We start from the raw sequence: 273860 nt of genomic DNA, 5'->3' as shown, positions 1-273860 counted from the left end.
AAATCAGTCCATGAGATAATCTCTTTGTTATTTGTCACTAGTAAATTATTCATGTATTTTTTTAGTTTTTGGTCATAGTGTGCCATTTCTTATTCCCTTCTGTCCACTAAGCCATTCTTGAGAGATTTTTACCTGTGATTTAAAGATTTCAATCACCAGAAACTCCCATCAAGTTCCAGGAACGCCGTCTCTATTGAAGTTACATTCATAAATTAGCAATTCCAGTTTCTCTGTTTATTATCTAGGACCCTCACACTGGCTCAAGCAGCTAAATTATTTCCCCTCATGTCCTTGGGCATGTGAGTTGGTGTTATTCACCATGGCATGGCTTGGAGTTAAATGGGTGCCCATTTGTTTCCTGGCAGTCCCTTTCTCACAGAGGTAGGAGCTGCAGAGTTTTCCTAGCCAGCTCAGAGGCTGCCTACTCACCAGAAACGCTCCAAGAGGAGGAACCTTCCTTCTGCCCTGCAACCAAAGGCAGGAGACATTAAACAAATTTATGCCTGCAGCCTTTCTTCAGCATGGACAAGTGGTTTCTGACATTACTCTGGTTAATAGTTGACCATGTGCTGCTTTGCCTACTACTCCCCCCTTCAAAAAAAACCCAAAATCTTACTCCATGAGTAGTTTTTCCACTTAAGAGGAAGGTAGAGTGAAATGAACCTTTAAAGCAAAAACAATTTTTGTGTGTATCCATATCCTTGCTCTTAACTTTCCTTCTTTTATAGGAAATGTTACATTAAAAATATCAAAGGGCAGTTAAAGGTTGAAGTTGTTTTATTCCACATAAATTCAGGCATTAATGATGCAGTCCTATCTTTGATTTCTGGTATGATCCCAAATTTCAGCAGGATGTTATTCTGCATAAATAATCAAAACCACAGAAACCCATTCTTGAAATTTGTACTGTGTCTTACCAGAGATATATTGCACACCAAACAAGAATGGATTTAGCACTTTCCCATCAATGCCTTGTAACATGGTCCTTTTATAGGATGTGCTTTGAAACAGGACCAATTATTCTTACACATTGCAATACAAATCGTAGCGTAATTAGTCCTTAACAGCAATAATGAAAGAATGTGAGAAAAATAGAGAAATAAAAAGAGACAAAACCCAATTTATTTTAAGGAATTGTATTTCCACCTGTTTATTTAATATCTGCCACTTTCAAATCTTGTCATCTTGCCAATGCAGTAGCACAATGTTCTGCTGCTAGCCCTTTATATGTCTTTGTAGAATAAAAATCTCAGCTGCAGTATTCCCTTACTCTCAGAACAGAAATGATTCCTTCCTAATCCAGAATTTTGTGCTGAAAGATCTTCCATCTTCTTGGGAGATCAAATAAGCAACTTTTCAGTTGAGTGTCCTAAAAGAACTATTTTCTATTCTACCAGTTTGAAAGCCAAAACTTTTTTCCTCACACATCTGAAGCGTTCTCTTGCTTAGGAGATGTTTTTTGCATTCTCCATGACCACTTCTTACTCAGTGTGCTTAGCCCAATACAAACCTCACAGTTAATGACCTCCTCATAATTTCAAATGCATAGAGAAACTCAATTAAATTCAAAGTCAATACCACTGCGAGGCTATAGCAGTTCTGAAATATTTCCTTGCCAGTCTGTTGGAAGAAAATAAAAGAAATAAATTTTTTAAAAGTCTAGAAAATAGCCCCCAAGAACAAAAGTACAATCTGCCTTAACAAGCATGGCTGAATGGCATCCAGCATTTTAGTCTTTCATCATTGCTCTGTGGAGCTCAGTATTCCCCCACTCCTCCCAAATTTAAGGGCTTGTTTTTGATTTTGGAGCTATGTCTCCAGATCTATGGCTATGAAAACATGAAACATGCACAAATCGCTACAGCATTAATTCCTGAATTTGGCAGCCAGACTAAATCAATGGTGTTTGCAAAGCACAAATCGCCTTGCGCATTTCAATGGACTCCTTGGTCACCAAGCTGCAGACAATCAGTTGAATAATGAGGTTTTTTAGCTTTTTCATAAATAATTGTGTTACTAAAACATATTCCTCTCTGAATTCCAGTTACATTCTAGCCAGTGGTCAAAACCTCCCAGGCTCATCGTTTGTAATTCCTATGGCATATCGATGAACTGGTGATATGGACATTTTAGATAGCATGAAATCCAGACACTGCATAAAAACACTGAGAATATACGAGAAGCATCAGGAAAACAAATGTATGACCATATTATTCACAACTATATGAAACTCATAAATTTTCAGAGTGACTGCTTGGACTTTCCAGCCTGCCCTGACCTCATATCATTGCAGGCAGGAGCACTGATGGAACCTTCAGATACCAGTTGTCACCAAGCATCCAGGTGTACATGCCTTGTGTAACTTGATCTGTCAGCAAAAGGAATTACCAGCTTTACAGTGCAATGGAAAAGCTTATGCTCTTTTCTGCTCTGCAGAAGTGGACGTGGAAAACTTGAACTTGTTTGCAAAGTCGTGTTTTGGTAATACGTGGCAGGAGAAACTTTGCTCTGGATCCCGATTTAAAGCTGAACTGAGCTGGGAAGAGTTCAGTTGTTTTAGTTAAAGTGGTTTACTTTGGGGTTTTTTTTGCTTGTGGGGTTTCTTCAGTTGTTTGGGGTTTTTTGGGGGATTTTGTTTTTTTTTTTTAAATACAACCACCCACTGCAGGACTTGCTACCTATGTATTTCCTTTCCCACCTGGGAACGGCTGTGTTACTACAGCACATCCATAGTGTTGTAGTAACCATGTCTGTACCTGTGGTTGTGTAAGGAGCAGACAATCTGGGAAAAGGCCCAAGTACCTGAAAACTTCTCTGTTTATTTTCTAGTACACTGGTTGCCGTAACAAGGGCTACTACTTTTCTATACAAATCTTGCTTTCTTTATACTGTACCCACTTTAATGATCTTGTTCCACTTTATCTACCTGACAGGTCATAGCAGAATAAGCTGTGCTCTGTAGGCATGTCCTAAAGAGCATGAAATGTGAAACTAGAAGAGGTTCCTGTATTTTGGAGCTGCATTTTAAGCAATAGTTACTCCCTGCCTCCTCCACAGTCAGCTCACAGACAGGATAGTTTCTTTCCTAAAGCTTTCAGTGACTTCCAAAGAGATGCTCTGACCAGCCTGCCTTGCCCACATCCTTTACCACAGTTACCAGGGACTGCTCACATGAGGAAACCTGCTGGCACAAGTAGTGAGTGTGCAACCAGCTCCCAGCAGCCTCCATGAATGCTGATCCGGACCTGGAATCATGGTTATTGGGAATTAATTAAAGAGCTCATGAGTTAGCAAGCACCATGAGTACTGTGAGGAAGTATTTTCCCCAAATCTGACTCCGAATCCCCTGGGCCCACTCAGCTCCATGTCCAGAGATCAGACCTGTCTGACGGCTGCAGCCCTGCACTGCTCTTCCAGCACCACTGGTGCCCTTGGCAGCAGCACCGTGCCACAGCCTCTCCCCACCCCACTGCAGCATCGCTCATCACTGAGCCCCACGTCCTTTCTTATTTCACCAGGGGAGCAGACACACCAGCCTGGGCCTCCTCGTTGCATTCCCCCACAAGCAACCAGTTGTGCAAGGACCTTGCCCTTCCAGATCAAATAACCTAACTCAAGGTGTCTCACATGATGGGACACAGGGAAATTGAGAAGTCTGAATTGCTGTGGTTTCACCTTTCTGAAGTGAAGCATCTGAACCAACAATATTTTTATGCTTTTGAAGCCTGGGGACTGCACTTCTTGATCATCCCTCAGTAAAAAAATGCAGTAGAACTCTTCTCAGAAACAAAGGGATAGCAAAAGAGACTGATACCAAACCTGAAATATAGTATTGAGAGTATATATGTATGATTTGGCTGAAGGAGCAGAAGGAGAAGGTCTAACTGAAAATACCATGCAGATACCTCCTGATTATCTCCAGACTACAGTCCCAAAGCCACACTGACATGTAAAAGATTCCATCTCACCAGCAAATGAAAAAGCATCCCTAAATGCCCATGGCATACTGCAATCTAAGCAAAACTGAGTTGCTGACTTTGTGAACATGTGCTCAACGTGATGTAATTATCATATCATTTTGCAGTGCACCATCAAGAATTTGAGCAGGAAGAGCCTTGTCTTCTCTTCTGTGTGACTTAAAAGCCAGCAAAGTACCTTGTTCACCTTCTCCAAGCAGCGCTGCCACTGTGAGTGTTAAAGCGACAGAGACTAAAGGAATCAATACTTATTTATTTTTAAATCAATGCTTCACATTTACTCGGATTCATGGAAGAAATAAAACTTTTAATCTTCCAGCAATTCACCTAACTGAAAAATATAAATAGTCTTGAAACATTTTTAAGAGTATAGAACTGAAATATCTTCCTTGACACCTCTGATTCTTTTCTCTGCTATAAACTAGAGAATCAGAATATCATTACTGTGATCATGGTGTTCCTATCCAGGGTGGGAGGTAAAGTCCCTTGCTCTCATCGACCTGCTGTACTGCTGACATTCTTGATACCCGAGCAGTTATGATGAGGTGACAATATTAGAGCAGCAGCTGGCTGTTTATATCTCTTGAACATACATTTTCTGAGAGAAAATTGTATGTCTTATGAAAGTCCACAATGGTAAATTAAGTCAAGCCTTGTTCAGAATGGCTTTCAAAGAAGATATTCTGCAGTTCCCAGTATTACCTTCCCATTCCAGTCTCAAGGATAAAAGATGTAATGAGAAGTGGCTGCTATTTGGGAACACCAGCAGCTACTTTACTTACTGGCCCCTGACAGCCAGAGAGGGCACAAGCTCCCACAGAGAGCCCGTCTCCCCCGGGAGCTGCAGCGCTGCCAATGTCACCTTACCCCTTGTTTTTTTTTTCCAGATCATTAACTGTTAAACAGGGAGAGAAAGCAGAAGTGAGTCCTGCTGCCCCGAGAACAGCATAACGTCAAGAAGGGACAGCTACATTTCATCAATCCTCTGCTAAAGCAAGTGCAGTGTATACCTTTGCCAAAAATAAGCAAGAAGAAGGGTGGAAGTAAAAATAAACATCCCTAAAGCTCTTTGAGTTTCTTCTGCCAGAATGTGCCTGTGCAAAACAGGCTTTGGCAGCAAGTCCCCAGTGCCTGACTGGGCCCTGCTGTGACCACCTGCTGTGTGCCGGCAGCTGCCCAGAGGCAGCAGGGCAACAGGCACAGGCAGTAGGACTGGGGTGCTCAGTGGGATAGGGCTGCTGCCAGAGAAAGCCTGGAGGCAGGCGTGGGCAGCACAGCACAGTGGCTCGGTCAATAGCTGCCTCCAGCTCCAGATCTCTGGCAGACTGCACTGAAGTCTCCAGGTACCTTTGCCACTTCACCTTCACCCCAAAATCTGATTTCCCACCTTCTTGAAACCCTCTCAAGAACATGGGGGTTTCCCTGCTGCAGTGGATGACTGTCTCTTCCCACACCTCCGCTATTTTCGGTGCAAAACAGTTTGTAATTTTATGTCCCGAGTGGGAATTTCCAGCTGTAACCTGGCTGCACTTTCAGTGCGGCAAGCAAGCAGGCTGACTCGCAGCCACATGATTTGCTCTTGACATTGAACTGTTTGTTCTTTTCACACCCTGGCCACTTCTACTGTGCCTAAGCATCGCTCATAAAATGTAAGAGCTAGAAAATGTTACCTACAAAAAGCTGCAGAGCTGCCTGGCTAGGACTTCTCAACAATGAGACTCTTTTGAACAGTGCTAGTCTCTGTTTCTGAGGGTCTGCATATCCCAAACACTCCGTGCTGTTGTGTTCTGGTCACACAGCTCATTGAGATGCATAAACCTGCACTGTACTGCACCCACTTCCCTCCCTCCAGGTACCAGCAGCCTCTGATGCAGTTGTATTGATCAAAAAAAGATGAAACCAGGGCCATTCCCAGCTATCAATGCTATGTGACCTGAAAGGAAGCTGATTAGGATTTTAGAAAGTTCTAGGCAGACTTTTCACCAATTCCCTTTGATTTTAATGATGTCAAAAGATTCAGGTGGAGGTGTAGAGGAGTAGAGCAGGAGAAGCTGGACTTTACCATCGGCTTTAGGGCCTTATTCCCTCCCTTGAAGGCCAGACACACCTGGGTTAATGCTGAGGGTGACGCCTCAGCTCCACCTCTTCCCTGAACCATCAGGGTGGTGTGTTCTCCTGGAGGCACCAGGAGGAAGCAGCCTCTGTACTCTCTTTTGCAAAGGCTGCAATCACAAGGAGCTATCCAGACATTGCAAATAAATTTTTTGCAAGTTTTATTTCCTTTTGGACTGGGCAAGTGTCAGAAATTGCTTCCTGAAATGACTGAGCTACAACTCTTCTGGCACTATTCCAGGCTTAAATAAAGATGAGTTATAACACCAAGCTTTGCAAAAAGCATCAAGAAAAATGCTGATCAGGAAGTTCTGTGTAACTTCTTGGCAAAACTTGAGAAGGGAAGGATAGTTTAATCTATGGATTTATGGCTGCCTATAAGAAGGGGAAAGGCTCGACGTGGCTGTGGTTCAAATAACTAATTTTCAGTGAATTGTTTCTGCATCCTGTATTTTATCTGATTGATCCCTACACGTCCATCTTGAGTCCTTCAGACAGTTTGCCCTCTCAGACAGTGCCAGATTCCAGTATGCATGTCCAGAAGGGAGAGAAAATACAATACAAATTCAAACTGAATTGAATTTCTGCTTCAGTGTAGGTTCCCATTAAGACCCATACCATCAGCATTTGTGGAAGTCCTCAAGTTATCTCCACTAGAGGCTGTAGCTGGTCAGAAGGCAAGAACAACCTTTTCCTCCTCTTTAAGCACTCCCCAGATGTAACATTGTGCAATATGCTTATTTCGTTATTAGTTTTGAGCCACTGGTTAAAAGAACCAGACTGGTTAATCAACAAACCCCTAAACTTCTGTAATATATTTTTTAACTTTTCAATTAATACATGTATTTGTGCTCATTAGAAAGTTAGTGCCTATGTTCAGTTAGAGATTAAATAAGTAATTATACATCAAATTTTATTTTTCCATTTGTAAATCAAGGAGTAAAGTTGTGTTCATTCTCACTTATCCTGATTTTTCAAAGAGATTGCTCTTTTTCTGACTTTGCAAGCTAGCTACTATTTTAAGTAGTGTTATTGGGAATTAACTTACATTGTAAAGGAACAAAGACAATCTTGCAGGCACCACTGATTAAATGCAACATAAATTGCACCAAGCACTGAAACAAAGTCTAAAGAATATCAAGATACCATTGTTTAAAATAGTACAAAGCAATCTGAAACCTTTAGCAAACACACAGAAAGCAAGTGTGTTACCTGACTGCCAAAGAAGGCTACTAGGTACAGCCTGAGAGAATTATAGGGCACTCAGCCTAATTTCAAGATCTGAAGTGCCCAGGAAATTACAATATAACTATAATCTGACAGAACACTCCTCAGTAAGGCTAGACACCAGCTGGTGAAATGTGGGTGAAGCTACTAATGAATAATATTAAAATGCTTTGGAATGTATTTTAAAATGTATATGCTTGCCCTGGTTACCCTCTCTTTTTGTCATGCTCTTTCAAAGAGAGAAACAAATGGATTAGAACCTGATCCTGAGGCAGAAAGCCATTACTCTAAGAATGCCAAAGACAAGATACTGTCTGTCAGGCATGAGCACTTCTCTGTTTGAAATGAAAATCACAGGAGGACAAATTCCTTTAAGAAGGGTATGTCAGACAAGTTGAATTCATCTAGTCCATCCCATCTCGAATCCCGATGGCCTTTAAAGGCTGGTTTATCAATCTACTTTCCCCGTGAGTAAGCCAGTAGTGTCTGCCTGGTTTGCCTCGAGGGGATTGAGTGGCTTTGACTCTGCAAATGGGCCAGGGCAGAAAGCCCACATTTGGGGATTTACGTGCTCAGTCTGACAGTGAGAGGAAAGCATATCCACAAACAAAGCCCTAGACAAGAGCCAACTCCATAAGGTGCTTTGGCACTTGATTTAATAGTTGACTCATTGTTTGTGATACAGAAACCTTAGGGCTATAACCAAAGTGGCACAGATTTTTCAGGGATGTCTAAACTCACTCCTTTTTTGAAAAGGACTAAATATCAGCTCCTTGATGGGGGATAGGGGGAGCAGAGTGGGTGTGAGGTGATGGGAAAGAATGAAAAACAGAAAGCAAAGCTAAAAGGATCCCAAGAAATAATTTTACCACCTCTCCTCCAGAATTCAACTCAGTACATGCATTTATCGATACTTGTTGAATCTGCTGAAAGTCTAGAAACTTTGATGGAAAGCTTTTGCTGTTGCCTAAACTTACTGTGAGGTGAGGTGTCCTTTTTGTCATAATCACCTGAGACACAATAAACTATTCATTCCCCTACAAAAATCTATTTCATTGACGAAGTTCAATTTAAGAGAGTTTTTAGGAAAATGTTTCTCAACAGGTCAGGTACTTTTCTGGCAAAGGCAAGTTTTATGCACTCACATACAATTATCTATTACTCAAAGTAACATTTATCCATTTTAGATTTTTAAAAATCCATTCCTTATACATGCAATATAAATTAGTTCAAAGTTATAAATAATGATTGTACTGATTCTAAGTTTTCCTTAGATTGCCCAAGTCAGTTTACTCAAGGGAAGTAGTCTTTCGGCTATTATAGAAGTAGATATGAATGTAGTACTTGTAGACTTTGAATAATCCAGAAAATAAGGTTTTACAGGTCTGAAAATTATATCATTACCAAAATAATATTCTCACAGCATGTAAACACATTCTCCTTGGTCTCTCAGTACAGAACACTGCTCAGACAGTGTCCAACCTCTGTCAAATCTGTAAGCTCTAGTAAACAGTAGAATTTCCTTGAGTCTGCACTGTTTCCTTGGGGAAAGTGGTCAAATTAACCTAATGTGTTCATTTTCTAGAATCAGAAGGAAGTCAGGTATTTCAGAGCTAGTACAGACATGGGCAATGATGTGTTTGTGCATAGGTACACTTACAACCAAAATACTGATCATCAATTTTTTAATGGTCTAATGTATCTATAGAAGTTCTTCTAACATACCACAGTCAGGATGTGACTATTTTGATTTTAAGACTATCAGAAAACATACTATATGCTGTTAAAGAGAAACATACAATCACTGAAAGAGTCTCTTCTCCATCCTTAAATAAACAAAGTTTAATTACTGAACCCTTACCTAATGGACAGAAATAACTTACAGGAGCTGTAAAATACTTCCTGATCCTGCTCCCTGCAAGTTAAATGTATTTCTTACTAAGGTGTACCTGAACATTTCCATGTGTTGAGAGCTGACAGAATGATTTCCAAGCCTTTTCTTTTTCAGATCTGCAGAAAAACAAGCAAAAGGTTTTGCCAAATCTACTTGAGGAATATGTTTGTCCCCTGATTTAAGCTGCCTGTGATCTAGAAGAGCAGCTAAAAGCAAGTCTTTCTTCTTATTGTCTACCAATTTTCGGGAAAATTGTGTTTTCTAAACAGTAGCATCAGCTGTAGAAACTGCAAGCAGAAGTAGGTCAGGTTAAGCCCCAGTCACCTGCTTGTAGTGTATTTGTTACATTTTTGTACATTCATAATGCTGTTTAAATAAGGTCTTGAATATATTCTTGTAGAGACCATATTACTCTTTTCTACCTACCCAACAATAAATGTTGGAAACACTTCGATATTTCCTAGGTTTTGAGGCATCAGTAGCCACTATCTTTAATTGTTTTCTAAATTGAAAGAGGATCATGTTATTCACAGTAAATGGAGCTCTCATTCTAAAAACTTATGCTGCTTCAGAAATGAGTAGAAAAATATATTGAATTTGTTGTCATAGTAAAGATACTTATGTGAATGGCTGCAGAGAGTATGATTCCTGTTTGCTGCTTTTACAATGCTGATTTTTGTTGTTCTTTGCACAAACCTATTGAGTTTTTATTGTACAAGTTATATTACAATTATTTTTTCTAATCTGTTCTGCTTGCCTGCTCCTCTACATCTGACAGTACCCCATCAGTCAAAGAAATATTTTCTGCATGTGCTGATAAGCCTTATGTCCACGCACCTAAGCTGATCTGTGCAAAGTCATTCTTCCTCTCAGGAAGGTGAGAAAGAGCATCTCTTCCAACACAGGCAAGAGCAGATATATTGGGGGAAATGCTACCTTTGTGCTCATGGTCCTGATCCATGGACACCAGTCAAACCAATAACACATCACTAGTATTTCAAACTGGTCTTGTTTCACAACCAGCCACGGATCTACTCTATTTAGTTAATATTTAAGCAGTGAAAAATTGAATTAAAGTCACTGCCAAATCCCAGAAGCTTGATTAAGTATAATCACAGGTTCTGGAGTTTCATATCTATTTTAGAAATGAAAGTAAATTTAAAGTGTATTTCAATGTGGAACTAATGACGTTTCAGATCCTTTGCAATGTAAACTCTTGTTTGATCAAATTCAAAAGACCTGGTGTCTCAACAAATGGTGGGTACCCAACCTTCTGGCATTGTCTGTGACAGGAATTCAGAGAACCTTTCTGGAGGAGTAAAATCCTTCTCTGTTGTTCGCTCAGCCGGGCTCTCCAGCCTTCAGAAGACACCCATGGAGCCTCCACTCTGGTCTTCGGAAGGCACACTGCTCCTCATGTCTTTTCAGAGTTCTCGCTCAGTTCTCCTCCCCAGTTCTGAAAGCAATGTTTTTCTCTTTCCAGTTCCACAACCAGGTAAAGAAATCCTCATTTTATGACTTCCCTGCCTGCCCAGAAAGTGCCAGCAACCTAGTAACCCTTTACGGGGCTGGTGGTCTCACCTATTTATAGGCTGCGAAATGAGTATTTCCAGAGGGCCTTGTTATGACTTCTGCACAGAAATTTCCATGCCATGCTCAAGTGAAATGGCATTCCATCACTCTCTAGCACAACACACTTTGTGAAATGCTGAACTGACTTTCCCAATAAAGCATATTATACTTACATAGTCACTAATATTAACTTTTCAGAAGTTCTCCTCCTCACAGAAGATTTCTTTACCTGGGGTACAGGCGCTTAATGTACAGTGCAATTCAGTGATTTCATGGGTAAAATCTGTCATCCTCAGCTGTGGCTTAACAGGTTTTTCTTTAGAAGACAGATTTTCTTGTTCTTATCCAAAGTCTCAGGCTCCTCACACTAAAGAAAAGCGCCTACAGAGAAAACAGATCCTACTGAAGATCGATCCTTAAACCGTAACTACGACACTCGCACCACAACGCAGGTGGAGCAAGGGATGCTCCTGAAAATAAGCAGTAGCTGCTCACACCCCCTCAGTACACAGAAGTCCATCCCGAGCCCTTCCAGCCACATTCTCCTGATCTGCTCTCTCCACCCACAGCAACAGCTGCTGTCCACGTCCTGAGCTGGAGACACACAAATAGCACCACACCCATCTTTGCTCAGCAACGCTGTTTCTGCGAGCAAAGAAAGAAAAAGGCAGAAGAAGAAAAACTAACCCGTTCTTCAGAAGTTATGAGAAAGTGAGACTCCAGATTTTCAAAATTTTTTAGTTTCTAATTATTCTGAAAAACACAGCTGAACCATTATAAAAGAGTCATGCAGATTCTAAAGAATGTGTTTGATTACTTTAATCCAATGAAATGTTAATCTAAGATTTAATTATCAGGTTATTAGGGACACTTGCAAGTAGAAGAATCTGGATTTTAAGACCTGTTATTTAGAACATTAAACCAATGTACATCAGACCCTATGACTCGATGTCAGTAACATTTACCACAAGTAATTATTCATAATTCTTTTTAATAGATTTTAAGTCCCAGAGCAACCTTTATATGAATTCCAGCCTTTCCTAAACAGCAGATATTTTACTAAATTAAAGGGTTTTTATAACCTAATAACCACACACGCTTGTGTAAGCATTTTCAATGACCTTATGCATTTTATTTCTGGTATAACTCTTTTAGTTTCAGCACTAAACTTTCTTATGACCACCTCCTAAGATTAAGAACTCTAATATAACAACTCATGTCTCCACAAGGTAATGGAAGTTTCAGGACAGCACACTTGTTTAAACCAGCATGCCAGGTGCAATGCCACCAGTAGTGTAGCCAGTAATAATGAATTACTGGGTTTTGACCAACTTCAGTAACATTATATTCTAGTTTCATCCAATTTTTGTTTCACTGCCCCCATCCTCCAAGAGCACTGATCAGCTGATGCACATCCTGACCCTTGTGTTGGAATGGATACAAAGGTGTCCCCCTGCAGCATCTCCTGATGGAGGGGACCTACTGCTGAGGACTCCATGGAGATCCTTTGCTGTCACCTGGAGGACAAACTCCTCTTCCAGGAATGATGAGGGGATCTCTCTCAGCTCCCAGCACAACACCTGGAGGAGGTTCTCCAGAGCTTCCTTGTGCTGGCTTAGTGGCAAATGTCTCTTGGTCACACAATTCTGCCAGCATTCAACAGTGATAACCCTTAGAGGTCATCACAAAGGAGTCATAGAAACTCAACCTGGGCTTTTTGCTTCTGTGTCATGCCTATTTATATACCTACATGTCAGCTTCTGTTGTCATTCAAACCTATATGTTTGTTTTAATTTATATAAAGCAGCAGCTGAGGAAATAATTTTTTTTCCCTAACATCCAAAATTTAACAATTCACCCCAAAAACATACCACTTTATAAACACAATATATCTACCCAGAGATCTTCAGACTCTAATAATTAAAAACAAACAAAAACACCCCACCAACCTACCCCCCCCCCCCTCCCCAAGCACCCATGCATGCAGACATATCTTCATTCCCGGTTGCATTTGGAGGCAAAACCTTCAATCAAGAAATGCTAGATTTCAGTGACACTAACCAGTTGATTTGGTGGTTCTCCTGTTACACTGTGGAATCTGTGACTATTTCAGTCTTTTGAGAGAGAAGGTACTGAATATATAAAGAAAGCTCCATAAGTGAGTAGAATGGTCTAATGATTGCAGAGCAATCTTCAAAATGTTTGTGCATGAAACAGATAACAGGGTGAAAAGTGCATCACACCTATGTACCCTGGAGGTATGAAAAGATCCAGCTTTGTATGAAAGTCCTCAGTAACTGAGGACATATATACAAGTTAAGACAGGTTTGGTATTACTTACTCATCTCCTTTTCTAGCCTAAAATAAGATCCATAACACTAAACAAACATTTTCCTGACATCTTGGCACATAAGACAAACTATTCTGAGAAAAATATATTATGAACAAAGTGAAAAAATACAGATATAATCAATCATACTCAGTTATAATTTAATTCTCTAGCTCTCAGTCTTCTTTGCCTCTCCCCCAGTGTTGGGATGATTATAAAAATCTCCAGCCCATTCAAAATCAACAGGAGATGCTTTGGGTTGTATCTGACCAATGTAGGATTTTCCAGGAAACAAACCCAATACACAGAATATTGTTGTTGAAACTCTAACTACAAATTCTAACTACCCCTGCTTTCTCAGGCAACATTGGCTCTCTAGTTGAGAATCCAGTAGACAGATTTCTTCCCCATCAAAATCTTACTTTTCCTGTGATTCCTTACTCTCTCCTGGGCCAACTGATTTGAAATCAACAAATGTTGTTTCAAAAAATATACAAGAACCTAATTAACAGTTATATAAATCAAGAATTATGAAAAGAAATTAAGAAAATTAGATAAGACATTTTACTGAAAATATAGATTTAGGAGACTAATGCTTTTTCTTAGGTTACATCATTTAATGGATTTAAACACAGATTGAAAGCACAGTTCTTTCTGCAATTCTTTACAAGATTCCAATAAATTTTACCCCAAAGCTCACAAATTTTCCAGATTTCAAAATCTGAATATCTGATCTTTTTAATTGCTGCCACCAATAAGAGACTTGAGGACAAAATCATCTTCTGCTGGCCTTATTTGTGATATACTACTTTCTTCATATAGAAGCCATATGCTCCCATGTAACCACAGTGTGGGAGACCCACTGCCCTGCTGGCACAACACAGGAAGGCTCTGTATTTCAAACACTCTTCAGTAATAAAGAAATTCAGAGAAGTGCCATAAATGTATTATTTCCAGCCATTTCATGGCAAACTAGTTTTCTATTGCTTCCATTCAGTTCTTTGCCCCAAAGTGCTTTCTTCATTAAGGTTTTGAGAAGATTACTGCATACCAAACCTTTGTCTATGCTACTCTTCCTACTTCAGAGAGATAACAAGGGAAGAAGAGGGGTAACAGAGAGTACCAGAAAAGTCTGTAAGATTTTCCAAAGCTTGCTGAAATTATTTCTCCCTGAAGAGAGTTTCCAACCTCATTTCACCATCCTACCAGCTTCCTATAACACTGTGTCAACCAAGTAGAATTGCCTATTTTGCACAGGAACCACCTCTTATCTCAGTCTCCAGCACTTTTTAAGCCTGCCTTTTCATGTACTTTCAGTCAAAATATTGTTTTAATTTCAAAACGGTCAGAGACATCTTGAGAGATCAGACTCCTCTGTGCAGAAGACTTCAGCCTTTTAAATAGTTTTGTCTCCAGCACAACTCAAAAGTCTATCAGTATAAAAAATATTTAGTATCTCCACCAAATACCACCAAAGAACCTCTACTTGCCCAAGTGCCCCAGAGATAGGGGGCTTGGAAATCCCCAGGCTGTACCACTGGGTACCTAACAGAGGAACCAGTAAAACAAGTTGTCTGGAGTCAAAATAAAGACAAAGGCAAACCTGGTTCATAGACACCCAGGTGTCACAGGCACTCAGGCTTCTGGGTGTTCTCTCCAAGTCCAACCAAACAGGGGGAAGAGGTTACTGTTTCCCAGGATTTTCCTACCTGACCACTCCCTCATTCATTTAAGCACAATTTAAACAATCAAGCTCGTTATCCCCCATCCACCCCTTTGATTTGCCAGGATTGATTTTGCAGGACAGGCCTTAGGGAGCACTTGACCAGGAGCTCAGCTGGGGTAGCAGCCCCTGGCAGAGGAGCTGCAGCACCCCCTTTCATCAAGTACAGTGATCCCAGGAGAAAATATCTATTTGTAGCTTCCACTGAATCAGAACCATCTCTGCATAACATTTTAGTTTTGACTAAAAATCAATAAATTCTGCTGAGTAGGTGTTGTATTGATTATTTTTTCCCTAACCAGCTGTACAATTGCTAAGAAACTGATGCACTGTCAGACATTTCGGTGACTAAGTAATGAATAATTGGCATTTAATTCAAGCAACTGTCACACTAGACAGCCTCTGAAAGGCTGCTCACAGTAAATACTGGGTTTGAGTGGGAAGCTGCAGGTACAAATATTCCCAGTGTGAGTTTCTTGGTTCTTCCTGCTTCAACTACTGCCTCCAAAAAGCTCATCTCTCCTTTACCTATATTGCAGCATTTTAGTACGTGACATTTACATCCTGTGAGATTTGCAGACTAAAATTTTAAATCCCACAACACTTGCCTGCAGAGGTCTTTATAACAATACTTAAATGTTTGATTCTGCCTAGCGAAACGTCTAGTAATAAGCTTATCATGTGATAAATGACTACCTGTCAACTCTCTGCAAATCAAGTTGCATATGCTTATAGCCATTGATATATTCCAGAGCCCACAACCAAATATGTGGCATCATTTGAAACTTCCAAAGAAGAGCAAAGAGACACAGAATTAGAGTTAGGGTCTCTGAAGCCTTCAAATTCACTTTCCCAGGAATATATTGGGTTTAATATTCCTTTCCCTGGGTGCACTAGAAAAAGTGTTTCATGACAAAAAAAAAATGTAGTACTGTATTGGAATATGAGTCCAAATGATTATGTGAATTATCTCTCCAGTTATGCCTAGCATGAAAGAAGATATTAAATGGTAAAGGAAAAAAAAAACCCACCAAAACACCAGAACCGACCAACCTATATATCTCTTAGTTGGAATGATCAATAGTTCATATTCATGTAAAGTATTTAAAATGAAACAGTCCTTGTATGCAACAGAGCAAACTTGTTAAGGAAGAAGACTCTCCAAGTTTCTTAACCCAAGACAGTTCTCTGCCACATATATCCAATGTATCTTAGGGCATAAAATTTGCATCCCTCCAGTTTCTGTAAGAATGAACAAACCTCACTACTAGCAAGACACTGGTCTCACTCCCCGCACACCTCCTCATCTCCATTATTTTTACTGCCAATGTTTGAAGCAGTTCATTGTAGAAAAAGCTATTAAGGAACAACTGCTCATTTCCTTTTAGCTTGTAAGATAATTAGCCTGGCAAAGCAGTTACAGTGTTAATTTATCCCTGGCAGATAAATTAACTGGTTCTTTGCAGACACTAGAAGAATGACTCACATCATGAACACAGGTTTATTAACCAGTCTTTCCCTCTTTCCTACCTCCCACCTTCTCCTTTGGGCATAAAATTGAGACTGGAAGGTCAGTTTCACTGTGTTTCATAGTGTTTTCGTGGATTGTCTCTGTTTTCTATCCCCAGTCCCAGGGTTCAGCCGCACCAACACTTGGGAACGACGTCTGCTCCCAGTGCAATTGGATCAGCTCCACTGAGAGCCTTAATCCGTTCATCGTTTTCCACAGTCATAGCCATCAGCTAAATATCAGCAATACCTTCTATACCACAGCAGCAAGTCTGCCAGGAATGTTATTAGGATCTGATTTTTAGGTGTTTTTACACAAAACACAGCTAAGAAAGTTCCCTACAGACTGAAATTAGAGGGCTGGGTCCTTCAAGCAGTCATTCACACAAGCAGCCCTTACCTGCAAGCTTCATCAATGGCACTATTCACGTGAGATTTTATGGTTTAGAGGATTAGACACTGTATGTAATGTCTCAGGCTGAGACGCAGCCCCATACCCACATAAGGCTGAAAACAGGCCACACAGCACAGTTCTTCTACCCTCTCTCCATCAGCAGCTGAGAGATTCAGAAATAGAAATACATTTTTTAAAGTTGCCCTTTAAATCCTCAATTTCATCATCACTCAGAAAAATCCAACTGCTTGGGATATGTTTGCAGACTCCCTTTAAGCCCCCCGTGATGAATTCAGCCTTCAAACAGGCTTGTGTTGTAAATTGTGGTAAATGAATTGCTGCTAGCCCTACATAACCAGTGAATTCATTCTCTAGGCTTGCAAATATGACCTGTTTCAACAAGACTTACATTCAGTTTTTACAGGTATCGTGTTAATATGTTTGTATAATTTTTTCTCTTATACGAATCCTAGCATTTTTAAGGACCTCCATCATTGCAAATGCCTCTTTATCACGGGATCGCTGTTTATCTGCAGGCCCTTTGGCTCAGCAAAATTAACCTCTTGCCACATCAAGAAAATGTCAGGTCTGTTGTTTTTTAGGTTAAACAAGATGCTATGGCAACTCCAAGTAGAACCTGTTATGCTGGCTCAGGTCTGCTGGCAAGGTATGCAAGTTTCAGGTGCTCACTTAAATTAACAGGGATGATGAAGGAGGCACTTGTACTTCAATTCTCTCTAATCCTTGTGGGAATAAAACTCTTAGAGCCTGCATTTTGCTGGTGATACTGCCATGGCATAAATATTAATCCTTGGTAAGTTAAAATCTTGGTTACCATGTCTGTCGAATGATGTCTGCACCTCATCTGCTCTTGGACAAGCTTCTGTAATACAGACACCGCAGTGGGATTTTCTCAGTCCATACACTGCTCACTGACACCAGTGCCACGACAGGTGCAAGGAACCTCTGACCAAACTGCCCTGCCCTAAATTAGGCCAGGGGAAAGAAACACAAAATCCCCTTCATTATTCACAGAAAAGCACTGGGTGCTGGTGTGGGCAGTATCCCGGCCAGGAGAGCCCTTTCCAGACCACCTGTGTGTGCTCTGTGGGGTCCAGCAGCAAACCAGTCCCTTCAACACATAACAGCCTAACTGCAAATCCAAACTTCCTGATGCTCTCATCACTGCCCAGAAACATTGGTACAACCAGTGTTAAGGCTTTCTGCCCTACCCTGATACCCAATTCCACCCCCAAATTGTAGTTCTGTTGACTTTGAATGCTAAAACAGCCCTCTTAGTCCCTGCTGTTGGTATAACCTGACTGCTAACTCAGCCTGCATGTGCTTTTTATTTGCTTATTAGCATCAACAAGAGAATTGGCAACAAACGAGAAAAGCAATGATACTGACTATAATGACCTACAGTTCAATTAAGAAAAAAACCCAAGCCATTAAGCTACAGGCTCCAAAAAGTCACAGTCATTTGGCATACTAGATCATGCTGGGGTAACAGGATTACTGCTTGCACTGGGATTAGGGATAGGTTAAGATTTATTGTTTAGGAAAGCAGAGAGTGAAGAGCTTGATTTGCACTAAAGAGAAGGTAGTATGAATAGTGCATGGGGTGGAAGGTTTTACTTCAGCTTTGAGGTTGAGAAGGATTTAGGGTTACTGCCAGTAAAGTCCAAACTTTGCAGGTGGCTCTGAAAATTGCAAGGACTAGTGTAAGACCTGTGTGTGAGGACTAAAGGTTAACTGAGGTGTAAGCAGGTCTCATTTGCCTATGTGCTGGCCGGAGGTAACAGGGGCAGCAGGGACATAGCCAGGATGAGAAGCAAGGGAAAACTGCTGCTGTTCCCAGGAGGGATTAGAGGGCTCCCCTCTTGCTAAGGAATTCGGGAAGGTTAAAAACATAGTGTGGAAGATGGGGGAGGTGATTGTATTGCCTGACACCCTAAAGTAGCAGGAGTATCAGGGCAGAGAATGGCCATGTAGGCCATTCAGTGGTCCATGTAGGGGTTACTGAAGTCAGTCTAAGGATATTACTGTGTAAGTACAACATATTTTAAAATCAGAGCTACAACGTGCTTTTAAAGCTAATCCACTAATCATTCCCACATACCATGTACTGGGCTGTACCATAGGCCACTTTGGTGCACGAAAACAAACACTTTGCAGTCAAAACAAATCTGAAAGGCCACCTCCAGGTGTATTCTCACCCTTAAAGGGGCATCTGGTTCTGTAAATCTGTTTTGCTAATGCCCCAAAGTCTGCAGGACAATCTGTTGTTGGAGATTCCTAAACAGGTTTTAGCAGAGGGTTGCCAGCCACAATGGGAGGCATTGTTATTCACGTGGTATTGTGGGTTCCAAAACAACCTGGCTAGATAAACTGCTAGGCAAGGACCTGAGAAAAAGCTGACCTTGTACAAGAAAAGGTCTTACTTTTATTTAATCTAGCTCAGTAAGAACATAAACTGGATAGAGGCAGCTCAGAGACTGTAGCAAGTTAAAAGAAATAAAAATCAGAGTAAGATATCCACAGCAGATGGGATAAAACCTCTGACTGGGTGTAAAAAACAGTTTTGCATAGTGCAAAGGAACTTGTAAAGAGAAATTGATGAGAAAAGATGAGTGGTGAAGAAAACTAAAGAAAGATTATCAGCATCCAACTTCATGGACCATTGCCAGAGCCTGAGAAACAGCACAAGAACCTGGGATACTCCGTGATGATGCAAAAAATCTGATCAGCCCTCATTTATCTACAGCTTTTCTTGCTTCCAGCAGATACAAAGTTAATCTAACATGTCCTGTAGTCGTTGGTGATAAAGTTATCCCCTAGGTGACGGGTGGCTGTGTGACACTGTATTTGCACTTTGAAGTGTGATGGTGCTGCAACAGCTCTTCCTCCCTCTAGGGATTCTCTTGCCCCCTCTCCAAAGAGTTGGCAGCTTTTGGCTCATCTGCCTGGCCCAGCTGGTGAGCCACAGAGGCTGCAGCACACATGGACACTGATGTAGCTTTGCTTGCCCCCAGCCAGGCACCAGTTGGACTGGATACCATGAAAAGCACCATTATTTTCCAAGTACTCAAGGAAAGCAAATACCTGGATAAGTTCTTACTCATTTTCTGCTCTCACTACCCAGAAGTAGAGAGTTTGGGCAACAGCTTCAGAGATCTTTAATACAAAGACTACCAGGAACTCATTGTCCTTGTCTTCTTCCTGAAACAAAATAATGTCCAGGAGGTCTGTAAGTAGTTAATCTTGGGTGTTTCCCTGCAACAGCTGCTGTATTTAAAGGATTGGACCCACCATTCTCTCACACATCTTTGACCAAAGAAAAGCTCAGAGGTAGGCAAACAACCCTTGTGTCACTTGTAGGGCAGGAAATAGAATGAGCTGGAACAGAGATAAGGCATGAACACAGGCAGCAATGGAGGCAAGGCTCATTTCTGCATGGTCCACTGATAAGGAAAACAAATGTGGTCAAGCAAGGAACAGAATAACTTATACTTTTTTTCTTTTTTTCTTGTCCAGGTAGATATTTCTGGGTTATTGTTAGGTTTACAGCTAGAACTGGTGCTGGAGAGAGGGTTGCAACGTGCAGGTGACCAAAGATTACAGTAAACAGAAGGCACTCTGAGTTGGAATAAGGATAAATGCTGAAAATAGATTGTTGTTGCTGTAGCAGGAATCTCTCTGCCCCTAAACAAGACTAACCTCAGAATGGACTTAGATGTGGAGCTCTGAACTGGAAGGATCAAATTTCTAGGACATTTTCTGGCTCCTGCTTCATTTTTCCTTTATTTTCCAATTTCTAGAACATTTGTGAAAAAAGGTTAGGCTACTTGTTATGATTGCAATTACTGAGAGCAGGAGTATCTTTGTCATGTCACATAATGTTGGGGTTTTAGTTTAGTCTTAGGTTTTTTTCTGTTAAAGGAATTTTCTCCCATATGCATGTTGCTAGGGGACAAATAGCTGTACTTAAGAAAGACAAAAAGGGAGTGGGGCGGGCCTGGCTACTTTTTTGTCTACACCTGGGTGTGGGGGCAGTTCGCTCTGAGCGTCCGGAGAGAGAAGCTGCAGAGAAAGGAGCTGCTGCTTCTTCTTTTTTTGGCCGTTCTTCTCTTCCTGCTGGAAACAACGCCGGGACCCCAAAAGCCGCTTTCCCTGCCCTGCTGGAGGCCGAGCTGTGGCTGCCCTGCCCCACTGCTGCTGCTTCGAGCTTTTGCTACGCTGTAGCCCTGCTCGCCCTGCCTGCCTGGGCATCCGTGGGGTTCTCCCATCTGGATACATCTCGCCTGCCACCCGGGATTTGCGTTCGTCCCTGCCGCTCCTGCCTGCCGTTTCCAGCCTGCTGCTCCTGAGAGTCCGGGATCGGCTGCCCAGCGGTTTGTGAAGCCTTTGTTCCTTCCCTTCCCGGGATCCCAGGCCGCCATTGCCCGCGTGTTTCCCGAGCTCGCTCCAGAGCGCCCCCTGCAGCCGCGGGGGAACCATCGCACCTGCCCTGCTCACCGGGAGCCGCCAGCGCCCCTGCCGGCTGCGAGCGGAACTGCACCCGAGGGGAAATAGCCTGACAGCCGAGAAGGCTGGGACTGGGTTTGTGTGTGCTGTTACTGTCATAGTTGTTGTTGTTTTTGTTTGACTGGTTATATACATATACATATATATATATATATATATAGTAAAGAACTGTTATTCCTATTTCCCACATCTCTGCCTGAAGGCCCTTGATTTCAAAATATAATAACTTGGAGGGAAAAAGGGTTATATCTGCCACTTCAAGGGGGGCTTCTGCCTTCCTTAGCAGACACCTGTCTTTCAAAACCGAGACAGATCTTGGCGCCCAACGTGGGGCCTGAGGGCATTAAGAGAGAGAGGTGAAAAAAAAAAGGAATAACAGTTCTTGGAACTTTATTTTGTGTGCCAGATATAGGAACCTTGTTAGGCTGCACTATGTGGTCTAGTTTACCCTGGTTCGGGTGGCATGTGGCCGTAGCTATATTCTTCCCCTTTGCAGCTCCTTACTTGAATCTGGGTCCTCTGACTAAGGCTACCATTGCTGTTATCCAGCTTGCGTTATGGGTTGAGAAGGTGAGGAATTCATGGGTTTTTAGCTTCCTCCGGAATGTGGGCACATGGATAAACGGCTATCACACACTGAGCACATGTTTTTGGGGTTATGTTAACAATGGTACCTTCTGTGAGGAAATGACACCAGGGGAAGTTTTCCCCCAACCCCTCAACCAGTTCTTCGGGCCCACCCCATCAATTTTCGAAGGGTTTAAATTCCCTCTGAATATTAACCATCTGCTGCTGATAGGCCTACTCTATTTAGCACTCAAGGATAAGTTGAGATTGGCTTGGATATCTACCCGGACACCAGCCCCAGAGACTAGAGATCCTGCCCCAGAACCTGACCTGGCCCCAGAGAGTAGAGTTCCTACCCCAGAGCCTGATCCTGCCCCAGAACCTGACATGGCCCCAGACACAAGAGATCCTACCCCAGAGCCCTATCCTGCCCCAGAACCTGGCACGGCCCCAGACACTAGAGATCCTACCCCAGAGACTGACGTAGCCCCAGACACTAGAGACCCCGCCCCACAGACTGATACCGCCCAACAGTCCACCTCAGAAATGGACTACCCAAACTGGGTGGGGGTACTGGCAAAAGGGATGCAAGAGATGTGCCAAGAGATGGGTCAGGTGCGCCAGGGGATATGCCAGGAGATGGGCCAGGTGCGCCAGGAGATGTGCCAGGAGATGGGCCAGGTGCGCAAGGAGATGTGCCAGGAGATGGGCCAGGTGCGCAAGGAGATGTGCCAGGAGATGGGCCAGGTGCGCCAGGAGATATGCCAATTGCTAAGGGAATACACCTCCTCAGCTAGTGAAAAGCCCTCTCCCTGCCCCAAAGAGGGTGAGTCCGATGGTACAGCAGTAGAACCCACGGATGTTACAACCGTCCAGGCTTCAGCTGAACCACAAGGACAACCACAGCCAGCAGCAGTCGCCCCTGTGCAAAGGAGGAAGTGTAAGACCAAATCAGTACGACCAGTTAATGATGATGGACAACCAGGGCCCTCACAACCAGCAGGAGAGCCAGAGCCAGAAATCATCACTGAGTCCCTGTCGTACGACAGTCTCCGCACTATGCGAAACGACATTGCGCGAAGGGGGCGTGAGCCTTATACCACCTGGCTGCTTCGGGTTTGGGACCTTATGGGCACAAGTGTGCAACTGGATAGTGGTGAGGCAAGGTATCTGGGATCATTGACCCAGGACCCAGGTGTGGACCAGGTATTTGTGAGGGAGCCAGGGCCCCTTTCTCTCTGGGAGCGGCTCTTAATGAGTGTGAGAGAAAGGTTCATTCACAAAGAAAGAATGCAGGAGTACCATCATAGAATGCAGTGGAAGACACTCGAGCAAGGGATTCAACAGCTAAGAGAGGTGGCAATATTAGAGGTACTCTTTGGGAGGGATGGACAGCATGATAATGACCCCGATAAGGTCAGATGCACAGGACAGATGATGTGGAACCTGGCAAGGCTGGGGCCATCGCAATACACCACCTTCATTGCAACGATTGATGCTGACAATACCCGAGAAACCGTGGGCTCTGTTGCCAGCAAGCTCAGGCATTATGACAGCATGATCAATGGCCCGCTGAAAGCTCATGTCTCTGCTGTGGTCCAGGACCTCAAAGAGGAGATGAAGGAGATGAGGAAGGAAATGAGGGAGGAGATGAGGGAGGAGATGAGGGAGGAGATGAGGAGGGTCAGTGTGGCACCAGTGCGAGTCACAGGCCCCCAAGTCAGAGCCCGTCGTCCCCCTGCTAGAGAGAGAGGGTACACCCCACGAGCTGAGCTGTGGTTTTTCCTGTGTGAGCATGGGGAAGACATGAGAAGGTGGGATGGGAAACCCACCTCTGTCCTGGCAGCGCGGGTGCGTGAACTCAAGGAGGGAGGCACTAACCGAGGGGGTTCCGCTAAGGTGAAGGTAGCCTCAGCCTCCCGTGACCGAGCTGCCAGATATTTCAGAAGGGAGGATGATATGTCGGATCCCCTTGAAGGTACCTCGAGCATGTACACCCAGGGAAAGAATGATAACCAGGGCTAGAGGGGCCCTGCCTCTAGCCAGGAAGAGGCACGGGAGAACCGAGTTTTCTGGACGGTGTGGATCCGATGGCCTGGCACATCAGAGCCACAAAAATATGATGCATTGGTTGATACTGGGGCACAGTGTACTTTAATGCCATCGGGACATGTGGGGGCAGAACCTGTATCCATCGCTGGGGTGACCGGGGGATCACAGCAGTTGACCCTTTTGGAAGCTGAGGTGAGCCTGACTGGGAAGGAGTGGCAAAAGCATCCGATTGTGACCGGCCCAGAGGCCCCGTGTATTCTGGGCATAGACTTCCTCCGGAATGGCTATTACAAAGACCCAAAAGGACTCAGGTGGGCATTTGGTATTGCTGCTGTGGAGGCAGAGGGCATTAGGCAATTGAACACCCTGTCTGGACTATCTGAGAATCCTTCTGCAGTTGGGCTCCTGAAAGTGGAAGAGCAACGAGTGCCAATTGCCACCTCGACAGTGCACCGCCGGCAGTATCGGACAAATCGAGATGCTGTGATCCCCATCCACAAGATGATCCGCGAGCTGGAGAGCCAAGGGGTGGTCAGCAAGACCCACTCACCCTTCAACAGCCCCATCTGGCCTGTGCGCAAGTCTGATAGGGAATGGAGACTGACTGTGGACTATCGTGCCCTGAATGAAGTGACTCCACCGCTGAGCGCTGCCGTGCCGGACATGTTGGAGCTCCAGTACGAGCTGGAGTCCAAAGCAGCAAAGTGGTACGCCACTATTGACATTGCCAATGCATTCTTCTCTATTCCTCTGGCAGCAGAGTGCAGGCCTCAGTTTGCCTTCACATGGAGGGGCGTGCAGTACACCTGGAACCGACTGCCCCAGGGGTGGAAGCACAGTCCCACCATCTGTCATGGACTGATCCAGACTGCACTAGAAAAGGGTGGGGCTCCAGAACATCTGCAGTACATTGATGACATCATTGTGTGGGGGAACACCGCGACCGAAGTGTTTGAGAAAGGAGAGAGAATAATTCAAATTCTCCTGCAAGCTGGTTTTGCCATCAAGAAGAGCAAGGTCAAGGGACCTGCCCGAGAGATCCAGTTCCTGGGAGTAAAGTGGCAAGATGGACGGCGTCAGATTCCTACTGAGGTCATCAATAAGATCACAGCAATGTCTCCACCGACCAACAAGAAGGAAACACAAGCTTTCCTAGGCGCTATAGGTTTCTGGAGGATGCACATTCCCGAGTACAGCCAGATCGTGAGTCCTCTCTACCTGGTTACCCGCAAGAAGAACGATTTCCACTGGGGCCCTGAACAGCAGCAAGCCTTCGCCCAGATCAAACAGGAAATTGCTCACGCCGTAGCCCTTGGCCCAGTCAGGACAGGACCAGAGGTGAAGAACGTGCTCTACTCTGCAGCCGGGAACAATGGTCTGTCCTGGAGCCTCTGGCAGAAGGTGCCTGGTGAGACTCGGGGCCGACCACTGGGATTCTGGAGCCGAAGCTACAGAGGGTCTGAAGCCAACTACACTCCCACAGAGAAGGAAATCCTGGCAGCTTATGAAGGAGTCCAGGCTGCCTCAGAAGTAATTGGCACAGAGGCACAACTCCTCCTGGCACCCCGACTACCGGTGCTGGGGTGGATGTTCAAAGGAAAGGTTCCCTCCACGCATCACGCCACCGACGCTACTTGGAGCAAATGGATTGCCCTCATCACGCAGCGCGCTCGAATTGGAAACCCAAGTCGCCCTGGGATCTTGGAAATAATTACGAACTGGCCGGAAGGTGAGACTTTTGGGTTATCTTCTGAAGAAGAAGAGGAGCAGGTGACACGTGCTGAAGAAGCCCCACCATATAACGAGCTACCAGAGAGTGAAAGACAATACGCCCTCTTCACTGATGGTTCCTGCCGAATTGTAGGCGCTAGCCGGAAATGGAAAGCCGCTGTATGGAGCCCCACACGACAAGTTGCACAGGCTACTGAAGGAGAAGGTGGATCGAGCCAATTTGCTGAGCTCAAAGCTGTTCAATTAGCTCTGGACATAGCTGAAAGAGAGAAGTGGCCAAAGCTCTACCTCTACACTGATTCATGGATGGTAGCCAATGCTCTGTGGGGTTGGCTAGAAAGGTGGAATAAGGCAAACTGGCAGCGCAGAGGAAAACCAATCTGGGCTGCTGAAGAGTGGAAAGACATTGCCACTCGGGTAGAGAAGCTATCCGTGAAGGTCCGTCATGTAGATGCTCACATCCCCAAGAGCCGGGCTAATGAAGAACATCGTAACAACAAACAGGTAGATCAGGCTGCGAAAATAGAGGTGTCCCAGATAGACTTAGATTGGCAACATAAAGGAGAACTGTTCCTAGCTCGATGGGCCCATGATGCCTCAGGTCATCAGGGCAGAGATGCCACCTATAAGTGGGCACGAGACCGAGGGGTGGATCTAACCATGGACAGTATCTCCCAGGTTATCCATGATTGTGAGACATGCGCTGCGATCAAGCAGGCCAAGCGGGTGAAGCCTCTGTGGTACGGTGGGCGATGGTCCAAATACAAGTATGGGGAGGCCTGGCAGATTGATTACATCACACTGCCTCAAACCCGCCAAGGCAAGCGCTATGTGCTCACAATGGTAGAAGGCACCACAGGATGGCTGGAGACCTACCCTGTGCCTCACGCTACTGCCCGGAACACCATCCTGGGCCTGGAAAAGCAAGTCCTTTGGAGGCATGGCACCCCTGAGAGAATCGAGTCTGACAATGGGACTCATTTCAAGAACAGCCTTATAAACACCTGGGCTAGAGAACATGGCATAGAGTGGGTGTACCACATCCCTTACCATGCACCAGCAGCTGGGAAGGTTGAGCGGTGTAATGGATTGCTTAAAACCACCTTGAAGGCACTGGGTGGGGGGACTTTCAAAAACTGGGAGATGCATTTAGCAAGAGCCACCTGGTTAGTTAACACCCGAGGCTCCACCAGCCGAGCAGGCCCTGCCCAATCCGAACCCCTACAAACAACAGACGGAGATAAGGTTCCAGTGGTGCACATGAGAGGTATGCTTGGAAAAACTGTTTGGGTAAAGTCTGCCTTGAGCAAAGACAAACCCATCCGTGGGGTCGTTTTTGCTCAGGGACCAGGTTGCACCTGGTGGGTGATGCAAAAGGATGGAGAGACCCGATGCTTACCTCAAGGGGACCTTGTTTTAGGGTGAACTACCCATGACTCTGTACTTGTATCACTATCAGCATGTATATTTGTGTATAATTTGGGTAATGCATAGATTTATATGGTTAAGAAAAAAAGTTAAGTTTCATGTAACATGTTAGTATGGGAAAAAATTCGGGGTGGATAATGTTGGGGTTTTAGTTTAGTCTTAGGTTTTTTTCTGTTAAAGGAATTTTCTCCCATATGCATGTTGCTAGGGGACAAATAGCTGTACTTAAGAAAGACAAAAAGGGAGTGGGGCGGGCCTGGCTACTTTTTTGTCTACACCTGGGTGTGGGGGCAGTTCGCTCTGAGCGTCCGGAGAGAGAAGCTGCAGAGAAAGGAGCTGCTGCTTCTTCTTTTTTTGGCCGTTCTTCTCTTCCTGCTGGAAACAACGCCGGGACCCCAAAAGCCGCTTTCCCTGCCCTGCTGGAGGCCGAGCTGTGGCTGCCCTGCCCCACTGCTGCTGCTTCGAGCTTTTGCTACGCTGTAGCCCTGCTCGCCCTGCCTGCCTGGGCATCCGTGGGGTTCTCCCATCTGGATACATCTCGCCTGCCACCCGGGATTTGCGTTCGTCCCTGCCGCTCCTGCCTGCCGTTTCCAGCCTGCTGCTCCTGAGAGTCCGGGATCGGCTGCCCAGCGGTTTGTGAAGCCTTTGTTCCTTCCCTTCCCGGGATCCCAGGCCGCCATTGCCCGCGTGTTTCCCGAGCTCGCTCCAGAGCGCCCCCTGCAGCCGCGGGGGAACCATCGCACCTGCCCTGCTCACCGGGAGCCGCCAGCGCCCCTGCCGGCTGCGAGCGGAACTGCACCCGAGGGGAAATAGCCTGACAGCCGAGAAGGCTGGGACTGGGTTTGTGTGTGCTGTTACTGTCATAGTTGTTGTTGTTTTTGTTTGACTGGTTATATACATATACATATATATATATATATATATAGTAAAGAACTGTTATTCCTATTTCCCACATCTCTGCCTGAAGGCCCTTGATTTCAAAATATAATAACTTGGAGGGAAAAAGGGTTATATCTGCCACTTCAAGGGGGGCTTCTGCCTTCCTTAGCAGACACCTGTCTTTCAAAACCGAGACACATGCAGAGGAGTGGGATGGAATTCATGTTGTAAAGAAACTGGTTTAAAGCTAGTCATCCATTCATCTCTGTAGCTAAAATGATCTTTATATCTCCTGAAAAATTATTTACATCTAAGATTAAGACTGGAGAGGGGATGAGAGTTAAGGAAAAGGGGCTGAAAGTCTCAGTTTAGTGATGCGAGGGCCACTCCTGAGGATGAGATGTGGGGCCATGTGTGTTTTCTTTGGTACTCTAAGTTTAAGGGAGAACTGCAGAGAAGAGACAGCTCTGGGCTATATAATTAAGACAAGATTCAACTGAAGAGCTAGTTGGATTCACAGATACTGAAATGCCTGTGGACTGGACTGCTACCAATAGGAAAGTATGATCTTTCTTCTTGTTTGATAAGTTGCTTATTATTATTAAGCCTATGGCCAGGGTTTGTGGTTATGATTCATTTACAGAGAGCAGAGACTGGAGGACTAGGATCTTGTCAGGCCTAGCAGATAAGGATGAGGACTGATACCAAAAGGAAGCACACTCCTTATACTCCTTATCCATCAGCTACTGGGATGTGTCTCTTGGTACAGCTACTATCTGGAGTGCGGTTACTGCACAACAGTGGTGGGGAAACAATTCCTCTCTACTATTCACTGTTAAAGGCTCACTGACAAGACTTTGGCTTAGACTAGCCCTGCATACTAAATGTATTTAGTTCAAAATACAAAACCTCTTGACTTTATTCCCACCCATAAAGTTAGGTTTTAGTCTTAACACAGAGAGAACTATCTGGACACAAACAAACAAACAAATCCAAAGTAAGATATTTTTCCCTTCTAGCAATGGTTCTCACTGTGAGAGATTAAGCCTTGAAGACTGTAGGCATAAAACCTGAAGTCTTCAGGACCTGCTGTTAATAACTGTACCAGTCCTAGCACAAGGTAGATTATTAACCCTTTACACAAACGCAGAAAATCAATTAATAAAGTATACACACACACGGATCATTTATATATGTGTGTATAACCTTCTGAAGATGTCAAAGTAATATGAAGACCATCCAAAACCACCAAGATTTTGCACAGCCCTTTGCCCTAGACAGAGTCTTCATGTTCTCAGATTAAGCCAAACTTGTAAGGACCTGGTAGCCAAAAATCCAAATCCAGTTGGAATAGTTACAGACTGGATTAAGAGGCTATAAAGCCTATATCTGCTTGATTCCTAGACACAGCACCTCTAAGGAGTCAAAGAGTCAAACTAGTATTTCAGGCCGTAAAATTGATCATATCTTTGAAACCCTTCTGTAGACTGTAGAGAAGCATGAAATATTCTTGCCTCCTGGCACAAGCCTGTATCTTAGTCCACAGTGCCTACTGTATTGCACCTTTAAACATTGGTCTTCTGGCCCTGCTGTCTGTTTCCCTATCATTATGTCTGGCCACAGTTAGAGTCCCAAGATACTTATCATAGCTTGAAAAGAGAATGAGGTCTTACCCTCTGGCTACCGGTCCCAACCATAAACTGCCACAAAAATATTTACTTTCCATCAGGCCTTGCTAGCTGTAACCTCTGCCTTAGCTGAAGGCCACAGAAAGACACAAAATAGGTTTCTCTTTTGCAACCAGCCCATAACTCAGGCCAGAGAGACATTCCTTCTACAGATGAAAGCCTGATTGTCCAACCTAGCTGTCCATCACCTTAAGGGGAGGCTAAACTTAACTATAACCCCTGAAACTGCCGTTGCAACCCCACCCAAGACTCCCTTCAAAAGTAATTTTTGACACCCAGAAGTACCTAGCATTTGTATCTCTGATAGATCTGAACAGTAAGCAAAGCCAAAGCATAGCCTCAACTACACCCGAAGTGAACACTACCCCACAGATACTTTACATCATTAATCTGTCTGTTTCAGGCACCATTCCTTAGTTCGGAATATGGGTACTTGGCCAGCGATAAAATAACCTCTTCAGCACTCATCTTCCAAACCCAGACCCTGGTCTCAGCTCCAATGCTGGCACCACACAAAGCTCAGTGATTATCAACATCTTCACAAGGGTTTTCAGTATCTGCCTCCTCCTGGAACCACCCCTCTATACATCACTGTAAGCCCTGTAAAATCTATCGGTGGAAACAAACTACTCTGCCCCATACATCCAGAGCCATAGACTGGCAGTATTTTTGGAATATGAAGGTGATATTGGCTATATTATGAAAGCCAGCAGATTCTAACTTGCACCAAAACCAAGCATAAATCTGTGATTCTGTCTCAGCATCACCTTAAGCAATAGTCCAGTGAGTTTTTGAGGGTAAGCAATAAAGCTGTGCATTTGGTACTTTCTAGTTGAAAACCTCAAACCCAATACTTCCATTAATGTAGTCAGAGACCCCTCACAACAGATGTGCTCCAAATGAGGCCTCCTGGAAACAAACATTTCTTGTGGGGGATGATGAGGAAACAGATGTCCAAGCAAGGAAGACTCAGCACAGCTGCTTGCTAGAGGGATTGTTTGCACTTACATGTGGTTAGCATTGACTTGGCATTGGAGGAAAAAGGGGTGTTGCAGGGTTTCACGAAGTGGCTTTGCTTCTCCTGAGTTTGCAGTGCAAATATAGGCAGTATCATAGGGCATCTCAGCACTATCACAGTTTAGGTTGTTTTGGTATTTGAACCAGGAGTGATTCCCAAACGTTTTTGTTATTGTGGTTGCAGGCAAAAATTTGAAGTCACAGATGACGGAGCACAATTTACTTTAAGTCAGATCTAGATAATTACACTGCAGATGTCTAAACACTCTGGAACTCCTTTGTGTCTGATGGAGGACAACAGGTACTCAGAAGGCACAATTCCTCTTGAGCTAAATTTCAAAATCTCTTCTGTGATGCCATGAATCATATTCATCATGAACCTATTACATTTTCAACTGTATCTCTGTGAAGACAGCTGAAGGTGAGTAATTCATATGTAGACATCTACATTTAGTCAGATAAATCTTTTAAACTTTCTTACTAACCTGGAAGACCAGGATCTTGAATAATGGGCAAATTTTCATACATGCTGCCTTTATGGCATTATGATTTATTGCTTCGTGAAAAGGACTTTCAAGGGTATAGCATAACATGGGATTTCTTGTATCTGTTCTAAGGAAATTTTTTTTTATTATTATTATCATTATCTTCACTTCAGAGTTAAATCTACCTGTGAACTGAAAGAGAATTCTGTCTATTTAAGTGTTTGCAATAGTTAAAAAATTTGTTTAGGTCTGTTGGTCAGCTGGCAAAGACTGGCCTAGCGAGGCTGAAACTCAGCAGAGCAGTGAAAATTTCTAATGTATGAGCATCTGGTCTGGGTTTGTTTCCTCTCACCTCTCAAGAACCAGAGGTAGGAAACTGGGAGATTGCCACTACCAGCAGTGGTTATGTTTCCTAAAGTCACATTTGGGGAATGCTCCTCTTTTCATCTGGGAACTGTAAAATTGTTCCTCTACACTTTGCTAGTGTTTAGTCAACTGCTGTATGTAATACACACTTCTTACACGTTGTACTTAATTACTTAGCTGAAAAGAGCCATCTGCAACACTAAGATCAGGGCTTTTCAGCTGATTACAGAAAGTAATTTTTTCTATGCTTATCCTTTCCCAGACATGGTTGATTAAATGATGAGATTCAATATAATGTATGGGGGGAGCACTGACTGCTCGTCCTTGCAGAGTGTCTGATTACAGGACATGCAGCTGTAAGAGTGAGCTATTTCTGACTGTAAACTTGGTGCCTATTCATTTGCCATGGACCATTCAAGAGGCTGATTCACAGAAATAAGTACAAGTAATGCAGCGATATTTCAACTCCATTATTCTACCAATGGCATGTAATTTCACTGTCAGTGACAATTAAGCTAGCCAACTGTATTTTTATTTAGTCCTTAGTACCCTAGCACAGCTTTTTGCTGACTTTACCACCAATTTAAAGTCCACATCATCTCCAAAGATTGTACTCATATCGTCATACACAGTGCTCCAAGCCATACTATCTAACTGAATATTCAAGAGGGAGGGTGTTTGTGTGAGTGATTGCCTGTCACTGAAGCCAAGAGTCACACTCCATTTAGTATCTGGGAGGCAGAATTAGCTCCCAATGAATATTCAAAATGCTACCCATAAAACAGATGCTATGTCTATGTGAGTTGCTCAAGTGCAGTTTGAGTAGATGTGCCTAAGCTGGCTGGATCAGGCAGGTGCCACATGTAAAACACCTGAAGTAGTATTGAGGACAGCACAGGCTGCAAAACCTTCTTAGGCCAGGGGTAAATGACTTTGCTTCAGTTCTGTGCTGCCTCGATTATATTATCAGCTATGCCCAATTAACTACCCTGAAGCTGAATTTATCTTATTTCTGCCTTCCCATCCCAACCTTCTATTTTTTTTTTCCTAGTTTAAGTGGATTAAATGAAGAAAATATGAACTAAAATAATTGCACTGTTTCACTGTTAAATCAGGGCCAATGCTCATTGAGGAACTGATGTTCTCTATTCTAAACATCCATCTTTTTTCCTTCAGAAGAGAAATCAATCTATTAAGGAGAAATTTAAAGTAGCCTTGGAGAGAAGGTGTTCTTCTCCATGTTTGCTACATACAAGAGGACTTTTCTGGCTGACAATGACAAGCAGGAAACATTTCCTGAACCCTTGTTAACCAACTTCAAACTACTCTCCAAAGGTAGGCAGAGACAGAGCCACTTTGAGATCACCTGTGGAGTATGGTACGGAGCTTGTGAACCTGAAAAATAGCCATTATCTTATCTTTTAGGATTGCCAGAAGGATTTTAAGAGATAATTACTTTAAAATCACTCTAAGGAAAGCAAGGTTAAAATAAAAGCAAACTAAGAAAATAAAGACATCTGTTCACAAAATACAAACAATACAGGTGAACAGTTTTTAGGAGAAGATACAAAGGAAGAAAATAATGTAAATATCCACCCAGCGTTTGGATGATGCTTAAGGATGCCAGGCCCTCCTAGATCTGTATGACAGCTATCAATGATGGGTAAGGAGAGGAGCCAGGGCACTTCTATGGGCCAGAGAATGAAGTGTAAACAAGGAAAGGAAAAAGACTAGAACACAAGCAACTGGCAAAGGCCTGGGCTGCAGAGGGAAATCCTGCTTCCCTTCTATAAATGGATACTGAATGATGTCAGAGTACTGAGTACTCCTCAGATAGAGCTGCTGTGAAGGTTGTCTACCATGTTACAGAGACAGTGAGACCTTTAGAGTTAGTTCCAAGTACACTGAGATGTTACACTAGTTATTTAGACTGGGATTTTTCTCTGTGTTCAAGACCCATTAGGAAACCACTTCTCTGTTTTGTTCTGTGTATAATGGAAATTAAATTACCATAATCAGGTCATGGTAACAAACATTTTGGTTTAGAGCAAGTGCTGAGGTAGAAGGTTATTATCTTCTCCAAGACAGAGTTCCTGAAACATTTATTTACAATGTATTGATTATAATTTTTTGAGAAAGTGCTGATTACAGGTTCAGCAGGTCCTCTTTATTTCATGCTGTGCTCTGAAGAGACACCTTCTATTAAATTTCCATGTGACCAGCTTTCAAACAGTCTGCCAACGTCTTTAGTGAATACACCCCATTTCAATTTCCCTGCTTTGGGGAAAAACACTGAAGTGCCCGGGCACTTGTGTGGTTCAGAGATTATCATGATAACCAGGAAATAACTTGGTGTTAACTTATATCTCAAAATCAATCTTTGCACAAGCCAGGATAAATACTTTCATTATCTTTCATGGTTAATTGCAGAAGCCAAAATTAATAAGGCAGTTCAAAGGCTTTTTAAAGTCAGAAATTAAAGAAACGTATGTTTTACACAATTAATGTCTATATATCTATCAGACAAGCTATACCTATTTGTCCTTTTCTTGCATGCCTCAAGATATGAGCTCAAGAGGGACTCTCAAGTTCTTAATCCTATTATTTTTTTTTCCTTTCATTTTCCAGGTCCCTTCTTGAAGTTCCCCTGAAATTCTGTCTGCAAATCTCTCCCTTGCCATGGAATCATATTATTCTGCACTTCATTCAAGAGGTAGCTTTGGTAATGTGTCTCCCAAACCCTCACCTTGATGATAATCAGAGAAACATCTATTTACAGCCTGATTCAAGACATATTGTCGCAGTCATACAAGGGGACACCATTACTGGATGGCTGTGAAATCACTTTTCCTGCAGTGTCTCTATTACCAGTTGTTTGGATAAGCACAGCAGCCCATCTCCTCACAGCAGTGGGGACCATTTCTGCAGGGCCATGCTTCAGGTCGCTTACTCATATTTTTCTTTGGCCTAAGCAGTCATGGTAGGATCATCTTTCATGTGAAAGTATTTTCCCCACTTTACTATGAGCTTTATCATAGCTATTAATCTAGGTCTTTTTTACATATCATTTTAATAAAAAAACAACTTAGTGAGTAGTATCATTTTAAAATTCAAGAAGGGTGTTGATAGAGAAAAAGCAGCACTTAAAGGCAAAGTGACAAAATGCCATTAAAAGTTAGAATTTGCATTTACTTTCTAGAGAATATAATTTTTTAACTATACAGTTTTAGATCCTACTTTAAAATCTCTTCAAAATTTGTAGTTTTTAAAAATCTACCTATGCTTCTTTGTCTTATTTGAAGTATAAAAACTGAAACTGTTTGTGGAAACACTAACATTATTAATTTTCTTTTTTTCCCTTATGCACTACTACATTCACATTTAAATATGAGCTTAAAACAAAAATGCATTGGAAGTGAAACAGAGCTGAGCATTCACCCTTGAAAACTGAACAGAACTGCTTATAGATAATTTAAAAGTGCATGCATATTATGTTTGGCTTCCTCGGGAGTTATCAGAGAGATGCCAGCTCGTTTGCTGACTATTTCAAAGTAATTTAATACATAATGGATTCTAAATGTATGACACAATGTGTGGGAAAACTGGCACTTCAGTAGTCAGTTACTATCTGAAGGAAGAGGAAAAAGGAATTATGACAACTGCTTGTCAAGACATTTATTCCAGTGACACCTGCCAATGTGGAAATGAAAAAAGAGCAGCATCAATGGGGTGTTCTTAAGATGTGATTTGGAGTGTGGGAAGTGATGACAAGTAGTAGAAGAAATTTGCTTCCATTAATATTCCTAATATTTTTTTAATGACAAGTAGAAGAAATTTGCTTCCATTAATATTCCTAATATTTTTTTTTAAGACCCATGATGCACTGACTTTTACTTTAAGCTTGAATGCATTTTATTGAATAAAGCCTTCTGCAGGCTTCAGATGAGATTTTCAGTCATGCACACTGCACACCAAACCATCCTTCTGACCAGCTGCCCTGAGTTACTCCACAGAGATTGCTTGATAGGAATTTTCCAGCACGGGCCAAAAAATATCAAAAACGTTTCTGCACCATGAAGGAAAAAGACAGAATCCCACAGTATCTCCTGCCTTGTCCCTGCTTGGTGTCTATGCTGGTCCTGATGATGGCAATGACAAGGAAGAAGACTCTACCTGAAGAGGTGTCCAGGAAGTGACTGGAATAACTTGTCAAAACCTAGAATTTTCCACTGTGAAAGTAAATAGCAAATGGAATATATCAGCTTTTGCATGGCAAATACAAGAACTGACCTCTGGGAAATGATGGATGGGAGAGAGCTTTGGATGAAGTGACTGGCATGTATGAAGAGTACAGCAGTCCGTGATAGGTCTTGATGCACAGAGCCAAATCTGGCATTAGCTGTGCTGTTTATTGTGCAAGAGTGAATGCAAGTCAGCAGATAGAATGCCAAGGTAGGGGGAAATGAGAAACACTGGACCTGTTCCTACTTCTTGCTCTGTGCAAGTTCATCAACCTTTGTGCCACAATTTATTTTTATATAAAAATGGGCGGAAAGGAAAAAAAACCAAACCAGCAAAAGATCTTCTCTTAAGCTTCTTTGTAAACCAGTGAGATCTATGTAAGATCTTAGCAGTCATCTCAGGGTAAGAATCATCTCATATAAAACACTGGAAAAGAAGAAAGGCAGGAAAAAAGGAAAAAATACATCACAAATTGATCTGTAACAAGTTGTTTTACCAGCACAGCCTGTGACTGTCATTTGCAGATGACAGCTCTGTATCAAAATCCCCATTCTCAGTTGATTTCTGCAATCTTTCTGGGTTGCTGGAAATTATGAAAACATTTGTAGTGAAAACCTTTTTTGCTTTTATGAGGAAAACTGTGCTGAACACCTAACTAGGACTCCTCTCCTTTGTTACTCCAACAGGAAAATGAGCTAGACCTCCAGTCCTGCCTTACAGTACTAAGAATCCTCCTCTATTCTCTGCAGCAAAGGTCTGAACCATCTGCCACAGCTACTGAAAATTGTGGTCCTGCTCATGAACCAGGATTTTAATCCCAGGTTGCTATTCCTGCAGCAAAGCTTGGCTGTACGTGAAGACACTGAAGGGGAAAGCCTGCAGTTTTCCCCAGGATATGGCTTTTATTTACAGTTATGGGGTGCTTTTTTCAGGTTTGTTTTTCAGCCTGTGTTTAAGGCTTCCAAGAAACAGATGTCCAAGGAAGTAGTATGAGTGTAGAGTTCAACTTGGTGTAGCTTGTGTGTACAGGGAGTCACTAGCTGCTGCCCCCAGAGAGGGTCTGCTGAAGATGAAATGCACATTTAGGAACTTGGAAACAGCTACCTCAGCTGTAGAGGTTGCTCCATGGAATAACTCTCACATGTAGGATGGTGGCATGTCAATTTTAAGTCCAGCTTGAGTATTGGTTGCTGTAGCTCAAAACTGGTTTAATGTAAAACACAAGTCTGGGCTTAACTTTTTTAAGAACTGCTGGATTTTTCATTCTTCCACACCTGAAAGTATAAGAAGGCAGATCACCACAGATTTGGTGGATAAGGATAAGGTAAGGAGGGTGAGGGGGGAAAAAACCCTTTATGATACTTCTTTATTACTCAGCTTCACATCTTACCTTCTTGTACACTTACCTATAAGCCACTTATCAGTTGAATTTGTATGCTGTGACCTTTCAGCTTTAGCAGGGAGAAAAGCAAAAGCTCTGCGCTTTCTCTGGCTCAGCTTGTGAAAACTGGTAGACATTCAAACTTAATATACTAAAATTTCAGTTCCAGAGACATGCTGCACAGTACTTGCCAAATAGAATGCCAAGATAGTCACAGGGAAATTATCTTTTTGACAGCACACTGTATAATGTCTGCTGGGGTGACTCCACTTCCAGCAAGTCATAACTAGAGGTCACCGGTCTGGATGCACTCTTGTGTCCAATGTCTATTTTCCACCAGGTCTAATCTCCAGTGAGAAACAAAGGCGAAACACATTCATTGTTTTGGCATTTTTCATTATCTGAAGACTGGAAGAATGTTAACATAAGAACAGAAAAACAGTCACACTTGAGGACCTCACGGGTTCATATTTTCCACTGCTCTGTCTCCATCAGTGGCCCACACTGATGTCCAAGAGCAGCTGTGTTTGCACAGAGCTTCCTTGGTACATATCCCAGTCCACCATGCAAGGGTCTCTGGGGTCAAACCTGGCACCTCTGAATATTTTTTTTCAATAATTTATCCAGTTGCATTTTGAAGAGTTATAAACCTCAGACTCTCACAAATTCCTGTGTCAGAAGTTCCACAGTTTATTTGCATGTTTCGTAAAAGTTAGCTGTTTTGTCTGTTTGGAATGTGCCACGTACAAGTTTTGTTTGAGGACTCCTAGCTATTGTGCTGCAAGAGACAACAAGCATTTCTCCCTAGCCTTGTTCTTTGTACCCACTAGCAATATTGCAAATACCTTCCAGACTCTCTCTCAGTCACCTTGCTCCCAGGTTGAAAAGTGGCTATTTAGTCATTCCTTGTTTGATTTCAGCCCTTCACTCCCTCTTCTCTGCCTTTCCCAGTTCTACTATACCTTTTCTGGGAGCTGGAATGAGGTTAGTGGAATACAACAGGAGTATGCAATGAGAAAATGGCCACACCGCCCTCCCCTCCTCCCCCCCAATCAGTTTAGTTCCCACTTCCAAAGTTTCCTGGCATTGTCTGCAATAACCCCAATGTCTCTTTTCAAAAAAGGCATCTCAGATTCCAGCACTGTGAAATTAGAAGGGGTTTTGCCTCCCTTGATATTTATCTATGTTGGATTTTACCTTCCATTTCATCACACAGAATGAGGAGATCCTTCACATTTAGCCCTCACCTTTACTATCCTGAATATCTTACTGCTTGTTTGATCACTTTGCCTGTTCAGACCTTTCATTGACCTTGAACACCACTCTCCCCCAACATAAAGCTGTATTAATCTCTGCTGGCTGGATTTCAGTGTGGAAACGATCCACAACTCCTGACTTCTCTTTCCTCTTCATTTAGCTAGTTGTATATCTCAAAGATGAATGCCCACAGCAGCCTGGTTTAAAGCCTTGTTGCATGCCTTTTGTTGGCTGAGCAGCTGCGTCTCCTATACCAATATCCCCTCTGAACTCTTCAGAAAAGCAGTTCTGATATGTTTCTGAGGAAGAAGCTTTGGCAGTGTTTGCTCATCCCCTATATATCATATTTAGCCATGTGTACGCTTTTCTTTGGTGCAGGTCCTAGTGATTTGCCTGCTACAGACATAGCAGATGTATTTATCTATTTATCTGTAGTACCCCAGATCTCTTCTGAAGCACCTTCAAAAATTGGTGGTGTAGTTAAAACCTTCAGTTCTCCAAGTACATAAACGAGAGGTCATGGATCACAGTTAGCTTAGTTTTGAGCTCCTGCAGAAAACACAGTGTGTTATTAATAAACATAAGCTCCCAAATTCCTGAGACTTCTTGGAACATTCCAAAGGAATTTGAAGTTTCTGCTTTGTGCCTTACCAAACACCATTTCTGTCACTGTAGATGCCTTTCATTAGGTGTTCTTCACTCTCTGCCACTTTTGCATGGGACTACTTCAAGCTCCTATTTTATCAGAGTATTTTTCCTAGGAAATTCACCTGCATTAGCAGAATCTGAATACTGGTACTTCTGTCTTGTGCTGCCCCGTGCTTTTAGTTTCTTTTCCGCTTTCCTCTTTTTTTGGCCAAAAATCAATTAAAACATTAAAAAATATTTAGTGCTTTTGAAAACTGCCTGGCTAAGAACACCCAAAATATTTATCCACCAACAAAGATTGTATGGGCAGCACCAGTAAATCATGACTTGACCTGAAGGAACCTGGAGTGGAAAGTGAAATCCATCAAGACTTTCAGAGCCAGCATCGCAAGTTTCAAGTCAAACTCCTAGCATAGCTGATGTCAGCTGGGGTTCTGATTCACTGCAATCTTTTAATCTGAGTTTCTGCATTTAAATGCCACTTTACAGCACCAGGATGATGCCAATCAATCTGCCCTTCCTATTCTGTGTAGTCTTTGCTCTGATTCAGCAGTCACACAAGTGGGACCATGTAGTTCCCCATGTACAGGACAGCTATTGCAACTTGCTTTTTTAAGAACCCTTTCTCAGTCCCATTTCTCATTTCCTAATCCCTGGGGATTATCTGGTATTCAGGGTTGGTGTCTGAGTTGTTACAACCTTAGAATCAAAAGCAAGATGCAGCTCTAGTAAGACCAGTGGAGCTGACAGCCCTATGGAGCAGCAGTAAGTGTGCACAGACTACTTTGCCCAAGCTAGATCCACACTTCTCATCCCAAGAAATTCTCATTTACCTCTTCCATGGTTCAAACTCGCTGGTTACTAATTCTGCACACTGGATCGATGGGACTGGATTCTGAAAATCCCATTAGAGAAAAACAAATGTCAACAACAGAATTAGGGCCCTTTCATTTCTCCCCAGAAAATAGAAAACAAACATTGTAAATTGCCCATCAATTACTCAAATGCAAATGCTTGAAGTTCTTTTCCCTGTTGCAATTATAGAAGTTGTTCCATGCAATAAAAGGTTATTAAGGCAATACTTAATGGCCTTATTCATAATTCTAAGCAAGCTTCATTTAAAATTTAAACCTACCAGGCTGTTTGAATGTAAATCACAATGCTCTGGAGTATAAAAAAAAAGAATGAGAACACCATAAATTTCAAGTGTTTTCAGGCATGTCTCTTCCCATCATTTCTGTTACATCAGCTTTACCGCTCACTCTTTCCTTCTCAATTAGACCATTCAATACTCTTCTCGCAATGCTCTCAGTGTGGTTTTCCCATTCTTCGTTGAATAACTCTCCAAACACTGCTGTGGCAGTGGAGGAGGGGGTTGCCTTCCTGGAATCTGCTTACTTATCAGTATGGACATCTAAATGGTCTCAGAGCAAAAATTAGTGCTATCAGGCCATTACAAGAGAGTCTTCTGAGCTCATTAGGCAAAACCTGACCACAGCTCTGCATGTACAGAAGCACTTAGTTGTACAGATACTCTCAGTACAAGCACCCTTAATTTTTTCCTGTTGAAACTTTGGTCGGAATTACAAAAGAGGTTGAGGTGTTTTTCTTGGTTTTGGGTTGTTTTATTTTTTTAATGTTGTTGTGAAAGGCAGAACTCAGTTTATGATTAACTTAGCCAGACTGTAGACCTTATCTCAGCCCATAATTAGCATGGCTATTTTTTTGAATACCGCCTGGTAGCAAACCTGCGCACACAAGTAAATAATTTCTCCCACTCTGAAGACTTTGCCAACTTTGCTTGAGAAGCATCTAAATTATTTGAGCTAAGAGATACCAGCATGTGAAAAGGACATGAAAATAAGAAACCTCTTAATATTTTCTTTTGATCTCAGGAGCAGAAAGGTTTCCAGGAACAGAGCACGATAGGGTTCACCAGTTTCAGTCTCACATACAGCACATCTATAGTTGGAAAAGGTCTTTTGATAGGTTCCATGACAAATCAATAAGAATTGCTCCACAGGGGGTTCACCAAGTACTGGAATAAATCCAATTAGTTGCTAGGTAAACGCCTTTATTTTTGTACTCTAAATCAGTTTTTTCTTTCCTGAATGATCTTTCTGGACAAGGAGCAACATGAATGAACAAATGAATGCTATTGCAGCACGGGCAATCTTTTGATTAAGATAAGTGTGGGCTTCTTCTCACCTCTGCTGCTACATACTGATGAGGTGAACTGTGCTGTAAATATCAGTGCAAAATTACTTTATTTCTTCTGTCCATTTCAAATGAAATACAGAAATTGAAGACTGGCTGCAGAGTGTCTCCAGCGTGCATGTGAAGAGAATAATTAAGATCTTTTACTGAGGGATCCCACATTCAGGGCTCAGCCTCTAAAAGAAAGGCCTCAAGGATCAGAGCTGTGGTTCTTTTTTCCCTATTTATTAACCAGCAGAAACATACAGACAGATAGAGGACAAAACCTGCATCTCACAAAGAAAAAAAGAAGGACTGCATTATTTTTTACTACTTAGAGTAGTTATTATGCTATAACACAGAAAAATACTATTATTAGATGAGAAGTACCATGTAGGACCCAAATTAATTTAGTTTATCTCTAGACCAAGAAAAATATCTTTAAATAGTTTAAGAAAATTATTCTAATTCCCAAAGCAAGTACCATGAGGTCTTATTTGGGTACAGTGATAAATATCTGGTCCTTTGCTTCAAATCATTCTACACTGAATGACAAAAGGGATATGGATTGCAGGGGTTTTTTCTGCCTGCCATAGTATTGCTACTGCAATCACATTCCTTTTGAAAAACCAAGAGCTTAATTCAGTTTATATGAAGAAGGAAGCAAACGTTACATGAACAAGAGCATACTTTGGTCAGGATTTTATTTCTTCTGTTAATGATCCATGAGATCCATACACACGTCCAAATGATTTTGAAAGCTAATTGAAATCAGTTGTCCAGCAGGGGGCCAGAGAGATGATGAGGGGTCTGGAGCATCTTTCTTATCAGGAGATACTGTGAGAGCTGGGCCTGTTTAGTCTGGAGAAGAGAAGACTGAGCGGGAATCCCATTAATGCAGATAAATATCTCCAAGGCAGGTGTCAAGAGGATGGTGCCAGATTCTTTTTGGTGGTACCCAGTGACAGGACAAGGAACACAAGGAGTTCCACCTCAACATGAGGAAGAACTTCTTTACATTGAGAGTGGCAGAGCACTGGAATAGGCTGCCCAGGGAGGTTGTGGATTCTCCCTCTCTGGAGATATTCCAAAGCCCACCTGGATGTGTTCCTGTGTCACCTGCTCTAGGTGGCCCTGCTGTGGACTAGATGATCTCCAGATGTCCCTCCCAACCCTAACTATTCTGTGATTCTGTGTTTCTGTAAAACGAGTAAACACCTTCAAAAAAATGTCCTGTGGAAGAGGAAAAGAACTTGCAGGATGCTACAGCCACTGTGCTACAAACCTTAAGCATGTCTTACCTTTAAGATTTTAAAAAGCCATTTTTCAGATGCAAAATTAATGGATATTCAATTCCATAGAGGGATTAGGAACATTATGCAGAGAGCTTTTCTAGTAAGTAATATTACATTTCACGAAGGAAGACCTCTAAGCACTATGTTCAATTTGCTGGTTGAAATGCAGCCCCAGAGATGTGTGAGGTGTTGTCTAGCACATCTCTGATGTAGCCTCACTCCTCTCAGTTCTTTCCAAGATCTAGCCAAATTTCAGAGCTCTGCTAGTCACTATCCTCAGAGAGGTATGTTTATGTCATGTCACTCCCTGACTCCTTCGAAGGCCATTGCCACATGGACGTTGGTTTCAAAGGTCTCATTTTCAAACACCTCCACACTTGTGAGATGATGGCATTATGAGAAACAGAGCCAGAAGATGGAAAATCGAGTGACCCTCTTCCTTCCCATGACACTCCCTTTCCTTACTGCTATGTACAGTGAGCGACCCTGAGAGATCTGAGTGGTGAAAGTGTGGGGCTGACAAACATTTCTGGGAAGGCAATGTTCTCTAAAGTACCAGAAATGGTTTTTACTTTATTACACACACACATACACTGGAAGATGTTACAAACCAGACACTCTAGACACAAGTTTTAAATCACAGTTTATACTGGATGTGACAGCAAAGCTGAAGATTAAGGCATCTTTCACACCTGACATATTCGCTGACTTGTGACAGTGAGAGAGGAGGAAGAGGGCTCCAGGACACAGCCAGAGACCTATCTCATGCCAGGTTGCTTCAGTATGGATTTTCTTCTTGGCTGTAATGAAAATCCTTCTGTTAACTTGTCAGAGACGCACAATACCCATGTGGGGGTGGTCAGAGCAGTTTGCCTGCTCTGCATGCACCAGAAGCATCTTCAATATTTAGCAATAAGGGTATCCTTGCTCTTGTTTATCCCAATTACAGGACTAGCAGTCCAAAGAGTAGCATGTCTGGCGAGCTAGATAACAGTCTCACTGCCATCAGCACTGCCATCTTGATGTGTACCCCATCATTCATGACAATTGGAAGGTCTGGTTGGCTCACTGCACACACCAGGGCAGAGGAAAGAAATACAAATGGCTCCTCCACCTCCATGTCCCTGGATGTGGGTGGGTAAGTCCTGGAAGTTTCCTTGTTTGCAGGAGAAATCTTACCAGAACTTGCCTCCAACTATTACTTATGCCACAGCTTTAATTACTCAGTTTTGCCATTAAGCCATGGGCCATCAAGTTTTAATGCAATCTTACATTGTTGATTAAAACATTGTGTTATTTCCTGAATGTCAAACAACATATGACAATAAAGTAGGCATAAAAGATCAGGAAAACAAATGTTCAGCTACTTCTGTACTGAATGAAATGCATAAATGACTGATCTTTGAATGTTTTTGTATTTGCTCGAAGCTTTATAACATTAAAATTGACAATAGTAATTAGTTTGCCTTTCAGAAAAATGAAATTAGAATATTCCTGAATTCTCCTGGGCCCAACAGCCTGCAGCTAAAGCATATTAACTTGCTTTCATTGGTTCTCCTATTACTGTTGGTAATGTATTTTTTTTTAAAACAAAGATTGAAGTAGCCCCCAAACTCTTACTATTTCTTAAAGCAAGTTCAGACATGCTTAAAGAACAGTTGTTTTTTATAACATGGACATCTTGAAGTTATCCACATCATCCTAATCTCCACGCATACACAATAGAGAGCTAGAGATACCTCAAGAGAATGACCCACAAAGTGATGTAAATTAAGTGGGTCTGATGAATTACCTTCTCGAGGGGCCTATTTCTCTCCACTGATGTAAATAAAGCTTAGGATGACTAGCTTAGACTTAACAAGGTGATGATGTTCAGGTAGACACATTAAATTACATCTGTTTTCTGATTTTCTTATAATACGTAGGGTTTATACATTAGAGTACTTCAAATTAAGAATAGATCTTCAAAAGCATAGGAGAGCTCTCTGACTTCAAATTTATTATCTCAGTCTGTTTAAATATTTTAAGTATATTGTTATCTTTGCTCCTGATATTCTTGCAGTCATGTCTGCCCCAGGTGAATCCCTAGGTTTAGGAGGAATCAGAGGCCCGGGGGAACAAATATGCCACCAATTTCCCTGACTTTGATGAATTTCTGGATATCACCTATGAACAGGATTGAGAAAGTAACCCCCCAAAGAGCAGAGCAACTCAGGTCTTCCGAAGTGCAAACATCTCTGGAAGGCTTGTGTCATACTTCTCATTTTGTGCCTGCAAGCAGCAGTCAGCAAAAAGAAAGACTGCCAGAAGACTCACCTTCTCACAGCAGCAGTTCTTTGTAAGTTTTGCTATGTATCATGCTACTGTCAGCTTGTCAGAAACACTGCTGTCATTACAAAGCCTAATTCTCCCCTCCCCATTTCTCACATCCCTGAGGTTATTTCTCATCTACAGCTGGGTTATTTACTCTGACCAATCACTGACCTTCCCAGAACTGAGGAAGATGTGTCAGTTTTTGAAACTCTACGAGACTCTGAGGTAGCACCCAGCCTTCCCCAGGTGGGTGGTTATACATGAGCATGTTTCATTACAATGTACCCTGCCAACAAAACCTCAAATCACTACCAGTTATTCTCAATACTATGTAGAAGACAGGAGAGATCTACAGAAGGCAAATTTGAAACAAAGAAGGACATGGGAATGCCAGAACAGACTGACCAGTATCCCAGGAAAACAAGGGAACAGTCAGTCCACATGTACCCACAAGATGACAAAGGGATCAAGCAAACAGCCCAAATAGTTCTGTTTTGTCAAAAACTTACACCAGATGAATCTAGTGTCCTTTTCTGACAAGGTAACCAGGCTGGTGGCTGAGGGGAAAGCTATATACTTGAGTTAAAATCATCTCACATGACATCCTCATAAACAAGCTTTAGCAACATGGTCTAGCTGTAACCAGACTGAGGTATGGGCAAAAAACCTGCTTTTGACACAGGGGCTATTGATGAGTCACTGTCAGATGGGGAGAGAGACTGTCAGCTCTTCTTCACTCAGTGTTTTTATTAACAACTAAATGATGGTTCGTGGAGTGGATAACAACAAACTGTAAATTGCAAACGCCTTGAAGGGCAGGGTTAGAGCTAAAAGTGACCAATAATAACTTGGGAGGAGGTATGAAATCACTGTGAAGAGATTCAGCAAGGACAAGTGCTAATGCTACACTGCAGAAGGAGAGAAATCAAGTATAAAACAAGGATTGACAAAAGACCTGGGCTGTAAAATGTGTCCAGACTTTCTTATGTATGAGTAGCATGAAGCTGTATAAGCCTGGGGCACACTGAGAGGGTTGCCACTTGTGAGAGACAGGAGAAGGCATAATTTCATTCTTTCCAGCACTCTATTAAGTCCCTTTTGGAATGCTGCACTTAAAGGCCAAAGGGGAGGCCAATCTGGAGAGATTTAATAGGGTAATAACTGGTGCTGAGAGCATCTGATCCGTGAGGAAGGTGAATGGTGAGGCTCCATTGCCCCGGGAGAGCACTGTCTCAGGCTGCGGCAGCTGCAGGTCCCCTCAGGGACTGTCTCCTTCCAGAAGACTCAGGCTCTTTCTTTATAACTCACCTTTCAACACTGTTCCTGACTTTTAAATTGTTCCTGCTTCTCATTTGGCAAGGAAGGACACACTATATCTTCCTCCTGAGTAAGGGTTTCTAAACTCATTTGGTGTTCTCTCCTCTGGGCTTCCCACTGGCCTTTCCTTACTCTTCTCACCCTTTGCTGGAGCACCCCACTGCCCAGAGTGAGCTCAGGTCACCTTTCATCATGTTCTTGCATCTCTGCTTCTAGGGCACCCATCACTTCTCATGTTTCCATGCCCTCCTTCTTCTGTTTTGGTACATGAAGAAAAGGGTCAGCAAGCCTGTGGCAAAAGCTGGGTAAGGAAAAACATCAGCCTAAGTGACTGATGACTTGAGCTGACTTTAAAAAGTGTTTCAGTATTTGTGTGGGCACAGCTTCAACAGCATCCACAACAGCATGAGCTATTAGGAAAGGGGATAAATTTCCCACTCAAGAGACTGCACCAAGGACTTTTGCCTCTCAAGTGACCTATATGCTTTTGGATATTACATCTTTCTGGTCAACTTCACAAATACTTTCATGTTTCTAAATTGTGCAGTATGGGTTTTGATCACATGTGGTCCTGTGGATCCGTAGGTCATTGACACTGCTTCCTGCACCACCTTAGAGGCAAGGGGACCTCAGGGGGCACCACCCTGGGCACCAGCTAGCTCATAGCCTTGTCCCTCCCTCACCTGGCTCCAAAGGAGACCCAAACACAGCCCTGGCAAGCCCTGTGCCAAGGACATAGTAGGGGCATGGGAATTCAGCCTGCCTATGTAGGGCAGTGCCTAGGGACCACTGCTTGCTTCATGCCACCAGTGGTTTGGCATTTCTTGATAGGGAGAGCCTGGCATTAGAGGTCTCCAAATGTGGCTGCATTGTTGTCTGTAATCCACAGCCAAAACCACCCCAGTTCCCATGCTCGACACATGCTGTGTATGAGGTAGATTCCCACACCTTTCCTCCAGAGCTGACATCTCTATGCCATCCCAAGCAACCATGGCACTGCACTCATCACAGGAGTCCTACCTGTGATGGCTGTGCCCGGACAGAGATGTTGGGGCTGCATGAGGCATGACACAAAGCAGAGGCAGCAAGAGGATGACATGTAAGGGTCAGTTTTCCTTAACGGACACAGTTGTTTCCTTTTTGTCGGCTTGTACTTTGAGAAAGTCACAGAGCTTCCTCATTTCCAAGGCCACTTTATCCTGGGGAGAGGACAGAAATGAAAACAGACTCACGTGTTTGTCACTAAAAGGCACCTTTACACAATGTTCTTCATACTCAGGGCATGCGTCAAGTGTTGCTCCTCGGCTGGAGCCTAAATGTACTATTCACGCAGCTGAGCAGGATAATGGCATTCGAGTGGGGAAGGAAAGAATGAATCATTATTCACTACACAAGTCCTGACCCCACCATCTCCCCAGCAAATGAATGCAATGCTTTCCAGGGCTCTTGCAGTGATACTTTTGTGAGCCATCAATTATTTACGTACCTGGTCAATAATTTAAATGTCCTGGAATGTGCATATTACAAAATAACTGCCTTTGTTCTTCAAATTTGCAAGGATACCCTGCTGGCACTAGCACAATTAATGACTTAATAAAGTCTTAACAGCAACATTGAAATACTGGATTTTACTGCTTTGATGGTAACTAAACTGAATTCTAACTTTGAAAAAGTTATCCTTGAAAGAACACATTAGGCATACACAGAAGTTTTAGTGAATTGGCAGTAAGGTACCTGAGGGTTTAAGTGAAGCTGCTACATCAAAATAAAGAGAAATGTCACTTTCCCTTAAATAAGTCACACAGAGAGTAAGAAAATACTTTCAATGCTGCTCTTGCTAATGAACATAGCCATTTGCATGTGAGCCTCAGTGACAGTGGAGATGCAACGAGTGCAGTGTGACCAAAGATGATGCTATTCCAATGAGGCAGCATCTGCAGCAGGTACAGGATTGCAGTAGGCTTGGGCCCAGCCCTGAGACGGGCACAGCCCATATGGAGGGTTCCTGCAGCCCCCTCTTTCCTCCTCTCACGTCCACAGCTGGATGCAGGAGGTGTTCATGTGATATTGGTAATTCACACCAATTCACTGCCTCTGAAGAGGTGTCCAGGTGACCCTGCTGTCATTTTCACAACGCGCCTGGAGAAAGGGTGGCTTGTGTTTGTTCACAGGACTTCTATAACTGCTCCATTATGATGTATAACAAATCAGTGTTTCAATGTAATTGAAGAAATAAGTCTAGGTAAGCATTTGCCCTAGAAAATGAATCAGCTTGTCTTCATGAAGGTGTTTGGGACTGGGATTCGTGTGACCTGAACTCCCTTTTCTTTTCAGGGATGCTAATGAATACTAAAAAAGAAACTGTAACACATTTGTAACAGCATCTTTTCTAAAATCTTGCAGATGGTAGATCAGCTTTCCATCAGCAAAAACAACCCTCCCACACTTCATCCCAAAAAAAGGTTATCCATGGAGCAGATGAGTGACCAGCCCACCTCCCCAAGAGCATTTCAGGGTAGAGTGCTGTAGCATAAATATTAACAAGCACCAAAAATGTTTACAGACAAACTTAACTACACCCTTTCAGAAATATTTTTCAACAAAATTTCTCCTTCAATGAAAAAGGGTCGGTGCAGTTTTGTGTTCAGGTCCAGGTAAATGAAGGAATAAGCAGAAAATTGTTCCATCATTAATGTTTTAGATTAAGAATCATAGGATGTGGAATAAGCAAACAAAGCAAGAGGCAGCAGTTCTGTGAGGTACACGGGAACCCAGTGTACTGTGCTTCACATCCTGAAGGTAAACAACAGTGTGGACTCTCTGATGGCTAACAAGGACTGTGCATGTGTTGCACCTTCCATCAGACCTGGGATTGCTCCTCACAGCAACTCTTTTGACAAAGTCAGTAGGAGCCTAATTTCTCAAATCTTTCTGTCAGACAAGGCTGGAATTGGTCAATAGGTTTAAATTATCGGGGACAAGAGGAGGAAAGGGCTGGTTTCCAGGAGGAGTCTACTTTCCTGTTTTCTGAATTTCTTTGTAAAACCATTTTTATTACAAAACCAAATTTACCTTTGGCTGCAGAGCTTTATTCCACTAGTATGCTGTTCCTGGGTAGAAAACACAAAACTGCTCTGTTCTCTGTTTTGTTGCCCAGGTGAGGAAGATGAGGTGCCATATCAGGAAGACAGCAAGCCATAAAGGATCCTCTCTCTCTCTCTCTTCCTCACCATATATTTATCCCTCTAAACTGTACACCTGACCTGCAAGAAGTGCATCTGAGGGCTTGGGAAAGATACCTACAGAGTGACATTATTCCCCTCCAGGTGCTGCATGACTTCATTTTTTGTGTTTATCACAACGGATACGTGGCGGTAGCGCAGTTCCTACCCTGCTGATCCAAAGAACTGCAGGCTGCAATGCACCCTGAGGGCTTCTTGGTACTTGCAATACCATTATTCACCTTCCTTTGCAAACCTGGTTGTTCACATCATCTGCCCCTCAGCGGGAAGTCAGCCACGAGGTTGGAGTATTTCCTAATCTCCTCTCATTCCTGTCCATCAGTGCTGGGTAGGTTCCCCAGGAGTCCTTTCCCTTCCAGGCAGGAAACACTGAAGCTTCTAAACTCAAGTACAAACTCTTCCACGCTTCTCTCCTGCTGGCACTTTTCTCCCTCTCATTGGGAACAGTATCTCACAGCAAAGAATCTCTCTGCCTTAATCCACATTTGTTATTAAGCAAGTGGGATATTTTGTATTTCCACTAACCTGATGAGGATCTTTCTGACATATAAGGCTATGTTTAAATCTTTTTAAGGGTATACAAGCAGATTTCTACTAGACGACTTTGAAAGTACAGGACTTTTGGTCACTCATTATCCCTCTCTAGGTTTATACAAATATTCTGTTTATGTCATCTATTCAGATAACTTTATTTGACTTACATCTCCATTTTCTATATTGGTTTTAAAATAGTTTTGTATCTTTTACCTAGGAAGTTAGAGTACAAATGTTCCTTGCTCAGTTTCAATTTGAAAAAAAAAACCTCAAAAAACCAGATGGTACAGTTAAACCAGAGGCTGGTAAGAAGCTTTTTATTTCATCTGTAACTGAGAAAGATAACAAATAGTTAAATCTGAACAAAATTTTAATTTTTTTTTTTTAATTCTAAACCTGAAGTAATGTACCCAAATATCAAAAAGTGTTGGTCAAGAAATTATACAAATCAGACAATATGTCAGTTTTCAATAGCTCATTGAATATTAGAGAAGTTCAAAAGGTTGGAAAGAGTGCTAATATTGTGCCAAGACTTACCAAAGGAAGTTAAAATAAATAAATACTGCATCAGCTGGGCAACAATCCTAGTCAGTATAACTGATAACCTGACAGGAGAGATGGTTATTAGGATGTAAAAGTGGATGAGACAGGTAATGCCAGTAATACAGATCTATGGAAAATCAATTTTGCCCAATAAATTTGATGACATTTTTGTAATATTACAAGTTTGGTGGTAAAATTAATAGCACTGGTATATTAACTTCTTGTATGCGTAAGGTATTTTAATATAGTAAAAAAAATCGGAGGAAAAAAGAGTCAACACTGAACACCAAATTGCAAGCACGGGTGCTATAAACAAGGTATTGTAATTGAGGAGGTGGGTTTCTAACAGGTTTGTGAAGACATTAATTCTGCAGCATTTTTAGCAGTGAAATGGAGGTAAAAAGCTGATACTGACAAAAGTATGCAAGTGACCTGAAGAACAGAGAAAGGGAGCAACTCAGGGGGCAGGGCACAAGAGTAGAGAGAATAAGATACAAATATTAAGATAAAAAGAAACTTGAAGTCAAACATCTAGAAACAAAGCATGCATGCCACACTCATAGCCTGAAAGCCTCTCTTCCAGGAAGAGAATCTCTGATAAGAAATTGGGTATTGCTGGGGATGATCAGCTGAGCCGGATTCCTGATGAAACCAGCTGAAAGAGACAGCACAACCCCACAGTGAGCAACAGTAGTATAGGGCAGCATCAAAGATGGCATTTTGCCTCTGTGTTTTTAATGGGTATTAGAGATCTCTGACTAATTCTAATGCCCACAATTGTGGAAGAGGTTAATAGAGGTTAACACAACCAAAGAACTGGAAAATATACTTCAAACACAGATATCCGTATCCAGAGATCTGTATCTTTATTGAGTAAGTCCCATCTGACTACATATCTGTAATGTATATTTGACTGTAAATACCAACCACACAGAACAAGAGGTACAGAGATACGTTCCATGTAACAGGGTGGAACCCAAGGGCACACAAAATAAAAAGATAAAAAGTTTTAATTTTACATGCTGTCAGATACTGGAGTAGACTCTCGGGTTTTCTGGTTGCTTCTCTCTAACTCAAAGGGTTTTTTAAATTCTGAGCTATAATATACTGACTCAAAATGGGAATTAAGGAAGGTCCAGGGTTGGTGGTATCTGGAAGATCAGAGTAGGTGAATGCAAAAGCTTTTTGCAGTTTGATAAATATTTTGCCTCCCATAGAAGAATCCACTTCTTTTTAAGCCATTGGCTCTAGAAATGCCTCCACCTCTAATCCTGAAACCTCCCTTTCTTCTCTTTCCTCCCCTGTGAGCCTGTCTGCCTTTGAGGTGGGTGCCAGCAGAGGGGTCCATTACTGCTGCAATCCAGTCTGGCCGGATGCATCAGCCCAACCAAAGGAACCAACACAAGAGAGTGACATTTTTTGGCAATTAACTGTACAGCTTTTCTATTTGATGTTATGTTTTTTTCCCCCAAAGAGCTGACCACACAGATTGGAAAAAATTCTATAACTGGCTGTGGGCTCTTACTGTGAATTGCCCATCCCTGGTCCTGGATTGACAGCACTCACTGTATGTACCCCATCCCATTAAAAAGACCAGAGGGGCAGACTTTGGACTGGACATCCCAGATGCAGCCCATGTACAATGCACACAGCAAGCAGCTCTTCACAGACATTTTGACAGAAAATATTTTCTTTCTCTCCCCTCACACACACACTACAGAGAGTGAGCTCTGCAGAACTATGCTTGCAGTCTCATCAAATTGCTTAATTGGTTTTTTTAAAACTAACTACTGCCAGTCTCCTAGCTCTGTGATTAGTAATGTCTCTAAATCCTCTTAGGAACTTTGTGAATCTATTAATCTTCCTAAGAAAGTTTATTAAGCCGATTAAATGACAGTTGAAGTGTTCTGTGCAAAACATAGCAATAAGACAAAAAACCCTCTGAAAAGTTATGATATGTATATACTCACATGTTCAGCCTCCTAGAGAAGGGAGCTAATTCTGGTACATTGAATATCTTAAGAGATTATTTCTCTCTAAAGTTCCTTTTTCATCACAGTATTTTTGTTTAAAACCTATCAGTCATGGAAGAGCAGAATGGAAACAGCTTCATTAAGGCGAACCCTCTGATAGTTCCCTTATTTCTGAAAGTTAAATTCTCTTGAAAAATTAATCACAGCGAATCTGGCAGAACTAATTTTAAAATGTGAGAACATGAGAGATGCTCTACTTCTAGCCTCAAGTGAGATGAGATCAATATGTTAAATTAAGTCTACATAAAACCATACAGGAGAATTTGTATAGGCAACATTTATTCCCATACAGGAGAGTAATTGCAATTTAGAGAGCAGTGAAGAGAGATCTTGGCAAAAATATCACTGGCTAAAATTAATGACAGAAAAAAACTGCACTGAACTTATTCATTGCCAATCAGAAGTCAGGATCAGTTGTATTCACTTTAAATCTTCTGAAAAAACCCAAACAAATACCCAAAAAAACAGGGCTGTGAAACATGACCTGGCAAGTACATTAAGAAAAATTCCCCAGACTGTGATGCTGATTCTAATTCCTAAAATATTTCTTCCTACATCCAAGAGAAAAATAATAAAAGCCACAAAGATTTTGGAAAAAAATTACAAAATTAGAAAAATCCTTACAATTCTATTTCATTAACATCCACCTTGTACACAAATTATTTAATTTTATACACATGAACATGCAAAGAATATACAAATTCACTATTTGGGCTTTCAAATCTTCAAGGAGAAACTAAAGGCTTGCATTATTTTTTTGTTGGGAGTGAAGAGAGCAAACAGACTCATTATTATGTTCTTCCCTGCTGCAGTTTTGCTCACATTAATTAACTATTAATTGAGCACAAGTGGCATTAACAGCAAAAAAGCAAGCAAAACCAACTCACAATGTTGCAGAAAGCAGTGGTGTTCAGGCTTCCAGGAATTTCTCTTATATCAGCAGACCAGATATTTTGATGCTTTAACCTCTGCCCCACTTCAGTGTCTGGACAAAATTTCCAAGCTTCCTGGTTAGCTCACTTTTCCTCACTGAATCTAAGTTCTTCCAGCAAACTGGAGACTATGCCACGATCTGTGCCCCCCTGTAACACATCAGTTACACAGAATAACCCTACCTGGGCTGTGACTTTGTGAAGGTGAGAGGATTGCTGCATTGTAGCTCAGACCAGACTGGAGAGGTACTGCCAGGGTGAAAAATTCACTTCACTTGAGGCAGCAGAACACCACATCATCACACAGGACTCAGGATGTACACTGCACTGGTCACCTACAGGAGACCCCAAAAGGATGCTACTGATGATTTCTAGTTACACACCCAAAGACTTGAGAGGACTTTTTATGTGCGGCCAACAGATCTTCTTTTCATCAAATAGTTCATCATTCTGTTGGTTAGCTATATTTGCAATTTTCAGATCATTGCAACTTAAATTGGTCATTATCTGGATACAAAATTTATAAATGGAAGTCAGTACAGGAACCATGCATTTCACCAGAGTCTTCTGCTGCTGGTGATATGGTATTAAACAATAGCAACAGCAAAATAAGGTGGCCAGTCATTCTCCCTTCTTTACCTCTATGGAAGAAGACAATAATACAGGTTTCACAGACTACTTTTTCTCTAAATATCTGATATTTTTAGTAATAACATTCATTAAAAACCACTCCCTCTCTGGTTTCTAGCAAGCAAGCCAACACTGTGTCTCCATTGTGTCTCCGCTGAGGACCACTCCAAGACTGCCGTTGCTGCCCATGCCACAAGTGCAGCATTTCCACAGCCTGCAGCCCCCTGTGCCAGCAGCCTTCAGCTACAAAAAAATCTAGCTACAAAATCCCTACCAATGGCTTCATGGCACTCACTTAGAAAAGCAAATCCATGTGTGCCATGTAATAGTCCATGTGCAAGGTGATTTCTGGCTGATTTTGCACACCAGAAGGCTTTAGGGAAGCTAAGCAAACCAAAACACAGGTGGGAAAAGTGAGCTAACAGGCATCTACTGCTTACTTTGCAAGAGATTTTTCTTAGGGAAATGTTCTTTAAAAGGGAAGGCGGCTTTGTTTTGAGAGAAAGTTGGAATGTAAACACTGTCTTTAGAAGTAGCATCTGCTCTTTTATTTTCTTTTAGCATATGCTCTTTCATTTGCAAAAGGATTTGTAAAACTTTTCTAAGCTTTTAAAATTCATGTATTCAAAATTTTAAGACGACCATCAAAATCAGAACAGTTTTATTTTTGTTTCCTTTTGATTGCTTTCGCCTTTTTACACAGAAAAAGAATTTTTTTCTTTTATTCTAGTCAATTTAGTAACAAATAGAAGGTTTGGGAACCCTGGGATTTTCTCGTAAGAGGAATAATCCAGCTCCTGCCTAGATCTAGTCATTACTGAGGAGTACAGCCTTCAGCACAGACACAGGGGAGGCAAAAGACTGAAAAAGATGTTAGGTACTCATGGTCTCAGGCTTCCTTTTGGGTTGACAGATGATACCTGTACTTTCATGACACAAGCCTTCACTTGGAACCAATTGGATGTAAAGACAACACAGAGGACTCTACAGTAAATCACATATCTCCTTCTAAAAAACAATAAAATAACAGCCCCCCTAAAGTAACACGGTTTTCTGTGCTCAGTGAAGTCAGTGAGAACATTGGCTTTTATTTTGGTGATGAATAACAGCATAAAACAGTGCTGGTATCCCTGGCCTTTCCTTTGAGGAAGAGGGCTGAAATGGGAAGGAGGCAGGCAGTGCTCGGGCTCAGATCCAAGGCAGGCAGGACAGCGGGAGGCCAGGGCTTTTGCTCCCAGGTGAACAAAACCTCTCCTACCCCACATGAAGAAAATCGATACAGGAAGAGGGGCAGGGCGAGGCAGAGTGTGATGAGTAAAATTTAATCCATCCAACAGTTACAAAGACCTAAACAAGGCACTGTGTTTACCCAGGCCCTTTCAGCCTATCAACCCCTCAAACCAGTAAGTGGCTGCACTGGGAAGCAGTGCAACAGCAGGCACTCTGCCTGTGTTACATTCATTGCAGAATTTCCAGAAATCTCCATGCTGTCTGGGAAAAAGCTTGGGGCCCTTTTTCACTAGTGATGCCCATAGATGTTTATGGCTTCCTAGCACCACATCTAGCTGCATGCTCATGGATAAAACTTAGACATGATACCATAGGAAGAGCTTCCTTGTGGAGTTGCTCAGTCCTTTGGTGTTTGCAGGTTGCTTGAAATGGCCAGAAAAAAAAAAATCTTTTTGCTTTATAAAATGCAGCTGTTCCAGGGATGGGAGTAATAGTTACTGCTCACATGAGAGCATATGTCACAGTAAGACCTGGGTAGCTTATTTTCAAAAAGATATTGATAAAATACAGATAGTTCAGTGAAAAGCAACACAAATTGTGTAATGCCCTAGAGAGGGTGATTAAACAGGAAAAAAAAAAATCCAGAAAAAATCTTGAGAGTATATGAGCAAGGACTGGTAACACTACAAATATCTGGGAAAGGGAAGAAATGTAATACGGTATAGTCAGGAAAACATGAAGGCAGGGAAATAGTGGTTAATAAGTCCATACCATGATCGAGCACTAAAGCTTGGGTAGCTTGTGAAATAATTCCCTTGTTTCCTCATGATGTGTCCAACAAGCTTTTTCAAACCCTAGGAGAGACTTCTCTCTGCCTCAAGATTTTCTAATGGATATGAAGGGCTCACAAACATCCTAAGGTGCAAGGCTGTCCCTTCACATACTTTTTTTGTCTAAATCCCCACAAACATAGTTGACCTAATATCTCAAAGCCTAAGGGCACTTCTTACAATGTCATGCTTAGCAGATATCCCCTCTTCATACCAACTTCAGCTTTGTGAAGAGTATGAAAAGTCTGTCACATTTCTATCCTGCCTAATACCACTTTGATTGCCATGCTAGTATTAAGGCTAGTATATTACTGTATCTGGAGATTTTGGGGCTGCCTTTCTGTCAAAGTTATATTGTCTCTCTGCTGTATTTTAATCTTTGGATTAGAAAAAAGGGGAGCAAAATAACCTTAACACTTAGGCCCTAGTTGAGGAAGGAAGATTATTTACATGCACACAAACACGCAAGCAGGCAGCTCTGACTTACTGCTGCTGGCATTTTCCTAACATTTGATCATCTGGTTGCTAAGCACACTGCTACATTACCACTTGACATTTACGTTTTATTTTCAGTTTATTACTAAAGGTAGGAAATGAAGCACTCTCCCACTCCCTTAAATTATAGTCATCTTGCTACTAATACTGCTAAAAGCCCCATTCCATTTCATTTAATGAATTTAGAATACCTGATAAACATTCAGATACTGCCAAGCAAACCTATTGTCTTTCCTGCCTGAGGAGGCAGGGCCTGCTGAGAGCATTTTCTCATCAGAGAGGAGGGCTCCTGAAGTAATCCTGCTCTTGCAATCTGCATGGAAACTCACTGGAGCCTTCTAGAAGAGTTAAAACCATAGAGTAAACCAAACCTACAATAGCCTCGAGTTGCAACATCAAAGAACTCAGCTCCTGTAATCCTAAAGAACTAGTAGGGTGTTGTGCAACTGAGGAAACCAAAGCAGAAATCACCATGTGTTTTCTCTGCCATCAGTCAGCAGGGCAGTAAATAGCAGAGCAGTTTAATGCAATACACTCCTGAGCACCTGACTGTGAGGCCAGCCTTCCCTGCAAAGGTAGTTTATCAGTCTGATGAAAGATCAAAAGTAAATTTTGCCAAACTCATCATCTCTGGAAGATTTTGACTCACTGGTGGCTGCAATATAAATCACTTAACAGCTGAACCACCCAGGTCTTCTAGGCCAGAGGAAAACATGTGAAATGAGAGCTTTATCTTATGTATAAATTAGTGACTAGGGTGACCAGCTCAGGTTCAGATGTCTGACTTCCAGACTCCCCAGTTAGGCATCCCACGCCTCAGGGTCCATCTAGAGAAGTGATGAGTATCTCCAACTCTGGCTGATTACAATGGCAACTATAATTTTCCAGCCACTGCCAGCAGTGAGAAAAACATTATACTCTGATAAAGGCCTCAGAAATAAAGTTGAGACCTTATCCCAAACCCAAGCAGACCAAGGGAGTGGCGAGGATAAGTCTTGTACCCCGGGAAATTCCAACTGTAATGAGCAGCCAAAGCCAGAATATAAGCATGTGTCCATCCCCAGGAGAACATGAAGGCACCAGCTCTTCCCCATGTTTGAGTGGGAAACAGGCAGCAGGAGCAGCCCAAGGGCCATGGACACTTCTGTAGCTCCTCCCTTGCTTGGCAGAGGTGCCACACGCTGTAGGGATGGGTGCAGGAGACTGGGAGGCAGTCATAGTGTGGTTCATGCCTTCTTCCAAGCTCATAGGAGATGTAGGAGCTGGGCCAGTTTGGGGCAGGGCTGGAAATTATTTTGTAGAATAATGAGTTTGCCTGCCCTCTGTTCCCCTTTAGTCTCTCTACACTGGTTTACCCAAATCAACACAAAACTTTTCAACCCCCCTCTTTTTCTGTCCCACAAATCCTCATAGCCCTTCATGTCCCAAGTGCACAACCACAGCCCTCATTCGTCCTTGCCCACTCCCCTTCTCTCCCCTGACAACCTCCAGTTCTCAGAGGTCTGACTCTCCTGCTGTTTCTGCAGGCAAGCCCCAGCCTAGGAGCAGCTGGGGTAGCAGGGAAAGCTCAGGAGCAGCTCTCTTTCTTGCGGATAAACAAGTTACCACCTGCCAGCTGCTCCACTGTGACACACGCAGCAGCCCACACACAGGTTCTTCTCTTCTGCAGAGGAAAAATAGAGTTTACCCCTACACACAAAAATAAACCTGCAGGGAAAAAGCCTGCAGATGGGGCACACTTCTGGGGCACACACAGCTGGGGCTTGGCACAGCCACCGTGCTGTGGGAAACAGAGCAGGAGGAACTGCTGGGTCACAAGTGTTCCCTTGGATGGCAAGGAGTGACCAGAGATGTTTAGAAGAGAAGTGGGAGCACCAGCTGAAAACAACAGCACAGAGACAAGGATTTCTCTGAGTGGGTGGATTATTCTGGAGGAAAATATTCGCTCATTTTCCAAAATAATCAGTGTTCTCCTGAAGAATAATTTCTTTTCTGGTAGAAAATGTCACTTCTATTTAGTATTAGTGGGCCTTGCTGAGAATCCACCTGGCTTAGCTGTTCCAGCTTTACAATGTACAAACATCTTAAGCTGTGAAGAGGTCTGTACTCAGTATCGTGGCAGAGTGAGCCACTGCCATCAGCACAGAGAGCCAGGGAGGCTCCTCTGATAGCATTAGGGTGTAGATAACCAGCAATCAAGGTTTCAGCAGGTAAAGCTGCAGATCACTCTAAGTTTAAGCACTGCAGTGATCTAAAAATTCACCTGTCACTTCTCCTGCTGGTGTTGCTCAGTGTGCAAGCACAGTGTGAAGCACTCGTGTGAGTTGTGCAGAGCTGTAGGCATGGTTCAGTACCTCGTGGTCCTGAAGAGGTGCTGCAGCCATTCTGATTTTTCTGGTATTCATGTGAATTACAAGTATGGCCTAAAAACCAATTTTAAAATAGCTTATTGAAAGAATAAACATTACATCAGTTACTAAACTGCCAAAACCTTCTGTATGTCTACAAATGGGGCAACATAAAGATCTCTAATTTTCCCTTTTGGAGTTTTAACAAAAAAAAAAATTCCTTCTTTATTATATGAAGTAGTGTTATTGTTTGGGAAGGGACAATTGTCAATCATCTGCAGTTTTTGTCTGTATGGAAATGCCTGGTAATACCTGAATGTGCAACTCTGATTATTTCTGAGCTAATTGTCCAATATGTGTTGCAGTTAGTCCTCGTAAACACTAGGTTTTAAGAAAAAAGAAGTAACATAAAGTTCCAATATCAGTGTGTATCAATAACACTGCCTTTGCCTACATGAAAAGCTGGTACCTGATCATTTCCTGTCTAAAGAAAAGAAATTAAATATTCAAAGTCCAGAATTTTTTCTTAGATTTCTATCTCATGTGGCCTGAAATACAGGTTGCAAATGTGACAGCGATTTCCATCCTTCATCCTTTCCATCGAGGGCTTTCTAAATATCTCTCAATTATAAGGCACGCTTTGGACTGTAAGATTTTCAGGGGGAAAAAAAGGCTTTGTTCATGATTTTTCTGTATTTCTGCCTAATTAGATCTGCATGCCAGAGGAATCCCTGCACTTTGCAACTGCAGTAAAGCCAACAGCAAAAACCAGAACAAATCCCTTAAGAACTGTGAAGAAGATGTGCTCGTGTTGCAGATATCCAAGGGCTCCAACACTCTTGTGCGGCTCCTGGTTCTTGTCAAGGAGTGGCACTTGGCAGGCACATCCAGACTGCACTTTGCTAAGTGAAGCAGGTGTATGGATTCCTGCAACAGTAGCCCAACTTTTCTCCAGTAAATGTTTAATCTAAGAAGAATGTATGAGCCTCCCCTACACTCCCACAAGTTTCACCAGTCCAGTTACCACAGTAAAGGCAGCAGAGCAGTGGGCAGTGCCTCACAGGCAGCTCACTCACCCGTGCTGATGAGACACAATTTAGACACATGAGAAGGGAGTGTATCTAGCACCTGTTTGAAGAAAGACAATAACAAATGATTAGGGAAGAAAGTGAAACTTCACTGAAGCCAAGAAGTAAGTTTAGCTCCGCATGTACTGACTCCTGAGGCAAAAGGTTCTAATTAAAAATTTCGTTGTGGGAATGCATTGCCAGGCACCAGCTAGAGGGAGGAGAGAGTCCCTGTGTGTTAAGTGAGCTCTCAGGAGTCTCCAGCCTTCCCTCACCGCATCCCAGAATAACCAAGGCTGGTGGGTGTGGGGCCTCCTGGGAGCAGAGCTCCAGCACATACACGGGATCCACAGCCAAATGGAAAGTGGTGCTACTTTCACAGCTACTTTTGCCCAGTGGTTGCCCATGGGCAACGTGGAAACCAGTATTTTTCTGAATTAAGGTCTCATTTCAATTGCAAGGTGGCATTTTCCAAATGGAAATATTTTACATCAGAGGAGCTTGAGGGTGCACTATGGGAAGGGATAGTTTCCTTCATTTCCACACTGTCTCTCTCCATCTCAAGGACAGGAACACACTGTGTGAGTATCACGCCCCAGCAGTTGCGTCTATCGTGTACCATCTACAGCTTTAACCAGACCATGACTGACTTGTGGCCATGTGTGGTACAAATATTAATGAGACCCAGCATTCCTGGGATGCCCTAAACAGTGACTCCAGAACAGAGGCAGTTTTTAACCCTTGTTTAACCTAATGCAGAGAAGTAGAACTAGGTCCGAGGAGCAGGAACATAGTTGACAGAAGGCAAGTAAATATAAAAAGGTTTTGCATTGTCCTTGGTTTTTCTTCACCCAAGTTATCCCACTTCTTCCTCATTCTCTTGTTCTCTGGGATAGCAGAGGAACAGGTGGAGATAAATTGAGAAGAGTCAGCAGAAACTCCCATGTAATCTAACATATACAAATTTGACATCAGTGTTGTTAGGAACAGACTGAATACTTCAAGCTTGTGTGTAAGTGGCATAAGCAAGAAATTACACTAACAAACCTGTTATTTATGAGTGAGAAAATCTTCTAGATGTATTGAAGCACATTTCTGGGCAGCAATAGCACTTCTGGGCAGCACCAACAAAACTCCCTAGGCAGGCAGCAGGAGTGCGTCAAAGGAGGGGACAGTTACTTCTCTTATAAAAGGATAAGAGCCTATAGTTTTAAGAGAGGTGATCACATCTGTGGAACAGTGTTCAGAGAAGTCCCAAAATGAAAGTGATCCCACAACTGTGATAACAGATGGACTTTTCATTTACAGAACTAAAAGCCAGAGTGCTTGCTGACTTCCCATGATAGAGAGTTCCAGGAAGGAGGGACAACAGGGAACACCGCTGTGTATAGCACAGGGATGAGGCTCAGCATGTCACAAAATACAGATCTCTTGAATTCTACCACCTCTTCATTGCTACAGCATCTCCTGGTCAGTATGGATCCTCTCACCACCTGCCCAACACCCACACCTGAAACCTGCATATCACATTACAATCTTTATCAAACCATGCTACCCCTCCCAGTGTCTCCAGGATATGGCCCCATTACCTAGGCACCAAAACTCTGATGCAAGAAGAGTTTCTATTCATGAAAACTCTTACACACACAAACAAACACACACACACTCCCTCTTTCCTGTTTCAATAGGGTCTCCCTTCTTCTTTCAGGTCAGCCATGGACATCTGAGCCATTGGAGCGGCCCAGGTGAAGAAGAAGTCTGTGAAGAGTTCCATTTATTGAGATTTTTGCTTACATTTCCAGTGTGACCATATCCACCTCTAAAAGTTCAGACGTTATGTTTTCATAGAATGGTTTGAGTTGGAATGGACCATAAAGATAATTTAGTTCCAATCCTGCTGCCATGCACAGGGACACCTTCCATTAGACCAGGTTGCTAAAAGCCCTGTCCAACCTGGACTTGAACAATTCTGTCTCCAGATTTCTTTTAGGCCCCCTTTAAGTACTGGAAGGCTGCTGTACGGTCTCCCTGAAGCCTTTTCTTCTCCATCTCTCTCAGCTTGTCTTCATAGCAGAGGTGTTCTAGCTCTCGGATCATCTTTGTGGTCCTCCTCTGAACCTTCTAGTTCAAAGACTCTCTTAGATTTTGCTGCTCTTCTGGCTTTTATGTTGGGGGCTGCAGCTCCCTATAACCCCACAGAAATCTTCTTCCTTCTCAGTCAAGCTGTCCTTTGTCACTGAGACTGCGGGGCACTCACACCAATTGTCAGTGATGTTTTCTCTTCACAAACTCAGCATAACTTTATATCCTTGATGGGAATTCCATGTCTTCTTCACCTGCAGCATGTCTTCCCTCCTCCGTCACCAACTCCTTTTTTTGTTTGCTTGTTTTAGTGATTGTCTGTATTTCAAGATCAATCTACTCCATCAAATGATAAGTTTCTCTGTTTTGGGTGGTCAACCTCCTCATTAAACAGGTCATGCTCTAGGTGTTTTTGTTGGGCAAACTTTGAGCAGCCTATGCAGCTGCTCTTCCATTTCCTTCAGCATATCTACACATTTCTATCTGAACTCCAGACTTGCTTCCAGCATCATGTCCCTAATCCTCTAATCCTTGTTTTCAAGACATGCAGAAGGCTGAGTTTTATCAGTAAGTAGATCTTGGCAGAGACTCACTCTAAAGTAGCACATGGCAGAATGTGCTTACACAAGTACCTCTGACTGCTCCTGGTCACTGTCTCCCATTAGAGTCTTCTATTCCTGGCCCCTGGCCCTAAAAAAGAAGAGGACAGAAATTCCACCAGACTCCCCTAGATTTCCCTCTTCCTTGCTCAGAAGAGATGTAGGCACAAAAAAAAAAAAAGAAAAAAGAGTGGCTTGCTTATCTGAGTGTGCATCATATTACAGAAACCTAATAAGAAACTCTGTCCCAGGCTTCCCTGATCGCTGACACATGAGCCTGGTGCAAGAAAGGTGTCAGCATTACCTTTTCTCACTGCTGCCTAAAGGATACTGCCACCTTTGGAGTCTTCTTTGTAACCGTCTTCTGTGCAGAATCTTGCTCAGGCTGGGCTTTCAGTTAACTAGAACACTGCCAGAGCAAACAGACATAATTTTAAGATGTAGAATGAAAAGAAATTGTTGCCCATGCTCTCTTGTTTAATACTAGCCTAAAACCAACCAATCAACTACAACTACAACAACAAACCCCAAACAAATTATTCCTCAAAATTGTAACAATACCTTTTCATTCCCACCTTTCAGAATGTGCTTTTTTTTCAGAATGTGCTTGCATTTTCAGAGAGCAGCTTCATTTAGTTTAATTTTAAATTGACAGCCAAGGTTGCTCGTAAATTCACAGCTCAGAAATCCTGAGCTGTGCCACCAAAACAGCAGATTGGTGTGTCCATCTGTCCCAGGCACCTGGATCTCTTCTTCCTTTTCACAGCTGGCTTAGAATTATTTTCAGTCCCATATGACTACAATGAGCTAACAGACATGTTTTGGTGTCTTCAGTTCTTAATTATGAAAAACTTGATCTCTTTGAAATTTGGAGGCTGGGAAGGAAGTATATCATCATTTTACTTCCAAAGTGTTCTTATACTTCCACCTGAGACTTCCCAATTGAGCAAATTAGCCTGTATTGAATACCCTGTGTAATACTGTTCAGCAAGGCCTCAAAAATATGGTTTATAGACACTTCCCTTGATGCTTTGCTAACACCTTTCTCCTTTAACTTTCCTCAACAGCTTGGATCTAATCACTCATTATTTCTGGTGCAACTAACATATTATGCCATACTTTCATGATTTTTGTCTCCTCCCCCACTTTTTTTGCAAATGAAAATTTAATTCAAGTAGAAAATGGGCACTGACTATTCCCTTCCCTCTTATTTTTCCATCCTTTTCTAGATAGTACTTTGGAGAAAATGTGGAAACCTATTTATGTTTAGGAATGATGGCCCGTTTATTCTAGGCACGATTACTTTCACCCCCTTATGCATCACTCAAGCCTTCATATTCCCTGTCTGCCTTATCTGTTCTCCAGCCTGAACAATGGACAGCATGTAGGACTGCCAAATCTTGCTCCAAGTTGCCACCACACCTCAGAGGACCCTTCTCACCCACACAAAAAAGCCACCTCAAACCAAAACCAACAAGCCACCTCAACCGAAACCCCCAGACTTTTACATACCAAAATAAATCTCCAGTTCCACTCATCTTCTCAAATTGAATTTTCAGTCCTAAATTCAATCAGTGGAGGAAATGGACTGTGCTCCTCTGGACAGATGAAAGGGAGGGCAAATGGAAGAGCTGGATATCTGCTCTCTTTCAGTAGTACTTAAGGAGATTCCAGTAAGAGTTGTTGCACGACAGCGAACGGCATTTTGTTCTTCAGATGCTGACAGTTTTCCAGACATTTTGATTAAATTAGGCAGGCATAGCAGGCCTGTACCATAGCACTGGACTTGAAAGTTTACTTCAGTTTCACAGCAGGCTGTTAACTAAGGTCATAGATGAAGCAGCAATAATATTTCAGTTATATAGCTGGAAAGATAGTTATTACACAGACATGTCAAAATAGCAGTGGCAGAGGCCTGGTTTTCAGGCACCAGTTGGGATAATACATTCTGAAGGGATGCTGTCAATAGCTTGCTCCTTGCAGAGAGGCTGAGTAAAAGGTCTTCACCATTTCAATGGGGCTGTGAAAAGATTTTCTTTCCAATGAAGAAAGTCCCATTAGCTCTTTGCAATACCTGTGGTGCCTCAGTCTTTCTTTAAGCCTCCCTTAATCTTCTGCTGCACTCCATGGGTACACTGACAACCAGGATAACAGCAAGTTGTTTGGAAACTAATTCAGTGACAAAGAAAGTGCTGTGTGTAAGGGTGGCAAACAGAAAATCTGTGCCATGGTTACTGGTAGCTACAACAAGGTTTTCTACACACACACATGTGTTGGAATTATCCTCAGACCCCCCCAGGTGCCATTCCCTCTTTTGTCATACTGAAATGCTGGCATGAAAAACGAGTCTGCTCAGTCAGCCCCTTGCAGGCATCTCCATGGAGCACAAGCAGACACTACTGGAGAGTGAATTCTAGTACTGAATCAGGCCTTTGCTGAGAGTCCTGCAGGCAGCAGAGCTGGAGAATACTCTATTTCATCCCCAAAAACCTTCCAGTTCTTTCAGAGACTTCAGGTGGGTTCCGGGGTCTTCAATTCCCCCTGAGATGTTCAGCAATTCATGAAGCATGTTCCACTGCCTTTTGAGGAGGATGGTGGGTGAGGACAAACGTGTCACACTGCCTCACAAAAAAACCCCCAGCTCTGTGTCTGGAGTCTGGAGTCTGGAGTCTGGAGTCTGGAGTCTGGAGGAGACCCCTCAGGGCAGGCAGCCAAATGTCCCACCACGATTGTGTCAGCAGCTGCACCCTGGCAACACAGTTACATCTACACAGCAGTTTGCACAAAGCATTTTTTGCACTATTAATAAGCTTTGATAAATAACGATAATAGAAGAAATCAAACCAAAGCAAACTATCAAACCAAAACAAGACCAAGAAACCCAACGGGAACACTTAGAAAAAGATTCTTGCAGTCATCAAGCATGTTAAAAAAAGGACTGAGAAAACCCAGACAAGGCTGATCCTCAGAAAAAGGTTTAATCAAAATCTTTGGAGCTCAATTCTGCCTCTCTCTGCTCTCAGCTTGGATGGTCTGGTCTCTTTTCCCTTTACCAAAGTGCAGCTTTCTTTTTCCTTAGACTGGCTTGGAAAATGCCCTTTTCAACCAGCAGCTACCCATGTGTTTTAGTAGTCATAGAAAAGCCTGTTCTAGTCATTCAAGAGAACTAACCTGAGTGAGTTTACATTTTTTTACATTCAGATTTCATCCACTCTCTTTGTTATTTTTTAGTTTACATCACCTTTTCCAGTTTTACTTTTCTTCCCCTCTTCATCCTCAGCAGGATGGTGGTTCAAGTTTTTTCTTCTTAAAGAAAGCAGAGTGCTCAGGAACAGGCACACTGGACTTTCCTTCCTTACTTTAAATGAGTAATTATTTTTCAGGACACTTACTTTCGGACAGAAAGAGAGAAGTCAGCTATGTGCCTGAAAGCTGGTTTCCCTTCTTGCAGCAGAGCACTCCCAGGCAAGTAGATGCAACATTTGCATCTCCATCCTGCCCTGAAACACGTTAATCTGCCCGTTCCCAAGGCACCATTTGCATAAAGAGCAATCTACAGGAGAGCCACCCAAACAATCTTGCCTCTGCATCAGCAATATAGCTTATTTTTTTCTCAAACGAGTGAAGCACCTTTATGTGTTAAACCATCTCAAGTAGGAGGTATCCCAATAAAACATTAAAGGTATTCTAATGGGAGGGCAGCCCACTGGAATTTTAACTACTATGAGCAAAGTGTGTGCAGAGAAGCAAAATATACAGAAGCACAGGGTAGAATATTCAGTCAACTTTTTAAGTGGTGCCTGTATCAGAGAGACCTGAAAATCTTACATGACCTGCTCTTATGATAATAGACTAAAAAATAAGACAGGAGGAAGCATGCACAAAACATCATCAAGAGACTTAAACAAAACACTATGCATAAAAAAGAAGTATTGCTGTAGGTTTTATTCTTACTCTTTGTTTTGTTGGGGTTTTTTTTAACTATTGCTCCCCCTTAACTCTTTCTTTGACAGTCTCTGCCCATCCACCTCCCACTCCTCCTTTTGCTTGTGCAGGAGCAAACCCTGGGTGGTGCAGTAAACCCTTCTCGCATTTCCTGCATCACACCAGAGATCAGAAACTGGCCTCAGAGCGCCAGCCTTAAAAACACTGGATGGGGTTAAAGGGGGAGGAATTTGTAACACCCTGATACAGCCATGGCACTAACGGCATGTAGAAGCACAAATAAAGAGTGGGACAAAACTCATAGGGGAAATACCTCTTTGCATATTTTCTAACAATCAAACAACTGTCTCAGCGCCCTTGATACAGCCTTGGTAACATTTATAAAGGATGAACTGGGGCTTTCTTCTCTCTGTCAATCTACCCTGTGCTTAGGATACAATATTTGAACTGACTGCAGCAATCAAGAAAAACATTAGTGGGGCCAAAGTAAGTCCAGCACTAAATACTTCCTACTTGCTCTGTCCACTGTTTATTTATTCTGTTTGCAGCCAAGAAAACTTTGAAATCCATTCTCATTTGTGCATTTGGATGGCGACTCTGCATCACCAGTGGCAATTTCAAAATCCGATGTTATTTCCTGCAGTTCAGACCTTGACCTGCATGAAAAATCCATACTTGTGATCTTGTTTTCCTGTATCCAACTTAGGAAGTGTGTGAACAAGAGGTTATTTCTTTAGTGGATGCAAATGTCAGGACTGGTGTTTACTACACATGAAGTGCTTTAAGCCATTTCAGCTGAATAACTGTGCAACAGAAATTGCCTTGCCGTGCATCCCAAGATAATACTTTAGCCATCTGAACATTATTGTACTCTTTATTACAAAATTAAGGGCATGTAGGAATTACCTGTTGTGTCACACAAGTAACATCTGCCTTTATTAAGGTCAGGACCATACGCCTCTCCAAACTGCCCTTCTGTGACACCTCGTAATTTCTCTTGGCACAGTAACCTATATAAACTTGCACAGAGCCTGGTTTACCTCCCCCCCAGCCAAACCACCCTCAGCGTATGAATGAACAATAAACACTTTCTGCTTTCTCCTACTATTGAGATCAATTGAAACATTGCCTTGGTTTTCCAAACAGTGCCAGTGCCTCTTTTTGCACATTTTCTTGGAGAATTTACTTCTAAAGAGCTGATTTTTTTTCTCTCTCTCTCCTACACTCAGCGCTGGCTGCAGCCCTGCGTCGGGCAGGGCGTCACGGTGGCCCTGCCTGCCACCTGGCAACCTTCCCCACGGCATCCTCCGCACCGAGCTACTCCTTCCCACCACGGTGAACAAAGGAGCCATTGTGCCCGCACCGAGCAGCAGGGCTTGTTTTCGAGCCCTCAGCCCCCCGGGCAGTGCACCCAGTCCCTCCCGGCTCCTCACACACCGGCACCAGAGACACGCACGGCTCATTTCCCTCCCTGCTTCCCCAGGGCCTCCCACCACATCCCACCACGCAGCCACTGTGATTTGGCTCTAAACCGGCGGCTGTCCAGGGGCTATGGGCTGCTCTGGGTCCAGGTGATCTGCCTGCACACCTGAGAACATGATTCTGTGCTTGTGAGCACATCACGTGTCTTTGTCAAGCTGTAGCACCCATACTAAAGCAGGGAAAATACAGGAGGACAAGAACCGATGGCCAGGTATTCTCCTGAATAATGGTATTTTTCCCTTCCAAACATTATCACCCCTAGATGTCTAAGTATGAAGGGATTTCATTTTTTACAAAATGTTTCCTGTCTAGCTTTTGTTTCTGACTGATTATAAATTTACAAGGAGTTTGTTAGGCAGACCATCAGTGTAGCTTCAGCCTCCCATCTGCACCACAGAGAGGATACACAGCAGTGTGCTGGAGCAAGAACATTTTTTCTGATGAAATATAACTGCTAGAGCACTTCAGTCAAGGACAGCTCTTTGATACAACCCTGTGTACTCCTGTGGGCTGGCCAGAACCCCGTATCTCTGGGTACAGCAGGTGATTCTTTGCTCCTTGCTCTTGATTTCTATTGACACCGCTTAAAAGCTTTCTCTCTTGCATATATTTTCTTAAATCATATTTCCAATTTTATTGTTTTCTGTGTCTCTCTCTCATCTGCTGTTTGCTCACTGGAGAACACTGCATGCACCTGGTTAAAGAATTGATGCCTTTTCCTGGTCTTAAAATCAAGAGTCATACACGGTTAGAAGGGGAAAAGGGATTTTACCTTGGTATTTATTTTAAAGATCCTTAGGTGCACACGTCCAGGTCGAATGCACCAAAATGCACACCGCAATGCACACCCCCAAAATATCTGGTATATCATTATTAGTCTTACTAATTAGCATAGCTATAAAAAACTTCCCAATGAGAGGCTTGAATGAGTCCCCCCTTCCCAAAGAACCTTCCCCTGGATGGTTCTATCTCAGTTTACAGAATGTGTTCTGGAGAGGACCTTGTGGTCTGGGGCACACTGATCCCTAGCTATGAAGCTTCTAAAATGTTTAGTCTCCTAGCTGAAAAAACAAGTCCAAGAATGTAGGCAGAAAGCACTAAGAATACAGAAGTTGTAAAAAGGTATAACAGGGGTATAAAAGAAAAGGCAAAAAGTCATCATGGCATCACAACACCCTGGGAAATCCCACCAAAGCTCCATGCTTTCAACTCCTCTGTGAGCAGCTCAAATCCAGAGTTCACATACTGAACAAGTCCTGTTTTCATTCCTTTTTTTTTTTTTTTAATCTGCCTAGCTCTGTGTTTGTTGAATTTATTCATAACAGAAGGGCAGCCATTTCACTCACCAGTTCCAGTCAGTTTAACCCAACCCATAATACCATCACTGAAGTCAGCTTGCTGAGAGCTGGAAAAATTAGACCTACCTGTTTGTAATGAATGCTGATAATTACACAACAAACAAACAACAAAGCAGTCTGCTAGACCCAATCACTTCCTCAATTTGGAGACATTAACATTGATAATTGCATACTGTGGAAACCCAGAGGCACTGAACAAGATTGCATCCTCCCTACTCATCATAAAAGACATCACCAGAGCAGAGAAACTTACACTCTAGAAGGGAAAAGATACATAACACTGCTTCTCCAGATGAGGAACAGGGTACAGAAGTAACCATTCAGCCAAAGATGGAATATAGGGTAGAGCTGGAACCAAGTTAACTGAATACCATAAATACCTGCCACTAGCTTTGGCACCAAGCCATCTTTTAGGACAAACTCCCAGACAAAATTGAAAGATCTTGTGAGAATGTACAGGATCCACAAATTCCATCTGTATCTGTAATTCTTTTGAAGAGCAGGGGTTTTTTTTAATTTTCTAGTTTACTATATATGAACCTTAAAGAGTAATAGAGCTTTTATATTAGACTGTTCCTGTTATGAAAATTAAATACTTTTACTCTCTATGGGGAAGGATGCACCACAGACAGTGACTTTTACATCCAGATGCTCCACTTGTGCGTGTGTGGTGCAACACCTTCAACAATATTTTTCTGGGTTCCTGATTTGCTGTTATCTGAAAATATGATTCACAGAGAGATGCTTTCTGATATAGATTATTATACCTGGAACAGCTGGAAATCTGTTTGGAAATCCAAACCTTACCAGCTTTGACGCCTTTTTTTTCTTCTTCCTAACACTGAACAGGTATTGCAACTGCACTAGACCAGAACATGAACATTCTTCTGTCCAACATTTAATTCCTGTGAAGACAGACTAATAGAACTGGGGTTGCTCAGCCTGGAGAAGAGACAGCAGTCTTCTAGTACCTAAAGGGTGCTTGCAAGAAGATTGGAGAGGGACTTCTTGTAAGGACATGTATGATAGGACAAGGAGAAATGGCCTGAAACTGAAAGAGGGCAGTTTTAGAATAGGTATTAGGAAGGAATTCTTGACTGTGAGGGTGGTGAGGCGCTAGAACAGGTTGCCCAGAGAGTTTGTAGACTCCCTGTGCCAGGGTATTCAAGGCTGGATGGGGCTGTGAGTAACCTGGCCTAGTAGAAGATGATCCTTAAAGTCCCTTCCAACACAAACCACTCTATGATTCCATGATTAATTAGATTTATACCTCCATTTCCACAAGAGTCCATTTATTTGTATAATACAAAAATAACACAATCAACACAAATACCCTTTAAAGCAATCACTGTATTCCACACCCAGCACTTGCAGCGGGATGAGGTATCACTTGTGCTGCATATCACGTCAGCTACAATTATGAAGGCACATCAGTATGTTTGCAAGGCAGCAGCATACAAAAAGCCTGATCTTACCACCACTGATGCTGGAGGCTGAAGAATATAGAAACAGATTTGCAATAAAGAGGTGTAATAAAGACCTGACTTCAGTGCTCATTTTACACACTGACGTGCAAAAATCCCTTGTGCTTTAGATCCCTTGGTAGGACACTGGCCAGTCCACCTGCCCTAACTGCATAAATTTCCAGCACATTCTCTGGAGATGTGCAGGGAGGTTTTCTGTGCCTGAAGCTGCTCCTTTCTACTGTGAGTGGAAAGAACTCATGGGAAGTGCAAGATGTCTCCATCCTCTCCTGGTGATAGTATTTGATAAAACAAAAGGCATGATTTCTAAACCCTGCTTAGCCCAAGAGAGATGGAATTTAGACTTTCTACACTGAAGACATCTCTCTGAACCCTGGGCCTTGGAGAATTTGGGGGAAACCCCACTCCAGACACTCAGCGAGAGGACTTGGGCACCACAGCCAAGTCTGACTCATCCTCAGGAGCAGGGTGTCCAATCCCTCCGCCACACTGACCCGTCAGCCAGAGGAGTCACAGCCTCAGTCACACCCAGGCCTTCAGGCCACGCCAGAGCAGCCATGCCATGCAGGTGCCTGCCTGCCTGAACCATGGCAGCTTTGGGGAGGGGGAGTTGCCTGTCTCTTTTCTAACAGGCGCTTTTAGGCGTGAATAGATCACTACAGTAAGTGCCCAGGAAGTTTTCAGGCACAGTACAGAGGCACCTTGCAGTGCAAGAAGCAGACAGGGTGGGTTACTGTCTGAGCTTTAGGCTTTGGGCTCCTAAGTCTCAATTTAAGTAGGCTGGATCCTGCACAGAGCTAACACCTTATTATGTGTTCATGTTCCTTTTCCGGGTCTTTCATAATTCCTCATCTATCTGCTCTCCCCACTTAAGTTCCTCTCATCCTAGCACAATGGCACCTACTACGAACACTTTCAAAGTGGTACTTAGCCAAATATTCCACTACATCAAAGATGAAACATCTCAGAAGAACATGGACTTTTCAAGAGAGTCTTGCTTGTGACCAAAGTGAAAACCTCCAACTGGAGACCTGAGGGCTTTGATCTCAAAGTAGGCATGTGTCATAGGTTAGCAAGCATAGTCCCGGAAGGGATGTCCTTGCTAAGGGGTGCTTACAGTTTCCTCTGGGACCTGATAGAACCTACCAGCTGGCCAGTTTGAATATGGACAATTCTCTAAGCCACTTAAAGTTGTGACCACCTCTGTGATTCACATTTAAGAATAGGCAAACTCCCCCTCCAAGCTCTCTCTCGTTTCCGGCGCTGGCACAGGTGGCTGCGGGCCCCGTGTGGGGGCCAGCGGGCCCGGCCAGGCCCTGCTTGGGCCAGGCCGGGCCGGGCCACGGCCATCCTGGAGCCATGGACCTGTTCCAGCCGTGGAACCCCCCCACTGCCTTGCCATGGGCAGCCGGAGCGGCTCGGCTCTCCCCCCTCTCCACTGTGATAAGAAAAATTCAACATTCCAGCTGCAAAGCTGCAAGGCCGAGGTGAGATTAACCCTTTTATTGCTGTGAAGAGCTGAAAACCTGAGGGAAGAGAGAGAGGAGATGCTTAAAGCTGAAATTCTGTTGTGAAGCTATGATATATCAGAGTATCCTGTTGTAATTTCATGAAGATATGGGGGGTGGAGTGTTCAACTCGTAAGCAAAAGCACCTGTGCTGAGATAGGCAGATGCTGACGCAGCTGTAATTTCGTGAGAAGTTTGGACAGGGAGAGATGGACCAGATGAGGACTTTTGCTCCAAATGGGAAAGGAGAAACCTCAGTCCCTAGAGATGCTCCCAGAGATAGTTCTAAAGATGATGATGAAGACCCTTTGCTCCCAGGGAAGGAGAAGGGCCTCTGTTTTTGTTTCTGAATGGCTCAACCTTAAAATTGTACCCCAAAAACCTTCAAGAGTGGACCCTCGAAAGCAGTTGCAGGAAAAGCTGCAAGTCGGGGGGAAAGGACTCACACGCAGGCAGAGAGACTCCTCTTCCTAAATGGACTGAACAATATTTGGAAGTGGGCGGCTGTCTCGTTGTGATAATGTTTTCATAGCATGAGCAAGAAGAGACTTCTCTTTCTAAATGGACTGAACAAGGTTATTATGGAAGTGGTAAACAGACTGAACATCTTAAGGGTTGTCTTTTTCCATTGTCAGTGGGAGAAGGGAGGAAGGTGGGGGGAGGAGGAGAGTTCTGAAGGTGGTATAATTTTTTTTTTCTTTTTTTTTTCCTCTTTTAGGTTTGTTAATAAACTTCTTTATACTCTTTCAAGTTTGGTGCCTGCTTTGCATTTCTCCTAATTCTTATCTCACAGCAGATAAACAGTAATGAGTATTTTGGACCAAACCACTACACTAAATTGGTGTTTCTGCCCGGTTACAAACGGAACCCGCGACAGCATGTCAACGCAGCTCTCTTTCACAGAAGCATTTGAAAGGGGCTGCTTTGTATTTTGTTCCCACAAAAGATACAGAAAGACTTCAGAAACCTCAAGAATTTTCCATGGGATGGAATGGCTGTTCTTCATCCACTTCTGCTCTAACACCTCACAGGAGAGGGCATTCAGGTAAGGACGTTCATGTCAACCATGTTGGTCATGGTTGGTCATGGTCACTCAAAAAAGAGTGACACTGGGAACATGCTGCAGGTTCTCCTCATTTTTCTTAAAAAAAAAGAAGAAAAAAAAGCATTAAAATTATAAAAGAAATCACTGAATGTTTTGCCTAATTCTCCTAAAAAAGCCAAAAGAAGAAAGAAATCACTGTATTAAAGTCAGCTTCATGATTACAAATTATCTGGGATCCTCTTATATCAGTTTTTCTTTCTACACTGTGTCCAATTAGTCTTTAGCCTACTTCAAGCTTTTATATAAGGAATAGGGTAGCTTAGTTCATGTCTTTTTAAAAGACATTTAGTAGACATTTTGTGCAAGTAATTACTGAAGTTGCAATAGAAGAAAAAAAAAAAAGGCTATTTCCTACTCCATTACTGTACATTAATATATCTTCCCTGACATTTACTGTCAGGACTCAGTTTTCCTTACCATCAATCTACTTCACACAATTTAGTCTCTTATTGGATGGAAACTTTTCAGACTAAGAATATCCCACAGTCCTTCTGTTGCGTGATGATTCCTACCACTTTAGGTGTCTGTTTTATCAATCACAGGAACTAGAGACTATTCTCAACAATAAAGTCAAAAGTGTGAATAAGATTCAGAAAACGTTGCCTTTGCATGATGTGTACTCTCAGGAACAAAGAATTTTCATTTTCTGTCTACCAGTTGGCCTTTCACATTTCTTGAGCATAATTTGCATTTGAAATCAGGACAGAATACAGTTTGATGCCACAATTTCTTTTTGTTTTAAACAGATCATGTGTTATTCTTCTGCCAGGTGGACTCTTGAATTACTCTCCCAATTCCTCATTACACTGCAGCCAGTTCATATGGTCACATGAAATTGCGGTTAGGATAAAAAAAAAATGTTTCATTCCAAGTTTTCTGAACTTATTCATCAGTAGTTTTCTGCTTTGCTTGTATCCAAATGACTCTCTAATGGGAGTGAAGGACAAGTTGGAGTGTTTCAGCCCAGAAGGGTAAAGCCAGATTGCAAGAGAAAATCATTGCCTGCAGAAGGGAGTCAGTCATGCAGCTCAGGCACCACTGCACTGGGCCAGAGAGGCCTCTGAGCCTGCTGGGCAGACTCAGACCAAGCTGCAGTAATGGATCTCACACTTGCAAGTGTTCTAGCCCCATACCTGAAGCTGTGCCAGTGCAGAAGAATCATTTCTACATCCTCCTTCAGCTCAGATGGCATATTTATGTATCTGCACACAACCAAAAGGTATTATGGTGAATGATGCTCAGCAAATGTCTGAGAAGAGCTGTCATATAAAGGCTTCATCATTTTTAGCATCCTCAAACAGTTTTTATTCAAACAAAGAAATGGATGGATGTCACTGGTTGAAGGGCTCACTTCCAGCAGTGAAATAAAAGAAGGCAGCAACTAAGAGGGTGCTGAAAGTTTCTGATATTCTTCATGCTGTCCGAAGATGAGAAGGATACTTGGACACATCACAGTTTTCAAAGCAAAGGGATAATTCCTATTCACAATATCATGAAAAATCAAGAATACTCATTTGATAATTCTTACAAAATAATCTGTCAGATATGAGGGATTGAGATAAAATTGAAGAGCGAAAATGAACAATGAGGTACAAAAAGGCAGGTATCTGCCTTAAAGCATCAACAACAAATAGCTTCAAGTGTAAGGTCTTTGCAGCAGGGTCATCTTGCTTGTTGCTTATGCAAGAGGTAGCAGGGTTATAATCCATGTGTAGTGCTCCTAGTGCCACCTTGACTAGTCACAGAATGGGCTGCAGAACTGGCAAGTCTGGAAAGTGAAAGAAATTGCTAGGTTCAGCAAAAGGTTGTCCAATTCCTGTAGAACGCCACTTCCAAGCCCCTGAGAAATGCTGCTGCTATCTCACCTGATCAAAGGACCTTGCGTTCCATTGGAAATAGCAGGTGAATAGTCATACCCCACCTGAAGAGAAGGGACTCCGTCAGCAACCAAGAAATTTCTCCTCCTCCAAGCAATGCAAAGTGGGATCCCTGTGAGGAAAGCAGCTCAAAGGTTGTGGTACCTCCCTTGCTTAAGCCCCAAGAGGAGCTGCTCTAACGTGTTGAATTGAAAAAAAAGGAAAAAGGTTCCAGTCTAGAAGGTGCAAAAAGCAACTGTGCACCAAATGAAATATTTTATATCCTTGATTCAGGTGTCAGCACCTGACTTCTTGGTGTCATTGTGGTATCACTCACCACCACTCCCCGCCCACCCAAAAAAGGCCAGAAAAAGTCTCTGCGCTGTGAGGAAACACCATGGACAGAAGCTTAATCTGTTCATTAGTGAGGTACAATATCTAATAGGTAACTAGGCCTTCCCTCATACTCTCATGGATCAATGCAAACTTCTGGTTATTTGTAAGGTAAAATATCATGCCATTAGCAGAAGCCATTCATGACGAATAACTCAGGCATTTGACTTCCCCAGAAGAGTAGATGTTGATTTTTGCTCTAGCTCCAGCAAAACAGTGGTTAATTGGAAGCTATGCAGTGTTCCAGTGCCAGGGTGGGTAAAAAGCACCAAACAACACCTTGTGAACATCTTTGCTCTCTGTTCTTAAGAGAAAATATTGCACATTCACAATGGCTGTCACAGTTAGTCCTGGTGACTTCATTTCTGTCTCTCTTTTCTAGGCACAAGTTAGAGGTATTTGATGTAGCACCACAATGTGTGTTTCTCTATTTAAGGGTGTCACAGAGTGCTTCCAAAGCAGAGCTATGTCATGGGCTTAAACTCAGAAGGAAATTCAGGTGCATGTTCAAGTAGAGCTGTCTCCAGCTTCTGGCAGTTGTTCCTCAAGGAGCGGAGCAAAAGGAGGCACACAGCACTGCCCCACACCAAGCACAAGCCTCTGTCACCCCAGGAGCAGCTGGCCAGGGTCTGACCAGAGAAACCTCCACTTCTCTCATTCTCCCCTGGGCAATGCTTGTGACAGAGAGATGTAGATAAAGCTCTTTCAAAATTGCACCAAAAAAAAAAAAAAAAAAAATCTTGTGGTTGGAACGTACGGGGGGGAAAGAAGTCAGGTCACATGAGAATTATTCTGTCTTCTAACCTGGCCCACAGCTCCTGTCTTGTAAGCAGCCTTCACTTAGAGCTCCTCTTGCACAGATTCAGACAAGTCTGAGGACTCATTTTTCTTCCAGGGATATCTTAAGCGGTATTGGATGTTTTACTATATAGTACCATAAGTCTTGTGGATGAAAGGAGAAATGTAAACTCAAAGAATTTACTAATGAAGATCATTATTAATAAATATAATTACAGAGCTTTTGTAATGATTCAAGATCTTCAGAATATTTCAACATCTGCATTATCCATTTGTGATTTTAAAACAGAGGAAGATAACAGAATTTTTACATAAATCTTTGAAAGAGATGAATTCTGCCCAATTATTTAAAAATGAGAATTTCTCCTGGAGGTGAAAAAAATCCAGGGAATGGAGAAAAAAAGAAGGGGAACAAATCTTTAAAGTACTGTGTCAATTTCTAGGCCATAAAAGTGTATGCACAATTTAGGACTGGGAGGGAGGAGGATTATGGCTAACTTGAATAGAGTAAAGATCAGCCACAGCTTATGGCAATGAATATCACAAGGAAAAAAAACCATGAACATTTAAAACAAAACAAGAAAATGGATGAAAAAAAAAAAAAAAGGAGATTGTTTCCAAAGGAAAATAAAAAGAAAATAAGAAAGGGCACATAAACCAAATAACATATAGTCAGAGAACTTTATATCTCATTTATATTCCTCCTTACATTATCACATTCTTGCTTTAACAAATATGTTGAATGTTCAACAATATAAAAGCGGTGGTGTCACTCCTCCTTAGAAATCTTCCAGGTGCAGTTTCCTTGACTTTTCCAAATTATTTCTTCCTTGGAGATGAAGAGGTTTTCATTATTTTAACCACTGCACACATCATGAGTCAAGCCTTATTAAATAAGCATACAGCAGTACCGAGTATCAGAACCGAACAATTAACTGGTCCATTTCTCCTCTCCATCACCTTTTCTAGCACCACAATCTTTACATTTCCTGAAATCAGAGCTTTTTAGAGAATAAGGACCACCCCCTCAACAGAATTTTCTCACAATAAACCTCTGTGATATCAGGTTTTTATGATCTCTTCCCTTTCTTGTCAGGATATATTCTAGGTAGACTTTTCATCTCTGTTGATGCATTCTGAAAGTGGTAGTACAATGTAACCAAGAACAAGATGAATGGGAGGAGTCACAAAAATTTTAATCAACCCCTACATATTGCAAATAATAAAACAATTGCTTCAAACAGAATTCAGTGCTGCAATCTTTGACTTCAGCAAAAACCTGAGTTAAAATTACAAAGCCAGGCCTCAGTAATACTTAATCTTCAGCAGACAATGTTATTTCTCACTAGAAATCCAACAGGTGTTATTTTAGCTTGCAATTAAAAAAAAAAAAAAAACCACAACGATTTTGCCCTATTTAATTTTTGTAAGGTTTTAAAATTAACACTAGTATATAATGATTGCCATAAGATTTTACAAAAAGTCATGATCTGTTGCTTGTATTCAACACAAGTATCCTCTAGAGAAACTCAAGTTGATATGCTTGCTTGATGTTCACAAATCATTTTGAAGATGAAAAGTAAAAAGTGCTAAACTTTAAGCTAGTCTGACCATCTTCTCATTACAATACAGATAGACAATCTCTCAGAACAAGAAAAACGGGACACAAAGCTGGTCTGGTGAGGATCCTGTTTTGCCTTTGAAAAAATGTTAAAGTAATTGATAGTTTCAATAATACATAGTTTCAAAGTATTAAGCATTCCTTTGCTCCGTGCTTCAAAGGGGTCCCCAAATGCCTAGAAAAGCAACTATTTTCCTTTTCATGTTTGATAGGAAAAAAGTATTAAAAAGACTCTTAAAAATACAAATAAAGAGATCTATCCACTTTTTGATCCACCTTTATCTGAAATTAAAAAAGAAATTTGAGTGCTTTACATGTCCCCCTGTAATGAAAAGCCCCACAAAAAGACTCTGATGTGGAACTAATTTGCATTTTGAATGTGCTGAATGGACTACAGAGACTATAGTAACCTTTAGAGAGTCTTTGCTGCGTTAAAAAAAGCAATTCGTATTCTACCTCCTTCTACAGAAAATGAAAGGTTGAAAGATGTAAATTAGACAAAACAAACAAACCTTTCATAGTATATTATAAGCTCCAGGTTTCCTGTGCACTTACTAAAATTTCAGTAACTCTTCCAATTTCAAGCACAGTAAATTTGAGCTATTTGACAAATGCCTTATCATCATTTGATTTAAGTGTTGCTCATATGGAAGCATATTTCAAGGAATAAAGCATTAAGAAACAACTTCTTTGAACTTCCTTACCGTCTCCCTCATGCCATCAAAGCAATGATAGCTTTTTTATTATTTAAAGCTCACATAATTTCTAGCCTGGCTAACTGACTTTAGGCTTACATGACCACGTGGTGCATGCACATCTTCACAGAAATATGTGGCACACAGGAAACAGAGAACTATACACTGGGCACACAGAAAGGTGAAGTCTCACTCAGGTCCCACATGTAAACTTGTTTGTGTTATCCAGCTGACAACCTGAATTTTCAATACTGAAGCAATTGATTGAAGGAGGCAGTACTCACAAAAGTGGGAAATTAGAACAGCTGAGAATTATTAATTCTAATTATTTGGTTTAAAGGGGTATTTTGCACAGAAGAAAATTTCTGTTGAGAGGAAAGGAGGGATTCTGAATGTGTACGCTTCATGCTCTGGGATTGCATCAACACTATTATCCTGGAATCAGAGGGGAAAGAAGGGCTGTGAGAGGCCCTCCAGCCTTCCTCTTGCCCAAAGGTATGATCAGCTAGATCTGAATTATTTCAAAATGGTGTTTATCTAACCTGCTTTCAGAAACATCCTCAACCTTCCCCAGCAGCCTAGGTCAATGCTTGTGAACGTGACTTATCTTCACAACACACAGGAAGGAGAGGCTCTGCCCCTGTATCTCAGCAACTGTCTTTCACCTACAGCTTTCAGTGCTTCCTACTTCTCTTTTTGTACCTAAATATGCTCCACTCTTTCTACTTTTTTTCATCTACAGCTGTTGTGACTTTCATTGCTCTACTCCGAATTTTACCAGTCCATATCTGCTAACTGCAGTGTTCAAAACTGGACACAGGACTTCTTATTTGGAGCTAGTAAGATTTCTTTTGAAGGGTTTGCCTTAAGCATTTTTCAGAAATTTCTTTATTTTTTACCGTGTCCTTTTCCCCGGTAAATCCACTACCTGCTAACCCAACCCCTGCCCTCTCCCCAGTCTCCCTGATGCCCCACCCTGTCATGTGCAGGACAGCAATTAAACCCCATTTTTTCCTCCCTTCCCCAGATGGAACAAACCCAGTTCCCCAACCCTCTCCTCCTGACTTGTTCCAGTACCAAGACCACCACTATGGCTTTCCTCGGGCCTCTCCCATTCTACTCTGTGGTCTTCAAACTACACATTTTATGGCAAATGTGCTCACAGAGAGATGAATGAAGGGTAGCAATCATTTCCCTCAGCCTGTTCGTCACCTGCTGGCTCTGCTTGTGAAGCCGGGGAGTTCAGGAGTGGGTGCCACGGCGATGGGCTCCCGGTTCCCCACAGGTGCAGAGGCAGGATGCTCCCTGCCCTCCGCTTCAGCTCCCTCCCTAGGGTGGCAGCCGCTGCTGTTTGCCCTGCTCCTCATCCACAGCCAGCAGCTCCCTCCTGCCCCAGGGCGGTGCGCCTCGCACAGGAGCCTTGCCTATTCCAGGTGGGAGGTAAGGAGCCGAGGGACCACCCATTGCCCTCACGTCCCAAAGGCTGGGGTGTGCTGGGTTTATGAGGAATCACTTTTTTCTTGTCAACCCATCTGCTGTGTCTGTTTCTGAAGTAAGACTGCAAGCTCTTCAGGGCTGAAACCATTTTAAAAGGCACTTAGCTATAAATTATTAGCTATAATTTGCTATACTAGATATATATGTCCATATTTATATGGACATATAATACTATATTCACTATAATTAGCTATACTTAGCTGATAAGTAAGAGTAAATACAGTATTTCAGTGCCACTGGAAATAAAATTTGAAGGGTCCAGCTGGAAAAGAAAGCAATTTTCCATATTGTCAGTTCATCAGCCTTTCACTCAGCCCCTCCTTCTTTCTTGTCAGAAATCGATATAAACCCACCATTCTGGTCTTCAGCACAATGATTGGCTCAAGCCCAAAACTGGGACTTGGCTGAGGCCCTCAGCTGTCCCTGGGTTGAAACACCAAAGGAGTGTGGCTGATCTGGAATGGAGCTGATCCCCGTGTAGGAAATCCTGGGATGGGAGTGCAGGCAGACTGTGGAGACTGGGCAGCTCTGACCTCATTAAATCCTCCCCATCCAACTGCAGCAGACATGAAAGACACCACCTTGGTGGAACAGTATTTACAAACACTCCTTCTGCCATAGCAATCAGAGGTTCTAGAGTACAGGAAGCAACACAAGCAGGCAAGGGAAACAGAAGAGAAAAATAAGCAGAGATCCTGTGAGATCCATAAAACCTTTCAGTATTATACAGTGATTTTACACTGAGGGCAGTCAGACTGCAACCTGCAAGGACACTGATCTTAACAGAAATTCAAGTCAGGCACCAAATTACCTTTGAAGACCGGGGCTTTAATTGCTGCTGTTACAGAAAGTGGGGTAAAACCTGCTGACGAATGGCTAATGCCTACTAGGTGTTCTGCAAGCTCTCAGCACAGACTGCCTCTGCTCTGTGGAATGCTTCATATCAGACTGGAGGGAAAGAAAAAGGAATGAAGTAGAACTTGAACAATGTCAGCCTGCACTGCTGAGTAAGAACAGACCTGCTAAACATAAACACATTGAAACACTAATTAAAGTCACAGACCCCCATCAGCTGCCTAGCAAAATCCACCAAATCCCTCGTGGAATGAATCACACATTTTGGGATCAAAGCTGACATCTCAGTCAGGTCACAGGAGTATGTGTGGATGCTTTACCTCTCATCCTGTTCCTCCACCATGCTGGCAATGTGCTTTTGCTTACAGTGAAACTGTGTCAGAGGCCTTGGTTCGGTGCCAGTTTAACAGGCCTACATTACTGTGGAGTTTGTGTTCTGAAAAATAGCTGAATGTTCTTTTGATATGTTAATTTCAGTAAAAAAAACAAACTAGAAGGGAAGATGATTACCTGTCTGTCATCCTGCTAATGCTTCAGTTTGGCTCATTTACTGATGGCATTTTGCAAGAGGGCACATCTTACACGAGCCTGAGAATTTTGGAATGGAGACTAATTCCAATGTGAAAAAAATTGCTGTGTTGCATGTAATTTTGTATTAGTTTCCTGAAACAGGAAAACCAACAAAATCAGAGTAGTGACATCAGTTTTAAAAATGTAAGTTGAAGATACTGTTGGAAACATAAAAGGACACAAAATTCCAGCAAGTTTTAGAAAATATATTTTTAAAAATGTAGCTAGTAGATGCATGACAGCAAATGTCATTGTCATGTCTCAGAATAATGATGTCATCTCTTCTTTGCATTACTTGCACAGCCCTGCCAAAGGACTCTTCTTGCTCATTGTTCAAAAACTTCTTTCTACTGAAGCATTGAAACACTGAAACTGCCATGTTTGAGCAAAGACTCCAACAATTCTATATTCTGTATCATGTTTTATGATTCAATGAAGTCCATTTTCATTCTACTAACATCCCTCAGACTGTCTTTGTAACTGAACAGCTACCAGATAATTTGCTTTCAGAGGAAATTCTCCCCGACTCCGAAAACAAGGAAGGTTCTCACAACATGTTATCAACCCATTTTAATTTTTTTTTTTTTTTAATTCTTGCTATTATGGCTTCAATTGCTATAATGAGCTGTATGTACTCAGTTTTGAATACTACTAGTCCAAGCAATCACACAATATGCGTTTGTTATTGTACTCGGGTATGCATATCCCTCTGAACTCAAGGTTCAGTCTTACGCCTCAAAAACCATCTGCATTTTATACAACTCAGTAAAAAAATATATACAGTTTTTGTCATGTGAAGTTTACATATTTCAGCATGATGAACACAGACTTTAAGTCCAGGCTATGCACACTAAGCCATCTGAAAAAAGTCCACGCTGTGCTTTCAGTGAGAGGGGTTGAAAAGCGGGAAGCAGAACAATTGCTTTACAGAGGCGTTGCTTCCTTTAATAATTTGTGCCACATAAAGAATACTTCTCACACTAGGTCATTCAAGAGAGATTTTGGTGGAATGTGATCATTCAGTTTATGCAGCAAAACCAAGCTACCACGATTTAATTCTGCTGTGTGCTCAAATTTTATATTGTACACCCATCAGTTGTTAAAGCATAGCTCCTGCTAAGCTGAAAGCATAAAAGAAAGAGTCTCGTTTCACTTCTGAAAAGCCTGAAAATGTTTTATTCATGTATTTGTAGCACATACATTACAGGGAGTATTACTGGATTCAAGAGAGAATTGAATGACCCTTCACAGACAAGATTTTGTTAGTTTAGGATTTTGATTGGAGAGTATGGAATCTATCAGGTTTTTTCTTCAGCTCCAGGTCATTCATTCTGGAGGTTTTGATGAAGTCTAAACCAGAGCAATTATGCATTCATGAGCAGGATGCTGAGGGCTTCACTTGGAAAACTGAAGGCTGATAACCAAAGTAAGGATCAAGTATCTTTCCCGAGGCTACTGCATAATGATGAAAAGACCACATCTCAAAGCACGTACTGCAGAAAGCCTAGTGCTGCTCTTCAAACTGCTGTAGATAAACTGATGGATTTAAAATAACCAGCCCCTTCATCTGTCGGGGCTCAGTAGACCTGTACAGTGCCTCAAACATAATGTGTGTCCTAGAATGAAGAGCTTTGTGCTGCTACAAGGCAGAGCTGACAGCTCCTGTTTCAAAGTTATCTTTAATGCAAAAACAAGAAACATTCCCAATTGTATCCATTACAATCAAGATGCTAGATGATAAAGTCTGCTACCTAAATCATTTCAGTCGTGTATGGGAAATCAACTCCCTATAAGCCTGAATGCACACAAAATGCAAATCACTCTGAACTGCCTCTAATACAAGCACATTCACATACATCCTCACTTTCAGATACAAGGTGTCATTGTGAGCTCACTGCAGAGCCTGGTGTAACCCGAGTGCAGGGAAAGGTTGACTTGGAAAGATGCACGACAAAGAGCCCCAGCCCCGCAAGTGTTTGTTCCCATGAGCCCTTCCAGCGGCCAACAGGCTGCATAAGAACGACTCTTGGGAGAAATTACTCCATATTAAGCAATGTACTAATACCATTAGAGAGCATGCCGCTGTCTCCAGCCAGCTTGAGAGTATTTGCATTGTACGGGCAAACCCTAATTTGATGGATTAGGCTAAGAGTTGGGAATGGCTTGTCAAAATAACCCTGAGTTCATCTATTGAGACATTAACAATGTCCCATCCCCACGTGGACAAAGGGGGACTACCCTCAGTACAACACAGCATCTCATGTACACTGTTCTTGTGTGGAGAAAGGCTCAGGGGACAGGGCTGCGTCTTGCTGGAAACAAGGAAGCCACTAGCAGTGGTGTTGGATCTGGCCCAAAATACTTCACCTTGTAGAGATTTTTGTTGAATGGAAGTTGTTCATTCAACGTCCCCGTGGATTTCTAAACTAGCTGAAAACTGCAATTTGGAAAAATTTAAAGGCTATTCAGAGTATGATGCTGTGAAGGAAGGAATAGTAAGCTGCACACAAACTGTAAGTGCTCATTTTAGGTATTTTCATTCAAATAATAACACTATACTTTATTCAGGACATATGTCGCTAGCATATGTTTACAAAGAAAGCAGTGCCATGCGTCAGACAGAGCAGTATTTTTTCAGAGTCATTGCAATATACATATCCTTCAGCTGGACAGATCTGTGAAAGTCAGAGGCATAGGTAAGAGCTGGCTGTAGTTATTGTAGGTGCCATTTAAAAAAATTAAATAGTTGTGAAGTGCATAGGCTCCATTCTCCTCCCTCCCCGCCCACCTTCCCCGCTTTGTTAAATACATCCATCACATCCTCATTCCCTGGCTGGATTTCTTCATCACTGATTCCATTGTCCTGTGATGGAATGGAACACAACAAAGGTTACCATATCATTTTTCTAAATCACTCATCTGGTCCAGTGAAAACTCTAAAACTCAAGAGAATTTAAATAGCTTAGACGCTATTAAAGAGCAATCTGGCTCTATTTCTCAAATTTAAAAAGTTTTTTAAAAGCATGGCACCAATTAAGCCAAGCATCCCATTTTGTTTGACGATTTCACAAAAACTTCTGACAATTCTTTTGGCATATCACAGAATTAAGGCCCATTGTTGCAGCCTTTCTCCTTGTCTGCCTGTCTTGGGAGAGAGGTTATTTTTAGTTTTATGTTTTTAAGAAAAGGTACACAGCCAGGTTGGTTGCTTAACTTCCTGCTTTCTCCTGGAGCATTTGGAAAAAGCTAAACAAAGGAACAATGTGCTTTGATACTCCCTGCACGTTCCAAAATTTAGTTAAACAGCGAGCTTTGATAAACTTATCCTGCTCCTTGGGTTTGTTCAGCCTACTGGAAAAGTAAAGGAAAAGAAGCAAAAGCCTGCCACGCCGCATTCCCTCCCGAGCCTCGGGAGGCCTCTCCAGGGGCCTCATTCCCACTGACAAATGCAGACCCATGTGCAGCATGCCTAAGTGCTTAGGCACTTTTAAATGTGTTTCTCCACATCTAGGGAGTGAAGATAATCACACAGAATATCCTTGGGCATTTAAGGGGTATTAGAAAGGAACATACCTGGAAAACAACACAGACACAGATTTGGAATGCCATGAACTGCAACTATTTGTTACTGAATGCTCATCTAGTTAATTTTGGCTTTTCAGAAAAATTTTGCATAAATTCCTACCTCTTCCAGCGTTTGTCCTTCATCAAGCATGGCTCAATTTGTATTATTGGGATATGCCTATTGTGTTAGTGTACTCTGTGGGAGTCAGAAACTTTTAAGCAGTTAATTCACATTGCTTGATAACCAGAAGCTGAGAAAGAGCTTTAGCCATCATAAGGAAAGTTGCTCACTGCCAGCAAAAGAAATAAAGGAAAACTCTGTCTAAGCACTGTTGGTCTAACATGAAAATACAGTCATACTTTGAAAGGGAAGAGGCTGTAATAAGTATGGAAAACTTACTACAGCTACTAGAGATGCTAATCAAGTCTCACTCCCTGGTTTCAAAGTGAAATCCAGACTCCCAGTGGCAGAAAACCTTCCAGAGAAATAAAACTAATTACACTTCAGCATTTCTAGACCTTGAGGTTTTTAATCACATATACCATCTTGGTTAACAGTTCATTCACTTAACGCAGGCAAGGTACAAGTTTTTGTAGAAGTGTCTGGAAGTGCATCTAGAATGCATTGCCTGTCCACTGTTTTATTTACAGGTTTTTCCAATGAAAATCAGTACCTAATAAATCAAAGCATTATTACACAAACACAAAATACAATCATTAACATTTTACTGGATACAAATGATAAGCATAAGGAAATGTCCATGTACACTCACTGACATGAATTTGTGTTAGCTTGCTACTAATATATGATACTGTGAATTGGTGGGAATGTAACTGAAAGACAGATGTGTATTAAAAAAAATTAAGAGAGCCACTCATGTTTGACATGATCTTATACTGAGATAAATATCTACAGACAGTGGTATGGTCATGTACACTCACATGTGATCATATCAACATAGTTAATTTTTTTCTGACAAGGTATCATCATCAAGGTAGTTGAACTTCCTCAACAAAGCTTGTTTTGATCAAGTACCAGATACTATTTTCTAAAGTGTTGGATGATACAGAAACAATCTGTGCAAGTGTAGCAATTTTGATTCAGAAAAAAATTTTTAAAAAGTAGTATTTACAAACGTAACTTTTAAATTCAGTGATTAAATTAAGACTCCAGTCTTCATATTCCAAACACCTGTTCATTTAATTTCTTTTTCTTTGGCGGTTTGCTCTCCTCTCCCCATTCCTTCTCCCCACCGCAAATATTAGCCCAGGTTTAAAGTAGACTATCACAATTAAAACTCTTCAAAAACCAGTAAGTTATTCACCTTGTGCCAAAAAAAAAAAAAAAAAAAAGCACTATAACATTACTCATAAGATTTCATAAATCCTTCATAATTAAGGAAAGTTCCAGGAGCAAAAAAACTTACACAACTTGTAGAGCTTGGGAGGAGAAATAAAGGAAAGAGGAGACATACATCCATTGACTTTTTTGTTTGTTCGTTTTTCTTCTGAATTTCATTTACAAAAAGCTCCTGGTACTTTTTCTAATGTTTCCACACCTCCTTTCTCTGGCACATATGGTTTAATATACAAACAATTTAAATAAAATGTCAAATTCAAATTCCCACCATAAATAATTCCACTCTTATGAAAACTGGTGGGGTTTTAGCTATTTCAAAACTAGCCCTGCCTGGCTAACCAGTTGGTTAGGAATCAGGGGTTAAATAAGAGGATACTTACAAAAATTTGTTATTCTATTTTAGCCTTGTAACAATTTCATACAAATGAAATCTAGAAGAAACCCTTCTTACTGATGTTTGTTTTTCATGCACCCTAATATCCATAAGTTATAACCATATAGGCTGTGCAAGAAACAGAATCATTTGAGCTTTTCTGTGTTTTCTAGGGGTTCTATGAGCCTGTTGACTTTTTGGAACCTAAACAAAAAATAAAACTCTTCAAGTCCTTATTCTAAATGGTAGATAAACTCTCTAGCCTTTTTTCTTCATGGAGTGTTATCATCCATCCTTATTATAAGATACTGTATTTCTTGTCAGCTTTGAATTGGGTTTGTCAGTACTGTCTCTTTTTGCTTCCATCTTGTTTTCCAGATTCCAACTCATTTGGTGAAAGAGCTCATAATTTTACCTCCTTGCCGAAGCTGGTCTTTTCACACTGGTCAGCTTTGAAAGTCAGAATACTGAGTGCTTCTCTAGGTCAGACTGGTACTAATTTGAGTATGGAGTGGAACCAAGCTGGTTTGATGTGGAGTTTGGATTCATTTCTTCTCATGCTGGGTTGGAGATCTAGCCATCTCAGGTGGTTCAGGAAACGGGGTGGGAAATAGTAGCCATTTCCATGCCAGAGTCTCTTAACAGCAAAAATACAGAAGCGAAACTGAGAGAATGAAAAAAAGACTTGTGGTTGAGTGAAGAGAATTTCCATGTCCGTGAGTGGTGGTATTGTTCACTGAATTTGTGACAGCTGACAGAGAAGTGGAACTTGCTGAAGAATTGTTTGAAGGTGTTGGACTTGTTCCATTGGGACCACAGTAGATCTAAAATGTGGAGAGGAGGGGAAGTAACAAAAAGGGTTATATTGTCTTTTTTTAAAAATCAGAAACAGATTTGTAGCAATGAACACCGTGTAGCCCCACTCAGTCACAGTACTCAGATGATATATACAAATGCTCACGCCTTTCATTGTGCAGTTAAGGACAAAGACATTTTGAATTGCATGCGTGGGATTTGTTAAAGAACTAAATCTAGTATTTTTCTAAATCTTTTTACATAGCTATTACTTTACGGAAATCCTTCCCTAAATTAGAAGATAAATAGGTTTCAAAAAACCTCACCAAAAAAAAAAAAAGTGCAAATGTAGAGCTATGTAAAGACAAATCTTAGGATAAGAAAGACTTTCAAACAACTGCATGAATTGCAGTCTGCCTTTTCAGACTAAGCCACAAACAAAAAATGAGGAAATGATGGTCAAGAATCTATTGATACTGTTTCTGGGGCTGGTTTGTGGCTTCTTTTGAAGCAATGGTGGGGCTTTATGTGAGTGGGTTTAATATTTCAGCCTCTCTTATCTTGCTGTGGTAGCACTGAGCTGCAGAAGTTAGAACAATGAAACCGTACTGATTAAATCACAACCTATCAGCATTCTAGAACATACAAAAAAAAGGGCAGTGAAAAGACCATATATTAGCAAATTTTAAAAATGCTGATAGAAAGCAAAATAAAAAAATACCCTTTTCCCCTCATAACTCTGCATTATAGGGCCAGAATAAAAACTGTGCAACTTCAATATCAAATTATTTTCTACACATGCACAAAAAAACTTTCAAAGATAACCTAAAGTATTTTTATTCCCATGAAAAAAAGCACATGAAACACAAGGATAAAAAACAAAAGCAAGAATCCCATTATCTCCTCCCCAGAAATGAGCATAATACAGAAAGCTTGGCTTCAGCATGGCAGCAAACTTGTATTCTATCAGAGCATTCTGGTAAGCTCTTAAGAGTTAATTCAAGTAAAAACATTTTTTTTTTAAGAGGTTAGTTAGTTTAATAAGTAATTCTGTCTACAAAAGGTGTTCTTATTTTCTCACGTTTCTAGTGCTGCTGAGAAAATAGATCAGCAGAAAAAAAAAATCCCTCAATACTAAAGCTATGAAGTCAATGTTAAATTTATTAGAAAACTGCATAAGCACTTTCTTTCAGTATTTTTTACTAAAAAAAAGCATACAATAGAAAAACGTAAGGATGGTGTAAAGCTTCTGGTAGTTAGCATTTTTGGCAACTGGCACCATGCTGGAAGCAATTCAGGACTGCAGGATAAAAATCGCTGTGCTGAAGTTTCTGTTGAAACCGGTCTGAAAGTGATCAATAACGAATTGCTGAGTTAATAACCTACAAGGCAAGTCCCAACCTGCCCTAGAATTTTTTTCAGTCTTCACACAAAGACTCCACCATCATTGCACTCTTGGTTATGTATTTTTAAAGTTTTCTTGGTTTTAAACAAAAAACCCACTAGTTTCTCTCTCTTTTTTTTTTTTTTTTTTGGGGGGGGCGGGGGTGGGGTGGAAGAGAATAGGCTTATAGCCAAGTTCCACAACGTCACAGTAGATGGGACCGCAGAGGTTTTCTCAACGTGAATGTGACAAATACCGGTAACCCAAAGGGTCTGATTCTCCTCTCATCGCTGCCAAGGGCAAGACTCCACTGAGCACAATGGAGTAGGGATAATGCCCTTCCTTGCAAACAAAGAGGAGAGGAGGAGGGAACACAATCCAGCAATGCCGTTGCTGTTCATTTTTCTGATATTTTGGTATTCACCCTTTTGAAGAGGTGGTCTTTAGGAACGACACACCGATACGGAATCTGGGAGCCCCGCTCGCCTTGGCCACTTAAAGAGAAGCGGATCGCTCCTGCATCCATTACCTTTGTGCCAAGGGCAAGGCTCGGCCAGCGCAGCAGCCAGAGGCTGGCGCCTTTGCTTCCAGCCCCTAAACGTCCCACTCCTGCCGGGAACCGAGCCCAGGACCGGACCCAAAGCCCCGCAGCTTTGGTGGGGGGAGGGTCAGACCCGGCTCCCGCTGCAACACTGGTGCCTTCCCGGCGCTCTCTCGGGTTTGGAGGGATCGTTCTCCCTGTAATCAGCGGGCGAACGAGCGCTCAGCTGCCGCTCACACCACAGTGCCGCGACTTTCCCTCGGGGATCGCAAGAGAAAGAAAGGGCGGTGAACTCTAACTTCATCTTTTTTGTTTTGACCGGGATAATCCACCGCACCGCCGCTGCCGTCCCAGGGCTCCGGGCTCGCCCCGCCGCCCGTCCGCGCCCATCCCCGCCCCGTCTGCAGCCGGGGCTGCCCGGGCTCGTTCCTCTCGCCCGCCGCCGCCGCCCCGGGGCGGAGGACCCGCCCGCCACCCACGGCGGCCCGCGGGGCGCCGCGGCGGGCTCCGGGATGGCGCACACGAGCGGGAGCTCCTCTCGGGAGAAACCCGCCCCTCGCCGCTCCCGAGGCGGCCGCCGCGGCGGGGAGCCACGGGGAGGGTCTCGGCGCGGCCGCTCCCCCGCCTCTCTCGTGGGGCCGGCGGAGGGCAAGCGCCGAGCCGCTCCGGGGCTCACCTGCGTGGGAAGGAGGAGGGCAAGGAGCAGGAGCCCCAGGCCGAGCCGCGCCGCCAGCGCCGTCCCCATGCCCATCTGATGCTGTCCCGCCGCGATGCTGGTGCTGCTCCTGCCGCTGTGGCTGCGGACGAGAGGGATGCGCCGCTCCGCCGCACCCGGCCCTTTTATAGCAGCGAGGGCTCCCGTGACGCCCCGCCGCCGCCTTCCCCCTCCTCCGCCCCACACCTCTGCTCCCGCCCTCCGTGCCCGCCGGGGCCCCGCAAGTCGCTGCCGCACCCTCGTCCCGCGCTGCTGCGGGCTCCGCTCCCCCGGGCCGGCTCGGGTCCTGCCGGCCCCTCTCCGACAGACCCGGGAGCTCTGCTTGCCCCCTTTGGTTCTTACAGGCGCCGGCCCCTCTCTAGTGCTGGCGTCGTGCTCTGGTATGGAGGGACTGGCACAGGGCTGTGGCGCTTTGAGCTGCAGTTACTCCAGAGAAACGCTTGTTTACAAAAACACCAGCCTTTTTCCATTAAAAAAAAAAAAATTAAATCATGAGTGAGAGAAGGAAAGATAAGGACGGCTGTAAATATTTCTAAATGGCAGGAGCAGTGGATGAAAAACTGAGGAGTTAAGATCCCATCTTGTTCAGAGCTGCCTCACCATTAGTGCTCAGGCTTCAGACCACAGGCTGCAATTTCAAGCACTCTTTGGATCTAAATATTTTATTATTACCATTATTCTTTAAAGAAACCTGTGTAACAAGTGGAACACAAAGTTCTTCCAGCTGTAACCTCTGTATAGGTTCTACCTTCCGGCACAGTAAATGCTGTACTTATATTGTATCTCTCCCCCTAACTGACTAAAGATTGATTTGGTGAGGCCCTGGCACAATCTTTCAGATGTCTCAGTGTATGGCCAACTGAACAAAAATAGTCTGTGCTCACTTTATAAACTACAAAAAAGACACACCAATGTGCTAATTCTATTGTCGCAAAGCAGTTATTTCTATTTAAAAGAAGGGCAAGATTTTCTGTTGGCTCAGACAAATCGACAGGTTTCAAAGTTGGATAGGTCTGTGTTTATCTCAGAACAGTGTGAAGAGATACCCAAGTCCAGCACTACATAACTCACTGGCCATCTTCAGGGGCTGGACTGCTTTCAAAGAGTTTCCAAAGGCATTGCTAGAACTCAGTCCAAAAGCACAGGAAACGTGGAGAGATGCGCTGTTGAACCAGGTGCTGGGACTTGTGTTGGACATGAATATATTGTTCCAAACTAAGTCTTATATTAATTCCTTCAGAATGCCCAACAAAGCTATAATTACTTTATTTTTCCAGAAATAAAGGCGTTTTGTAAGCTGTACCACCCAAAACAGCAATCCTCATTCTATACCAAGATGAGAGAGCTTTTAAGAGGTATGCTAAGTCTGAAGCACTTTTGAAGCAACATTTCCCTCATTCTGATCATAGTTATAGTCCAGTTCTTAACTATAAGAGACATAGTCTATCAATAGAGTAACTATGGGAACAAATTCATCATCTTATGTCTCTGAACATTCACTGGTTGTCTGCTGAAAGCTGGATGCCAGAAGATGGGTTTTCATGATTACGGAGATACAAGGAGAGAAGAAAGAGAACTGTGGTGGACTTAAAATGACAGAGTGATAAAGCTGAAAACATTTCTACCACTACTTTCCCTTGCAAACAGTTAGTTTTGGCTGTCATAGTTAAATGAATCACAAATGGGAGGGGAGGTCACCTTTTCATTCAGTAGATAAGCCTGACACTACAGAAGAGTGAAATTCCCTGTGAGAGAGGTCACGTGAATCACAGCAGTAATGTCAGGGCTCACATGATTCTGACACCAGATTCCCTGAAGGAAATGAAAAATGAAGGGAATCCAGTTAGGGCTCTACAACAGCTAAAACAAAGAATATTCTAGTGTAAAGCTGACAGAGATAGTTTCCATTATTATCCCTCCCATCTTTTTTGGGAGAAAAGGAAGTGATACAGCTGTTGCATGATCCTGTAGGGATCATAACTGACTGTTCCAGGTTGAAGCAGCAGCTGAGACACTTAAATGTCAACACCAGGACAGATGAGAATGAGGAAAGAACAGTCAGATGGCCTTTCCCATTCTCTCTTGCTGTGCAACTTGCCTGAGGTCTTGAACTGTAACTGTAAAAAAAAAGGATGATGCACAGTTCTTGTAAGTTGACATACAGCATGATACAACTGAAAATTATTATTATTATTATACAGTGTATTGCACTTCTGGTGTTTTAACAAGTTTCAGTGAAAATGAGGGTATCTTCCGTTTTGCTAAAAATATTGTAAAGTCCGTTCCTCTACTTAAAAATAAAGAAAAATGCAGAGGTTTAAAAACACTTGGCAGAAATGATACATTACTGGAATTACAAAACTACAGAAAGTTTATGTTCTGAGGCCACAAAGATGCCTTTCTGAAATATTCCTGAAATACTATCACAAATAAGGAAATGTACTGTCAGCAAGGAATAAATGCTAAAAATATTTTAAACCCAAGATATTCATAGAAACTTTTGTCATTGGAAATTACAATGCCTACACTCCATTAGATTTATACAACCAACTTTCCCCATTCAGGAAAGCTGCAATATTCTTGATTCCTCCTGAGCACATAAATCACCTGCATTCCTAATTCAAAAATCTTTTTTTTTCAGCTGAAGTCTAGCATGAAGTCTGCAAAAGATATATCTGAGCAAGAGTCCAGAATCCAACATATGGATTCTTCGACAAGGCAAGGAATGCTGTGAGCTGAGAACCGTACAAAGTGAAGTACTGCTACCTGGTGGCCAAAAGGAACTTCAGATATTTTTCTTTCAGAAAAGATAGTACACTCCCTCAATCAACCAACCTCTGATACCAGGCGCTCTTAGAGTTCTCATCATGCTGAGACACAGTGTTAAATATTGTTAAATCCCCACTGTTCTGCTTCCTTTCGCTTTTTCCATAGGTCAGATTAGTACTCAGCACCTCTCCCAGTTAAATACATAATTTTTGATAAGAAAGGTTAGCAAAGAGAAGGGAGAAAATTACTTTGGTCTTTTGAGTTAAATGTAAGTTCATACGTATATTCCACCAGTGAGTCTTAAGTTGACTGAACTTCGCAATAAGCATAGCTTTCAGTTCAGTGAGCAGAAGCAAAACTTGTGCTGCTTTGCATAATGTACTGGAAAACAAGATCAGCTAAAACAACTGGCAGAAAAAAACCCAACAGTTGTCTATAAAAGGAGGCAGAGGAGAAGTCTACAAGATATGTAAGTAATTTATTCAAATACATTACATTTAAATAAAAGCTTTAGCAAAATAAGCGTAGTCAGAGCAATAAGTGGAATTAATGAGAAATAATTTTGACTTATCCATTAATTTACTCTTACCTTTTAGATGCTGGTCTTGATCCATCTAAAATATTCTAGGAGCATCAATTGCCAATGAGAATCACTGGATCCTGTGCTCCTCAGTCAGCTCTTCACTCTCCTTGGTTGTGCATAGACTAGAACTTACTACTCATATATTAGAACTTGTGGCTCCTCTCAGTGTCTTCACCCATTTCAAGCTGGGGTTACTGCAGCTCTCAGTACTCACCTGAGTCATATTATAAGCTATGTGAACTTGTTGTGTATTTATGTATTAGAACCTGATGTTTTTTCAAAAGACAGATTTGGAGAAATCCATTTTTGCAGTGTTCATCAACTAGCCGACAAATGCTGATCTAAGCTGACATCATCTGGTGATGTTTCCTTGGTGTCCATTTTTAGATGGTTTTGCCTTGAGAAACTCACATGTCAGTATTTCCTAATGTTTCCTAACATTTCATTAGTTAGGTTGGCCCTTCTCTTGCTGCTTGTTTAGTGGAAAGGACCTGTCTTGAAGTGGCTTCAGCCATATAATCAGAATTTGCCAGTTATTTTGAAGCACCTTTCTTATAGTTGCACATTCACTGCCATTGCAGAACAAGACTCAAATACTGATGGGACTGGTTGAGACTGATTTTAGACAACTGGACAAAGCTGTTTGGCATGTGTCTTGAGTAAGAACTTGGAAAATATATTGAGGATTGCATTTCCTCTTCCAGTTGAGGGTTTATATTAAATTTATATAAGTAAAGCTTTTAATGGAAGGCATGATTGCTGGTACTGTAAATCTCCATTTATTGGTAATAAATGTTGATTAGATTCAACCATACATGTCTTCAGACATGGGCCTTGCTGCCATGATACAGAGCCAGGATTCCAGCAGTGGCACTGTTTCCCTTCCGTGTTGCTCTGAGACAAAGGCATTGGGCTGGTTACTTAGCAGTATTGTTATGGAAGTAAGCAAAACCATGATTTCCAGACCTGGAATCATAAGCCTGGAAGTTTGAGCAGAAGGGAAATTGAGATTTCAGAAACAGTCTCAAGAAGAAAATGTGTAAGGTTTGCTGCTTTAATGCTCATGGATCTTTTGACTCCAAGGGATGGTGTCAGCTTACACAATTAGGTGTGGCTTCAGATGTGCTTGAAAGCACACCTTTCTCCCTAAGTCAAACAAACTCTTGGGTGACATCAATACAAACAAATTAAATGGTAGCAGAGCCTGTTCTTTGGCCTTCAGGCCAACTGGCATGTCTAACCCTGTCCACCCTATTAAACTCTCCCAGTCTCCAGAAAATGGAGGCTGAGTCTAAACTGTCTATAGGTAGGTAGTTGTCCCTGGCCTGGGCCAACCCCTGAATCATGCTCAGGAATTGTTTGGGATCATGCTACTTGGAATAGGACAAAACCAAGACAGAACTTTCCTTCACTCATGAGGCATCATGTCAGATAACAGGTCTACAGACAAGAAGAAGTAAGAAGGATCAAAGGTCATTTATTCCATCTTCTGATTTGAGGGAAGTTTAAACATTATACTCAGAAAAAAATCAGTGAAGGGTATTCCACAGCCCACAGGCCTCCTGTTTGTTTGCCAAACTATCTTTGCAGAATATTTCTCACAACACAAAGTCCTCTTTGCTTCAAGTCCGTGTTGCATTGCAATGATTAATCACATTGCCTAGTAAAGCGCATGGAAAATAATGATGACCAGACTTGTAACAAAGTGTTTACTGGTTGAAAACATGTCAGACACTTTGCACTGAGAGGAGGAAGGAAGGGTCGCATGACAGCAGCCATCTACATCTCAGTGAGTCTCCCTGGAAACCCTTGATAGATGATTAAAGGAAACAAGTGCTTCTATGATGTAATTAATCTCATTTCAACACAGACATCTGAAACAGATTAATCACTTCCTGGAGATGCTGACATCTCTTCACTGACTACCAAAAGAGTGTAGATGATACGCTCTGACATTTGCCACTATATTTTCCCATAGCTTGAGGAACAGATTCAGTTCCTTCAACCTTTCTTCACAGGAGTTTTATGCTTTTTTGTCACTTTCCTTTGTACTCTCTCAAATCTGTCTTAGTTAGATGGTGTATTCCAAAGTAGCACACTCTACTCAAGATGAGAATTCAGCATTCAACAACTCCATTGATGCAGCTTAGAAAGAATAATTTTTCCCAGCTTTTTTGTTTTGTTTGTGGTTTGATGCAGTTTTGAGATTATCTCACTCCAGTTCTTGAGCAACTGTGCAATGTTAGCACATTCCCCATCTCCCTGAATCTTCCTTCTATGATAAGACTTATTAGTAATTGCAATTATTGCAGCCAAGTTCTCCTTACCATCATCTTGAGTACTAGCTTTGTAAGTCTGTGATTTCTTCCACTGGATTTGATATTCCTCATTACCTCTATTACCTGGGGATAGAAAGTTAGTTATCCTCATACTATACTTCTACTTCACTGTGCTTCTTTCCAAACAAATTAAAAAATATATACTGAAAATCTCTGCATCCTTATTAGTCATTTTAATCATCATCATTAGTTTATGACTGCTGGGATTTCTTCTATCCCTGAAACTTTACACGACCTATGTTTTCAGCCCTGCATAAGAAGCATTTTTTTCTGATAGCAGTGGAAGTCTATCTTCTTTTGAGCAATGTTGAATATCTGTACCTTGCAATTTGAATATTGTATATTTCTGCTTCCATATTGTTTCCTTGGTTTTGTGGTTTGGTTTTTTGTTGTCATTGTTTATTTGCTGCCTTCTCTTTGCCACTGAACAGGGCTGATTTTTACCCACAGTTATCAAGAAGAAAGTCTATATGAAAAGAGAGATGTCTTATGGAGTACCCAGGTTCAGAATTCATTCCTAGTCATGGCCACTGCATGGCATCCTGAAGGGCTTATTCTTTTCTAAGCTTTTCTGGGTAATTTCTAGTTTGAGTAGAAGACAGGCAAAGACAGCAAAGTAATGAGAATGAACCATGGAGAAATCTGATAAACAGGAAGATCTAAAGTTGGATGCGAAGACACAGTTGTAAGCCAAAATAAGAACAAATAGGATTAAAAGGTAAGTAGATCAGCTCTTCTTTCCATTTCATTATAGAAAAATGGACTAGTCTAGGATTTGAAAAGATGAACAGCTGAAAGGAAACATGTATCGTGTATCACTAGGAGTGTTAAGACTTCATGTATCTTTTAAATGGTGAATACTTTATCACAGGATATCATTATGCAAGGTGCAGAGGAGTGGTCACACAGTGATGAGAACACCCAGAGTTTAAACAGCTAGTGTTGCAAGGACATGCTTCCCTGGGAGATAAATCATCCCAGATCTTCCTACTATGCGATTTACACATCTTTTACACCTCTGGAGCTGGACATTGTGAAAGGGTGGGGTGGCCTTGACACCAAGTAATATTATTCTGACATTCTATCCCTCCTTATTGCACCTTTATTGGTATTATTTCTTTATGTGTGTGTGTCAAGGGTGCATTGAAACAGATCCATTTTTCTGTTTATAAATGCTAATCATGAAAACTAGGATCCTTAGTCACAATGGAAGCTGAAGTACTTTGCATAGTCTTTTTTCTGCTTTTAAAAGCAAACCTGACACAAAACATTGTTGATTTGGTTTTGTTTGGGGCTTTTTGTTTGCTTATTTTAAGGAAACTTTAATTATACACAGATGGAGGAACAATTGAAATTTCCCCATTGGAAATTAATAATGCTAAACTTGTATGTGTATATCTTGAATTAGTTACTATCAATTAGAGAACAGAACATTATTTTCTAATAGCTAAAGACATTCATCTGAGGAGAACACAGAGGAAACATAGAAGTAAACAAATAATTCAAACTACTTAACATTTGCTCATATGTTGTTTTATGGCTAGTAAATAAGGTTAAAATAATGAATGTTTAATTGATTGCTTTTGCTTTTTATTGCATTTGCCATCCACTGTTAGTGGTAGCTAGATAAATCCTAGAGCAGCAACCAACACCAGCAGGACCTGAACACATTCACTAGAGAATGAATGAAAGTCTCAAAGCCTGTCTTAGGAAACAGCACAATAACTTTTCCTACAAAAAAATTACTGTATTTTAGACAATTAGCAAACAAGAAAGTGAGGGGGAAACAACCAAACAAATCTCACTGCAAACCTCTCACCAAATGGGGAAATTAAAGAATTAGCAGTGAAACTGCAGAGCTTTTAATATTGGTGTAGCTGGATTTAATACCAGAGCGTCTGAAGGAAGTTACTCACTGTTTTCCTCCCATTTGCTTAACCACTGATGTAACACCAGTTTTCACTGGCAAGGCAGCACTGTATTTCTGGTTTAGGTGGTTCACCATGCTCTGACTGATAGAGTGGCCTCCATCACTTCTTCAGTGCTGGTCAGAGCAATCTGCACTGCCCACCTCCAGTTTCTTTCTTATTATGGCTCAATGTGGCCTCCTACTTTAAAAGACAACGGGAAGACAAAAGCCAGATTAGTTGGGTAGTGAAAAGGATGGGGGAAAAAAAAGAGAGAATGCTACATTAACAAGTGGCTATATCTCCATCACTTAAAGAAATACAAAACAATACCTGAAACTCATACACCTTCCCTTACTCCTCTAATTACCCATCTTTAATGTCTAAGATGGGTTTTCAAGGAATAAGTAAACTGCAAATAAAGGTGCTTTGTGAAACCTTGCTCACTTCTGGAAAGGGATTCTCTATGCAGGATGCCAATGTGGCTGCAGGAACAAATGGACAGAAGTCCATAATGCAGTTGTTTTCACAAGAGATGAAATGGCAACAGAAAGAGTTGGTAAGTAGAGAGAAACAGCCAAGTTCCAGTGTACTGGGATAGGAAATGGATACATTAAAGGTATCCTAAAGAGAATAAACATAATGTTTTATAGTAAAAGATGGTACAGTAGATTATATGGGCAAATGCGTGAGAAAGGGAAGTTTAGAGCAGCGTGCCAACTGAAAAGGCAGCACTGGAAGGGCTGGAAAGGAAGCTTGTGCTGCATGAAAGATTATTTTTCAGAGAGGGGCTTTAGAAAAAGAGATGATAGGATTACTTGGTCACAGATGGGATGCAAGTAACCAGCTAGAGGAATTGTCTCTAGGATTTGGACTAAGAAAAAAGAACATCTAAGCAGCTACAATAGGTGTGACACTGGAAAGAGGTGAATTAGCAGCCAGGAAGCTCATTATTCAAATGAATATGGACAAACTTAAAGGTGATGCCCATGTGGGGACACTCTGTTTGGCCAGGCAGCATAAATATGCATAGAACACTGTCCAGTCACCTTCTCACCTTGAAATAAGCAGTGTAACTTAAAAAGCACATGGTCTCAACAATGCAATGCTGAAGCTAAATCTGCAGAGACAAGTAATCTGGTGAGATGTGCACTGCAGAATGTTAGTCAGAGCTACTCACAGCACTCGAATGGCAGCATGGGGCTCTTTATTTTGAGATGCAGTGGGTGTCAGCAGATCCAGCACTGCCACTTGACTGACCTTGCAGGAAAACAAACGTAACAAAAAACCCTAGGCAGTGGGAAGGGAATTCCCAGTTACAGATTCCAACATACAAGTCAAAAGTTACGGAGAATTTTCTCTCTGAGCTACCAAACCTAAAAGACTAATCTCCTTGTGAGTGAACGGCATAGGGAGTATATTGAAACACACAAAATGAAAACCAAACAAGAGAGGAATTACCCTTCCTAGAGAGGAGATGACTCCACTGAAAGAAAAAAATGAAGCATTTCTATGAGAATAGCTATGGGAAAAAGAACACATCTTGATCAGACTAATTTAAAAAAAATTAGACCACCACGAATATGCCAGAAATGAATGATCACTGTTTCTTACCAAAGCTGAAACTTTTGACTGTATGTTGCTGAGGTGTCATATTAAAAAAAAAAAAAAAAACCAAACTCAAATCACCTGAAATCCTGCTCAGAGATAGGTATGACTGATTTGTGCTTGAGCAAAGCCTCTTGTGAGGGAAGTCTGAGCCCACGGCAGCTTCGAGAAGAGCTTTTCGCTGCCATCTAATGGTAAACTGGGAGAAGAGAAAAATTACACTGAGGTCTTCTCCCCCTCGGGAACATTTTGGTTATAATTACAATTCCATATAATTAAAGCAGGATTAATCATTCTTAACTTCATTTTAGCATTGTTTTTTTCATTAAAAAATGCACATACTGACCCAGGTCGGGAGTTCCAAAGCACTCACCTATCTGCAGTACAAATCTTGTACAAGGGCTTTCATGGCCCTTCCACTCTGCAGCATGGAGGGAGTCTGACAACAAGAAGACCTGGGAGACATTGAAGTTCCTCTACAGTCCAGGGCTGAATGAATCCTGGGGGGGGAAAAAAATCCCAAAAAAACCTTGGTAAGCAGCTGCTTTCATGACTGAGACAGAATAATAACATGATGTACCTTCCAACTAGTACAACTGGAACAGTTGCCCACATAGCTGGACAAGGAAATTAAGCAAGTGTGACAGAGGTGACGTCTCTTTGGGGTTGTGAAATGATGAGATAAATCAGATTCCTGATGCCTGTTCATGACAACCAAGTCACATTTCCTCTGCATCTGATTAATTTCTGCTTCTGCGAGATGCCACTATATCATCATATTTTAAAATACAAAAGAGGGGCTGACTTCAGGCACACTCCTTACCTTGCCTTTCAAGACAAAGGTGTAATAAGGATGTATAATGCCTGAATAACATAGCAAAGAACTAATACATATATTTTTGTTTACTCAGAGTAAGTTAACTTCACTCTTAGCAATGTTAGATCATGACTTTAATCCTACATGAGACAAATCAAATTCCAAAAGATTTTAAGAGAATGGGGTGTATGGAAAGACAGGCTTGGGGTGGTTTTTGTTGGATTTTAGCTATGGGTTTTTTTCCTCCTTAGAGAAGGTAGCATTTCTGCTCAGGGAATCCCCACACTGCTCTTGACATTCTTTTCTGTTCTGACTCACTGTATGCCGCTATAAATGCAAGAAAGTTACTCTTACTGACCTTTTTTTCCCCCCTCAGTAAGTATGCATGCATGTATATTTTAAGATACATTGGGGGAAAGTGCTATAAAGTTAGAGGCTATATTCTCAACTGAAATTGGTCAGAATCTCACATAACTTTGAACTGGAACATTCAAAATACATAAAGACACAAAGGTGTTCAGAGATTTCTTCCCAGTGAACTTTCTAAAGAGAGGAAATAGCTTTGCCCATGAATTGCTCCATTACCAAATATCCCTGACATAAAAACCTCCCATTCAAACATTTTATGTTGAACATTTTATGTACATCTGTACAGACTATGACAAAGTTTGTACACATGTAAAATTAAGCAATCACTTATAATGCCCATGTTAACTGCACAGCTGCTGTGCAGCAGTAGCTCCACAGTTGTATCACTTTTCAGATTTGCCAGTAATTTTCCAAGGGACAATTGTTCTGTCAGGTGAGGTGACAGGCATTTTAAAGCAGAACTGTGAAGTTGAGGAGCTTTTCCATCTGCCAAAATTACCCTAAACCTCGTGCAGCCACATACATCAGGGCAAGATGCTACCAATCTGGTTGCATTCTGTGCCTATTCTGTATGGATACAGATAATTCCCCAGATACTGAGAAACTGGAGCATTCAGAAGCACACAGAGAGGTGTGGTTGGTGCAAAGCATAGAGAAATGTGGGAGAAGGCAGAAGAAGGGATGGACCTCTCCTAGTTTCTGAGCTCCGAAGAGAAGGAATTATGAATTACCACCAGTAATGGAGATGTGGAGCAAAAGAGGGAGATGTAATGTGAAGGAAAGTAAAAAAGATAAAGGGAAACCTTAGGCCACAAAAGGGTTTGGATTAGATTGTCATGGTGGCCAAGCCCTTCGAATCAGTCTGTGGTCGGGAAACTTGAGCATCTGCTGGAGTGATTTCCCCAGTGAGAGATTTTCACGGTTTTCTGGTTTGGGCATGTGGGCAGAGCATGAGGGGCTGAAAACACAGAAAGAACTTCCCTAGAAAGCCAGGAAAATTATAATGGGAAAGAGCTCTGGCATTTCTCAGTGGGGCAGGAGACCATCAGTGACTGGACCAGTCTTCCAGCAGAGGACAGGGCAGAGGTTGGCCCAAGCGCAGGGGACCTCGCGGTTTGCTGAGGAGGGATTGGCAGGATACCCACTTCAGCCTGCTGCCCTCCTGCCTCTCTCCTCTCTCTCGAGCCTCTGCTCCCAAACCGGCGGGCACAGTATGCAGAAGGAGAGAGTCAGCCCCAAATATCTACGGGGGGGATGCCAAGAGGATGGACCCAGGCTCTTCTTGGTGGTGCCAACCATTAGGTCACGAGGCAACAGGCAGAAAATGATGCACAGGAAGTTTCACCTGAACACGAGGAAGAACTTCTTTCCTGCTCGGGTAACCGAGCACTGGAACAGGCTGCCTAGAGAGGTTGTGCAGCCTCCTTCATTGGAGATACTCAACAACTTCCTGGACACAATCCTGTGCCATAGCTATGGAATGACCTTGCTTGAGCAGGGAGGTTGGCCCAGATGATCCACTGTGGTGCCTTTCAACCTGATCCTTCCTGTGATTCTGAGAGCCACCTCGGCTCCCAAACCGGCGGGCAGGGGGCGGAGAAACGAGCGCCCCCGCGCCGCCCTCCTGCCCGTCCCGCCCCGGGGCGCGGAGCGGGTCCGCCGGGCCCCTGCCCCGGCAGAGGGCGCCGAGCCGGGGCTGCGGCGGCTCCGGCTCCGCCTCCGGCCGGCGAGCGGCGGCGCGGGGACGGCGGCGCGGCCCGGGCCCGAGGCGCCCGCGGCACCCAGGTAACGCCGCGCCCCGCGGGCCGCCTCTCCGGCGGGGCCGGGGCGGGCGCGCCGCGGCTTCGAGGTCGCGGGGCCGGGTGGCGGCGGCGGCGGCGGGCGGGCGGCGGCCAGGCCCGTGCGGCCTCCCGGGGCAGCCGCCAGGGAAGGCGGGGCCGCCCGCTCCCGCCGGCACCGAGCGCCCCGGCGGCGGGTCAGGGGCCGGCCCGGGGCGGGGGGTGCCGGGCGCGGCTCTGCCCGCCCGAGGGCTCCAACGAGGCGGAGAGGGCGCTCTTCGTGTGCGGGGCGGGCTCATGGCCCTTCGGGCCCGCTTGTACCCGCTGGCCAGCGCGGAACAAACTAAGGTCGAGCGCTAAAAAGAAGCAATAATAGCTAACTGCACGTCCCAATAACTATTGGAATCTGCCCCCGAACTGAGGAGAGGCCTGTGTCTTCTGCGAGCACTGTACTATCCTACAATTCAAACTATATGTCATGTATTTTAAGTTCACGTATTTAGAAACAAGAAAAAGGCCAGGGGAGGTGTGGTTATTTTTATTTGCCCAGTTATTGCCCTCATTGATCAGGGCTTTTTTCTCAACCACAAATACCGCCTTGTTGCAGATTTCGGCAGAGGTCACTTGGCTGCGGGAAACCGAACTCTAATCTCATAAGGAAACACGTGTTTCCATGGATGTAAGATCACAGGAAAAGCCAGCGCAGCACCCAGCTAGCAGGCACTGTAAATCAGTTTCTGAGAGCGTTGAAAGACATCTGGGGTGTTTGGGGGTGTTTCCACCTACTTGTCCCAGGTTGGAGAGAGGAGCAGCAGCACCGGGGAGCTGGCACATGAGCCTGCTGTTGCCGGGTCACTCCCGGTGTGACTCCTGTTGCGGTACATAGAGCCGTCTTACTTCTGCCGAGCAGTACCACGGTGCCAGTTCCCGTTTGGAGAAACGGGGGGAAGTTGCGCAGCGTTTTGCCACGCAGGAGTGTTGTGGTCCAAGCAGAAACTGAAGTTAAGCAGCTTTCGGCTTTTCTGGATTTGCTTGCTTGCAGAGTTCAGCGACTTGCTTGTATTGACAATGACTCATGATAAATATAGATCTCCCCGTGCTTTTTTTGACACAGATAGCGTCGTTTCTGTGTATTTTGTGAATTGTATTTCAGATGTGGGGAGGAAAGTGCCACAAATGTGTTTGAACAGTTAATATTGAACACCAGAGAAGGAATTACGAACAGAGTGTTCCGCTGGGCTTTTCTGTGTTTGTTTCTCATCTGGTGTCTTAGCTCTTTGTCATGGTGGCCAGTGTATGAGAAAGGGATACCTGCTTTGAGGTGATGCATTGCTGTATGGGGAACTGGATAATCATCTTTTTGTAGTAACTGTTATGCCATATGTGGGGAAATCCTTTCAATCCATCAAAGCAGTTGCTTATTTTTACATATGAATGTTTGTTTTATTTTAGGGTATGCTATGACTGGCTTCAGACTCCCCATCACCACTTTCAGAAAACTAAATGTCTGGTTGGGACTGTGGGAGAAATTTCCCTCAAATGAACTGTATCCCGCTTGGAGGAGAACCATAGTCTGTAGCTGTCAAGCAAGCACAGTAAACTACAGAAGATGTTTCAGTTTTTCCCCAGTCAAGCTCAGTGCACTAAGACTCTCTCCAGAGTATATATCAGTACTTTCTCTGCGGAACAAAAGCAGCAAAAGCTCTAAAAGGAGCAGACAAAGCGTACAAGAAGAGGAGGAGGAAGAAGAGGATGAAGATGAAAGTAATTTGGAAGATGAATTTGAAAATGACCCCAATGCAGTAAAAGATTACAAGGATCTTGAAAAAGTAGTGCAGTCTCTTCGATATGATGTGATCTTGAAAGCTGGTTTAGACATGGCAAGAAAGTAAGTACAGAAGAAACAACTTGCTAGTGAGAAAGACATCATGCCTCTAAAATTTGACTTTTGATAACCTTTTATTGCTGGAATAACTCAGTATTTGGGTTTTTTTTTTTTTTTTGGTGGAGCTTTCTTGACTCTCTAAATACATGTTTTGGATGTATGGATGTTCCTGTTTATTTCACCCTACCTCCCTTGAAACAGCCTGATTTTGCTTTGCTCTGTCTGCAGTATTTCTAAGATTGCATTTTGTATCACTTACTATTTATTTAAAATTAAGAAAATGCATAATACTGTACTGAGTAATACAAAAAGATCTCATTTGAGATTGAGGGAGTAAAATAATGCACTGTTTAATGAATGGTGAAATAGGGGATGGTGAGTATAAGCTTCAAGTACCAGGTCCACCAGGTAAATGTGCAGTATATAAATGTATCACAATGTTTGATCTAATGCAGCCTGCAGAAGTCTGATATCACTATGTTGTTAAAACAGAATATTAGTATAACTTGATCCCTTACAAATTATTAAACTGGCTGATGCAGGAAAGGGGACATGATTCTTTCAATACTCAGCAGAGAGATTTCTAGAAACAGCTTTTCTGGCACAGAGCAACTATATGCTATTATTTAATTTAATATCTGTGAAAGACCTTTACTTCCAGTTCAAATCTGTTCTGACCTTAAGTGAAGGTGTCCTTTACACACAAATTAGAGTTGTGGAAATGTGCCTTGCCCATGAATGGTGGTGTTGTGTTTCTGCAAAGCAACAATTGCATTTGGTTTGCTGCACACTGTAACTGCAATAAAACCTTATTTTTCTTCAGTAAAGTAGAAGATGCATTCTACAATCATGAACTCAGGCTGAATGGAGAAAAACTATGGAAGAAAAGTAGAACTGTAAGACTTCTTTAAATTTAATTTTTTTTTAATATAGTACAAGAAAATAGCTAAGGTGTGATCTTCTCTCTCTAGATCACTCTGCAAAGGGGAATGCATGGCATTGCTAGCACCACTTCCACCTGGGGGGGATGGTGTGACTGATTCCCTGGGTAAAACGTTATTACCTAAGGTAGACAGGAAACTTGTGTTGTTGGAGAGTCAAATCTAAGGCTGAAAGTCAGGAGAAGGCAGCAAGGACAGAACATTTTAAGCTGCTGAAGGAAGTGATGTGTATGTGAGGTTGATGGAGTAGGAATGATTAAATCTGAGATACTGGTGGAGCAGGCACATGATTAAAGAAAAGGAGAGTTTGATGATAGAAAAGGGTTGAAACTGGGGTAGCTGAGAGAAAGTTGCTGAACCTGTAATAGTGCACGCAGTACCACAGTTGGGAGAGAGGCAGGAGGGTCACCAGACACGTACTTGTACCAGCCCTTTCTTTGTGTGAGGGTAATCTCGATGGTGGCTGCTGTCACCAAAGGGCAATATGATGGGAAGTTTTGATTCCTGATTTCATAGAGTTAAGGCTGGTTTATGAGAGGTGTACTGCATCTGTGACCTTTGAGAGGAGCACAGGCAGTTGCTGAGCACACTGTTCTTTGAAACACTTTAAACTGTTTTAAAGGCACAAGGAAGAAATTTGCATTTTGCTAGTCTGTGTCTGTGTTGATAGAAAAAGATTGGTGGGAAGCACACTTCAGGAAAAAAGACATACATGAAACCTTTTTCACAGAGTTAGGTGTTGGTTGTATAACACGAACCGTGAAGCTCTCGGCAGGGAGGGTCATGAGACATGTAATTGCATATTGCCACGGCTTTCCTAGAAGTTACATAGCTGGAGGATCTATAATAGGTCTGGTATTGGCTGCCTTCCTCCTCTCCTGTGAGATAAGAATATTAAGTGGAAAAAATGGAAGATTGCAGGGATTTGTTTTCCCCAGGGAATGTTTATAATCACTCATCTTCTCTTTCTGTTTCCAGGTGAAACTTGGTGACACACTGGATCTCATAATAGGTGAAGATAAAGAAACAGGAACTGCTGTAGTTATGCGGGTAGTCTTAAAAAAATTATCTGACAAAACTGAAAGTGAAAAATACAAAGTCATTTTGAGACGTTGGAAAAACTTAAAAGTGCCCAAACAGGATGTACTTAAATAACAAGGGGTTATGCATGTGGCAGCATAAGATTTTTGCAGAAAAACATATTTTTTGTTAAATATGAATTTTGGTTAAACAAAATTACAGTACCCTTTTTTAAGGGCTTGTGTCAGAATGTTATCTCCCTCTGCTGTGTACATCAATAATCATGCAATAAAGCCTGTCACTTCTTGCTGTTAGCTTTGTTTTGTGGTACTGTAGGTTAAAAGATCCAACACTTATATTTCCAGGAAGTTTCTTATAAATAATGAACCAATAAAGACTAATTTGATCACTATTTAATTGCTGTCTAATTTTGTTGATCAGAAAGGTTACATTAAAGCTGACATCACAACAAGCAGAACGGCTTTCGTTATCTCTATATTCATGAAATAGTTAGGGCTAAAGCCCTCAATTATGTAAAATTGCTTTCTTTTTCATTATTTAATCTTAATTAAAGGTTAACAGTGGCAACTCCATGCTTACATACGCTGTTGCTATACCAAGAATACAGCAGGATACTGATTGCGGTGGCATATTTCTAAGCAGGAAACTTCATGGTGACAGAGAATCATAGAATCAGAATAGTTTATGTTGGAAAAGATGAGGTCATTGAGTCCAGCCATTAACCCAGCACTGCCAAGCCCATCACTAAGTCATGTCTCTAAGTGCCACATTTACACATCATTTAAATACTCCAGGGATGGTGACTCCACCACTTCCCTGGGCAGCCTATTCCAATGCTTGACAACCCTTTCAGTGAAGAAATCTTTGCTAATGTCCAATCTAGAAATCGCCTGGTGCAACTTGGGGCTATTTCCTCTTGTCAAATCACTTGTCTGGGAGAAGAGACCATCCCCCACCTTCCTGCAACCTCCTTTCTGAGCCTCTTTTTGCCAGACTAAACAGCCCCAGCTGGCTCAGTTGCTTCTCAGGAGACCTGTGCTCCAGACCCTTCAGCAGCTCCTTTGCCCTCTAGCCCCTCAATGTCTTTTTGTGAGGGGCCCAGAACTGGACACAGCACTCAAGGTGTGGCCTCCCCAGTGCTGGGTACAGGGGGACAATCATTTCCTTACTCATCCTGGCCACACTCTTTTTGATCCAGGCCAGGATGCCGTTGTCCTTCTTGGCCACCTGGGCACAGCTGGCTCATGTTCAGCTGCTGTTGACCAGCACCCCCAGGTCCTCTTCCCCTGGGCAGCTTTCCAGCCACTCTGCCCCAGCCTGTGGCACTGCCTGGGGTTGTTGTGACCCAAGGGCAGGACCCGGCGCTTGGCCTTGTTGAACCTCACACAATTGGCCTCAGCCCATTGATCCAGCCTGTCCAGATCCCTCTGCAGAGCCTTCCTGCTCCCAAGCTGATCAACACTCCTAACCAACTTGGTGTCATTTATAAAGTAGTGAGGGAGCACTTGATCCCCTTGTCCAGATCACTGAAAAAGAAATTAAACAGGACTGGCCCCAGTACCCTGGGGAACCCCACTGGTGACTGGCCACCAGCTGGATGTAACTCCATTCCCCGTCATTCTCTGGACCTGGCCATCCAAAAGGTTTTTTACCCAGTGAACAGTGCACCTGTCCAAGCCATAAGCAGCCGGTTTCTCTAGGAGAATGCTGTGGGAAATGGTGTCAAAAGCTCTGCTAAAGTCAAAGTAGACAACATCCACAGCCTTTCCCTCATCCAGTAAGGAGGTGGCTTTATCATAGATGGAGATCAGGTTGGTCAAGCAGGACCTTCCTTTCACAAACCCATGTTGGCTGGGCCCAATTCCATCGTTGTGCTGCAGATGCCATATGATGCACTCAAGATTATCTGCTCCATGACCTTCCCCAGCACTGAGGTCAGGTTGACAGGTCTGGAGTTTCCCAGATCCTCCTTCCAACCCTTCTTGTAAATGATCATCACACTGACTGACCTCCAGTGACCTGGGGCTTCTGTGGTGAGGCAGGACTGTGGGTAAAGGATAGAAAGAGGTTCAGTGAGCTCTTCCACCAGCTCCCTGAGTACAACTGGGTGGATCCCGTTCAGCACCATAGATGTGTGTGTGTCTAAATGGTACAGCAGGTCACTGACCATTTCCCCTTGGATTATGGGGGCTACATTCTTCTCCCTGTTGTCCAGCTCTGAGTACCTGCAGAACAACTCTTCTTACTATTAAGAGACTGAGGCAAAGAAGGCATTAAGTACCTCAGATTTCTTTGTCACTACATTTCCCCCTGCACCCATCCAATAAATGATGCAGATTCTTCTTAGCCAACCTTTTGTTGCTAATGTATTTATAGAAACATTTTTTAATATATGTCATGGCAGTAGCCAGATTAAGTTCTAGTTTCTTCCACTTTTGTCTCTGCATAACCTCAGAACATCCCTGTAGTCTTCCTGAGTTGCCCACCACTTCTTCCAGAGGTCAAAAACTCTCCTTTTTTTCCGAGGTCCAGCCAAAGCTCTCTGTTCAGCCAGGCCAGTCTTCTCACCAGTTGTGTCAGGAAACTCTGAGTGAATCATGGCAGTGATACTCTGCTCTCATGCAGAAGACATCAGTTAGGAGCTGTGTCTAGTACTGCTGATTTTTACTGTTTAACTAACCACAGAGGAAGATGAAATCTCAGATTGTCATGCATTAATTGCATTGTGGCATTTAGGTGGATATTTAATACTTAGGCACTTTAAAGAGCTGAGTAAAGGTCAGACCATACTGGGGTGAGAAGCTCACATCTGTATTACTACAGGAAAATGCTGTCACTTAGGACAGGTATCTCAGGAATAACCACTTGCACTGGTGACCTTAAACATGTGCTTCCTCCAACACAACTTGTTGGATGATCTGTGAAGCAGACAGATTTTTTTTCTTGTTTATATATGTTTAGACAGCCACACACAGGTGTGTGTCTGCAGGAAAGCTGGCCAGTAGGAGCAGGTAGCTACTGTTCATCCAGTTTGGGTCTGCTCCCAACCTAGTCTGGAGATCCCAGAAGGACAAAGATAGTCCTGAAGAGACAGCAGGAGCATATTCCAGGACACTTGTTCTTTCACGCCAACAGCTACTCAACAGCTGTGTTTAAGCAGGGTGTACCTCTCCATAGCCTGAAAGTGATGGCTGCTGAGTGAAGGATTTAAAATAATTTCTTGCTTTCTTCAGGCATACCTAAAATATGTGCTGTTTTGGTTTAGTTTTGTTGCGATTTTTTTTGTTTGGTTGGTTTTGGGGTTTTCATTTTGTTTTGTTCGGTTTGGGATTTTTTTTCTGATTGTGTAGATGTTTAAAGATGCAGATACATGTCTAGCTATTGATTTACAGGCATAGTGATCTTTAAAAAAAATTATTCTTAAGAGGACATGATCCTGGAAAGCTTTCCTAGGGGATTTTGGTGTTCCTAACTCTGCAGAAGTGAAGGGACGCTGCAGAGCAAGCACCCAAAGGAAGATGGCAGGCTGTACTTTCATTGTGGGCATTGCTGTCGCCACTCTGTTGGAGCTTGCACTGGCTGCTGTGGAACTAAATGAGATGCATCCTCTGTTCCCCAATTCCACTTATTCTTGCTATTCTAAGTGGCTGCCGTAATCTCCAGGGATGCTGAGAGAAACAAGTAGAGAGGTGTGTTGTAATATGTCAGTGAGCTCCAGTTGCTGGTCAGCAACCTGTCAAATGCTTGTCAGCATGTACACACTGCCTGTCACCGCCAGCAGTAGCAGCTTACACCAGAGCATGCAGGGCCAGAGAAAGACCCCACTCAAAAAATGCCAGCAATGCTCTGGGACTTGGGGATAGCTAAGGTACGGATGTGAAGAAATTAACTTTCTGAAAGGGTCTGTTCTGTGCAGGATAGAAACAGTAACAACAACAACAAAATAATCAACACCTTCCTGGCATCTAAGATGGACAGGGAAATTGCATCCCTGAGAGCCATTAACATAAGAAAGAGCACTTAGCAGGGTAATTTCTTGAATTGGACAGAATATAAATACAGTATTATGCCAAAACCGTAACTTTTTGACTTCTGGAAAAGCTTTTTGGAAACTAAAGCTGACAAGAGCACAAGTAATCAAGACTTAGCCTGTTCCTAATGATGACAGACTTTTCACCAGAGCCTGTGGTGACAGGACAAGGGGCACTGGTTTTTAACTGAAAGAGGATAGATTTACATTGGATATAAGGAAGAATTTTTTTTTGTATGTATTGAAGGTGGTGAGACATTGAAACAAGTTGTCCAAAGAAATTGTGGATCCCCCATCCCTGGAAATCTTCAAGGCCAGACTGGATGAGTTTTTTAGCAACCTGGTCTGGTGGAAAGTGTCCCTGCCTATGGCAGGGAGTTGAACTAGATGATTTTTAAAGGTCCTGTCCAGCTCAAATCATTCTGTGATTCCAAGACTGCTACCAAAACCGGGTCCTCACGACAGTGGAAGGTAGAAACAGGCTTTCATAAGTTTTAAGTGTTGATCCACCAGTGGTATGACCTAAGGAAAAGAAAGGCAGACTTCCTAAGGAGTCTTGTGATGTGTGAGACAGCCCTCTGTGGTTCCAGGATTGAAACGGCTGGAGAGGGAACTGTGCCCATGTGTTTCAAAATAGAAAGCTTCAGTCACAAGGCAGGGTGATCTCAGAGGAAAACTATGACAGCAGGAAGGTGAGTAGCTGTTCCACTTGGCTACATTAATCTGTCCTGCTTAAATTCTCTATTGATCAGACCTTTTTACTGGGGTCAGACCCTACTAAGCAGGTTCCACTTGTTTCTGCAGCCTTTAAACATCATGTGAGCTAAAACTGTAACCTAAAGAAGGGTAAGCAGGGGCAGCACAGCCTGCAGCATTACCTGGCAGTTTGTGTGTCTCACCTGCTGCAGGAGCAGTGCTACACACCTACAGCATCTGCTGCATGTGGGCCAGCTTGCATTATGGAGCAGGGCATGGGAGAGAGGGTTCTGTGAAGGAATAGTGGGGAATTGCTCCCACAGCAGCTGGACTTGGGTCTGGCAGAAGAGAACCTGGTCAACTAAAGCAGGCACATACTGACACTCCTGAATCGGTTCTGAGTTCTGCTGCCTACAGACTGACAGAGAGAGGCACGGGGTATACCCTGACCCCTCTGGCCACACATAATAAGCAATTCTTTTTTTCTTAAAACAGAAAAGCACCAAAGTGTTTCTGGTGGGGAGCTGGGTTTGGGGTTTTTTTGTTGGTTGGTTGGTTTGGTTTTTTTATTGTTTTGTTTCTTGGGGTTGGTTGCTTTTTCCCATAATGGCATGTCAGAATGGGACAGTCTGCCTTCAGCACCTACCAAATTACAGTGCTCAACAGCCTGTGCAGGCCAATTGTAATGGTCAGTCTATGGTGGCATGGAAGGGAAAGGAATGCAAAGGGATGCACGTGAGCCATGCAAATCTGAGCACTACTGAAGCTAAAATGCATCTGTTTTCATGCTCCTGCACAGAGACAAGCACTACCCTCTTTTGTTCTAACTCTTGGAACAAGGAGAGATAGGGAGCAAGAGACAAGGGACATTACATGATGTAATACCAAACTCTTGGTTTTATACAAGGGGTCAGATTTCAAACGCAGGATGCAATCCTATCAAGTGAGTCATTCCTACTGCTGACAGGTACCTTAGGATTTTCTTTTCAGAGGGAACACTTGTAGACCTTGCTAACACACCACCCTATGAGCTAATCAAAGTGGTACATTCCCGAAACGATTAACGGAATATTTTGCCTTCCAGAGAAATGAGCACTAACACACGACTACAAAATGCCTCTGGAAACAAGGACTAACAGTTGCTTTGCTATAATGAAATTTGAGAGGGAAATTCGGAGTGATTACTTGACATTTGTGTGTGCGTGTTCTGTGTGTTTAGATACTAATTAGCTGATCTTCCTCCAATGTTCAGTAATAATTTGTTTCCATCTATTAACATCAATTTGAGTGTGGTTGGACATGTAGTGATTTTGCCCATTTTATGACTGGGAAGTCAGTTTCACTAAATTTTAAAACAGAAATTAAAGAAAACATAGCTAAAAACAAACCAGGTTTGCTCTATTCAATTTTGTCTTGGGGTGTGGGTAAGAAAGGGGAGAAGTGGAAAAAGAACATCTTTATTTCTCTTCTATTACAGTTCTTCCCTTCCTGTGGGAATCAAAGTTCTTCCTTCCAAATTGTTAATCAAAGAAAAATGCTCAGTGGGGACCAGAGTCCCATGATGGAACAGCCCAGGAAATGGACCAAGCAAGTGGTCTGCTCATGTCACAGGCTTTCATGGCCATTAGCTAGAAATGACAGCATCCAGAAAATGACAAAAATGAAAAGGAATATGGTGGATAGAAATAATACAGTGTAAGTGCTAATCTCCTGCCTGTCAGATGAAGTACAAGGAAAATGTGAATGTGATGGAGGTTTGGTTTTGTTAGGAGTCAGCTGCTTCCATCACTTGCTTGTTCTGCCTTTCTTAGCAAAGTCAATTTTAAGAGAGAATTAAGAGGAAACTAAACCATAACTTCATCTATTCATTTCTGTCAACTTCAGGCACATTAAAAAAAATACTTTCAGAATGTTTCTGAGGAAAAATCTCTAACTCCATTGGTGCTGAGTTGCAGTAATAACGGAAAGAAATCAGGAAGTCAAACCAAGGCAGTAAAGAAATGTAGGCAATGACAGTGATGGAGTTTGTTTCACTTAGTCAGAAAAACCTGCCACACTTGTTCTTCCACAAATTTTAAGCACAATCAACTAAAATGTACTTTTAAAAGTAAGAACACTTGTCAATTTATGCCCTGTCCTCAAGGCAAGCTTAAGACATTGAATTTTCTAGCTGCTCCACATGCCTCTAATCAGCAAACAAAATCTAAATGAAAATAAATTACAAATAAAACCTTCACATTATTTTCTGGGCTTCTTGGGGGTGTAGAATTCATGTTAGTCCCTTCCAGCATGAAATTAGACCTGGTGTGCCTCTGTAGAACATGAAGCACACAATTCTGTTTCTCACTGCTATAGCATAAACATCAAACAATAAACTGAAAAGAGACAAATGACAGATTTTTTAAAATGTACCAAGAAATAAATTGTATGCATTTTGAAGATAATAAAAAAAGTTACAAACATTTCTTAGAACATGAAACACTGTTGGCTGTACTGCATCAGCACAACAAAGTGATTTCAAGTAAAGATTTTTCTCATTTGCCAACACATTTGTTGTTGATTCTGTCACCTGAATATACTTAACAGGCAATAATCTGATGTGTACTTCACCTCCTTATTGAAATGTTGTTTTACGTTTCTTACAGAGCTTTTGAGGAAATGTTTAAGTTGTAGAAGATGCCTAAGATGCAAAAATAAAGAATTATGATACATACTACACTGTTTCTTTTAGGAAGCTTAGAAATTGGCTACTCAATACTTACTGAAAGCTGATATGTTTAAACTGTTAAGAAGTAAAGACACTTGATACCCACCTTAACTGGGTAGGTAGAAAGTAATGCTTATTCATAGGAAGTCAGTGTGCCCCACAGTTCACTATCTGGCAACCCTACTATCACAGTTTCACTTTCAAAATTTTAAGTTTATTCTTTTAAACAGAAGCAGTCTGAAAGACAGAAAAATCTTTTTAACTGGATGCAGCAAATTCGGGTGTTTTCCTTTATGTATTTGTCTGACTAGCTAAGGTTATCTCAGATCTTAGTAACAGACTTTATAGGAAAAAAATCCTGCTTGTACCCAAACAATCACCAGACAACATTCCTCTTGTATGAAAATAATATACCTTTAATTTATTTACAAGACTGACCAACTGGATGAAGTGGCTGTACTTCAGATGCACTGCAAGAGTTTTTGTTAATGAACGATGCCACTATTTATATGTCTGTATTTTCTTGGTATCAGTTATAAATCATACAATCAAATGAATCATGAAAGGGTTGTGAAGAGTGGGACAAAAGGAATGTACACAGCAGTAAGAAGAGAAAAAAATCACAACAAAAATATTTTTATACCCACTTTCAAAAATTATCATTTTTATGGTCAGTTATCAAACTGGTTTTTTCACTCCTTTTAGATAATATGAATTGACTGATTTTTTGACTTATTATCAACATCTACAGTAAAAGCCAGTATGTCTCAAACTTGCATGCTAACTAGTAACATCTATCCCTTGTAAAAAAGTTTAATATATATTGAATTCTTCTGGGAGCTTTGACATCACTAACTGGTGAAATGTATGACATTAAGATAAGAAAATAAAATTGTATTTCTTACCTTTTGGCCAGCCATTTGCAACCACAAACTAAACAGCTGTTAGTATCTTCTGTTATTTTATATATCCCATAAAAGTGCATGTAAAAAAAATCTCACAGTTTCTAGGTAGCATACAATGACAAGAGAGTATTGGTTTCTGATACATTCAATTTGATAAATCTATGCACTAAAATGAACAGATGCAGACATTGTGGTATCAGTTCTTTATCTTTGGTAAAATGATTTCGATTTATTACAGCCGTATTTGCTCTGATATCCATTTTGAGTATGGTCTGCTGTTACTTAAACCAACAGGAAACATTTAAATGGATATAAACAGTATCAGTGTGTGATTTAGTACATTCATGACTTTCTTCATACATTCTTTGAGAATGTTTCTAGCACATGGGCAAAATGAGCAAATGCTACTATCTATGATTTACTCCCAGTTTAACACAATACTTTTACTAGTTCTTGCCATCAGGAAAAACCATTTTGTTTTCCTTTTTAAGGGATCAACAGGAGTCTAAGAACAATAAATTCTAAAAATCTGAAGTAAAAATATCAAGTATTTTGTACTTTCTTACAAATGCTAAAATAGAAAATTACACTGGAACTGACTTAAAATTTGCTATGACCCATCTAAGTAAACAACAGAAAAGGACCACAGAGAACATCAACACTTGCTCCAAGGTGTTCCAGTGATGCTCTGTAGGCAACCACTGTCTTTACTGTCTTAAGAATCCATGTTTGACTCTCTCTCACCATTTCTATCAGTATTAAAATAAAAAAAAAAAAAAAAAGAAAGAGAAAACTAGTTTTAAAGCAGCACTCTCCAGTGACAATTCATACAGCAAATCCATATTGGGTTCTGGGTGGTCTTTGTTACACTTGAACATATTAATGATGCAAACTTGACCATACGAACCTAAGTTATACATACACAGTTATGTCTCCAAATAGCTACTAATTACACTAAAACAATTTGGCAAAGTGAGGGAGTTCAGTATCCCTACACCCAAAATATCCAGATGCTGCTGCATTCATGGAAAGAATGAGTTACATTACCACAGCTCATATGCTGTGGGACCCTGAAACACTGGACTTCATCCCAAAACCAATCTTTGCACATACTGTTTATATATGCAATTCAGTATCAACACTGGAAACCTTTGGAATCATGATTTTGATAGAAAGTAAGGTCTAAAATTTTTTTAAGTTCTTGTTTCAGGTCTTTTTGTTGCTGCTGTTGCTTTTGCTATTTTACAAACAGGGTGCCAAGCAGGTGATGGGAAGACATTCCATGGGTATGGGCTTGGGTCTGTTCTGCTGGCTCTACTCAAGACGAGTAATCCTCAGTCACTCCAGCAGTTACACTGGACAAAAAAATAACAGAACTCACAGGGGCAGGATCAAGCTTGTGGTGTCAATACAAAAAAAAACCATTCACATGGTGTATATGCTCATGTCTCAATTCTTCAACAGTTAATTCTTGATTTTAGAAATAAAACCAATGTAACAGTCAAAAATGCAAATGACACCATCCTGACCCACTCTTTGACACAGTATTATTACTTTCAGTACCTCAAGATCATGAAGAACAAAACAAGTGTGAAGATGCAGTTACTGTAGAAGCAAAGTCTAATATTCCAATGATTTCCAATGAAAATGGCACTTTCAAATTTAAATTAAGCTTAGTCTACACATTTCAAAATCTGAATGAATTAAAAATACTGTTTATAATGGTACAACGAAAAACTGCCCTTGAAGAGCACAACCATTAAAAAAAAATTTCTTTATTATTAGAAAGTGATAGAAAAGGAAGATGCAGAAATGGGGAGTGGGGTAATAGTTTCAATACATGTATTTGCACCAGCGAGTATCATGCTCTTAGCGAGTCATTGATAGCTGTCACTGATGGTCTCTACCCATGTACAAATGTAGTCAGCCACTTCCCACTGCTGCGGTGCCAACAGAAATGCAACACACACATTGAAACACAACAAATTTAGTGCCTCACTGTCCCAGGTGCTGAGAAGCCTCAGCTCCCGACAGGCCCTTCAGTCTAAACCAAAGCATACTCTTGACAATAATTTAGTGGTCTAAGTCTTAGCAGTTTAAAGAGCCCGTCACTTTTTTTGCTTTCTTTGCTTTTTTTAGTATATCACACTTTTTTCTGTTAGGACGCCGGCATCTTTCATCGATGCTCGGTATACATTCATAATGCCACACTTCTTCCATTTTCTCCACAGGATAAACTGCCTCCACGTAATGACGGATCAATCTCAGTCTGATGGGATCAAGCTGTTTTTTGTTACAAGCACCTGAATGGTTGTACTGCAGTCTCAGATTCTCCGGAGTAAAGAGTTCAGGAAAGAGTCTTACGAGGAGCCTGGCAGCAAAGTTGCCAACTGACAGGCTCTGCTGCACTATCTCTCTTATCTCCTTATCAGACAACAAATACAGAGAAGGCACAGGGAAGTCTGGATTAGGAACAACAAGTTCATCGAGTGGTATCTTGCAAAAATCCTTGCTACTTCTTTCCGGTGGCAGTGGAGGCCCTTCAAATTCTTCCCGAAATCTCTCAGGGTTTATTGCATAGGTGAGAAATTCCCTCCTGTCAGGCCCTGGCACGTGGATTTTCCGTTGCTGTTGGTACGAGCGCCTTTGCTCCGTGTCTCTTCGTCGACACCTCTCGTCAAGCTTCCCAACAAACTCCAATGTCCACACTCTGTCATTCTTTGCTCTGGGGTACAGTATCTGCACATAATGTCGAATTAATTTAATTCTAGTGGGGTCGAGCTGTTTCTTGCCTAAAGATCCGCTACAGTTGTATTGCTTCCGTAAGTTTTCATGAGTAAATAGTTCAGGAAATAAGAGAACAAGCAATCGAGAGGCAAAGTTGCCTATGGAAAGACTGCTTTCATATATGCTTTTAATCTGTTCTTTGTTCAACAGGTAGTCCGGGACAGGGACATCAAAATCAGGAGGGGGAAAGTCAAGTTTGTCAAAATCTATGGGTACAAGCCAAATTTTTTTTGACCGTCTGCCAGGTTTTTCATACTCAAAACTGTCTTCCACTTTTATGATTGATACATCATCTGGTAAACTAGAAGAATCGTAACAGTCATCTCTCATCTGGTCACATTCACTCCCATCCATATACGTACTTTCAAGCTCATCATTTATTCGCTGAACACACTGCTGCAACCAGGCTTCTTCTTCTTGCACATCTGGGAAGTAAATTTCAGTGTACCTACGGATTATTTGAAGCCGATGAGGATCCAGCAGCTGTTTTCCAGAGTCTCCAAAGCAGCTGTACCTTTCAGCTAATTTTCTGTGGTCAAAGAGTTCTGGAAACAGTCTGTGTAACAAAAAAACAGAAAACTCCCCTGGTGAAGAAGCTTCATCTAAAAATTCATTGAGATCCTGAGCATCCAGCATGTAATCTGAGGCAATGACATTACTCCTGTCCAAAGACAAAGCTTCTTCCTGCTCTTTATCCTCCATAAAATGAGAGGATTCGACCTGCTCAGTCTCATAAAAACTGGATGATTGCACATTCTGCTGACTGTTTTCCATTTCCCTTTGAGCCCAAAATCTATTGAAAAAATCATTGACTTGAGGCAAACACTCCAACTGCCACACAGCTGTATTCTTCACTGAAGGATAACAAACTTCCACATAGTTACGAATAAGCTGCAGATGAAGAGATTCAAGTTTCCTTTTGTTGAGAAAGCCACAGGCACTGCAGCTCCTGCCGAACTCATCGTCACTGAAGAGCTCTGGGAAGAGCTGCACGAGCAACCGGCAAGCCAGGTCTCCACCTGATGTGCTTTGATCCATGATTTGTTTGAGTTCCGTGGAAGTCAGCTGGTACTCCGGGGGAGGCTTGAAGTCTGCAACAGACTCTGATGGACTGACTTGCTTCTTAATTCTGCTAACCTCCAGAGACAACAGGTCAACTTTACTGTGAAGCTGAGTCATATTGGTATTGAGGGTGTTCAGCGTGTAAAACATTTTCTGTATCAAAGAATATATATTTGATTCTGAATCTGCTGTGGCTGCTGCTACTGCAATGGCTGTGGTCGAGTCTCTTTTGCGTTGGTCATTCAAAGTCCGAATTTGCGAGGGACTGCTGGGGTTGATTTTTTCAAACAACTCATAAGAAGCAAACTGCTCTGCTCCTGGTGGGTTCTTCTTCTCTGTGATTTTGTGGGAGATGCCATAGAGAGGTTTTTTATAAGATGGAGTGATTATGTCACTGAAGGATTCTTCTTCACAGAGCCATGTTACATTAGAATTCTTGTTCTTGTTTGGCTGCTCTGCATTTACCTGAGTGGGTGAGCCAGCATCTCTGTTCCTCATGTTTGAAAGGGAGCCCTTCAAATGAATAAACACTGTATTAGTAAGACTGCCTTAAAGATACTAGCTATAAATATGTGCCCCTTAAGCAGGCATTGTTACATAAATATGCAAAGTCAAATTTTCTCCAGGGAACTTGTTGTGTTAAATAATAAAAATTAATAAATTCACTAGGAAAAATAAAAATACAGTAAAGGATTATTTAGGTTTCATTTTTATTTTGGCTCATGGCTTTCTCCATGGAATAGAAACGCAATAATAGTTCTTAGTACTCTCTACCCACAGAGCTCTAATTACTCCCCCAAATTAAGTATCATTAGGCTTCACCTTGCATATGAGGTCTTGGGCTGTAGAGAATTTGGGTGGCGACAAGTCAGCAACAGAGCCAAGAATAGCATCTAGATTTTCTGACTCCTAGTCCTGTGACCTTGCCATTGCCTCCAACAACTGCATTTAACATTCCAGTACTCTCTTAAGGTTAGTTTTTGAAAATGTCACAAAGGCTATAAAACACAAAAATTATGCTTATTCTCTTTTTTTCTGATGTGAAAGGTTTATACACAGGGTTTTAAAAAATCTTTATAATGGTGCAAAACTATTACACAAATCTTAGAAATTACTTATTTTTTAAAAGGTATTGTATTTAAATAATAAAAATTTAAAGTGAAATGCACCTTGGTATTATCTTTTTAAAAAGGACGCCTAAGGGAAGATTTATTTCTGAAAGGCAAGGAAGTTTGGATTCATGGATTTCTAATTTTCTAAATTATTTATGTAAAACCAGCAATGAATTCTTAAGGACTTCATGTTCTCAATTATTTGTAATTATTTCTCATTGCTTGAAACTGGAACCAAGCATTTTCATCATCTCACAGCAGATATGTAAGGCTTGGGTGATTGGGGGTTTTTTTTGCAAACACATGGATATTGCAAATAATTCTTAGAAGTTAAGCAGATACAACAGAATCAAAACCCAACATACAGAAATCAAACATGAGAAAACACTCCCAGATTTGTGAATGTTTCTATACTGAAACAATGTTCTTGGCTTGTTCTACAGAACATTAATTAGATAAAAAACTACAGAATTTGCATTCAAGTATTAAAACAAATGAAACACAGACTTCAGGTGTGAGCTGAGAGCCATAAGAAATTTGAAATTCTAGTGAAGACCCCATTATGTCCTACAGTGAGGAACTTAAATTAAGATTTCTTTCTTATGAAACAGAACTGTAACTCCTGAAACCAATGTGGTCCCTATGTGTACTCACACTTGGCATCTGCTTACTGCAGCGACAAATTGAATCTAATTATTTTTTAATTTCTAATGCAATGTATACTCAAAAGAGACTCAGAAAGAACAAGCTGGTTTCCACTCCAAGTTTAGAAACCAGCATTCAATTAAACTGAAGCTGTTTCCAAGTTCTGCTCTCACTCACATCGTATTAACCTCCATATGGAACCTTGTGTTTGCACATCCAAAGCTGTGTGGAGAGATGATCAAAAGAAAACATAACGCAAAGGCAATGTATTTCAGCATGCAGAATCCCTGGCTGTGGTGGTGCCTAGGACTCCTGACTTCCAGCTCCCATTTAGAAGACTGTCCCACTCCAGTCTCACTCACAGAACAGTCCCACACACAGAACAGCGACCGGACTGCGAGCAGACTGAAATCCACATTGCCCTCACCTAACTGCAGGCTCCTACGCTGGGACTGAAGTTGTCATACACCACCTGTACTTGTCAGTGAAGAAACAGAGGTAGTTCCAAGTGGTAACAAGCTCTGCCACATCACCTGAAAGCAGGCCACGGAAATCTCCACTGACAGTAAGCACAGTACTGCTCCCCAGTCAGGCACCCAAAGTGAATTACAAAGCTTTTTTCTACTTTAGATCAAAAGAACAAAACAAAACATTTCTTATACAAACAGTGAGATCTACCACCTAAGTAGCTCTTTCATTAACACTCCTGCTAACCAAGAATATACCAAATATTCCTTCAGAAACAGCATATGACTCTTTCAATTCCTTTTCTACTACTAAAATACCTTGCTACTAAACAGCTTGCCACAGGCCACCAGAGATCTGTCAGTTCTCATATGACCCCGTGCTGTTTATTTTCCCTAATTAATTATATAATAAAACTTGGCAATATGAGGGTAACTCCTATTAATGAGCACCTCACGCACAAAGTCAGGCCAAATCAGAATGTGTATTAAAGAACATGAATTCATTATTTTGACAGTAAGATCATCAACGTTTGCAGTCTCAGTTTTGGACACGGTGCTCTGGAGCTCATGCTAAGAACTACAGCACATCTTTGCTACGATGGCAGCTGAACTTCTGCCTTCACTAATGCAGCTACCAGTGGTCGGATCTGGCTGTGCGATGGATTTGCATTTCAGAATATTTGCATTTCAGAAACACATAGCCAGCATTCTACTAGCAGATGACAAAACATTTGGGCCTTAAAAATATTTAAGGATATCTTAGTTCAGATGCATTCTCATTTTCTTTTCCTTTGCTTTTAATTATCTTGTCTATAGTTTCCATCTGGGAACAGCACTATCCACACCATAAATACATGGCTTTTGTAAATACTCCAATTTAACTAATTAGTTTTCTGTAACACTGATTTTTAAACATCCATGAATTTCAGATAATACTGCACCCATTTAAGATGATCAGTTCTAATGTACAATCAAAAAAGAAGCAAAGGTATGAGACTATGAGACTCAGTGTACATAAGATAGTGCTGCTTTTTATACTACAATTGCACAGCAAGTTTTTATGTTCTAAACATTTAATGAACATTTGCAAAATGCAGTATTTTAGAAAACATCAACCAATACCAGAAATTGTGAAATAGTCTCTCACATTCTCTCCTAGAATCCTAAGCCAAGTTTTAAAAGTTGCTTAGTTATTGTTCTGTTTGGTGCTCAAGTCCAGCATTTATGACCTTTGTTATGCTTAATAAACAAAGTCTAAATATCTGTAAGAATACAGTGCATAATATTCAAGCATAGGAGTAAAGAATAAAAAATACATGAGCAAGAAACATAAAAAGATTCTTTCAGACACATGAAAAAAGTGTTGCACATGAATTTTTCAAACTTAAGAGTCTTCTACACTTTGTGTTTTTAAAGAAAATCAGGGAAAACTAATTTCTGATTATGAAGTGGTATTCAGAATTAAAAAAAAAAAGTGAAGTTTTCAGATAAAAAGTAATTAATATAATTACCAGCCCAAAAGAAATACAGTTCTGTTTATATCATAGATAGATGCCTATGTGACGTGCAGTAAAAATATACTACAAGCACAACATTCTTGAAAATAATTAAGATTTTTCCACTGTTTAAATAGAAATAGTTAATAAAGTCATCAATTAAAACAAAATACTGGTACTAGAAAAGTAATTAACTTTAAAAAATGCTGTTAAGATTGAGGACTATTTCTGGTTGGTTATTTAACTAAACATGCTGATTCACTGGGGTCAGCCAAGAATGAATTTTCATCGTTATTACTGGGTCAATTTCTGATATTATAAATCCAAAGTTATAATTAATTCCAAATTAAATTTTAAAATTTATTAATGGCAAACGGGAAAATGCAAAGCAAGCACAGTTCAGAGACCATTATAAAGCTCTTTTAAGAATCTGAATGCAAGGAAAACAATTGTAAAAGAAAAAGAGAAAGGAAAAGAAAGAAACCGTGTAATAAGATTAAAACCTACCTACCACAGGCATTCAGGGGAAAAAACAGCCCTAAGAAGTCGGAGAGATGATAGTCAAGAAAAAGAAACACGGAGACATGGCTATAAAGGAGACATGAAATGTGCAAATACAGCATGGACTAACTGGCTAGGTAGCAGAACAGCAGAAAAGGATACGTGCATTAGAATAGGTCACAAACTAAATATAACCCAGGGCCTGAAGTTATTCAAAAGAGGATGAATTTGAATCTAGGTTATTTTAATAAAGTGCTGAGTGTGAAAAACAGGAGGTCATTTTACTGCTCTAGAGGGTGGCAGGAGAGATGCGACTATCCAATGCCCAACACTAGTCTTTCTGGACTCTCAAAGGGAACAACAAAAATATAAGGTGACCTCTGAAGAAGAGATGGAAAAAAGAGAATTTTAATCTCAGAAAGGAAGGACTGAGGGTGGACAACATCACATGAATTTTCCCACATGGAGATGATTTTTCTAGGAATGGATGATCACTGCTCTCCCTACTGAAAAGAACAAGGACAAAAAGAAACTTGCTGAGTTTCAGCAGAGATTAAAATCCACCATGCCTAGAAACACTACATCAGGATCATGGAAGAGACTGGGCATCTCCATCACTGGCTAGAGAAACATCTGGATTGTCCCAAGTGGGATGCCACACCAGATGTTGTAATACATTCTGCTCCTGATATGGCTCGCATCTTGTGCATCCCTGCATTTTTATCTTTCAAGTAATACACTAATTTATACTGGTGTCATTGACATTAAATCTTTGTGACAGAAGAAAGAATTACAGCCACTGAGGATCTAGGTGAAGGACTGTGTGACGTGAGAGGGACTGTAATCAGAGACATGCCCAGTTACTCCAAACCACTGCCCCTTCCTACGTTACCTGATGAACAACAAAAACATAATTCACATAAATGAATTAACCTATAACTGTATTTCATAAATATGATCACTCCCATGTTATTTAGAGAATACCCAGACGTGTGCAAACTGGCTTAAGATTAGCCACATTTGCAACAAACTCATTACCAATGTAAACTTAGTTACAAGACTTGTATTCTACTTATAGCAGCAGTGAATTTAGCCTAGGAAATCAGTCATGTATAGAGAAGTCACCTCTTGTGTAAAGCGTCTCTTCTTCACGCTGGGTAAGGCATCCTGCTGGCCTCCTGACCCATCACAGCCAAGGGAGGTCTGTTTCCGTTTGTTGGAATCCTGTAGGCAAGTCACTGCGCCATCCAGTGAGTGTTTCTCAGCAGATCTGGAAGTTACTGAGCAGTCTAGAGCTTCATCTTCATTTTCTGTTTCTACTTTCACATTTTTTTTAGGAATTTTTACTGAAAAAAGAGAAGGTTTAGAAAGATAAAGCACCCTCTCCAGAAAACCATGACATCCTTACTACAACGTTCTGTGGTTTGTTTCTTTTTATGAAAACGTGTTTTGAAGAACTTCATTATTTTTATGACTTCTATGGTAAGTGTATGTTGAGGCCACCTCAAAGTAAAATCATACAGTTTTCCAGTAAATGACAGTTTCTTCTCCAAAGAAGAATCTAAAGTATAAACAAATAATGTTACATACAGGAGGAAGATTTTTTTTTGAGGAGAGAAAGAATGTAGAGCAGAAATAATAATGACTAACAAAGATAATGCCCTATTTTAGATAACTTTTTAGAAAACATTAATGTAATTTGTCTTGATCTAACTACATTCTTTATTAGGGGACGAAGGCCTTAAATCAACAAGTGTTTTTGCCTGATCAAAAGTTGTACGAAGTATAATAGTTTACCTTCATCATCATCAGTGATTTCAGCTGAATTCATCTTCTATCTCACTAAAGAACAAAACAAAAATACAAAAATAAGTATCAGCATCGTCTGGAATAAGGAAATATCTACATCTCCTCTTGCAATTACTTTTCATCTAGAGAAAGTGTGAGTTAACAGCCCACAGAAAACTTCCAGTCTTTCCAGTCTGTATATTTGTAATAACTAGTTATTTTCAGTAACCTTCATGGCCATCTATAGACCTGTCAACATGCAAACTATACTGTCAATAACATACAGCAGGTAGGAAAGTATTTAAAACCATACGTCTTTTTCTGGTATGGAGAAAAGTAAAAGTCATTCTAGCCTTCTCTGTAAAGTGTCTTGGCAGTATATAAATGGATGTCAACTGTATTAAACTCTTTGCCCTGTACAAAATCACTACTATTACAGTCAAACATTCATATTGTCCTTGTGGGTGACACAAAATCATCACAGAAAGAAAACATCATAGATAGTAACATACATGCTGGAGCAAATTTTTATTTTAAAATCTTTGATATTTTGATATGGATTGCATCAATTCAAGCAGAATAATGCACACAGATCTACAGTAAGTCCATTTCCTCTGTCAGCCTCAAAATAATGAAGTTTTTGTAGGCAAAACCAAATATATATATAATGCTAGCATGATTTTAGTGTTACTTCTCATGTGAAAAACTCAGCTGTATTTCTGTGTACTTGAAAACTAATTTTGCAAGTTACTTGGGGGCAATCATCAATCTCTGGACATGTTCCTAAAGATATTCTAAATCTTTGGAGATCTACAAAGCAAACAACTTAATCAGATACCACTGACCCTTACAGGGCACGCAGCTGCAAACTGACACTCTCGACTGGTAAGCGGGTGACTGGCAAACTGTCACGCTGCACTCATGCTCCTCTACACACAGCATTGTGTTTACCTGGCCCCAGAATATTATTGCTTTACAAGTGCAAGTCAATAAACCCAGTCAATCAAAAGTGTACATGCAGCCCAGGAGTGGGAATTATAATGAAATTAAAAAGAGAGATAGGGAGAGAAAGACAGAGAATCTGTTGTGAAGGGGAAAATAGTCTGTACCTCTCTCCTGAATAAGGTTGAATAGCTTTTTTTTTTTAATCTCAAAATACTGTTAAAAAATTCTGTAAACACTCGAATGCTGTACAGATATGAGTTTCAATTTCTAGGCAATTTGATGGCTGTAATGGAAACTACGAGGTTCCATTCTGGATTAGATTTTGTATGATTTACAATGGGTGACACCCAAACAAAAGGTGCACAGATTTATAAAATCAGCTTATACTGGGCCACCCTTGAAGCCAAAATACTCTTTGATGTGCTGATCCTCCACATGGCCCCTATATACAGCCTTGTAAAGGGCATCCTCAAGGGGATAACATGAGATTGTCTTCATCATCACATATAAAAATAAGTCTCTCTCAGTTGAACATAGAGCTACTACAGACCCCTCAGATACTGACTCCCTTTACCCACCATAATTCCCTATTTCAGGACTTGCATTTATTAATTGATCTATATATAAATTATGCCAGCTTAACAGTACTGTAATCAGGTCACTTAAACTTTTGCAAACTCTCTAGAGACACAACAGCGTGAAACTAAGTAGCCCACACAAATTTCTAAACCACCTGATAAGCACTGGCATGGGTTAATTCCATGTCTTACTAACTCAACAGTATTTATAAATTTAGACAAAACCACTACAGCTCTTCATGAAAAATCCTACAGCAGTGTACTTCTTACAGCACCATCAAAAAGCTCTGCTGGACCTTAAGAAAATCCCACAGTACCAACTGTTCATATTTTACCCTGATATCCCACATACATTGATAGTCACTGTCTGGATCTCCCTTGCACTTTTCCAAGCTGTACTAGGCTTGGCTCTGAGGGCTGTGGTACAAGACCAACATGTGCCAGTACTCAAAGGAGTGTGACACATTGTCATTTTGTGAGGGTCTGAGGTGACAGTAAGCAAATCTACCAATACAGGTATAGAATATCTAAAATGGAAATCAGAATGATTTTTCAGGTAATCCTAGACTGCCGTATCAGAGCAAAGCAGTAAAACATGTTAAACACAAAGCCGGAAGAGAAGACTAAAAGGTGGCAGTGGATAGAACAACATAAAATATTTAGGAGGGGATATATGGAATTATCTTTTCTTTCTAATTCCAGCTATTACTACTATTGAAATAGGAAGGATGCTTTAGAAGAATTCCTATCAGAGAATAAAATCAAACTGAAAGGAGACGATAAATGAGGATCTGAAGAGCCACTATTTAACACTGGAAAAAAGTGAAAATTAAAGCAAAGCAACAGTTAACTTCCTGAAGGAAACAACATCAGGAAGACAAAAGCTACCCTGATTTCTGGGCAAATAATATTGAGTCAAAACACTGGTTCACAAATTTGAAATACAGTGTTATTAGTTGTTTTTTTTTTAATTTGAAAACTGCCAGAATACAATTAAAAGTGAATAGTCAAAACAAGTGTCAGAACCAATGAGGCCTACAAAGACTCTGCTCAAAGACCTGAGCTCTCTGGTGCCAAAAAAAGCACAAGCTCCAACTTCTTTCATTTTTGGGAGCCCTAGTAATAATCTCTTTCCTTATCTAGCTTCCTGTCTTCTTTGTGAGATTTTTAAGAACTCTGGTATTATGAGAAAATGAAGGACACCTAACATATAATGGCTTCTGTTAAGAGACAGGATTCAATTGTCCCTTTGATTTCCTGCCTCACAGCCCCACCTGCTCCCTCGGTCAAGCATGGGTGCCCACCTTAACCTTCCATCTTGATAAACTGCCAGAAAACAACTCACTTCTCTTTTTTCCAGGTTACTTTCCTTGTAATTCATAGAGGTAAAGGGCCCGGCTCAGGAGTATACACAAGGTTTGTGATGGAAAGGAAGAATTAAAATCTCTCCCCATACCAGCGAGCCACTGGCTCTGTTCAACCATCTCGCTTATTTCACCATCTCGCTTCAAATTTGAGTGACTAGCAAGCAAACAGAGAGGCACCAACAGAGCAATTGCATCATTGCTTCCATAGGAAATTAGGATTTATGGAAAGGGGGAAAGTCTGTATCTGATCCTGAGCATGTCTGTGCATGCACCCCCATATATATAAGGTTAACAGTAATTTTGTTGCTTGTTTCAAGTCCACTAAAGATAGAACATTTCATTCTCTTTAAAATACTGTTTGCTGTGCATCAGTACTTACGAATAATAATTATTTCCTCTTTAAAAGAGGTAGCAGTGTCAAAGTCTGTTTTGAGGTAGCATTCTGGCCCAGATTGTGAGAATAAGCAAAGCTGAATTAAAAAAAATCTTAAAGATCTTGGGGCAAAATACTGCAAAAAGCAATTGAGTAAGAAATCCATACAAAGCAAATGCCCAGCAGTTGTTCCTTATCATGTTGAGTATGCAAAACATATTTCAATCTTGTATGCATTTCTTTCAAAACTTAAGATAAATATACTTATCATCCTCAGCCTAACAATTAGTCAATGCTATCCAGAGGACACCTGTCAGCAAGTTCTAGGAAAGAGTGAACACTCTGTGCTGAAGTTGGGAGCCCACGCCTGCAACTGTGACTGGCAGAGCAAGCAGCCTTGGCAGCTCTATCTTGCTGGGATACAGACAGATGCTGCAGTACATCCTGTTTTCTGGTGAATCCTCTGGAAGAAGGATTCCAAAACACACCAAACACCTACAACATCAGCTACATCAACAGCCAGATCCAAGGGAGTAGGGAAAAAAGGGGGTTCCCGGCACACTTTGGCTGTCACTATTGGCCAAATTCCCTTCCCAGAGATCCTGCTCTCCCTTCTCATCAGACTAGGCAATGAACAAGGTAGTTCAATGAAGGGACTTAACACTCCCCACTTCCATTACTGTTGCTTAGACATCTGCCTCTATTCCAAAACTGTACCAGGTCTTGTCACTTAACTGCATTGTTGTATCACTTTGGTAATGACATTCCACACTGAAATGGCATTACCCGTGGTTAACAGAGAAGCTCAATGCACAGTGCAGTGCTGCGAGTTCCAAAGTATGGAAGAACACCTTAAAAACAAGGTTTTGGAATGTTTCTCTGTGCGTTCAGTGTTAACTACCACCCTGATGCTGCTTTTGCACGTAGAACAAAACATGTAATCCATTTATTAAAAATGCACCTACCCAAAAAATGCACTGAAGCCTTAAGGATTTAAAGCACTGGGGTACAACAGATTTTATGAGTAAGGGAGAAAATTGCTCATACTCAGAATGTATTTCAGTCTCATATCATCTAGTATAATGCACATTGCTACTTAAAAGTAGCATGAAACTGTACCTAGTTATTGATACACAAAATGAAACTGAATCCTAACTGATTCATAAGTTACATCTTCCCATAATGTGCATTCTCCTCCTCCTATTTACCACCTAACAATTACTCATGCGTTTGTCTCGGAGGATGCTTTCCTGACCTCTCTTATGATTTTGACCATTGTAAAAGCACAACACAAGGAGAAAAGATCCTGCTCATAATGTTAAGATGAAGGCAGTTTCCTGCCTTTGCAATCATTCTTAAAGAAAGCCTGACTGATCACTTTAATATCCTAACTCAAAAAACAAATGAAAAAATTCCACCAGAAAAAAATACTGCTGTTCTGCTGTTTGTAACTAAAGAATTAAGTCTTTACTCTTTGAACTCCCATACCTAACATACTAAGTTCTAACAAATGAAAAAACATAGTGTGAAAACCACATAGGAAAGTATAAAACTGTACACATGCTGCAGGTAGAAAGCAATTCTGATTTCATCACACTTGTTAATTGTTATCATAAACAAAAATTAATCATTATCTTAAATAAGATACTAAATAGTAATAACAACAACAACAATAACAATGGTTATCAGTTTTGTAGAAGCTTGCTGTTTAGAATGTAAATGGTTGCATAACATTGTACTGTTCAGTTCACTAACGTATGGTAAATGTGTAGAAGTTCCTTCTTGTTTGCACATCATCCCACTAAGTATTTTAGCTTCTTCATGTAGGTTGGAAGGAATGTCCCCAATTCTTCATTATCAAGCCTAAGAATGTTATTAAAAGCACAGGGGTTGAGACATTGTGTTTTACATTTATTCCCTTTAAAGCCTCACGGTGGTACATTGCTTCATATATAACTCAGGTCATAATGAAAAGTCTTCTACTCGAGTGTTGCTTCTAAGGAGGTCAACTGTTCTTTACATTTTGGTCATATGTTAAGACATACCTGTTTGCTAGTAACATTAAATATGTGTTTGATAACGTGTGGTATAAGCTGCTCAGTTTCCTTTGCTTTCAGCATGTGGTGAAAGATACAACACCCCTCTTACAGCACAGATATCCTAGTAAAATTAAATAAATGACAGGAACACCAAAAAAAAAAGCTGATCTTTTAAGGAGATTACACTGGCTAAATTTAACAAGATGTGTACATTGAACTGCTGTTTAACAGCCAAAATTAGCAACTCCTCTTATACATACCATCCTGTAACAGGACTTCACAAAATTGCAATGGTATTACACTACGTAATTAGAGTGTGATTTATCTAGAGCCAATCAAAACCACTGTACATATATTCATTCTCAGCAAGTGACAATGATTGATCAATAAATCTCAGTGAACACTCAGGTGTCTGGTCCGGCTCCCTGTCTCTGGGTCTCTGCCTGTTCTTCATACGAAACATGCCCTGGGTGAACCACAGAAAGCAACCAATGCTTCCCATGGGAAGCCCAGACCCTTGAAAGCTGGTGTGGGTAGGTGGAAGCAGCCCCGTTCCATGCAGCAGGTGAGCAGAGGGCTGCTCCAAGTGCCTGGTGACAGTGTGAAATTCCGTCCCTCGTGATGTTTTAGAAGACTGATTCCTACAGAACAGTTGGAAATAATGAGAGGAAACAACGATTCCCAACAGCCAGCTCTGCAGTCTCGGAGTCAAAAAGCACTGGAGGCGTGTGCCCTCTGCTCAGGCTGCCCAGGAGCTGCCTCCTGTTCAGGGTGCATGCTGCTTTCCAGGCTGTCTCTTGGAAAGCTCTCCTGCTGGGCTGAGAAGCAAACCTAGAGAACTGTGAGTTCTGCATTCTGCTTTGGGAGCCAAGTAATCTGCATCTTTTATTTCCTAGCTGTAGTACTGGGTTCAATAATTTCAATATTGCAATTATCCTCGGGGTACACTTGATTCCTCCAATTTTTTTGTAAAAAACAATGCAACTCAAATTCAATTCAACTGAATTAGACATAAATACCACTTCAAAACTGAGCTGGAAAATGTATTTCTTAGAGGCAATGTTTGCCTTTTGTTCACATCTATGAGCCAGTGATTTGACTTCAAATTTTACGTAATTTTGTCAAGGCCTTACAAATTTTGAAGAAGCAGAGGGTTGAAGAAGCCCAATACCTGAAACCACCTTAATAAAAAACCCCTACCAAACAAACAACAGGTAACTTATTGGAAACTGATGACCCGTCTTAAAGAAACTGAGATATGGATGTTGCCTCATTTAACTGAGCAAAGAGCAAAATGCAAGTAGACAATCCATTTTGAGGTAGTGAGGTGCTGCAGTGTTGTTTCTCAATAAAATTTGTTCTTGATATCCAGTACTGACACTTGTAATATTAAATACCATAGGAAACAGTATTCCAACATTACAAACGTTCTGACTGCAAATACATGAATAATAAGTTCTAAAACTACAAAGAAGAACATTTTAAAGAACCAGCAGATGTTCCTGGAAGCATTACTCTTATGGACAATAAAAATCTCTATACTTAACATAGTTTGAAAACCTCTTGCTACCCTGTGAAGAAGGACATGAAGCCTCAAGTCTCCATTGAAACCAGCCTGCAACAAGGGTATTTTTCCAGTAGGACTTATAGGACATGTTCTTAATTTGGGTCTTTCATATTTTGTTTTAGTTAAGTTGAATATGCAGTTTAAGCAATTTTTAAAAAAAATACAATCCCTCTCCTCAGTTTTCTCACAATTTGCCTAAAACTGAAGTTTTCTCAATCTGTCCTCTGTACTTTTACCAAACAGCAGTTTAATCTTGCAGGGACCAGCAAAACACTAACCTGGTTTATTTCCAGCATTAATGTATGAATTTGTCTTTTCTTCAATCATGTGTTTTCCACTGGTTTATTAAAAACATTTTGCTTTCCCCTCTCCCTTCTCACTCTACTTTTATTTTAAAATACTGTTTCATGTGAACTTTGTGCAGACAGTTTAAATTCTCCTCCAAACTATATTCAACTTTCGTTTATTTTTATCCACGGAACTCACCTAAACTATGAAAATACTTAGCAAAGATAAAAATTCAGTTGGTCCAATGTTGATTTTGATTTAGCAGCAGAAGAAAATGCATCAGCATATATTGATAATTATTTGTTTTCTGAGATGTAAATCATTCAAGTTGGAAGCAAAGAAAAGGCTTTTCTTTCCCTGCTTAGATGTCTCTGCCCCAAGGGTCAAGGCATACACTGTGTTTATAGGTGGCACCGACAAACCCTACTCACACTTCAATCCAAAAAAACTCTGGGACTGCGTCAACGCTATGTGGAAGCCGTCACATGGCTGTTGGCCTGCCGCCGGCTCGCATTCTGCTGGTTCAGAGTTTGTTCCCTTCTATTTACAAAGGGCTGTGTGGACACACCGCAGGGAAAAGTAGGGTAGAGGCAGCGGGCGACCAGGGCAGGGGAAGCGGGCGGTGATCGGGGCAGGGGCAGTGAGCGGCGATCTGGGCGGAGGCAGCGGCTGATCAGGGCACGGGAAGCCGCGGGTGATCTGGGGGGAGATGATCGGGGCAAGGGCGGCCCGTTCCCCCGCAGTGCCCTTCACCGGGCCCCTCAGAGCGCGACCCAGCAAGGACCGACACGAATTCCACCGGAACCACCCGCCCGCCGCTCCTCCCACCGCCTACGATAGGACAGGCGGGACCCTGACCCCGGCCCCGGCTCCCGGGAGCGCGTGGCCCCGCGCCGTCCCCGGGGGCCCGCGAAGCCCTGGGGCGGTGCCGGGGCGGGCCCGTGCCGGGGGCGGCCGGTGCCGGTGCCCGGCAGCGCGCGCGCGGCCGAGGTTCCCCCCGTGCCCACCGAGGGGCGGCGGAGCGGCCGCCACGTGGGAGCAGCGCGCGCGGCGGCGGCGGCGCGAGGCCCCGCCCGGGGGCGGGCACTGCGGCGGGGGACGCCCCGCGCGCCCCGCACGCGGCGCGGCCGCGGCCGCTTCCGCGGTCAGACCCACGAGCCCGAGGCGGCGGCGGCGGTTGGTGCTTCCGGTCCGAACCCTGCCCGGGCGGATCTATGTGGCCGGCGCGCGGGGGGAGGGGGGGAAGGGGTTAAGGTGAGGCTGGAGGTGACGGCGGCGTGACCGTTCCACTCTCCCCCCCGCTCCCCGTCGTCCCCCTCCCCCAGCCCCGCGGATGGAGGCACCCGGGCCGGGAGCGCGCGACCCGCGCCGCCGCAGCGCCGCCGGGAGCGGCGAACAAAGAGCCCTCCGCCCGCGCGGCCCCGGGCCGCGGGCAGCCAGGGGAGGGGCCGGCCCCGCGCCTCCCGCGCCCCCCCCCCCCCCGATCGGTCTCCCCCTCCCCGTTCCTCCCCCACCCGCCGGGGCGGCGCTCCCCGCTCGCCGTGGGGTGCGTGGAGCGGCGTCCGTCCCCGCCAGCGGCGGCAGCGGGACTTACCTCTGCTCCGCGCGGGGCCACGGGAGCCCCGGGGCGGCGGGGGCGGCTGGAGCGGCCGCCGCTGGTGCCCGCGCTTCCCCCCCGCTCTTTGTGTGCGAGGGTCCGCGCGCTGCGCTCTCGCGTGACGTGACGGGACCGTGTGTCATTTCCGCACAAGGACACCGAGCCCCGACCCGCCGCGGCCAGCGCCACCCGCCGCCCCGGGGCAGGGGCAGGGGAGGGAGGGAGCGGGGGTGGGGGGGAGAGAGGCCCGCTCCTCCCCCCTCCCTTTGCTCCCCACCCCCCGCCCTCCCCGGCGCTGCCACTGGGAACGCGCGCGGTTCCCACTGGAGACCCCGCGCGCCCCCGCCCCCGCGCCGCGCGCGCCCCGCCGCCCACTCGGTGCCGCGCGGGCAGAGGCCCCGCCGCTGGGGGGGCCGCGCGCCCGCCCCGCGACACGCCCTCCCCCGGACCCCGCGCCCGCACGTGGGGCCGCCACCGCTGAGGGACACGGCCCCGCGTGACGGGACCGGGGACGGGGACCGGCGGGGACGGGGCGCGCTCGCTGCCGGCGGCCGCCGCCGCATGGAAAACGCGCTCCCCCCCGCCGCCCTCCCCGGCCCTTGTGCGGCCGGGCCGCTCCGCGCTGTCTCGCGTGGACGCGGCGCCCGCGCGCCCCGCAGAGTCAGGTGGCGGGCCGTGCACGTGCGCGCGCGGGGGAGGCGGCGGGGGGGCGCGTGCCCACGGCAGGTGGCGGCGAGCACGTGGCCGCGCGCGGGCGCACGGTCCCGCATCTCCCCCGCGCGCCTTCCCTACACCCGCCCGCCCACTCGCGCCCCGCCGCCGCCAGGCTGCGACAGAACCGGGGGGATCCGGGCCATCCCCGGGCGGCGTCGGGCTCCGGCAGGGCCGGCGGAGGGACCGCCCGGCAGTTCCCAAGACCCCGGCCGCGGGCGCATCGGTTGTGGATCCCGTAAATCCGTCCCCGAGCCGGCGTGCCCGTGGGTCACCCCGGGGCAGCCCTGCGGGCGGAGCTGGGGGACGCACCGAGAGCTCCTCGCACACGCGGGCTGTGACACCCGCACGCAGCCCCGGCCCGGCCCGGGAGGCTCCGGCCCCCGGCGCTGCCCGGAGCTGGCGGCACCCGTGGGAGCGCTGCCCGCCCGCCTTTATGTGACCTTAAGGCGGGTTTCTGTGCTCAGCGCCGAGTAGCAAACGCCGATGTTTGGTGCCGCGTTAGCCTGTACTTAAAAAAAAAAGTTATTTCAGTAAGTTGGTTTAATTCAGATCCAGTCTTTTTCCCACGCTGGTTAAACACGAGACCGCTTCCATGCTCTGCGTTTGGGGGGCAGATGGCAGCAGTGATTTATAAAACAGACATTGCATTCTTTTTTAATTAAGTATCCTTGTAGATTTTATCTTCCCTGAAATTGACAGGAGCATATAAGACATTACATTAGTCTGCCAAATCATACGTGCCCTTTCGACTAACAGCTTGTAGAAAACCAAACTGTTTCCCAAAGATTAAAAAATTTTAAAAAATGTGGGCGAGCGAAATCTGGTTTTGTAACCTATGGCCAGTTATGGCAGTTATATTTTTTGGCTATATGTAACATACCTTTGGAACTTGGCAGCTTTGCGTGAAATGTTTTACTTACACAATAAACTCGGCCAGTGCTGCCGTTCCTAATAAATAGATTAATTTTGCTGTTCACAAAAGTACACAGCCAAGTGCTCTAATTATATTGTAGTTGGTTTTTTTTTTTTTCCCCAGAGTAAAAGAAGTTCAGCCTAAAGATGTTTATAAAAGGTGTTTATTATAAAATAAGTAGGTGCGGGCTGATACTGCCATGATGATGGATTCTGTGCAGCGTGAAGGATGTATCCGATAGAAGTTACACGGCAAATGCACACCAGGCAAGTGGCAAGTAAATGTGAAGGTAGAACTCGAGCAGTGCTATGAATGTAACAGATTAATAAACCTTTCGTTTGTTATCTCAAACTTTTTTTTTTTTTTTAATTAAAAAGCAATACAAAAACACATAAGTCAACTGAGAAATAACCGGGAAAAATCTCAGATAAATCTTCTGCCCCATAAATAGCTCAGCACTTTCCTAATCACATGCTGTTTCCTCAGAACTGAACAATACAAAGAGTGCCTCTTAAAATAAAAAATCCTCACCATTTCAGATTTTTGGCGCTTTCTTTAGAAGCAGTTCTCTAAAATTTTGTTCTTCCACTTATGTCGCTCTTCTAAATTTGGCATTTGGGACTTTTGGTGTGTTTACAGTGTCACAGTCCATGAATAATTTTAACAGATAATAGTTTGTTGATTTTAACTTTGACTGCTCCTTTTATCATTGCTGTTGATAGACAGCTGTTCAAAGGAGCCCTTAAAAGCGGGAACTACCAGCATTGTAACTCCTCGGATGAATCACTCCAAGGAAGGATACATTTTATTAACAAGTGTTCTGCAGTTAGCGCATCATTCTCTCTTTGGAGATAAAGAGCACTTCCCGCTACCTTTTCTGAGCCTGTTAGCACTATGAGCACGGAAGTTTACAGTATGATTTGCCCCCTCCCTTTATTGCAAGGATAATTGAGGCTTTTCTTAAAGGGTACCGTGTTTTAACACCTGGCCCAGCTGCTAAGTAGTGCTAGATCTCAGTTGGATTTTATTTGAATGCTTTACTTAGTGGGACTGAGGAAAGGCAACCATAAGGCAAGAGCAAGCCAGTGGAATCCCAAACTCAATTTCAGAGCCCTTGAGAAAATACTTGCCAGTTTGAACTCCACCTCATTTCTGCTCTATAGTGCTGGCCTGAGGCATTGTAGCTACTAGGGACTCAAGCCCAGGAGGAGACCTGAAGGGCCTCAGCTAAGCATAAAGTAGCACGAGCATATTGTTGCAATAACAGTATTCAATGGAAAGGGAGCGAGCCAAGTTGTCTCCAGGCAATGCAGGTAGCAAGCTTAGATTGGCTTCCCAGCCAGACAAGCCACATTTCTTTTCACCATTTGAACTTGTGCTATACACGTCATTTATTCAAATGTTCATCTTTCCCCCACTTTGTGCCTTTGGCTCAAAAGCCACTCTGTGACACTGCGGCAATCTCTGAAAAATTCCAGGTCACCGGGGAGGGGAGTAGTGGTGCTCTAGCAAGAAAACTCTTCAGTAAAAAGATCACCATTGCTCTCGAATACAATGGGCCATTACTGACTTGACCAAACTGCAGTGAGACTTCAGTCATGCCACCAACACCGATGTGCTCAGAACCCCAGGGAAGCTGAAAGCACTGTTTGCACTTGTATGGAGTCCTCGAAGGGTGGACTGTGGCAGCTCCTTAGACCTTCACTTGTAGATACTCCAAGGTGCCAGCCTTCCGCAGAGGATGCCTTCTCTGAGTTAGTTCAAAGGATCTAGTCGGCTGGAGATTCCCCTGGGCAAGGGAGAGGAACCACGGTGGCTGGCAGGGAGATGGAAGAGCTGCCAGGGCTCATCCCTGAGCTGGGATTCAGAACAGCTCAGTGTGTTGGTGCTTGGTACGACGACAAGAACCAGAAGAATGATCCTAAATTTAGAAACCTTTTTGCTTCCTGCACTACAAACATTTAGGACAAGCAAGAATCCAACTCGAAACATTCAGCAAGGCTTTCTTGTAGATCTTTGCAATAGCCTACAGCACTCAGTAGGCAGAGATGTGGCATGAGATGTCAAAAGCACTTTCAGCAGGAACTAATTTTGGGAGTTTCATTCTGTAAAAGGTATTGCTATGGTACCAGTACATCGTCTATCACTTCACCACATCTTGAAACTAGGCCACCTTGCAGCCAGACGCAAGAGCCATGGAGTCTGGAAGGAAAGCAGACGAGAAACAGTGGGGTGTGGAGCCAGTTCCCTGAAACTTATATACATTTTATGTTAAGACTCTAATCGGAAAACAAACCCCCTGTGCAAAAAGACAAGCCCACACCAGTAACCTTTTCTTTCTGCTGCTCTTGGGCTGACTTTCAGTGATTCCCGTGTTGCTGGCCACAGTGTGCGTGCAGCAGGCAGGGGAAGTGCCCCCTCTTGCAAGGCAGCCCAGAGCCAAGTGGCTGCTTTCTGGAATACAGTGCAATTTCTCAACCTGAGTGTGGTTCCAGCCTTTGCTGGAAGGGTGCTTGTCACTGGGGACAGCCAAGTGGATGGAGTCTCACATTTACTGCGGGTTCCTCCGGGCTGGCTCGGGCTCAGCTGGGCTGGATGGAACGGGCAGGATTGCCCTCTAGAGGGACGTCAGGGAGGCTGGCCCGGCCCCATGGGTGCCCGGCTGGTCTCGGAACTCCAGCGGTGGCAGGAGTCAGGCACTGACTTACCCAGATCGGGCAGATACTTAAATTAGGCAGCTTGGAATTCACCTTAAATTATTTAGGTCTGTATTTGATATAAATAAACTTCAAAGAGACTGAATATATTATGGGGGAAAAAAAAAAAAAAAGAAAGAATGCATGTTCCAAAATCCTCTGCCTTGAATTAAAAGGGTCTGAAAGGCACCATTAAAAAATCGGTCCAATTAACTCATCTGATTTCCAGTAAAATGTGTTCTGCAATTCAACGTTTATAAAATGGCAAATAAGGCAACTTGATAACAAACTTTGTATAACTTCGTGCTCTTCACTGCCAGTCAGACTGAAAGGACATGGACGTGTATGGACACATTGCACAGGAATATCTGGAACTTCTGCTGGCCCACAGGCGACAATACTGAACAAGTAACATGCTGCGGGCAATATCCATACATTGCTGTGACTCAGGCAGAAATGAACAGTGGCAGACACCTGAACTTTATTTATATTTTTAAACTTCTTGTGGCTGCAAGCAGTGTTGGAGGGTTCTGCCAGCAAAATACTACTCTACTTGGGAGTGCCAGTTAATATAATTGCCTTTTTTTTTTCTCAAGAAACAGAATTGTTACATGATATTCTGCATTTCTTTAAATTTTACAGCAACACTGCTTCTTGTTCTTAGATACAATGATAGATGCCACTGGAAACTTCAAAATTTGCTGTTTAGCTAGACTTCACAGAGATGGGCAAGAAGCATCATAATTGTGTTGCTTGCTGAATCAAGGATATCAAAACAGAGAATATAAATGGCATCTTTGGATTTTAAAAACAAGTCAGCTCATCTCCAAGTGCGTGTGGGTTGGAAATCTTAGAGTTTAGCTCTCAGAGAAAAAGTTTCAAAAAAATGAACACTCATTATAAGAAAACCCTTTTCTAGCCTGAAGTAGCACCAGAGTGTATTGGCAAGACAGCAGATATGTAACACTTGAGCACTAAAGGAAGAAGAATTTTATATAAAAGCTTAAAATAAAAATCATATTGAAGCTGCAGTGGAAGAGTACAGCAGAAATGTAAAGGAGCTTCAAGAACAGAGTAACTCAACCCAGTGAACAACCTAAATTCTCCTTCTGTGCTGCAGCAGTTTACTTAGACATCAGTTGCATCCATAACTGTTTAAAAACTGACAAATCTGAGCAACTTCAGTCTTGGAAGCATAAGCCTCTTTTAATCTCTTGGCAATGAAATCGCAGTTCCCTTTACTCTATGTTAATTCAGCCAAGAACTTCGCCATTGTGCGCTCTTTCCCAGCTTTGCATTTAAAAAGAAGTAATGCTCACTTAATGCACAGTCATCCTATTATCGACACCATAACTAACTCTGAACAATCAAACATTTATCCCATAAAGGTCTGTTTGCCAAGTTCTGTTTTACATCCAGAAGAGGTAAATACAGCCTGGAAAGTCCATTCTCTCAAAGACGTCCACATCTCCCAGTCACGAGCAAACAGCACACTCTCCTTTGTGTGCTTAACGCTCAGTTCCATATCTTGCCCATTGTATGGAGAAAGAATATTTTGGACCAGTTGCATAGACTCATACTGCACTAAAATATGTAAGTTCAAATGTTTGCAACAATATTAGAAAAAAATTTTGAAGCAATGTAGAAAACTAGGTTTCTTTGAGAACTCAGGTGGATGATTTAGCTGCTTTTTTTTTTTTTTTTTTTTTTTTTTTTTTTTTTGTCTGTAAACTTACTTTTTTCTTCAATCAAAGTAGCAATATTCAGATTGTAGGAATCCTCTTTGTTTCAGGTCCTGAAACTGAAACAGCTTTTTGAGGTTTTTTGAGTTCCAACTGCTTCTGTCATGGCCATGTGTTAAACAGTCCTTTTCATAAAAAAAAAGTCAGTGTCTTAGAAGCAGCTAGGGATCCTCCCTTCTCAGTCTTTGCACTCGCTACTGCCGGGAAGCTACTCCTGAACCTTGCTCTTTGGATGGATGGGAATCTTCCCTTCTGAGTTTGTCCTAACATGAATCTCTGCCTCATGGCTACTCGATGCCTTAATTCATCTAGTTATAACCCATCTAATATAACCTAGTCATACCCTACAGTAGTGACTTTGAGAACAATCGTGAATTTAAAAGGTCAATGCATTTTATCCAACAGGAATTTCCCTTTGAAATTGGTGAAAATTCAATCTGGACCGAATTTTTAATAAAAACTGTAGTTGTGGGGACCTGGGTTTACAAGAAGAAAAAAACCAGCCACTTAGTGGTTATTACTACAATAGAATGTGATTGAAAGCAATTACTTTTTATAAAAGTTTGTGTAAGAAATACTTCTAATCATTAGTAATGTGATCACTTTTAGCAGCAGCAGTCATCTGTAAGAAATACTAGATGTTTAAACCCTGTTTATTTTTCTGCAAAGATATCTTAGCATATTACATCTAAAAGCCGTGTATATTGCTTGTGGTCTTGCAGCATGTGAGCAGACGTAGGGACATTCACAGTTTTTATACTTTGGATATAAATAAAATTGTTTGATTAAAAATAAATCTTACTAATACAGACATTTTTTCTGTAATGTTCTCCTGCTAAACCCATTTTTTATGAAAATAATGATGCAAGCAACTAAGTGTAATTGTAGAAAATTATTGCTAGTGATTTGCATATGAAATACACACCTTTTACAGCCTCTAGTAGCATTGTTCAACGAGCTTATAAATAGTACAGCTGAAATGCTGCAAACAGAAAACAGTTTTCGATGGGCACATGCTATGAATGAAGAAATGTTCAGACACAATGTGCAACTTGGAGAGCTTTCATCAAAACTAGCCAAGAGGGAAAAATGCCTCATTTCCTAACCACACTGTGTTTCAGATAAGCTGGTCACATAGAAAAAACATCATGCTCCTCTGCAGAGAGTAAAGCTTTTCAAAATAAATGTTCATATTCTTTTCTGGGGGAAAAAAAATAATCTAATCTATTGGAACTTGGTTTAGATTTTTCTAATGGCTTCTGCTTAACATTTAATTTTTATAATTTGACATTTAATAACTGCTAAAATTTGAACTTTGCAGTCAAGGCCAGTCATTTGCTGTAGTCATTGAAGGCATAAAAAAAGTCTAGTTTTAAGATATTGTTTTTGTTGCAAGTAAAATACTTTTGTGTACAATTTTAAAACAAAAAAAAATGATGAGCGTTGCTCGAATAATAAAGCAGAGTATTTTCAGTCTTTGATATTTGGGGCAAGGGGTAAAGGGAAGAAGACAAAGTGGAGTAGGGTAAAGAAGGAAATTTCAAAGTAAGACTTTTTATAATGTTGCTGCAAAATTGTAATTTTCCTACACAATATATCAAAATATGCCTCAAATGGAATTTTATATAGAAATTTCTTAAAAACCAGATAAATCTGAGAACTACTTTTCTAGTTATGAGTGGGACACCTGCCTGTCACCATTAGCCAAGAGGAATGTTCTTGTATTATACGATCCCTCTTTTCTCCTGCAGACGGACTTGCAATTTCACCATGTGAAGTCGGTAGAACACTGCTTTCCAGTGTAGTAGGTAAACCACCTTGTTGCTCTTTCTGTTTTGGAGAAAAAGGTTGCTTTTCCCCAAGAGATGCACACTGACAAAAGCATTTTGCAAATAGGCATGAATTAAAGTGAACTTCACGAACTGCAGAGAAGGGATCTCCTACACAGGGGGGAGCCCGAGCATTCTCCGGCTGTTGTCAGGGGCTGGGAATACGGCAGGAACGCCGGGAGCTGCGGGCAGAGTCACGCACAAATGCAAGTGCATGAAGGGGTGGACAAAGGTGACTGCATGACGCTTTGGTGTATTGATGCCAATTTGTTTGTCACCCTCTTCTCCCCTTCACAACTCACAGCAAGCTCTGTACTTTATATTTTTGTTTATTGTAAAAGCATTTGCTGCAAGAATTTTAGCTTAATAGCCACTTTCTCTTAGCTTTAGAGAAACAGGCTTAGCCTAAAAGAGAAACACGTGAATGCTAATTATGTAAATAATTAATGCATTTTAGGGATTGGTTTCTGAAAGGTGGAAAAAAAAAGGATAGTTTAATTCAAAGACCGTCAGAACAGATGACTTCTAGAACTGGAAATATTCTTTCCTTTGAACTGCTTTGAGAGACTGAAAAGCTTTAGCTCTTTATTTTTCATAAGACACTGTGCAGGTAAAAGACTTTGAAGACTACAAAGAATAAAAAAAGTTTGATGTCTCACTCTTCTGTGAGACTGTAGTAGCTGACAAGAGTAGCAACAGCCAGTGCTCTGACCCAGAAGCCACTTCCTTGGCAAATCTGCAGCATGGCACAGTTGCCTGAGTTAGCCTTTTGTGCTGATGAAAATTCAAATACTGCTCAGAAGAAAAAGCCACGGGGAGATCCCACCAGCAGGTGTACCCCTGAGAACACTGGTCTGGCTTCTTTAGCACCGCTTGGGGCAAGAAGCACTCCCCAGCAGCTCCAGAGAACACTTCCTTAATGTTTCCATTAAACCGACAACAGCTTTTCAATCTTTTAGCAACTTCTGTCAAGCTCAACACAAAGTCAAATATGGGCCACGTGTGCACTCTTTATCGCCAATAAGGCAAGGCACATGGAGGGTTACATTAAGAGAAGCACAGCCAGCTGATCAGGTGTGCCAGGCCATCAAGTCCATGCAGTCCAATAAATCTGGTAACCTCTTTCCTCCACCTGGCCAGAGGCAGGGCCCCTCAGTTCCTGGAAGGTGTATTCATTACCTGATCCTTTTTCTGCAAAACAGAAGTTCTTCACTGGGGTCAAAGGCAGTATCTGTCCTCCTGCACTCTCTGGGGAACTGCTCAATAGCAACCAGAGTGGTAATTCTCCTGTATGGGCCTTTTTTGGCCACCAAATTCCTCACATACCCACATTCACATACCCCAGCTTCCACATTCAAGGCATCCCACTGCCCCATGCTCTCCTCATGGTAATGCAGACAGAACCACAGGGTGGCACACAAATGTGCACATGGCACCCTCCCCCTGAGCAGAGCACAGCTCCCTTGCCAGCCTAGATGGTGGCTGGTAGGGAGGAGGAGGAAGACACACTGTCTTTGAATAGCTGGAACTGTTGGGACAGTCTCTCCCCAGCTGACACAGGCCTGCAAGGGTGGGTGGGAGAGAGATTCTCTTTGAATTGATGGAGCAGACTGGCCAATCTACCCAAAGCTGGGGCCTTGATGTCTGGCCAAGTCACCAGCACCAGGTGCTGGCATACAATGACCGTGCTCCATACAAACTTTCACTGCATGGACCACAGGCACTGGATTTCATCCGGGTCTTTAGATGCCTGGTTGTTATCCGGGCTGCTGTAGATCACCTCTACCAATAATTCCCTCAGACACTGGACACTACTCTCAGTAGTTGTCCACTCTTGCCTTAATAGTTTACAAGATCTTTCTCAAGGGGATACTTCTCCTTCACACTCAGCGCAAGCTGCCTCCAGAGGCTGCTGATTTTTGATCCTTTTCCAGTCCTTTTGTTGATGCCCCAGTCCCTTGTGAAGGATCCCAGCTGCTGGGCTTCCTTGCTCTCTAATTCCTGGCTGTTGGCTCCAGTACCACAGCACTGCAGCAGCCAGCTGATAATTAGCTCACCAGGCTGAGGCTGTAATCTTTGTGTGTATCTTGCAGCTTCCTCAGGGATAAGGAGTTGATGATTTCTGGCTTGTTCATGATTTCTTTCCCCTCCTATTCTTGTGACTGTTCTGCTGCACAGCAGGCTGCCTCTCCACTTCCTCCTCCTGCTCCCTCTTGGGAGAAGCTTTCTCCCTGACTGAGGGAATTGACTTCTGCCTCCATTGTTTCCTCTTGACTATAGCGGTAAAGAGTTGAGAGGCTGGTCTCTGGCTTAGCCGTGGTGCTTTTTGTGTGTCTCCAGACCCAGAGACCATCTCTGCCCTCTAAGGGTGCTGAACAGTTCTTGGCAGGCTTAGGCCAGGCCCAGCACCATGTGAGAAGTTGTGTCCCTTTAGCACAGCCAGGGCATCATTTTCTCAAATGCACTGTCACTTTTTCAGGATCCTGCACTTGTTTGGGGGTCAGGTCCCACACCATCAGAGGTAAAAACTGCTCTATATACCTTGCTACCCATGACCACACAGCCTCAGGGCACATTCATGTGTGATATTCCTAAATACTCAATCCTAGGAAAAGCTGGATACAGATTCTTGAGACACACTGATGTGAATATTCTGATTACCCAGGAGTGTTCAAAATACTGAAGTCATTGTAACAAGGTGGAAGGCAACTACCCTGCAGGAGGTGAAGGGGGAGGTGCCATTGTTTCCTCCACAAACTGTCTCTCAGAGGAAAAGGTGTAATTGTTAATTATCTCCACGAGATGGTTCCCAAAGTACTGGGACAGCAGCAACGCAGAGCCCAAATACCAGATTAGGCTCAGAGCCAGTGCTTTCATCATAGCTCTCCAAGGCAAAACACAACCAAGTGCTACACAGCACAGCAAACTGCAGAAGACAAACTCAGCCTTCAACAAGCTCTTGAATCGTCACGTTTACTCTCGAGCATGACAGGGAGTGGGTAAGGGAACAAATAAACCTGCATCAAGGGTGAGTAAGTCAACATCATGAACAGCAATAGCTAAACAGGTATAAGAGGTTCTCTCTAGCACACTCTGGTCAAACATCTTATTATCTTGAGCCCTGTATGTCCCACTCTGGGTACCAAAATGAATTGTGTTGGATGGCAGCTAAGCACCTCAGAGCTGCTCACTCACTGCCCCCCACAGTGGGATGTACTGTAGGCTTTTAGTTCTGTGTAGTCCAAGGATGGATACAGTCTTTCACAGAGGTATTTTCAGGGCTGAGATGAAGCACATCTGGGGTTAGACATGTCCGGCCAAGTTCGATGTGGTACATCCCACCCTCTGTGCCCAGCACAGAGGAACAGGGAGCAGCATTCCTCTCTATCCAGCCAGTGTGAGTGTGAGGCCAGAGGCAGGCAAACAAGAGTTTTTTGGATTTGCATGACTCGCTCCTTAACTAAAATACTGAATGTGCAAAATCATTCAAAGAGTGTTTACAAACAGGTGAGGAGGAACTGAAGGGTATAAAGACAGTCCACTAAGTGCGTTATGATTAAGAGCCTATTTCCACTTGGAATTTCCTAGTGCTTCAGCTCAGTGAGTACGAGTGGGGGCAAGGAGACTCTCAGACCAGAAAGAGCTTTGTACTGAACTACTTCTGTTCCTGGAACAGTTTGAGGCTACAATCCTAAAGGTCAAAAATATTGGGAATTTCAGTGGGAAACTGAAATTGATGCCACCAACAAAAGACACAATTTTAATAGATTCTTCTAAAAATCCCTAACCATTAACAGATGGAGAAGTGTCTCCATACTACCGCAGAGAAGGGCAACAGTAAGAAAATTTGTGGGTTGAATTAAAGACAGTTTAATAGGTACAAGAGGAAAAAATGAAAACAAAACCATGAAAAACAAGCAATGAAAAAGCAATCAATACCAGTCCATTGATGTCCAGACAGTGCCCAAGCAAGAGGCCCCTGGAACATCTCCACTCCCCACCCCCATACTGCTGAGCATGATCTTGTACAGGACAAACTATCTCTGAGGTCAACTGTCCCAGCCCCTTGCCCACAACCAACCCCTCGCTGGGTGTTGGAGTGAGGAGCGGAGGAAGTTTTGGCACTGTGCAAGTACTGCTGAGCACAGCGGGTGAGCAACGCTGTTTTAGTTACCTATCCAAAACATGGCATTGTATAGGATACTACAAAGAAAATTAACTCCATCAGAAGTAAGATGCAGTGGATCAGGGTAACTTTTTAATTTTAATTTGGTTTAAAAAGCAGCTGGGATCTTGTCCTGTATTTTGTGCATCTGTGGAATGGTGTGGCAAATCCATACTGGTGATAAGTTCAGAGGAGCAGCCAACAGGAATGTCTGGTTGAGTAGCTGGGTGACTGAAGTAAATGGTGTGAATGCCTTCCTCAGACCGCAGGCGTCCCTCTCCCTGACCTGCTTTAGAGGTAGGCGGGGACAAGGAACCAAGCGGACAAAAATAAGATCAGAACAGCCCGAAGGTTACACACTGCTCAGAAGCTGTACGAGGTGTGAGCAGTGTATGAGAACACAGCACTGACTAATTCACCCGGAGTCTGACAGACGGGTACAATACTTTGCTTGTAGTTTACCTGGAGGAAACAAGACAACAAAAATTTCTGAAGAATTACAGGCAAATTCCTTAAATATAAGATTACTTAATAATATTGATGAGTGACAACTCATACTGTTTGTTTGGTTTTTTTTAAATTAAGGTTGAATTATTCAGGAGCAATCAGAACATACTGTGGTAAAAATACAAAAAAAAAGTAATTAATTTTTGATGATTACCTTTTATTGGTAACAAGTACAAATAAAAACTTGCACTTGCATGAAAAAATAAATGAGGTGTACATAGTTTTGCATTATGTTTGGTATTTTTTTCACACAGGTGAGGTGAAGTGACTCAGAATATCTCCAGCAACCCGAGCTTTTTGCAGCCCTAAATCATTATGAACCAATTAACACAGATGTAAGACAAAGAAAAGATGATGAATGGCTCTTACTTAATGTAGTATGTAAAAACAAGAGCCAAAGAAAGCTGAAATATGACTCTGGTTGTGTTTAGGTATTTCGTTCAAGCACATTTTTTATTAGGAGAACTTCAGGGAACTTCATGGGTAACTGCCTGGAATAAACCACACTTCTCAGTGTTTCTCTTCTGTCTCCAGCCTCCCTGTTTCAGTAACAACAGTAACTCAGGGAGAAGTGCAAGAGTCTTAGGAAGAAAGAAAATGCCAGGGCAGGCAAGAGAGAAAGTGCAAGTAATAAGGGGTCTGGTGTTGAAGCCATTCTCCAGAACAAAGTGAGTCCTGAGTTCTGGATTCTGCTCCTAAACAAAGATTGTGACTCAAGGTTGCTTATTGTACATGAAATATCATGGTATAAGGTGGGCAGAATGTACACAGAATATTATGTACATTACACAGGGTGTATTTTCAGTATATTTTTAGAGGATAGAGTTTTTATTTATATTTTGCATTTGGTGGAATGCAACACGCCGATCTATGACAAACAAGCTGTGCAACAGGGAGGGAGTGCAGGGGGAAAAGGAGGGAGGAGAGAATTTAACAGAAATAACTCCACTTAGTGTTTGAGTGAGGGATGTAATGAAATCTGTTTGCTGTGCTAGCTGTCTCCAGATTGGGCTGTAATTACACCACAGAAGGAAGAAAGGTAGCTGAGTCTCAATCTAGATCATTTATGTAAACTCAGCCTTCTTGTCAACGGCATTCTCAGATTGCACGTGTGCAAACCACAAAAATCATCTCCTATGAACAAAACAGAGACGGTCTCAAATTGCATGCTTCTGATACACCTTATAAGCTGTCTGTAATTGGACTTGAAAATCCAACCTGCTGAGGTTCAAAACTTCTCTGGTATTTTCTGCATTTTATTCAGTGCAGTGACTACTCACAGAGGAGCATTCCTGCTTCCTTTCTGCCAAGGGCTGATGTCTAGCCTTACAAATTAACATTTATTTGGCTTAAATTAACACAAGTGTCACAAACATAGAAAACTCTTTAGTGTAAGACTCTGTTGAAACAAACTGCTGGATCTGAGGGAGGGATATTCCCTCCCCCAGAGGTGTTGGAAAAACCTCATTCTTTGACCCAGAGCAACATTTTACATAGGCACAGTATAAACTCTAGGCACTCAGTTCCCTTAACAGAGCCAAATTAATATTTGATTAAATATTTTAAAACTCCTACTTACCATGCTTGACACATTTTCTCAGCAAGTTTCTCAAATACAGAACTCATTAGGCACAGGGTAATTTTACATTTGAATGCATAAAAACAGTGTGAGGAGACATGACTGCTCATAGACACAGAGGGATTTTCCCCCATTAATCCGCCAAACTGCCCTTCCCCTTGGATAAGGGTATGTTAATTCCCGGCTTCTCTCTGGGCAGGTTTGAGCGGGTTTCTTGTGACACCTGGATCTTCACGCCCTTCCATCCCTCCCTCTCTCTATCCCTCCCTCTGGCAGGAAAACCACCGGCCTCCGCCCTGGCGCCGTCCCCGCTGGTGCCCAATCAATACCGACTTATTTCCTGTCCATTTGCTGAGGTCACGGAAACGGGACTCATTAATTATTTCTACCGGTGCAGCCTCAAGTGCGCTTCTGGCACGACAAGCGAAAACCGTCTGTGACCTTTTTTCTTTCCTCTCCCGAATTTTGCTGCTGGCGGCGGCAGCGAGTGCACGTTCCTCTGCCGGGATGGGATGAGGTGATCAGAGGTGTGAGGCAGCACTGGTGTCCACCTGTGGAGGGAGAGATGCTCCTCCCGGAGCGGCAGGTCAGGGAAGCCTGGTCACGGCGTAGACAATGTTGGCCAAGGCGTCCCTGGCCTCCGAGGGAGGGAATCGCTCCAGGGCTGCCAGTGCTCTGTTTCCGTGGCAGCGGCAGAGGTCGATGGCAGATGTCACACCTTTGCCAGCCTTGATCGCTTCCTGCAGCTGTTGGAAAACACAGGCACATCGGTGTGGGGGGGTTCCAGCAGTGCACAGTTATCTCTAGGAGCACAGGGCTTCCACTGCCTCTTCCCGAGGTAAAGGCAAAGCCAAAGCCATCATACAAAGCCCTTAAATCCTCTCAGCTGCTCTGTTTAGCTCCCCACTACAGTGAAACTGTGCATAATTTAAACTACACCACCTGTTACTTCATCACCTGAAAGATGCTGGCTCTCCAAAGGGCACACTTAAACTAAAAAAAAAAAAAAATAATTAAATTTTCGAAGTATCTGAGCATTTCATACCTCAGCCACTGCCTGAGAGCTTTTGTGCAGAACTGGCAAACCAGCCATTCACTCACACTCCGGTTTCCTGCAGTAAAAACCTGCATTTTATGAACACCCATTCCATCCCCTGCTTTCAGAAATCAGCACAGATGACACAGGTGGAATGACTGTATTTTGTAATAGGGGTTTCTATTTATAGACCGTGTGATTACACTGGTCACAGTGGACAAAAGCAAATTTTGTCAGTAAAATGTGGTAAACCATCACACTGAACTCACACGAACTCCATCTTACCAGTAAGGCTACGGAATTTGACAAAGGCTTGATGATACACCATATGAGAAAGAAAATACTTTCATGGAATAACTGACATTTCACAGCAAGTTGCTGGAAAGATTTGGCACCTAAAAAACTTGGGTAAATGATGGGTTAAATTTCCTATGAAATAATACAAACAAAATTGACAAAACAAAACATGTTCGTTTCCCCATACCTGAACTTAGCAGAAGCTCTAAATAGCTCTTATTAAGGGCTTTTTTATTTTTAATTAGTAGTTTTTCTTGAACAGCATCATGAGACTGACACGAAACACATTTTCTACTCTAAAATACAGCCTGATGCCTCATGCCAGAGCCTGGGAACAACGGTCTGGTGGATATTTGGGTTTTGATTCTTCCAAAAGCATTACAGCATTTCATGATCTTTAACACACCCCACCTGGCTTTCACAACTGTCTTACTGCACTGCACCAGCTTTTTAAAAAAATGGCTTATCTTGGATACAGGTACCTACAGTAACAAACTATAGAGGGAAGTTTCCTAAGGCATGTTTTCCATCAATAAACAGCTCAGTGCCCAAAATATTTTGAAAATACATCAGTATCACCTTACCTATCTAGTTTAAATCATACACACACACACACGCATATATATATATATAAATCCTAGATATGACCAAATTGTAAGTCACCCACTTTCTATACTACTTGCATTCATACAGAATGAACGATGCTTCTTATCTGAAAGTGGATTCATTATCTGTATTTAAAGATGAAATTAGCTGAAAGCATATTACAGCACTTGAGTGTTTAAGTCCCAATTCATAAAAATTTTATTCTCCTCTTCAGCTGGAATCTGCCTGCACTGTGTGCTGGAAAGGAACTTGCCCTGAGGCATAAATGCATCACATAGCTAATTCAACATGTCTTCTAATGAGTGAGAATCAGCCATATTTCCAGGGCTCTGCAGCAAAGGTGAGGATAGGTGAGATGAGGTGCTCTAGCAGCGTGCAAAGGTGTCCCTTCCCCCTTCTTTGAGGCACAACCTTGTGGGATAGTAGAACCCACACATCTTGAGGCAAACTCTGCTGATTTGCTAAAGCTTATTAAAAAGGATTAGCATAGCTTCTAATATTCATGGCAGTATATATTGGGATGTAAACAGGAAAGAAAATCCTAGAAAGTCTTCAAATTGGTCAAAAGCCAGAGGAGCTTAGCTTAGGCATGTATGTGCTCACATATATGTACCATGACTTAGTTGAAAGAGCAGAGTCTGGGAAGGGGGAGAATCCTTACACAAGGACACAATCCATTTACACGCTTGTCTTGTGTAAGCCCTCAGACACACACACTGCTTTGAAGCCAATACAATCACAAAGCTCGTGTCAAACTATAGGCAGAGGAATCACTACACAAAAATCAGCCTAATCCACTGTTAAATGTTTCCCAGCAAAGTTCAAGGAACATCGAAATGGAAATACCTGCTTATATGGCAAGCTCCTTCCCCAGCTTTTCAGTTAGAGATCATCCTACGTAATGAACAATTTATAGCCCTCAAAAACGTACCTGTTTTATATTCCACTTGCAGAAGCAGCTGGTCAACTCAAATAAGCACACACAGAGGCAAACCAGTCTGAACTAACCAGACTGCATGCTACCTCTATCTCAGCTGGGGTTGTACAAGGGAAAAAAAAAGTAGAAATTTGGCTTTTTGTAGTGGGATAGTTATTAAAGAAATAGAGGAAATAACTCCTTAAGAAACCAGGCTTCAGTAGCCCTGCTGTATGGAAAAGCCCCCTAATTTAAGTCTTAAGTTGTATTACAGTTACATTTTCAGACTCTCTCTCAAATTTTGAGCTTCAATAATTTTATGTAATGAACTTCACAAACTAAGGATGCAGAAGAAAAAAAGAAATCAGTGTATCCAGTATAGATGTATTATTTTAAAATTTGGAAAGGAACAGCTAATTTTTGCAGCAAATGAACAGAAAAGCAAAATTAACTGCTTTTATTTTTTACTTTATAAACTTTATTTAAGCTGCCTCATTAATTTCTTCTAAATATAAGAATCTGCTCTTTTAGTCTCTACTTATATGGCATATTTAATTTTGTGCATATTTTCACTTGCAGGAACAATTTAATCCACACAATCTTCTTCAGAATGATATTCAGTAATTAAAACTGAATACAAGTCAAAACACAGATTGCTTAGCTATACTTTTCTCCAGTTGAACTGCTAGATATGCTGGAATACCGCATTTTTACTTTTAAGCTTTTGTTCAGACCATTGCCATTAAAGCTGTACTTCATTCTAGAAGTGCCAAGACTCTGAAAAAACCACCAACTGGGTTTTGGTTATTTAAATTCAGCTTAAAGAATAGTCTTGCAATAGCACAGCCAAGTTTAGGCTCAGATGAGACGTGATCTCCTCCACAACATATCTGCACTGCTTTGCAATCTGCGCCCTTGCAGATACAAAAAACTTAACTGAGCAAACCCACACTGGCTCTGCTTTGAGCGAGAGGCTGCACCAGACATCACCCAGAGGTCCCTTCCAACTTCAATTACTGTATGATTCTGTGAATAGAGTTCAAAGTACCATGTTTCCCAGTCTGTTTGTTTTAAAAAGGCAAAGAGAGGATTTCTCATCCATACCACAGAAATGAAGGATTTGCCTTTCAGACCAACTGCTCTGGATTGCTGTTGGACAGAACAGCTAGTCTGAGGGCAGCAAGAGGTCAAAGAGGCAAGCTAGGAACTGCTGGATTTGGAGACTGAAGAACTAAAGGAGTCAAAAACTAAGCAGGTGTTCAAGTACAAAGTCAACTGATTTCAAATCTTCTCTGTTGAGACATTTCTGCTTCATGAGCCAAAGGAAAGAAGATTCCTTTCACACAGTACTACCTGTAGGGAGCAACAAACCAGGGGCAGGGTGGGGCGGGGTAGGAAGACTCATTGAATACGTGGTGAATATTTTCAATGTAATAGACTTTAAATGCAATGGGAGAAAGAGAACACTGAAATTCCTGATTTTTTTTCCATAGTCCAACCTAGGGTTAATTACTTCAATGGCAAAATATCAAAAGTAACTTCAGATTTCTTTGATGTTGTTTTAGAAGGATGATCCTAAACCAGATAATTTGTTATATACTGCAATCTTTGAATATCACGCATTCTTTGTGATCCTGAAGCGAGCTAAAACATTTTGTGTTTCTGAAACGCACAGTACTTGCTGAAACAAAAAGAAACCCCAAACCCCAAAATCTAAATTGATCTGTGGCTGAGTGACTGAATAATGCTGTAAGCGCCTGCAGTGTTCTGCACTGGCTTTTCTAAATTTGTTTTCCCTTTTGTGGGAACAGCATGCTCAATAACCACTGGTGTTTTAGACTGCTGAAATGTTACCTTAAAAAAGTATCAACATATTTCATAGGTAGTAGATCAATATTGTCCATTTTTTCCTTTGTTTTATAAAGAAGTACTTTGGAATGTTTCAGCATCCATTCTTGTGGCTGGATATAGGGTTGAGCTCTTCCTTCTCAAAAAAACACCAGACAATCATTTATTTACATCACTTCACAGCATCATAGGATTTAAATTTATTTTTTTAAAAATCTTTGTTGGCTATATGCAGCATGATATGCCAGCTGAAACTAGGACAGTATTTTTCAAATATTTTCTGAGAAACTGTTTCTGTACAAAAGGTAAAGAAATGCATCTTCAAAGGGCCCAAACGCCCTGCAGAAGCCTCCATTAGTAGAGTAGAATTTATTTTCTTTATTCATCTGACAAACAGAAAAATTTTCTTTTTACTTCAAACTGAAACCCACACTATAAATAGGGTGAGACCAAATGTGGGGAGGGCTGTCCCCAACAGGAGAGGAAAGATGGCCTGCTTACAGGGAACACTGCTGTTACACAGCTCTTAGAATACTCTTTGCCAAAAAATCACAAACCATCCTGAGACACTGATTGATTGTACAGACTCTTTGTTATTTTAGAAGGGACATCAATGCCTTTCCATGTCTTTCACAATGAACTTAGCAAGACCCACTAGCTTTTAAATCTAAACAATGGCAGTTGTGCAGACTCTTTACCAAAAAGCGTAATTTTCTTAAATCCCACTACTGCAAATAGTGATTGTTAATTGTCATTTTAGCATACACAAGCAATCAACTTGGTATTTATGTTAAAACATGCGATGATTATTTGCTTTAATGAAACAAAAGTTATGCTGGATTCTCATCCCAAGGAAGTGGGAAAATACCCACTGACTACAAACAAAGATGCAAGTGATTGTTGGTACTGGATGTACACCTTGATAATTCAGATATTAATTCCAAAAAATAAGAAAATTGTTTAATCTGAATGGTCTTGGATGCTTTTGCAATACTACTAACACATCTAAAAAACCCCATCTTCATTAAATCACTGACTATGCTGTGGGTTTTATTATACATAACAAAAGGAACTAACAGCAGTGGTTGCTCCAAAACAAACAAGACAAATCTTCATGCAAAACCAACCCGGGTCATAAGCATCCACAAACAACAACCCTCTGTTTTTAACTGTTTGCTGCATTTCAGGAGCAAGAGAGTGAACAGTCTGTGGCCTACAGTCATGACACACCTCATGACGATTCCCTGGCATGTAAACAAAGCCACGGGATGAGGGTCCCTTACACCTCGGGGCGGCAGAGCCGCAGCCAGCACTGCACAGGATGGCTGCACTCGCCATGGCAGTGAGCAGTGGGGTGGGCAAGGGCACAACTGGCTGGCACAACTGGATGGCACCGTGCTACTGTTATTTATTAGCAGCATGGCAGTAGAGCACTGCTGAGAAACCTCCTTGTAACCACATATGACCTTTCCCATTCTTCTTCTCTCTTTCCTACCATATGGGAAGTCAAGCCTTTAGTGCCATGCAGTGTGAACAGCTGGATCTACCCCATCCTGACTCATGCTCTTCCAGCACTGTACAAACTCTGCTCCTGGAGTTGATGTAGTGCACAATACTTCATATACAAACCAAGAAAGTATGTCACAGCATACTGTGCCACACTGTGCCATACTTCCTATGCCAGTTTGGATGAAAGGCCTCTATAACAGACAGCAGAGCAAATGGTCAGGGGTACAGTAAAAAAAAAAATTAAGTTTTGCTACATCCTCTCTCACTTGACTTAATTTATCTTTCCTGAATATTGCATTTAGAAAAGTAACAAATAATTGCATAGCATTGTCATCAGCTACAAAATACCGGATTTGTTTCTTTATTTAGTATTAGGTTATCATTTTTCTAGAGCCTTGGCCAGAAAACAAGAATTATTTCTAGCTTACTCATTTCTGCTGCTAGTTATGCCTCTGTTACACTTCTTTAACAAGCCTGTATAATGCCAAGCACCATTAAGGCCTCGACTTTTAGCAGACAGTTTTTAATCAATATTATCAAGTGGTAACAATTAAATTAAGAATCTCAGGTTGTTGTTTGAGAATTACACAGCTTGTATCTTGCAGCTTGCATGCAAGGTAGATGTAAAATGGACAAAAGCTTTTTGATTTTAAGAAGTCTGAGATTTTTGCCACATACAAATGAGGGGGACAAGAAAGTTGCTGTTTCTTTCAATGCACACATGAAATTTGTTCCTGACATTAAATCAGTAGTTTTCCTTTTGTTATCTGAGAAACACCACTAAAACAGCTGAAACACTTTTTTCATCTCTGGAAGAGACTTTCAAACACCACAATGATGGATCAATAATTTGTCTGGATGTGGTGTGATGGTACAGGAAAAAACAGGGTGAAACACTCTGATTCTAATGTGAGAGAATATATTCAGAAACACAGACCTTAATCTTTTTGTGATATCAAAACCCTTCCGATAAGAAGATTGAGCAAAGCAGGGAGGAAAAAAAATCTAAAAAATTTTGCAGAACATAGTGACCTTATTTACAAGACAGTCTCAAACGTTATTAAATTAATAGAAAGCATTTCACTTCTATATTTGTGTCAGAGACCTCATTAAACTTGCTGGTACAATAAAAGTATTTTTTTATCAGTGAAAAAAATCAGAGGTACCATTTCAATATAAAATCCATCAAAAGAACCATTCAAAATTCTTAAGCAGCCTCAAAATTGAAATAAGACTTTTTGCCTTTTAAGGAGGCATGTTAAACGTGCGGATCTCAATTTCTCAAATTTACCTTCATTATTTTAACTGAAAATGCAGCAAGCAAGGTAAAACTTTCTTAAGTGAGCTATACAGCTAACAACTTTTGTATACATATATTTATGAGTTTAACTAAAGGAACAATATTTTTATCTCAACTAAGTGGCACACTGAAGTTGATAATAAAAACTAAGAGAAGAAAAATAATCAAAATTTTCAGAAGTTCTACAGCTAGTTTTGGTGATCTTTGCTTTTACAAAATTAAAAAGGAGAGGAAAGAGAAACAAGCTCCCAGATTTGATTAAGAACGTTAAAGTAACTGTATCAACTGAATAGAAAGATGAGAAGGGACTGTGATGCTGAGAAGAAAAGACTGAGCAATGTGCAAAGCACCGACTCTATTGATGCAGGAGAAAAGACAACATGACAAAAAGCAAAAAAATAAATACTAATTTGTACAGCAAAACATGCCCTCTAATTGGCTGTGTGCAAATGCTGGTGAAGTTATTCTGCTCGGGACAGCTACAGGTTCCTGAGTTCATTTAGCATGGATATAACTAATGACCACTTTTACTTTAAACCAACAAACAGAGAAAAGAGGGATGTGATAGCCTAAGTTTTTGAAACTGACTTCTAAAAAAACCCCAAAAACTGATTGCTGTTTGAACTCACAAAAATCATACAGTAACTATCGTTACTAAACTCATAATACCTTTGGCTTGTGCAAGAGATACCCAAAGATAGCAAAAATCATGTGCTTTCTGACAGAAGTCAATTGCTCAAAATATAAAACCAGAAGGGCTTTCTCTTCTTCTTTACTGTTTATTCAAGTGTCCAAGTTGCCTAAGCATATTCTAAGTTTTTTAATTCCATGTGAAGGATCCAAGAAACGAAAAAATTTCATTCAAAATACAGAATACTCTGAAAAATGTTTAATTTAGTTAAGCAAATTTAGATGCTTTTCTTTCCCCTTTGCCTTTTTTTTTTTGGTCAAAGTATGGAAATGACACTATGTGGACCACAATTTTAACAATTAAAAGAACAAAACCCATTCTGAAATAGCAAAAATAAGTAACCTATCTTAAATATTCACAGGAGTTTCCCCAAGACACATCTGAAAAATAAATTTGGTGCTCTCAGTGGTGATTTAGAAGAAAGAAAACTGATACAACTGTGACTGTTGTAGAGAAAAACCTAAAAGCACAATGATTTTAAATAGCAAAGTAAGGTTGAGATCCTGCTTATGTTCTAAGAGGAAGGAAGGGCAGAGAGGTTTTTTAATAATCCGAATTGCAATTTTTCTTAATACAGAATAATTACAGTAATCTGACCCGTACTTGTGTGTTAGCCTTCCATATGAGCAGCAACCAGCCAGAGCTGTAACACTCATCAGGCCTCACTTCAAGAAGCAATTCTCAATCGTGCATGCTCAGTAATTTATAAATTATTTCCCACCAATGCTGGAGACAACTGACTGGACTTCATGATCTACTTAAGACTCAGAACAAGTCAGGCTCATGCTCACTGAGCTGGGGACACAATGTCATCTTCTCTCTCCAACACGAGCATGCTGTGCCCCAGTATTTAACCAGGGGAACCTTGTCAGCCATCTCCTGCAGCCCTTTAAGAGTTTTAATGTGTCCCAGTTACTTGTAGTAGTTAAGCTACTTAGTTCAGGTCTGCCTTTATGATAGAGAAGTAGCAAATACAGCACTGTAAAGCTCAAAGTTGTAATGGGGACCGCAAGAAACCAAATTATTGTAGAACACGTGTATGTGTATATTTTTTTAAGAGATGGCATGGAACTAAGGTGAGATTAAAAAAAAAAATTAGCAGTGTACTCTACCAACAGAGAGAGACCACTGATAAGATCTAACCCGCGAATGACTCCAGGAAAAAAAAGACTGCAAAAGCCATCAGAAGCCTGGTCTGAAAATCGAGTTTGAGGAAGTAAATGAGAGAAATGAGAGTAAAAATGATTATTCAATAACTACATTATTAAATTACTATTTTTAGATACATTATTAAAATACGATTATTAAATAGCTACATTTTATAGTTACAGTACAGCTGTCTCTTTGCGGCTTCTTAAAATCAAAAAATTGCACGAGCCATTCTCCCTCCCTTCATATCCACACACTCAACTTACAACCTAGCTTTAATAAGGAAGTTTCTCTCACCTGTCAAAAATATCCTTGAAAATATTTTAAAAAATATTAAAAATGAGATATAAATGTAATTTACCAACCTTCTTATAGTCCATGATGTTTCCTTTTCCTTGTGCCTTAAAAAGAAAGAGATTTTCTATCAGACACTACATACTACAAACTAGAGCTGCAAGAATAAAGAATGCTATTAAATGAGCTACTACTTTAAACATAACTTACTTTCTTTAGGAATCTGATACAGAAAACCCTAAAATACAACCAAACGTGTTACCAGCTTACACAACATGGTTCTGTTTCAGATGAGAGCTGCAGATACTCAGTGTAATTTTTAGGCTTTTTTAGTATGACTTGTAGTTAAACATTTGGTGAATCCAAAATGTTTTGGTCTTAAGAAATCTTGCTGTTTGCATTAATTAATCTCTCCCCTGAGATTCTGAAATAAGCCATACTTCCTATCAGCAACAACAGGATTTACTTTCTTTAAAGAGAACTCTCTGAATATCTATACTGACTTCCATGAGGCAATAGTCTAGAGCTCTCAAAAGGGGCTGTTGGATCCTGCCAGAGCTGTTACACCCAGGTTAGAGGTGCTTCTGATTTGGATTTAAGTATCAGCATCACCCTTTGAGTAAGTGAGAGATAAATACAACCTGTAACTCCTAACATATTCAGGGAGAAATACAAATAAATTTTAAATTTCTTCTTGCCCAGATGCAGACAAATATGCAGTCCAACTTCTTGAATTTTTTCACAGAATGATGTAGAAGAGAAGACGTCTTTCTCACTCAGTGGCAGCGCTCTGCAAGAACCAGAGGATTTCCACTTAACCAACCTGAAAATCCTTCCCCGAGATCAGATACAGATGTGCCATTATCACTTCATCCAACTCCAGCTCTTCTCCTTCCAGGCACATTGAGGGGGGAAAAAAAAAATCACCTGTTTCTTTCCCTCTAGCTTCCTCAAGGGAAGACCCCAAACCTCACTTCATCTGCAATGTGTCTCCTGAAAAGATGTAGATTAGGACCACTACCTCTCCATGTCCTTTGTGGGAACTTCAGAGATCAGCCAAAAGAGCAGACCAGCTGGGATAAGGAGAAGAGCTGAGGCCTGCACTAAAGAGGAACACTATGTGGCAAGCACAGCTTTAAAGAGATGATGCCAAGCTGGCCCGGACTTGGAATACGAAATAATTTTTGTAAGGGAGGAAAAATAAAAGAGAGAAACAACCTGATGAGATACTAAGCAAACAGAACATGAAGGAGAACTGTAGATAACAGAACTGATTCTTCTGAAGGAGAAAGGGGACTGATCCACAAAACCCCTTTGCTTCTCTCTTTAGTCTTCTCAAGAGCCAGCTTTTCTGGAATGCATATTAAGAAAACAGCCTGATAGCATTTGGGAGTAGCAAACCCACTGCCAATAACTGCTTCCTTATTTGTATATTCCAATCTTCTTTGATTTGCCAACTTTTATTCACCTGATTGGATCTAACAGCTTCTTCAAAATATACCCAGTAGTTATACTGTATATTAGAACACACCAGAAGCATGTTCCTTAACAAGTGATTGCCTACATGCAGATTCACACCGCAGCAGAGAATCTGACAACGTGTTTGAGGAAGATGCTTTTCAGCCGCAGCAATACCAGGAAAGGTGTGCTCAGTGTGCCTCCTCCTGTGCTGCATAATGTTCTCATTACCAACAGCAAGAATATTTTCTCATGATCTGCTCCTGCCAAGCATTCAAGTCAATGGCTGTTGTGCTTCTCCATGCAGCAACCTCATCCAGTCTCCTAAGCCTTCTTTACTACAACTGCACCATTGCTTTTTTTCTTTTTTTATCCTCACAGTAGTAGTTTGGCTCTGACTTTTTTCTGACCTTCATCTCACACACACAGATGTTTTTTTACCTTTTACATCAGACTTGCTCAACTGGTTAAGCTTCTGACAGGGCCTGAGTGCACAGCATGTGCTTTATCTATTAAAACCATACAAATGGCCCAGAGGCTGTCTGGGGCATAGGGATCATGAAATTATAGAGTTTTCAATATTTGGTGAAATAAGGAGGGGCATCAATAAAACTTTCACACTAGACTTCCAGAAGGCAGACTTTGGCCTGTTCAGGAAACTTATTTGGAGAGTTCCTTGGGAAGCAGCCCTTAAAAACAAGGGAGTCCAGGAAGGGTGGGCGTGCTTCAAAACAGAGATCTTGAGGGCACAGGAACAGACTGTCCCTGTGTGCTGAAAGATGAGTCGACGAGGCAAATGTCCAGCCTGGACGGGCAAGGAGCTTTTGAAGGAACTAAGGAATAAAAAGAGGATGTATCATCTTTGGAAGGAGGGTCAGGTATCTCAGGAAGTATTTAAGGGGGTTGTTAAGGCATGTAGAAAAAAAATTGGAGAGGCTGAAGCTCAGTTAGAACTTAATTTGGCAACTTTTGTGAAGGATAATAAAAAATGTTTTTACAAATACATTAACAGCAAAAGGAAGGGCAAGAACAACCTTGGTTCTCTACCAGACGTGGGAGGGAATTCAGTGACTGCAGATGGGGATAAGATGGAGGTGTTTAACGCCTTCTTTGCCATGGTCTTTTTCAGAAAGATGGTTTGTCCTCAGGACAACTGTCCTCCTGGGCTGGTAGATGGTGTCAGGGAGCAGGATGGTCCCCCGTTATCCAGGAGGAGACAGTCAGAGAACTGCTGAGCCGCTTGGATGTTCATAAATCTGTGGGACCAGATGGGATCCATCCCAGGGTGATGAGGGAGCTGGCAGATGAGCTTGCAAAGCCACTCTCCATCATTTACCAACAGTCCTGGCTCACTGGTGAGGCTCCAGATGACTGGAAGCTGGCCAGTGTGATGCCCATCCACAAGAAGGGTAGGAAAGAGGATCCTGGAAATTATAGGCCAGTCAGTCTGACCTCAGTACCCAGCAAGGTAATGGAGCAGTTTATATTGAGTGCCATCACTACAGGATGGCCGGGGGATCAGACCCAGCCAGCATGGGTTTAGGAGGGGCAGGTCGTGTCTGACCAACCTGATCTCCTTTTATGACCAGGTGACCCACCTGGTGGATGTGGGAAAGGCTGTGGATGTTGTCTATTTGGACTTCAGCAAAGCCTTTGACAGTCTCCCACAGTGAACTCCTGGAAAAGCTGGCAGCCCATGGCTTGGACAGGTGCACTCTTTGCTGGGTTAAGAACTGGCTGGATGGCCGGGCCCAGAGAGTGCTGGTGAATGGTGCTGCATCCAGCTGGCGGCCAGTGACCAGTGGTGTCCCTCAGGGGTCTGTACTGGGACCAGTTCTGTTCAATATTTTCATTGATGACATGGATGAGGGTATTGAGTCTTTCATTAGTAAATTTGTGGATGACACCAAGCTGGGAGCATGTGTCGATCTACTGGAAGGTAGGAGAGCTTTGCAGAGAGACCTGGAACAGTTGGATGGATGGGCAGAGTCCAATAGGATGAAGTTTAACAAGTCCAGGTGCCCAGTCCTGCATTTTGGCCACAATAACCCCCTGCAACGCTATAGGCTGGGGACAGTGTGGCTGGACAGTGCCCAGGCAGAAAGGGACCTGGGGGTACTGGTCAACAGCCAACAGACCATGAGCCAGCAGTGTGCCCTGGTGGCCAAGAAGGCCAATGGCATCCTGGTATCAAAAACTGTGTGACCAGCAGGACGAGGGAAGTTATTCTTCCCTTGTACTCAGCCACTGGTGAGGCCACACCTCAAGTACTGTGTCCAGTTCTGGGCCCCTCAGCTCAAGAAGGACGTTGAGACACTTGAACTTGTCCAAAGGAGGGCAGCAAGGCTGGTGAGGGGCTTGGAACACAAACCCTGTGAGGAACGACTGAGGGAGCTGGGGTTGTTTAGCCTGGAGAAAAGGAGACTCAGAGGTGACCTTTTCACTCTCTACAACTCCCTGAAAGGTGGCTGTGGTCAGGTGGGGGTTGGTCTCCTTTTCCAGCCAACAACTGACAGAACAAGAGGACACAGTCTTAAGCTGTGCCAAGGGAAATTTAGGCTGGATGTTAGGAAAAAGTTTTTTACTGAAAGAGTGATAAAGAACCGGAATCGTCTGCCTGGGGAGGTGGTGGAGTCACCATCCCTGGATGTGTTTAAAAAAAGATCAGATGTGGCACTCAGTGCCATGGTTTAGCTGAGGTGGTGCTAGGACATGGGTTGGACTCAGTGATCTTGAAGGTCTCTTCCAACCTGGCATTCTGTGACTCTATGAAATTACATTGCACGAGAGGGTGGCTTATGAGTGTACCCTTATGGGCACTGCCAACATGAGAAAGTTTCTGGTTTGAGTGCTTGGCCTACACTGAATACATAGTGAATGTGACTGTGGATGATATCTCAAAGAGCTTGTAGTTAATCAAAGATAATCTTCCTTTCTAAACCAACACAAGTCAAGAAAGGCTCCTGGACTAGGTGTTCCACATTGTAGTTGGTAGTAGTGGTAGCACGGTAAATACCATGTATAAAGTATATATGTGTATGTATAAAAATAAATGTATGAAGTACAATAGTACTAGTAGATAGCAAATACTTTTGCGTAGTACATGTCACTTGGCACCCCCACCCCCTTCACCGAGAACTGCTTCATTGTTTCTATAATGCCCATTTTTGGTATGAAAATTTAGTAAGTAGACAGACGGCACTCCTGGAGTCCTGCAACCTCCTCTAGATTCTGCAGATGGGAAATGGTTTCAAAGCTTTTATACACTGTGCTGTGGAAATGCCATTATTCTCCAGTTGCAATAATCCAAATCCATTTACATTCGACTTGTATATAAGCCTTCTTTTGTTACTGCTGAATTCCAAAATTCCTCATCAGGCACTACCAGTGATTAGGAACTATGAACTACTCAGCTACCAGTCCCTAATTTCAAAGTGACAATAGCTTTGCTTTATTTTAAGATTTCCCCCCCATTCCATACCACTCTGATACTGTAGATTCTGCATACACCTCCCAAAATTTCACAGCTGAAGAGACCACACCTCTTGTTTGCAGTATGTGAAGGCAGGTTAGAACGCAGAACTAGGCAGAGGTTTAGACTCCACATCCTGTACCTGATTCCTGCTTTCAAACCAGCAAGGAAAGGAACCATCGGCAAGCACATCTTGAATGAATATGCTTGCACAGAGCCAGCTTCTTATTGAAGGCAGCAGCCTTTCTAACAAACTGTATAACAACAGGCATGAATTTCCAAATGGCAGTCATCACTGTTGTTTAGACAGACAAAACATGTCCAACTGATGCAGGAACTCAACAGAATGCTTAATTTTGGCCATTTTGGTGCTTCTCCCTCCCCCTTTCGCTTCTTGCTGTCTTTTACAGTTATCTATTTGTGCTTCAGCAATACCCAGGAAGCTATTCATGGACCTGAATCCTGCTGTGGTACAAGACAGTTACCACATAGTTATTTTATTCTTATTGCCTTCCTCATGTAAAAATTAGAGGAAAAAAAAACAGCTAAATAAGAGAATGAAGAGTAGTATCAGAGAGCTAGATCTATTTTGTGGTGGTCAGAAAGCCAAGTCCCACAGATCTTTCCCCTTCCATTGAAAATTATTACTCCCAGCATCATGTTGGCAAAGGAAATGTGTGCCTACCTCTCAACCACTGTGATGGCTGAAGTTCTCTGCTTTACACTGCCAGCGAAAGTAGCTTTACGCTAAGACGTGGGACTGCACAAGCAGCGCAGAGGAACACACATATGCTCCACGCAAATGAACCTGCCTGTTACACTGACATACAAAAGTCTGACAGAGCTTGACTGTCAGGTCCCTAAATTTCCCCTTGTTGAAAGCGTGGATGAAAGAGATATTAAGCACTGGAGAGCATAGGTAAACCTTTTGTTAATTTCTAAGTTTCTTTGCAGATTGAAAGTATAGATAGGAAGTGATAAACAAATGGCAAAACCAGGAAATTCTAAACGGTGCTTTAATTTACCTCTCTAATCTGCTTAAGCCATGCCTCCCTTCCAAGGAATTCCTGATGAAGGATTGCAGGAGCAGAATTCAAACTGAAGGCCATGGTGTCAGTAGAACTTTCTTTAACAAATGGCTGCAGGTCTGAATGTAGCTGAAAAAGAAGAACACACCCATTCAGTTCCCAGGAACAGTCTATATGTATCCACCCACCCCTCAAACTGAGGTCCACATCCTGATTCTACACCTACTTATCACTTCCTACTCTGACACTTGTACTCTGGTTGCACTTTTTCAAGTTTGGGGGAGGAATAGAAAGATGTTGAAAGCAAAGCAGTGGTGGAAAGATGTGGTAAAGAGAAGCATGTAGAGAGTCTGCAAAGACACAGATAAAGGACACCTTGCAGAGCTGGGCAAGCCATGGGACACAGCTAGGTAGGAGACTGCAGAGTGGCAAGAAACAGAAAAAAATATGAAGGAGAGAATGATCCAGTCTTTGGTGGGAAGAAGATCAGGTTTTCATCTGTGCAGGGTACTACATTCTACTTTTCAGTACCTGAGGAAGTGGACACAGTATGACCTTCCTTCTGACACAGCAAATGCTATATAGCTAGGAGCTTTCTATGAAAATTATGCAATCCTCAATACACAACTATGTGTCAATGGTGAATATATTAATATTAAAGCATACACAAAATATTAAGGAGATAACTGCACTTGAAGTAATTTACTGGTAGAATTGTACCTAGTAATAGCATATAGTGGCATTTCTGTGGCAGTAAAACTGTGCTTTATAAAACCACTTCCTTCTCCTGCAGGAACTAGAAACAGCATAAATCAACTCAGCTGAAGCAGATGGGACGTCTGTCTGCCTGTCTCAAGCTACATCTAACCTCACAAGTGGTGCAATACAGCAGAAGCAGATCTGTGTTTTCCTCTGGACTAACTCTAGCTGCAGACTGAAAGTCTTCTAGGGGAGGTCAGAGACCTTGTCCAGGAAATCCTAGTGCTGTAGAGGCGCCGGCTGCTCCTGCCCACCCTCCTTATCTTCCAGCTGCCCTCTATGGAAGTTCCCTCCACAGCAGGTTATTCAGAGGGGATATGGCTCAGCCCATGCTGCTGCAGACAGCTGAACATTACAGTACAAATCTCTGCATGGTGGCAGCCAAGACCCAACACATTACGTACAGACTGGGGAATGAGAGGCTGGAAAGCAGTGCTGTGGAAAGGGACCTGGGGCTCCTGGTCGATGACAAGTTGAACATGAGTCAGCAGTGTCCTGGCAGCCAGGAGGGCCAACAATGTCCTGGGGGGCATCAGGCACAGCATCGCCAGCCAGGCAAGGGAGGGGATTGTCCCACTCTGCTCTGCACTGGGGCGGCCTCACCTCCAGTGCTGGGGGCAGTCTGGGGTGCCACAATGTAAGAAAGACATTAAGCTATTGGAGAGTGTCCAAAGGTGAAGGGCCTTGAGGGGAAGCCGTACGAGGAGCAGCTGAGGGCACTTGGTCTGTTCAGCCTGGGGGAGACTGAGGGGAGACTTCATTGCAGTCTACAACTTCCTTGTGAGGGGAACAGGAGAGGCAGGCACTGATCTCTTCTCTGTGGTGACCAGTGACAGGACCCGAGGGAATGGCCCCAAGTTTTGCCAGGGGAGGTTTAGTTTGGGTATTAGAAAAGGGTTTTTCACCCAGAGGGTGGTTGGGCACTGGAACAGGCTCCCCAGGGAAGTGGTCACAGCACCAGCCTGAGAGAGTTTAAGAAGCATTTGGACAATGCTCTTGGGCACATGGTGTGACTCTTGGGGATGGTCCTGGGCAGGGCCAGGAGTTGGACTTGATGATCCTTGTGGGTCCCTTCCAATTTAACATATCCTATGACATGTTTCCTCCTGCAACTCCTGTTAATGGGACAGTGGGTTTCGGAATAATGCAGGAGCAGAGAAGGTAAAGTTTTAAGCCGCTGCAGAAAGATGTGCTAGAGGAAGTTAACAGAGCCTTGAATGTAATGAGCTCCGTTGCCAGGAGTGCAATTTTGGTAGTTCACAAGCACTGTTCATACCAACAGTTTCTGCAAACATCCTCACTCCATACAGCAGTCAAATTTCCCAACACTCACCTGCTGGCCAAAGCCTACAGCATAAGTCATGCAGTATATGACAGAGCTCACGAGCAACACATCTTACAAGCCTTTCTATATTTAAGCTCCCAGAACAAAAGGAAAAGGTGTACCTTATGGCTCATAGACATATGCTTTCCATACTGGAATGCCATGTCCTGGATCTCAACGCTGTGCTTTGCTAGTTCCATTGCAGCCTGGCAGCTCTTTGCCAGCAAAGCACTGTGTGACAGGAAAACCTGCTCCTTCCACCTAGATATGCCGATGTCATCTGTAAGGCAGTTCTCCTGAAAATGAAACAAAGACTAACATGAAAACACCAAAACTGAACATGTGTCAGCTCACAGAAGTTACAGTGTGGCACAGGTGAGTAATGTGTGGTAAGTAACAAACAAAACTCTGGGTGCCATGGTGCCAAATAAATTCTTTTGGGGATGAATACACAAAAGTATCAGAATAAATATACTGGCAGCTTCAAACAAAATTTTCTTCTCAAAAAATACAAAATATGTGGAGCTGTCAACAGATTCAATATAAATCTTTTTTTAATGACTGTATCATCACACTGAACTTTAACAGCCAACTATAGCCCTCATGAGGGACTGGGGAGAGAAAAACCCCCACAACCAAAACTCCAAAACAACAAAACAAACTCAAAAAGCAGACCACCCTGGAGTACACCTGAAGTTCAGCCCCTTCCCAGTTACCAAGAACCAACAATCCCAAACAAACTTGAGAAGTTCCTACAATTTCTCCTTTGTAGTCAAGAAAAAAACTAATTACAACAGGTGTTAAAAATTCTTATAGACTGCACTGAAAAAATGAAGGTTTGTGAGGGAGGACTTGTACCTCTTCTGCTCCCATATTAAGGGTGAGGAATGACGGAAAGTATTAAAAAATAAATAAAGTTGCAATTTAGAAGTGTCAGGGGTATCAGGGATTAATTAACTTTCTCAGGGACTGATAGAGGCATTTCAGTGATGCATCTACTGAACTTTATCACCTTGACTGTAAGGTCAGAGATGCTCAACACGTCTCAAAATCTTTTGTATCTAAAGTATTTATTTGGATTACTTTCCACAGTGTTTTAATTAACACAAATCAAATACTTTCTCCCAAAATCCAAATTCAGCTGCCATTCCTTTGACTCATAAGGTGTTAATATGCCACTAATTCACTCACGTCTTCAAAGCTAGACATTACTTTAATCTGTCTTACATACTGTCACACCTTCAGGTACTCTCTAAGGAGGGGGAAAAAAACCAAAACCAGAAAAGATCACAGCTGTTTTGCTTAGAAAAAAAATAAAATCAGTAATGAGAAGCTACAGAAAAAAAATTTAAAGCACAAAAATGTTAAAAATTTTCTAATTTCTCAGTTCAGCTAAATCTGTAACATACACTGAGCCAAAAGATATTCTTTAAAAGAGTAATATAAAAACCCCTCTTGTACAACAAACCTTTTCCTTCAAAGTGATGTCAATTAAATTACTTAGAAATGAGCAAGAAGTAATTCTGTGTGACCCTATAGTTTTCTAGCAAGGTATTATCTGTCATGAAATCAGTAACAAATGAAATAGAATCCATCCGTTCAGCTCTAATTTTCCTCCCTTATGGATATCACCCAGAAGTGCTGTGTTACAAGGGAGAGGATAATTTGAGACTAATGGAAAAAGTAGGAGAATTCTGCAATGCCAAGTAACACAGAGCTGTATCAAAATACCTTTGCTTTCAGACATACTATTAAGTTATACAAGGAAAGTGAAGAACAGAGAAACCACATGTTTGCTATTATGCATATAACAACTTACAAAGTCAAGCCTAAACTTTCCTCTGTTTCTGTATTTTTGTTTTAATATCTTAACTCAGCCCAGAGCATGTGCAAATTCCCCTGACTGGCAAAATGTCAAAATGAGCATTTAATTCAAGTAGTTTCCCATATATCAAGTCCCTTTTTTTTCCATTTAGATATAGGTCAATTTATTTTAAATTTAAAATCAGGAGCTGTTGGAAGACGAAACACAATCTTTTCCTTAACAACCAATCTGCTCAGTGAAAAAACAGTATTTACTGAAATTCGCTGGATGATATTGAAAATTGGCAGTGATTTTTATAATCATTGGTTTTACATCCAAATAAGAAAAAAATACTCTAGAAAGGTATCCTGAAACAATTTTGAAGTTAAAGAAATCTTTCAGAAGATCCATAAGTTGAAAATGTTTGCTTTCTGAAGCCTTTGAGCAGCAAGAGCAATGCAGCAAGTATCAACTGAAGGAACTGAAGAAGCTTAAACAGTCACTGCAACTCAATGTACACAAGAAAATTAATTCTATGATTTCTTACAAAATTATATTCCTAAACAAGTATGAATTTCGTTAACAGGATTGGAAATCATGGCAGAAAAAGTTACTGTCCACTACATGAACATTATGCAAAAGCTTCAAGCGCCCAAAATGAGCATGTAACTTCAAAAAACACACAAGAATTGAACACAAATTTGAAGACTGAAATCTTAAAAACGTAACTATTGTAAGTCTCTGAGCTACAAAACAAGGCAGTTATGTCCATATGGATGTGCTTTAGCATATGATCTTGCTTGCCAGAATATAGCTGATTTTAATCACAAAACTTCTTATGACCACATACCCCTTAAAGCTTCTGCTGCTTAAGACAGAGGCAGACACATCCTTTCTTCAGCAAAGTTTTCCAACAATGCCATTTTTTTCCAAGCTTAACTCTCATGTTGTACATAAAGTGTCCACCAACCACACCACATTCTTACAAGGGTACGTAGGACAAGACCTAAACACTATTTAAAAAACATCAAGGGAAAACCCAAACTGGTTCTAGATTGCAAAGGCTGTAAAATCTGACATCTTGACAGCTCTTTCTTTCTAGAGAAATTTTCACTGCTTTGTAAGCTTTGTTTTGTCAGCAGTGTGTATAAAAGTGGACATCAGCTGGCCCAAAAGACTCCTAAGACTCTCATATAAAAACCTCTCTGAAGTCAAATTAATTTTAGTTGTAGTTGATAGTGCTCAGACATTCGATTAACTAATGCCTGCAGAATGACCTCATTCACAAGTTCTGTCACCAAGAAATGGGTGCAGATTGCAAGCACCCCTGATGCTGTCAGGGTGGCAGGAGGTGGTGGGACGAAGAGAGCTGAACCCCTCACCATCACTGGAAGAAAACAGCCAACTTCAGTTACAGTTTACATAATGTCAGCAAGAGAGTACAGGGAAAATATCCAAATCCAGCTCTGTTGATCATCATTTCCAATGGGAAATGAAGAACAGCTGAAGGTGCTCCCATTTTACTGTTGGCAAGGTCAGTTACTGTTTTGTTAGAAATTGTCTATTTGAGATTTTTTATTAAACTACTTCCATAATTTAAACCCTGTTTAAAACAATCATCTCAGGAAACAAAAAACTTCTAGAAAATGAAATTGCAGGACAAAATATGCAATCATAACCATCAGGAAGGGCAGCTCTTCGTGAGCATATCAAGGATCCCCAGTACAAAAGCAACACTTACAGTAACTCAGTTTATCACGCCGACGAAGATTCTTATATGAGGTTCAGCCAAAAACGTATTAAGGAAATATGAATGAAAAACATGTCTTAAAAGTGCACAAACCCATTTGCAAAACCAAGAAGGAGCAGAAGTCGGAGACTTTAAACTTCAGCTATAGTTTGTAAGGGAGCCCTTCATTTATTTGCATACCATGGCAGCTCTTTCTTAACCATCTGCTGTTGCACAAAATGATCCAAATGTCTGAATCACTTATATCAAACATTAGTTCAGTTCTCAATGGGCAAATAATCCACAGTAACACACAGAAATAATTTTACATTGCATATTCAAAGTTTTAAATTAGGTAATTCAAGAACTTCTATTTTACATAAATAAAATCCAATGCAACTATGAATCACTCCACCAGCAGCAAGACCCTGTAAAACATTTCACACATGGTTCACATAAGCTTTCAGCAGATGTATTCATGCTTGCTGAACATGACAGGGCATGTTTTATTGGTCTATTAATACCCGTCTTCACTGCTTTTGGAGGAACAAGGGTGTCTGCAAATGGGTCAATAAAGCAAGCCACTGACGACTTTTATCATGACACTGTAGAAAAACAAGACCCGGTTTTAAAAACGAAGTTTGTAAACTTATCATAAAGATAAATACCTCTTCACATCTGTTACTTTTAAATCTCTCTGGAAAAACTTAGTATTTAAAAGAACAGAAGCAGTAAATAAATAACATTGGCCTTCTTTCTAGCTATGCTTTTTTTCCCCTAACACATTTTCCTATTCTTTCCACAGATGCTCTTTACTCAAATTCCATATTTTATCCTTTCCTTTTGCCTTGCAACAAAAACATTTGCTTAAAAAAAGTGAAAACTCTGGCTCTGCTGCCCTGCTAAAAGGTGGTTTACATGACTCAAAATATATTTGATTTACCTCCTGTAGTAAAATTAGAAATGAATCCCTTACTTAAAATACAGACTCATAGCAGTCCAGTTGATGAACATGTGCAGTATTCCAAAACATTACTCCGCAAAGCAGGGCCAGGGACAAAACATCAAAGAAGTATTGGCACAGCATGTAGCCCATCCTTTCCCAGAAAATAAACTTATCTTCATTAAAAAACCCTACAGTGATCTAAAAGAAATACCTGTTAATTCACTGTTTGATACAATGAGTACTTGCTACTAATGCATTTATTTTTTTAAACTTGTTTTACATATTAGTTATGCACAACTTTCACACAATTGCACCAAAAATTCCTAAGAGCTCTTCTGGCCATCAGTGGAACATGTTGGGAACGGTCCCGTCTTACATAATGGCTCCATTTTGACACTATAATGAGCTTTGCTAATGCACATTTATCATCAGCTAGATAGTCTGAAGACAAGGAAATATCGCCAAAACCCAAGCAAGTGATTTCCCCTCAAAGTCCCTCATGCTTTAAGATTACAGGAACATTCTGGAAGGTAAAGCAGAAGAGTCAATACACTGAAGTCCCTCCCTTGGTTCTGCTGTTTGACCTTGAGCTTCCTTGTATCTCTTGCCCATGTTCAGTGAACTGACAGGAATATTAAGTAACCTCCATTAGTATTTGTTAAATGATCTGGAATATTAAAACAGAGGGGGTTTATAAATATGACTGTATTCTCTGAGTTAGCAAACCTTTTAGAAGCCTTCAGCCTCCTAAAATTTGGAAACAGAGACTCAGAGCAATGGGTTTTTTCTGCTAAAAATAGATACCACGATCACAACTGACGGCCAGACTGGACAACTTTCACCTTTGCACTCACTAAGGCGAAATTTTTACTCCCAAATTAGACCTAGATTTAGGAAAGGCAAACAGGAACTGGGAAGAATGTCCTTCACTTGCAGAATTTTGGGCTGAGAAGGGATTTAGCACAGAAAACTGCAATAGTTTATCACATCAACCCTTTCAGCTCCAGCTAATAGTCCAATATAAGCTTAATATTGCTAATGCAATGTCTTAAACCACAGCAGCTGTTTGTTACTTTGAACATGAATGACAAGCCTTAACCTTCAGGATGTGTCAAAGCCTACACTTCATAGTTTGGATTGTCACTTCAAATAATGATGGAAAGTTAAATATTAGCTTTTTCTTTCCTGGTTCCACACAGATCTAATGACTAGCCTATGCAGAAAAGATGAAGAATGATCAAACAGAATGTACTAACATGGGACAGCTGTAGGATTGCATGTGGTTGTGCAGAGCCAAAAAAAAGTGGTAATGGAGCTGTCAGATAATTATATCCATTATATGTATTCAGGAGTAAATCAGGCCAGTCTTGTTAGGTCAAATGATTCTTTCAACTTTCCTACTGGGCTGTCCAAATGAAGAATACTGAAACTTTTTTTTTGTAAACATGAACTTAGGGTCTCAGAAAAGAAAAGTTAACTTTGCAGAGATATTTCTGTATTTTTGTCTACCATTCAGGTAGACATCCAGCAAAGTTCAAAACATCTTAGTGCTAAGGTAGTTTATTTTATGGTACCATAGAACTACAAACAACTGCATTAAGGACATTTAACATATGAAGTACAGTTTTCCTGCCTCAGGGAAAAAAAAAAAAAACAAGGTGAGAAGATATCCTTCTGCTTTTCCAAATTTAAGACATTCCCAGCAATGAAAATGCCATTGCTATCATCCGTGTGCCCTATTCCTAAAAAGAAAAAAAAGTTTGGCATTTGAGATTTAGTTGTGGAGCAGATTTAAGCATTTGTCTTACCTCTGGGACACGTAGTTCACAATCTTTTTTCAATCAAACTGCAATTAGGAAAGGAGGAAAGATGCACAAAGGACACAAATAAGACAGACCAACAACTGAACAAGTCTATTTGCCAGTCTTCACTAAAGAAATGTTCAGGACATGAATGGGACACTGCCTCGGCAGAACAGCACGAGGAGAGTAGTAGGGATATGTCTCAGCACAACATGGAACTAAATTTCTCAGAGAACAAGACAGAAAAAATTAAAGCAGATGCCACACCTTGTTGTAGGTCTCATCAGAAGCCACACACTATCCATTATAAAGGCTGAACTTCAGATACTGTCATGTAAATGTCTCTATTACGCCACCGCACTAATTGTGTTTTGAGTTAACTGGGTTCCCCTTAGGAAGGGTACAGTGTACTTTCCACTCTCCTTAGGCAGAAATAGTCACTGAAACAAAATAAGTCTTTGCTATTTGTAATTGGGCCAGGGCAGGGTAAATGTCATGCAGCTGCACTTAGTTTATCTCACACTTCCCCTTGCAATCCACACATGTGGAGGGCTTCAGTAAGGCAACAGAAAACAGAAAAAGAGTGACTAAGAAAGAAAACATTAATATCTTCAGCAGTGGCAGGAAGCCAAATAAGTCCACAAGATTTCACATTTATACAGGGGCCATGGTTACAATAAAATGCAGTTTCATTGCTGAGATGAATCTGTAAAGCTTTATTTCTACACATGAAAAAGTAGAAAGTAGGTGAGCGTTTTTAAAATATACCTGCAATCTACTTGTATTTAGAAACCTGCTGGAATATGGAAAACAAAATTTTAACCATTCTTTACAAAAAGTCTCAAAGAAGTCATCTATTTTAACAGATAATTGTGAGCACAATCCTTGGGAGCAACACTGAAAGCTGAGGTCAGTTTATCCACAGGTTAAACACAGCAGGTGCAGAAGCACTGCCAAGTTCCCAGCACTGCCCTCCTGCCATGCTTCCACCCAGGATCCACTCCTGAGGGGTGCCAGAGGACACTGCAGGCATGCTGTCCTCTCTATGGATCCCAGGGAGCTGTGGGCCCCAGGCAGCTCCTGAGTGTGCCATTACTGCTGTCCTGCTGGAGGCTCTTGCTCAGCTCAGCAGCGTGTTCATTCCCTTCCCAACTGGTTTCAGTCAAAATGACAGGGATACACCTCAGCGAGGTGACTTGTTTTAGTTTTAGTGACATGACTTTGCTGCTGCAGAGCAGGAGAGACAGGGAGTGTCCAAGGGAGCAGCACCCTCCAGAACACAATGCTGCTATCCAGTGGCACTCTCCACTTGCCCACTGGTTTGGTTGGTGCAGAGGCACCAGGGCAGGCATCTACTGTATCAGCAACCCATGAGAACAGGATTTTACCACAGTATCAATTTTGCTACATACAACAACACAGCAATAGTAAACCAGAGCTGCAATTTCAGTACACAACACCTGCTGAACCATAAGGCTCAGGTCTCCAAGGCACGTGAGACAATGCCACTAGAAGTGAATCTATCTGCTTCAGTGGATTTCAAGATCGGTACTCACATATACACACTACTCATCAGGGACTGAAAACTTGCTATCATAAAACCTGCAGAAGTCATGGCAACTTTAAACTACTGATTTTATTGCATGTGTTAAGATACAGCCATATTAAATGAAAAAAACTCTTTTTTGCTCCAATATGCAAGCCTACTCCAAGAATGGCCTCTAGAAATTTCCTTAAATATTCTAGTAAAGATAAAAAAAACCTAGATGTAATTTGACCAATTTTCACTACAGTTCTTGTCAGACAATAACACAGAATATCTGCAACTCCCCTTAAAGAAAAACAAGATTATTTGTTGGGAAACACTGGCAGCTATTTTCTTGGTCCATGCTGATTTCTGAAATATGTGCACGGTGACTTCTGATGGAGAAGAACACAGTGCTACACTCCTAATACTCCAGGACAAAACTCAGAAGAAAGGACATGTTATAAGTTCATGAAGAAGCATTCTGTAAACCTCTTTGGGCTTGGAAACAACAAGTTTGACATGAAAACATTAATTATGTTGACAACATTGTAATAAATACCTCTAACAGAACCTTGACTAGGAACCTCTGGAAGCATTTGGAAAGCCTGTTGTAAGGTGTGCCTAGAGTTCCTGGTAATGACACGATAGTACTTTATTAAGCACCCACAAAGACAAAATAGTTCCTCCTTGAGCATTTCTAGAAACTTCCATCAGAGCTTACAGGTGTCATAACGATGTTACTGCTGAAACCCACTAGGACTAGCAACTCTTCCTCCCTCTCCCTCCCTTTAAACAGGTGAGAAAGTCATCATATTTACCATAGTCACACATTAATGTCACCAAATGCCTTGGGTACATAAATCTAGTGAAATTCTTACCTCAGATGATTTTGAATTTTCATAATATATACCTTGAACTAAGTCACCAATAGCACTTGAAATTAGCTCCACAACCTGTAAAAGAAAAGGAGAAAAAGCCTTACATCTTTAATTATCACCAAATTGACTAACAAAGCTACTGCCAGATTTCCAGAGAGATAAACCATGAAGAAAGCTAATTGTGAAAGACTTCAGGATTTACTGAGATATATTCTGTGATACGTCTGTGCTAAAACCTCTACTACAGTAACTCTTCTATCAAAGTTTTAAGTTAATATAAATGAAAAACAAGACTTGTTTTTCCTACAGTGTGAACTATAGAGTGTATTCTCACAAGGACATTCACAGAACTAATAAATCCCAGTTCATGAATATGAGACAGTACCTCATCTGGGCTTTGTTTTGTTTTGTTTTTTTCCTGCCAAGTAAATACTTCACAATACCTCTCCTTGGGAGCTGTTAAAATTCTAATCTTCGTGGCTAATACAGAAAAGTCAGAATCCATAGAAAGGTAACCTTTCAAACGTGATCACTTGGTATTCGGGTGCCCTGGGAATGCACTGTGGATGTATTTAGCGCATGGCCTGAGGCTCAGCTGTACCACATACACTGAAAGTCTGCAACACGGGAATGTTTAAATCAGATTTATCAATCTGTATTATCTTCAGGGTTCAGACTTTTTATTTTATTCAAGCGAAGCCTAAAAATCTGAACTTGATCCAGAATGTAAAACAAGTAGTCCACGGTCTCCCTGGAACTACTGTAAAATTTAAAGTTGTGCACATGAACTATCTTAATTGGAACAAAATACTCAGATTTATTGTAAAATTAAATGCGGGCATTTCAAATAAGCACACCTTAAGGCTACCTCTTTGGTTGCTCACAAAGTTTTAATTTCTTGAATGTGTAATTTCTTATGCATATGAGTCTATATCTGATTCCTCTTTTTGCTTCCTAAAATTCAATGTAGTTCTTACTGAATTAAAAGATTTAGTTTCAATTTTTATCATTCTTGTAACTGAAGACAAGAAGTCAAATGATAAAAGCCCTAACAGAAAGATATTCTAACACTTAGGCATGCTTTATTTGATAATAAAAACACATTTGTATGCTAGTTTTGAATACTAGCAGAAAGGTTGTGTTTTCTTTTTTTTTTAAACACTGGTTCATATACATATTCATATACACACAGCAAGCGCTAACTTTAGAAATGGTGCTGATTAAAAGTCATGTTTTTTCTTGCAATGCATATGGGTTAATTTGCAAGACCTACAAAAACAGCCTGAAAAAAAAAATCACATTGCCCTTTAGGAAACTAGACACCGAAGAAATATTGTAGCAATATGAGCTTTGAAGGAACTGAAAGGACAATGATCCTACAGTGTTACCAGATGTGTTGAGTTATTTAAGTGGGGATCAGAGAAAATGAGGGGCTCTTTTTTTTTTTTTTTTTAACAACAACACTCACCCCCTGCCCCCCCTGTTTTTTAAGGTATCAGATAAGCCTTATTCCCAAATCCAGGAGGACTGAGTATCGCCAATAGGTCTATGAAAGTCTGTAACTAAATGCCCAGGATCAGATTGTATTACAGTTTATACAAGCAACATCCCAAGATTCTTCTGATGGCTAGGACACATAATACAGATCAATCACTCACTCAAAAATGTTATGGTTTGTGAAATGGTCTGAGCTAAGAGACCTACACTGGTAATACGAAGAGGAATTTACAAAGACACAGAGTCCTACTCTAAATGTCAAAGTGATAGTATGAACTTTTAACAATGCAGCTGGCTCTGGATAACTAAACCTTTTCCTCTCTTGCCTGAAACTCTAGACTGAGCAGGACCCTGTTTTGGGGTTTCTTTTTCCATCTCTCCTCCCTCATTTTAGTGCAAGTCTACCCTCAAAGGCAATTTTAACTGACTTAAAGCAAGCTTGGTGAAACATTTGTGAACAATTGTACCTCTTCCTCTTAGAGTTTATAAAACATCTTAGGAGAATTACACATCAACTGTTTAGAAGAATCCTTATTATATTAAATACCAGTGACATATTGAACACTATATGTTAGTGAGAATTTAGTATTAATATTACCTCCTTTCTTTCCAAATATATATAAAGAATACTTTTAAGGTAAATATAAGGCCATACAGATCACTAAGAGGAATGAAATTCCAGTTTCAAGAACACAGTTAGATACTTGTATGAGGCTCTGATACCTCACCAATCCTTAATCTGATCTACAAAAAGCATCTCCTGCTTAACGTCAGTGGCCGGGGGACCTGAGAGCTGGGGAAAGAAATGAGAAACGAGGAAACCAGGCAATTTTTCTTCTGCATCCCAAAATGACAGAGGAAGAAAAATTATTACAGATTCAGTAGTATTCATGGAATGATACACTGTCTAGCTCTTATGTAGCACTTTCCATCAAAAAATCTCAAAGTAATCAACATCCCCTGTTAAATTTATTCCCTACCATTTTATATAAGGGGGAAATGGCAACAGTGAACTGATTTTCCAGAAAATCATGCAGTATGCCAGTGTAAGAGTAGAAAACAGTATCCAAGCTGTCTTCATTCTCATCACTGCCTTTCTGACCAGTGCTGACATTTTTGAGATGCAAGTCTGAGGAGTAAGAAAGTTAGATGAAAAATGAAGTGCTCTCAACTGCTTCTCTTTTAATTTGACAGTTGAGCTCCATTTAAAAAAAGTTCAGAGATGAGGAAAGAGAAGAAAGGATTGCCAGAATTAGTGCTTGAAAACAGCAACTCAAGAGACCAAAGGCAGCCTATTCATAAACTCTCTTCCCATTATTTTCCACTCCTCAACATGGTTTTGAGAAGCCTGGTTCCTCACAGGTACTCAAGATGAGCAGAAGCAACCTCTCATTGAGAGAAAATAAACTTCCACTCTATTTTTCATTTTCCACTCTGCATCAGCATCTTCCAAAGTGCTGTCTTCTGCTCCTCCAGTGTCCCCACGACTGGGTATGGCCCAGGGGATAACAAATGCACATGCAAGTGATTTCACACCCTTTAAACACATTTTGTGACAGTTCTGCTAGTGTGTTTTTTTTTTTTTTTTCCCCAAGGAGGTATTCCTTCAACATTTTTTGTAGGGAAGTGATCTCTTCTGCTTCTTAAAAGTCAACACAAAATCCATCAGTTTAGTATGAATACAGGGAAAAGAGATAGATTGTTAAAGCTAAAATCTCTCCTACTATCTAGGCAGGCTAAGTGTAAAACATGATGTAAATTCTGGACACAACCATTTGATTGCTCATTCCACAGCAAGGCAGAACACATGCTCTGATCTCTCCAGTTCATTCAAATATGAAACAGTCCAAAAGACTGCGCTGTGTTTCAGTTCCAGAAGAGTTCTGTAGGGTTAAAAATCAGAAATTTGTTGAAACTTAATTTACCGTTTTCTGGTGTAGTAACTTGTTTGTCAAAAAGGCACAGCTTTACCCCTTCAAGGCTCTTTAAGTTTACTTTGAGTCTAATTGCTCAAGCTTAAAATTTCTATATATTACTTGAAGAAATAATAAAAATGTTGGTAATTCATTTAGTTCAGAAAATTACTCAGGACATCCAACCAATCACTTAATGATTGTCTTCCTTCCTTTTCCTGAAATCAGAACTCCATGTAGTTTACTGAGGATATATCTGTAAGATAATTCAGAGTTCAGAATTCCCAAAGCACCATACATGGTGTTACAGAATAGGGCCACATGTTCACTGTTGCAGGTACAGCAGCCCAGTTCATGACTGCAGTTGACTGTCCTGGGACATTCAACTCTGTCTATAGAAAAAGAGGTGTATTTTAATGGAAGTGATACTCTATGCTGGAAGGAATGCAGGGAAATCACAGAATATAAGACATTTCAGTAGAATACTTTCCTCAGAGTTAAAAAATACTATCCACACTCCATCAAGCACAGTAAAAAAGAATGGATTCCGAGCCCCACTCATCCTTCCCAGGGTTTTTAAACAACATGGATGAAAAGATGACATTGGTGCCATCAGTTTAGCAATTCAAGCACTTTGCTCCCTTCACTTATCTTCAAAATACTTTGTTTCAAGTTTACTGCAACATAACACTACTTATGGTTTTTCTCCTGGTTTTCCTTCTAGTTTACAAAAAGGAATGAATCTGAGCTCCACTCAAAGAATGGTCATTTTATTTTAAATTCAGCAGCCGAAATGGAATTGATTACACAGACCACTCTGTTTCAGAGTAGTAATATCATGTCTCTCCAGACTCTATTGGATATTTTCAAGGGGAACATCACAGCAAGGATGAAGCTCTTGTGGGAAGACAGGAAACAGCACCAGGAAGAACACAGCAATGGGTATATCTTTGTTCTTCATCCCTCACAATTTCTCTCTGACAAACTTCCTTAGCTTTGCCAAATTCCTCCTGAGAAGGGCCGCAAGTAATTCCTTCCATCCTTATGTTAAAACAATATCCTTTCCTCACATATCTGCTATGACAGACCCCAATCCTTGCTGCTGATGTGTAGATTTAAAAATGTAGCAGGACTTCTCCACACAAATAAAGAAGAAAATTAGATGGTCAGGAACCATTAAATACACAGATAAAAATTCCTTCAGCTTGCATTTGACTTCCTTCCCCAAAAAAGCACTAATTTGGGAAATACTTCAACACTTAAAAATTCCACAGAAAGCCCTTAAATACTCTACTGCATGCAACATTGCAACACTAGGAAGCTAAGGGCAAAACTTAGCAAAGCGCTGATATTGGATTTTGATCGTTCAAGAACGCCTAAAAAAAAACCAACACAAAAAAAAAAAGGAGTGAAAACTGCAAGGAGTTCCAAGAACAGTGAAATTCAATTTTCTTTCCTAGTAATCTCCTCAAACATCATTAGTCATACAGGTAACCAAGTGTGCCAGCCTACAGAATGTTTTTTTTAATCTAATGTTTATCAAATCCTATTGGATTTATTATTTGAAATCATCTTGAGCTTTACTGTTTTTTGAAGCTGGCTCTCTCTTAGTTGATACACACAGAAAGGACAGCAATTTGCTTTCTAGAATGCTTTAGGTGGTCTTGGAAAACACAGTTATGGTTTTCTTAATTCTGTTAATGATGAATTAGTAGCAAAATACAATATAACAATATAGTGTAAACACATCACCCAACCCCACTACTTGTTAAAAAGGTGCTTCTGAGACATAAAAAATAATCAGCAGCTGTCAATTTGAAAACTGCTAATATTGTTGAACATCTACCTTAAGGTCAGTCTGCCTAAGGGATTTTCACCAGTCAGGTTGCCCTTTTATGCTGATGCAGCACTATCTACAGAATTGTATTTAATCAGGGTAAAGACGTTTAGAGCATTATTCACTCATTTTCCTTAATGACAACATAACCAACAGATGAAATATTGCTTTCCTTGTCTACCTCCATGTGATACCTTTCACAGTTTCTTATTACCTCTGCAGATCCATAGCAGCATATCCTCGCTCTAAAGTACTCAACAACTGAGTGACCCAGGATAGAGAAATACCTGAGTGCTTCAGCTGGACCCTTTTGGATGGGTAATTTCAACAGTGAACAAAGAAGGTATTGTGACTACAGGGCTCTGTAGATATAAATACCTCCCCATCCATAAGTGAGACAGGAGAGCATGGCTATAAAACACTGTTCAAAGTCATGCTGCTGCAGAGAACCATTAAACTGGGCTATGCTCACAAATGAATTGAGGATTAAAGTAACACAAATTGTACCTGCAAGTAGCATTAACTATTTTGAACAGTCTGTACCTGAACAAAGGTGAATCAGAAGTAAGATCATTTAGCATCTGACAGATGAAATCAACTTAATGAAGCTACAGATGTTTGTTAAACAAACAAATCAACAACCTGCTTTACCAGGGGTAGCAGACTCTAGGCTCCAAGTGAAATGCTGTTGAATTTCAAAACACTAATATTAACAAGCAGTTACAGTTCACCCAGAAATTCAATATTCTTGTTAGCCAACAAGAAGTCAAATACATCAGCATTTTGATTAAAAATACCATTAACTCATTTACATGACTGCTAAAACCTTAAGCATTTAACCACATTATTACACTAAAACCACTCCAGATGTAAAGGCACTTTTACTAAAAAATTTACCATGGAAAGGTTCACTTTAAAGACAAGCTTTACAGCAGTGAAAAGAGAGGGGAAGATATATAATCTATTGCTCTATTTACAAAGCATATCTACTTTAGCCTCTCCTACAGTACAATGGGTATAAACACCTGATGGGAGGTGAGGGAGCCAAATTCTCCTCAGCAGTGCCCATTGACAGGATGAGGCAACAGGCACAAACGAAAACATGAAATGCAATCTGGATACAGGAAAACATTCTACTGTGAGGCCATCCAACAATGGATCAGGTTGCCCAAAGGGGTTGCCAAGTCTCCATTTTTGGTGATATTTAAAATCTGTCTGGACATAGTTCTGGGCAACTATCTCTAGCTGACCCTGCTTGAGCAGGGGGTTTGGACTACATGATCCCCAGAGTTCCCTGTCAATCTGTGACACCAGCAGCTGCTGGAGGAAGACCACAGTTGATTTTACATATTTACATCTGCAGCACCACCACCAACTTTTCTCATCTCTGAAATAACACAATCAAGGCTACAGAGCTGGTGACAAATACTCTCTCAGGTAAGAGTTAAGTTTACTGATTGTACTAGGAACAGATTTCTCTACTATAAATAGTTATGTTCTTGGGAGACTAAGAAAGGCCATCCAAACTTATCTTAGACTCTTATCACCGCTAACAGCTTTGACTTGCAACCAAGTCATCACAAAAATGTATTTTCACTTTTTAAAAGTGTATTGCCTGTTGAAGCCACACTCCAGGTGTATATATGTATGTATGTATGTGTGTGTATATATATATATACACACATATATATATATATATATATATATAGGCTGACCATATACCAGCCACCATAACCTCCAGTCCTGCAAAACTGTATATTAACTGCCTTGCCATGAAAATGCACCTCTAGAATACCCCACATATCCAAAGATGAAAGTTAATATATGTTAAATATGCACTCAAAAAAAAAAAAAAAGTAGTTTCAGATAATACTAGGATAGCATTTCACCCAATGTAGATCTGATTGCTTTTTATCCTACTATGCACTCTCAACAGGAATCTTACTATGTTTGAGAAACAGACTTCAAATAAAGCCTTGAAAACAGAACTTGTGTTCTTCCACTCCTTCAGCTATAAAGAGAATGAAGTTGACATTGCAAATATCAGTTCTGGAGGACATCACCTTAGAATCACAGAATCATTAGGCTAGAAAAGACCTTTAAGATCATCAAGTCCAAACTAAACCCAGGACTGTCAAGTCCAGTGCTAAACCATGTCCTGTCACATTTACATATCTTTTAAAGACCTCCATGGATGGTGACTCCACCACTTCCCTATACAAGCTCCTCCAGTGCTTTTGTTGAAGAGATTTCACCAGTACTCTCATTTCATGTACCTGTTCTGTGAAAATTCATTTTCATATTATAATTTAGGTAAGGGCCAAAGCTATTTAGCAGCAAATTCCTCCATGATGATTATTCATGGCTGTGAAAGAAAAAGCTGTAACAAATACCTCTGTTTAAGAAAAGCAGGCAGTGCCAATACCTATTCTAATTTAGTGGTGAATGAAGTGGCAGAACTGCTGCCTCTTGAGAGTCCTTTCCCAGAATATGCATCTCATGCAGAATAAAACATGATATACCCAAAAGTTTCCATTGCTTCAATTTCTTAGAATAATTTTGTTTTCTTTTGAATATCTATTTGCTACATATTCTGGCATTGATCTTGGATACATATTCTTGTTAACAGTCACAGAAATATTAAATACAGACACTTTTTAATGTTTGTCTTAAATCTTTCAAAGACAATTTCTCTGAAAAGTGAGGGGTTTTGACTAAAAAAACAAGAAAAAACCTTTCTTCCAAAATTTGGCTTTAATATTCCATTAGATTTATTTATATATATATATATATATATATATACACACACATACACGTATGTAACATGCACATATATATCTCAAAGCCTGTAAATATTTTTGACTCCTGAAGTACTTGTGTTCACCACTAGACAACTGCCAATTTGGTGCTGTATATTAAGAGAGCAAACATAAGAGGAACAGACCCCAATTACCCAGAACTCATTTGCCAGGTATAGTGATTGTCTTGAGATGCTGAATGACCTTTGACTTTCATCAGATTCAGCCTCTCTTCAGTTTCTTTAGTTTTTATCTTCTTCATTGATGTTCAGTCATCTCTGAAAAGCCCTCTGTTTCACATAGATAGCATATCAGTATTTCCCAGACCATTCTGTTAATTACAAGGCAAACAGCAGTTCCATGAGAAAAAGAACTACTAACCAGGTGTTAGAAACAGCTGTGCAGTTTACCTCCAAGGAAGACAATATTTACCTAGTTTAATGACAGGTATTTGGTTCAAGAACTCAAGCAGTAAACACTGACTTTGGTCTGCTGGGCAGACCAGAGAAGCAGAAAGATGTGTCTGATTGCTACTATGAGGAAGGCAAATTCAGATGTGAGATGATTCAGAGACAAGAATATTGGACTTTGTGCAAACTGGTGTAAAGATCTTTGGTAGGCCACTGAAAATTCATCAGAACTGAATGGAAAACTTCCTCCTCAGGCTGTTAGTTGCTTGGTCAACATGACATTGAGACAGAACCTCAAACACTCACAATTCTGTTCTTGACAGCACCATGCCTCGATGCTTTAAAAATATTCTTGCAGTGTATTTTTGGGAAAGACTCTAATCTAGACTTGATGATACAATGATACCTATGACGACATATTCTGCTATCAGTCTCAGTTACAGTCTTTCCATGTTCTGCAGCAATCATTCTGCTACAAGGTACTGTTCGTAAGCCACAGACATCCATGAGGGAAGTGGCAGAACTCACTCTTTTTTTTTTTTTTTTTTAGAAGTATTTTTTCATGCAGAAGTGGGAGGACAGAAAACAGACTGAAATCTAAACATAAAATTTTCCAGTAGTGCCATGGCCAAGAATCACCAAAAATTATACTCTTTCCATACAGACATACACTAACCCCAGCAGAGTCCAACTTTAGGAAAGCTTAACATTAGCATTAGCTTTAAAAACCAGTACAGGTGCAAAAGGCCACTAAGGTAAAGGATAAACCTATTTGAGGAATGCACTGATTAGGAATTAAGGCAAAGTTAAGCAGTTTTAATCTCAAAACTGATATTCATTGCAATGCAACAGGACTCTTACTGATCTAAAAGGATACTGTTTCTAACATTATCACAATTACAGATGAAGCCTAATCTTTAGAATTTTATTAAATTAATAAGTTAATAAGCTGGGTCACTTAATCCTCTAATTTAACTTCTCTAAAAGATTACTTTTCAAACTTATAACCACAGCCATTAAGGTTAATGAAATTTTACAAATACTCAATTATATTACTGGCTATACATAGCAAAAGTGAAATAGAAAAAAACCCTGTGAAATATTCAGAAAACTGAATGCTTCATTTGTTCAGGTGTTATTTTAGGGGCTACTTCTTGAGAACAATGGCAAAAGATGCACTCCTAAGAAACTGTTCCACAGACACAAGCATCAAAAGAGACAATGGGAAGAGTACAATGCAGTAGTTGGGAGACTCACTAGCATCATTCTACAGTTTTATCATCATCATCATCATAAGTATCGTAAAAGCTGCTGCCTCTAATGATAGCAGAAATGCTAGACAAAAGTTGTACAGCAGTAGTGTGGGACAAATTTGATTATCAGGTACTGATTCCAATAGATTTTAACCTTTTATCTCTAACATGCAAGATTTTTTTTTACCCTAATGCTTCAATACTTTTATCAACTATTACAAAAATTGCCTTTTTTCTACCAAAGAAATTTCACATGATTATCAATAAAATATTTACTAAAGAATCTTATTAAAAATCCAGTGTTTGAGGACATTGGGAAGAAAAAGCGATACATGCCCATTAAATGAACATAAAGTTTGTTTCAATTACAATCTCTTTTATGTTTTACTTTACAGTAAATGAAATCTAAATTTACCTCTCCAAAGGCATGTAAATTAGTACATTTCAGTGCCATCTAAATATAATAATTAAAACAAATAACACTTTTCTTCATTATGATTCATACATAATTATCAATTATTATGTATTTCTCAGTACTTAAGAATGTGTTTGCATTCTCCAATAAAAGGTATGCTAACAATATACTGAATAACAATATTCAGTATGTATCTCAATATTTTAAGATACAGAACTGCTTATTTAGGGTTGCCTAAAGAAGAACTTTATTTTGCAATAATTCAATCATGTTGCCCTGTGTCATCTAACATTAGTTTAAAAGTTCAAAAACATTAGACTTCTTCCTTGGTTTTCTTCTCTCCCAGTATCCCAGTATGCTTCTTAAGCATACTTTTCCATAAATCGGTTCAGAGCTCTTTAAACTTACCTATATTTTCCAGTAGTGTCTGGTTTTGAGACACACCCCTGTGGCACTCTAAAATAATAAATTAAAACAAAAATACTCAATAATATAGATACTATCTTACTCCCTATCTTGTTCAGTACATCATCATCAAACAGCGCCTCAGGGGAAGGTACAGCAAGACAGACATGATAAAGTGCTTCAGAAAAGCTCTTTATTCAGCTCTCTACAAAAAAAATTGAAGGTTGTTTTTCTTCTTTTTTTGCCCCTCAAGAAGAAAACATCATTATCAAACTTTATAAACTTTCTCTTAATCTAATTTGATCTAATCTGATCTCTTCTTCTTACCAAATTCCTGTCACCTAGCTGCTCTGTAGGCTGATCATTTTAGAGATACTCAGCTCTAACAGCAGCTTGTAGTAGGGAAGAAAAAGAAAGTCAATATGTGAGCAAAGGCGAAGAGTTAAAAACAATTAAAAATATATAAAAGATTCGAAAATGGCTTTATCACCGCTTCAGTTTTCTATATGAACACTGTACTGGGAGCAAACACATTACTTCTGGTTCTCAGCATTTCTCCCTGTGTTTTTCATCCTGCCTTCTCTGATCAATACAGCTACTGAATCCCAGTAGGAAAATTCAGATTATAAAGGTCTTTGTTTATTTTATGTAAAATATAATAAAAATACACTGTAAATATACTTAGCAGATATTTATGGTTCTAATCTTCCACCAGAGAAAATAAAGAAGAATCTCTCTTCCAAAATAACTTCCATTGCTCTGAAAATAACTTATCTCAAGTACATTTATGAAGAAGGACCTTCTACTTACCTCAAACAAAATGAAAAGCACTGTTCTGAGGGATGGTAATTTGAATCTATTACAAGTCAATAGCTGCTAATGGTTGCTTTTACACTGGCAACTATTAACATTTAGTTTCCATTAAAAAAGGGTATTTCTTGGCAGATTCGTGATGGGGTTTTTTCACAAGTTTATGTTCTTCTCTTGACATCATTCAGGGAAAGAAAAAGTCTCATACAAGTACTACCTTTGTTAAATGACATGTAAAAATCAAAATAGTAGATTCTAGCTGACTTGTTTGTCAATTCTCAAAACTGTCAATCTACATCAAAAGAGCAACTGGCATCATTTCAGAAAAGAGGATATTCTCTGTATCCTTCACTGGACACCAGGGAACCAAGTTGCTTAAGTTCCAACCTGAGCCGTCCTCTAGGACCACAACTGATGCTACAGATGTAGACACCATAGTTCAAGATAAACAGTTCTTATAGGAAGTGCAGTGCACCTTCAGGTTGTTGCAGTAGGAAGACATAGGAAGACTTAAATGAGTAACTTACTGATGTTTATGTAAACACAAGGCTTATTTGATAAACAACACACGCCTTCAGGAATGCAGAAACTTAACATAAGGAAATGGATCCACTACGTAAGTACTACATCTGTGCTACTGTTTATTTATGAACAAAAAACACTTAATAAAATAATGCTCTACAATGTGGTCTTCTGGCAGAACTCTGCATTGACAGACAAGATTCCTAAATTCAATTCCAAGCTTTCAGCCTGTAGATTTTGAAGTGTTTCTGTGATGAGTTTAATCATTTCAAGAAGAACTGACTGAATAATACTGTGAAAAATTGAGTCAGTTCTTAAGATTTCAGTAAGAACTACAGAGAACACTATCGTAACACGCCCATTACATGTACTTCAGGTTTTTGGGATAGGATTTTTCTTCTTTTGGGAAGGTTCATTTCCTGTTTTGTATAAGTTGGGTTTTGGTGGTTTTGTTTTGGTTGTTTGGCTGGTTTGTGGGTTTTCTTTCTTTAAATACAAAGGGATGCCTTCTTACCAGTTTATGGAGCTGCAAGAAATGCATTTGCAGATTATTTTACAATTTTCTAGGCACTGCACTAAAATGCACCACTTCAGCCTTCTGAAGTTCTATGCATCAATCTCTTTAGAGTGTAAGAGCATCAAAACTGGTTTTAATTACGTTTTTTAAGCATCCCCTCTATAGTTTTGTAAGACAACTGATGATTCAGATGCTCAAGGAAGCACCAGCTTTAATGCTGTGACAGATTTCTTCCAACTTCTTCTCTCTGTTATAAACCCTGAAAAAGCACATTATTTGATAATATCGAGGTCAGTATCCACACATCACTTGTGGTAAAATGCCCATACTCCACATTCAGCTGCCAGGTGACAAAAATGCCAATTAATGTTTGTTACTTTTGCTATGTTTGCATCTCAATGCCGGCCTAAAAATATTATAGGAAGTGCAGGTTACTTAAGCAGAAATCAAAGACAAAACTAACACTTTTTGCTACCAGAGTCAAAGGAGGACTTTCATTCAAAAGATTTGCTTTTAGCAGTTTCATCCCCACATTCTTAGCTAGGCAAAGCAAGATAACAAATGTTAAAGATATACTGTCTTCAGATGGCAACAAAGAACTACCCATTAAACAGATCATTTTACAGTTCTTAATAATTTATTAGCACATTTATTTAAAACTGCTTATGGTCACATATCCCACAAGATAGCTGGGAGGTACCCTATTTTGTTAGGCAAACATAATTTACTTTTCCATCACTCCCACACCTACATGTTTACAATGACTTCCACATATATCTTAGATATATCTTATCATGATCCTAGTATCAGAGCACTGCAACCTCAAAATGAGAAAACCTAGCAAAATACCCCTGTCATCCCATATAAACACACCCCAATCCAGTAAGTCAGTACATTTCCACACATTATGGCACTTAGTTAAGTAGCAAAACACAAACATGCCCTTCCTTGCCAAAGGTTCGCCATTCCACTGCTGATATAACAACAGCTAAAAGATCCCAAACCAATTCATCTTTGGGCTCAATTCTGTTCTAAAATCCATGGATTAGCAATAAACAATCTGCTACAGCATGCAGTTCTTAAGTAAGGTTTTATCCATATAATTTTCAATCAACAACATAATTTATCACTGCAATCAGCAGGCCAAGAAGAGCCACCATCCAAAAGGTTAGTTTATTTAAGGTGATCAAAAAGTTAACATGAATGTACAAAGAATTGTAAATACATGTGATCTGATCAATCTAACACTTTGTACTGTATAGGTTTTTGAAGAAAACAGTACTCATTTTCAACAGTTTTTATTAACTGAAAAGATGTAGAACTTTGCCATGATTACAAAAATGAAGCATACACATGCATCTGCCCTTCAATCCTTAAAACCTCAGTTGATACCAACTTTGCATCCATAATTAATGTATCATGATTTCACAAAGTAGAAAATGAGAGTGCTTTCTTCTGAATTGTTATATGTTCAAAAAACAAAATTTGAGATGATTTTGTAATAGCACAACAGCAGAGTTTATCTTACAGGAGGCTTTCTAACTGACATTTCAAGAAATCTAGAGTCCTTGTACCTCAGAGACCAAAAACTATGAAACCCAAAACACCACCCCAAAACCTTCTTTGGCATAACTCTGGCAAACTTGTGAGAGATATGAGCACTAGTTTAAAAGAAAATCCCAAAAAAGCAAATCCTGAGCCTTGATTCTTGTTAACATCATTACAGTTATATTCTACAACAGTAGCAAGAAGAGGAAAATTACTACGAATTAACAACAACAATTCCAATATTTAATGTTATTTAAAAATCAAAGTGTTACCTAAGGCAATTACCTTGCAGCCTTTTAATATCTACAGGGAAAAGCCTAAGGGAAAATAATTGACTTCGCTAATTTTACCCTTGGCAATTATAAAATAGCTCTGCATTTCATTACGACTACAGAATTTCATGTCTAATTGTCAGCCCCGAGAGAAGCACAGATATAAATGCATCCTGCACAAGCTCAGACAAGAATTTACCAGCACAATAAAATTATCTTGGTAGCAGTGAGTTCAGTTATGCTAAAACCCCCTTTAATTTAAATTCTGGTCTATACAACAGCTATGCATGTCTGCGGAGGTTACAGCTACCATGGTCAGTGCCATGCACAGCAAAATGCTGCTCATTTCATTAGCCAATTTGCTAAATGCCAGCAAAAAAAGCAGTACTGTGATTTTTACTTTTTACATCAAAGAACACAAAACATTATGAAGGAAAAAAGTCACAGTTATTTCACACTGCTAAAAAACAGATGCCAGATTTGAAAATTCATCATTTACAAAAGAATAAATACAGTATGTTTAAATCATTGCACCTGTCAAGAGATTTCTATAGCTTGTACTTCAATTTTTCTAACTTTGCTAGTAGGGTTAGACGTATGAAAAAGAATAATTTACTAAGTCAATCAGTTTCCATAATGGCATCCCACTTATCGTATGTAGAAGCTATGAAAGTATTTAGATGTCAGAAAAATGAAAAAAAGTGCTAAAATGTTTTGGCAGAATTTTCCAACATGCAGTATAATGATTGCTTTAAAAAAAAAAGTATTTCTTTGCACTTGTGCTTCATTTCACTGTAGGCTTGTCTCCTGGCAAGTCTTCAGGGATTATACATTCCTGCTGCAATACTTAATGATGTACTAAATGCAAAGTAATAGTTGCTACATTTTAGAAAAGTTTCCTCTTATGTTGAAAGAGAAAATTGATGTAGGGCTAAATCCTTTGGTCTGTGCTGAGAAACTTACAAGGTATTTTAAAAAAATGAACTGATACAAATCAATGATAATTACTAAAATCAGTTACACCCCATTTTGATTGTGGTATGCACTATTTAATTTTTTTTCTAATACTTACTACAAGTTAGCTCCATAATGGCTTAACCCACTATTCCAGTAGATTGACATCTAATTTTCTTTCTCTCCTCTTGATTCTCAGCTCTGTGTTAGAAAATGACACCACTTCTGAGAGAAACTGTCATACTCATGATCAAAGGAGTACAGAAATACTCAACTACCACAAGATTTAGCGTAAGGATCTAAAAATAGACTCCTTAGGCTCACAACTAAAACTATGATGATTATTGACAATTGCACAGGACAAACATTTATTTTACGCTACAACATGGCAGCAATCTTCAAATGTATGAAAAGCACCTCTGCAAAAAAGTACTGTTTCCTGTTTCCATTGGAATGGAACACTTAGCTTTTCACCATACAGTTAGGTGTTACACTAGGCTGGCACAGGGATGCCCAGGAACCTCTCTCCTTCACGGGAGGTTTTAAGAACAAGCTAGATAAATGCCAGTCAAGAATGATTTTGTGTAGCTGATCCTATTGGGTGAAAAGAAGAACTGTCTAGAGACATTATCTCTTAATATCTCCATCAGTCTCACTTTCTAAGGTAATACATATATACAACTTGTTTCTCATTAAAAACATCTCCCTGTAAAGTTTCAAACAGTTTGGTTGAGCAGTTGGATTGCAGCTGTCCTTTAGAAGCCAGTACATCCACATTAGTAGGGCAATCCAATATTCAGGGGCATCCAAATCCCTAACAAAGTAACTTTATTAAGAGCAAAAGTCACCTGAGACAAAGCAGTAAAGCCTTTTGCCCCCCAAATTATCTAAGACAGCAAACCTTTCACAAAGCACAAAGTAAAAGAAAATAAAAGACCAAACATGTCTTCAGCCAGCAGTTTGCCAGAGGTGTTGTAATCTGACATGTCATGAAGACGCCACTGCATATACTCTAAATTCACCAAATTAACCACCCATCCATTACTACAGTGCTTCAGAATCTATACCAAAGACTGCATCACAGTAATTCTATAGGAGAGTGGTAAACACATTCACAGCAGCAGCAGCCTGTCAAATTTACAGCTATAACATTAAGTATGACAATTTTTAAATGATGCTCCACATATACATACATAACTGCTGATTTTTTTAGAGGGCCTCTCTTTCAAAAGACTTGCTAATATTTACTTCCATTGGCAGTAGAGGAATTTTTTCTTTTTACCTTGGTATTCTGCAACTGTGCAAGGCTTGCGCAAGCATTTGCTAGAAGAAAATCTCCACTCAAAACAGCCATTTTATTCCCAAACTGCATATCCTTCAGTGGGCCATCACAGGACTTGAGCTCACCAATGTTTACTATGCCACGATGCACCAGGAAGGCAGTATGGATCAGCTCCGTAATCTCAGCCAAACTTCTTTGACTGAAAGAAAAAGCACAATTATGTTTGAGGCTATGAAGAACAGAGATTCTTAGTGAAAATAAACAACCAACCACATGTACTAAACAGGTATTTTATTAATTATCATGTAGCTCTTCTGTGTACTTCTAGAAGCCACAACCAGGAGGTGTTAAACACAGAGAATTGTCACTAAGTATTTCCAGGCAAGCCGCAGGTACCACAGGTTTCACTTCAGGGAATGCTGCCCTTTGTTTGAATTTTTTCACAAAATAAAGCAAAATAATCAATATAGTCCTCATGGTGCTCTCTTTTTTTGTTTTGTCTACTAGAAGCTTGGGGGACATTGACATGAAGAAAATGCCAGCAGGAAGTACTGATGGAAAGAAACAAAGGACATATCAGCAGGGGAGTCCTGAGCAAGCCAATCCAAACACCCTAAGAATGCTGCAGTCAACGACCGCTCAAATTAGAGTTAAATTAATAACAGGATACCTTGCAGCTCAATACTACCAAAGGGGAAGGGTTCAGGCAGGAGAGGAAAAACAGCTGAACATTTTAGAACTGTGTACTAACGGTATTTTACTGGTTGTTTTAGTCAGAAGCAGCAAAGGGGACTGTCTAGCAAAGAGGCCAGTTTTATTGGATAGGTTCACAACACAGTGTGCTGCATTCTGGGTTTAGGGGTTACAAACCCCTGTGCGAGCCTCGCCATAGAGGTTATTCCACAGAGGCTTGCTCTCTATTTTAACGTTTTGGAAAAGGCATGAAAAGAGTCATTAGCCCAGCCCTCTCCTCGCCTCCTCCCACAATTCAGCCGTAGACCTCGACAGTGACTGTCCCCCCAAGGAGCCCGGAGATGCCACCTTAGCTCAGAACGACAATGAGGTGTTGAACATACATAATAACTGAGCAGGAATAAGGGGAGAGGGAAACAGAGCAATGCACTGGAGCATCCTTTTAGCACTGGATACACATAGGACTCATTTTTACAAAATCTTCAGCACATTCACATCTTTTCTGACTCAAGCAGTTCCCTTTATGCCATGGAGACTTCACATATGAGCAAAAATGCAATCCCTGCCCTCAACTAAACAGATGACTAAAGGCCTTAAAGTTCTAATTAATTACAACATAGTACAAAGGCATGTTATGTTCTCTGTACTTATTCAGAAGTGGCCAAGCACTGATCCATTGAGTAACCAAACTGCTCCATACCTTCACATACAAACACACCTGCTGGTACATGCTCAGGTTAGATTCTGCCTCAGTACTAACATAGTGCTGAGCAAATTCTGTTTCCTCTGGACAGTGCACGTGTTCCAACTGTCCCAAACCATATTAATCTAAAGTAACCTTCTGCCCCAAATATATGTGACCTGTGAAGAGCCCCAGCAGCAACTGTTTCAGGGCAGTGGTCACTGCCAATTAGCAAGAAGGAAGAGCTGGGACAGTCATACGGCCTGGGCAGGCACACAAAAGGCAGATGAGCTGGAGGGAGAGCATAAATAGAGGTTCCTGATGTATTTTGCCATGCACAAAAAACCTAAGCTGATTTAAAAGCTGCCTTTATAATTCACAAATTGTTGGCTCCATGCAAAGAAAAACAATTCAAAAAACAGTCATTCTCCATGTAGTTAAGAAATCTGAAGGTTGAGGCTGCTTTTCAAAGAGGTGATGGAGAAACTCACACAACCCAGTCGCACTATTGTAATCATGCTTGGCTTGGCTCTAACAAAGGGTTAATAAATTTTCAAGCTCAGAGAAAAAGACTAACAAGACATCCCGATGCTCCTGCTGTCATTGTCAGGGCAGCCCTTGGAGGAAATGTCCATATCAATTCAGTTTATCAGATGGACAGCTGATCAACATTAAACAGACTTGCTCTGGGCAGATTGAGCTGAGCTACCTGTTATGAATAGCAATGAGAGCCCTCTGCTCCCTGCTGCCGAGCTCTGCCATTTCCGACTGCCGCAGATCCCAGGACATATGGGGATCCCTAGTGACGAGCACACAAAGCTGCAGCTAACTCAGGCGACGGCTCATTTCCCCCAGCTGAAAGCAGGCATTAATATCCTGAGGAGACCAGGCCCGCCTCTGTGACCCCCAACTATTGAAGCAAAACAACGACTGTCCTCTTTCCTCATTTAATAAGCTTTTAATGAAGGAAATCAAAATCCCCTCTTTGATTTCAGCATCGCTCTTCATGAAAAGGTTACACAAATACATCAGTGTCATGCTTTCCAAATGCTCAGGATCTGGATGTTTTCATTTCTTTTTCTATAATCCGTTTGTTCTTCAAATGGTATTTGTATTATTTGCGCTAACAAGAGCCATATTAGGCAGATAATCTAAGCCTAATTCTGATCTTACATACTGCTCTTCCACTCTCTCTCCCTAGCAGACTAAAAATACAAGAATCAGTGCTATTGCAGAAATCCCAGACAACACATTTTGTAATGCTTTTTGTGATAATCTCTATAATACCCAGGCACAATCACAAGTCCACAGTGCCGCTGATACAGGAGGATCCTTGACATGACTTTGTAAAGACCAGCATCCAACAAATAAACACTGCTGTTATGAAGTTGCTGCTAAATGGCTGAAGAAAGACTATACACAGCTTTCTCCATCTGGAGTACAATTCTGTGATTAAGTAATTTCGTATTTGAAAGCAGCCAATCCCAACATAAAAAATAATGTTTAAGCAACACTGGACTTTGAAACAGGGCAAAGGGATGATAAACTCTGACTGCTTCCATCCTGTTTTCACTCCAGAGCCCACAGTCACAAAACAAAGAAGTGGTTACCACAAGAATTACCTGTACTTACCTCAGCACAAGGTAGTACTGAGAAAACAGCCAATATTTCTAAACACACGAAGTTCCTAAATGGAAGTGGGCTAAGTACTAGGAAAGCTTTTTCACCAAATGCTATCACACTTCCATGCCTTTCACCTCTGACGCAAGAACTCCCTGCAAAACACCACCAAATGCACCAGACTCCACTTATAGGCATCACATTTCAAGAAATTATACTGTTTTGGTCTCCACACATGCCATAACCACCTATTCTTTCTCCCTTTACAAAAATCAACCCACAAGCACATGCACAATTACATGAAGAAATGGTTGTTTCAAAGACAATGGTACAGGGGCTTGCACAATACCTGGGGCACCTTACTAAGAAGTTTTGACGGGTCACAACCTAACTGGCTGCTGTGGTTTTAACACTTGCTTCTGACTCCTTGTTCCTGCACTTTCAGTACCAGTGCTCCTAACCTAAACCTCTGTTAAATGCTTGCTATAAAGTATCCCTTAGATTATGAGATCCTCAGGCTGTAAATGTCATCCTGGAAACACAAAGGAAAAACTAACTATGAGCAATTAAAAAGCTCTTCAGCAACATCCATCGAAGTTACACTGACACTAGGACTGTGAAACAGCAGCTTGCAGGAAAATACTAGGAAAACAAAAATTTAGTTTTATGGACAATTAGATCCTGCAACAAGTAAAAAAAGTGCAATTTCTATTCCCTCCCTTTGCTCCCATCCTGCAATGAAAGCACACAGATCACTGACATTTAAGTATGTTTTGGTGAACTTTGATAAACTTCTGAGCAGCCTTCAAGAAGCCAGTACCATTGCTTCAAGAGCTCTTACAAGTGACTTCAGTTCCTAATTTCAAGTCCTACTCTAGGAAGAAATAATAGGATTCTGTAAAACATATGATAAAAGAGACATATTGAATAGTACAGTTGTATTGCTGTGAACAAAAGAGCACTTCAGCTTAAATACTCCTCAGCAGTATTTGTGATGGAAATTCAAGTTCTCAGTAACAGCAAGAGAACTTGAGTTAGTTTACCTTTCATTATCAGCTAACCATCAGAACTACACTGGGCTTCTCAAGGGATGACAGGTTATGCAAAGAAACATTTAATAATTAAAAATGTCATTCTCAGGCATGATATTTCACAGAAATGGGCCAAAGACTTAAATTAGCCATTAAAAACCATATTTGAAAATTTTTGAAGCAACTACTATGAACAAAGATAATGAAAGTGATAGATAAATCTTGAAGAACTCTTATCATTGAAGCTTTGTATTAAAGTGACTAACAGTACACACCCAAGATTTGAACATCTTCTTTGTGATTGTCAATTCAATAGTTTCCCTTCAATACAAAAAGGATTAATTTGGATGAAAAGCCTTACATTCAGCATTAAAAAAAAAAATTTAAAAAATACCAGCATCAATTCCATTTCAGTGACAACTATAATAATCTATATATACACACACCTATGAATCTGAAATAAAAAGAAGTAGCTCTTTAATGGAAAATTACACATGAAAAAGCATTAACTAAAGAATTAAAGTAATTATCTCAGGCACTGACAATGTATTTGGGCAGCACTTGGTATCTGATTTTACATTTTTTTGTGAACAGTGAACAGAAAGAAAAATTCTATTAAGACAAGAAGGTGCTTAAACTACATTCAAGTTGATCTCGTATGCTCTGGGTACTAGTGGGGTGCTGCACCAAGATAGCCCACTTAGTTACACAGCAAGGAAGGGCAGTGATTTTTACAGCTCTTTTTTCCATTCACCTGTCAAAGTCAATGCCATGGTTAATAAACCATGATTAGAGGAACAAAGCCTAGTGAGTAACAAATAGCATCATAGTGATGGAAAGTCTCATTCCCATCTTCTGTGTATACTCTCTTTCATAAGAAATTAAATGGCAGGGAGGCAGGTGTTTAAGCCAGTCAACATGTATGGCAGATGCCGTGATTTCACTAACAGGAAAAATCTTCAGGGTAAAGCAGCAGATTTGAGCAGAGCACCAAATATTCACTGCAGTACCATGGCTCATGTGTCTGTTTTCCAGCAGAAAACATCTACCCACTCCTATCCTTTAACAAGGTTAGAGACCAAGACTTCCATGGTTCCTTCTATCCTGGTCACTAAACTACTGCAGGAGTGTCTTCCACCTGAGGGATAAATCAAGTTGAAAGGCATCAGTTCCATGAAGTTTGTTGAGTATGCTGTTTAATTGCATTCCTAACAACCCATCTAAACTGTCTACATATCCTACCTCTTTCATCTCCTTCCCTTCCTAGTATCACAAAGTATTGGAAGCAAAATTTCTACCAATACTCCTTCATGTATTTTTCTTTATTTATTTTTGGAAAGACCTTACATTTTCACTGTCACCCCCACCACTGATTATTGCTTAGGTTCTTTTGCAAATTTTGTCTTAGTAAGATCTTCCCTCAGCCCATTATAGGATTTGAAAATGTTTTCTGATTTCTAGTGGGTAGACATTCACTTGAACTTGGCAAGCCAGTTTCCCTAAGAATTGTAGGTGGCTGGAAGTGGAGAAAGAGAAGCCTGACTTGAAGTCAAGGTCCTGTTCCCTTCCTTAGCGCAGGAATTACAAAGAAGAGTTTTTGCAGGTCTTGGTTTCATTGTTAGGTCTATCGCAGAACAACCAATTCCCACTTTGTACTCCAGATGCAACATGCAAGTGAACCAACTTTTATCAGTTTCCAACTAGTGCCACTAATGTGCCAACATGGCCACCACCAGGAGCCCTCGAGCCTGGGAGCCAGCTACCTGTACCAGATTGCAAGAATCCACATCTGCACCATCATCCCCAGCAAAACGAAGCCCTAACTGGTGAACTTGTGTCTGGCTTATTCCTATAATCAGCATCAGTGGCCAAAGAACAGTGATCACAACCTATACCACATTTTTCTTGGGTTGGATGGCCTCATCACAGCAATTCCCCTTTCAAGTCACACAGCCTAAAGAAGATTAATAATGCCAGTTCAGAAACAAAAGCATCAATTATGGAAAACAGGTGAGAGAATCTAGACAAAGACCTGGTTAGGATCACTACCTCAAACTCAGTTTAAAAGGAAAAAGTGTTAATCTGAAAAGCCAGAAGGAAAATACCACCAGAATCACTAAGTCAAACTGATGCTTTCCAGTTCCCAGAGGCAGGCACGAGGCTGGGACCAATAAAGAAGGGAATACCAAGAGGAAACCTGCTCAGTAAGAGGTACCTAGCTACTGTAAGATCCAGAAACCAGTGACAATGCAGCTGTGTGAACAATGAGGAGCAGGCGGGCTGGGCAGACATGGTAAGAATCCAGATACACTCGCTGTAAAGACCAATCTTGTCATGTTGGGACTTTATTAGCAAGAAGAATACAAAGGACATTCTGCAAGAGACAGGTATTAAAAGAACAGTGAGGAGTGGTGGCAGGCCTACGTATGTTTTTTAATCCCCACAAACCCGGATATGAGAAACTTAAATAGCTTTTTATCTTATTTCAGATTTCACAAGCACTAGAAACTGTTAAAAAGGGAGATATCAAATACTTTTCCGGTTCTCAGAGATCCTTCCTACACTGCTAGAGAAGAAACAGACTCGAGACATGAGCCAGTACTTACATAAGTATTGTTTAAAAAAATAGCTTTACAGCTTAGGTTTTATGGCTTTTTTATTTTCTAAAGGAAGGATGGCTAGCTTAACCTAACTGATCAAACCAAAGGAAAAAACATGAGCATTCACCTGAAGACAGAAAGAAAAAATTAGTAAGTTATCTGGAAAAAGATTTCTTGGATTACTTGAACACTGATGCCAAAAATCAGTAATAAAATGTAGAGCTCCTAATTTATAAGCATATTGTCAAATTTATAAAATCACATATCATAATCACATTTTAAAATCACTGGTTATCCCTATGGGAAGATTCACATTTCCAAAATGAAGTAAAGCTGTCAAATGCAATATTTTGGTTTTATAAGGCAATTATCAAGATTTAAACTTCTAATAAAAGCCAAGTTGAAATTCCATTTGGTATCTGCTATAGACTATATGAACAGCTATGTAGACCACATTAAGTACTTCATCAAGGAATAGCACGAGCTAAGATGTTTACTTCTTCAAAGATCTACTTCTCTCATTTTGTACATAATGATGCAGATATTCAGTGTTCAGTATGCTCATGCAATAATGTATATCAGCAATAGGTAGGTATATTGGCAATGTATTGACACTAGGTTGAATTTCTGAAAGGAATTCTGCTGGCTCAAGAAATGTTGCATTTAACTTGAATTCTCTATATTAAAGATTCAATTTGCTACAAAGACCTCATATCAGAAAAATTAGGGAAAAGTGAACATGAGTTCAATACATTTGTTATATGAAAACAATATACTCCAAACCAATACACAAACATTCTTTATAAATACAACAGATAATATTCACAGGCATATATTATACATGAGCAATATTTTCAATGGTAAAACAAGCTGATTAAGTCAGATAAATTAAAAAGAAAAATTTGAATACTTTTCAGAAACTTCTTATGAATATTTCACTATATGACCAAAAAGCCACAAATCCCCAATTAAAAATACTAAGCTGATTAAAAACAAAACAAAACAAAAAACCTGTGATTTAGACAAAGCCAAATCAGCTGTAAGTCCTTCCCTATATAGCTTAGACAAACTGAAAAACTGATAGGACCAAATACAAACCAGAGAAACTAGGCAAGGAAGAAAATTGATAAAGGACTGGATGAGAAAATACAGAGATGGACAGGGAACTGAGCAAAGGCAGTTTAAAAAAGGATATACTAAAAAAACTTCAAACCTAAGAACAACTTTAAGAACCGCATTGGTCCATTATGTAAGGTTAGGCAGAAACAAAACCACATAAAGGCAAGGCACTTTAGAAAGCCTGTTATATTTTAAGCAACGCATTTACACAAGCAGGTGTTTATATTTCTTAGCCCACAAGCGAATAATGCTCATGAACAGCAGCAGTGGGTAAGATTTTACAGTTAGCAGGTCCAGAGAACTTACACTCAGGAGAGAAGGCAACAGAAAAGGAATAACACAGCTAATAAACAGCAAAGAGAATGAACAGTACTCAATACAAAGTCAACTGAGCTGGTTCAATATGCTTTACTCAAGTTAAAATACGCAATGCAAAAAAAAAGGTCAATCAAAAGATCTCAACGCACACCAAATATATACAGGACTAGAGACTCTTTCAAGAAACAAGCACCCAAAGTTTGGAAAAGGGTGGAAGGAGGGTAAAGGAACAGGTCATCCAAGATAATCAGCTAAGATACAGAATGCAACTGTGGTCAGAGTGCAGTAGGATCCACAGATGACTTAAGGGAAGAATATTAGCAAAAGTAGTGTTTCTGTCAACCCTGAGTTTCTGATACCACTAAAAACTATTACTTGAAAACTTCAGTCAAGAAGAATTTGAGAAAGGACAAAAATGTTGAAAAGAGTCATACTAACAATCAAAGCAAAGCAAACAGATGAAGTGAGGAACAAACGCTATTTCATGCACGGAGAAGGCTGATATTGGATCAGTAGATTTGGTCACAGACATTTTAAAAAAGGTTAAGTATGTACACTACAGACAACAAATTCAAGAGAACATACTGATTATCAAGCAAACATAAAATAAGATCCAGTAGCCTGAACCTAAGGAAATCCAAAAAGAAAAAAGGGAAGGCACTTTCCAAAATCCCTTACAAAGAGCAACAATGGACTCTCCATCTACGGTGCAATTGAAGGTAACACCTGATGAACACCCATTGCACAAATACTAAAATTGATTACAGTTGGGGAAAATCTATCTGACTACCAGAATGATATCTCTTAGTTATTCATGTATTAATGAACAGTAAAGGCAAGGAAAGGAAACTTTTCAGATAATAAACAAAAGATGCCTAGATTTGGCAGCATACATTGGTCCTTGTATCTGAAAACTTACCATTGGCCAGAAGCCCATTTACTTTTAAGGAGGTATAAATATTTCAGCACTGAGATTTACAAATGCATTTATTTCAGCCACCTTCATCAGGAGAAACATCAAAACCAGAGCCATTTGGTCCATGAGAGTTACCTCCCATTCCTAGCACAGGAACACACACAGCCACCATCAGGCAGCGAACCCATTCTATTACAGCAGGTATATTAATTCTGTCTTACAGTGCACAGAAAATAAATATTTCAAAATGTATTTGAAGCAAGTTCTGCAAGAGGAAACAAGCTGCATTTAAGATTCATTCCTGTCTTCACATATTTAGGTATCCATACTGGTAATGCAGTACTAACCTGGGAATACATACAAGTATTCCCACAAAGAACAGGAAATAAAGGAAAAGAGAGACCTACAAAATTATTTTATGGATATAAGGGTGTGTATTTTACGTAAGTATACATATTTTATTGAATTACAGTTTTCTGTATAACCATTTGGAGGTTCTAGCCATGCAAGTCACATTTATTAAAGGCAGCATGTCAAATAAGAGTTGACAATTACAGGCTATATCAATACACATTATGCCAGATGGTAATGAGCCGTATGCAGAGGGCCAGCCATCCAAAATAATCACACCATTTTCCACAGAAATGTTGAAGAGGTTATGGTTTATTACACAGTGCTCATTAGATATACAGTGGCAGCATTAGCAATTTTTCCTTCATTTGTGTCTCATTTAAGACTCTGCCCCCACAAGCCCATTCAAATTAGTACACAAGGTTAAAATCATTACAGTCAGTGGGAAAAAAATATTAAGTTTTATTTTTATTTTACAGTAATGGTAGATCAAAGGTCCCTGGAATCTATTATTCTCTCAACTATTATCTAACACAGGATACCAAAAGGAATGAAATTCACTGTCATTTGCTGTGAAGAAAGATAACCGATTTTAAATGGGTAAACTCGGTACTACTTAATTAATAACGCTAAGTGAAAACAACAGTTAGGTTGTGACACAAAGTGACAAAAGTCAGAAAACTAAAAGTTGAAACTGAACTTTCAGCCTTGGCTTTGAACTTTCTCATCTGCTTTTCAATCTGCTGCTTTAACAACGAGGAAATATTTAAGTGACCAAAAGGCAACTCATCCTTCACAGCAGGTGGAAAAAACAGTTGTCTCAAGTAACTAGAATGTCATCTCTGAGAAAACACCTATAAGATGATTTAAAATACCTTTCTACTCAGCTGCGTATGCTGGCTTCCAGTTAGAAAATTACTGTTGGAGACATGTATTTTCCTGCCTTTTTGTGTTTATAGATGGTATGGGGGTGAAAAGATGTAACGAGGCAAAAGTGAAAATTTGTCAGCACAAGCAAAGATATGTTTATCGCTCAAAAACATGCCAATGTCCCCCAAACTCCAAGTGACAGCCAGCATTTGGAAGTCATAAAATTGTGAAAGAGAGGAAGAACTTAAGTACTGGATGTGCCACCTGACAACATGACTACAGAGAATTGTCTTTTGGGTCCAAGCTCCTCTTTTGAGGCATGCAGTGCATCACTTGGAAATCTGGGTCTCCCATCAGGCAGCCACCCAGCTCTCATGGCCTGGGCATCCTCACACCTCCTTCCTCAGCCACTCCTGCTGAGTTATGCTGCCATCACACAAAACCTTGAATTATTCATTCCGCCAGATGGCAAAGAGTGAAAAAAGTCAGTCTCCAGGAGAGAAAGGTGGGACACCTGGACTCCAGATCCTGCTTGGCTAAGTAACTTACTAGGAGGGAAACAACATTACAAACTCGTGCATTCCTGACCTAGATGTCCTATATCCCTGTATTTAGAGAAATTTACTGAAAATTCAGACAGAGGAGTACTTTTGCATCCTTTCAAATTGTCAAGAAAGCCAAACCTGGACTTCTTGCATCTTCAGTGAATGCTTAGTCAGCAGCTAAAGAACACAGACCAATGTTAACAGCACATCTCCAGTTTGACAACCCACTCACAAAATCTTCCTAGTTAAATTGACCAACAAATTTTATCTGTGTTTTGAAATTGTTTGAAAGATACAAAGCAGGTTTTACTTAATAGGGTCTTAGAAAAAATGCTTACAAAATTAAAAAGAATTCCATTAATTCCAGGCAATGCCAGTCTTATGAGAACTGAACAGGTACTCTGGTAAAAAACTTGTTTACTGTATTTAGTTAACAACAATATTTTGCAAAAAGGTCATCCTACTATCTCCCCTTTGCACAGTTAGTTTTATTACTGACAAAACCACTTACCCTAACAAGGTGGCACTTTTACAGGCAGACACCAGCAAATATGAAGCAAATATGAAACTTGTGCAATGCAAAACAAATGCAAGCCCTGATTCATTATACAACTCAATGGGCATCAGGCTAATTTAAAGGTCTAAATAGAACATAGCAAACATAATACAGAAGTTTTATAGTTATTTCCATGCTAAGTTTCCAGACAATGCAGACTAAGTTTAAATGCTAACGTTAATTCAAAAATGAACACCAGTAGCCAACTTCAAAAAAACTGCTCACAAGAAAGCCCACCTCTGCACAACTGGTTTAGAAACAACAAAACAACCACTGTTCCCTTAAAACAAATGGATTATATTTCTAATAGTCGAAGGCAAAAATAAGACATTTTAAACTGATGGGGTGAAAGAACAGCAAGCCAAAAGAAGAGTTTACAATGGAGTAAGCGTGAAGGCCTTCCTTTTGGCTTACTGAAGTGAGCAAGTTTTAGGTATTGTAAACAAGAGTAAAAAAGGGGCAAGATAGGAAGTGATCAAAAGCTTTGGCAACAGCTGCTGTAGCATGGCTTTGGGAAAATGTGATGGCAGGATACATGATGCATGGATAAACAGTCAGACTCAGAACTGAATAAGGTATGTTGACCAAAACCCTCAAAAGATGAGGTATGAGCCAAAGGATTCATTTGTAGACTGGATGACCTTGCTATCACCACAGCAGAAATCAAAAGGAACACAACGACGGAGAAAATCACAAATTTTGTTACGGAAATGACCAACATTCCTTCCCATTTGATGGCAGCATGTGTCAGCCAGACTGCTTGTGGGCACCAACCAGGGTGCCCATCCATCCAGGATTACCCATATTTGCTCTACAGCCCCTCAACAACATGTATCCTCCAATTATATCTCATGCATCTATTCCATAAGAAATTTCACATCATGGTTTAAAAATAGTTTTGACTATTCTGTGGTTTATTTAGCCAAAATATTTAAATACTTGCACTAAAACCAGCTACAAAGATATGAAGGGAAATGCAAGGTCTCACTTGCAGGTAAATGCAAGAAACAGGCTCCTAACAATTAATTCTATGAATCTTACCTTTTTTATTAGTTACTTCTCAGCTCTGCAAGACTGAAGCATGGCTATAATTTTATTTGCAATGACTATGGGAGATAGTTTGAACCACTATTAACAGAAATTCCCATTTCTGTGCACTGTCAGCTATTCTGAGACTGCCAGCTTGACTTATCACTTCCACTTTTTCTCTGAAATCTCTCTGAAGAGTTTGTCTGTAATTGTATTCAATGTAGCTGAAAGACAAGGTGCACTAACCTTGACATTAAATCTCTAGTACTAATGACACCTGAAATACAGGGAACCTTTTTATGTGAGAGCAAAGAAGGTAACCTTTTTTAGGCTGTGAAGAATGAACACTTGATAAATGAGCAGTCCTGTTAAGAGAATAGATTGTTCGTATGTCTAACTGCACAGGAAAAAGGCATTAAAAAATAAAATGTAAATCACCAGAATACAGTGTACCAGATAGGGTTGGCATTTATTTAATAACTATATATATTTTTTATCATGCTTATATAAGAATTACTGTGTATTCTGAAATACCCATAAATATCTAAGATACAGAGGGGATTAAAAAATCCAAACATATACTGCTTGCACAACCACAGAGAGCTCATACTATGAAGCAAACCTGTCATATTCTGAACAGCTGTAACTACGTTTCTGTTAGTCAGCAATTAAAAGTATGATTATCACAGGTGCTCTTCTCTCCCCTCCTGAACTTTCAATGTTCAGAACTGGATAGGGACATTAATACCACATATTAAAATGTTTTTTTACAGGAATACTTTTGCTTTTCACAAAGCAGAAGTATGCAGCAGATGGGTATTGCCTGCCATGTACAAGGAAAGAGACTAATAGCTAAAGGCAGGGAGCAGACTTCTCAGAGACCTTGCCCCTTACACCAGGTGTGTTGACAGAATTGCCAGCAGGGAAAGGATAATAAACCTTTTGGAGCAAGGCAATGACTGCTGCTTCTGGGACCATATCAGCATAGTAACAAGCATTTGGTGCTGTTGAGGTCTGCAAAGTTTTGTCATTATTATTTGTATATACTTTATGCAAATGGAGTATGGTGTGATATTGAGAAAAATTTGTCCTTTGATTAAAAAAATGACTTACTATTATACCACTGGCACAATTTCCATCTATTTTTACCTTATTAAAAGCAGTTCTATAAGGTATCTAAAAATTTCATGCTTTCATTTTTTGGTTCTTTCATTTCAGAATGATTCAATCTACACACTTTAATAAGGGATAAAATGACATCAACCAATTCAAGCAACATTAACCCCAAGCGAGTGATGATGGAGAGACAGCTAATACACCACCTTCAACAGCAAACTTTATTTCTGCAGAATTCCTACCAGAGTCCGCAAAATAGGATCCTTTCCTGACTGCGACTAATACTGGAGCTTTGCTGAAATTTAATTTGCCTGCTGGAACAGCATATGAGCATAGCTGAACTTTTTTTACTGGTTCTGTTGCACGGATATCAAAAGCCAGAATGAAATTTCAGCTGTAAGAGACTGAAGCAAGCTTTCCACACAAAAGTGTCTACTTGAAACATAACAATGATGAGAAAGAAATCAGAAATACTATGCAGTATAAAATAAAACTTGTTTATGTTTATTCCCTTTCTGGCAGTAATAGATGCACAATTTTTTTAACTGCATCTTCTCTTTCCACAAAAATAAATACAAATTTGGCCAAGTCCTTGGGAAAATTAAAAACTACAACTTCAAATACTTAAATGGACTTCAAGAACCGGGCAATCAAGCTCACGAAATCTCACATGTAACAAAGATGCTCCATAATCATGCTGGCACTGCTGATCAGAAGTTTTCAATTGCTGCAAACCATATAAAAAACCCATCGTCTTTCTAATTTCTCTTTTGACTGTATAAACACCTTCTCAAATACAACACAGCAAGAATACCATATTGCACTCATACTCTTGAAATCTTTATCCCTAGTTCTCCAGCTTCTTATTCCTCTTCTCAAATCATCAATCGCTCTCATCTATGTACTCACACACCCACCTTTATACTGGAATATATTACAAATAACCAAGTTTTGCTGTCCAGGAATACAGTGCCCTGTCTACACCACCAGCATATTACTGCTGCCTTTCTCTTTTATTATTGTTTGCTCTAGAAGCATCTCAGAGCTGTCAAATTCCACATGAAAATCTACTGAAGGTTAAAGGCCAGATACCAATGAAGCCACAAGAAATACTCATTCACTTAATGTGATCAGGGTCCAGAACATGCCATTATTTCAAGTGGAAGAGAAAGAACATTGTATAGTCTTTATACAGCCTCATATCTTCATGTACATATACTTCTGGAGTAAAATGAAGACCTTCTCAACTCCACCCCAGCAGATAAAAAATGTTGTAATATCTTCAGTTACATTATATCAGGGTACTGACTAAATCATACTAAGAAAATAAATTAATTGGTGCAGTGTGCCTTGTAATACTTAACTTCATATTGCTACAATTTTCCAAGAATTGCAGAAATTTGTATTGAAACTGCATAACTGCATTGTAAAATTTGTCAAGGGAGACATTAACAGGACAGAAAGAGGATAGGTGGTACTTCAGCATGTAGAAAAGCATGGGAAATATTTTGGGACTGTAGGACAAATAAGTTACATCGATACAGTTATTTAGGAACTTGGGAGCAAAGCAATTGGTCACATTGATGTCACAGTTCTGATGGATAAGCAGTCCCCAAAGCTGTTGTGTGCTTTCATCACAGCAGTGGATTGTACTTAGGTGATGGTTGCCAATTTCTCTTCGAAAATACTATTATACTTTTTGTAAAGGAAATGTGAAAGTTCTCAAGTAGAAAACTGTTGCAAAGGAAAGATTTTACAGCAAACACAGCTCTGGTGAAATGCTCTGGTGTGTGGCAATGCCATGCCCCAGGGAAGGCTGTGCTGGGTCTTGTTACCAACAGGTCACCTGGCCTTTCTCTGAAAAGCTCCCACTGGAGTGAAAGCAGGGCTTTTTTGCTCCCACAGCTGCTCCTGACCCACTGCAGAATTCCAGCGGTGCTGCTCTGGTGTTGCATTCTATGCTGCACACCGTGGCAGTCCAGCTCTCATTTCACAAGCAATGGGAGAAAGAAGCTCCAAGAAAAGGGAAGGCTGGACAGACAGAGGCGCCATTACAGTTTCTCCAAGGTAAGCCATCCCTACCATGCTTTCTCTGACACTGAATTACTTCCTTTTTAAAATGGAAACCGAATACACTTTGTGATGTACATGCTGAGTTTACCTTGCTCAGCTATCTAGTGCCATACAGACTTATTTTGAACAAGATTTGAGCCCATATTTCTGAACAGTCTTTGATCAGCTCCAATGCAGTGCCTTTTTATTTATTCTACAACGTGAGGAGAATACCTTTTTTCTTCAACATATAATTGCTGTATTGCACATGCTAAGTATGCTGAAAACAATAAAAGTTAATGAAGAAAAGTACTGGTTGTAATGAATTAGTAATATTGTTAGATTTGTATTTGGAGTTGATTTTTATTGTTGTGGATGGAAGATGATCAATAGGAATATGTAATCAAGTTGTATGTGCTTTTCATCTCCTGAGACTCATCATGTAAATGAGATGATGAATCTCACAGGATTTATCCTGGAGAGAAAAAACTAAATAGAATAATTTAGAATAACTGCTTGGATTTCCTCTCACTAAAAGCTATGGGAAAGCTAACAAGGACTGGGAGACAAAATTATACATTTCTTAAAGATTATAAAAGACATCACTGCTCATATTTTGACATACTTTTCCCATTATCTTTCAAACAATTTTGTCAAGAGCATTGCACTTCTTAATGTACTTAGATATTGAATATTTTAGGACCATGCATTTTCTCTACCAGTTAATTAGCTAAGCTTCCAAAGTACTTGCTAGATGGGATACTGTACCTTTGCTGAAAGCCAGCCTTCCAGAAGATAGGAATAAGAACAGTAAGTCCCAAAGGAAATCATTTTTATGATAAAGAGTCCTAATGTGCCCCAGTAAAGGTGAGGATTGATTGTTATGGCCTATTGTTACTATAATTAGAAGTCAAACACCAATTAGCAGTTCCATTAATAAGATTAATCTCTGCAATATCTGCAGCTGAGACCCAGGGCTTGTGTGCAGTAAGCCAGTGTGAATTTAAAGTGCAACAGCTATTCTGCACGAAAACGCCCAGGTTGAATACTTACATCACACAAAAGATAACTGCTCTGCCTTCTTCGAGTTTTGAGTTCCTACATACACTATCGGTCTTACTAAATTTTTCTCATTTATTGCTTTTTATTTTGTTTAAGCATGTTCTACCATGATTTAGCAGTCATTGATGGGGATAGGTGCAACGGAACATGAGTCTCCCAAACTTTGGTTCACAGCCACGCCCTCTGCATTTCACCAGGTCAAGGTAAATTTAATTTGGTTTCCATTATTAGTAAACTCAGAAAAGTATTAATGAAAAAAAAAAACAAAAACCAACTTCTTACAAATATGAAAGTACTATTCACATGATAGAAGTCCATTGCAGAGTTAGGAATCATTTTTTCACTTGAAAACATGAAGGTAAGAAACAGTCAAATCCAATCTCTGAAGTTAACACACACTGCAGTTCAGAGTACAGAAACTGAAAAAAGGGCAAGATCTGAAATGAGGTGAAGAGTCTCGCACTTGTGCTCTTTGTATTTTTGTATTATGTATAAATCATAATTTGTATGGTTTTTCTTTGATTTTATTTCATTTGTGTTTTGCCTTTTACAATAACTCTCAAAGAGAATTCATCCACAGATATGCCTCCACCATGCAAGGTAAAAAGGATTTTGTAAAATTTAACCTTTAAGTGTCATTTACACTCTAACAATACAATAAACCTCACCACCTTCATCAAAATTTACTCATGCTTGCCATGGCTAATTAGCCAAGAGGCTTTGTAATGGATTTGCTTTTTCCTTTATTTCTTTTAAAGGGGAACTATCTGATTTCTTAAATCAAATACAGATTAATGTGGAAACACATTCCAGTTGGAAAGCATTTAAACAGCTATTTAAAATTACAAACATCTCTAAACTTGCCTACAGTAGAAAGAATCTGCTGCCAAAACTTCATTGGTGAGCTGAGCAAGTGGAGATCCAGCTTACACAGTAAAACACCTGTTTTGCCAGAGAGCATTGACCCGTTCCTAAAGCAGAAGGCAGCCCTTTGCTATTGTAGCCATCTACTACAACTGGAGACGTGACAGTCATCTGAGCACTAGCGTCTCTCAGCTGTTTGGCTGCATTCACAAGAACAGGACAGAAGCTACTTGTCAATAACTGGAGCTCTTAGAGAATGTAGAGCCAAAGGTGCATATCCTCATGCAGTATTTATTCTGTTTTTCACTCGAAGTGGAACACCTTTTACATTTTCTGAATTTCCAGAGAAGGTGCCCTCACACCTCATATGCTGGTATGCTAAATATATAAAGCAGAGTATTGCCATTTCAGATCCTCCTCACCCATAAAATCCCAGTGCAACAGCAGTCCAGGCCATAGGCATAAGTAAAGTGAACCAACCAATGTTAATTTGTGTTGGGGTCCCTCCCCTGCCGTGTAGCCCTGGCAGAGGGGCCCTGAGGGCACAGACACGGGGTTTCCCTGCCCCTGCTCAGCCTCGTTCCCATGGGTTGGTTTGTGTTCCCTGCGCGGGCAGAAGGACCCTCGGGTCCCGTGACTGGAACAGTTCCTGGGCAGAGCCCCGGCCATGCGGCTGGAGAAATAAACATCTCTGAAACAGCTATCAAGAATCGGTCCATATATATATATTCTTTCTACGGGTCTCGTTGATTGATACACATGTTGCAGTATCCCCACTGTAAAAAATGGTAGGGAAATGCTGGCAAGACACCAATCCCTAAGGACAGTGACTGTGATTTGTGAGTAAATGCTGGATTTCTCTTCCTGTTTTGTTTTGCTGTTCCATCTCTAAACTACAGAGGAACCGTGGAAAGACTCTTGGCTCTCTGAGCCGCATATGGACATTTATCTTAAACTTGAAAAGATTCTTGAACAACGATTTGTAAATTTTAGCTTAATTCAAGCTCAAAAGGAACTGAAACATTTCCTGTCAGGGTTGTTTAAGAACTTTTTCTACGTTTCTTGGGACTTGATTCTTACCAAAGACTTTTGGAAGATCATTTGGACACAGTTAATTTCTGAGTCAAAATATATGCCGATGGAAGAATATTTTCGTGAATATTATTTAATTACCGAGACTGTTGAGCAATGTCAGCTGTGTCTTGGCGAAGGGAAGCCTGGTGCAGGGACCGTGCAACCCACACCATGTGGACCGAGCATTCTCCGAGCAGCAGCGAGGCAGTTCCCGCGCGCAGGCAGAGCGACGCGAGCTGCAGTGTCGGCAGCAGAGCGAGGCGCGGCCAGAGCCCGCCCGGCCCCGCGCAGCGCGTGGTGGAGCGAGCCCCGTGAGAGGAGCAGCGCGTGGGCGGCGGGCAGCAGCGGTGGCAGTGGAACAGAGCCGTGCCCAGCCGAGACGCGCGCTGGAGCAGGGCGCGGGGGGGTCGTCGCTCGGGGGCCCGGCCGAGACGTGGGCGCAGCCCCAGGCAGCGGCAGCGCAGCTGCGACCAGAGGAGGCGGCGGCGCGCTGGGAGCTGAGCGGCGCGGCCCGGCCCGCACGGCCCCGAATGCGACCCCGGGAAGAGCGCGCAGGCACGAGCAGCCCCGGCAGCACTGACAACCCTGGGAGTTCCAACACGGGAGTGAGCGAAACAGAAAGCAAAAACGCAGCGAGACAGAAAACAGCAGCCACTCGGAAAAAGGAAAAAATCATCGTAGCTAAGGCTTTAGGAATAGTAAAATGGTATAATGTTAAACAAAATTATGGTTTTATAACAAGATGTGACAACCAGCAAGACATATTCGTTCATTGAACTGCTATTAAAAAGAATAACCCTGAAAAATACATCCCAAGCTTGGGAGATGGAGAAGTAGTAGAGTTCAAAAGTGTGCAAGGTAGAAAAGGGTTACAAGCAGCAGAGGTCACTGGGCCTGATGGTGTTTCTGCAAAAGGCAGTATATATGCTAAAAATCGTAGTTCATGTTAGACAATATCTACATTATAAACAGTCCCTACAGTCTCCCTTTCCTAATCCCACCTTTCCCTTTTATCCTATATCCTGTTATCCCCAATCCGTTTTTTCACCCATGGTTTCCCTCACAAAATGGCCTTTGCCAATTGTTTCCCCAAAAATCCCTTTCCAATGCCAAGTGGGGGATGAAGAGGGGGAGGGAAGAATTTAATTATTGTTGTTTAGAGTTCCAACAGGTACAAATGGAAGAAACCCTCTCCTGCCTCAGTTTACCCACAAAGCATGCTCAGAGAGTCCTGTCTCCCTTCTGTCAGCCTTAAGATGTTCCAGAGAATCTGTATGGACATTTAAAGACTCAGGAGGGTGGCTTGTTTTGTTTTGAAACTGTCCTTGTTATCTCATGTTTATCCAGTTGTTTTCAATGTTAAGTTTTAAATCTCTTTTTGTTAAAAATAAACAGGTGAAATGTCAGGGTCCCTTCTCCCCTGCCGTGGGATCCTGGGAGAGGGGCCCTGAGGGGAGACACGGGGTTTCCCTGTCCCTGGTCAGCCTCGTTCCCCATTGGTTGTTTTGTGTTCCCCTGCGCGGGCAAGGACCCTCGGGTCCCGTGATTGAGCAGTTCCTCGGCAGATCCCGGCCATGCAGCTGGAGAAATAAACATCTCTGAAAATATCTATCAAGAATCGATCCATATATATTCTTTCCACGGGTCTTGTCTGATACACGTGTTGCAGTATCCCCACTGTAACACATTTGTACATATTTTTGAAGACTGCAAGTCTCAAAAGCATACTATAATCAGTATATTACCTCTAAGCTTTTGACTACACTAATCCATATTTATCTTTGCAGACTGAAGTTGTCCAAGGATCATCATTTATGTAAGTTTCGATTCCCTGGAGGCAGCCTGAGTGCTCCTCATGCATACAGCGATTAAAGACTGCTCTAACAAGCACAGCATCACCCCTGTTATGGCTGCCATGGCATGGGTTTTGGAGAAGAACAGATAGAGCTGCAGATGGTGAGCTGTCACCTGTGAGAAACAGAAGAAATTCCTAGTGTCCCCATTAATACAGAGCAATTTTTCCCTAATACACAGTGGTATATCCCTAAGACAGACATGACCTTTACGTTTGTGCTCTTAAAGTAGGCCTTGACACAGTCGCCACTTTTAATTCTAAAAATCTTGGGATGGAAAGTTCTTTGGATACTTCAGTTTTCAAATGACCATAAACACCTAACAGGCTAAATTATGCCAACATCAGCGTGGCCTCTTGTGAGCTTCATACTCGTGAATGCACACCAATGACAGCATTGGACACAAAGCACGAGGCTACATGCCAGGGGTAGAATGCTCACTCATCTGTTTAAAACATATCTTGATTATCACCTTGTGAAGAAGACTCTGTTCTTGAAAGACCTGACCTTCATGAAGAAAGGTAGATGAGTCTGACCTCATTGCTGACTCCACTTCAGAAGGAAGTGGGTCTACAGACCTCCTGATATCCCTTCCAACTTGAATTATGCTGTGAACCTAGATGTACTATCAGCAGCATCTGATTAACCCCAAAGGAAGTTAATGGAAGGTCAAACATTCTCTGAAGATGGCATAAAGCTCTTTGGAATACAGGGAAAGGAAATTAAGGCAGAGGTTTGTTTTCATATCTATCAAGAAGCTGGGAGAAAGGTAGACAGAACAGCAAAGGGACAGAGCAGTATGTCCTCTGTCCTTACAGTCCTTAGAAAGACACCTATCCCCTCTGACTTCTTTGCAACCAAAGAAACATTCAGAGAAAAAGCAACCTAAGGGTGAATGAATCCTCTGGTTAAGATTTGAAGTTTTAAGTGTTCCTTAGAGTAGGTTAGAACAAGATGACTTTGGTACAGCCACAATGACAAAGAGCATGTGAAATCAGACTCTGTGACCCCTGTGTGTGTGTGCGCCTCCAAAAACGGGTACTCAGGACAACTTACTATTGGAACATGACAAGCAAAAGACCCATCACCATAACAAGGAGTTGGCATCTGCTGCCAAATTACTTTTAAAATGGGTTTTTATTGGAAGCAGCATCAATGGTGGTTCCAAAATCATTATTAAAACACTAAGAACAAGGAGTCTGTGTTCATGATTCCTGTCACTACAGTATTGCCACCACTCTTCCATGCGGCAGGAAGGATTCTGATTCAGAGATAAGTTTATCCAGTTGAGTACCTTCTTGTAGTAAAGCAAGTTCATCTTACAAAGCGACAAATTCCTGGAGCTGTAAAGGTCAGCTGCATCATCCTGAGGAAGAAGGTGCAAGGACAGAGTCCACTATCAATAGTCCAAATCAGCAATCTGCTGGATTTACCAGGTTTTAGTACAGAGCTGAAATAGTACTTTCTATATTCCAATCTACATATTGATTAAAAAGGTCTTTGCTTGTCAATGACCATAGGATCCACCAGTGTGAATGCACAGGCAGATTTGACAAAAAAAAAGAATTGTTTTAAACCTCTGACAGGCATCCAAGGAAATCTGCAGAGCTGACTCGATGGATGTCAATACTAGAGGGTATTTTTAAAATTGGCACTAATGGGGGGAAAGAAAAAAAGAAAAAAGGCAAAACAGAGAGAAGAAAATAACTTGCTGTATTAGAGCCAAGGATACTGAGGGCTGAAAAGATGGCCCAAGTTAGTTCTTTGGTGTCACTTGCATTTTAAGCTGCAATACAGAGGCTATGTCAGGCATTCACTACTCAATATTAAGGCAAGGAGATTCCTCAGTCCCCAAGCAGTAGTGTCTGGCAGTGCCAGATGTGAACAGAAAAAGATACCCCTTTGGGTGCATTAAGAGAGGACCCAAGCCAGTCTTGGTCTCTTCACCTGTGAGAATGTAGCTCCACTATGAAGCATAAAGCTGTCAGTGTTCAGAAACCACATGATCCTGGAGTTTCAATTACAACCTCACTTACAGCAGCAAAGTAAAATAACAGGAAGCTGCATACTTAACTATCCAAGTGAGTTTTGCTCTGAGAGAAGGCAATGCAGTGTCAGACTCTAGTATAATCACCAGTTAGGAAATGGATCTCAAAGCCCTTATGAAGCTCTAGCCTCCTGTGTCACATCTCAGGTACTCTCTCATAGTATTAGCATGATAAATTATTGTTAATTTGATTCTGCCTAAACCCAAACATGAGTTCTGCTTTCTCTTCAGCACCAAAGTAAGGAGTTTCAAGGGAATATGGGATGCACGCTTTGCTTGAGTACAGGCGATGACATAAACTCTTACATGATACTGTTTGCGTACTTTGTAGTGAGCACACAATTGATCCTTGTATTTGCAATGCATCTGCAGCCAAGGAAATATGTTCTTTAATGCTAAGAGACCAGCAGAAAGTTTCAACTTTAGGAAATCTGTCCAGCAGCTGAAATAGAGAGCTGTTTATCATGCTGCTACTTCTCTTCATCCTCTTTTGGGATCACTGGTGCTGAGCTGGAAGTAAAGCCAGGTTCTTTTCCCCGCCAATAGGAATAAAGTCAGATTGCTGCCAACACGATAGGGAGGTGGCTGTACAGAGTAAAGCATGCCAGGCAGGCTTTTATAACACTTCCTCCCTTATCTTCAGCATGGCTCATAAGGCAACCAGCAGTTACTATGATACCCTTGCATACAATGACCCCCATGGCCCCAGATTAATGCAGGCAGATCACAACTCTTGGAAATTATGAAGTGCTAAAGCTGAAGGCAATGGTGGCCAGAGGCAGCACCATTTAACTACACTAGCCCTGCTCCGGTAACTACCTAAATTGTAATCCTCATTATTCTGGAAAAGATTGTTCTCTGGTAGCAGGCATCGGTTTTGTTCCATTGTGTACCAGTGAAAAACAGATGCCAGCTAGGAAGCTAGATAATCTATTTTTATACATTTAGGTCAATTGTCCTTTGAATTGACATATCTAGAGAACAAGAGAATAGGATATTTTCTTTTTGTATCCCAAATTCAGCTCTCAGTATCTTTTGGCTTTAATTTTTGTATTGCTTTATTGTGATTTAAGAATATAAAATAGTGAGAAGAGGTTACACAGAACATGCCAAATTCCAGTATGAAAACGTCCACCATATTTTTGTGTGGTTTTTTTAAGTTAAATGGTTATCACACTGTTACATCTTCCAGGTCACAGACTGTACATTTAGTGTACTACCAGTTACAGAGGACTGATGTAACCTGGCTATCTACTGCAGGACTGAATATTTAAATACAGCACAAGAACTGGTTCCAACACAAACACTGGGAAAAGAAAGACTGGGCTGCTGCAATTGCTGACAAGTACTGGAACAACTTAGCTCATGCTCAGATTTCAGAAATGCAATTAATTAATCACTACTAAGTATCCTAAAATCAAGTGAGCCATATCCCAGCTAATAGTCCACAATATAATGTTCACAGCACATAAGTATGAGGCAGTGAAGATGCTCATTACAGGGCCAGAAATAATATTTCCAGCAAAATATTATATATAAAGATGAAGTAATTATATGGCATGGCAACAAAAAGAGCTGTATAGATTACAGCTGAGCTGAAAAGCTGTGAGAACCTATTTCCAAAAAATACTTTCCAAAGTTGGAGACATATAAGCAATAAAGGATTAAGCATATTTCTTCACTTCATATCACTGAGGGATCTACTTTCCCTTTGACATATATGTCCAATATACACAAACCATATACAATTACATTGCAACCAAGATAGCAGACAAAAATGCACTAATGGAAAACAACATCCTTTTGTTCTTCTTCAGGAGAAGGCAGTTTGTAAAACACAACTTGTAATACATGTCTAAAATATCACAAAAGCCCTTTAAGATCACAACTTTACAAGCTGCCTATTCTCTAAATACAATGGAGCAATGGAAATCAGAAAAAAGACTCGCATTTAAAAGTACCTTAAATAAAGAAAGGAGTCCAAAGCCAAAGCCCACAGCGACTTCAGTAGAGGGCAAGAACTGACCATTATGACACAAAATGAAGCAACACAGTGGCATGTTTTCTTGTATTTACACCATGCTGCAGGACTTAAAGCGTCATTGAAAATCCATTTAAATTAACAACTCCACAGTCATCACTTTTGCAGACAGTAATGAACCTTAAGTGAACCTGTGTGGGCGTATTCAAAACTGCTTTGTTTTTGGAGTACCTTTGTAACTCTGAACTAGATATTATAATGGCTATTGACTTGCTCAAACTTAGATTATTAGGCTAGATTTTCAGCTGGTTGAACTGGCATTGCTCCAATAATGTCCATTTACACCAAATGCTTCATTATTAATTCAAGGTCTTATTTGCTCCTTAATGAATACTTCCACTAGTCACCTTCCGAAAGGCAGCTTTAAACGCTCAAACTTTACCTCCATGGTCAGAACCATCATACTCAAGAACTTAGTTATCAAAAAAATAATGCTTTTTCTCTCCTTCTATGAGGCATACTAAGGTAATTTTTTAAATCATTTACAAAACAAACTAAAATACCTCCTGTGCCATAATTAACTAACTAGAATTATGCTTTCATACTGCATCATTTGCATATAAATATAAAAATTTTACAACCCTAAGGGGCCATTAGGGATGAAACAAAATAAGAATGGAATTAAACAGCTAAAAGGACAACACAGCCTTCCAGAACAAGCCTGCTTTACAGCCTTGTCCTTTTTCTTACTTATTGTTATTCCTGCCTGTACCAATTCATATATATTTTCCTTCTCTGCTATTTTAAGATACTACATATATTTTTAAAATTTTATTTACTTGGTCTTTTCAACTCTATGATACTACCTCTACATTTCGAAAGAAATCAGTATGCAAACGTGTCACTAAGGATCCTCATTTAGTATATCACAGAGGTCAGAAACACAATTAATAAAAAATACAAGTCTTGTTCCCTCAACCAAGCAACATGCAATTTTTCAAAGAATTTTAAAAAAATCAAGTTTTACAATTTTTCAACCAGATCTCATTACTTACTTCAATTGAATAGTTCACTGTCAAATATACAAAGGAGAGCAACCACTGATTTTGATTACTGTTGTTACTAGTATTAAGAAATTTATTTTAAAAGCTTAAAAAATATTTAGGAACTCTTTACAGCTGAAATAGTTCAGTGAGAGCCTAAGGAACCATAAGGGTAGGCTCAGTAAATCTGCTGTGACATGTGGGAGGTAAAAACTTTATTCTACACTGCTGCTGCATGGGAAAATACCCTTCAAACAGGCTACACAAAAACTTATGTGCTCAGTAAGACGAACCGGTGTCCCGTAAGGCTGGCATCTCGCTCTGAAATTTCTAGCAAACAGGTGTACCCGAGTAACATTGGAGCAAATCAAAATGAAAATACTCTATTTAAAAATATTTTCTAGCATTAGGGTTTTTTTTATTCTGAGTACCTCTTAATGTAAACTTTCAACTATCTTGACCCAAATGTTTTCAATTTTTTTGTGCCCAAAAACCAAAATTAAGATATAATAACAGTTATACAAAGAGTAGAAAATGCTTTTCACTGTGGAAAGCTTATAATAAGCCCAAGGAACAAAGCTTTGTAATTAGGTAAGTACTGATTTCCCTGAACAGGTGAACAGGCCATTTAGGATGCTTTGATACCACCAAGAAATTGCCCATCAAATATAACTTAGCATATCATACTACATACCTGGAATAAATTCCACTGACCATGTCGTGCTGGAAAGAGAGTCCTGCTGCACTGGGTCCAGCAGCTTTGGAAATAAGCAGGACGACCAAACCTCGCATCTGTAAATTGTTTCGGCTATCGTACACAAAACCCCTAAAAAAGGAAGAAGAAGAAAAAAAAGAAGCATATTTTCACAATCCATGTTCACTGTACCAAAGTGGAAAAAAAGACTTAGACCTCAGGCTGCCATCCATTCATCAAGTCTTTAATATTCATGTTTGCAGGGAAATAAATTGCAATTATGAATCATGATCTTTTGTCATCCTTTACCTGACACTTACAACGAAATCCTACTATTGCAGAGAAAAACAAGTATTCAGGATAGAATTAAATCTTGATTATTTTCAAGGAGCAGCATGTCCCTTGCATTTCACGTCATGTCATGACAGGACTATTTCAGAATAGTTCAATGTAATCTACTGTAACAGGAACGTAAGAGATTTCAGTTTCTTGTCTGAAGCACAAAAAAAAAAAAACAAAACAAACCAACAAAAGAAGCCTCCTACTTCACGAGAAGAAAGACAAAGGAGGAAAGGTGCAACCAAAATCTATAACATGCTGAAAGAAAACCGTTTAGTGGTTGTGAACAGAGGGCAGAGTACATAAAACAGGTCTAGCTACTGTAGGAAAATAACAAAAATGCAGAAACTGATGAAAGATGTACAATAAAAGTTAGAGATAAATGAAGTAGAGATAAGCTGGTTTAAACAAAAAAACGGTTTCAAATGCTACAACTTTAAATTTGGGGTCAGAAGGAAACTGCCCTCAAACTCATATTTGTTGAGAGCAATTCCAGATGACCATTTAGATATACCACCTCAGAAGCTAATTTGTTTTAAAGTGAGCTTAGCTTTCCTTTTTGACTGCAATGTCTCCAATTGTATTCTTCCTGTCCTTGTCGAACTTGTTTTCTACTTCCTACATTCATCAATACAGCTAGACAAAAGGATAATACATTCCAGATGCTATTAAATTTGTATACTAATTTCCAATAAATAAGAGCCTATATGTCTGATATAATCTAAATATTTATTAAATAAATCATATGAAGAACTACATCACAAATTACTAGGCACTTTAACTAATTTTATCCCAGAGTGTAAGTTTAGCCCTAGTAACTGAAGGAAATCAAAATGGAACTGTCTTTAAATCAGCTGAATAAAAAAATCTAGGATGTTGATCATGCAAGTATGTTTGAATAAAGAAAACAGTGGATGCAATCCAAAGTTTCATTTGGATTTTGTCATTACGTGTACACTTCACAATGCAAGAGTATCTGCTGTACACTACTTCATTAACACAGACAGACATGAAGAAGAATAATTTAAATAGCACCTTTCTGTGTGAAAGTTCCTGTGCTACTGCAAATAAAATCTTGACTGCTTGAACCTTTACATCCTGTTTTACAGCGATGAGGAAATGGTCCAAAATATGCTCAGAGGAGAATGAGCAGGACCAACCAGGTAGCTGATGCTAGTCAGCTTCTGGGATTGATCTTCACACCCACACACCTAATTCCAGGCTAATACTTCTCCCTCCAGCGATGCCGAAGATCCCACTCAGTGTGGCCACACCCTACAAATGATATGATCAGTGAAGATAAGAGGAGGCCAGTATGGCTTTTTACCACAACCCACAACACTTTTAGCTCTGGTGAGATCTAACTAGGCACACGAGGCCATGACTTCTGTGCCTTCATAATCTGCCCACATCCTATCTGCTTCCCCTGCAGACTGACAGGCTGGTCCACCTTGCACAAGTCAGGTGTGCCAGCGAGCCTGGCAGCTCAGGATACCTTATGCTCACAGCAACCCTGACTAGAACAACATAAAAAGCAGTGGAAGGGAGATTCTATATAACTTCCCAAAGCAGAAATTCTCTGTTTTCAGTTCAGCCTCCCAGTACTTCCCAGCCACTCAAACCCATGAAAGCTTGCACTGCTCAGATCTCTGCTCAAGGCACACACACTGTGGTCTTGTGACATGCACCTTTATTTTGTTTACTGGGTACATGTAGAGACGGATTTTAAGGAGGAGGGGGACAGCTGCTTGCCTTCAGCATTCTGTGAATTTGTAACTAGCATATCTCTATTCTCACCAAACACATAAATACATAATTTGTTTCTTATCATGCTCCAATATACAGTTAACAGAATGCAGCCAAGACAGTTATACACTTAAAACTCTATAGACTTCTGAAGTCAGAGCCACAACGAACATTAAACTACCCAGGAAAAAACAGAAAATACATATAATGAATAATACATAGTGTGTATGCATCTGTATACAATGCATAATTGTTTGTGGTGGTGTAAGTACTTCTCTGGCTTGAATTTCGGTTGACCACATTACTCACAACCACAGAAGTTATACAGATGATGCAACTGAATTCAAATATATTTCCTCAACACTATTTAAAACTCCATCATTTTTAAAGAAAAGTGGTTTTAGGAAAAAAATTCCTTTTTTCCACATATGTATGTGGTAAAATCACAGTGTCTTACTAAAGGCAGAGATATAATGAGAAATTAATAACACTTAAAAAAAATAGGAAATTACAGTGATATTTTGAACAATCAGAACACTTTGGTTTTTCATGCCCAGTGCTCTACAGCTTGTCAAGTGACAGGATGTTACAAAAGTAGAGATAAAAAGTGTTCATCGTAGGAACATGGAGCACTGGCCTTTAAATAAACCACTGCCTAGACAGACACTGGAAGTGAAGCACTTTTACCTGATTCAGTCTAGGTGATGAACAGTAGAAGAAAATTACCTGTGTTGAACATACTCAGTCTGCAGCAATAGCAAAAACAAGTGTACAGTGCTGTTTAGTGCTTGCAACACCACTAGCAATGAATACCTTACATTCTTAGCAGAAAACTGTTAATGGAAAGTGCAGCTGTAGGTGGGGGGAAGAACAAAATCAAGTAATAAGGAGTAACATGGCTGTCATTTCTACACCTAATCATACAGCCTCTATGTTACATATGGTTTGGACGTAATTTCAGACAGGATTTTCTATGAATTACCAAACCAGTAGTCAAAAGTTTACCTCCATTTTCGTAACATGTTGTGTTACTGACATGTAACATATCCACACTAAAGCAAACCACATTAGACTTGAAACAAATAAAGCCTCCAGTGATCATCCTTTAGACACTAGAAACTACTGCAGTTACTTGACATGGCTTCAGGGGTCACATTCACATTCCGAATTAAGCTCCCCAGAGACACCCTGCACAAGTAATAGCAACACAAAAGTCTTCCAGATGGTGCAATTAGTCTTGATGGGTATGTGGCAGGAGACAGGTGCCTCCAGGGAAAAAAGTGAACTAAAAGCAAACCAAGTGAAATTGCGCACACAAAAAAAGATACATCAAGCTGACACTCTTTTGGAAAACCTCTGCTGAGCAACACAAGTGCATGCATAGGGTACCCAAAAAAACCCCTAAATCATTAGCATCATTTTGCTTCCTCTTAAGTTTACCGGCTGGTTATCTGCAAATAACATACTTCATCCTCGGGGGACTGCATACCAGAAAAAGGTAGGAAAGTCAAACACCCCTACAATTTCGTTTTGCAATTCAGGATTTGGGGGAGGGAAGGGAAAGCCATTTACTCTACATATTACCCGTGTGACAGAGTAACCCAGCTGAAAACTGGCAGATTCACAGTTTTAAATACAGCACAGTGTTCACAAAAAAACTCCATCTTACAGCACAGGAGAGAAGCGCCTGGCTCCGACACATGCGCGGTGTGACACTGCACACGCACAAGACTCACACCACCCACTCAGGCAGTGACACTGGCTAATAGCTAATGTGCTGCAAATTACACCTCCTACTACCAGAGTCCGTCTGCTGCACAGAATAAATCAAGCAAACATTTCACTTAGTGCTTTGTGTACTGCTCCACACGTGCAGCTATTTCAGTAGAATTTTAACCTCCAGTAACTGTCAGGTTTAACTGCATTGGTAATTTACACTTTTATTAAAATAAAAATCTGCTATTCCTTGCAAGCTTCATTTGTATTTAAATATTTAAATAGCACAAAGATTTAAAAATTATTTGCATGAGACAAAACCACATTCCTAGCACATTTTTTCATTATCATAAACTGTGAATTTAAACAATAGAGAGGAAACATGGCAACTATAGCAGTTACTGTAAGGAAGAGCTGGACATGGGGGTAATTTCATGGTATGATAAGGCAGAAAAAAAAAAAAAAAAAAAAAAAAAACCAAAAAAAAAAACCCGCACAGGCAACTGTGAAGTCAACTGACTCTGCAAGTGGGTGTAGCAGAAGAGACCATACTCATGGGTACTAGTGCTAATTCAAATGTAATTAATTATGAAGAATGCAGAACAAACTTCCCAACGAAACTGATGTTTATTTTGGAAGGGACAGAAAGGGGTTGTTATATGTTTAGATAAACGCTGTTAGTACTTCCCACATGTTCTGCTCATGACCCAAGCAGCAGGAGCTGTGGGGTTTGCAGCCCTTTAATCAATTACCTCGCAGGAGCCCCTCCACCCCCAAACAGACGTGTTTGGTGGCCACAGGACTGCTGGTAGCGGCTGAACTGGACAGATCACTGTCCTCCTCAGCTCCTCTGGTGATTTTTGCCCTTCCTTTCCGTGCATTCTATTGAAGGTGTCCAACTGACAAGATCAATCGTTTTGTTTCAGGCCATACACAAGCCCCATGTAGTTACAAGGGGAAGGAAAACAGAGAGAAATTCCATTCCTCTACCTTTCCTGTTCAGCTGTCAAACAAAAGGAGGGGGGAAAAAAATGATCTGTTCACACAGCCTAATAAAAAGCAGCCGGGCAAGTCTATAACACAACCAAAATCAATTACACTGATGAAGAAGATTTATAAGCATAGGATAGTGTCATTGAAAGCCCAGGCTAGTTTTAGGCTGAATTACAAACTATTCTGAAAAAGAAACCCCTCTATTCAAACTGACAGTCCCAGATGTGACAATATAAACAGAGTTTTCAGCCTGTAACATCTCAGGAAAGTACCTTCTATTTTACTCAATATAGAAGGGTTATCAGGATGCACTCATGGTTACATGTGCAGGTACCTTTAGAAAAATAACACAACCCACTTTTTCGAAATGAATTATAACTGACAATTCTATATCTAGCACTAGAGGTAAGGCATGGAGCTACTTGGCAAGATTCTTGGCTTCCTTATTAGAAATGCAAGAAATACCAGCCTCAGGGCTTTTATCCAATTTGCTTTATTAATGACTTGTCAGAAGTAAATAAGAGAAAACTCTCTGACATACTCATTTTTTAAATGGATATTAAACCACTGTATTATTGATGCGCATATCTGAATCATAGGATTCACCATCTGACCATATGATCACACACAAACATGCATATATTTAAATACTGCGAGCATTCAATTTTATGCATTTAGTATATTCTAACAGCAGTCTATAGCAACTTATTTTTACCTGCTACTCAAGTTTCAAGTATTTATTAAATATCCTTCTGCACATCTCTCCAGAACATACTAAAAAGCCTGGCCCATTCCAACATCCACAGCTGCTTCTGTAGAGAATCACCCTTGTCATGACATGTGCTTTGAGCATGATTCAGAAGGGGAGAGGAGACAAACTTACTTCACATGGAGAGAATAGAATTTAAAAATGGGATTCACATTAAATATGCAGCTGACAGGAAATGATAGAAGGAGGGATGCTCTGCAACCTACATGCCATCTCAACTTAAAAGCCCACTAGAGGCTGCAGATGAGAACGTTTGTTTTAGAAACTTATTCTTGGACTTCGACAACTAAACATCTCTTTGCATACAGAAGATGAGTACTGAGGTTTGGGAAATTTCCTTACCTGAAAAATATGCTTGTGAAAAATGGGATGGGGCTCATCACCATGCTATAACTGCCTAGTAATTAATGGGTTTATCCAGTAAGGGCAGACTTGTGTAATGTGTCACACCAGGCTTGGAGGAACTGATGTTGCCGTCCCACTTTGTGGGAAGATGCTCTTAGACCAGGTTACAAGGGAGTCTTTAACAGCCCCCCTGCTCCACCTGCCTCTGAGAAACAAGGGGTCTCACCCCATCAGCTTTGTGAAGCCAATCACAAAGAAACACAAGACTTCACAGACAAAAAACCAAACACAACTCTGGTGTGAAGACAACAGGGGCCTGTCTCTGCACTACATTTTCATCCAAAGGCAAAAAAATTAAAAAGGCAATTTAGAAGTGTCACCTTCACTTATGACACAAAGAAACTTTAATAACTTCAACTGTTATGTGGTGTGGTGCTTGGAGAGTTAAAAGTAAGCCAAAACAGTAACCTAGTCATGTGCAAAACAAGAATGGTTGTGGTCCAGTGAGGAAGTACTTGCCTGAAATTTATGTGTTCACAGCTACACATCTACAAGCAGAGTCACTGAAAAACTAACACAGAAAATGTTGTATCTGTGCTTTTACTTGGCTACTCTTAGACTTATGAGTACTTGGGAATGAATTGCAACCAAGGTCTTCAGTAAAAAAGAGGTCTCAAAATGCTCAGTTCCACAAAAGCTGCAGTATTTTTTGGGATGCAAAGAACTGTATAAATTTGGGTACCTTTTCTTCCATTTATGAAGTTTCAGACACCTACTTGGCTGGAGAGAGTGACTAAAGATCATTTAAAATACAGCTTGGATAAAATTCAGGTATTCAAGAATCCCAGAAATCCACAAAAAGTGTGTCTCTAAAATATTAAATATATTCTTCACAAAGCGAATAGAAACATAACAAAGATGATCTTCATTGCTTTATCTTGGAAGAAGGTTGCAAATGCACACCTTCTATAACAGAAAGCTCCTGGAAGTGAACTCCTAGGGTGCTTTCCAACCCAAGTGACTCCAACTGCTCAATTTTCATGGGATATTGCTTACAAGGAGAAATATTTCTTAAATAAGGGTGAAAAATTCCATCCAAAGTTTCATCAGTCTATTGCTTATTAAATGTGATCTTCACACAGACCAGGAGTGTGGAAAACTACAGTCCCAGGTAGGAGGCAGGAGGTGCACAGAATTTGGAGTCAATTGCATCATTCCCAGAAGTGATTGATCACAAGACAAAGTCTTGCACGTAACTTTTTCAAGAATTTCAAGGAAAAGCCACAGCACCCTTCATGATGGGAAGGGAGACTGATCTCTTTCTGGAGTTGCTACACGCACTCATTTCTTCAGGCTTTAGTAACTATCCCAAACACTGCACTACTTTCAAGAAGAAAATTCCAACAACTTCTAAAACACAATGACCACAAAAGATGGAGCCTTCCAGGAAACTACAAAAGTCAGAAGGTTAAATAAAATTGTGGAGATTCAAATGGGCAAGATCCCACGAAACCCAAATCTTATTCAAAAGATAAAAGTTTAAGAAACAGGTTTTGATCAGTCTCAAAGAAAAATACAGATACTTGGCCTTGGTACCTTGGAGTTAATTGTAACTGAGCATTTGCAGCTCCTAGAAATCAATACACCCTTCGAATCCTTGAAATAAAAAACCACAAATTTTTCCCTGGAGACTGTAGAACCCTATTTAGACATTTGTATCAGTCTACCATTCACTTCTACTAGCTTTATCTGATTTCCCAAAAAGGCAGAGGTTGTTTGAATCATTCCCATGAAGATCAGCTACATAGTTGTGTATTATTTTCAGGGGTTTTGATGCACTTATTTTTCCTTCAGGGTAGGATATTCCCTATGAACAATGCGAGGAGTTACTTTTAAAAACAAAACCAATAATCAAACAAAGAAACAAAGCCGCACCAAAAAAACCCCACCAAAACCAAACAAAAAACGCCCAAAAAACGAACAAACAAAAACCCCCAACAACAACAACAAAAAAGCCCACATATTATCAAGTCCCATTTTTCTGCAAAACTTCTGGCCAGATGAAGACAAACAGGAAAAATACTTGCTTGGTGAGAAGAAGAAAACCATCATCTTTTTAATTTGAATGAAGATGCAAATGCATAGGAACAGTTTGAAACTTAAGTGTGAAAAAGGCTGTTTTGAGGTTGCACAGTCATCTAAGATCTGAAAAATACCTACTATGGACACTGAAAAAACCACACTGTAAAAATAAAGGGCAGCTATAATCAGACATTTGTCTCAAAGACACTGATTATTCAGTAAGCAAGATTATTTACTAGGATTATTATTTTAAGTCATTCTACTCTCCACCCATCAGATCTCATGAGTGGTAGAGGCAGGGCAAAAAGGACCACCTTAAGGATGACAATAAAGGCACCACACAGGAAACAAACCACCAAAATGTATTTTTAAACCAACTGCCAGTCTCCGCTGTTTTTCCTGGTCTGCTGCTTGATTTGGAATGTGATGTGGATAGTAGGCAAGCTAACATCAAAAAATGCAGTTAGTATCTGAGTGCAATTACTTTGACCAGGAGTAGCTTGCAGGTCTGGCACCCTTATTTTTCTAACCACAAATATTTAGACAGAAGCCTAAATTTTGTGTCTCTGATTCCTCCATCAATATTTGCTTTATTTAAACTTTGTGGGAGGTCTAACACCCCACCGCCAACTGGTATCAACAGGTGGACTCAAGCACAAGACTACCTTTCTGGGAACAGGCTCTCTCAGATGCAGGAATAATCTGCTAAGTGAAAGGAATACAAGTATTTTGGAAGAGTTCAGTGAATGACAGAAGGATGATTAGCTTCAGAAGGCTAATGAATTCAGACACCTCTGGAGGTCCAGTGTCACTTCAGCAATATTGTAATTGTAGAGCCTGTCATAAAAATGTATTTTGCATTAAATAAACTTTTCTAGGAAAATGTAACAATGAAATAGGTCAACTCCTGGCCATTATCTCAGACTGAAAATGCTCACAGCATGTTTTACAAATGGATGAAACATAAAAAGGCAAAAACGTTAGGCTATGTATTGCCATGACAGAATGATATGAAAAGTTCTTTTAACCTTCCATACTGAATAAGATTTCTAGATAACAACTTCACTCATTTTCAGCATTATTCAGATGAATTAATCACAAATATTTCTGCCCTAAAAACACTGAAGGCTCTTTACTAGTAGTGAAAAAGAGGTTCCAAGTTTTGTGCTTCCATAGATTGTTCTCCCTTCAAGTAGCTCAAGCCAAACACATGCCAAGAGCGCCATAAACAAAAAGCTTTCTTCTAGATAGAAATAGAAATTAGGTAGTTGAAAACCATCAGCATTACTCCAAATGCAGCACCTCTACAGTGTCACTGCCTACTAGAGTTAAGTGGTTATATAAAGCAGAAGCCTTTTGTAAGCTTGTGGGGGGAAAAAACCACCTTAAAACACAGCAGATGGGTAGTACAAAGTGCAAGGCAGCAACGAACAGTCTCAAATGAGAAAAAAAATTTCCCAGATTCTATGACAAATGTATAGATTTCTAAATACTACACCTTAGGGGTTTTTCAATAGTTCCAAGTAATCAAAGAAAACTTTTTAAAAAAACAATTTCAAGCCAAGAGTGGAGACCACAGACACGCCTAGACCGTAACTTAACATTATTATCTTCATTTGCTGTTTTTCTCTAGACTTCTGATTCTAGAGAGCCTTTTTTTTTCAGTAAGACCCAAGTGACCACCTCTGATAATTGAGATGAATCCGGGTTTTACTCAGGTTAAGGAGTATTTTCAATGTGACCAGCCAAATTCTGTATTTGTCACTCCACTGTGTCAATATCACAACTGGGCTTGTTCACCTGAATTAAAACCCCTCCTTTCACAAAGATCAACCTAAAACCCAACAAATATCTGTCACCTTTTCGTGGATCATTGCTAAGCATCAAATAAGCTCATTAAGTTACCAGCAGCATGCTTCAAATTTCTCAAGTCTTGAAAGAAGATACAGGGCAAAAATACTGAAAGTATTTTACAGCAAAACAACTGTTAAGAAATAAAAATCACTGGAAACTTTAGATATTTTCAATTCTTTTTTCCTCAGAAAATGCAAGACTTTAGAAGGCCTGAGATTTTAAGCAAACACTTGTGGTTTTGGAAATGCTGGTTTCCATGGCAACCAGTAAGGTCTTCTTTATATAGCATTATAAACAGATGGTAAAGACCGGTCATGTTTGCTTCTTTGCCAACATATCAATAGAACTGCTGTACTACTCTATCTCTTGTATTAGAGTTATTAAGTAACTTGGGTATTTGAGCAACAAAATCTACAAATTGGACTCGCTCAACTAGTATGGGGTTTTTTCCATAAACATTGAAGATTCTCAACAGTAAAGCCACTGTAGTGTATATAGGCAGATTTCTTTGGCAAAGCTTTTTATAAATGTTTTCTCAGCACTCGCCACGTAGGGTACATTACTACCACAAATATGAATCTGACAGAGATTAAAAAAATTAATTCAAACAAGCAATAGAAATGTGACTGTTTACATCCATGGTATTAAAGTGCACTTCAGAATTGTTGTATTGCACTTGGAATTATTCAGAGAAGATGTAGCAAACTGTAACCTCATCTTCATTATGTCATAACAAGCAGAGGTTATTCTTGCAGGTGATTTGTAAAAGAAAGAAATCTCTTTGCATTTAAATCTTTCAGTTATAGCTATGGCACACCATACACAAGTAGTTTCTTTTCCACAGATGGTTGGAAGTATCAAGAGAATTTGATTTGGTACAGCATTCTATTTGGTACCTCTCTGGGAAAGTCTGAAGTACCAACTGCTGGCAGTACAAGCTAACATAGATTTTTGCTGCTGAATTCAGCTGATTCCTCCAGTGGTTTAGCTGTTTAATATGTTTCGTGCCAAAAATGACGGGAAAAAGCAAAAAGTAGAGGAAAGGTAGAAGCAGAACTCGCATCAGGTCAGGAGCCAAAATCACACATTTCAGATCAAAGTATCCCCTGGTAATAATCTGGTAGTCCAAGAAGATTAGAAATTATTTTATTATCAAAATACAATAAAAACATCAGTATTTCTGATCCAGCTTCCACTGAAATTCATGTCCTTTCCATCAGGGCTGGCACATAAATTCTCTATTGCTTATTTTTGTTAACTACTTTACGGAAACTTTGTGGTTTGGTGGGGGTTTTGTCACTAAACAGCAGTATCTCAAGGACAGTTTTAGTATCTAAAAACTTATCTTTATAGCAAGTACAAATTTCCAGGTCCACTCTTATCCAATCTGCTCCCAATATCACAGCAGTTATCACTAATAAGCGAGATTCAAAAAAACCACCACACAACCCAAACTTCTCAAAACCCACTCAACTTCATAAAACAACCAATAATACATTTTGGAAACGTGTGAACTACTAAAGATGTGAATATGTTTGGCAAAGATCAAGAGGATAACAAGCATTCTATATGCACAGAGAAGCCAGAAATGTGCTAGGGTATGGATGAGAAGTCTTCCTGCACTGCATTAAGTAACAAATTGTACAGATAGATAATCACACACAATTTTTGTGTTTGTAGTTTTATGTTTTTCTGTTTGGTACTCGGAAAACGATACACAAATACAATTTAACAGTGGGGTCCATTCCACCAAAATCCCAAGAGTTTCCAACAGTGCTTAAACTGTAGATACCTAACACTACTTAGCATAAACTTCCTAGGGTGGTTTGGTTGCACAGCCTGTTCAGAAGCACACATTCAGATGACAAGAAGTCCCTATTGTTGTCTATGTCTTCAAGGATCAATCCACTGGCCACTGCCATGGTCAACATTCTAGCAATCCCAATACACCTTTGTCACTTTGTCAATAGGATACTATTGTTCACCTGCTGGCTGCACCAAAACTCAGCATTTCCATGCTCCAGGTGATTTAGCTTCATAATAACATAAATCCAGTTTAATCTTTGATATATAAAACTTGATCAGTAGCACATGAATGAGGATGAGGTTATGGAACTTTTAAACAAGTCAGATGTGCACCCACAAGTGCTGAAGAAACTACCTAATATTATTGCCAGGTCACTCCATGATCTTTAAAAAGTCATGGTAATCAGGGGAGGTTCCCAAGGACTGGAATAAAGTATCATTCCCACCTTCAAGAAGGACAGGAAAGAAGCTGGAAAGCTACAAAGACAGCTGAAAATACACAGGTATGGTAAAACTTTTAACTAGTATTCCAAATAAATCAGGTTACAATTTAATAGAGCCCTTTTAAAAGGGGTGGCAGTGCAGAACAAGCACTGTTTGAAGGACCTGAACTTCAGTTTGGCAAGTATATGGAACAGCACTGAATTCAGAATGGGGTGGGGAGTGAAAGGCAAAACCATATTTTTATCATTCAAAAGGACCACAGGCTTCACCTGTAACACAAGACAACTCAGCCCTCACACCGACTGCTTTATTTGCATTGGCCATAACAGAAAAAGATGATTCCCAATTCCAAGACAGAACACCAACACAAAGAAAGAGAGGGAGCTGCTTTACTGAAGTTACATAGTTACTCAGGAAAGGTGGTGGTGGTACTGACCACCCCAGTTTTTCCTAGATGGGCTGGTGCCAGAGTCTGGAGGGGAAGTTAGGAAACTTAGCCTGTAGGAATATCTGGATTCCAAGAGAAAAAACTGGCAGGAGGAAGTAGTGCTGGAATGTGAAGCAAGAACCTAACTTCTCCCCACAACTCCCAAAGACTCTTCTAACTCCCAACGACTTTGACAGCATGGCAAACAAGTGGAAGGCAGCACTGCTAACAGAGGCGTAAAAAGAGCCACTCCAGAACTGCCAAAAGAGAACACCTTACTAAAATGTCATTCTTGGAGTAGAAGCAAGAGTGAAAAGAAAAATGAAAAATGAATGCCATGCCATGCTTTGTCAATTTGCTTCGAAGAAACAGATCTGCCACTTCAGGTACCTATAGCACGAGGGAAACTGTTGCTCATTATACATGTCAGGCAATCTCGGAAAAACCTCCAAGTAACCATTGTAATAGGAGAGGTGAAAATAGAGGAATCTTCTTTAGGTAATCTGAAAAGAAAGATTTTTTTCCAAGGTCCACCACCTAGGGAAAACTAGAGAGCCCAAGGTGAAACTGCCAGAAGCAAAACTGTCCCAGAATTAAGAATCACAAGGAAGGAAAGTTATGTCATGGATCTGATCCCGCCTCCAAGAGATACGGAAACAAATAAAAATGAAATGGCAGGTTCCGACAAAGGAATCCAGCACTGATATTAAACATTTGCTGAAACAAAGTGCAATGGGAGTGAGGAGAGAGAAACCTGAGACATGCAGAAAGATAACTAATTTTTTTTTTTTTTACATTTAGTTTACATGTGGGTTTTTTATTATTACATAGATTATCCAGATATTTTTCTCTAACCTGGCACACATTTTGCCATGTATCTCACAACAGTAATAGTTTCTGCAGACAGTAACTCATAATAGGACCTGCATTTTCAGCAGTAGCTTAAACAAATCTTAAATGACGATAAAATTTGTTACATGAAAAATGTCAACTCAAATTGCTACAGGAAGTCAACCTTATTTTGAAGAGTATCTGTTTCTTATTTAAAGACCTAAAAGCATCTTTATGCTCAGTATTAATAATACTAAATCTTAGAATCTTAAATCTTAAAAGATTTCTAATTTTTCTGGAATGAAGATCAACAAAGTGCTGCTTTCAGTAATGCAATGTAGTGTTATCCAAACCAACACCACCCTACCAACAAAAGAAAACACATCTTCTGAAAGCAAATCTGTGTGTATTTTACATACTCTAGTTATACCAAAAGCACACTGTTATTATTGTCAATGGCAAAAGGCACCCATGTAAAGCTATAACTCACTTGAAACCATGACAATTCCCAGGCTTTTTATTCTCCTGGGTATACTGACATTTCAAGAAAAAAAATTAAGAAATGCAATTATGAAGAAAAAGATATAATGGAATACTGGAAATCATTGTTTTATCTTTCAGTTTTCCAGTTATATAAGCCACCTCTGCAATGAAATACAAATACTGTTTCATGACCACTTCTTGAAATTCTCTCAAAAAATTAAAGCAGAACCTTAAAAAAAAAAATAAATAAAAAGGAGGGTTCAGATAAATCCACTACCACCCTCTGAAAAACCAAAAGTGTTCCAAAAAACTTGTAGCAACTATTGCACAGATCTGGCAGTGCTACATCTCATCTGAGGAAAACATTATATAAATGTCAGATTTCAGTATCTTTTTTAAACTTCCACGCCAAATTTATCAGGTACTATGAAACAGTTTTTCCCAAATGATATTTGGCCGATATTAAAAGAGTGCTGACTTGCAGAAACAAGTTAACAAGTTACCTGTGAAAATCGGTTTTTTCTCCGCCAGTTTTCTAGCTGTTCCTTTAGCTAAACACCAACTATGCCTGACCTCACTTAGTTCACACGAGACCATGGAAAAGAAGACAAAATTCAATATACACATTGCCTGATGTGCCGTGACTTGATTAATCACCACAATGACACTAACGACATTCTGCTTATGACATGCAACTACAAATGTTCCCATAAGTAAATATTAATGAATTTGAGAGAACTACCATCTCAGCACAACCAGACAGCCTTGAAACTCTTGCTTCAATTTCTACATCATTCTGTAAGATTTCAGCAACAGTCATTTTGTACTGCTTACACATAAAATCATTTGATTAATTGAGTTATGCTTGATAAGATGAATTAAAACCTCTATACATAATTTCAGTTTTGGAAAAAAACACTGATTACATGCTCTAGATTTTAAATTTTTGATGGGTGCCAGCCTGTTCTATTCTTCTGTTTGGCTATCCTTGGTCAAAACAATACCATGCATTCAAATAAAATTTTCTTAGCACTACACTTCTTGCAATAGCGCTGTTTATTAGCTCTAATGTATAGAGGTCTAATTACTAAGTTTCCTTTAGAACACAAGGCAAATACTTCACCAGAAAATACTTCTCAGATACTTGACTTACAAAAATAATATACTTTTAAAGAATTAAGAGAGAGAGCATGACAAAAGTGGTAAACAACTTTTTTTCTTCTACGTTACCTTACATCTGAAGGATGGAACTTAACTTTGGATCACAGCCAAAGAACTTCTAGCAAAGTCGCTAAGCTTTCACCACAAATTCAATAGTCCAGTTATAGCTTTACTGCAGTTTGCTGGCAAGTTCTTGAGTATGGTAACTGTGTTCCCTACATGCCAACAGCGGGATACATTTTAATACTTTGAGGAACCATATGCACTTTCCTTGGGATATGTTAGCACAAGAAAAAATGAAAAAGGTCGCTCTCATAAGTGAGCCTAATTTGCACATACAAGCTTGCAGCCAAGGAATATGTTTGTGTGCTACAACATTTTTTTCCCCCATCCCACTAAACATTTTTTTCTGTACTCAAGCACACTTCATCTGTGATTTCAATTTGCCATTGAAAAAAGCGTATGTAAGATGAGCTGTAAAATTACAGGATCGTAAATTTAAATGTCAAAATGTAAATGAAAAATGTACAGATATCCAAGAAGCAAGCCACTGGAATTATACAGAGCTTTTTTTAAAAAACCCCAACCCAGTACCACTACCATTATAATAAACAGTGCTCTCAACAATCTTCTTTACCTATCAACTTTGGTTTTGCTAGTTGGCAAATAGTGCTTTTTAGCATTGTTAGATGCCAGTCCAAAAAAATTTCAGAGATTTCATTTTCTCTCCTCACCAGACTAGGAGGTAGCCAGCTAGAATGCTAGAACCTTTCAGTGCCTCTAAGTCTGTGCTCAGACATCTCCTTCCTGCCGATGAGGCCAGCCACAGCGGATCCTGAGGTTTCTAAAATGAAATGTGATTAGTATTTTGTGGTGAAGTATGAGTGATCAGAAATAAAGAATAGGCAGAAAACTAAGATATTAAATTCTCCACTAAAGCCCAGTATCTGTTTCTATGCTTTATTGTATTTTGGCTACTCATTCCTCTAATAAAAAAAATTATAAATGTCCTTCCTCGCACGACAGACTTCTGCAGAAACATGCAAGCCTGCTGTGAGGAAACTGAAAACACTTTTACTTCATTGAAGAAAGAAAGTAGAAACTTAAAAAATAAAAAATCTCCAGACACAATGAACAGTCTGACCCAGAGCAAGATATAATTCACAAAAATGCCTGTACATTTCACCACATAATAAAGTGCTGAAGAGAGGGCTTTTAGTAGCAAGCCACAAGAAAAAAAAATAAGCAAACCAAGCCTCAGCCCCCAAACCCCTGAAATCAGTTACTAGTCAGGTCTCCTACTCTTTCAGGACTGGCGCAAGACAGTGAAGCAGATAAAAATCAAATGGGATCCTTCAGGCCCATGGTGAGGTTTGCACATTTTTGCAAGACCAACATCCTCACTACAGAAATACCCTTCTGCTGAGTAGTGCTACAGAACAGAATGATAGTACTTGGTGACACTTTTCAATAAGCAAGATAACTCCTAACAATAACATCTTTGGAGAGAGCCACGGTTTTGCCCACCTTGGGCAGCAAACGTACTTCAGTTTACTAACAGCCCGTTAAATCACAGAGAAGACTTTATGGTTACATTAACTTACACAGAGCAAATATACAGAGAACAATGTCCTTAAGCAAAAGTATTTCCCATTCTCAACCACTACAAATACATACAGAATCACCCATTGCTTTGAAAACAAAGTAATTTCTGAGGGCACTTTAACACAGTACAATCTAGAACAACACTAAATGCCAACTGAATTTCAGGACAACAGTGGTTACTAGTTACATTCACGGAGCAGAACTTGGGATCAAATTAAAGTGTGTATTCTTTAAGTAATCAGATTCTTGCTCTAGACTTAATGACTGCAAATGAAAATTCAACTGTCAAGGGTGCATCTGACAGTTATAGGTAAGTCAGCCATCTAAAAATAAGAACTTGCAAATGTTAATAGACTGTGTATAGAAAATGTCAATCCTGGTGCAAACTCTCAACAAGTAAAGTTTAATTAGTTCCCTTTATTGACCTTTTTAGAACTGACTCCATGGAGCCTATCTTTTGATAAAAGAATAAAAGCACTGTATTCATTCTTCATACCAGACAGAAATTGGGTGGCTGTGTCAAGAAGAAATTTCTAATGCCATCTAGAGACTTGAATGACAATGTCCTGATTTAATGCAAACGCTTCCTCCAGGCAATAAAAGACAGGACATGCTAATTCCTAATGTGTTACATCTCCTAATTTTAACATAAAATTGATTAAAATTGATTAAAATATACTGCCCTTGACCAGAATTACAGTGCACTTTCATGCATTAGGGCAAGCTCTCTTTCCAACACTTCATATTAAGATAAGCCAAATATCCCACCATCTTTAATGTATATTTGCAAATACCATGTGTGACAATGATTTTGTAGAACTGCTGTTCCAATCTTATCACGTCTATAATGCTTGCAGCAGCACCACAATCAGAAAATTTTAAAATATTCTTTCTGCAAAATAATGCAAGAAGCATGTGACAGCATTTATATGATAACATCTAAATATGGAACACCTCAATTCTTTTTTGTCAGTCAATAATGCTGCATCAAATTTACCACACACATCTTCAAAATCCATAAAAACAAAGACTTTGGAATTTGTAACACTTCGAGTTAGCTCTGAAGCAGAGGAGCATTTGAGACAGCAGATCAAGCAGAAAATTCAAATGAGCTGGTATAAATGACAAGTAACATACATAATATGTAATTCCAGGTATATCCAGAGTCATCAAAATGTCAGACACTGATGACTTAAATTACTTCAATTGAACAATTTATAAAACAGCACAAAGTCTTTCTTTTTACATAATATCCCTTTTTCATCACATAGAAATTAGGCAGTATTTTTATATCTACATAGACTATGCTTGTTATATTCAAATATAATAGTAGCCATGAACATAAACACTTAGAATAGAGTTCTACTCTTGCCCTATATTCTGTTACTAAAACTGCTGTAATAAATACACAGTGTGCTAATGCAAAAAGAACTTATCTTGGGCCTTTAATTCTTCCTTTGAGTCAATGATCTTCTACCAATTTCACATGAAAAATTGTTTGTAGTGATACTAGCTTTCCAGTTTTAGGACTGCACAAGTGAAGTGCTTCTGACAGTCTCTTAGAATTCTCTCTTTTTAGGGGAGTTTTCAATGTAACTTACGAGATGAGCAGAGACAGGAACAAATACTCCCTTGCTAGCCTTGTATTTCCTTCCAATTTTGCAGAGACAGTAGCTGCATCCTGTAACTCTAACGGAGTGATGAAGCCCGCATGGTTGTACTTCTTTGCAGGACTGATGTAGCTAAAGGATAAAGTACCACTAATGAAAGAAAATGAGCTCTTTCCTCCAACAGCAAGGACTTGGTGCTTCTGATACACTTTCTTTTTCTTGGGGATCTGCTACAATCTCATTGTTAGTCTGCAGCTAAAAAGAATACCAAAAACATTTGTTGCATTCTATTCTTTCATCTAAGAGGATAGCACGACTATTCCAAGAATATACACAAGACTACAAGCACAACATTACCAATTCCTGAATGGTGAAGGTCCAATCATGTATCTTACTATTTACTCTTATTTTTAAACAAAAAAAAATTCACACGGAATTTTCCTGAAGGGTAAAGATAGAGGGAAAGGGAGAGAAAAGACTTATTAACTAGACATCAACAGGGCACTGGTCTTGTAAACAACATGTAACAAGCACACAGCAATTCAAATTAGATCTTTCCCAACACAACCTAAATCTCTTTCCTGCCTCTAGGAAAGTGTCTTTCACAACCACGGCTTATGAATATCCAAAGATGTTGGCTAATGTTATAAGCCACTGCAGGTCAGTGATCAGCAATCGCATTTCTGTGCAAAATAATTAAAATGTTAGTGATGGGTAGCAGGTAAGTGTGTTCTTAAGCCCTACTGGTGACATGGGATGTCATCATCCACACTAAGGAATCAGGCAAAGAGACTTTTTTTTTCAAGGGGGACCAAAACGTCCATTACCAGAAGACACAGCTGATGTTCCACTGGCTTTCCTTGCTTTCCTTCTGAACCCTATTCATGGAATTCTCTATTCATCAGGGCTTCTTATACTGGAACACATACAGAAAGGATAAATTCAGTTAGGCATAGGGAACTACATCCCACATCCTGAGTATCATCAGGCATCAACTGAAAAAATGACAACTGTTTTCTCTTACAAGAAAATGGAGTAAATTGAAAGATGAAGTTTATCACCAATAGCTAAAGAGCAGTGATACAAAACATTTGCAGACCCAGGAAAAATGTTCAGCAAGCTGGCCTGTAAAGTGTTATCACAGTAACTTGCTCTCCGTGTCAGTATAGCAGTGGCACTGTCAGTTTTGACTTTTCCTTTCCCAGGGCTACAAAGAATCACACAAGCAAGACGTTCGTTCACAAGATGCTGCTTGGGGGACCACAGCTACAAGTCTTTAAACTACTCACGTCTGCAGCTATAGGCAAACAACACTTAAGAGAGCAATTTTAAATAATTGGACTGTTCAGAAAGGACCAGAATTGGTCTAGAATAAAGCCACTTTTACTCTGTAAGAGAGTCTACACCCTACTCCAGAATAGCTTCTTGCGCTACAGTTATGCCAATCAATTGTTGTGCATAGATAAAGCACCATTGCTATGGAGGTTCCTATTAAAAACCCACCAAAAGTCCACTGTCAGCAAAACATGCATGCAGTCTTGTGTGTTAGTTTTATGTGGGGAGTGGGGGTTTTGCATAGGTTAGTTTTTCATTTAAGCAATGGATAGGCTGATCCTTCTGTCTCCTAGGCCAAGGGCAAAATACTGTGTATTACTAGATGTACTGTACACTGCTGTGTCAGCTGCAAAGTACAACAGAAATTATTCCTGATGTAAAAATCAATGAGCAGAATTTGGATAAAAAAATTATTATTCGAAGTATCAATGAATACAACAGAGAGGCAAAAGCTCAATTAGAACTTAAACTAGCCACTTCTGTAAAAGATAACAAAAAATGTTTTTATAAATACATTTATAGCAAAAGGTGGGGCAAGGAAAACTTCCATTCTTTATTTGACATGGTGGGGAATGTAGTTATCAAGGATGAGGAAAAGGCCGAGGTACTTAACACCTTGGCCTCAGTTTTCAACAATAAGCTAGGACCATCCTCAGGACAATCAGCCTCCTGAGCTGGTAGATGGGGATGGAGAGCAGAATAGCCCCCCCTGTAATCCAGGAGGAAGCAGTGATCTCCTGAGCCAGTTGGATGCTCCCAAGTCTATGGGACCAGACTGGACTCATCCTAGGGTAATGAGGGAATTGGTGGGAGAGTTCACCAAGCTGCTCTCCATCATTTATCACGAGTCCTTGCTCACTGGGGAGGTCCCAGATGACTGGAAGCTGTCCAGTGTGATGCCCATCCACAAGAAGGGCCAGAAGGAGGATCTGGGAAAACTACAGTCCTGTCAGCATGACCTTGGTGCCCAGCAAGATTATGGAATGCATCATCTTGAGTGTGATCAAACAGACAGGACCTACAGGACAGTTGTGGAATCAGGCCCAGCCAGCATGGATTTAGGAGAGGCAGGTCCTGCCTGACCAACCTGATCTCTTTTTATGACCAGGTGACCCTCTGGTGGATGAAGGAAAGGCTGTGGATGTTGTTTACCTGGATTTCAGCGAAGCCTTTGACAATGTCTCCCACAGTAAACTCCTGGAAAAGCTGACAGCCCACGGCTTGGACAGGTGCACTCTTTGCTGGGTCAGGAGCCGGCTGGATGGCCGGGCCCAGAGAGTGCTGGTGAATGGTGCTGCATCCAACTGGTGGCCAGTGACCAGTGGTGTCCCTCAGGGGTCTGTGTTGGGCCCTCTCCTGTCTAGTATCTCTACTGATGATCTTGATGAGGGGATCAAATGTATCATCAGTAAAGCTGCAGATGACACCAAGTTGGGTTCGAGAGTAGATTTGCTGGAGGATAGGAGGGCTCTGGAGAGGGACCTGGACAGCCTGGATAGAGTGCCAAATCCAACAACATGAGGTTTAACAGGACCAAATGCCAGGTCCTGCACTTTGGCCACAACAACCCCCTGCAGCACTACGGGTTGGCGACAGAGTGGCTGGACAGCGGCCAAGCAGAAAGGGACCTTGGGGTACTGATCAATGGCAGACTGAACATGAGCCAAGAGTGTGCCCATGTGGCCAAGAAGGCCAAGGGCATCCTGGCCTGTATCAGGAATAGTGTGGCCAGCAGGACCAGGGAAGTCATTCTTCCCCTGTACTTGGCACAGGTGAGGCTGCACCTTGAGCCCAGTTCTGGAGCCTACAGTTTAGGAAGGATGCTGGAGCATGTCCAGAGAAGTGCAAAAAGGTTGGTGAAACATCTGGAGCACAAGTCCTGTGAGGAGTGCCTGAGGGAGCTGGCGTTGTTGAACCTGGAGAAAAGGAGCTTCAGGGGTGACCTTAACACTCTCTACAACCACCTGAAAGGAGGCTGTAGCCAGGTGGGGTCAGTCTCTTCTCCCAGGCAACAAGTGACAAGAGGACACAAGCCTTAAGCTGTGCCAGGGGAGGTTTAGGTTGGACACTAGGAAGAAGTTCTTCACAGAAAAGGTGATTTGGCATTGGAATGGGCTGCCCAAGGAGGTGATGGAGTCACTGTTCCTGGCAGTGTTGAAAAGACTGGATGAGGCACTCAGTGTAATGGTCTAGTTCACATGGGGGTGTTCAGTCATAGCTTGGACTCGATCTCAAAGGTATTTTCCAACCTAGTTGATTCTGTTATCCTGTGAATGGGCTTACACTGCTTTTTCTTCAGCTATAGACCCTATATAAGTCTCAAGAGGTGTTGAAAACACTTTCAAGTAAAGCTGTTTCAGATAAAAACAGAAGGCTGTTTTTTTGAGTTAAAAGTAAAAAAAGCTGCAACAAAACTACAAGTGTTCTGTAATTCAGACTTCACCTACATTTTTACAGAAACATGTTTCTTCAGAGTAAAACTGGTTATTTTCCAGACCAAAACTATGTTTTCAAAGCAGTCAAGGAACAGGAGAACATGGATGGGATGCTGGCCATAATCCTAACAAGGGGAAAAAAAAAAAAAAAAAAAAAAAAAGACTCTTCTTTCTTCACAATAAACCTAGAATGTTTTTCTAAATCTTTTCAATAATTCCCCAGGCATGCTGCACACATAACAAGTGTATCATTAAATCATGCATGTCACATTATGAATTATCTCGTATGCCCAGCGATACAAAGAATTTTCAAATAATTCATGGCTAACTTGCTAACATAGTTTTGAAGTCCAGTTACCAGTCAAGACTTTCTTACCTCACTTTTCACTTTGTCATGGCTGCACAAAAAGCTATGGCATAAAACCATTCCCATTTGGAGGCAGTTTATTTGGTATATTTACTCCTAACTACAAAAACTAGACTGAAGTGTTGGAGATTTTGAAGCACACTCAATATAAAAGCATAAACACACTGAGACTACCTGGCACATACCACCACTACCTAAACTAAGTTATTTGCAAGTGTGGGGCTTAAAGCTTCACATAAGGAATTTTTTAATAACTTGTGAAACCAAATTTCATGCTAGCTACATGTCATTCTGCAAATTTAGAATGTAGCTGTATAATTCTTAGTTTCATTATGTTACACATTAATTGACACAAGGTAGTGAAATTCCTGCTTTTCAGCTTCACTGGTGAAAAAATGAACTTCAAAAATTTGCATGAACTTCTGGATGTGACTTGACAGTATAAGCTACAAATTTTTCAACTGGTATTTCAAGCTGCAATGACCTCTCACTGCAGAACACACAGTAAGGAAAGCACGTAAGATTCAAAGAAAAAAAAGAAGAAAAAAAGTTGCTACTCATATTTTGAAAGAAAAAGTTACAAAAGTGCATTGCCACAACAGCTACCTCAGAACACCACTGACAGTTTATTTCTTAAGCTTATCTAGAGTACTTTCAGAGCAAATTAACAAATCTATGAATTTACAGAGCACAGAAAAAACAAGTGTCTCAAAACTGAGTATTTCTTTGTTCTAAACTTTTAAGCCTGGAGCACTGAATCCCCAATTCAGTGAGCTTATTTGGAGTCAGTGAAGGAAACACTTATGAAACGAAATCACTTTCATAATGGCTAATAAAAATTACACAAGTTTAAAGAAATAGATGTGATATTGAAGATGTAGTTCGCCCAATACCACAGAGGCAAACAAAACTAAAACTTAAGAACTACACTTTAGACACTCGTATAAGTTTTGACCCTGCACATTTACAATTCAGCTTCATTTTCTCACAATGCCAAAAAAGGAGAAAAGCAAAAAAGCCCCCAGTGCTGCTGATACAAAGTTACTGATCCCTTTTTATTTTTGGGATTGTTCCTAAAACTGTTTGGACTGCTACTGAAGCCTCTGCACAACACCGAGTAGATGTTTAGTGCTGAACTTCAGTTTAAATTTATAGCAGGTGACTACCACTGCTGCAAGGAGCACTTTGGTTTGTCCTCCTTTGTTCTGCCCCCAACTCCTTGCTTCCCCACTAATAGCACAGCATATAAACACAAAAGCAACTTACAAAGAGTTAAAAAGTTACTACTCAGCCAAGCTGTGATTCCTGTCCACTTTTAGCCTGAGACAAACCTCGGCTAATTAGACTCAGGTTAACCTGCACTGAGAAAAGGTCAAGCCAATTGCATTATTTTGCATTTGCTTTGGGCTACTTGAATGCACATTATTCAGTGTTCACAGCTCATCTTATGAGCAGTAACCCTACTGCACACCCTTTAGAAACAATTCTGGTTTTAAGACTCAATCCCATGTGTTGAGATAAAATAGTTACAATATACTACCAATGGCACTACAATGGCCAGAACCCGAAAATTTAGCACGCGGTTTTGCTTTCCTGGTCCTTAAAAAAAACCCACCAAACCATTATTGTGCAGCTAAATACATGCTAAAACCGTGGAAGGAATTTACAGAATTTCCACTGTAAGTGACACTGGGAGTCTGTTTAACATCTGCCCACCTCTTCTCATGTAGGATTTAAATTTACTTTGTTGTTGAATTGGCACAAAAATGACACTGTTTTTGTAAATGTAGATTATCATTTCAAGTGAGATACTCCTACAACCTGCACCCAAATGAACACTGAAATTAATTTCATGACAGCTTTGAAAATTCCACTTACTTTAATTTTTTCCTAAAGCATCCTTCAACTCTATCAGATTCAAATGTCATTTTATAAGTATTTTATTCTACATAGATCCACATGTGTCTTTGGAGGTCCCAAGGTAAGCTCAGCAGTCCACAACCAGGAAAAATCTCCTCTGCTCCTGGTCAGAAGTCTTAATTTTTTCATTTTGGAAAGCTGTTGTAGAAACCTTTTGAACAATATGCAATTGTTGTACAGCAGAAGGTGCTGCAGAAAAAAAAGAAAAAGGAAGAATGGGAAGAGGGAAAAAAAGCCCTCAGGAGTAAAAAGTGTCTTAAGGGAGCTGGTTCTTTGTCTCCAAAAGAAATACCTCTTTTTACAAAAATGCATCAAAACACCATCCCATCAGGCCACAATTCTGTATACAAGGTCTCTTGGAGGGTTCTAGAGAAAGTAAGAGGAAATGAGAGTGCCCCAATTTACATTTTAACTGGAATCCATACAGGGAAAGCTCCCTGTCTCTCTAGCTCCAGGGCTTTCTTGACTCCTGGCCACAGAGCAATCTTCCACCTTTATCAGCTGGTGCTCCTCTCATCAGCTGAGTGAAAGCTTTGTGTTGGGAGACTGGCCCTACACTAGAATAACAAATTCAGTTTCAGGATGTTCACTACTCACAGGATTCCCACAGCCATGAATAGCGTTAAAGTAACAAAAAAATGTACGTATAAAAAGATAATAAAAAAGGCACTTTAGCCAGTTAGTTCTTTACTTTACAAGAAAAGACAAAGAGGGGAGTAAAGATGCAAAGAAGCTAGGAGATGAAACCAAAACCCTGAACTCAGTCCAGGTAGTCTCTTTCACAGTTATGAAAGGAAGAAAAATTCTTTTTTGTTAAATTATCTTACCAGAGTTAAAGAGAAAAATCTTTTATCTCCCTCTATGCTCTTGCTTTGGAAGAAAAGTATCAAAATCTTGATTATTTAAGCTGCTATATAAGCATCCTAAATGGATTTTTTAAAATGTCACTTAATTCATTGCAATCCAAGCACAGCACAGAACAAGTAATGACTATACATGTATAGCTCACTTACAAAACTGATTATTGGCCCTAATAACATCTAAAGCAACCCTCTGAAATTCTCGCAGTTTGCCCAGTAGGTTCATACCTTAACAACGGACATGATGTGACTGACACTCAGCACAACGCGTGAGGATTTAACTACACCATTCCCACTGTGAACACTAACTCGCTGTTGCACTCTTGCAGGCTGCACTGAAAACCTTCCCCACCTTGTCATTGGGAAGGACTAATTAAGTAATTTTAAATTGTGATGAAAACTCTTCTAATCAAGGATCAACTTTGGCATCTGCTTTTACGTTCACACTAAGGTCGTTTTTTAGTAGGCACACATTCATGGGCAAATTCTTTTCAAAGAAAAACATTCAAATTAGAAGAGAACTTGGGCCAAAAGTACATCTGTTTTCATTACAAGAACTTGCCTAATGGAATTATTCTCTTCTCTGGAAGTCCTTGGAAATAAATTGAGAAAGCACTTATATGCATACATAAAGCTAAAGAACAGTAAAGAACAGTACACATATCCTTAAACAGTGAAACACCTTCTGCTGTGCCCAAACTTTACTGATCTCAAACCATTTATGATTCCTACATAGATCTAAAAAGCAACAACAAATAAATACTGATTTCTTTTATACTTTTAAAATATTTGAAAGGACATTTTTTTCTGTAATGAAGCAGAACAGATGTCACATACTTCAACGTGCTGTTTGAGACTGTTCCATATCCCTGCATGCTCTCTAAACACCAATAATAGTCTAAACAAAGATGGAATCAAAATAAACGAAAGACATAAGTCACAATGAGAGCCAGCATTATCCTGCAGACTAAAATATACTGTCACAAGAAATGGACTGATGCTTCCATGTGGAAACATCTCATCACACCTGCTCTCATATAAGCAGACTTCTGCCTTTCAAATGTGAAAAATAACAAAGTGCCCAATGGCAACATTCCTGTAATTTGTTCATTTAGCATCAGCGCCATTTCTACACATCCTTGCTTCGTGATAATGCCCAATCTACATCAGAAGTTCACTTTCATATTTTACCGTATTTTATTCTTCATTTTAAAAAAGGGCAAAGTAAAAAGGCATAGCATTCCTCGGAGAACTCAAAGCCAGGAGTCTACTACTTCAATATGCACTATGTACAAAGACTGCACGTACAATACAGCTAAGATATTCTATTTGTTTACTTTCCTCTGGTGGCTTGTAGGAGCAAAAATTCATTTCAGAACTTCATTTTTAGTCTGGTCCAAGCAAAAGAACTGATGCAGAATTGCAAAATTCTTAGAATTCTGAAACATAATACTAGGTTAATCAGGCCAGAGAAGCATAGTTTTTCAATAACATGCACATGTAGTTCTACTACAGCCTTTTTCTTTCTTCCAAACAAGCAAAAACTTACTTCAGAAGAAAGTCCTTACAAAGTAAGGCCTTTCCCTCTCTCTGGTCCTCCTACAGTGCTTCTTTGTGGCTTTCATCACCAGAACAGCCTCAAGAGTAAAGATGCTCTTTCAGTGTTTAAACACGTTACTAACCCAGCTTTTGTCGTACAAGTCTTGGTGTCCCTTCTCTGGTGGCGCACATATCTGGGGGAAAAACACCAGCTCTATTTTTTTAAGGGAAAGATTAAGAGAATCCCTCAATTCAAGTTCTCACAAGACCAATCCTGTATGCCTGACTTACAGATCATATGTCTGATCTCAACTTCTGTAGCAGCAAAGTCCTCAATGGACTCCTGGTATTTCCCTCCCATGTTCACTTCCCTACACCAATCCAAAGGGATGCACTCACTCAAATAAAATGACTACTGAACTTTAGATTCAGTAGTGATGCTTGTAGACCTGAAACACTGTCAGCATGCACCATTAATCTCCCTCCTGCACAGCCAAAAGGACAACCATCAAACTTACACAGCACAGGATGCCACAGATGGTGCTTTCTGAAGCATTCATTTCCCTATGCTCATTAGAAAGGCTGCCCACAGCAACAAGCTCTGATACAGACATTGACATAGTAAAAACGAACTCCTGACAGACATGTAAACACACAGGCTGAAGCTTTTGTTCCCAAGTCCATGGTACTCCAAAAATCTACATGATTCATTTTCTGCGTACAACAGATACCTACCAGAAAAGTGCCAACAAAGGCTTGAGAAGTCCTTAGGCTCAAAGGGACCTACTTTTCTGGTGAGAGACCAGTCCTGGAGAATGTTCTGCTACATACGACTTTCACTCAAAGGGCTCCAGTATGCAAGAAAGCACAGCAAGCAGCCACAGCTTTCCCTCTGCAGCTTCCTGTAGCCTTTTACACATGTTGAACCCCAAACAGCAAGCACTCTGAAGATCAAGAACAGACACCTGAGTTTGGTGTTTTGCAGAAAGTCAACATAGAAAGAAAGATCAGATTCAACTTGTGGCAGCTAGCGCTGCTGGCATGACACACAACAAGACCCTAAACCAGCTGGCGCTTCAGAGGAACTGCAGGCTTTGTGCCCAAGAGTATCACATTACAATAGCCAGGAGAAAAGTGATGAATAGATAAGTAATTGAGGTCAGGTCAGCCACTGACAAGGGAGAGTTTTCTGTCAGCGAGGGGCAAGAGAAAACACTCTTTGGGAACGCTAAGCTCTTGTAGAGCAGATGGGGACGCTCTCGACAAAGCCACATGACAAAGAGCAGGGATGTACTCTTCACACACGGCAACTTCGAAGGGCTTAACAATTTTCCAGATACCGTCACCATTATCACCTCCATCTTACCCACATCTGCTTTCAGCTTACACTTCCTCTTTCCCAACCCTCTACTTTGATTCTTCTTGGTTGTTATTTACATTCTATCCTTTCACATATACATCATTTGCCTACTGCCAACACACACAGCTACAGCCAGCTTGCCTACTGGTCTGTAGAGAAAAGAATTCCTTTCTAATACCAGAGACCTAGCAGGGGAGCTGCAGATTTACATCTTTATTTCTGATACGCACCTTTACACAAATGCCAATGGAAGGAATACTAGGAAAATATTTAGGGTCCGTTACTCCTCTCTGAAGAGGCAGCTTTCAGAAAGGAAGCACAGCCAAAGGGCCAGTCATACCAAAAATGGTTCCTAGTGGATGTGTGTTTTTACATGACTGATGTTTCTTTCAAGAAGTGCAAAGGAAGAAAGCCTGGTTAAGCCACGTGCTACTGCAGAAGCAGAAAACAAAATGTGTAGAGAAACCTCATGACAGAGTGTATTCCCAACAAAGCTAATGCTGCTCAAAAGCCAAAAACAAATTGACACATACATTTTTATGTAACTCAGTACGACAAAGAAATTGTATTTCTTCAGGTTTTGTTGGAGGTGACACTTTCTTCTTTTCTTATCAAACACTGCAAACTGTCACTCAAATTTCTGTTCCTCTGCTCTCCCTGCCTGTTCCAGCAGTAATCCTGCAGATGGCACTAGGGACTAAGAAATTTCTTTCCTATTTTTCTTGTCGGAGGTATTTTACTCTGCATTCATTTCTTGTTCATTGAATTGCACCACAGAACACATCTTTTAAGCATCTTGATTACTTAAATTTGATAAAAATTACCCTGTCCTCCCACTGCACCTTTCAGATCTCTTCAGAAATTAAAAAAACCAAAAAACAACCACCCTTTATTCACCAAATATTAGGCATTTGTAATAGATCGTATAAAATAATGGATGGATAACACCAGTAATTTAAGTAAAATGGCATACTTAACAGAGGAAACAAAGCCTATCGTCTACACATAAGATTGAATAACAGATAAACTCACATCACAGACAGAAATGTGACTTTAAACTTAGGATGGTGTGTTGTTGCTCCTTTGAGATGCCCAGAAGATGAATTCATTCAAATTTAATCTTTCATGCTTTCTATGAAGCTATTCCTATACAATTTAAAATTCACTGTTCCCATAATCATCTGTGGCTTGATTATCTCACAGGATCCAGCAAACTCATCTGAATTGGAAAGATACTTTTCTTCTTGCTCAGTGCACCTTTTTTAGCTAGCCAGATGGTACAGCAGTTTCAGAGCAGAAAGTTAAGTATCTGACAAACAGCTGGAAGATTTTAAGCATTTCACTTACCCTGTCTGGGAGGGCAGCCATTCCCATCTCAGCTTATCTGAGATTCTTCAGACAAGGCATTTAAAAAAGAGCATTGAAATGCATTTAGTTGCTAAGGCAAATTAAATTTCAGAAAACATATAGAGGTGACTGAGCATGACCTCGGCTATCCTTAAAAAGAAAATAGAGCTGTAATCTTCTCTTTTTATGGCCAAGACAAAACCAGTCGTTAAAATATTCAAGGCATACTTGACACCTATTCACCTCACAAGGCTAGACAGCCTGTGAAAGACAAACACATCCTTTCCTACACTGATCTCTACATGAAGATGAAATTATCATGAAATGGAGAAGGATTGCTCCTGCCAGATACCAACAGTTGAGCTCCCCTACTATCTCAATCCTGCAGTGAGGGGGTGAACAGAGAAAATCTAGACAGAAACCCGAGTTCATTATTTAGAAGTTCTCTTCACTGCTGTTTGCAGAACTACATTAATAAGCAAAACCAATGTGCACTAACAGTAACAGCAAAGGAGGACAACTACAATATGCAAGGCCATTCACCCATATTTTTGGAATCAAGGAGCGAAACAGAACTGTTTAAGCTTTTTTTATTTCGGCTAAAAGAGAAACTAGCAGAGAGCTAGAGGAACCTCAGGTGGTGCTGCAGAGTTTAGAAGCTCAGCTGCTACTTCAGATGCGGGGACAAAAGTGTCCTTACAAACTGCCAACAAAAAGAGGGAAGTAGTCACTTCTCCAGAAGAAGGCAGCCTTGCTAAGGAACCTAAATATCATGCATTGAGAGTGCACAATAAACCACCTCCATCAGTGAATTAGATCACCACAACAGAAAACAAACCCAAAATGAAGAAAACACCTGGTTTTTTCTTCTCCTGGATTAGGGAGTTAACACCGTAGTTCACAGAAAGGTCAGACCAGTATCATACATAGCCAGTGCACAGGAGGGACAGGCAAGAGCAGGGAAGAAAAGAGCGTCATCTCTCCCTTCCTGCAGCAACCAACCAGACCAACTCAGCTGCTTGTGAAGCCACAATCCAAGACCTCTCTGGCCAACTCTGCCTCTTGCACTCAACACAATGAGCCTTAAGCCTCTTCCTAAAACTATCCTACTGCATCACTTAGAAGTCAACCAAAACAAAGATCTCTTGCATGCTTTCTGAAATAAGTATGCAATATATCCAGAAAAAGTTTTATTAACTGAAAATATATCTACAAGTTTCTCCTGAATAATTTAAAAAAAAGCTCACAAAAGTATTAGTCATGTTCTTCTAGATGCAAAGATTTTTTTTATTCTGCCTTAAATTTTTTCTTTCCCAAAGAGGCAATTAAAACTCAAATAAAATAATACAGCAATAATAAATATATCTTATGTATTAATCCTATACAGAACAAATGGTCTTGATACTTAACTGAGAAAAGAAAAAAAAATTGGTTTATTTCTGAACTCTAGTGTCTATATGGGTAACTGACACAGTGACAGACACAGTGGTCTGACAAACAACATCTTCCATAATAATCCTCCATTTCAGCACAGCTTTCATTTGTTCATCACAAGAATCACATTTCTTTGTGTTTTTCTTGCTCTATCCCATTTCTCCTCTTCCATAGTGCTCTTTTGAACCAGAAGATTGATAAGCAAGAATGTAACAACTAAAGGAAGAATAAAAGGAATAAAACTTATCAGAGCCCACTACAACCAGAAACTTCCCTTGCCAAAGGAAAAGCTTTGTAAGTTTTAAGTGAAAGAATAGTTACAAGAGCCAATACAAGATTGTAGATGAAGTATTAAATCCCTCAGCAAATCATGGGTCTAAAATTGGAGTTGCTTCACTACAAACCAGAAAGCTATTACAGTAAATATTTTTAAGTCCCAACCAACTAGGAAAGCATTTCTAATTCCTGCATAAAAGCGTATATGCAACATGCTAATGCTTGGTCATTGGCATGCTCAGATACCACCAGTACTTCTTCATTTTTAGTTAGTAAAGGTTCTTCTTCCCTATAGTTCTTCTAGTATATTACTCACATTCCTTTTGAATTTAAAAAATTTACATTGCATTCCTTTATGTATTGTATGTTCTCTGAAGATTAGTATGAAAACCTGGACACAAACCAGAAAACTAAGTATTTCCAACTTTACTTGACAGGTACATGCTGATGCTGAAGAAAGGCTGTCAGACTGTGTATGCACAATTCAGACATGCACTGCAAGACAAATGAAGTTCACGAACTGCTGTCCATAACAGGAGCTGCTTGTCCACTGAACTACATCTTTCTGTTGTTTTCAATTTAAAGTTATGAAAAAGAACATATATGGTTCTTAGCTTTCAGATGCACTACACAGGCAAAAACCTCTTGAAACCACTGGAATGCTCTGGATGCAAACTGGAATTGTTTCATGGGTTTTTAACAATCTTAGTGTGATGAGCCCTCAGCATGCACACACTCCACCCCGACTCCTCTTCAATCTGACTTCTGTAACATACACCTCTTCCTTTTCCTTCTGAAATCTGTGGGTTTCTTAGCTCCTCCCTCCCTCATTAACTGTTTCTCTAATAATTTAGTGGTAACACTCCAATTCCCCACTTGCTAGGAAATCTGTCAGGAGACTTTTCCTTTGCTTGAAAAGCTACCTTGCCCGTGGCTTGGCACATTTTGTCCAAACTGCCTGGTGTTCTTTTTGCCATTATCAAGCAATCAACTGAATCAACTTTTGCCAAAACTGAGCACCAAACTTCTTTTCCAGAGGACCTTATGCTTCATTTCTTATTCTGTGTAAAATATTTCAGCTGTTAATTGAATGCAGTATAATTAAAAGCAAATTAAAAGACATAACTGTCACTTGAAAAAAAAAAATCCAACACAAAAAACCAAACAAAACCAAGCACCTTTTCAACACTTTCATCAGCAGAAGTCTGCATCTAGTGCATTCAGACTATTTGCCTCAGGCAAGCAAGACCTCTGCATGGTATGTCATCATTATTTTGTGCTTTAAAAACTATCAGTGGGGCATGCATCCTTAAATAGCATAGGAGGATAGTGTTACCTGGAGATTACCTTCTGCCTCAGTCTAAAAATGTGTTAGGATCACTTGTGCATGAAGCAAAAAAAAAAAAAAATCAGGTTGGAAGCAACTTTCTTTACATATGAAATAAACAAATACTTTCTTTTTTTTCAGTATCATAGGATGCCAATAAAAAGTTCTCATTTACTTTGCATTATGACTTTCAGCATCTCTGTAAATAATGTTTTCACTATTTGACATCCCAAACTGCATTTTTATTAATAACCGAGTTATATTGAATTTGTAACAGCCAAAACAATCTTATATCATTTGTAGGGAGAAAAATCAAGCATTTTCCAAGTTATCTGCCAGTAGTTTGAACAGAGGAATTCACAACAGTGGATAGTAAAAACGTTAAAAAGGAATCACCAAAACATCACGACAAAACTGAAGTTTATCAGTTGCACAACATCATAGGCAAATTCCAATCACAGGCAATTACCCACATTTAAGTTTTTCATAAACTTTTCAGTTAACATTTCAGCTCTTGCACCCTCGTAAGCAGAGGCTCCAGGTTAGGACACTGATTTTTTTTTTTTTTTTTGGCTCCCCAGGGGGATTTCCAGAACACACAGACTGGGAAGAAGAATGTGGACATGTGTTCTGATCTCAAGGTATGTGAGGCATTACGCTCCTGCCAGGTTCTGAGCCCATACCCCTAAAGTGGCACTGTACACACCAAGTTGCCACAATTTTCCGGAGAAAAAGACTTGCCAACAGCCACACAGACAGAATGAAGAACCCAGCCCGGGCCCCTTTTGTGAGCAGCCAGCACTTGAACCATTGAACACTGGGAGAGCACACCAAGTTCAACAACTGAACTCATCTAACTTAGCATCCCACTTTTGAAAGATTCAAAAAATGAAAATATATTATAAAAATTTAATTACAGGATAATTTTGCTCTCTCCCACTGGCTGCAGGCATTGAAATCTGGTATTCTGGAAGATTATTAGGAAACTAAAGATACTTGCATATTAAAAAAAGTATGAAGATGGGGATTTTAAAAGAGACTCTCTTAGTGATATCTCTCCCATAAGATACTGTAAGAATGTTCTCACAAAAAAGTCTTTGCTTAAGGCAGTTTCTCCTCCCTCTTGTTCTTCAACTAGACTCCAAAAAAATTCTTCCCAGTAATTAACACAATTAAAGGCACAATGATGAAAGCTAACTTTAAAAAAAAAAAAAAAAAGAGAGAGAAAAAAAGGTGTAATGGCTGAACTCTTTACCCTACTTTATTTTGTGAATGTATCTTTTACTGTAACTTAAGACACTACAAAATAAATTGCAGCTTGGCTACAATACTCACACATGGGAAAACACAATTTAGGTTTGTTATTCCCTCTTTCTCATAAATCAGTCCTGGGCTCATTTTAAACACATGCCAAATATGACCTAAATGTATCACATCTTCAACAAGTAATCATACACGAGAAGAGGAAAATAAGCATTGGTTCAACCCCCGCAGCCCACAAGCCAATGATTAGGTTACCTTCTTGTAATTGTATCCAGTTCTATACATACATGAGAAATAGTTTAAGCAAAGGGAATATGTACTGAGATCAGGATATGAAATTAACACCAATAAACCTGGCTCTGTATTTTGTCCATTTTCTACAAAATTTCATGTATACAGTTATCAGTGCCTCGTTTGGTTTTACATTAAATTTCTGTGGCCCTCAACATCACAAAGCAATGTATTTCAATGGGTCCTAATCTTTCTCTTCCACAGCAGACAGGAAAATATGTTTCTGGTGATATCTTCTAACTGTCCAAGCTGATCCCTGAAATGCTGGACACAAACCAGAAATCAAAAGCAAAACAGCAGACTTGTTCAATGGAGAAGCATACAACAGCCTATTAGAGAATTATGCAGCAAATATCATCCCTCTCCACTGTTAACATAGTAAAACCTCCTCAGGGAGCAGCTTAACTCACCTGTAACTTAATCTAAAATTTAAAGATTTAAAGCCTAAAGTAATTAATTAAAATAATTGAGATCTCTTGTGAAAGAATAATTCATCATTCACAGGGGAGGGAAGAATTTGAAATTCTTCACATCAACAAACGATGACGTTTTTGAGGTAATCTAATGCAAAATTCAATTTTTAAATAAAATTACATCAGGTATGGAAACACAATAGGCTACCCACGCCATAACAAGCCTGCAGGCTTCTGCCTTTTGTGTCTCAGTAGCAAAAATAAATATATATTCAATGGTTTTTGAATTCATAAAAATCATAAAAGGGAAATTTAAAGCTAAAAGAGAGATAGCTCGCTCTTCCTTTAACTCTGTCTAGAGCTAGACTAGCTCTGAAATGTTTCTTTAGCACTCAAATGAGGAAAGGGGTTTCCATTCTTGATATAGAAGTGTAGAAACATCTCCAAATTACTCATAATAAAGCTGAGATTAAACATATATAAAGTTTGAGCATCTCGTGTCTTTAACAATACACATTTGAAATTGTAAAACAGATAAAACTTGCACATCATCACTCCCTGAAGTGGGTTTTTTTTGGTTGTTTGGGGTTTTTTTAAACCATACAACTGGTTTATACCATACAACTCTCCCAGATATTAGCAACACCATTCACAGGTTTCACATTTACATTACACTCCATAGCATTGCAACATTAATTCTGTGTAGATTCAAAGTAGTAATTTGTCTTCAAACTTCTTCAACGTATTTTCTTGTTTTCCTAATGCTTACATTTATAAGAAGGGTTATATTTGTTTGTCTCTAGATTGAACACGTGGGGAACAAATCTTGAAAGTGAAGACTTTATACAACATCAGAGACTTTTGCTTTTGAATGCCTTTGGAAAAAAAAAAGATTGAAAATTGTTTCATGAGGATTAGTGACAGTAGTTGGTAAGCGTTTCAGTTATTCATGAGCTTAAACAGATTTTCTTCACTATGTCAGGACAATGGTTCTTCCTCTCAGTAACACTCACTGCTATGGTTCCTTGTCTACCACTCCACTTACTATAGCCAGCAAAAATCAGGACAAAGGCTTAAATGGCAGATTTCCTAAGGCAAACCGGTGTGTACATGTTCCCAAACTGCTCAGTAAATAAGACTTGTTTACACAGAGCTCCATCACATGAGAACATGAAAACAGCTTTCAATATTTAATACCTACATGCACACAAGGTAATCTAAAGCAGTGGTACCACCCAAGGACAATATATTAATCCAGACTTGATATTTCTAGGAAGTAAGTCACTAGCAATTACAACAGAAGAAGGAAAGAGAAGGAAACAATTATAGTCATGAAGACACCTCAACTCCTAGTTCCAATGCATGTTTACATCTTAGCAGCTACCTGAAAAAGTTTTTTTTCTAAATTAACTATTAGGAAGATGGTATATATGAAAGAACACTGGGGACTGAGGATGAGACATGTTAAATTAGAAATCAAAGCCCTCAAATGAAAACATATTCAAAGGAGCTAACTACAAGCACTAATCTCATAAAGCAGAACATCTGTGCAAGCAGAGCAAGACAGCCCATCCCATTTCTGGGTCCAGCTTTGAATGTGACACAGAACTATGTTGCCAAGCACTTGCATTCACAGAGTTATGGACATACAGTGTGATTGTGAGCTGCTTCCTTACAAAAGATCCCACAGTCTCAGCTCTCCAGTAGAGAATAAGCCTGACTCAGCCTCAGGGAGCAGCTCCTCCGGGCTTGGATCACCATGCACATGCAAGGAAGAGGAGGGATGAGGGATGCACATACTCCCATTGTGAATCTCACTGTAGCTCTGGGAAGCATCAGAACATCCTGCTGCAGAATGGCATCCACCAACAATGCTATGCTTGCATTAATTAAAAAAAAAAACCCCAACCTCTTGAAGGTTCATTCATAATTTTCAGCTACTAGAATTTTATCGTTCCCTGACAAGCTCTGGAAAAAGACTCAGAGATTCAAGGGAACTCTTAAAGTCTTAAAAGAAGAAAAGCAATCAAGGAGGTCAATATTCAGTTGGTGCTTTATTTGAAAATAAATTCAAACCAGGAAAAATTAACTTCAGCTCTCTCAAACTGTCACAGGAATGAGATGACAAAAAAAAAAGTATAACCTCACACATCCCCTCAAGCAAACACTGTGTGTTAGGACATAAACTCCAGCCCTGTTCCCCCACAAAAATCCACAGGCAGAAATGAGATCCCAAGTGATTCACAAACAAACAAATAAGGCCATGTTTCTGTTGCTATAACATAACACACAGTACTTTTTTTTCCTCTGATGTAATTTTTATAACATTATTTTGGAATCTGACTATTTTAAAACTTGGTTGCTATGACACGTTATAGTCATTACACAGATTCATTTCCTACTTCCCAACTGGCAAGACTACTTGTTTCAGTTTTATGAAGTTATATTATGGACAAAAGACACATAAAATATACTGTAAATTCTAATAGTAGAAACTCCTTTAATGCCTTCCATTCCTTGAATAAATGTGAATTGGAAGGAGGGCTTCCACCCACAATTACACTAAAGGTCTCCATACTACCAGCTTTCTCAAGTTTTCTGAGCCTTATTTCTGAAAATGGTCTTTTCACATTATTACTCCTACTGAGAGATGACATCCAATTTCTTGCAGAGTCTGTCAATGACTCCCAAACTTACAAATAATCAGACAGCAACAAGTTCTTCCAGTGGACAATAAAACATGGAATACAAATCCTCCCTGGTATTTCTGGTTTTAACAACTGGGGATGAAGAACAGATGATGAATTGACCTCTGGGCCCATTAATACTTCAGCTTTGTTTCCATGAGGCAACACAGATTTGGGGAAGACTTGTTTTTCCTGTAGATTAATTTTTAATTACTGAAATATAGTCATACCAGGCAGATCACATTCAGAAGTCAACTTCTAAAAGAAAACCAAATATGAACTTCATAATGTAGCATCAACATCACCAAAATCCTTTTAAAATATGCACACAATATATTTTAGTCTTCACAAACCACATTAAATAGAAAGCATTTGGGAATCAAGAGACTGGAAGGTTACTGGGGTAAAAGCTTTAACCCTGTATAAGAAGCATAAAGTAAAATGCCCTGATATATCACAGGAACCTTTAGTTCCTAGCCGATGAAAATATATGAATTTCCATAATAGAAAAACGCAGTAACTCTTGTCATATTCACTCTCAAAGTTCAACACTAATTTAACAGGAAAACAATGGATCTTTAGGAAAAAAAATACCCACTAACAAACGTATGCTAGCACAGCCATTTTTCAAATGCGCAAAAGAAGCAATTTTTCCACTTGTGGCTTTGCTTGTGTATTTGGCCAAAAATTTTCATTTAGCTCTTAACAAGTTGAACTTTCCGTTAAGTCTGATTAAAAGCAGTCTTACCAAATCAGCTAGTCATGGTGCTTCTGCTACCAGCTAATCATTCAGATGATGACCAACCACAAAGAGTGTTGGCATGGGCGACTCACCCTCAAATTGCCTTAACCAGGACTATGCACTTACAGGATGGCTCTGCACAAGCACAGCCTGCTACAAACCCAGTCCTACTTTATGACCAAAATACAGAATCTTTCTTTCCATTTTTTTTAAGGTGCAATAGATAAGCTATTTCAAGAAGCAATGACAACATATAGATGTATCGACCCTTTGATTATGATTATTTCATGGAGTGTTCTGAACAGGCAGTTAATGAAAAAGATAGCTGTCATATCATGAACTTTGCACCATGAGTGGGAAGATCTAGAAAAGAAATAATGGAAGCTGTTAGGGAGAATGATTTTTTTTTTTAAAGAGTTCAGATTCTATAAAATTAATTAATTGTGCATATTTAGGGGCAGCTATCAAGTCAATCAACTCACGCTTATAGGATCATTTAACCAACAAATAATCAAAAATAATTTCCACTTGATCTTGAAGACAGCTCCTTCTAAAGGCAGTACTTTTTGAAACAAACTGGGGAATGAAGGCTAAAGTGTTTGCTTGTTCATATTTCTAACTAGAAAAATAAACCTGAACCAGTGGTGCCAAGCTGTATGAGTTCCTTCCCTAGCTGGGAAAAAGGAGGGGAACAAAACAAATTAGATGTAACAAAGTAGAAACTTTCATTTTATTAAGAAACAGAGGATTATCTTTAGGACTTCCTTTGTTTTTCCCCAAAATGGAAGAGCTGCCATAGAATAGAACCAACCAGTGCTATTTTGAAGAAATGAATTGGGGGAATGAGAAAGGAAATAGGAACAACCACCACTTGTAATTTACATGGAAAAGAAATGAGAAAGATGAATGCAAAAGCTGGAGCTCCTGATGTTTCTTTAGGAATAGCTGAGGATTGAAGATGACGGTGGCTTACCTGAAGAACCACCAGCAGGCTGAAAAGGTCCCAGAGTTTCTCAGTTAAATAAAGTATTGAGGCAAATTTCTAAGCTTTATCTATCATTATAAGTAAAATCTACGTAGTTCACAGCATGTGTTTGATAAAAGCTCACATATATAATGAGTCTCAACAGTTTTCCTATGTGATCAGTTTTTCTTTCCTTATATGAAATTCTTTCATACAGCAATAGAGAAGAAAAAAAAAATCAAGCTAAAGTGATTGTCAATGTCAGACAATTGGCAGGGACAATTCAAGGACAGCAAAGTAGCTGCTACAGATTTTAAACTTATTTTTTGTATTAGATCTGATTTTTAAATTCATAGCGTTCCTTTATAGTCTGTCAGGTTTGTCTCTAGCAGGAGTTCCTTTAGGGCAAGCACTGCAGACAGTCTGCCTACCCTGAGGGAAACGAAGACACTCAGATGTGGGGTAAAGGAAAGATATTAATAATTTAAGACAGTGGTCTGCCACCCCTAGGACAAAGCAATAGTGTAAGTATGGAAACATCTAACTCCCGAGCTTACATTTGTCCTCCCTGAACTTGTATTTTCCTCCATAGATTTACAAAGTGCTGCAGAGGATACAGTGTTACCCATGGTTTTTGGAGGAGCTCTGAAAATGCTCATGGTTAATGATACCTCCTGCCACTGCCAGGACCTCCAAAGCAAGGAGAGAATCAACTCAGAGACAGCATCAACAACAGCAGGGAAGAACACTATTTGTAAGCTACAAAATACAGACCACAAAAAGAGAAAAAGACCTGGGTAAAGTACTTTTTCCCTTATTCCTGTAAGGTAAAGGGGTTAACTTAACATTGCCAAATAGAAGATTCACTGAGTGAAAACCACTTCCAGTAACCCAAATATTAATTTTGATTACTCTTTGACATTGGTTCTCATTTTCATTTTATAGAAAGGCATATTTGGAAATTCTCTCCAGTGTTACAGAAGGAATTATTTTGAAACTATTTCCACTTATTCAGTACTCTTTTCCTGTGTTGAGAAAACATTGACCTAACAGTCATTCACTAGTACATTAAACTTGGTATTCAATATTCACATGCATTATAAATCAATTGTACTTGAAGGCAGGAAAGAACAGATGTGAACTTTAAAAATTACCTTCATTTTAGGCTACTGCATGCCCAAAGTAAAGCAAAGTTTTCTCTAGGTGTGGCACACTACATCCTTTCAAGGCTAATTGGCACTTGGATCTGGGCATTATACATTCAGTTTCTTTGTCCCTTGCTTGAGAACCCAAGCTTAAGAACTCCCACAGTCCTCCATTTAATCAGACAATTTCAAGTTGTGCTTGAAATTCTGCTGAAACCTTCAGACTCCCTATACAAAATACCAGAAATTATCAATATCATGATAGCATATTAGTTTTCACTGTAAATAATTCCATTAGAAAATCCCAAACAGAATCACCACCTACCAAGTACACTCTGTTTACAAAGACCATCCTACATGCTGAAATAATACATTCTTCATAAGCACAGAAACCTGGATTCAACATAGATATTTAAATGAGAATCACTGCAAAAAACCAACTATTCAAGTGCAAGAGAATTTAATTTGCAGTCTAGCTTTTGCACATTCATACTGCAGATTTTCTACTCAATCCTACTTTGCTTATGGTGGCAAAATATTCAGCAAAACTAAGTGTTGTAATGTACAATTAAACATCCTTCACATACATTTTGCCACACAAATACCATGAATGAATGATAAGAACTCAGCACCACTACAGCTGAAAACCCATCCTGACAATGGCTACCTTGACTTCCTGAGCTAGGATTTACTAATACAATGGGGGGGTGTGTGTGTGGATAGATAGATAGATAGACAGACAGACAGAAAACTGGCTAAAATGTTTTACCTTCCAGAATGAGATTATCACTGCCAAACCCAACAAAGTGTAATGTCTAAAAGAACTAAAAAAAGAAAGTTAAGATCCCTTAAACATGAACTGTGAACCTGAAGCCCGTGTACAAGTATTGATGCAACTCATCTACTGACAGCTCTTCAAAAGAGCAGCAGTAACTGATGGATATGAGAATTTAAGTATATGAGCGTAATATTTATTGTTGGTGGAGAAAACTAATAAAAAACATACACTAATCAAAGTTATTCAGAATGAAAAATGAAACACAACATTTGGAAGAGAGAACCAACAGCACATATCTATTCATCCCATTCTACCTGATCATGGCAGAAAGGAAGACTGTGACCTACAAAAATGGATTCTCTCTTCCTCCTAACTGTACAAGACAGTATTAAGTGGTGGCTGACTGAGAACCATACTGAAGGCCACAGGAACAAGGAATAATATGGAAGTAATCAGAAGGAAATTTCAGTCCATAAAAAGTCCATTAAACATGCAATGGTTTAATTTCTTTCTAGTCTTTTTACCTTCCAAAGTTAACTTCACCACAATAGCTCTTTGTGAGTTCTTTCAGCCAAAATACATAATAAACTGGTTTTGGTGTCTAAGAAAGATTTACTTGATGGTGAGTATGGTAACAGAAAACCCTAGGGAGTACCAACATTTCTAAATTATGTAACATGATTAAGGTTTTTCAAGTCTATCACAACTGACTGGGAGATATTCACAAAACCTAACTTAGCTAGGAGGGGCCAGCATTCCTGAAAGACAAACATTTCTTGATGGGGTGAGGCAAACCAAGAATTTAACTCTGGTCATTCAACCAACAGGAGCTCTCCTGAAAACACCTCTGTTTCCATCAGCTATACACAATGCTTTGGGAAATAGTCTTCCTGGACAAAGCCAGACTTCCTATAACCACCAGTATATTTTGCAAATAGTATCAAACATATCAAGCAGGTAAAATTTTTCTGCATTTCTAACATCACTGCTTACACTTTCTGCAGAAGTGCTCTGGATGCCAGCTGTGGCAGCCAGTGTTTCCAGGAAGTCAAACAGATTTCTGCAGTGAACACAGGAAATGCCACTGCTGCCATATCATAGCTAACTTCACAGGCATTCTGACCACAATCATAAAAATCACATCTCTCTACTGCAAAAATATTTTTTTACAAAGCATTATAGCAAGCTGAAAATAGAATGAAATTTAGTGAAAGCAAATGTGTTTTAACTTCTAATCTGGCAATTGCAGGAGAAGGACTTTATGACCCCATGCCCATTACAGATTAAGCAGCTTGGTAAAACTTAAAAGACTGTAGTAGAAGCTCAAAGATGGCCAGACCTTCTGCTTATCACTTTGAGTGTCCAGCTGCCTGCTGTTTTCAGCGAAAGGTACCTCATTAGCCACTGTCAAGTAAATAGACACTATCATTTTTCTGGCTCAGAAAATAAAAATTAATTACATTTGAAACAAGTTGCTAAAAAGCTATTCGTAGTCACTCACACCACCTTCAATTATAAAAAAAGGACAATTTTAAGGTCACCATTCTGTTAAGACAAAATATAAATTGGCAATAACAATTCCATCAACAACAGGCTGGAACAAATGCCTAGGTCTATGCTGAAATCAGACACCTGCATAGGAAGGTAGATGCATGCCACACCTGGAGTTACAAGATGTGTTACCAAAGTAAGCTATCTCAAGCTAATAAAGAAACAGAACTAAATATCAGGAAGCCAGTGTTATCAGACATTTTCAACAAAAAGTATATCATCTTGAAGGTGCTCTGGATCACATTTTTGGGCTTTAAAATGTCTAGAGATCTACACCAAGTGGGCTGCAACAGAACAAAACCTGGTCTAGCCAGTCTTTTTATTTCTGTAATAATCCAGGAAAACTGTAACCATGTCTACTTAAGCATTTATCACCAACAAACAATTCTGACAGAACTAAAATATAATCATTCCTCCCGCAGGCTAATGAGAGAATGGCTGGAACTAAATGGTACCTCATAATAATTTTACATGTATGAAGTGTTCCATTTCATTTAGTGATATTATAAAAGTGATGCATTGGCCATAACGTTTACTGTTTACAATCTGCAGCAAGCTATACCCTCCTCAAGGGAGATTAAGTAATCAAGAAAATGTTATTCACACTATGTATTTGAGAAAAATAGATCACTGTGCCAATTACAGACTCTTTCCTATACAAAGAGGGATGTCTGCTAGCCTAGAAAGGAGAAGGGAAAGAGAAAAGATAGATTTGTTTGCCTCTCAAGTGAAAGTCATGCACTGAAAAAAGTTTTGCTTTAGTCCAGCAAAGCCTGAAGAGAGAAAATCCAAGAAATGCTAGTTTTGAGTAGCTGCTGAAGACACTTCATTATAGCAAATCTTAAAGCTCTGAAAAACCATACAGTGACTCACAGGGCTACAAACAGAAAGATCCAGTAGTCAGATTGCAATTTTGTTTCCGGAGTATCCATTAGAGGCAAATTTTAATTTTAATGATAGCATTTCTTTAAAGCATTCTTTGTTAATATTGCTTATACACCATTTTCCACTGAAAGATCACAGTGATCAATACAGGCTGCAATGAATGAAGTGTAACATCTCCAGAAAACAGATGCTACATTATTCACTTCATAGATAAGTAAATGCAAGTATGAAAAATTAAGTGACTTGCTCTAGTCAGAGAGCCAAAAGCACAGCTGTGAATCTAATCCAGATACCCCAGTTTCCAGTGATCCATTAACCGCTAGACATTAGCCTTTCTAAAACGAAATGTAACCTTTTCCTCACATTTTGCCCTCCTTCTAATAAGTTGGGCAAAGCTAGTACAGGGGCTGCTCACTTCACATGGCTGACTTTTAAAAAACCAAAACCTTAGAAATAAAACAAAAATTAACAAAATATAAACTCGACTTTACCACATGGATTACAGAACTCCCAAATCCATCACTGCAGGGCTCAGTTACCCGTCTCTGCCCTCCCAAGAGGAGGGTCAGCAATAGCTCTCAGATTTAAAGCTGCTGGCCAGGCACAAGCTTGGTAGGAGGTATCAGGGTCACACATCATCCCAGAAGAACACCTGCTGCAGTCCTGATTCACAGCAGGCACTTACACCCAGGAGCTGCCAGTGCTGCATCCAAACAAGAGGAAGAAATGGATGGGATCATCAGAGAAACATATACTGGCCCAACAGCTGTTTCCCCACATGTCCTGTCTCGCACAGATACCTTTCAGCTGCCTTCTTCAAGGCTCTCAGCACAGGCATTGCATTGCATTGCAACAGCCTAGTGAGCCAAAGCTTGGCAAAATGTTAAAAACACTCATCAACACTACAGTTACACTGAAGGCTTTCAGTGTGGTGGCAATTATGTCCTATGCTGTCTCAGCTCAGAACCTATGCCATGCAGGTGAGCACTGGTAGAGAGCCCTCTGCTTTAAGAAACCCCTAATGGTCTCAGGAAGACTCCAAAAGCTGGCAAAGCCTTTAGGCAAGAAGGAAGGGTAGACACAAAACCACTGATGACAAAATGCCACCAGTCAAAGAAGCTTAAAGAAAATTGTTTAGAACTGACAGCTAGCAATCAATTTGATTGTCACCACTTATAATGTCAAAAATACATGAGTAGAAACTTGAGAAGCAGCACATGCAACTAATCAATTTTACAGCACATATTTTTCAGTTGTTTCCAAATACAAAAATCTCCTTAAATGTTGGAGTATTTCTCATATATATATAGCATTTACTCACTCAGAGTCTCAAAGATTAGAGTTGCAGATCAATCACTTAAGTATTTAAAAAAAAAAATCAAATAAAATATTTTAGATACCTATGCTTTACAACATTTGTCTGAACACACAACGGGAAACCTTTGTTACTTTTTAAGAATGAGTAATGAGACAGATTTTAAAATATTTTAAAAATTCCTAGTATTGAAAAATCACGACCTGTTTCCTAAATTGCTATGATAAATCAGGGCATAGATCTCAGACCCAAAACTAAAATCACTCACATTTATATTGAAACATACAACACTTAAATTTCAGAAATAAATTACCAAGATTATTGAGAAAGAACAAGGTCAAATTTCACCTTATTGCAAAATTACACCATAAAACAAGGTGAGTGAGGTACAATTTGTGCATTACTATGGGCGTACTAAAACTTGTCAGCAGGATATTAACTCTTTTTGTAATACAAAGGTCAAGGCCGTTGGAAATCCGTCTGCAACAAAGCCCTTGGAAAAAACAGTGAAACCAAATAAGAAGATCCAAAGCAAGGGCACAGGGTTTCAGTTTAACGTGAGTAAATACTTTTTATTTCCAGCACAGCACATCAGGTTAGTAGTGTACTCTGAAACACACACGAATTTTAAAAATGAATGTATTGAATTCCTGCTGAGCCTGGGCATGACTATATTCCTAGTGGTGTTCCACAAGCCACAGGCTTACAGAATTAAGCCTGAAGCAGCCCAGTCAAAATAATAAAAAACCCCAACAAATCCTTACATCACAGCTCCACCACAAAATTTCCAACCATGCCCCAAAATACTGCATTGAAATTTCATTCACAAACAAACCAGCAACTACCACACATGGAACAGGCACTCTAAAGTTCCACTTTAGCACTGCAGGTCTCTGTGACACTTCTATGCCTGCAGTGCAAATTTAAAAGCCCAAATACATTGTGCTTCACTCCTCCTATTCCCTTCATTCCATCAACTGACATGACAAAGACAGAAGGGCATTTTCTTCTCATCCCTCCTCTTTATCATATCACAACCTTCACTTATAAAAAGTTCAACAAAATCCCCTCCACCACCATTTTCTAAAGTCAGGTACTTTCCATTGTGATTAACAATTTCATTTGTTTCTTCCAGAAAAGTCTACTCAAGGCCAATGTCTAAATCCCGCCTTCCTGAAAATCATGTTTCTTTAAAAAAAGTTGTCTGTCCCCGGTACTCATTTTGTTCACTCAAGACAACCAGATTTAGAGACAGAGAGCTTGAAAAACAAATCTTGTTTTTATATCATTACAACACAAACGTGGATTTGCCAAGGACCACTACAGAACTACAATTTCCGTTCCTTAAAAGTAAAGCAGAACATCTGCTTTAAACAAATGCTCATTTTTGTCTTAACGCCTGTTAAAAAATACTGTGTATACTAAACTTGGATTCTATTAATGTTACTATAGCTGCAGTTATAGCAAACACAGTTCTATCAAACAAAACCCACCAAAACCCCCAAAACCAAACAAAAAACACAACCAAAACACTCAAATCCACAACCAAAAGTCCTTGGAAAATTGCACTTTTTTTTCCCCTTCATTTTGGTAAGCGTTTGGAGTTTTATTGTATAAAAAAACCCACTGCCAATCAGTTCTTGTTTTACAGTCAAAGAAAACCATGTTCAACAACCCCAATTTCTGCTTATTGGCAGGAATACAAGAGTTCCATTAGTTTGCCTTAAAAATGAGAGTGGATAAACAGCTTAGCAACCCTAAAATTCTCAACAATACACAAAAACTCGCAGCTCCCAGCTGGATACTCCCGAACACTTGGTAACAAAATACTTGGTTCAGAGCAGTGTCATTTAGAGCTTTTAAGCTGAGTAGTGTCCCTGCTTTTTTTCCTTGTTTTCTCTGCAATATAGTTCTTAATATTAAAAGAACACATAACTGTTAGCAAGGCAGCCGAACTTTTCAAGGGATTTTTTTATTCCCGCACCGGGAAGCGCCGCACGTGGCGTCACAACGAAACAACGTCCGAATGACAGCGGAGAAGCGCAGGGAAAACCTGTTGCGGCAAGGAAACGAGGATCCCGGAGCGGAGGCGAAACCTCCCGCCCCCGGGGCAGCCTTTCCCTGGGGACACCCCACTCCCGACGCGGCCGCGCGGCGACGCCGAGCACGGACAAAGCCCAAAACTTCCCAGGAGCTCTGCCAAGGTTCCCGAGGGCTGCCGGCGGCCCCAGCTCCGCCGTGCCCCGCCAGCTCCCACCGGCGCTTACCGGGCGGTGTCAAGCAGCGGGTGCTTGGTGCCCACCAGCTTGCGGACCTGCATGGCGATGTTGCTGAGCTCGTCGCTCAGCAGGCACCGCAGGCTCATGAAGGACGTCGGATAGCCCACGATCTTCTCGGCCTCCGACACCACCTGGCTCCAGGGCGGGCCGCCCGAGGACAGGCACCGGAGCCCGCCGGTGCCGCGGACCCCGCGCCGCAGCAGGGCGCCCCACATGCTGTTTCCCCGGGGACGCTGCGCTCTCCCACTACGAGCCCCAGCGGGGCTCCACGCGCCGAGCGGTCACGGGCGAAGCCCGCTACCGGAGGAGCGCCCCGACCGTGCCCCGGCCGGCCCTACCCGTGCCCCGCGTCACCCCGGCGGCGGCGGCGGCCGGAGCGGGCTCAGTGTGCCCTGGGGGCGGCCATCTTGGGCGTCGCAAAACACGCTGGGCCGTAAAGCGAGGCGGCGGGGCGGGGGCTGGAGACGGGCGGGGCGAGGCAGGGAGCGGCTCCCGCTGCCCTTCGCCCTCAGAGCGCGCCGGGGTAACCGGGCGCTGCTTTTCCCCCCCGCTCTGTGTGTGCCGCCTCCCAGAGCCGTGGTGGAGGGTCCTGCCCGGGCCGCTGGCTGGCTGGGGGTGCCCCACAGAGCGGGATGTGCTCTGCCTGCCCCGCGGGTTGCGTGCAGGGACCAGCGGGGAAGAGAGGTCAGGGTCCCACCTGAAGTGTTCGGCCCGTAGTCTTCAGCTACACAGTCATGATTTCTGTGAAATTTTTTTTGCTGTTAGAGTGGTCAGGCATTGGAATAGGTTGCCCAGGGAGGTGGTGGAGTCACCAACCGTGGGCGTGCTTAGGAGGCGCCTGGATCTGGCGCTGGGTGATGTGGTTTAGGGGTGGCAGTGCTGGTCTGATGCTTGGACTGACGGCTGATGTTCTGACCTTGATGGTCTTTTCCAACTTTGATGATTCTCTATTTCTATAATTGCAGTGTATGGATATTCTTTTTTGCCTCTTCCCGGAGCTGTCTGAGGCATGGCATCAACAGCCCTTATTTACTGCATGCTGTGCCTTGCATTGTAGCTTTGTTCTATGGTTCTCTGCTGTGAACTAGCTGAGGGGGGTTATGAGCAGCCTGCTTGTGAGCTGAGGCGGTACTTACAAGCTAACAGTGAACATCGGAAGAGAGAGTGCCCAGCTCTCTCTTTGAAGTGCCCAACTGAAGCCTTCCGGGTCCCGCAGTTCTACAGTGTGGTCTGCTGTATGTCATGTAGTCTTTCCTTAATTCCAAGCACAGCCATCACTGATGCCTCTTTGCAGGTACCTACCCCCAAAGCTTTTGTGAATTCAGAGAATGGATTTTCTGTGCCCCAGAGGAGGAAAAGCCACTGGCCATTTTCAGAAATTGGATTTAAATTACTTCCTCACGCCCACAGGTACTTCAGCAAGAGTATAATCTGTTCTGTCTTTACAATTTTTGACATCCATTCCTTTTATAACTTCAAGGCTTTGTTACAACGAATCAGGCAAAGTTCTGATAAGAAAACTGTCCTATTGACTACATTCATGTTGAAAATGAGGATATCACATTTCTTATTTTTGGAAATACAAGATACAGGTCACTATTTTGTTTGCATTATTCCACATGATTTAAAGAGAGTTACACTGAAGAATACTGTAAAGGAAGATGCAAACAGAAAACAATTCCATCACAGAGAAAGGTGTCCAGGAAAGCGCAATATAACTCTTGGAGTTGCAAGGAAGAAGCTGCTAAAAAGGAACACACTTCTATGTTTTTCAGTAGCAATGACAAGATGTTTATTGCTCTGACACCTGAGACAACTCCAAAACTGTAAAAGGTACTGTCCTAAGGAAGGGCTTTGACTGTGGAGTCAACAATGACTGGACATGCCTGTGGTGCCTAATAAGTGGCCTCTCCCAATGAAGAGGGGAAAAACTAGAATAGAGAAAACCTGTGAGAACTGGAAAGAGTTAAGTTTCTGGTGTCAAATCTTTGCTTTCTCTGCTGCCTGTCTCTGAGAGAATAAAGCTTTGCTTTGAAGGAGCTGCCACTGAGGCAGTTTAGTTAGCTGGTGTCACAGAACAAACTGTTGCTAAATAGGGAGTTTCAGCTCATAAACACAGTTTAGAAATGACAGAATGCAGTGGCATGTTTCTGTGTAGAAAGCCTAAGTTAATGAAAATTGCCGGAGGGATGCACTTAGGAGGAGCTACCAAGGCACCTCATCCTGTAATGGTGACAAGTTCCTTGATTCATTTCCTGAGCCATATCCATTCTTGCACTTTATGTGGTTACTGTTCTGTGAAAAACTTAACATGATTATACAATTAAAGTATGCTTAAAATAACACGTTTAAACTGAGGAGAATTAGGGTTCTGTGGACAGTAAACCTACCCTCTCCTAATGTGTGAGGCTTTAACTTTTTAAAATTGCTGTTCTTTGTTTTACATTCTAAAAATCTGAATGCCTCTTAACTCTTTATGTAAAATTCTTCTAAGTCCAAATGATTTAGAACTAGGGCAAGACCCTTGATATCTGCAATAGTGCACACTGTCACTAGGGCTTCCTCAGGATTCACCAGCCGTAGGTTGATGTTCTTTAAAAGCAGCAATTGCTAGAGAAATAAAGCAAACATTTTTTCAGTCATTTTCCATCTTTTTTTATTATGATTTCTTGACCACAGAGACTCTTTGAGAAGATTGTACTGTAATACCTAAGGACTTTCTGTCTCTCAGCCCAATGCCTTCATCCCTTTCCCTTCTCTTACCAACCTAAGAGTATTACTTCAGTAGTTCACTTTTGACTCCTGGTCCAAGTTGATAGTTTCTTTCTCCCAATCTCCTCACTTCTTTGCTTCAGTCCCACACACCATCCCTACAGGCTATTGTTCTTTCGATCTTGTCACAGCCTTCTCATTTCACCCTCCAATCACCCTCTTGTCTGCATAGCCTGCATCCTATTCATGGGCTCTTCTTATCATACATGTTTGTGGGTAGGACCCACCAAATCCTTGGCAAATTCTTTACCAAATTTCAGATTTAGAGAATGGAGAATTTCTCAGTCATGCAACCCAGTGATATTTTTTAACACAAGGAGAACGTATTTTTTTGCTAACCTCATTTTTCAAACTGAGTGAACTATTTAAAAAATTAGCTTCAGGCTGACACACCAATCACAGGAAAAAAAATCATTATAAATTAGCTAATATTTGACAGTTACAGGCATCAAATGACAGGGTTCTATAATAGGCAATGATGGACCCACTTACCCATAGGCATTGCTGTTTGCACTGCCTGTTTCTGAAACAAAGTTTCTTAGTTTTCCTCTCAAAAAAACGCATCAGAAGCAAAAGTATGATGTACTTACCATATTATAAGTTGTGGACAAAGCCACATGCTTTTATGGTTTTTTCTTTGCTCATTTCCCCGCAGGACTGTAGAGAAAAACCCACACTATTTCAAGAGCTTCAGTGACTGTACAATAGACATGTCTATTTCTTTAGAGTCTTAAGCAGAGAAGAAAACTGAAACTTTTTTTTTTTTCTGTATCAATTGACTTTTTAAGCCTCCCCAGGAGGAGAAAGAAGCCACTGGAGGGGGCCAATATCAAAGTTGAAGAACAAAGATGACAGGGTCAAGAGACACTTCTGTTTATATCAGCATGCTCTGGACCAATGTACCAGAGAATACATCAAAGCCACTACTAATGCCAACTCTGGATATCTTTTCTAGTACATGAAACATGGAAATATTTTCCTGATTGCCATCTAAAGTAAAACAGTTGCGAAGCACTCTCATTTGATTGGGAACATTTGAACTTTCAAATTTTCATAGTTGCCCTGGCCTTATCCAAAATAACTTATGTCTGTAGGAGAATGAGACTAGCAATGTTAATATATTGTAGTAACTATAACCTGTCTGCATAACCAAATCTTCTAAGTGTTGCTTAATTTTTTAATATGTTAAATCCCAGTTGCACTCTTAAGACTGTTTACAAAAATAAAAGTAAACAGAAATATGTCTGTTCCTTCCAAAGCACCAATGCAGTTGTTGTTCCCACACACCCCTATTCCCCCCTTTCCCTCCTCCCAAGAATTGATTTACTCCATGGCATCCTGGGAAAGCAGACAGTTATGATCATTTCCATTTTGGAAGTCAGGAGGTTTAATGGAGAGGTTGTGTGATTTGTCCAAGGCTTTGCAAAAGCCCTAAGGCAAACTGAGAATAGAATCCACTTCTCTTGACCTCGTTGTCTGTGTCTTGTCTACGAGGCTGCCTGTCTTGCTAGCAGCTGACAGAACTACTGACAAGGGCGAAGGCTGTATTGATCCTATAGTTAGACACTGAAAGAACACCATCATTTAGCATCAGTTGGTTTCAGTAGGAGACACATCCCTTGGACAGAATTTGACACTTAAAGGTATTATTTTTTAAGCCTAATTATACCTATTGAGATACCAATATCAGAACTTGATGTGTTGCTGGTTAATAAATGATAACGGATGCATACTTTTTTTCCAAAACAAATAAATATATCTGTGGTACATGGGGATCCTCTGACAGAGAAGGTGTATGTTACTCTTTTCACTCTGCACACCAGACTCAGGGACACAGTAGCTCATCAGGGATACAATAGTTCATCGGTACATGGCACAGATGAGAATCCAAAGCTCCCGCTGGGTCTCAGCAATGCCACACAGGCAGTGGGACAAACCCCTCCTGTGCCACATGCCCTTAGAACACAGCTCCCTCCTCGCTGGCTCATCAGTCAGCACTGCAAAAGAAAGCAGAATCAATTGAAATCCCTTCATTTCAGCAAGCTGAGTATGAACAGGAGCAGACGAGTGTGCAGCTGATAACGCACCCCCTTCTTAGAGCCACTGTTTGTTCACCTCCCTACCCAGTTTCAATTGTAAGAGCCTCTCAGGCCATCTCCTCTGATGGGCAGTGCTCCACTCAGGGGAATTTGGACAGGGACTCAGATCAGCAATGTTTTGGAGCCGAGTAATCTACAGAAGAAGGAGGAGGAAGATAAGCACATTGTTAGTTTCTGGTCATACGCAATCAAAGCAGACAAAACATCCATCATCCTGTACAATATTAGTCTTTAAATATTCAGCTTTATCAGTTCCCCCATTCCTAATCCATCATTAACCACCCCATGAAGTCTCAGCTGATTAGCCCCACCTCTGCAGCTCAGCAAACCATTAACTATTTATTATTTGTATTTAATTGAACATTGACAGCAGTAGAAAACTCCAACCAGATACGTTTCAAAACCAGAACAAAGGAGATGGTCCCCTGCCTAAGGAATTCATGGTTTGGACAGGAGTGAAATGCAGCAAAGAGGAAATGACAGCCATGCTGAACAAAAGCTTACCCATGTACCCTCTACTAAATTCCCTACCCCATGAATTTCTAGATTTTCTATCGATTTTTTTTTCCAGTGAGTTCCGTCTCAGTATCTCTTAAAATCAGAGAAGATGATGTGATTTGGGAGGGTCCTGCAGGAAAAAAAAAAAAGGAATGTTTATGTTAGGTGAAAAATAGTTTGAAAAACTCCACCTAAATAATGAAACAGTTTTCAGGTAGTGATAGAAACCAGGGATTAAAGTCATAGTACGGCCAGGAACCTGGCAAACATACACAACCTGCACATTTTATGTGGATTTAAATAAATAAATGGAAATATTTCTCAGTTAAAATGCTTACTTCTCAGGGACTAAATATATGTTATTTATGAAGTGTTATTTATAGTTTGCTGCTTGCTATTCATATGCATAATCAAAACATAGATACAACTCTAAACGTTTTTTTCTGCTGGCAAACCTGGGTTTGGACACCTTTTTCTGTCTTTCTCTTTTTCTTACTTAGACTGGAAGCTAAGGCTGGCTGCACATTTCCTCTGAAGTAAACTTTGCAGAAGTCACCGGTGTCTTTGTTACCTCCACCTGGGTTTCTGTACATTTCTATTTATGAATCCCCTTTGAAACATGCCTGAAAGATCCAGTTCCCAAGAAAGCCACTACCCACTTCCTGAGCAGTGCTGCACAGCATGAGAACTCCACACCAGAGACTCAGCACCGGCTTGCTGTTTACTGATCAACTTTAAAGCCCAGAGCTCTGGAGGAAACAGTTTTCTAAGGGACTTCTCTACCCCTGTGCCCACTCACTGCCTCATTACCAGGTGAAGAGTAATGCCAGTCTGGGAACCAAGCCTCAACATATGAACGTGAACATGGATGATAAAGAAACTGTTTTTTCAATTTGAGTTGGAAAACTCAAGTTAAAACCATTTGAATCCATCCTTGTAATTCTGTGTCTGAACAAAATAATGCATTTTAAGTAGCACTGACTAAATGGCTTTGGGGAAATTAAAAAGTTATCCATCTATAATATACTATGCTATCTGTACTCTTTACCCCAGTCTAGGTAAACACTTCTGTTAAAAATAGGTATTTTGCAGTACTATTCCCTCTGCTTTTGAATTTACCCTGATGTCAGTCTGTTGGAGACAAAGAGTGATGACTCTCAGGGTACAAGGGGCGATGCATTTATATTTACCTTGCACTCAGTCGAGTACTTGCATCTGTTCTCCTTTTAATCCCCGTAATTAAAATGCCTGCCTTCCTCTTCAGTACACGCTCTAAAATGGTTTATATTTGGACAGCACAGCAGTCATAGTTACTGCTGCAGGAGGACAAGAGGAAGAACAATTGACTTAGGCCAGCACAGTTAAGTAACCTACAGAAGGGAGAACATGAGCTACTAATGCAAAATAGAGTAGGAGAGCATTGAGTCAGGTGAACATTTAAATTAGTATACCCTGTCTCCCCTAAGAGCCAGAATGAAATGATTGAGGCAATAGAATGAGAAATGATGCAAATATGGAGACATATGTCCTGTTTTATGTCCACCCAGCTCCCACGTGACTGCACTTTGGAGACTTCTTGAGCCAGATGCTCTGTCAAGTCTATAATGTTTTTAATAAATGAAAATGGAGCTATTTCTCAGATCTTCCAAGTCTGGCTCTTCCAAGCTCTTCTTTGAAGCTGTTTAGACTTTTTTGCCTCCAAACAAATCCTGTGGACACTGTGTTCCCCCATTTTATTTTGTTATGTGGAAGAACCCACTTCATTTAATTTATTTTAAGCCTCCTATCTGCATTCACAACCAATGAGGCATGCCCAAACTAGTCTAAAAGAATCTTGAACATCTCCATCCATTTCTGTTTCATTAATTCCCCTCATTTTCCTTCTTTCCTCTCTAATGCCCTCTTTCTTTTATCCTAATTTCTGGAGGGTGTTACAAGCTATAAAGGCATCTAATTTACAAATGCATACCTATCACATACCAAAATTCAACAACCGAAAGCACAGCAGTTCTTCAGAGACACACTCTTCCACAATGATGTTGCTTACTTGTAAGTTTAGTCTTAAACTTTGGCACCTCAGTTGCTTTCTGAGCTCTTGAGTGACAGTGACCTGGTTTTCAGAGGTGCTTAGCACCCACCAGCTCTTGGGGGGAGCTGCAGGCACTCCACAAGCACAAGAGAACACTTTTATGCAAAAGCATTTGCCTGACTCTGGGCACTCAAGTATTAAATTGTTACTCTGGATTCAGCTCCACAGTGTAGTGACACAGGAAATCATCAGCCCTGGAGTGAAATTAAGAACCTTAGGACTGGCAGTGCAACCCTTACTTATGGTGATTTAAGGTAAGTAGTACTCTCTAATTAAATATTTCTAAATGTGAATCTTCCCTTTTTTTTCATGATCAGTGGCAAGTGCTACAGAGGAGAATCATCCTACAGGTTTCACATACTATAAATATACAGATTTGCTATATCAGGAATCCTGCTGGGACATCTGATTTTCAGCTTTGTATCTGTTTCCACAGTAAAACACCAAAACTTTAACTTACATTTTCACCTGCGCAATCATCTAATAGATACGCTTTCTATCTACCCTATAATTTTTTCTCTTTCTCTGTTCCTCTCTTGGAACTTGTTCAGACCTATTCTCTAGCCAAAAGTGGGTGGGTTTTTTCCCTTCAGTGTATCCTCTTTGCATTTCTTTTTGCTTTCTCGCCACCTTTCTATGTGTCAGCCTTGTTCCACTTCTTCTCCCCAATGGCATTCAGAACTCCTGCTACTTTCGTACACTCTCACCATTTTAAGCTGCTTTCCCACATGCTGCCTTTCACGGAACACCTTCCATCCACTGATTTCCAAAGCACAGATGCTTGTTCGCTTTCCGTGATGGCAACAACAGCTCTAAAAGAAACATATCGTTTCCCCTGCTGCAATTCATGCACAAATGCCTGGCATGTGCTGCCTGGAGAAAGCCTTTCAACTTTGAATTTCCTTGCTTTTGTGGAATCTGTGAAAAAGTCTGATAAATTACGGCTTTGGCAGTTATTTCAAATAACTTTATTTGCAACCAGCTGAGGCAAAATCTGTCAATGGTGCCATCCCCATGTTCTTTCAAAGGTTGTTGGTGTTTCATGAGGGAGCTCAAAGTCAAGCTGGTTCAAAGGGAGGCTCACATTTCATTTTTTTCCAAGAAGGTTAGATTACATGTTCAGATGGTGACAGGACTGTCTTACAAGACATAAGAGCTGAGTTCTAGTTGAGGCCATGAGTCTCTTCATGTGTTCAGTACATGTGTTTAGTCACTTTATCTCTCTCCTGATGATTTCTCATCTGTGAAATAGCTGTAATACTAACTGCTAGCTGTAACACTAGTTAACAACAGACAAGAAGACCCCAGCTAATCACGAGTGGCTAAGTTTTGGAGTTGGCCTTGGGCCTGGTTTTAGTGTTGGCAGCTCGGGCAAAGCCAATAAACTTCAGTCTACAGCTCCTCTCATCAGGGCTCAAGAGACACCAGCTGTGACACATGTACAGTGTGCAGCGGGCAACTTCTCATGTTGTCCTGAGGGCCATGAAGAAGAAATAATACAGAGCCTTGGCTTTGCAAGTCACTGCTGCCTGAGCTTGCAGGAATGGTGGTGCACCTGGGGACCTCTAGTGATACTTTGAATAAACGCCAGCATGGCAGAGTTTGCCATGTGTGTGAGCAGGATTTCAGTACATGCTAATCAAAATAAGCATGGCATGTCTGACCCTCTGCTCCCAGAAGCTGTCCAAAGCTGAAGCCCCGTGGCCAGCCTTCGCTGAGCCATCTGGGTGGGATGAAAGTTGTATGTGACTGTCTCCCATATACACCCTCTGGTGACCTGAAAGGGAGTGATGAGAACATGTCAATTCTGCTTTAACCAGTAGCACTGTGAAAAGAAATGGATAATCACACTTGACTTCAAGAATCTTGGATGGAGAAGGATACAAACACCGATCATGTTTTAAGGCAAAAGATCCTGCCTGTGTAGAGAAGGATTCTCAGGACTGTCTTTGAGAAAAATCTACTTATGGTAAGAGACATAGATTATTATCATTAATGTTACATGCATGACTTAATTAGGAAAAGCCACACAGTTAATGAAAACAAAATATTTCCAGCTAATAGTATTAGCTAAAAAGATCATAAATCAAAACAAATTTAATAAGATGCAGGAGAGCAGGCTGACAAGAATCTCATGAATTTCAGCAAAGAAATGTGAAATCCTGCACGCAGATCAGAACAACATTTGTAGTAACACAGGTGGGGAAGCAGCTAAAAAGCAGCTTTTGCAGAGAAGGCCCTGGGGACCCTGGCATTCAACAAGCTGAACATGAGCCAGCAGTGCAGCTTTGCAGCAAATATGGCTGGGGTGTGTTAGGAAGAGCACTGCTGGCAGGTTGATGGATGTGATCTTTCCTCTCTACTCAGCTCTGGTGAGACACACCTGGCCTTCTGGGTCAAGGTCTGAACTCTGCAATATAAGAGAGACATGGACACACTGGAACAAAGACAGTGAAAGGCCATGGAGATGATGAAGGGACTGAAGCATCTGATGTTTGGGAGGCTGAGAGATTTGGGATTGTTTAGTGAGAAGAGAAGGCCCAGGGGAGATAGGATAAATGTGTATAAATACCTGAGTGGGGGGAGGTAAGTAGAAAAGACAGAACCAGGCTTTTTTCAGTGATAGGACAAGAGGCACATGGGCACAAATTGAAGTGGCACCAAATTCCATGTAAACATAAGAAAAAGCTTTTTTTTACTATGAATATGGTCAAACACTGGAAGAGGCAGCACAGAGATGCTATGGAGTCTCCATACTTATTCAAGACACGACTGGACACAGAACCAACCTGCTCGGCTCTGAGCAGGGAGGTTGGACTATGATCTCCAGGGGTCCCTTCCAATCTCAGCTATTCTTTGATTTGCTAAATATGTGCCCCATCCTAGTCCTGAATATATCTCTGTTATGCATTCCCAAGATACGTTTGGATTTTTTGACAGACTTTTCACCACATCAATGTGAAGGCATTGCCGTTATGTATTAGGATGTGTAAAATTAATGTAAATATAACTGAGAAGATCAAGAGATTGAAT

At 40.8% G+C, this 273860-nt stretch overlaps 4 protein-coding genes across 7 annotated transcripts; 1 reads left to right on the top strand and 3 right to left on the bottom strand.

Moving 5' to 3' along the window:
* Positions 1 to 87793: 87793 nt before the first annotated feature.
* On the bottom strand, positions 87794 to 90626 carry CD24 (CD24 molecule; the record flags this gene model as incomplete). Its single annotated transcript, XM_082277159.1, has 2 exons — positions 87794 to 87979; positions 90552 to 90626. 2 exons carry the CDS (start codon positions 90624 to 90626, stop codon positions 87794 to 87796), a joined length of 261 nt encoding a protein of 86 aa, XP_082133285.1.
* A 12012-nt stretch (positions 90627 to 102638) lies between these two features.
* MTRES1 (mitochondrial transcription rescue factor 1) lies at positions 102639 to 107018 on the top strand. Of its 2 annotated transcripts, XM_082303028.1 has the most exons (5): positions 102682 to 102767; positions 103368 to 103439; positions 104213 to 104648; positions 105469 to 105541; positions 106565 to 107018. In XM_082303028.1, the coding sequence occupies exons 3-5, from the start codon at positions 104221 to 104223 to the stop codon at positions 106739 to 106741; spliced, it is 678 nt and encodes a 225-aa protein (XP_082159154.1). In that variant the 5' UTR covers positions 102682 to 102767; positions 103368 to 103439; positions 104213 to 104220; the 3' UTR covers positions 106742 to 107018. The 2 variants fall into 2 exon arrangements, with proteins under 2 accessions (XP_082159153.1, XP_082159154.1); XM_082303027.1 differs by lacking the exon at positions 103368 to 103439 and having other exon boundaries at positions 102639 to 102767.
* A 7057-nt stretch (positions 107019 to 114075) lies between these two features.
* Positions 114076 to 133772, bottom strand: BEND3 (BEN domain containing 3). Of its 3 annotated transcripts, XM_082276559.1 has the most exons (4): positions 133575 to 133772; positions 124833 to 124877; positions 124161 to 124381; positions 114077 to 119327 (listed from the first exon to the last, which is right to left on the bottom strand). In XM_082276559.1, the coding sequence occupies exons 2-4, from the start codon at positions 124864 to 124866 to the stop codon at positions 117054 to 117056; spliced, it is 2529 nt and encodes an 842-aa protein (XP_082132685.1). In that variant the 5' UTR covers positions 124867 to 124877; positions 133575 to 133772; the 3' UTR covers positions 114077 to 117053. The 3 variants fall into 3 exon arrangements, with proteins under 3 accessions (XP_082132687.1, XP_082132686.1, XP_082132685.1); XM_082276561.1 differs by lacking the exons at positions 124161 to 124381; positions 124833 to 124877; positions 133575 to 133772 and adding an exon at positions 123042 to 123269 and having other exon boundaries at positions 114076 to 119327; XM_082276560.1 differs by lacking the exons at positions 124161 to 124381; positions 124833 to 124877; positions 133575 to 133772 and adding an exon at positions 123046 to 123269 and having other exon boundaries at positions 114076 to 119327.
* Positions 133773 to 145204: 11432 nt separating this feature from the next.
* Positions 145205 to 263780, bottom strand: PDSS2 (decaprenyl diphosphate synthase subunit 2). Its single transcript, XM_082277026.1, has 8 exons — positions 263358 to 263780; positions 216646 to 216777; positions 190530 to 190728; positions 174097 to 174171; positions 165532 to 165705; positions 163324 to 163455; positions 157440 to 157475; positions 145205 to 148468 (listed from the first exon to the last, which is right to left on the bottom strand). Exons 1-8 carry the CDS (start codon positions 263582 to 263584, stop codon positions 148310 to 148312), a joined length of 1134 nt encoding a protein of 377 aa, XP_082133152.1. The 5' UTR covers positions 263585 to 263780; the 3' UTR covers positions 145205 to 148309.
* Between the last annotated feature and the right edge of the window lie 10080 nt (positions 263781 to 273860).

The sequence above is a fragment of the Coloeus monedula genome (genome assembly GCF_965178545.1).
Source record: "Coloeus monedula genome assembly, chromosome: 2".
NCBI lineage: Eukaryota > Metazoa > Chordata > Aves > Passeriformes > Corvidae > Coloeus > Coloeus monedula.
The sequence above is the reverse complement of the archived record's forward strand: the minus strand, read 5'-3'. Positions and strand labels throughout refer to the sequence as shown.

Coding starts and splice junctions, on each gene's coding strand:
- PDSS2 (XM_082277026.1), bottom strand. CDS start 263,584: ATGTGGGGCGCCCTGCTGCGGCGCGGGGTCCGCGGCACCGGCGGGCTC. Junction 157,476..163,323: donor GGCTTAAGCAGATTAGAGAG/GTAAATTAAAGC, acceptor TTTCTTTTTAAG/GCACAAGGAAAAGGAAACAT. Junction 148,469..157,439: donor ACATCATGGACTATAAGAAG/GTTGGTAAATTA, acceptor GTTTTCCAACAG/CTGCAGGAAGCGATCAAGGC.
- MTRES1 (XM_082303027.1), top strand. CDS start 104,221: ATGACTGGCTTCAGACTCCCCATCACCACTTTCAGAAAACTAAATGTC. Junction 104,649..105,468: donor GGTTTAGACATGGCAAGAAA/GTAAGTACAGAA, acceptor ATTTTTCTTCAG/TAAAGTAGAAGATGCATTCT. Junction 105,542..106,564: donor TATGGAAGAAAAGTAGAACT/GTAAGACTTCTT, acceptor TTCTGTTTCCAG/GTGAAACTTGGTGACACACT.
- BEND3 (XM_082276559.1), bottom strand. CDS start 124,866: ATGAATTCAGCTGAAATCACTGATGATGATGAAG. Junction 124,382..124,832: donor AATCACTGATGATGATGAAG/GTAAACTATTAT, acceptor CTCTTTTTTCAG/TAAAAATTCCTAAAAAAAAT. Junction 119,328..124,160: donor AGAGACGCTTTACACAAGAG/GTGACTTCTCTA, acceptor ATTCATTTGAAG/GGCTCCCTTTCAAACATGAG.